The sequence below is a fragment of the Palaemon carinicauda genome, chromosome 11 (genome assembly GCF_036898095.1).
Source record: "Palaemon carinicauda isolate YSFRI2023 chromosome 11, ASM3689809v2, whole genome shotgun sequence".
Taxonomy (NCBI): domain Eukaryota; kingdom Metazoa; phylum Arthropoda; class Malacostraca; order Decapoda; family Palaemonidae; genus Palaemon; species Palaemon carinicauda.
Window position 1 is genome coordinate 123,820,501 of NC_090735.1, and position 288,358 is coordinate 124,108,858.

Here is a 288,358-nt window from a genome sequence, read left to right on the forward strand (position 1 = left end):
TCTCTACATGCTCTCCTAGCCTTCATAAAGGCGTAAAGGCCCTTCACTAAGGTAGCCATATGCATTTTGGCTAAGAACATGAGCATGTCTGGGGTATTTTGGTAGGTTGAATACAACTCTATGTAGTTTTGTAGAGAAAGGACGGCTGCAAGTCTCAACTTTGTCTCTTGTTCATTATACAAGAGCAACTCAGATAATAGTAGGGAGACATTCATTAAATTGTCGACTTGCGACATCTGCGTCTAATCTTCCTACTGGAAAGGTTAAATGGACTTCCTTCTAGTTCTTTTCCTGTCTGGGAAAAGCTGGTGACAGAGGCTTGCACTCCTCAAGTGCAGGACATGGCTTACCCGCCTCCACTGATTTGGCAACAGATGTAAATGCCTTCCCCATAAAGGGGAATGAGATTGAAGCAGGAGCAAGAAAGGAAGGGTGTCTGTTATTCAGTGAGAATACCTTCGACTCTGAATAACCCGCCTTTTTCAGGCTACCTGAGAGGATAACCTGTGCCTTATCATGGTCGAGAATCATGACCTCCTTTGATTCCGTTCCTTTTCTTGACTTTGGTTCATACCTCAGTCGAAACAAACAATTAGGAAAAGCATCAAAGCTTGGCCAAAATTGAATTTTGTCCAAAGGAACAGCACCCATTTTCTCTGAGATGTAGAGTTTGCCATTTAAAATCGTCATTAGCTCCACAAACCTCCAGGGATTGGTTTTGGAGCATGTTGGTAGGTCTTGATCCATGGGTCGTTTGAATGACCCTTGGGAAGCGACAAGAGAAGCTTTGCGAGGCTCTATCTTGCGTTTTACTTCCTGCTTTTCGTTTTGTTTATGAAAGCTCTCCATTTGATTATTCAGTTGGATACATAATTGTTCCATTCTATCTAATAGAGGGGTAGAAGACGAAGATGTCGACGTCGATGGCTCTAGATCTGGCATAGGTGGAGGAAATTCCGACATGACATTTTCCTCTTCTACCCTGGGGCACTTCTTGCCCTCATTCCCAAAGGTTATCTGGCCGTCAGGGGATATAGTTGGTGCCTGAGGCACTACTATTTCCTTACTTGCTTTCGGAAATAGTAGTTTACGTATCCTATCATTAGGTAAGTAGGGTCCCGGAGAGATTTTCTGGAAGCCTCTCACCCAGTTGCGTAATTTGTATTGAGCTGTATCCCTAGTCTCCGTAGACTTGGGATTTTCGAAACCTTCGAACATTAATGTCCGACACATATTGCAAACCTGCGGGTTCCAATAATGTAGGGATCCGGAAATGATATTGCAGGGGGCATGAAACCTGCAAGTATTATGACCGTAAAAATACTTACTCCTGGCCTTGCAGAAGACTGCAGCACAAGGTATCTGGTGTTCCTCCTGTAAAGAAAGGAAAACCGAATGAGTATACAAAGGATTATCTCCTTGATAATCAACATGCAAAGGTCATCTATGACAGAATAGCTTAGGATAGTAAGCTATAGAGGGATAGTAGGAGACACATACTTGTGTACCCCCATAAGCAAATGCTGTTACCTCCCCTCGGTATTAACTATATGGAGATTCCTCTATCAAGGAAATCCAAGTAGAAGGGCTCTTACCCGTAAGGGTAGAGAAGTATTAATTCACTGTCCCTTTTTATTGTTAATACTGTGGGGTAAGGATGACTGATTCTCAATCAGAATATTGAAGAAATATTATTCTTTCAATATAGGAGCGGTACCAGCAGAATGCTCGCACAAGGGTACCACGGTATGTTAGAAATTACTGCTGTATAATGGTACTGTAGTTTTCTATTTGCAGTGTCTATATTGCAAATTACTAGCTACTGTACAATCATGTATTGTAGTTCAGTCAGTATGCTGCCTTTGTAGCAGCATTTGACAGTACGGTCCAGCTGGCATGAAGACGGCTGGACTAGGGAAAATAAACGGATTTTGAGCGAAGCGAAAAATCTATTTTTGGGTGAGATGGCCATGGCGTCCTGATGGAAGGTTCCTTTAGTAGCTTCCCAAGGGTATATATGACTAGAGTGATATTCCCAGAGTATCAAACCAAAGGTTTCACAGAATTCTAACTTCTGGCGTGAGTACCCTTAAGATTACTCTCAAGGGTATCTTATATAATCAGGGGACGTATTCTTGACACGCCACATGGCAATCTGCACCCCGAATAGCCTTTACGCTTCGAGGGGGATACGTGGCAGAATTAAAAGGGTAGCCGCAATAGAGGTTACCCTGGTTCCCCTACTACAATCGTATCACAACCGCGCCAACTCCCTCTGGCGGTCATTCCTTGTAGCGTTGAACATGGTGCTACAGATACAGTAGTTCAGGGAGGGAAACCGTGAAGACCTTTTCATAGAAAAGAAGGGTGGGTCCATCAGGACGTCATGGCCATCTCGCCCAAAAATAGATTTTAGCTTCGCTCAAGATCCGTTTTTTGGGCTCAAGCCATGACATCCTGATGGAAGCATACCAGAGAATTAATGTATCTGTGGATTTTCATCAGTGCCTTAACCTTGGGACAATATTTCTACGGCCAAAAGGGCCAATTGAGACAAATGACGTTACCGTTATCCGTCATTATCACTAAGCATAACAATGTTAGTGCTTCCTGCCCCCTGCAGGGAAGAGTCATTTTTAGACGTTAGAAAAGGGGCCTCAAGGTAGCATATATTGTATGAACAAACATAAGTATACACTGAGAATACAAATGGTCTCAAGGCTTGTATATATTGCGGAACCAATATCTGTCTCCTCATCCGTTGTTTGTAAGCATACAATGATATGAGAAATACTTGCATGAGTAATTCAAGGAACTCCAGCATCTTGAACATGCAATTGTTGGGCAAATTAGGACGCAACTGCATTTTAATAGACATTTATTCCTAATAAATGACTACATGCTAAATGAATGTAGCATGATAAGGAAATTATACAAGAGACATACACAGAAATTAATGTTCCCTTTTTTGAAAGGGGAAAATTGATGAGTGCCACTCTCAGACTGAAGAAAAGCTCTTTTAACAAGACATTTCTTTATAATTCTTGAACATGAAAAAGTCTAACAACACTGTGTACTATGTACACACGGCACTAGTGGTATCCGTATAATTTCACACCTGATATTCTGAACAGATTTGGTGTTACCATGACAACACTTATTCAAAGGGAGGTCAAACGAAAAATGCTGACCCCTTCTCCTTTTAATTGATAGTCCCAATCAATTTACTGTTCATCGCAGAGCTAGACGACAGGGTCCAAAATAGCACCTGCCTCCACCACATAATGCTTCAATCCATAGACTTGCTTAGCATAGTGTCTGTAAGACACACCGGACAACCTCCGATCAGTAAATGAGCGAAGAGGCTGAAGTCCACACACTGGAAGGTTCAGTGATGAAGCAACTTTTCTCGGATCTTAATCTGTCAGGATCCGCTCCACGAAAGAGCCATGTCGTCCTGATGGACCCACCCTCTTTTGGTTAAAGGATCTTAATCCCTCCCTATGGTACTGTATCTGTAAAAATACTTACAAAGCTATGGATGAATGGTTTGGTGGCGCCGTGTAGTGGCGGATGGCCGAACTATTTTGCAGTACATTAGGAGAGTCGAGTGTTTTCCTCTCTAACGAATCTCCTATTTTTCTTGCCACTTTCCCTCTCATAGTGAAAGGCTATTTGGGGTGTAAATAGCTATGAGATGTGTCAAGATACGTCCTTACGCGATATCCCTTGGAGAAATTTAAGGGATACTCGCTCCAGGAGTTAGAATTCTGGATACCTTTGGTAAATTCTCTGGGATATATCACTGTAGTCACATATAACTTAGGAAGCTACTAATGAAGGAACTTCCATCAGGACGACATGGCTCTTTCACCCAAAAATAGATTTTTCACTACGCTCAAAATCCGTTAATCCGTGATATCGGTTCCCCTTCAAAATTTGCCACTTTCCCCCTCGAAGCGAAAACGTTATTCGGGGTGAAGATTGCTATGTGTCATATCAAGATATACGTCCCCTGATTTATGCGATATCCTTAGGTGAAATTTTAAGGATATTCGCACCAGGAGTTAGAATTCTGGAGACCTAAAGGTAAATTCTCTGGGAATATCACTGTAGTCAAATATACCCTGGGAAGCTACTTATAGGAACCTTCCATCAGGACGACATAGCCTGAGCTTAAAAAAGGCATGTATGGCGAACGACAGCGTCCAAAATGGCGCCTGTGGTTACCGGCTATGCTCCGATAAACACATCTAAATTATGCTAATTTAACTGTGAGAGGTATCCAGAATTCTAACTCCTGGTGCGAATATCCTTAAATTTTGTCTCAAGGATATCGCATAATACCAGAGGACGTATTCTTGACACGCCACATAGCAATCTGCACCCCTAATAGCGTTTACGCTTCGAGGAGGTGTGGCAGAGAAGAAGGGGAGCCGTATCAAGGTTACCTCCATTCTCGTACTACTATTGAGTATGACAACAGCGCCATCTCCACGATGGCGAACATTCCTTTTAGCATTGAGCATGGTGCTACAGATACAGTACAACGGGAGGGATACTGTGAAGATCTTTTCTTTTTTGAAGAGATGGGTGGGTCCATCAGAACGACATGGCCATTTCACCCAAAAATAGAGTTTTCGCTTCGCTCAAAATCCGTTTTTTGGGCTCAAGCCATGTCGTCCTGATGGAAGCATACCAGGGTATTAGCGTATCTGTGGATTTTCATCAGTGCCTTAACCTTGGAACAACATTTCTATGGTCATGGGGACCAATTGAGACAAATGACATCACCGTTATCCGTCATCATCACTAATCATAAACAATGTTAGTGCTTCCTGCCTCCTACTGGGAAGAGTCATTCTAGACAGTAGAAAAGGGGTCTCAAGGTTAACATATATTGTAAGAACAAACAAAAGTATACACTGAATATACAAACAGTCTCATAGTTTGTATATATTGCTGAATCAATATCAGTTTCTCTTATATCTATTATTTGTGAGCATACAACTATATGAGGAATACTTACTTTGGTAAGTCAAAGAACTCTGGCATTTATACATGCAATTGTTGGGCGAATGCGGACGCACTACACTCTAATAGACATTTATTCCCAATAAATGACTAAAAGAGATAACCAGTAAAACAAGTGTAGTATGACAATGGGATTATACATGTAACGAGTACAGAGACTATATTTCTTTCTTGAAAAGAAAGAAATGATGAGTGACACTCTCAGATTGAAGAAAATTTATAAAACAATTTCTCTTCATAATTCCTGTACTGGTTACTTCTATCGGCACTGTGTACTACGTACACTGGCACTAGTGCTATCTGTATAATTCCACACCTGGGATTTTGAACAGAGCTAGTGTCACCATGGTAACACTTAATCAAAGAAGGTCACACCCTAAGAGGGATGACCCCTTCTCCCTTTAATTGACAGTCCCAGTCAATTAGCTGTTCATGGTAGAATCAGACGGCAGGTTAAATAAATACTCTACCCGACGTCACCACATACTGCTTCAGATCATGGACTTGCTTAGCATAGTGTTTGTAGAACACTCTGGATGATTCTCACCCAGTATATGTGCGAGGACATTTGAAGTCCCAAACCATTGACTGTTTACAACAGTAATTAGGGGGCAGGTTTTAATACACTACCTGCCGCCACTACATAGTGTTTCAGTTCATGCACCTGTTTCGCATAGTGTTTGTAAAACACTCTGGAGGATTTCCATCCAGTGTATGAATGAAGACGCTCAAAGTCCATATACTGAAAGAAGTTCAGTGATGAAGCAATCTTTCTCGGATCATGACCTGCGGGAGTACTGTCAGGATCCGCTCTATGAATAAAGTAGGTGAGCTTCGCCCTTAGTTGTTTCAGGGATAAATTTGATCCAGAAGTTTCTCCTTTAAAGAGCTGTCCTGCCCTGAAGTCTGAAGTTCTACGAAGATAGACCTTTAGACACTCTACAGGACATAGACATCTTCCTTCAGAGAGCAGATTCTCCAGGGACCCCACCTCTTAGTGGGTAGCTCGTTTTTAGCGAGAGAGGATGGATCAGGAAAGAGATTCAGTTCTCCCACTTCTGTGAACTGAATGTGGCCCTCATCTCTGGATAGGGCCACTATTTCACTAACTTTAGCCCCAGAGGCTATAACGAACAGAAAAATAACCTTTTGGGTTAGATCCTTAAGAGAACAATCTTCATTGTTCACAGATGAGGTATAATGTAGGACCTTTTCCAAAGACCAGGAGATGTGCTTTGGTGGTACTGCAGGCCTAAGCCTTGCACATGCCTTCGGAATCTTATTAAAGATTTCATTCGCCAGATCCACTTGAAAGGCATATAGATGAGGTCTAGTCAAGGCTGATTTGCACGTATTTATCGTGTTGGCCGCCAGACCTTGACTATGAAGGTGGACAAAGGACAGACAGAAGTTCATTGAAATTTCTTTTGGTCCTTTTGCTTTCACAAACGGAACCCACTTTTTCCAGGAAGACTCATATTGTCTTCTAGTTGACTTAGCCTTGTATTCTTCTAAGAATTCTATATTGCCTTCTGAGATCCCAAATCTTTTTCTAACCGCTAGGGTAAGAAAATCATGAAATGAAGGGTTTGGGTTCTCTGTGATAAAACGAAGGCAGTTAATTTCTGAACCTTCTGAAATAGATCTAGGTTCAGAACTAGGACCAGCCTCATCTTCAGTTCCTTCATTAAGGAGGACAGATTGCTCTTGGGCTATCTGGGAGCCAAAAGAGCTTCTCCCCCTTAGAAGTATCTGAGCCTGTTGAGGACCTTCAGTAGGTGATTGGATGGGATGAACAGGCATACCTGAGTCCATCCCTTCCATACCAGAGACATGTCGTCTATCAACCCCACTAGAGGATCCTCGTATGAGGCTACATATCGAGGTAGTTTCTTGAAGACGCTCGTGATGAGGTCGATCTGCAGTTCCGGGACTTGTTCCCATCTGGGAGGGAATAGGTCTGCGTCCATGGACCATTCCAACTCTATCGGCTTGAATCGAAATAGAGAATCCACTGTCACATTATGGATCAATTGTATATGAACTGCTGACAGGTGCCATCCCTTTAAGAAAGGAATGGTTAACTTCACCTAGACTGTATGAAACGTTCTTTAGCATTATCGATTGTGACGTCTCATTCTCGCTTCGGTTTCCCAGATCAGTCGTAAGAAGTCTAATCTGTGTGGCGGGAGCTTCCCCACTCATGATAGGACCAGCAGAGTCTAGGGACTTTCGTGCTTTAATTTTTGTTTGAGAAGCGATTAAAGAGGGACCGATATCGGTCTTTTTTTTATCTCTTCAAGCGTTTGATGCGTGTTTTCTCCAGTCTCTTAACGCATCTTTCCGCTGTGCTTTTAGCACTAGGTCTGTCACTATTGCGAACTGGGGAGAGTTTAGCGCTACTCCCTGTTAGCGTCTTGGAAATCTGACTGATTACCTGAGTCTCTTGACAGACCTCGCGACCTCCTTTTATATTCCCAAGGGAAAGGAAAGTTGATGTCCAGGTACATTGTTGCCTGAACCATTTCTAGGCTTGGTTTTAACGTGACTAAGTCTGCCAATCCTATGAAGATATTTGGGACTGTGTCTAGTCCGACACGTGTCTTTCTTAGGATGTATGTTACTATCTGTAACTTGAATTCTAGATAGGAGGGAAGGGGGTGATTGACTGGAAGTTGCCACAGGACACCTTTCAGGTCTGACAAGACTACGAACACCCCTATTTGGAACAAGGTCCATATGTTCAGAAGGATTAACTTTCTGAACTTGCTGTTTTCTATGAACTTGTTGAGTGGCGACAAGTTCAGAATGACTCAGAGATTTCTTGAGTCCTTCTCGTGAACACAAAACAGCCTTCCCTGGAACTCGATGGACTATAGTTTTCTTATCACCTGTATGCTCTAGAGCTCTCAGGTATACTCCTCCAGGAGGGTTTTGGATTGTAGGAAAAGGTAAGGAAATGATGGTGGAGACATTTCTGTTTCCCATCAAAGTCCCATCTTGAATAGGCCTTGGACCCAAGGATCAAAGGTCCGACGATCCTGAAGGAACGTTCCTCCTAGCAGAAGCATCTTCATGCTTCGAATAGTCAGTAGGTTTAAACTTTTGACCACCTGCCTGTGGCACCGTGGTCACTGGAATAGTGGGATGTTGTTGAGTAGCCCGGATATTTCCAGCATTTCCCGTCTTCTTTTTAGGTTGGGGACCCACAACCATGGAAGATTTTCTCTTTGAAAGGATGCCCCACTTTTAGAGAGGACTTATGTTCTCCATGGTGGCGTTCATAATCACTTTCCTAACTACCTCGTGTGGGAAGAGGTCTTTACCCCAGATGTTGGAAGATATTAGCTTCCTTGTTTCGTGCTTCAATGTTGCAACAGCGAACACAAACTCTCTACATGCTCTCCTAGCCTTCATAAAGGCGTAAAGGCCCTTCACTAAGGTAGCCATATGCATTTTGGCTAAGAACATGAGCATGTCTGGGGTATTTTGGTAGGTTGAATACAACTCTATGTAGTTTTGTAGAGAAAGGACGGCTGCAAGTCTCAACTTTGTCTCTTGTTCATTATACAAGAGCAACTCAGATAATAGTAGGGAGACATTCATTAAATTGTCGACTTGCGACATCTGCGTCTAATCTTCCTACTGGAAAGGTTAAATGGACTTCCTTCTAGTTCTTTTCCTGTCTGGGAAAAGCTGGTGACAGAGGCTTGCACTCCTCAAGTGCAGGACATGGCTTACCCGCCTCCACTGATTTGGCAACAGATGTAAATGCCTTCCCCATAAAGGGGAATGAGATTGAAGCAGGAGCAAGAAAGGAAGGGTGTCTGTTATTCAGTGAGAATACCTTCGACTCTGAATAACCCGCCTTTTTCAGGCTACCTGAGAGGATAACCTGTGCCTTATCATGGTCGAGAATCATGACCTCCTTTGATTCCGTTCCTTTTCTTGACTTTGGTTCATACCTCAGTCGAAACAAACAATTAGGAAAAGCATCAAAGCTTGGCCAAAATTGAATTTTGTCCAAAGGAACAGCACCCATTTTCTCTGAGATGTAGAGTTTGCCATTTAAAATCGTCATTAGCTCCACAAACCTCCAGGGATTGGTTTTGGAGCATGTTGGTAGGTCTTGATCCATGGGTCGTTTGAATGACCCTTGGGAAGCGACAAGAGAAGCTTTGCGAGGCTCTATCTTGCGTTTTACTTCCTGCTTTTCGTTTTGTTTATGAAAGCTCTCCATTTGATTATTCAGTTGGATACATAATTGTTCCATTCTATCTAATAGAGGGGTAGAAGACGAAGATGTCGACGTCGATGGCTCTAGATCTGGCATAGGTGGAGGAAATTCCGACATGACATTTTCCTCTTCTACCCTGGGGCACTTCTTGCCCTCATTCCCAAAGGTTATCTGGCCGTCAGGGGATATAGTTGGTGCCTGAGGCACTACTATTTCCTTACTTGCTTTCGGAAATAGTAGTTTACGTATCCTATCATTAGGTAAGTAGGGTCCCGGAGAGATTTTCTGGAAGCCTCTCACCCAGTTGCGTAATTTGTATTGAGCTGTATCCCTAGTCTCCGTAGACTTGGGATTTTCGAAACCTTCGAACATTAATGTCCGACACATATTGCAAACCTGCGGGTTCCAATAATGTAGGGATCCGGAAATGATATTGCAGGGGGCATGAAACCTGCAAGTATTATGACCGTAAAAATACTTACTCCTGGCCTTGCAGAAGACTGCAGCACAAGGTATCTGGTGTTCCTCCTGTAAAGAAAGGAAAACCGAATGAGTATACAAAGGATTATCTCCTTGATAATCAACATGCAAAGGTCATCTATGACAGAATAGCTTAGGATAGTAAGCTATAGAGGGATAGTAGGAGACACATACTTGTGTACCCCCATAAGCAAATGCTGTTACCTCCCCTCGGTATTAACTATATGGAGATTCCTCTATCAAGGAAATCCAAGTAGAAGGGCTCTTACCCGTAAGGGTAGAGAAGTATTAATTCACTGTCCCTTTTTATTGTTAATACTGTGGGGTAAGGATGACTGATTCTCAATCAGAATATTGAAGAAATATTATTCTTTCAATATAGGAGCGGTACCAGCAGAATGCTCGCACAAGGGTACCACGGTATGTTAGAAATTACTGCTGTATAATGGTACTGTAGTTTTCTATTTGCAGTGTCTATATTGCAAATTACTAGCTACTGTACAATCATGTATTGTAGTTCAGTCAGTATGCTGCCTTTGTAGCAGCATTTGACAGTACGGTCCAGCTGGCATGAAGACGGCTGGACTAGGGAAAATAAACGGATTTTGAGCGAAGCGAAAAATCTATTTTTGGGTGAGATGGCCATGGCGTCCTGATGGAAGGTTCCTTTAGTAGCTTCCCAAGGGTATATATGACTAGAGTGATATTCCCAGAGTATCAAACCAAAGGTTTCACAGAATTCTAACTTCTGGCGTGAGTACCCTTAAGATTACTCTCAAGGGTATCTTATATAATCAGGGGACGTATTCTTGACACGCCACATGGCAATCTGCACCCCGAATAGCCTTTACGCTTCGAGGGGGATACGTGGCAGAATTAAAAGGGTAGCCGCAATAGAGGTTACCCTGGTTCCCCTACTACAATCGTATCACAACCGCGCCAACTCCCTCTGGCGGTCATTCCTTGTAGCGTTGAACATGGTGCTACAGATACAGTAGTTCAGGGAGGGAAACCGTGAAGACCTTTTCATAGAAAAGAAGGGTGGGTCCATTAGGACGTCATGGCCATCTCGCCCAAAAATAGATTTTAGCTTCGCTCAAGATCCGTTTTTTGGGCTCAAGCCATGACATCCTGATGGAAGCATACCAGAGAATTAATGTATCTGTGGATTTTCATCAGTGCCTTAACCTTGGGACAATATTTCTACGGCCAAAAGGGCCAATTGAGACAAATGACGTTACCGTTATCCGTCATTATCACTAAGCATAACAATGTTAGTGCTTCCTGCCCCCTGCAGGGAAGAGTCATTTTTAGACGTTAGAAAAGGGGCCTCAAGGTAGCATATATTGTATGAACAAACATAAGTATACACTGAGAATACAAATGGTCTCAAGGCTTGTATATATTGCGGAACCAATATCTGTCTCCTCATCCGTTGTTTGTAAGCATACAATGATATGAGAAATACTTGCATGAGTAATTCAAGGAACTCCAGCATCTTGAACATGCAATTGTTGGGCAAATTAGGACGCAACTGCATTTTAATAGACATTTATTCCTAATAAATGACTACATGCTAAATGAATGTAGCATGATAAGGAAATTATACAAGAGACATACACAGAAATTAATGTTCCCTTTTTTGAAAGGGGAAAATTGATGAGTGCCACTCTCAGACTGAAGAAAAGCTCTTTTAACAAGACATTTCTTTATAATTCTTGAACATGAAAAAGTCTAACAACACTGTGTACTATGTACACACGGCACTAGTGGTATCCGTATAATTTCACACCTGATATTCTGAACAGATTTGGTGTTACCATGACAACACTTATTCAAAGGGAGGTCAAACGAAAAATGCTGACCCCTTCTCCTTTTAATTGATAGTCCCAATCAATTTACTGTTCATCGCAGAGCTAGACGACAGGGTCCAAAATAGCACCTGCCTCCACCACATAATGCTTCAATCCATAGACTTGCTTAGCATAGTGTCTGTAAGACACACCGGACAACCTCCGATCAGTAAATGAGCGAAGAGGCTGAAGTCCACACACTGGAAGGTTCAGTGATGAAGCAACTTTTCTCGGATCTTAATCTGTCAGGATCCGCTCCACGAAAGAGCCATGTCGTCCTGATGGACCCACCCTCTTTTGGTTAAAGGATCTTAATCCCTCCCTATGGTACTGTATCTGTAAAAATACTTACAAAGCTATGGATGAATGGTTTGGTGGCGCCGTGTAGTGGCGGATGGCCGAACTATTTTGCAGTACATTAGGAGAGTCGAGTGTTTTCCTCTCTAACGAATCTCCTATTTTTCTTGCCACTTTCCCTCTCATAGTGAAAGGCTATTTGGGGTGTAAATAGCTATGAGATGTGTCAAGATACGTCCTTACGCGATATCCCTTGGAGAAATTTAAGGGATACTCGCTCCAGGAGTTAGAATTCTGGATACCTTTGGTAAATTCTCTGGGATATATCACTGTAGTCACATATAACTTAGGAAGCTACTAATGAAGGAACTTCCATCAGGACGACATGGCTCTTTCACCCAAAAATAGATTTTTCACTACGCTCAAAATCCGTTAATCCGTGATATCGGCTCCCCTTCAAAATTTGCCACTTTCCCCCTCGAAGCGAAAACGTTATTCGGGGTGAAGATTGCTATGTGTCATATCAAGATATACGTCCCCTGATTTATGCGATATCCTTAGATGAAATTTTAAGGATATTCGCACCAGGAGTTAGAATTCTGGAGACCTAAAGGTAAATTCTCTGGGAATATCACTGTAGTCAAATATACCCTGGGAAGCTACTTATAGGAACCTTCCATCAGGACGACATAGCCTGAGCTTAAAAAAGGCATGTATGGCGAACGACAGCGTCCAAAATGGCGCCTGTGGTTACCGGCTATGCTCCGATAAACACATCTAAATTATGCTAATTTAACTGTGAGAGGTATCCAGAATTCTAACTCCTGGTGCGAATATCCTTAAATTTTGTCTCAAGGATATCGCATAATACCAGAGGACGTATTCTTGACACGCCACATAGCAATCTGCACCCCTAATAGCGTTTACGCTTCGAGGAGGTGTGGCAGAAAAGAAGGGGAGCCGTATCAAGGTTACCTCCATTCTCGTACTACTATTGAGTATGACAACAGCGCCATCTCCACGATGGCGAACATTCCTTTTAGCATTGAGCATGGTGCTACAGATACAGTACAACGGGAGGGATACTGTGAAGATCTTTTCTTTTTTGAAGAGATGGGTGGGTCCATCAGAACGACATGGCCATTTCACCCAAAAATAGAGTTTTCGCTTCGCTCAAAATCCGTTTTTTGGGCTCAAGCCATGTCGTCCTGATGGAAGCATACCAGGGTATTAGCGTATCTGTGGATTTTCATCAGTGCCTTAACCTTGGAACAACATTTCTATGGTCATGGGGACCAATTGAGACAAATGACATCACCGTTATCCGTCATCATCACTAATCATAAACAATGTTAGTGCTTCCTGCCTCCTACTGGGAAGAGTCATTCTAGACAGTAGAAAAGGGGTCTCAAGGTTAACATATATTGTAAGAACAAACAAAAGTATACACTGAATATACAAACAGTCTCATAGTTTGTATATATTGCTGAATCAATATCAGTTTCTCTTATATCTATTATTTGTGAGCATACAACTATATGAGGAATACTTACTTTGGTAAGTCAAAGAACTCTGGCATTTATACATGCAATTGTTGGGCGAATGCGGACGCACTACACTCTAATAGACATTTATTCCCAATAAATGACTAAAAGAGATAACCAGTAAAACGAGTGTAGTATGACAATGGGATTATACATGTAACGAGTACAGAGACTATATTTCTTTCTTGAAAAGAAAGAAATGATGAGTGACACTCTCAGATTGAAGAAAATTTATAAAACAATTTCTCTTCATAATTCCTGTACTGGTTACTTCTATCGGCACTGTGTACTACGTACACTGGCACTAGTGCTATCTGTATAATTCCACACCTGGGATTTTGAACAGAGCTAGTGTCACCATGGTAACACTTAATCAAAGAAGGTCACACCCTAAGAGGGATGACCCCTTCTCCCTTTAATTGACAGTCCCAGTCAATTAGCTGTTCATGGTAGAATCAGACGGCAGGTTAAATAAATACTCTACCCGACGTCACCACATACTGCTTCAGATCATGGACTTGCTTAGCATAGTGTTTGTAGAACACTCTGGATGATTCTCACCCAGTATATGTGCGAGGACATTTGAAGTCCCAAACCATTGACTGTTTACAACAGTAATTAGGGGGCAGGTTTTAATACACTACCTGCCGCCACTACATAGTGTTTCAGTTCATGCACCTGTTTCGCATAGTGTTTGTAAAACACTCTGGAGGATTTCCATCCAGTGTATGAATGAAGACGCTCAAAGTCCATATACTGAAAGAAGTTCAGTGATGAAGCAATCTTTCTCGGATCATGACCTGCGGGAGTACTGTCAGGATCCGCTCTATGAATAAAGTAGGTGAGCTTCGCCCTTAGTTGTTTCAGGGATAAATTTGATCCAGAAGTTTCTCCTTTAAAGAGCTGTCCTGCCCTGAAGTCTGAAGTTCTACGAAGATAGACCTTTAGACACTCTACAGGACATAGACATCTTCCTTCAGAGAGCAGATTCTCCAGGGACCCCACCTCTTAGTGGGTAGCTCGTTTTTAGCGAGAGAGGATGGATCAGGAAAGAGATTCAGTTCTCCCACTTCTGTGAACTGAATGTGGCCCTCATCTCTGGATAGGGCCACTATTTCACTAACTTTAGCCCCAGAGGCTATAACGAACAGAAAAATAACCTTTTGGGTTAGATCCTTAAGAGAACAATCTTCATTGTTCACAGATGAGGTATAATGTAGGACCTTTTCCAAAGACCAGGAGATGTGCTTTGGTGGTACTGCAGGCCTAAGCCTTGCACATGCCTTCGGAATCTTATTAAAGATTTCATTCGCCAGATCCACTTGAAAGGCATATAGATGAGGTCTAGTCAAGGCTGATTTGCACGTATTTATCGTGTTGGCCGCCAGACCTTGACTATGAAGGTGGACAAAGGACAGACAGAAGTTCATTGAAATTTCTTTTGGTCCTTTTGCTTTCACAAACGCAACCCACTTTTTCCAGGAAGACTCATATTGTCTTCTAGTTGACTTAGCCTTGTATTCTTCTAAGAATTCTATATTGCCTTCTGAGATCCCAAATCTTTTTCTAACCGCTAGGGTAAGAAAATCATGAAATGAAGGGTTTGGGTTCTCTGTGATAAAACGAAGGCAGTTAATTTCTGAACCTTCTGAAATAGATCTAGGTTCAGAACTAGGACCAGCCTCATCTTCAGTTCCTTCATTAAGGAGGACAGATTGCTCTTGGGCTATCTGGGAGCCAAAAGAGCTTCTCCCCCTTAGAAGTATCTGAGCCTGTTGAGGACCTTCAGTAGGTGATTGGATGGGATGAACAGGCATACCTGAGTCCATCCCTTCCATACCAGAGACATGTCGTCTATCAACCCCACTAGAGGATCCTCGTATAAGGCTACATATCGAGGTAGTTTCTTGAAGACGCTCGTGATGAGGTCGATCTGCAGTTCCGGGACTTGTTCCCATCTGGGAGGGAATAGGTCTGCGTCCATGGACCATTCCAACTCTATCGGCTTGAATCGAAATAGAGAATCCACTGTCACATTATGGATCAATTGTATATGAACTGCTGACAGGTGCCATCCCTTTAAGAAAGGAATGGTTAACTTCACCTAGACTGTATGAAACGTTCTTTAGCATTATCGATTGTGACGTCTCATTCTCGCTTCGGTTTCCCAGATCAGTCGTAAGAAGTCTAATCTGTGTGGCGGGAGCTTCCCCACTCATGATAGGACCAGCAGAGTCTAGGGACTTTCGTGCTTTAATTTTTGTTTGAGAAGCGATTAAAGAGGGACCGATATCGGTCTTTTTTTTATCTCTTCAAGCGTTTGATGCGTGTTTTCTCCAGTCTCTTAACGCATCTTTCCGCTGTGCTTTTAGCACTAGGTCTGTCACTATTGCGAACTGGGGAGAGTTTAGCGCTACTCCCTGTTAGCGTCTTGGAAATCTGACTGATTACCTGAGTCTCTTGACAGACCTCGCGACCTCCTTTTATATTCCCAAGGGAAAGGAAAGTTGATGTCCAGGTACATTGTTGCCTGAACCATTTCTAGGCTTGGTTTTAACGTGACTAAGTCTGCCAATCCTATGAAGATATTTGGGACTGTGTCTAGTCCGACACGTGTCTTTCTTAGGATGTATGTTACTATCTGTAACTTGAATTCTAGATAGGAGGGAAGGGGGTGATTGACTGGAAGTTGCCACAGGACACCTTTCAGGTCTGACAAGACTACGAACACCCCTATTTGGAACAAGGTCCATATGTTCAGAAGGATTAACTTTCTGAACTTGCTGTTTTCTATGAACTTGTTGAGTGGCGACAAGTTCAGAATGACTCAGAGATTTCTTGAGTCCTTCTCGTGAACACAAAACAGCCTTCCCTGGAACTCGATGGACTATAGTTTTCTTATCACCTGTATGCTCTAGAGCTCTCAGGTATACTCCTCCAGGAGGGTTTTGGATTGTAGGAAAAGGTAAGGAAATGATGGTGGAGACATTTCTGTTTCCCATCAAAGTCCAATCTTGAATAGGCCTTGGACCCAAGGATCAAAGGTCCGACGATCCTGAAGGAACGTTCCTCCTAGCAGAAGCATCTTCATGCTTCGAATAGTCAGTAGGTTTAAACTTTTGACCATCTGCCTGTGGCACCGTGGTCACTGGAATAGTGGGATGTTGTTGAGTAGCCCGGATATTTCCAGCATTTCCCGTCTTCTTTTTAGGTTGGGGACCCACAACCATGGAAGATTTTCTCTTTGAAAGGATGCCCCACTTTTAGAGAGGACTTATGTTCTCCATGGTGGCGTTCATAATCACTTTCCTAACTACCTCGTGTGGGAAGAGGTCTTTACCCCAGATGTTGGAAGATATTAGCTTCCTTGTTTCGTGCTTCAATGTTGCAACAGCGAACACAAACTCTCTACATGCTCTCCTAGCCTTCATAAAGGCGTAAAGGCCCTTCACTAAGGTAGCCATATGCATTTTGGCTAAGAACATGAGCATGTCTGGGGTATTTTGGTAGGTTGAATACAACTCTATGTAGTTTTGTAGAGAAAGGACGGCTGCAAGTCTCAACTTTGTCTCTTGTTCATTATACAAGAGCAACTCAGATAATAGTAGGGAGACATTCATTAAATTGTCGACTTGCGACATCTGCGTCTAATCTTCCTACTGGAAAGGTTAAATGGACTTCCTTCTAGTTCTTTTCCTGTCTGGGAAAAGCTGGTGACAGAGGCTTGCACTCCTCAAGTGTAGGACATGGCTTACCCGCCTCCACTGATTTGGCAACAGATGTAAATGCCTTCCCCATAAAGGGGAATGAGATTGAAGCAGGAGCAAGAAAGGAAGGGTGTCTGTTATTCAGTGAGAATACCTTCGACTCTGAATAACCCGCCTTTTTCAGGCTACCTGAGAGGATAACCTGTGCCTTATCATGGTCGAGAATCATGACCTCCTTTGATTCCGTTCCTTTTCTTGACTTTGGTTCATACCTCAGTCGAAACAAACAATTAGGAAAAGCATCAAAGCTTGGCCAAAATTGAATTTTGTCCAAAGGAACAGCACCCATTTTCTCTGAGATGTAGAGTTTGCCATTTAAAATCGTCATTAGCTCCACAAACCTCCAGGGATTGGTTTTGGAGCATGTTGGTAGGTCTTGATCCATGGGTCGTTTGAATGACCCTTGGGAAGCGACAAGAGAAGCTTTGCGAGGCTCTATCTTGCGTTTTACTTCCTGCTTTTCGTTTTGTTTATGAAAGCTCTCCATTTGATTATTCAGTTGGATACATAATTGTTCCATTCTATCTAATAGAGGGGTAGAAGACGAAGATGTCGACGTCGATGGCTCTAGATCTGGCATAGGTGGAGGAAATTCCGACATGACATTTTCCTCTTCTACCCTGGGGCACTTCTTGCCCTCATTCCCAAAGGTTATCTGGCCGTCAGGGGATATAGTTGGTGCCTGAGGCACTACTATTTCCTTACTTGCTTTCGGAAATAGTAGTTTACGTATCCTATCATTAGGTAAGTAGGGTCCCGGAGAGATTTTCTGGAAGCCTCTCACCCAGTTGCGTAATTTGTATTGAGCTGTATCCCTAGTCTCCGTAGACTTGGGATTTTCGAAACCTTCGAACATTAATGTCCGACACATATTGCAAACCTGCGGGTTCCAATAATGTAGGGATCCGGAAATGATATTGCAGGGGGCATGAAACCTGCAAGTATTATGACCGTAAAAATACTTACTCCTGGCCTTGCAGAAGACTGCAGCACAAGGTATCTGGTGTTCCTCCTGTAAAGAAAGGAAAACCGAATGAGTATACAAAGGATTATCTCCTTGATAATCAACATGCAAAGGTCATCTATGACAGAATAGCTTAGGATAGTAAGCTATAGAGGGATAGTAGGAGACACATACTTGTGTACCCCCATAAGCAAATGCTGTTACCTCCCCTCGGTATTAACTATATGGAGATTCCTCTATCAAGGAAATCCAAGTAGAAGGGCTCTTACCCGTAAGGGTAGAGAAGTATTAATTCACTGTCCCTTTTTATTGTTAATACTGTGGGGTAAGGATGACTGATTCTCAATCAGAATATTGAAGAAATATTATTCTTTCAATATAGGAGCGGTACCAGCAGAATGCTCGCACAAGGGTACCACGGTATGTTAGAAATTACTGCTGTATAATGGTACTGTAGTTTTCTATTTGCAGTGTCTATATTGCAAATTACTAGCTACTGTACAATCATGTATTGTAGTTCAGTCAGTATGCTGCCTTTGTAGCAGCATTTGACAGTACGGTCCAGCTGGCATGAAGACGGCTGGACTAGGGAAAATAAACGGATTTTGAGCGAAGCGAAAAATCTATTTTTGGGTGAGATGGCCATGGCGTCCTGATGGAAGGTTCCTTTAGTAGCTTCCCAAGGGTATATATGACTAGAGTGATATTCCCAGAGTATCAAACCAAAGGTTTCACAGAATTCTAACTTCTGGCGTGAGTACCCTTAAGATTACTCTCAAGGGTATCTTATATAATCAGGGGACGTATTCTTGACACGCCACATGGCAATCTGCACCCCGAATAGCCTTTACGCTTCGAGGGGGATACGTGGCAGAATTAAAAGGGTAGCCGCAATAGAGGTTACCCTGGTTCCCCTACTACAATCGTATCACAACCGCGCCAACTCCCTCTGGCGGTCATTCCTTGTAGCGTTGAACATGGTGCTACAGATACAGTAGTTCAGGGAGGGAAACCGTGAAGACCTTTTCATAGAAAAGAAGGGTGGGTCCATCAGGACGTCATGGCCATCTCGCCCAAAAATAGATTTTAGCTTCGCTCAAGATCCGTTTTTTGGGCTCAGGCCATGACATCCTGATGGAAGCATACCAGAGAATTAATGTATCTGTGGATTTTCATCAGTGCCTTAACCTTGGGACAATATTTCTACGGCCAAAAGGGCCAATTGAGACAAATGACGTTACCGTTATCCGTCATTATCACTAAGCATAACAATGTTAGTGCTTCCTGCCCCCTGCAGGGAAGAGTCATTTTTAGACGTTAGAAAAGGGGCCTCAAGGTAGCATATATTGTATGAACAAACATAAGTATACACTGAGAATACAAATGGTCTCAAGGCTTGTATATATTGCGGAACCAATATCTGTCTCCTCATCCGTTGTTTGTAAGCATACAATGATATGAGAAATACTTGCATGAGTAATTCAAGGAACTCCAGCTTCTTGAACATGCAATTGTTGGGCAAATTAGGACGCAACTGCATTTTAATAGACATTTATTCCTAATAAATGACTACATGCCAAATGAATGTAGCATGATAAGGAAATTATACAAGAGACATACACAGAAATTAATGTTCCCTTTTTTGAAAGGGGAAAATTGATGAGTGCCACTCTCAGACTGAAGAAAAGCTCTTTTAACAAGACATTTCTTTATAATTCTTGAACATGAAAAAGTCTAACAACACTGTGTACTATGTACACACGGCACTAGTGGTATCCGTATAATTTCACACCTGATATTCTGAACAGATTTGGTGTTACCATGACAACACTTATTCAAAGGGAGGTCAAACGAAAAATGCTGACCCCTTCTCCTTTTAATTGATAGTCCCAATCAATTTACTGTTCATCGCAGAGCTAGACGACAGGGTCCAAAATAGCACCTGCCTCCACCACATAATGCTTCAATCCATAGACTTGCTTAGCATAGTGTCTGTAAGACACACCGGACAACCTCCGATCAGTAAATGAGCGAAGAGGCTGAAGTCCACACACTGAAAGGTTCAGTGATGAAGCAACTTTTCTCGGATCTTAATCTGTCAGGATCCGCTCCACGAATAAGCTAGGTGAGCTTCGCCCTCAGTTATAGGGATAGTTTGATCTAAAGTTTTTTCCTGTAAAGAGCTGTTTCTCCTGAAGTCTGAAGTTCTATGAAGATAGACCTTAGACACTCTAGCAGTCCTAGAGAGACATCTTCCTTCAGAGGGCAGATTCTCCAGGAACCCCACCTCTTAGTGGATAGGTCGTCCTTAGTGAGAAAGGTTGGATCAGGAAAGAGATGCAGTTCTCCCACTTAATCTGGCCCTCATCCCAGATAGGGCCACTATTTCACTAACTCTAGCCGCAGAGGCTATAGCGAACCGAAAAATAACCTTTTAGGTTAGATGCTTAAGGGAACAATCCTCATTGTTCACAGGTGAGGCATAATGTAGGACCTTGTCCAGAGACCATGAGATGGGCTTTAGTGGCGCTGCAGGCCTAAGCCTGCACATGTTTTCGGAATCTTATTATAGATTTCATTGGTCAGATCCATTTAAACGGCATATAGAAGAGGTCTAGTCGGGGTTGAATTGCACATGGATATTGGTCCATGGATCCAAAGATCCAATCAAGTGACCTCTCTCGCAAAGTCGGCCCTACCCTTGGTGCTTACTCAAGGGTTTATATGGGGACAAGGCTGAAGAACTAGGCTTCTCATAGTATCCAAGGATACACTGCCTCCTTTCTCAAAGGCCATCGTGCTGTTGGCCGCCAGACCTTGAATATAGGGATGGACAGAGAAGGACAGGCAGAAGATCATGAGACTGCTTTCGGTCCCTATTGCTTTACAAAGCAGCTTACTTTTCCCAAGAAGACTCGTATTGTCTTCTAGTTGACTAGACTTGTATTCTTCAAGGAATTCTATTTTGTCTTTTGAAATCCCAGTCTTTTTCCTAACCGTTAAGGGCAAGGAATTCATAAGATGAAGGGATCAGGTGTACTGTGATAAATCGAAGGCAGAAAACTTCTGAACCTCCTGGATAATCCTAGGTATATAACTCAGTTCCCTCATTACAGGGAACGGGGTGTTCTTGGGCTACCTGGGAGCCAACAGAGCCCCTCTTCCCTGGAAGGGTCTCAACATGTAGAGGGCCTTCCGGAGGAAATGTGATGGGCTAAACAGGAATTTCTAAGTCCATCACTTCTATTCTAGAGACATGATGTCTGTTACCTCCACTAGAGGATCCTCGTATGGGGCTATATATCGAGATAGTATCTTGATGAGGCTCGTGATGAAGAGAACGATCTGTAGCTCGGGGACTTGTTTCCGTCTTGGAGGGAATGGGTCTGCGTCCGTGTACCATTCCAACTCTATTGGGTTGAACCCGAGAAGAGCATCCGATATCACTTTGCGGATCATTTATAAATGAGCTGCTGATAGGCGCCATTCCCTTAAGGAAGGGATGGCTAACATTCCCTAATGAAATGAGATGTCCCTTATCCTCGACAGTTTCGACACCTCATTATCGCTTCGATGCCCCAGATCAGCCTGAAGAGGTCTGATCTATGTGGAGAGAGTTTCTCCAACCATTACAGGGCTAAAATGGACTACGGGCCCATGGCCTTTGGTCATTGTAGGGTAAGCGAATAGGGAATGACCATCATTGGTCCTATTAGATCTCTTGGAGTGTTTGATGCGTATCTTCTCCAGCCTCTTAACGCATCTTACAGCTGTGCACATAGCACTGAGTCTGTCATTATCGTGAACTGGATAGAGTTCAAAACTCCCCCCGGTTAGCGTCATGGAATCCTGACTGATTACAATAGTCTCTTGACAGACCTTACAATCTCCTTTTACATCCTCAAGGGAAAGGAGCGTTAGGGTGACCGCAGGTTTCAATGATTTTATAAAAACATTGAAGCCCCTGAGCTGGAGAGAATCGAGACTTCTTGAAGTTATCTTGCATCCCTGATGTTCCGGGGCCGGATCATCTCCATGGATGCTCATAGACAGTCGTTTCGGGTGCTGCCAACCCCAGAATGTCGTCCAGGGCCATTGTTGCCTGAACTCTTTCTAGGCTTGGTTTCGCTTGACTGTGTCTGCTAATTCCGTAAAGATCCTAGGACTGAAACTAGTCCGACGAGAATCTTGACTAGGATATATGTTATCTTCTGTAACTTGGATCCTAGGTAGGAGTGGAGGGGGTGACTGACTGGAAGTTGCCGATAGACATCTTTCAGGTCTGGCCAGACTGTCAACAACCCTTACTGAATAAGGTCCTTGTGTTCAGAAGGATTAACATTCTGAACTTGCTGTTTTATTGGAACTTGTTGAGTGGCACCAAGTCCAGAATGACTCAGAGTTTTCTTGAGTCCTTCACGTGAACACTAAACAGCACTACCTTGGAAATCGATGGACTCTACTTTCCTTACCGCTAGTATGCTCTAGAGCTCTAAGGTATACCCTTCCAGGGGATTTGGAATGCAGGAAGAATTGAGGAAAGGATGGTGGAGGTATGTCCATTTCCATTCTAGTCTCATCTTGGTTAGGCCTTGGACCCAAGGATCGAAGGTCCAGCGATCCAGGAGGAACTTCCTTCCTACCAGAAGCGTCTGTTTGCTTCGCATGATCAGAAGGTGTACATATCTGGCCGTCTGTGGAACAACGGTCATTGTAACTGTGGGCTGCTGTTTAACATCCCAAGGAGAACTAAGAAACCTTCCTGTCCTCCTTTTAGGTCATACCTGACCGTTTGTCTATAACAGCTTTTCAGTGTTTCACTGTAATAGAAGATTCCTTTCTATAGTATAAAGCTTAGAATAAGTACGCTGGAAAAGAATAGGAGAGACACATACGTGTGAATCCTTCCAGTCAACTGCTGCGGCCCTCCTAATTATTGATTCTAGGGCATCCCCTTTTAAAAGGAGTCCGATGGAAGATTCTAGCCCATAAGGATAGAGTAGCGTAAGCAGCGCCTACATACAGGGAATTAATAATGAGAATCAAAGAGGCTGATGAAGAGCCAGCGTAAGGAAAAAAAAGGGGGGGGAGTGTATCCCCCAAATCAGGTAGGTCTCAGCAAGAGATTGTGCTCAGAAGCACAGCGTACTGGAAAACCATTCTATTGTATGGTTATGTACCAAAGATTTCTGTCTGTGATATGGGGTATTGTATACACCTATACAACTGGTATATTACCGTCAAGGCTAGTACTTGGGGGTAAGTTAACTGGCACAGTACTTCAGTACCGATATGGCTAGCAGTTCTCCGGCATGTCAGTGACTTGTCGGCTGTCAGCGGGTCGCTGACAGAAGTCACACCATCCTAGCCAGTATTCAATGTGACTGGGTAGTGGTGAAAACTATACGCATAGTCAACAGCCCTCTGAACCATTGGCGACCCCTCGGGCTGTCGGCAGTCCGCCGGTTATCGGCGGGCTGCCGATTGAAGGTATACCAACTCAGCTATTGACTGGGTGGTGACCAAGGGCATACACTGCCGGCTCTCGGCAGCGGAGTCAGATGTGACAGTGAATCAATGACTGCCATCGTTGTTATCACTACAAGGTGTGGCCTGATTGTAATGTCTCTGCCTAGTGTTTGCCAGTCGGGGGTACGAGTCTTGCTCAGATTCATTAGTGCCGTTAGTATCTGCAACCTTACCATCCTTGTAAGGTAAGATTAGGGGGTTTGGGGAGCTTGAAGACCTAAAAACCTTTAAAAGAAACACTAAATTGCCAGTTATCGCAATGAACAAGTGAAATCTTCGTTCCAATTCCCGTAGAGTTTCCGAACTTTTGCGAGTTCGCAACTGAACCGCATTTTTGTGATAACTTCTGAAACCAAACCAACCGTAGTTCGACAGCTTGAGACTGCCATCGTGTATGCACGGGAGACACATACCTGTGTATCCCCTGCGGGCCAATGCTGTTACCTCCCCTCAGTATTAAGATAAGGAAATTCCTCCAACTGGGGGATTCCCGGTAAAAAGGGGGCTCGAACACCTAGGTGTAAGGAAGTGTACAAAGCACTGTCCCCCCTTATACTTAACACTGTGAGGTAAGGAGGACTGATTTCACAATCAGAGTATTGAGGGAATGTCATTCTTTCGATATTGGAGCGGTACCAGCAGAAGCTCGCACAAAGGTACCCAAGATATGTTGATAAGAAAAGATAAAAGACATATATTTGTGTATCCCAACCAATCTATTTTCTGTGACCTCCCTTACAATATTAAATCAGGGAGTTTCCTGATCAGGGAAACTCAGGGATAAGGGCTCTCCCCTTTAAGGGTTAGAGGTGTCACACCACCAGCCCTTTACGAAATCTAATATTGAAGGGTAAATGGAAACTGATTTCAAATCAGAATATTGACGAAATATTATTCTATCAATATAGAATTGGGTTCAGCAAATACCTGGGCAGGGATACCCAAGATATATTGGAAATAACTACTAGTATAATATATACGTTAGTTTTCCATCTGCCGTATATACTATACTGCAAATATACTGACTACCTGTATAGACATATACTGTAGTTCAGCCGGCAATTTGCCGGATTAGCTAGCTCTTGTCGGAGCATCTAGCATGCTAGTTAGAGAGAGAGAGAGAGAGAGAGAGAGAGAGAGAGAGAGAGAGAGAGAGAGAGAGAGAGAGAGAGAGAAAGAATGGAGTGAAGGCTATCTATTACTGTGTATGTATACAGTAATAAAGTATGTAAAAGTCTAATTTTACTGCCTTTCTCCAAAAAGAAGGTTCAAATGGAAGGGGAGAATGTAATAGCCACAGTACTATTGCTGGCTTACCACTGTAGGCCAGCCTCCGGCAGCACTAGTACAGTCGGCATGCTACCGACTGAGTCAATACCTATTTGTGCCGGTCTACTGCCGGCCAGAGCAACACGCCGACAACAGAAGTTGTGGCCAGCAGTTCAAGGGAGAACTGGAGAACCTTGGTGACAAAAGGGACCTCCCACCGGAAGCCGTCAGTCGCCGACAGCCGTCAGCTGAGGAGAGGGGGTCTGGCCGGCTCCGGCAACCCACCGGCAATGGTAAGGTTGCAGGACGCCGGCTCAGGAAAGACAATGGCTCTGCCATCGTAAAAGAACAGAGGGGGGGGGGAAGGGTCCTATATGAGGTATGGGAGGGGCCGGCAATGTTGCCGGACCTACACACCTTGAAGAAACTCTGTTTCAGTACCGGCATAACCCCAAGCGGCAGGAGAATCTTCTATTCTCCAGCTTAGGAGGTGCTAATACAGTTAAGGGGACGGCAGTCCATGCCGTTCCTCTCAACAAGGGAGAAACAGAGTCCCAATGCCGGCGCCATCCTAGGCCACAAGAGTATACTACTCTACAGCCTAGGGTCTGCGAGCATAGGACTAGTCTACTAGACCACAGGGAGAAGGTGGTGACATCATGCAACCACTTCAGGTGTAATCTAGGGATGGCTAGCCTCCTATGCTGGCAGTTCAGCCGGCAGGGGAATGCAATTACCCCGCCGACCGATTGCCGACAAAAGACTAAATAATCTGAGGTTCTGATTGAATCCCAAAACTTGCCGTCTGCTGTTAAGGGATGAGACAGAAAAACTCTAGGCTAGTCATGCCTGAATTCAAAATTCAAGGCCGATGCAGAGAGTTGTAGCCTAAGGGTACTCTCAGAGGGAAGAGAGATTACCCATAAATCTCTAATCGAGATTAGTAACGGCTAATATAATTCCAGGAGAAATCAATCTCCAAAGAATGATGACCGATACACAAGGGTAACCGGGGAAATGTCGAAAGTATATGTTGTCTAGGTTGGGATACCTAGACAAGGCGAGATCTCTGTTACCTAAAATCACCAAAACTCTGACATATATGATCGACACAGGAAAAGGGAAAATTATGCATATAAATATCTTTACAATATAGAATGCCTAAATAGCTTTCATAATGACAATTAATGCTATTAAAACCGGAAATGTCGTTCTGCTAACTAAATAACACATGCCCAATGAACGACTGCGCCAATGGCAACACTGGTGACCGGCGTAGATCCAAACACAATAAATACACTAATTTCATTGTGAGGCTGGAACTAAAATACATATTGTAAAGAATAAATACTCAACTTTCTGGATGGAGAAAGAAGCCGTAGAAATCATAAAGATTCCCTTGAAATCGATTGAAAATGTCAGATCAACAGGGAACACCACCATAGCGAGTCGCTACAATTAAAGGAATGACCGCCAGAGGGAGTTGGCGCGGTTGTAATACGATTGTAGTAGGGGAACCAGGGTAACCTCTATTGCGGCTACCCTTCTAATTCTGCCATGTATCCCCCTCGAAGCGTAAAGGCTATTCGGGGTGCAGATTGACATGTGGCGTGTCAAGAATACGTCCCCTGATTATATACGATACCCTTGAGAGTAATCTTAAGGGTACTCGCGCCAGAAGTTAGAATTCTGTGAAACCTTTGGTTTGATTCTCTGGGAATATCACTGTAGTCATATATACCCTTGGGAAGCTACTAAAAGAACCCTCCATCAGGACGTCATGGCTTGAGCCCAAAAAAGACATATATTTGTGTATCCCACTCAGCCTATTTGCCGTAGCCTTCCTTACAATATTAGATTATAGAGTTTCCTGATCAGGGAGACTCAAGGATAAAGGCTCTACCCTTTAAGGGTTAGGAGTGTATCACCCCTGCCTTGAAGCTATTTAATATTGTAGGGTAATCCAATTACTGATTTCTAATCAGGATATTGAAGAAATTATAATAATTCAATATAGGATTGGGTTCAGCAAATGCCTGTGTAGGGATATCCAAGATATATTGGAAATAACTACTAGTATAAAATATATAGTAGTTTTCTATCTGCAGTATATTCTGTACTGCAGATATACTGGCTACCTGTATAACATATACTGTAGTTCAGCCGGCATGTTGCCGGCATAGCTAGGTCTTGCCAGCATATCCAGTATGCTAGCTAGAGAGAGAGAGATAGCATGGAGTAAAGACTACTCCTTTATTGTGTATGTATACAGTAATTAAGGATGTAAAAGTCTAATTTTACTGCCCTTCTCCAGAAAGAAGGTTCTAATGGAAGGGGAGAATGTACCATTCAGGCTTCCATCCAGCTACAGTACTATTGCCGGCAAGGTGCCGCCAATACACTGCCGGCAGGCTAGCCTCCGCCTGGTTGGCGGTATTCTGGTAACAGAACCTGTGGGTAGCAGTCCAAGGGAGAACCGAAGAACCTTGGGGACAGAAGGGACTTCCCACTCACAGCCATCATGGCTGCCAGCAACCGCCAGTTACTGGCAGCAATCTTGGCTGCCGGTAGTCGTCAGCTATCGGCAGAGACCATAGTTGCCGACAGATGGTGTGGCTGCCAGCAGTATGCATTGCTGCCAGCCACCATCATGGTCGCCGGCAGTTGAAAGATATATGGTTACTGACATTCAACATGGTTGCTGACAGTTGTCATGGCTGCCTGTAGCTAGCATAGCTACCGGCAGCCGGACAGAGGTCTTAGAGAGGGAGTCTGGCCGGCTCCGGCAATCCACAGGCAACGATAAGGTTGCAAGATACCGGCCCAATGAAAGACAATGGCTCGGCCATCAAAAGTGGACAGAGGGGTAGGGAACAGGGTCCTGTATAGCGTGTGAAAGGAACTGGCTAAATTGTCAGTCCTATCACCTGTTAAAAGAAACTCTGTTTCAGTATCGGCAAAATCCTAGGTGACAGGAGAGTCTCAGTTCTCCAACCTAGAGATTGCTATACAGTTAAGGGGATTGGGGCATTGCCACCTCCTCTCAACAAGGGAGAAAACAGAGTTCCAGTGCCGTGCCATCCTAGGCAAAAGAAGAATACTACTCTTCAGCCTAGGGGACTGCGGCACAGGACTAGTCTTCTAGTCGCAAGGAGAAGATGATATCCTACCACTACTTCAAGTGCGGCTAGAGAGGGCTAGCCTACAATGCCGGCAGCCTAGCCGGCAGGGGAATGATGGTATCATACAACCCATTCACCCAGCCGACAGGTCGCCGACATAAGACTAAATACTCTGAGATTCTGACTGAATACCAAAACCTGCTGGTATACCACAACCAGCGGTTTAAGGGAAGAGACAGGAAAAACCCTAGGCTAGTCATGTCTGAATAAAATTCATGGCATGGCCACTAGGGTTGTAGCCTGAAGCTACACTCAGAGGGAAAAGAGATTACCCTTAAATCTCCATGGAGACGTGTAATGTTTCATATAATTCTAGGAGGTATCAGTCTTCACTTGAATTGAAAAAACAATACACGAGGGTAACTGGGGAAATGTCTGAACGTATAATAAAACGCCTAGGTTAGGTTACCTAGGCTAGTCAAGATCTCGGTTACCTAAATCACCGGAACTCTAACTATACGATCGACATGGAAAAGGAAAATTAACGGATTTTGAGCGAAGCGAAAAATCTATTTTTGGGTGAGATGGCCATGTTGTCCAGAGAGAAGGTTCCTTCAGTAGCTTCCTAATGGTATATATGACTACAGTAGATATTCCCAGAGAATTAAACTAAAGGTTTCACAGAATTCTAACTTGTGGCGCGAGTACCCATAAGGTTTCCCTTAAGGATATCGTATATCAAGAGGGGACGTATGCTTGACACGCCACATAGCTATCTGCACCCCACATAGTGTTTACACTTTGAGGGGGAAATGGTGGCAAGTTATGGGAGGAGCCGTTACAAAGTTCTCCTCCTCCGTTACTGTTTTGGTACTCGGCAACGTCAACATCCGGCCCCCATGTTGGATGACGCCGCCGGAGCGCGCCATTGTCATTCCTTTCGGCGTATATGCCAGCCTCCATGATGCAATAAGATTGGGAGGGATCTGACAAGGCCGAATAGAGAACAAGGGCGGGTCCATCAGGACGACATGGCCATCTCACCCAAAAATAGATTTCCGATTTTGGGCTCAAGCCATGTCGTCCTGATGGAAGTGTACCATAGAATTAATGTATCGTGGATATTTGCCTTTTATGTAGTGCCTTTCAACTTCTAAATAATATTCCTTTGGTCCGATGACCGCAGAGACCTGTGGCATATCCGACACATGCCACTTCAGATAAGCATATACCATGTTACTGCTTCCTGTCCCCCTAGCAGGGAAGTCCTAATTGGACAGAAGGAACATCTTGAAGTTGCTTGATAGAGGAACTCGCCTAGTCTCGGAGATACCTGCTGGTCCCAGGGCCAGATAGAGAAGGTAAGTATACTCGTATTGGAACAAGTTACCTTGAATTAGATGAGCATGCATCAAGAGAACAAGTTTATGACATACTTCATAAAATATCAAAACAATGGGTAATAAAGTCTGTAACAGTAATTTTATTTCATGAGAAAAAGAGGGAGAAATGAGACGCACAGGGTAACCTAATACTCTTTTTATTGAAAAAAAAGGATTAGCATGAAATAGGTAAAATTTTTTTACAATAATCAAATGCAATTAAAACATAAACTAAAGACATCAAAGAAGTGGGTGTGGAATCTGAAAGAGAAAAAACTTGCCATATCACACATAAGTTCCAGAGGAACTATAAAGTCTTTCAAGAAAGTCTTATATACACTTCATGTTAAAACATGTAGCACACGTGTTACAGTCTATGTTACTTCACCTTGTAGGAGAACAGTCTTTAGTGTCACAAGGTGGCACTTAAATTCACTATGTTTCTCACTGGGGTCAACACAGGCACCCGTGGAGTTAGAGTCCCGAATAACTCACTGTTCTACGCAGCATTAAGCAGCAGGTTTTAGCACACTACCTGCTGCCACCACATGGCGTCGCAACTCTTGCACCTGCTTAGCGTAGTGTTTGAAAAACACTTTCGATGATTTCCAGCCCGTGAAGGAACGAAGACTCTCGAAGTCCATTGTCTGGAAGAAATTCAAGGAAGAGGCGACTTTCCTGGGATCATGACCTGCGGGTGTACTGTCAGGATACGCTCTGCGAATAAAGTAGGTGATCTTCGCCCTTAGTTGTTTGAGTGACAAATCAGACCCTGATGTTTCTCCCTTAAAGAGCTGTCCTCCGCCAAAGTCTGAAGTTCTTCGAATATAGACCTTTAGACTCTCTACTGGGCATAGTGAGACATCTTCCTTCAGGGGGCAGATTCTCCAGGGGCCCCACCGTTTGGTGGGAAGCTCGTTCTTGGCAAAAAACGTTCGGTCAGGAAAGAGGGTAAGTTCGCCTGTGTCGGCAAACTGTATCTGGCCCTCTTCTCTTGATAAAGCCTCAATCTCACTGACTTGGGCTCCTAAGGCGAGAGCAAAAAGAAAACTCACTTTTTGAGTCAAATCTTTCAGAGGGCAAGACTCATTGTCCAGACTTGAGGTGAATTGGAGCACCTTGTCGAGAGACCAGGAGATAGGTTTCGGAGGAGGTGCGGGACGGAGTCTAGCACATGCCTTTGGCAGCTTATTAAAGATGTCGTCGGACAGGTCGATCTGGAAGGCATAGAGTAGTGGTCTTGCTAAGGCCGATTTGCATGTAGTAATCGTGTTGGCTACCAAGCCCTGTCCATGAAGGTGAATAAAGAAGGACAGACAAAAATCTATATAGATTTCCATAAGATTTTTAGCCTTGACAAAGGATACCCATTTCTTCCAGGAAGACTCGTATTGCCTTCTGGTAGATTTTGTTTTGTATTCCTCCAAGAAGTCCAAACTCTTCTTCGAGATCCCGAACCTCTTCTTAACGGCTAGGGAGAGAAAATCATGAGCTGTAGGTCTCTGGTTTTCCTTGATGAAGCAAAAACAGTCGACTTCTGGACTTGCTGGGATAGAACTGGGTCCGGTAGGGGAATTATCTTGGGTTGTAACTCCAGGATTAGGGGGAACCGGTTGCTCCGTGGCCAGTTGGGTGCCACTAGGGCTGCTGTGCCTAGAAAGGTTCTCAGCTTGGTAAGGACTTTCAGCAGAAGGTTGGGTGGAGGGAACAGGTAAATCTTGGACCATCTGTTCCAATCCAGGGACATGGCGTCCACTGCTTCCGCTCTGGGTTCCTTGTAAGGGGCCATGTAACGAGGAAGTTGTTTGTTGTCCCTCGTCGAGAAGAGGTCGATCTGCAGTTCTGGGACTTGGCGAGAGATGGAGGAGAACGAGTCTGCGTCTAGGGACCATTCTGACTCTATCGGGGTTGTCCTCGATAGAGCATCTACCGTCACGTTGCGGAATCCTTGAAGGTGAACTGCTGAGAGGTGCCATCTCTTCTTTTCCGCAAGGCGGAAGATGGGTAGAAGAACTTGGTTGAGTTGGGGCAATCTTGAGCTCTGACGGTTGAGACATCTGACCACAACGGCGCTGTCCAGGGTTAGATGGATGTGGGACGAGGGTCGAGGAGACAGTCTTTTCAGAGAGAGAAAGACCGCCATGGCCTCGAAGAAGTTGATGTGGAATGTCTTGAATAGGGAAGACCATGTTCCTTGAACTTGTCGTTGAGGGGAGTGACCCCCCATCCCTCTAGCGATGCATCCGTGTGGATAACGACTGACGGAGGTGGAGGTTGAAGGGGAACTGATTTCTTCAGGTTCTTTGCCTCCGAATATGGCTTTAGGAGTGAGCGAAGCCTGGTTGGCAGAGGTCTCTTGAGATCTCTTTGAGCGATGGATGCGTATCTTCTCCAGACTCCTGAAGCATCCTTTAGCTGTGCTCGTCGCACTGGGTCTGTCACTGAAGCGAACTGGAGGGAGCCAAGGACCTGCTCCTGTTGAAATCTTGAAATCCGTTTGGATCTGAGGAGTCTCTTGACAGATCCCGCTATTTTCTTCCTTTTCTTCGGGGGGATGGAAAGACGGTGTGACTGGAGGTTCCAATGGATTCCTAGTCATTGAAACTTCTGAGCTGGAGAAAGTCGAGACTTCTTGGTGTTGATTTTGAAACCCAGATGTTCCAGGAATTGGGTCACTTTTCTTGAAGCTCGCAAGCATTCCTCTGAGGATGCGGCTCATAGCAGCCAATCGTCCAGGTAAGCCATCACCTGGACGCCTTGAAGGCGTAGCTGTTGGACGATCGTGTCTGCGAGCTTTGTGAAGATCCTTGAAGCTATGTTGAGTCTGAAAGGCATGGCTCTGAAGGCGTATTGTCTTCTTTGAAGCCTGAATCCTAGGTAGGAGGAGGCCTGGCGATTCATTGGAATGTGCCAGTAGGCGTCCGCCAAGTCTATCGAGACTGTGAATGCCTTTTGGGGCAGTAGGGCTCTGATGTGCTGAAGAGTTAGCATCTTGAATTTGTTGTTCACGATGAACTTGTTGAGAGGGGACAAGTCCAGAATGACTCTGAGTTTGTCGGAGTCCTTCTTGGGAACACAGAACAGTCTTCCCTGGAACCTATTGGACTTCACCCTCTTGATCACCTTCTTGTTCAAGAGTTCTTGGACGGATTCTTCCAGGACGGGGGTGGAGTGTTGGAAGAATTGATGGAAGGTTGGAGGTGGTGAAACCCAGCCCCACCCTAGTCCGTTCTTGATGATGTTGTGAGCCCAAGGATCGAAGGTCTAACGATCCTAGAAGAGGCGGAGTCTTCCTCCCACCAGAAGTATTTCATTGCTTCTGGTTTCCCGAGGGTTTGCCACCTTGGCCGCCTGCTCCCCTTCCTCCTCTCCCTCTGGAAGGGCGACGAGAGGAGTCTCTGCCGGAGCCTCTACCTTTGGGATGAAAGGTAGTGGATTGCCTTTCATAGGCAGGGGTAAAAACTGGTGACTGGGCCACCACCAGCTGAGGGACCAACTGAAAGGTCTGTAGGGGCTGAGCCACCAACTGGGGAGTAGCGGGTGCCGGAAACTGACGCTTAGCCTGTCGCTGCTGAGGTCTAGGCTTATGAGACTTCTTCTTAGGCTGGGGGCCCTCATCCTGAGAAGATTTCCTCTTTCTTGACATGGCCCACTTGTTGAGAAGGTTCCGGTTCTCGGTGGCGGCTCTGTCAACTATCTCTTTCACGAGATCATCGGGGAAGAGGTGTTTCCCCCAAATGTTGGAGGAGATCAGTTTCCGGGGTTTGTGTTTGACGGTAGCATCCATGAACACGAATTCCCTGCAGGCTCGCCGAGCCCTGATGAAGCTGTAAGTCTTTCGTCAGGGTAGCGAGATGGGTCTTGGCTAAGACCATATACATATCTGGGGTCCTAGTGTCCCCGGTCATTGTTTCCAATTGCACTAGGAGGGAAAGGGAGGCGGCCAGTCTCTCTTTCGTATCCAGCTCCCGACGCAGAAGGTATTCGGAGAGCTTAGGGAGGCTCTCGTTAAACTGACGTCCTGCCACGTCAGCCTTCAACTTAACTACCGAGAAAGTTAACTGGATGTCTTTCCAGTTCTTGTCGTCGGGGGTTAGGGTGAAGGAGAGGGGCCTACATTCCTCCAATGTAGGGCAAGGTTTCCCTTCCTCCACCGCCTTCAACACTGCCAGCAAGGACTTTTCGGCAAATGGGAAGACCATGGTGGCAGGAGCAAGAAAAGAAGGATGTTTCTTGTTAAGGGCCAGCACCTTGGAGTTGGTGTAGCCCTTGCTCTTAAGGTTTCCGGCCAAAAGAGATTGAGCCTTAGCTTGGTCAAAGACTATGACCTCCTTAAGCTTAGTTTCCTCCTTGGAAACAGGCTCGTCCAGGAGGGCTACCAGGGCCTGGATACTGTCCTGGTCTCCAGAAGCGATGGAGTAGGGGTAGGCGTCGACGAAGTAGAGGGGACGGGTTCCGTTACAGCAACGGAAGTGGCAGAGGGGGTGCGGGCGACCTCGACCTCGGAGTCCGGAACCTCCACCTGCTCCTCCTCTTCTTGACCCTCGGCCATCAGGGTCCTTTTGGTGGTGTCTGATACCTCCGACATCTGTTCCACCTCATTAAGATGGGAGTCTTGCATTGCATCCGAAACGTCAGGTTCCACCGTCAGCTGGACGCAGGTGATCTCGGCCTTTGGGACGACAACATCCGCAGGTGCCTTTGGAAAGAGCAAAGCTCTCATCTTCTCACTCGGGAGATAGGGCCCCGTAGCGTTCTTCTGGAAACCACGCACCCATTTGCCTAGTTTCTTTCGGGCAACATCTCTAGCCTCCGCAGAGGGAGGGTCCTCGAACGCTTCGTGGAGCAGGTCCTTGCAGACAGTGCAGACCTGCGGGTCCCAATACCGAAGAATCCCTTTGGTAACATAACAGCTGGCGTGGGTTCGGCACGCCAGGTGGCCGTAGAAGTCCGTACGCCGAACGTTGCAGAAGGCGCTCTCACACCAGACATACTCCTCCTGTAAAAGAAAGGGGGAATGAGTCTGTGGAAGTCATAGACAATGACTTAAAGTAAAGACTTAAAGTAATCTTAGATTAGCTTTAAAGTTATTTTACCTTAATATAAGATTCCTTTTCATGTGTAAGCTAGTAAACTGGAAAAGAAGCAGAAAAGACACATACATGTGCATCCCGCCCAGCCAATTGCCGTGACCCCACACCAAGACTAATTCTAGGGGCTCTGAAAGAGCGTAAGAGATGGAAGAGATATCCACAATGGATAAAGCAAAGCTTAGGCTTCCTCTGGAGAATTAATCATGGTGAGAAGGGGGGGGGGGGGAATCTGAGTTCATTCAGTTTAGGATAAGAAAAGTAGGGGTGAAGTAACCCCTCCCTAATCAGGTGGGTCTCAGCAAGGGACTGCGCATGGATGCACAGAGTATGCTGGAAATAGTTTACTGCATAACTATACATCATAGTTTTTCGTCTAGGGTAAGCACTGTACCATAGACATACCGGTTATCATATATAGCTATACAATAGTCGCTGCCGGCACCAGGCCGGCAGGAGAGGGTGACGGTCCACTGAAATAATATGATTAGGTGGCGCCGGCAGCGTGGCGGCATGCCGGAAGCGCACCGGGCGCTGACGAATCTCCATCGAGGGTGGGAACCCCCTCCCTGTCATCAGTCTATGTGGCAGAGAGAATAGGAGCTTCAAGGTGATGGCAGATTGCCGGCATCCGGCTGACCCCGGCAGTCGGCAAGTGACCGGCGAAGGTATTCCAGCACTGGTGTCAATCAATGAGACAGAGTGGATACTTGGGTACCCTGACAGCTGTTGCCGGCAGGGTAGCGGCAGTGGACCGGCACTGATAGGTAGAGAGAAAGGGTAGGGGAAGAGAGAGGGAAGGGTAATTCATTACCCCAACCTCGTCTTTCTCCGGAAGGAGTGTTCAAATGAAAGAGAAGGGGGCAAACTTTCATCCAGCCGCAACAGAGCCAGCAGTCGGCAGGAATTGCGGGTGGCGGCCCAAGGGAGGACCGGACAACACTCTATAACTAGAGAGTAGATATTTCCAGAGAATTAAACTAAAGGTTTCACAGAATTCTAACTTCTGGCACGAGTACCCATAATGTTTCCCTTTAGGATATCATATACTAACAGGGGACGTATGCTTGACACGCCACATAGTTATCTGCACCCCACATAGCGTTTATGCTTCGAGGGGGTAGAGTGGCAATTATGGGAGGAGCCGTTCCAAAAACTCTCTAGCGATGTAAACAAACGGCTGCCATATTGGCAGAAGTCGCATCCGTCCGCGCCAAATCCGCCAGCCTCCAAGATACAATAAGAAAGGGAGGGGCTTGACAGGTCAGAATAGAGTTTTGGGCGGGTCCATCAGGACGTCATGGCTATCTCACCCAAAAATAGATTTTTCGCGTCTGTTTTTTGGGCTCAAGCCATGACGTGCTGATGGAAGTGTACCAGAGATTCTATGATGAACTAGCTTCCCGCCCCCCTGGCAGAGAAGTCCTGGTGGACAATAGGAACATCTCGAAGCGATCATTGAAGAGCTAATCACCCTGCGGAGAGTTCGTGCTGGACTCGGAGAAAAGACTAAGGTTAATATTCGGGTAGGAATATTATCAAGCATAGGTAAGTAAATAACATTTACTACTCTTCCTGGAGGAGAGATCAATCTGGCCTCGGAGGCAGGACAAAGGTTAATATTCGAGTAGGAATATTATCAAGGCATGAGTGAGTATATAACATAATTACATATATTATTCTTCTCATTATTTAGAGACAAAGGGGTAAATGAAACTATAACAATCGTATATTTCTTGATAAAGAATAGGAGCGGAGAGAGACGCACATGGAATAAAATAGACATTTTATTTCAAAGATTGCAGATCATTATGGTAGTAATTACAATAATGAATGTAGAGTTTATTGACAATAATAAAGAATAATGTACATAGAAAATAAAGACTTCAATCTTGAATCTGAAAAGAAATTTTACTTTTTAGAAACACAAGTTCCAGAGGAACGTCAGTCTTTTTCAAAGAAAACACATCATGCCCTAGGGCATGTGGCACTCATGTAAAGTCTATGACATTTCACCTTGGTAAGAACAGTCTATTAGAAAAACTAAGTGTCCATGAAATCACTATGTATCACAAAAGGGTCAACACAGGCACCCGTAGAGTTAAAGTCCCAAGTAACTCACTGTTCTATGCAGAGTTAAACAGCAGGTTTCATAACACTACCTGCGGCTACCACGAAATGCTTAACTTTGTGCACTTGTTTTGCGTACTGCTTGAAGAAAACGCGTGGTGATTTCCAGCCTGTGAAGCTCTTGAGGCTTTCAAAATCCATACTCTGGAAGAAGTTCAGAGAAGACGCGACTTTTCTAGGATCATGACCTGCGGGTGTACTGTCAGGATCCGCTCTGCGAATGAAGTAGGTGATTTTCGCTCTTAGTTGTTTCAGTGACAGGTCGCTACCCAATGTTTCTCCTTTGAAGAGTTGTCCTCCACCGAAGTCTGAAGTTCTTTAAAGATAGACCTTAAGACTCTCCACTGGGCATAGAGAGACATCTTCCTTCAAGGGGCAGATTCTCCAAGGGCCCCATCTCTTGGTGGGTAGTTCATTCTTAGCGAGAAACGTCGGATCAGGGAAGAGGGTAAGCTCTCCTGTATCTGCGAACAGGATATGACCCTCTTCTCTTGATAATGCCACTATTTCACTGACTCGGGCTCCCGAGAAGAGAGCAAAAAGGAAGATAACTTTTTGAGTCAAGTCTTTTAGAGGGCACGAATCGTTATCCAGGTTAGAGGCAAATTGGAGCACCTTGTCCAGGGACCAGGATATAGGTTTTGGTGGAGGTGCTGGGCGTAGTCTAGTGCATGCCTTTGGTAATTTATTGAAGATATCACTGGACAAATCAATCTGGAAGGCGTACAGGAGTGGTCTAGTCAAAGCCGATTTGCAGGTGGAAATCGTGTTGGCCGCTAAGCCTTGTCCATGAAGGTGAATGAAGAAGGACATACAAAAATCAATGATGATTTCCGCAGGATTTTTTGCGTTGACGAAGGAGACCCACTTTCTCCAGGAAGATTCGTATTACCGTCTTGTAGATTCAGTCTTGTATTCCTCGAGGAAGTCTAAGCTTTTCTTCGAGATTCTAAACCTTTTCTTTGTGGCTAAGGAGAGAAAATCATGAGATGAAGGTCCCTGACTTTCAGTGATGAAGCGAAGACAGTCGACTTCTGTACTTGTTGAGAGAGAACTGGGCCCAGTAGGGGGATCAGCGTGGGCTGCAGCTCCAGGACCAGAGGGTACCAATTGCTCCGGGGCCACTTGAGAGCCACTAGGGCCGCTGTCCCTTTGAAGGTTCTCAGTTTGGAGAGGACTTTCAGCAGAAGGTTGGGAGGAGGGAACAGGTATATCCTGGACCATCTGTTCCAATCCAGTGACATAGCATCCACTGCTTCTGCCTTGGGGTCCTCGTACGGGGCCACATATCGAGGAAGTTGATTGTTGTCGCTCATCGCGAAGAGATCGATCTGAAGTTCTGGGACTTGGTGAGAGATGAAGGAGAATGACCTTGCGTCTAGAGACCATTCCGACTCTATTGGACTTGTCCGTGATAGAGCGTCCGCCGTCACGTTTCGGAATCCTTGTAGGTGAACTGCAGACAGGTGCCATTTCTTCTTTTCTGCCAAACGAAAGATCGGAAGAAGTACCTGATTTATCTGGGGCGATCTCGAGCCCTGACGATTGAGACATCTGACTACCACCGAGTTGTCCAGAGTCAGACGAATGTGGATCGAGGGAGGCGGGGAGAGTTTCTTCAGGGTGAGAAGAACCGCCATGGCCTCCAAGATGTTGATGTGAAACGTCTTGAATAGGGGAGACCATGTTCCTTGAACCTGTCGTTGGTGGGAGTGACCTCCCAACCCTCCAGTGAAGCGTCCGTGTGGATGTTGATCGATGGAGGCGGGTGTTGAAGAGGAATGGATCTTTTTTGGGCCTTTGCTTCCGACCACGGCTTTAAGAGTAAGCGAAGTCTGTTTGGAGGCCGTTTCTTGAGGTCTTTTCGAGCGATGGATGCGAAATGTCTCCAGACTCCCGCGGCATCCTTTAGCTCTGAGCGAAGCACTGGGTTTGTCACAGAGGCGAACTGTAGAGAGCCGAGAACTTGTTCCTGTTGGCGTCTTGAGATCCGTTTGGATTTTAGAAGCCTTCTGACAGACCCTGCTATTTCCTTCCTTTTCTTCTGTGGGATGGAGAGGCGGTGTGACTGAAGATCCCAATGGATTCCCAACCATTGGAACTTCTGAGCTGGAGAGAGGCAAGATTTTTCGGTGTTTATCTTGAATCCCAGATGCTCTAGGAACTGGGTGACTTTGTTGCAGGCTCTTACACAATCTTTGGGCGATGTCGCCCAGACTAACCAGTCATCTAGGTAGGCCATCACTTGGACGCCCTGAAGACGGAGCTGTTGGACGATTGCATCTGCCAGCTTGGTGAAGATCCGTGGAGCCACGTTGAGCCCGAAGGGCATGGCCCTAAAGGTGTAACTTTTCCTTTGGAGTCGAAATCCTAGATAGGAGGAAGCGTAATGATTCATTGGAATGTGCCAGTAGGCATCTGCCAGGTCTATGGAGACCGTGTAGGCCCTTTGAAGCAGAAGGGTCCTTATTTGTTGCAGAGTCAGCATCTTGAATTTGTTGTTCGCGATGAACTTGTTGAGAGGGGATAAGTCTAGAATGATTCTGAGTTTGTCGGAGTCTTTCTTGGGAACGCAAAATAGTCTCCCTTGGAACCTGGTTGACTTTACCCTCCTGATCACCTTTTTGTTCAAGAGTTCTAGGACATATTCTTCCAGGAGGGGGGTTGACTGTTGGAAGAATTGCTGGAAGGCTGGGGGTGGTTGAGTCCAGCTCCAGCCTAGTCCCTTCTTGACGATGCTGTGAGCCCAGGGATCGAAGGTCCAACGATCCTGGAATTGGCGAAGTCTTCCTCAACCCGGAAGCACATCATTGCTTCTGGTGTCCCGAGGGTTTGCCACCTCGGCAGCTAGCTCCCCTTCCTCCTCTGCCTCTGGAGGGACGGCGAGAAGAATCTCTGCCGGAGCTTCTGCCTGAGCCCCTACCTCTGGGACGAAAGGTAGTTGAGTGTTGCTCATACGCAGGGGTGAAGACCGGCGACTGCGACACCACCGGTTAGGGGACCGACTGAAAGGTCTGTTGTGGCTGCGTAGCCACTTGGGGAGTAGCGGGACCCGGAAACTGTCGTCTCTGTTGATGTTGCTGGGGTTTCGGCTTCGAAGTCTTCCTCTTAGGCTGAGGGCCATCATCCTGAGAGGACTTCCTCTTTCGGGACATGCCCCACTTATGGAGAAGGTTCCTATTCTCCGTGGCAGCTTTGTCCACGATCTCTTTCACCAAGGAAGATGGAAAGAGATACTTGCCCCAGATATTGGAGGAAATCAGCCTCCGGGGTTCATGTTTCACTGTCGCGTTAGCAAACACGAATTCACGACAGGTTCTGCAAGCCCTAGTGTAGCTATATAGGTCCTTGGTTACAGTCGCCAAGTGCGACTTGGCTAGGACCATATAAAAGTCCGGGACTCTAGTATCCCCGGCCATAAGCTCAAGCTGTACCTGGTGGGACAGCGACGCGGCAAGTCTCTCCTTCATATCCTGTTCCCTACGAAGGAGGTGATCGTTCAGCCTTGGGAGGTCCTCATTAAATTGACGACCAGCTACGTCAGGCTCTAGTTTCCCCACAGTGAAGGTTGACTGGATGTCTTTCCAGTGCCTATCATCGAGGGGAAGAGTAATGGAGAAGGGTCTGCACTCCTCCAGTGCAGGGCAAGGTTTCCCTTCCTCCACTGCCTTTAAGACCGCTGTGAAGGCCTTTTCGATGAAGGGGAAGGTCGCAGCATTTGGTGCAACGAAGGTTGGATGCTTCTTACTAAGCGCCGGCATCTTGGGGTTGGTGAAACCCCTACTCTTCACCACCTGGGCTAACATAGCTTGGGCCTTCGCGAGATCGAACACGATGACTTCCTTCGGTTCGGTCTCCTCCTTTGAGGCTGGTTCGGACCTGAGTCGGACGTAACAGTCCGGATAAGCCTCGAAATTTGGGAAGAACTCCACTTCTTCCAGCAAGATAGAGCCAACCCTTTCACTAATGTAAATCTTGCCAGTTGTAATTGGCATATGCTCGGCGTATCTCCATGGGTTAGCTTCCGAGCAGGTGGGGAGGTCCTTAACCAAAATCCTTTTCGGTTGCTTGAAGCTGACGAGAGTCGTCCGGAACTGCTCCTGAGTTTCTCGTAGTTTCTTTTCCATGAGGGTTTCAAGCATCTTGAAGACCTCTTGAGTGGCCGATGGAAGAGGGTCCGGGGTGGAAGAAGTCGAAGGAACAGGTTCCTCGGACGGTGCAGGAGTTGCTGGGGGAGCAGGAGCGACCTCGGTCTCCGAATCAGGGTATTCCACCTGATCTTCCTCATAGTCGAGTTCCTCGCCCATGAGGTTCTTCTCCGTCTCTTCCGACACTTCCGACATACATTCCACGTTGACGGAATCAAGATGGCGCTCACGCATGGACTGAGCCATGACGACGTCAGGTTCCACCACGATCTGGACGGTGGGAATCTGATCACGGGGGACCACTGAGTCTTTTGATGCTTTTGGGAAAAGCAAGGCCCTCAAGTCTTCGTTGGGAAGATACGGTCCGATGGCGTTCTTCTGGAAGATACGCACCCATTTGCGTAGCTTCTCCCTAGCATTGTCCCTTGCCTCCGCAGACGGAGGATCGTCGAACGCCTCGACCAGAAGACTCTTGCAGACTGTACAATTCTGCGGGTCCCAATATTTCAAGTCACCTTTCTTGGCGGCGCAGGGGGCGTGGGTTCGGCACGCCTTGTGCCCGTAGAAGTCCGGGCGCTTCACCCCGCCGAAGTTGCTCTCACACTTCATATACTCCTCCTGTAAAAGAAAGTGATCATGAGTACATGGAAGGTATAAGAATGACTTACATTACTCTAAAATTAAGATATCTTAATCTAAATTTAAAATTAATTTAATTATAAAGCATTTTAATGCATCAGATTAATGAGCGGGAAAGGAAGTAGATAGACACATACTTGTGAATCCCGCCCAGTCGGTTACCGTAACCTTATCTGTAGACAATTTCTTTTGTGTCCGAAGGTCACAATGAGGGAAATTCATATGGATGAGACAAGCTAGGCTTCTAACAGAAATTGCCCGCAGAGTTTAGTAGGGTCTGAGACCACTCAGATCCCTGGGGGAGAAGGGGTATAGGATAAACCCCTTATTAAATGTAGGTTCCGGCAATCGACTGCACTAAGACACACAGAGTATGCTGGAATATTGTAATGTGCAAACAAATAGCATAGCCACAATCTTGGATGGTAAGATAATACCTATATGCAAGTGGCCAAGCCATCTGGCTGCAGTATATTGACTGTCGGCATATTGCCGGCAGTCATGGAAGGGGTGCATGTCCAACGGCACACCGGAGTCCGGTCCTGCAGGGTGGAAGGCATCAAGACAGACACACTGAGTATCTATAAGGATAATACCATAGTGGCGACCGCCGGCACAGTGGCGGGTCGTCGGCAAGGGGCGGCAGCTCCGGCAGCCGAAGGCTGACGGCATGGTGAGCCTTGGATCAATTCATATGATATATATGTATATTTTCGTATACTTAGATTACCGGCAATCAATGCCGGCATGTGGGTGGCCGACTCCGGAAGTCGGCCGGCTGTTACTATGTAAAACGAAGGGTGGGACGTCGGCAGTAAGCCGACGGAAGGCGGCAGCCTCCGGCACACGGAAGGCTGACGTCTTAGAGGGGGGAAGGAATCTTATGAAAGAATGTCACCTGAGGTAGTGGCGGTTATCGCCGGCAGGAGAGACGGCAAGGGATCGGCACCAGGATAGAAGGAGAGAAAGGTAAGGAGGGATGGAAGGGGTAAGATCCTATACCCCTCCGGCATCCCTCCGGAGAGAGTGCACTCATGATAGGAGTGGATACTCCTAACATCCGGCGGCAGGGAGCCGGCAGTTGGCCGGGTGCCTGTGGTAACCCAAGGGAGGGTTAGAGGGCACTCTAAGAGGGGGGAATCCCCCGCCGGTAGGACCGCCACCGGCAACCACCCCCATAGAACGCTATGAAGGGTATGTGTACCAGAGCGGCCAGCTCAGCAGGAGAACAAGTTAGCCCTACCACTCCACCCAAGGGAGGAGTTGTAGGACTAAGGACAGAGGGAGAAGAATAGGTCTTTCTAAAGAGGAGACTCTGCATGAGAACGGCCACCAAAGTAAGGGAGAACGCTCCCTAACCTAGGATAGGTAGCCCAGATTGAGAACGGTACTAATGTACCGTCTCAAACTATAATAAGGCAGAGTCAACCCCCAGAGCTTAACCTAGAGTAGGAGGACTAACTCCTAGGCTAGGAAAGCTTGAAAGACACATCGCTAGTTGCAGGGAGAAAGGAGTAACCCAACCAGGTGCAACTGAGGAAGGGCAGGGCCTTTCCTAATCTCTCAGGCACGACCCCAAGGGAGGGTCATTCCCTTAGGGGAGGCAGAGAAGCAATAAATACTCTGGTTGTAGACAAGATTCCCCTATATAGAAGGGAAAGCAAGACTACCCAGAGGGAATGCCCGCAGGCAGGGGGATTAGGGAGCATATAAAGGTTCCTACATTGGGTTAGGAGGGGATGATACACAATCAACACTGTCCCTTACATGGTCCCCGAAGGAAAAAACACTTACATCACAGTAAATAGTATGTTTTATAATGCCACAATCTTCATAACTTAACTTAGGAACACTGGTATATATCAAGCATGAAAACAAGCACTAGGCTGTCCAGCCTAGGGGCTAAGCTAGCGATCTAGTATGGGGTCGAACAGCGACCGAGTCTGATGAGCGCTAAAACACGATATAAAGATTTCCTAGCTATGAAGACTAAATAACTAATAATATTAATTAGTTGAAGGACCGGAGAGGGCTGTTCTGGCTAACTAAATAAAGCATGCAACATGAACAGCGGCGCCATAAAATGGCATGTCCGGTATCGGCACAGCTCTGCCACAAAACGCAATATTTTACGAGAAGTAGAAGTTACTTTACGGCTAGAGCTTATTTAAACAATACTGGGACCTGGTACTCAACTTTCCAGAAGAAGGCGAGGCTGAAGGTAGCGACATAACAGCGATGTAAGCTGATAAAGTAAGCACTTGGAAAAATCCGACTTAGCAAAGAAGCTACAGGCAAAAGGATGAGGACGGACGTGACGTCATTTAGCAATGGCGCTCGTTTGTTTACGTCTCGAGTACCAAAAGCAGCCACGGATGAGTGTAACTGTGGAACGGCTCTCCGGTTACTCAACCACCTTTTCATATCGAAGTGTTAACTCTATATGGGGTGCAGATAGCTATGTGGCATGTTAATACATGCATCCCCTGTTGATATACGATATCCTAGAGGGAAACCTTTAGGGTACTCGCACCAGAAGTTAGAATTCTGTGATAACCTTTAGTTTAATTCTCTGGGAATATCCACTGTAGTTAAATATACCCAAGGAAGCTACTGAAGGAACCTTCCATCAGGACGTCATGGCTTGAGCCCAAAAAATTAGTTATAAGGCCGGGAAGGCTGTTCTGGCTAACTAAATAAAGCATGCGAGGTGAACAGCAGCTTCATAAAATGGCGTCTCCGGGCAAGGCACAGCTCCGCCACAAAACACAAGATTTTAGCGTAAAAAGTCGTTACTCTACGGCCAGAGCTTATTTAAACAATACAAGAACCTGGTACTCAACTTTCCAGAAGAAGGCGAGGCAGAAGGCTGAGATATGGCGAAGGATGCACAAGATAAAAGATGATCACTGGGAACAAACAACGGATTTTGAGCGAAGGGAAAAATTAATTTTTGGGTGAGGTAGCCATGTCGTCATGATGGAAGTTCCTTCAAAGGTAGCTTCCTAGGTATATTTGACTACAGTGATATATCCCAGAGAATTTACCAAAGGTATCCAGAATTCTAATTCCTGGAGCGAATATCCCTTAAAATTTTAAAATGGATATCGCGTAATATCAGAGGACGTATTCTTGACATGTCTCATGGCTTTCTACACCCCCAATAGCGCTTTCACTTCGAGGGGAAAGAGAGGCAAGAATAAGGAGAGTCGTTAAAGAGGCGACACTCCTACTGTACTGTAAATAGTGCGCCAAATTGCCACCGCGAGGCGCCACCGAGCCATTCTTTGTAGCTTTGTAGGTGTTGCAGATACAGTACCATAGGGAGGGATTCATTATCCTTTTGTCAAAAAGAGGGTGGGTCCATCAGGACGACATGGCTACCTCACCCAAAAATAGATTTTTCGCTTCGCTCAAAATCCGTTTTTTGGGCTCAGGCCATGTCGTCGTGATGGAAATTTACCAGAGCATTAATGTATCTGTGGATTTTAATAGTGCCGTTCATCTCGAGATAAATCTTTAATTTTGGTCTTTTAGACCTAGAGACACTTGATGTTACCGTTATACATCAATCAGCTGTTCATAAAATATGTCAGTGCTTCCTGCCCCCTACAGGGAAGAGTGTGGGTAGACTCAAGGAAAAAACCCGAGGATTGTGAGTTCAAGGAAGCAATCTAGCAAACAGTTTATATATTAATGTCATCATATACGTTAAGCATAGTTTGTATTAGGATGGATTGATCTGTGCAGGTTACTGTATCTCCCAGGTCTGTCGATAAAGGGACGGACAGGTTTATATACGTGTAGGAAACCTTAAACAGTAAAATGAACAGTCTAGTACAATAAGATCTTACCTGTTTGCTTGGAACAATAGGAATCTTAGTTCTGATATTTTCTTAAATATCAAAGGAATCAAGGATGCTCTGACTTATACATACACTGGAATGTTTGGGGCGAAAGAGACGCAAAGATTCGTTCTATTGTTTATTACAATAAAATTTTGAAATCATAAATGTAATTAATTACATATTACACTGAACAATTCTGTATAGAAGCATAAACAGTAATAACAGAAAATAAAATCAGTTTCATATGAAAAGGAAACACCAGCCACTCTAAGGGAAATATAAGAATTTCACTAAGCATTCTGTTGCTACTAGGAACACTGTGCATATAAGTATGCCTGGCACTTGTGTCAGTCTGTTATGCTTACGGTCACCCGTGTGAGTAGAACAGTCCATAGTGTCATCACTAAACACAGTACTCAACATGATATGACTTGAAAGTTTATCATGTACACCCTTCATTATATGTCCCATATAGTGCACTGTTCTTCGCAGTAATCAAGCAGCAGGTTTTATTACACTGCCCGCCGCCACCACATGAAATTTAATTTCTTGTAATTGCTTCGCGTAGTGCTTGAAGAAAACTCTGGAAGACTTCCATCTAGTATAAGCACGAAGGCTTTCAAACGACATCGTCTGAAAGAAATTCAGAGATGAGGCAACTTTTCTCGGATCATGACCTGCGAGTGTACTGTACTGTCTGGATCCGCTCTGCGTATAAAGTAGGTGATTTTCGCCCTTATCTATTTCAAGGATAACGTTGAACCAGAAGTCTCTCCCCTGAAAAGCTGACCTCCCTTAAAGTCTGAAGTTCTACGAAGATAGACCTTTAGGCATTCCACTGGTCAGAGGGATGCTTCTTCCTTCAGAGGGCAGATTCTCCAGGGACCCCATCTCTTAGTGGACAGATCGTTCTTGGCGAGAAACGTCGGGTCCGGAAAGAGGTTTAGTTCTCCGTTGTCTGTGAACTGAATGTGGCCATCATCCCTCGAGAGGGCCACTATTTCGCTAACTCTGGCTCCCGAGGCTAAATCAAATAAGAATATCACCTTTTGAGTCAAGTCTTTCAGCGAGCAATCCTCATTGTTCAGGGTTGATGCTAAGTGAAGAACCTTATCCAAAGACCATGAAATGGGCTTAGGAGGAGCTGCGGGCTGAAGTTTAGCACAGGCTTTCGGAATCTTGTTGAAGATCTCAATGGAAAAGTCTACCTGGAAGGCATAAAGCATTGGTCTGGCTATGGCAGATTTACATGTAGTAATCGTATTGGCTGCTAAACCTTGTTCATGAAGATGGATGAAGAAGGACAAACAGAAATCTGTAGAAATCTCCTTAGGTTTCTTCGCCTTGACAAAGGCCACCCACTTCTTCCAGGAAGACTCATATTGTCTTCTTGTTGACTTTGACTTGTATTCTTCTAAGAAGTTAATACTGTCCCTAGAAATCCCGAACCGTTTCTTGACCGCTAAGGCGAGAAAATCATGAGATGAAGGTTCTGGGTTTTCACTGATGAAGCTGAGACAGTCGATTTCTGCACTTGCTGAGTCAGAATTGTGTCCGGCAATGGGATCAGCTTCAGGCGTAGTTCCGTTACTAGAGGGAACCAAACGCTGTTGGGCCACTTGTGGGCCACTATTGCTGCTGTCCCTCGAAAGGATCTCAGTTTGTCGAGGACTTTCAGCAGAAGGTTGGTTGGAGGGAATAGGTAGATCTTGGACCATATGTTCCAATCTATGGACATTGCATCCATTGCTTCCGCTAGAGGATCCTCGTACGGGGCTACGTACCAGGGTAGCTTCTTGTTGTCGCTCGTTGCGAAGAGGTCTATTTGCAGTCCTGGGACTTTGCGTAAGATGAAGGAGAATGATCTTGCGTCTAGGGACCATTCTGACTCTATCGGTTTGGTCCTGGATAGAGCATCCGCTGTCACATTGCAGAACCCTGGCAGGTGGACTGCTGACAAGTGCCATCTCTTCTTCTCCGCTAGGCGGAGGATGGCTAGTATCACTTGGTTTATATGAGGTGATCTTGAGCCCTGTCGGTTTAGGCATCTCATTATGACTTCGCTGTCTAGAACTAGGCGGATGTGGATTGACCAGCGGAGTTTCAGTTTCTTCAGGGAAAGAAAAACTGCCATGGCTTCCAGGAAATTGATGTGGAAGGTTTTGAAGAGGGGAGACCAGGTTCCTTGGACTTTTCGATGATGAGAGTGACCTCCCCACCCTTCTTTCGAGGCATCCGTGTGAACGGTGACTGACGGTGGAGGCGGTTGTAAGGGAACCTTGTTCCTTAGGTTCTTTGCCTCCGACCATGCCTTGAGTAGGGATCGCAGACGATTTGGTATCAGTCTTTGTAGATCTCTTCGAGCGTTTGATGCGTATTTTCTCCAAGCTCCTGATGCATCTTTTAATTGTGCTCTCAATACTGGATCTGTCACTGAGGCGAACTGGAGGGACCCCAACACTCTCTCCTGTGGGCTTCTCGATATCCTTGCGGACCGAAGAAGGCTTTTGACAGATCCTGCTATCTCTTTCCTTTTCTTTGATGGAATGGAAAGGCAGTGTGACTGCAAGTTCCAGTGGATGCCCAGCCACTGAAACTTCTGAGCTGGAGACAGTCCAGATTTTTCCAAGTTGATCTTGAATCCCAAGTGTTCTAGGAACTGGATCCCTTCCTTGGAGGCTTGCCTGCACTCTTCTTCGGATGCTGCCCACACCAGCGAGTCGTCCAGGTAGGCTACCACCTGGATTCCTTTTAGGCGTAGTTGATGAATGACTGCATTCGCAAGCTTGGTGAATACCCTTTTGGCTATGTTCAGACCGAAGGGCATGGCTCTGAAAACGTACTGTCTTTTTTGTAGTTTGAATCCCAGGTAGGGGGAAACTTGGCGGCTGATTGGAACATGCCAGTACGCATCCGTCATGTCTATGGAGACTGTGTATGCCCGTTTGTATAACAGGGTCCTGATGTGTTGAAGCGTCAGCATTTTGAACTTGTAGTTCACTATGAACTTGGTGAGTGGTGACAAGTCCAGAATTACTCTGAGCTTTTCTGAGTCCTTCTTCAGAACACAAAATAGCCTGCCTTGGAATCTGACAGACTTCGCCTTCCTTATAACTCTTTTGTTCAAGAGTTCCTGAGCATATTCTTCCAAAATGTGGGTTGAGTGTTGGAAGAATTGAGGGAAGGTCGGTAGAGTTGAGCTCCAACTCTACCCTATTCCTTTCTTGATTAGGCTGTGGGCCCAGGGATAGAAGGTCCAACGATCCTGGAAGAAAAAGAGTCTCCCTCCTACCGGTAGCATCTCACTTTGAGTGCTGGGTGGAGGATTTACCTCCTTGGCCACATCCACCCTTGTTGCCCCTACCTCTGAAGGGGCGTCTGGAGGATCCTCGAAAGGAACCTCGAGACTTTGGCCGAAAGGTCGTAGATTGCCTTTCAAACACTGGGGTTAACACTGGTGACTGAGTCGCCAGCATTTGGGGCACCAGTTGGAAAGTGGTGGGTGGTTGTGCCACCGTCTGGGACACCGTGGCCACGGGAAGCTGTTGCTGTTGCTTAGGCCGAGAGGGCACTTTAGGTCGTTTTGACTTATTCCTCAGCTGGGGATGCTCATCAGCTGAAGATTTTCTTTTAGAGGACAAGCCCCATTTAGAGAGAAGGTTTCTATTCTCAGTAGCAGCTTTGTCCACGACCTCTTTGACCACTTCACTTGGGAAGAGGTCTTTTCCCCAGATGTTGGAAGCCATCAGTTTCCTGGGTTCATGTCTCACTGCAGCCGAGGCGAACACGAACTCTCTGCAAGCCCTTCGGGCTTTAATAAAGTTGTACAGGTCTTTGGTGACAGTAGCCAAATGAGATTTGGCGAAGACCATGTACATGTCTGGGGTATCCGGGATGCTTGCCATTGTCTCCAGGCTAGTCTGCAGAGACAAGAAAGCAGCAAGACGTTCTTTTGTCTCCTGTTCTCTACGCAGGAGAAAGTCTGACAGCTTTGGGAGGTCTTCGCCGAACTGTCGTCTGGCAATATCTGCCTCCAGCTTCCCAACTGTGAAGGTCTTGTACACATCCTTCCAGTCCGCATCGTCTGATGGGAAGGCAAGGGAGAAGGGTCTACACTCTTCCAGTGTAGGGCATGGTTTCCCTTAAGCCCTTTGTCCATAAAGGGAAAGGCACGTTTGGGGTCAGCAATGAAGGACGGGTGCTTCTTGCTGAGAGCCGGCACCTTAGAGCTAGTAAAGGCCCTCTCCTTTAAGGTGGTGGTATATAAGGCCTGAGCCTTAGAGAGTTCAAGGACAATAGTTTCCTTGGGCTCTGTCTCCTCTTTGGATGCAGGTTACGTCTTCAGACGGATATAGCAATCCGGGTAGACCCTTTTGCTGGGCCAGAACTCAATTTCTTCCACTGGGACAGTGCCCAGTTTTTCTGATAGGAAGATCTTCCCCCCGACATTGGCATATGCTCTGCGTACCTCCAGGGGTTAACGCCAGAGAAGGCGGGGAGATCCTTAACGTTTAGCTTCTTCGGGGCCAAACGTGTTGCAACTAGCTGATGCATTTCCGTCCGAAGAGAGACCTCCTTCTCAGACGATTTCTTCTGAATGTCCTGCACCATGGACAACAACTAGTGCAACATACTTGTGATGGAATCTAGTTGGGGTGCAGCGGAAGAGGTCGAAGGCACCGGCTCAGTCACCGTGGCTGATGATACCTAAATCGTTTCAGCTTTCTCGACTTCTGTCTCAGGTGGAACGTCATCCGCCTGATCCAGTTCCTCCACTAGGAGATTGTTCTCAGTCTCCTCTGAGACAACTGACATGTTGCCCTGTAATTGGATGCTCTCCAAGGCATCTGAAACTTCAGATTCTACCGGAATCTAAACCAGGGGAATCTCAGGTTGAGCCTGGGGAATAACCGCATCCGAAGATGCCCTAGGAAAAAGACAAGCCCTCATCTTTTCATTAGGGAGGTATGGGCCAGAGGTGTTCTTCTGGAAGCCCCTAACCCATTTTCGCAGCATCTCCCTTGCTGCGTCCCTTGACTCAGTGGACTTTTGATCGTCAAAAGCCTCTCTTACCAGTTTTTCACAAACGGTACATACCTGTGGGTCCCGGTACTTGAGAGCCCCCTTGGTGATTGCTCAGCGAGCATGGGCCCTGCATATGTCATGGCCGTAGAAGTTCTTACTACGGACCCTGCAAAAGTTGTTCCCGCACTCAGGATGCTCCTCCTGTAAGGAAAGAAAAGCATATAAGTATTCGGTGAAGTTCTCAGATTTCAGCATACATATTATTAATAATATTAACTTGGATAGGGTAAGCTAGAGATAGGAAAGACACTTACATGTGTTTCCTGTCCAGCCAATTGCTATGACCTCCTCCAATATTGAAAGTAGAATTCTTAGGAATTTTTAGGGGAAGATGATATCCTTTGATATAAAGTGTCTTCTTGACACAATCTTCCTGGTTGAATATTGGGCATTAAGGACAATAATGGATAATAACCATTAATGGGTGAGAGAGTCGCTCTCTTATATGTGATGGTCTCACAATAGGCTGCCCATGAAGCACCTTGTAGGTTGGAAAAACTTTTGGGCTACAGCACTGACTGTTGGTAACAAGTTGCCAGTCCTGTCCGGCCTGCCGGCACATGCCGGCGTCTGCCGGGCAAGCCGGCACATGCCGACCTATTCTGGGCTATTGAAGGCAATTACTGTCTTCAGAATAATGGGTGGCAGGTCGACGGCAACGGCTCTGCCAGCTGGCAGCCGAAGATCCTTCCATCAAGTAGGACCCGGCGACAGCCGGCGGCAGATGACCAGGTATGGGTGGCCGGCTGCCGGCCGGCAACTCAGCAGCCGGCAGCCGGTCCCAGTATGTCTATTGTCTTTAGGTTGTCGATCAACGACGCCCACAGTAAGCGGCGGCAGGGCAACTGCCGGCCGGCAGACAATTGACATGGCCCAGTAACGAAAGAAAGAGAGAAAGAGAGGATGGAGGAAGACAAGGGCTCAGCCTTGCCGGCCTGCATCCAGAATGAAGGTTCAAGTGGAAGGGGAAATTAAATTTGGGCTTCCACCCAACCATATCCCAGTCATAAGGGCTATGGAAAGCAGTCCAAGGGAGGACTGAAGAACACTATAAAGAATATGAGGGTACCTGCCAGCAGCCGGTTCGGCCGGCGGCAGACAGGGAACCTCAGGCCAGTCCTACAATAACCCTTAGGGTCAATGTAGAACAACGGCCAGGAGGGTGTTGGCTCATTCAACACGAGGGAGATAGAGGGGAGGGGGTAGGTGTCCTACAGGTAAGGTAATGCCCGAAGGCACTACCTAACCTAAGGGATTCTGGTCTCATGGAGTAACCTCAGGTAGGAGAAATCATTTCCCCATGTTGGGTTAGTCAAGTGAGAGAGCGTCCGTAGGATACAATCTCACAAGAGAACAGAATCTCGTGCCAGAGACCTTAGGCAGTGAAGAAGTAATTTCTTTGGTCTAAGATCTACCAGCACAGGACCGTCTGCTAGGCCAAGGAAGGGGGAATTGTCATACAAAAACCCCCATGTATGGTCTAGGGAGATCTAGCCTCCTGTAAGAGTAGCTTAACCTGACATGGGAAATCATTTTGCCAAGACAGGAAGATGCCTAACACAGACTTATACTCTGATGTCCCATTCTAAACTCAAATCAGACTCAGTGGTTAGGAGCAAGGATGGCGTACGGTACGGAGTACGGTACGGTTCGGTTGATATTTAGCCTACAAGTATGGTACAGAATTACGGTACGGTAATTTTACCAAGGTACGGTACGGTACGGTTCAGGTACAAAAAAAATGGGCAAATTCCGTACCGTACCTTACCTTAGGCTTGAATATCTATCACTATGCAATTACTGTTAATGCATATTTGGACACCTGCAATTGACTGGACTAAAAAAAAAATCACTTTTAGAATACTAAGGTATTTCATATTTCAGTTTTTTAATATACTATGCATGTATTAATTCCATAATTAACATGTGACATCTGTGTCTAATTCTTGAAGTAATACCAACAAAAGTTTGAAGCATCAAAAATATAATCCTATATTGTGCTTCGGAAGAGTCTTCCCCCAGAAAAACCCTATGCTTAACTATGAGCTATTGAGTGTGTCTGCGAGTCAGGGTTGAGATACATTTTGGATGAACTAAGACTAGGCATGAAGGATGATATAATAGATGCCATTATGTTTCTAAGATGCAATACATAATCAATTTGAACTCTTATGTTTGGTTAAAAGAAGTTGCTATTGGAAGGTATTTTCCTATAGCCTAGGCTACAAGCTTTTTTGGGCTCAAGCCATGACGTCCTGATGGAAGGTTCCTTCGGTAGCTTCCTTGGGTATATTTAACTACAAGGATATTCCCAGAGAATTAAACCACAGGTTATCACAGAATTCTAACTTCTGGTGCGAGTATCCTAAAGGTTTCCCTCTAAGAATCGTATATCAACAGGGGACGTATGTATTAACACGCCACATAGCTATCTGCACCCCATATAGAGTTAACACTTCGATATGGAAAGGTGGAGAATAACTGGGGAGCCGTTCCACAGTTACACTCATCCGTGGCTGCTTTTGGTACTCGAAACGTAAACAAACGGGCGCCATTGCTAAATGACGTCACGTCCGTCCTCATCCTTCTGCTTGTAGCGCCTTGCTCTCGACGGATTTCCCCTTGTGCGATTTTCATCGACTTACATCGCTATTATGTCTTTACCTTCAGCCTCGCCTTCTTCTGGAAAGTTGAGTACCAGGTCCCAGTATTGTTTAAATAAGCTCAAGCCGTAAAGTAACTTCTACTTTTCGTAAAATATTGTGTTTTGTGGCAGAGCTGTGCCGCTACCGGACGCGCCATTTTATGGCGTCACTGTTCTTTTGCATGCCTTATTTAGCTAGCCAGAACAGTTTTATCCGGCCTCTTAACTAATTGATATTTTTGGGCTCAAGCCATGGCGTCCTGATGGAAGGTTCCTTTTTGGTAGCTTCCTTGGGTATATAAACTACTAGATATTCCCAGAGAATTTAACCACAGGTTATCACAGAATTCTAACTTCTGGAGCGAGTATCCTAAAGGTTTCCCTTTAAGACATCGTATATCAACAGGGGACGCATGTATTAACGTGCCACATAGCTATCTGCACTCCACACAGAGTTAACACTTCGATGTGTAGGAGTGGAGAATAGGTGGGGAGCCGTTCCACCGCTAATCTCGTCCGTGGCTACTTTTGGTACTCGAAACGTAAACAAACGGGCGCCATTGCTAAATGACGTCACGTCCGTCACCATCCTTCGCGTAGTACTTGCCTTACTAAGACGGATTTTCCCTGTGCTTACATTATCGACTTGCATCTTAGCCATGTCTCTACCCTCGGCCTCGCCTTCTTCTGGAAAGTTGAGTACAAGGTTCCAGTATTGTTTAAATAAGCTCTGATCGTAAAGTAACTTTTACTTTTCGAGATATTTTATGTTTTTTTGGCAGAGCTGTGCTGCTACCGGACCCGCCATTTTATGGCGTCGCTGTTGTCTTGCATGCCTTATTTAGCTAGCCTCAACAGCTTCTCCGGCCTTATTAACTAATCGATACTATTAGTTATTTAGTCTTCATAGCTAGGAACTTTATATATCGTGTTTTGACGCTCTTTTATCGGTCATCGCCTGACCCCATACCAGATCGCTATCCTAGCCCCTAGGCCAGAGTACCTATCATCAGTGTTCATGCATGATATATTACAGTGATCCTAGGTTTAGTTATGAAGATAGTGGCATTATTTTATGATACTCTTTACTGTGATGCAAGTGTTTTCACCTTCAGGGACCATATAGGGGATAGGTTTGATAGTGTGCCTTTCTAACCTAACCTAAATGTAGGACCCCTATATGCTCCCTTCACCCCCTGCCTTAGGGCATTCCCTCTGGGTAGCCTTGCTCCCCCTACCACGTAAGGGGATCAAGCTCAAATCAGAGTATCTATCGCTTCTCTGTCCTCCCTAAGGGAATGATCCCCCCTTAGGGTTGCGTCCGAGAATGAGGAACGGCCTGCCCTTCCTCTATTGCTGAGGCTAGGTTTCCGACCTTCCCTGCAATAGCGATACGTCTCCCAACCTTCCTGGTTCAGGGCGTAATATCCCTGCTCTAGGTTAGGCTTGGGGGGAGATAGTTCTGTGCCTTGCTTGAAACGGTACCCATGCACCGTTCTCAGCCAGGCTGCCTACCTTAGGCTAGGGAGCGTCCTCCCTTCCTTGGTGGCCATTTTGGTACAGAACCTCCCCTATGGAAGACCCTTCTTCTTCTCCCCTCCCCACCTATCTCTTGTATGGCCTAGCCTATACTTAGGTTAGCCTATACTCATCTGTCCCCTGTCCTATAACTTCTCCTTAGGGTGGAGTGATAGGGCTACCTTGAGTCCCTGTGTGCAGTCCGCTCTGGTACATATACCCTTATAGTATCCTATGGGGTTAGCCACTGGATGCGTTTTGTCCGCAGGGGTTCTCCCTCTCTTGGGTGTTCCCTAGCCCTCCCTTAGGCTACACTGGCTCCCGGCCACCTGCGGCTCCCTGCCACTGGGTGATAGGGCTAGCCCCGATCATGGGTACACCCATTCAGGTGGGATGCCTTGGGGTTCGTGTCCGTACTCCTACATCCCTCCTTCTGTCTCTTTCACTGTCCTGGTGCCGGTCCCTTGCCGCTTCTACTGTCGGCGATACCGACCTTCCCCCTTGGTGACACCTTCCTTGCCCCCCGTGGCCGACAGCCCTCCGTGTGCCGGAGGGCTGCCGCCTCCCGTCGGCGTACAGCCGATGGCCTACTCTCATACCTCCTACCATCGGTCGTCCGTCCATCGGACCGGCCCCCGGCGTGCCGGCATCCATTGCCGGCAGTCCGGTTCTGCTATAGCTCACCCTTGTCCCTGTCACCAAGCCGGCAACCTTCGGCTGCCTGAGCCGCCTCCCTCCGGCGTGCCGCCGTTGTACCGGCGGCCGCCATCCTGGCATTACTCTTGACTTCTCTATTTGTCTTCCCTAATGCCAGAAACTCTGCTGGAGCGGCCTCCGGCGTGCCGCCGGTTTGCCGGAGCATTCCGGAGGTGCCAAGAGACTTGCACCCCTTCTCCTAGCTATCAACACATGCTGATAGCCCTACCTTGCAACCAGATAGTTTGACTACATAAATAGATAGGTATTGTCTTACCGTTCTATTAGTAGCCGTGCTGTCTTCTTGCATATCACAATTTTCCAGCATGCTGTGTGTATCTTAGCACGGCTGGTTGCCGGAAACCGTTACCCTATGGGGTTTTCTACATCCCCAATTCAATGGTCTGAGTGGTCTCAGTCCCAGTTTTATATCCTTAGCAATTCTTTCTAGAATTCCCTTTGCCTCCCTGGCAATCTACGGAGAATTCTACCCTGTGTCCTCGGTCACAAACAAATTGCCTATGGATAAGGTTACGGTAACCAGCCGGGCGGGTTACACGGAGTATGTGTCTATCTACTTCATTTCCCGCTCCACTCTCAAACATCACAATGTTGATATCACTTAAGATTAAGTTAAAAATTAACCTTTTAATATTTAACTTTAGAATATAAGTCATTAATATGACTTCCCCATACTCATGTACTCTTTCTCTTACAGGAGGAGTACGTGAAATGCGACCACGGCTTCTGTGGAGTGAAGCGCCCGCACTTCTACGGGCACACGGCGTGTAGGACCCACGCCCCTTGCGCCAACAAGAAAGGCGATCTGAAGTTTTGGGACCCGCAGAACTGTACAGTCTGCAAGGACCGCCTGGTCGAGGCGTTCAATAATCCTCCCTCAGCGGAGGTTAGGGACGCTTCTCGAGAAAAGCTACGCAAGTGGGTGCGTGGCTTCCAAAAGAACGCCACCGTACCATACCTTGCCACCGAAGACTTGAAGGCCTTGCTTTTCCCGAAGGCATCCCCAGACTCTGTGGTCCCCAAGGATCAGATCCCCACCGTCCAGATAACGGTGGAACCTGATGTAGTCATGGTCCAGTCCATGCACGAGTGCCGTCTGGATACTGACAACGCGGAACGTATGTCGGAAGTGTCAGAGAACACGGAGAGGAACCTCATTGCCGAAGAACTGGACTATGAGGAAGACCAAGTGGAATACACTGAGTCGGAGCAGGAGGTCGCTCCACCTTCCACCCCCACACCGACTCCTACACTAACGGACGTATCACTCCCGTCTACCTCCGCTACCCCGGACCCCATCCCATCCAGCGCCCAGGAGATGTTCCGAATGCTCGAAGCTCTCATGGACAAGAAACTCCGTGAGACACACGAATACATCAGGACCATGGGAAGTTCAAAGCAGCCGAAAAGGATTTCGGTTAAGGACCTCTCGGCATGCTCGGACGCCAACCCCTGGAGGTATGCCGAGCACATGCCAATTACAACAGGCAGGATCTTCATCAGTGAGAAGATCGGCTCGATTGTCCTGGAAGAAGTGGAATTCTTCCCGAATTTTGAGGCTTATCCGGACTGTTACGTCCGACTTCGATCCGAACCTGCCTCTAAAGAAGAGACCGAAGGAGGTGATTGTGTTCGATCTCCTGAAGGCCCAGGCTATGCTGGCCAATACAGTAAAACGTAGGGGTTTTACCTGCTCAAAACTTCCGGTGCTTAGCAAGAAGCACCCTACCTACGTCGCACCAGACGATGCGACCCTCCCCTTCATGGAAAAGGCCTTCGCTGCGGTACACAAGGCAGTGGAAGAAGGAAAACCTTGCCCTGCACTGGAGGAGTGCAGACCCTTCTCCCTGATTACTCCCCCCGATGTTCGACACTGGAAAGATATCCAGCATACATTTGTGGTAGGGAAACTAGAACCTGACGTAGCTGGCCGTCAGTTTAACGAAGACCTCCCGAAACTTAATGACCATCTCCTTCGTCGGGAACAAGACACGAAGGAAAGGCTCGCCGCATCCATGTCCCTCCAGGTACAGCTCGACGTCATGGCCGGTGACACTAGAGTCCCTGACTACTACATGGTGCTCGCCAAAACACATTTGGCGACCGTAGTAAAAGACCTGTACAGCTTTGTGAAGACTCGTAGAGCCTGTCGTGAATTCTTGTTCTCCAGTGCCACAGTGAGACACGAACCCCGGAGGCTGATTTCCTCCAACATCTGGGGTAAGCACCTCTTTCCCTCCTCCCTTGTGAAAGAGATCACCGACAAGGCCGCCACGGAGAACAGGAACCTTCTCCACAAGTGGGGCATGTCGAAGAAAAGGAAATCCTCTCAGGACGACGGCCCTAAGCCTAAGAGGAAATCCTCCAAGCCGAAACCCCAGCAATGTCAACAGAGACGGCAGTTTCCAGGATCCGCTACTCCCCAAGTGGCTGCTCAGCCACAGCAGACCTTTCAGCTGGTCACCCAACCGGTCTTGTCACAGTCGCCGGTTTTCACCCCTGCTTTCGAGCAACAGTCAACTACCTTTCGTCCCAAAGGTAGAGGCTCAAACAGAGGTGCAGGCAGAGATGCATCTCGCCGTCCCTCCAGAGGCAGAGGAGGAAGAGGAGCTAGCGGCCGAGGCAGTAAACCCTCGGGACACCAGAAGCAATGAAGTGCTTCCGGTGGGAGGAAGACTCCGCCAATTCCAGGATCGTTGGACCTTCGATCCCTGGGCACACAGCATCATCAAGAAGGGTCTAGGCTGGAGTTGGACTCAACCACCCCCAACCTTCCAGCAATTCTTCCAACAATCAACCCCCCTTCTGGAAGAATATGTCCTAGATCTCTTGAACAAGAAGGTGATAAGGAGGGTAAAGTCAACCAGGTTCCAAGGGAGACTGTTTTGCGTCCCCAAGAAGGACTCCGACAAACTCAGAGTCATTCTAGACTTATCCCCCCTCAACAAGTTCATAGTGAACAACAAGTTCAAGATGCTGACTCTTCAACAGATAAGGACCCTTCTGCCTCAAGGTTCCTACACGGTCTCCATAGACCTGGCGGATGGCTACTGGCACGTTCCAATGAACCTCCACGCTTCCTCCTACCTAGGATTTCGACTCCAAAGGAAAAGCTACGCCTTCAGGGCCATGCCCTCCGGCCTCAACGTGGCCCCACGGATCTTCACAAAGCTGGCAGACACCATCGTTCAACAGCTTCGCCTCCGAGGCGTCCAGGTGATGGCCTACCTCGACGACTGGCTGGTCTGGGCTCCATCTCCCGAGGATTGTTTAAGATCCTGCAACAAAGTTACCCAGTTCCTAGAATACCTGGGATTCAAGATAAACGCGAAGAAATCTCGCCTCTCTCCAGCTCAGAAGTTCCAATGGTTAGGAATCCAGTGGAACCTTCAGTCACACCGCCTTTCCATCCCCCAGAAAAGGAAGGAAATAGCAGGGTCTGTCAAGCGACTGCTGAAATCCAAACAGATCTCAAGACGTCAGCAGGAACGAATTCTAGGCTCTCTACAGTTCGCCTCAGTGACAAACCCAGTGCTACGTGCACAGCTAAAGGATGCCGTGGGAGTCTGGAGACGTTCCGCATCCATCGCTCGAAGAGACTTCAAGAGACGGCTCCCAAACAGACTTCGGTTGCTCCTAAAGCCGTGGTCGGAAGATAAGGCCCTGAAAAGGTAGATACCTCTTCAACACCCACCTCCATCACTCAACATCCACACGGACGCTTCGCTGGAGGGTTGGGGAGGTCACTCCCACCAAAAACAGGCTCAAGGAACATGGTCTCCCCTATTCAAGACGTTTCACATCAACATCTTGGAGGCCATGGCGGTCCTTCTAACTCTGAAGAAACTCTCCTCGCCTCCCTCGATCCATATTCGTCTGACCCTGGACAACTCGGTGGTAGTTCAATGTCTCAATCGCCAAGGCTTAAGATCGCCCCAGATAAATCAGGTGCTTCTAACGATCTTCCGTCTGGCAGAGAAGAAGAAATGGCACCTGTCTGTAGTTCACCTACAAGGATTCCGCAATGTGACGGCGGACGCTCTAACTCGAACAAGCCCGATAGAGTCGGAATGGTCTCTAGACACAAGATCCTTCTCCTTCATCTCTCACCAAGTCCCAGAACTCCAGATCGATCTCTTCGCAACGAGCGACAACAATCAACTTCCTCGATATGTGGCCCCGTACGAGGACCCCAAGGCAGAAGCAGTGGACGCCATGTCACTGGATTGGAACAGATGGTCCAGGATCTACCTGTTCCCTCCCACCAACCTTCTGCTAAAAGACCTCTCCAAACTGAGAACCTTCAAAGGAACAGCGGCCCTAGTGGCTCCAAAGTGGCCCCAGAGATACTGGTACCCCCTAGTCCTGGAGCTACAACCCACGCTGATCCCTCTCCCGGGCCCAGTTCTCTCCCAGCAAGTACAGAAGTCGACTGTCTTCGCTTCATCATCGAAAGTCAGGGACCTTCATCTCATGATTTTCTCTCCCTAGCCGCGAAGAAAAGGTTTGGGATCTCGAAGAAAAGTCTAGACTTCCTCGAGGAATACAAGACAGAATCCACACGACGGCAATACGAATCACCCTGGAGAAAATGGGTCTCCTTTGTCAAGGCAAAAAATCCTACGGAAATCACCATCGATTTCTGCATGTCCTTCTTCATTCACCTTCATGGACAGGGCTTGGCAGCCAACACGATTTCTACTTGCAAATCGGCCTTGACTAGACCACTAATGTACGCCTTCCAGATTGATCTGTCCAGCGACATCTTCAATAAACTGCCGAAGGCATGCGCTCGTCTACGCCCAGCACCCCCACCAAAACCTATCTCCTGGTCCCTGGACAAGGTGCTCCATTTTGCCTCCAGTTTGGACAACGATTCATGCCCTCTCAAGGATCTGACTCAAAAGGTTATATTTCTTTTTGCTCTTGCTTCAGGAGCCCGAGTCAGCGAAATAGTGGCATTATCAAGGGACGAGGGTCACATTCTGTTTACAGACTCAGGAGACCTTACCCTCTTCCTGGATCCGACGTTTCTCGCTAAAAATGAACTACCCACCAAAAGATGGGGCCCTTGGAGAATCTGCCCCCTGAAAGAAGATGCCTCTATATGTCCAGTAGAGAGCCTCAAGGTCTATCTTCATAGAACTTCTGACTTTGGTGGAGGCCAACTCATCAAAGGAGAAACATCGGGCAGCGACCTGTCACTGAAACAACTAAGAGCGAAGATCACCTACTTCATTCGCAGAGCGGATCCTGACAGTACACCCGCAGGTCATGATCCTAGAAAAGTTGCATCGTCTCTGAATTTCTTTCAGAGTATGGATTTCGGAAGCCTCAAGAGTTTCACAGGCTGGAAATCCTCGCGTGTTTTCTTCAAGCATTACGCGAAACAAGTTCATGAAGTCAAACATTTCGTGGTAGCCGCAGGTAGTGTTATGAAACCTGCACCTAACTCTGCATAGAACAGTGAGTTACTTGGGACTCTAACTCCTCGGGTGTCTATGTTGACCCTCGCGTGATACGTAGTGAATTCAAAGACACTTAGTGTTTTTCATAGACTGTTCTTTACAAGGTGAAATGTCATAGTCGTCACATGAGTGCCGTATGCCTAGTGCATGATGTGTTTTTCTTTTAAAAGACTAATGTTCCTCTGGAACCCGTGCTTTCTAATAATTTGAAATTTTCTTTCAGATTCAAGAGCGAAGTCTTTCATTACTATGTACATTATAATTTATTGTAAATACCTTTACATCCTTTATTGCATTTTTTACCATATTCTGCAATTGTGAAATAAAATTTCTATTTTATTTACTTGTGCGTCTCAATCCGCTCCTACTTATACTATGAAATATATGGTTGTCATAGTTTTTATTATCCTTCCCCTTTTTCCTCTATAAAAAAGATGAAGATAATTGGTTCAATCCATATTATATACTCACCCATGCTATGTAATATTCCTAACTGAATACTTACTTGCGCTATACCTTCGAGACCAGACTGTTCTCCTTACAATATACAGTGCCTAACCACCACTTGTGTGTTTTTTGAGAATGTTCCTATACGAATAGCAACCATTCTGTCCTGTCCCCGAGTTCTTCACGTTCTCCCCGCAAGGTGGGTAGCCCTTCAAGAACCACTTTGATCCTCAGCATGGTCCGTTGGGACTTCTCTGCCAAGGGGGGCAGGGAGTTTCAGCCCCACGGTACCTCTATCAAGATTACCATGCTTACTCTATTCAAAGCCCTCGGCACTTACACTAAAAGGGGAAAATCTACCACGATACATTGATTCTCTGGTATTCTTCCATCAGGACGCCATGGCTTGAGCCCAAAAAACGGATTTTGAGCGAAGCGAAAAATCTATTTTTTGGGTGAGATAGCCATGGCGTCCTGATGGACCCTCCCTGCTACTTCGTCCAGCCTTTCAGGTTCCACCCTGTCCTGCTGTATCATGGTGATCGGCAAGCAACTGGCTTCAGGATGAAGACGGACGTGACGTCATTTAGCAATGGCGCCCGTTTGTTTACTTTTCGAGTACCAAAAGTAGCCACGGACGAGATTAGCTGTGGAACGGCTCCCCAGCTATTCTCCGCTCCTACACATCGAAGTGTTAACTCTGTGTGGGGTGCAGATAGCTATGTGGCGCGTTAATACATGCGTCCCCTGTTGATATACGATGTCTTAAAGGGAAACCTTTAGGATACTCGCTTCAGAAGTTAGAATTCTGTGATAACCTGTGGTTAAATTCTCTGGGAATATCTAGTAGTTTATATACCCAAGGAAGCTACCAAAAAGGAACCTTCCATCAGGACGCCATGGCTATCTCACCCAAAAATAGATTTTTCGCTTCGCTCAAAATCCGTTTGTTAGTTATTTAGTCTTCATAGCTAGGAACTACGTATATCGTGTTTTAACGCTCATCTACTCGGTCGTCGTTCGACCCCATACTAGACCGCTAGCTTAGCCCCTAGGCTAGATAGCCTAGCACTTGTGTTCATGCATGATATATTCCAGTGATCCTAGGTTAAGTTATGAAGATTGTGGCATTATTTATCATACTGTTAACTGTGATGTAAGTGTTTTCGCCTTCAGGGACCATATAAGGGATAGGTTTGATTGCGTTCCTTTCTAACCTAACCTAAATGTAGGAACCCCTATATGCTCCCTCATCCCCTGCCTGCGGGCATTCCCTCTGTGTGGCCACGCTTCCCCTTCTATGTAGGGGAATCTTGTCCACAATCAGAGTATCTATCGCTTCTCTGTCTACCCTAAGGGAACGATCCCCCCTTAGGGTTACGACCGAGAAAGAGGAACGGCTCTGCCCTTCCACAGTTGCATCCGGTTGGGTTACTCATCCCTTCCTGCAACTTGCGATGTGTCTTTCAGCCTACCTAGCCTGGGAATTAACACTCCTTATCTAGGTTAGGCTTTGGGGGGGGGGGGGCTAGTTCTGTACTTTTATAGTTTGAGACGGTACCCTTGCACCAATCTCATTCTGGTTACCTAACCTAGGCTAGGGAGCGTTCTCCCTATCCTTGGTGGCCGTTCTTGTACAGAGCCTCCTCTATGAAAGACCCCTCTTCTTCTCCCTCCCCACCTATCCCTTTGGTGTAGGCTTGCCTATACACATCTGTCCCTAGTCCTACAACTCCTCCCTTGGGTGGAGTGATAGGGCTATCTTGCTCTCCTGCTGAGCTGGCCGCTCTGGTACACATACACTTCATAGCGTTCTATGGGGGTAGCCACTGGCAGCGGTTTGTCCAGCAGGGGGTTCCCCCTCTTGAGTGTACTCTAACCCTCCCTTGGGTTACCCCAGGCACCCGGCCGACTGCCGGCCCCCTGCCATTGGATGCTAGGAGTATCTACTCCTGTCATGTGTGCACTCTCTCCGGAGGGATGCCGGAGGGGTATGTGGTCTTACCCCTCCAATCCCTCCTTACCTTTCTCTCCATCTATCCTGGTGCCGGTCCCTTGCCGCCTCTACTACCGGCGATACCGCCTTACACTCTGGTGACACTCTTTCATAAGATACCCTCCCTCCTCTAAGTCGTCAGCCTTCCGTGTGCCGGAGGCTGCCGCCTTCCGTCGGCATACAGCCGATGTCCCACCCCTCCCTTTACCTAGTTTCAGCTGGCCGACCTTCGGGGCCGGCCACCGGCGTGCCGGCATTGATTGCCGGTGGTCTGGGTATACTGACATATACATAATTATCTTATGAACTGATCCAAGCTCACCAAGCCGTCAGCCTTCGGCTGCCGGAGCTTCCGCCTCCCGCCGGCGATCCGCCGCTGTGCCGGCGGTCGCCAAGATGGTATTATGCTTAGATACTCAATGTGTCTGTCTTGATGCCTTCCACCCTGCTGAATCGGCCTCCAGCGTGCTGGCAGGCCGGAGACGCCAAGGGACATGCACCCCTTCTCATACCTGCCGACAACATGCCGACAGTCCTCACACTGCAGCCAGATGGCTTAGCCACTTCTATATATAGGTATTGTCTTACCATCTAAAATTGTGGCTGTGCTGTCTTCTTGCACATTACAATATTCCAGCATACTCTGTGTGTCTTAGCACGGCCAATTGCCGGAGCCTATATCTAATACGGGGTCTCCTATTACCCTTCTACCCCAGGGAACTGAGTGTTCTCAGTCCCTGATACACCTCGCAGGCAATTTCTGTTAGAGCCTTAGCTTCTACCCACCACGGTTTATCCACATGGATTTCCGTTTTGTGTCCTTCGGCCACAAAAGAAATTGTCTAATGATAAGGTTACGGTAACCGACTGAGCGGGATTCACAAATATGTGTCTATCTACTTCCTTTCCCGCTCTCTACCCTCAAACATTATAATACTTATGAATTATTTAATGTTGAATAAGATTTTGATTACTTAATCTTAATCTTAGAGTAATGTAAGTCATTCTTATGCCTTCCATGTACTCATGATCTCTTTCTTTTACAGGAGGAGTATATGAAGTGCGAAAGCAACTTCTGCGGAGTGAAACGCCCGGACTTCTACGGGCCCAAGGCGTGTCGGACACACGCCCCCTGCGCCGCCAAGAAAGGCGACCTCAAATTCTGGGACCCGCAGCACTGTACAGTCTGCAAGAGTCGTCTGGTCGAAGCATTCGACGATCCTCCTTCAGCGGAGGCAAGGGACAACGCTCGGGAGAAGCTACGCAAGTGGGTGCGTGGCTTCCAGAAGAATGCCACCGGACCGTATCTCGCTACCGAAGATTTGAGGGCCTTGCTGTTTCCGAAGGCATCAAAAGACTCAGTGGTCCCCAGTGATCAGATTCCCACCGTCCAGATAGTGGTGGAACCTGATATTGTCATGGCACAGTCCATGCATGAGTGCCGTCTAGATTCTGACAACGCAGAACGTATGTCGGAACCTCATGGGCGAGGAGCTTGACTATGAGGAAGATCAAGTGGAATACCCTGATTCGGAGCATGAGGTCGCTCCCACTCCTACCCCCGCACCGACTCCTACACCGACCGAGGAATCCGTTCCTTCGACTTCTGCCACCCCGGATCTTCTCCCATCAGGCACTCAGGAGGTCTTCAAGATGCTTGAAGCCCTCATGGATAAAGAACTTCGCGAGACCCACGAGATATTCAGGTCTAACTTAGGAAGTTTTAAACAACCGAAACGGATTTCGGTTAAGGACCTCCCTGCTTGCTCGGATACTAACCCATGGAGGTATGCCGAGCACATGCCGATCACCACTGGCAAGATCTTCATCAGTGAGAAGGTCGGCTCGATCGCGTTGGAAGAAGTGGAGTTCTTCCCGAATTTTGAGGCTTATCCGGACTGTTACGTCTGGCACAGGTCCGAACCCGCCTTTAAAAAAGAGACCGAACCGAAGGAGGTAATTGTGTTCGATCTCACGAAGGCCCAGGCTATGCTAGCCAATACGGTGAAGAGTAGGGGCTTCACCAATTCCAAGATGCCGGCGCTTAGCAAAAAGCACCCAACCTTTGTTGTGCCGAACAATGCGACCTTCCCCTTCATTGAAAAGGCCTTCACTGCAGTATTGAAAGCAGTGGAAGAAGGGAAACCTTGCCCTGTACTGGAGGAGTGCAGACCCTTCTCCCTTACTGTTCCCCCTGATGATAGACACTGGAAAGACGTCCAGTCAACATTCACAGTGGGGAAGTTAGAGCCTGACGTTGCCGGTCATCAGTTTAATGAGGACCTCCAAAAGCTAAATGATCACCTTCTTCGTAGGGAACAAAATACGAAGGAGAGGCTTGCCGCATCGCTACCCCTCCAGGTACAGCTTGAAGTCATGGCCGGAGACACAAGAATCCCGAACTTCTACATGGTCCTAGCCAAAACACATTTGGCAACGGTAATGAAGGAACTGTACAGCTTCACTAGGGCTCGCAGAGCCTGTCGTGAATTCGTGTTCGCGAACGCGACGGTGAAACACGAACCCCGGAGGCTGATTTCCTCCAATATCTGGGGTAAATACCTCTTTCCATCCTCCTTGGTGAAAGAGATTGCTGACAAGGCCGCCACGGAGAACAGAAACCTTCTCCATAAGTGGGGCATGTCGAAGAAAAGGAAATCCTCTCAGGACGATGGCCCTCAACCTAAGAGGAAACCTCAAAAGCCCAAACCCCAGCAACGTCAACAGAGACGGCAGTTTCCGGGTTCCGCTACTCCCCAAGTGGCAGCTCAGCCACAACAGACCTTTCAGCTGGTCACCCAACCGGTGGTATCACAGTCACCAGTCTTCACCCCTGCATTTGAGCAGCACACCACTACCTTTCGTCCCAGAGGTAGAGGCTCAAACAGAGGTTCCGGCAGAGATTCGTCTCGCCGTCCCTCCAGAGGCAGAGGAGGAAGGGGAGCTAGCGGCCGAGGTGTCAAACCCTCGGGAAACCAGAAGCAATGAAGTGCTTCCGGTGGGAGGAAGACTCCGCCAATTCCAAGATCGTTGGACCTTCGATCCCTGGGCACACAACATCGTCAAGAAGGGACTAGGCTGGAGCTGGACACAACAACTCCCAGCCTTCCAGCAATTCTTCCAACGGTCAACCCCCCTCCTGGAAGAGTACGTCCTAGAACTCTTGAACAAGAAGGTGATCAGGAGGGTAAAGTCAACCAGGTTCCAAGGGAGACTATTTTGCGTCCCCAAGAAGGACTCCGACAAACTAGACTTATCCCCCCTCAACAAGTTCATCGCGAACCACAATTTCAAAATGCTGACTATTCAACAAATAAGGACCCTCTTGCCTCAAGGGGCCTACACGGTCTCCATAGACCTGGCGGATGCCTACTGGCACGTTCCAATGAACCATCACACTTCCTCCTACCTAGGATTTCGACTCCAAAGGAAAAGTTACGCCTTCAGGGCCATGCCCTTTGGGGTCAACGTGGCCCCACGGATCTTCACCAAGCTGGCAGACGCCATCGTCCAACAGCTCCGCCTTCGCGGCGTCCAAGTGATGGCTTACCTAGATGACTAGCTGGTCTAGGCGACATCGCCCGAAGATTGTTTAAGATCCTGCAACAAAGTCACCCAGTTCCTAGAACATCTGGGATTCAAGATAAACGCCGAGAAATCTCGCCTCTCTCCAGCTCAGAAGTTCCAATGGTTGGGAATCCATTGGGATCTTCAGTCACACCGCCTTTCCATCCCGCAGAAGAAAAGGAAGGAAATAGCAGGGTCTGTCAGCAAACTGCTGAAATCCAAACGGATCTCAAGACGACAGCAGGAACAAGTTCTAGGCTCTCTACAGTTTGCCTCTGTGACAAACCCAGTGCTTCGCGCACAGCTAAAGGATGCCGCGGGAGTCTGGGGATGTTCTGCATCCATCGCTCGAAGAGACCTCAAGAGACGGCTCCCAAACAGACTTCGGTTACTCTTAAAGCCGTGGTCGGAAGCAAAGGCCCTGAAAAGGTCCATTCCTCTTCAACACCCGCCTCCATCGCTCAACATCCACACGGACGCTTCACTGGAGGGTTGGGGAGGTCACTCCCACCAACGACAGGTTCAAGGAACATGGTCTCCCCTATTCAAGACGTTTCACATCGACATCTTGGAGGCCATGGCGGTCCTTCTCACCCTGAAGAAACTCTCTCCGCCTCCCTCGATCCACATCCGTCTGACTCTGGACAACTCGGTGGTAGTCAGATGTCTCAATCGTCAGGGCTCGAGATCGCCCCAGATAAATCAGGTACTTCTTCCAATCTCCCGTCTGGCAGAAAAGAAGAAATGGCACCTGTCTGCAGTTCACCTACAAGGATTCCGCAACGCTCTATCACGGACAAACCCAATAGAGTCGGAATGGTCTCTAGACGCAAGATCATTCTCCTTCATCTCTCACCAAGTCCCGAAACTTCAGATCGATCTCTTCGCAACGAGCGACAACAATCAACTTCCTCGATATGTGGCCCCGTACGAGGACCCCAAGGCAGAAGCAGTGAATGCCATGTCACTGGATTGGAACAGATGGTCCAGGATATACCTGTTCCCTCCTCCGAACCTTCTGCTGAAAGTCCTCTCCAGATTGATCTGTCCAGCAAAATCTTCAATAAACTACCAAAGGCATGCGCTAGACTACGCCCAGCACCTCCGCCAAAACCTATCTCCTGGTCCCTGGACAAGGTGCTCCATTTTGCCTCTAACTTGGACAACGATTCGTGCCCTCTCAAGGACCTGACTCGAAAAGTTATCTTCCTTTTTGCTCTCGCCTCGGGAGCCCGAGTCAGCGAAATAGTGGCATTATCAAGAGACGAGGGTCATATCCTGTTCGCAGATACAGGAGAACTTACCCTCTTCCCTGATCCGACGTTTCTCGCAAAAAATGAATTACCCACCAAGAGATGGGGCCCCTGGAGAATCTGCCCCCTGAAGGAAGATGTCTCTCTATGTCCAATGGAGAGTATCAAGGTCTATCTTCGAAGAACTTCAGACTTCGGTGGAGGTCAACTCTTCAAAGGAGAAACATCGGGTAGCGACCTGTCACTGAAACAACTAAGAGCGGAAATCACCTACTTCATTCGCAGAGCGGATCCTGACAGTACACCCACAGGTCACGATCCTAGAAAAGTCGCGTCTTCTCTGAATTTCTTCCAGAGTATGGATTTCGAAAGCCTCAAGAGCTTCACATGATGGAAGTCGTCGCGCGTTTTCTTCAAGCACTACGCAAAGCAAGTGCATGAAGTTAAACATTTCGTGGTAGCCGCAGGTAGTGTTATGAAACCTGCCGTTTAACTCTGCATAGAACAGCGAGTTACTTGGGACTTTAATTCTACAGGTGCCTGTGTTGACCCTTGTGCGATACATAGTGATTTCATGGACACTTAGTGTTTCTAATAGACTGTTCTTATCAAGGTGAAATGTCATAGACTTCACATGAGTGCCACATGCCCTAGAGCATGATGTGTTTATTTATTTGTTAAAGACTGATGTTCCTCTGGAACTTGTGTTTCTAAAAAGTAAAATTTCTTTCAGATTAAAGATTGAAGTTTTCTATTTTCTATGTACATTATTTTTATTATTGTAAATTAACTTTACACCCTTTATTGCAATTATTATTACTATAACCTGCAATTTATGAAATAAAATGTCTATTTTATTACTTGTGCGTCTCTCTTCGCTCCTATTACCATTATGAAATACATGACTGTCATAGTTTCATTTACCCCTTTCCTTTGGAATGAGAAGAATAATATAAATTGTCTGTATTATATACTCACCCATGCTGTGTAATATTCCTACTTGAATACTTACCTTCGTCATGCCTTCGAGACCAGATTGATCTCTAATCCATGGAATATAGTGATTAATTATCACTTGTCTACTCTTGAGAATATTCCTACACGAATATTAGCCTTCTGTCTTGTGTTCGAGTCCTACACGAATTCTCCGCAGGGTGAGTAGCCCTTCGATGACCACTTCGGATTTTGGTATAATCCGCCGGGACTTCTCTGCCAGGGGGGCAGGAAGCTGGATCTCCATGGAACCTCTACCGAGTTCACATTACATACCTCTATTCGGAGCCCTTGGCACTCACTCTACAAAAGGGGAAATTTTCCACGATACATTGATTCTCTGGTACTCTTCCATCAGGACGTCATGGCTTGAGCCCAAAAAACGGATTTTGAGCGAAGCGAAAAATCTATTTTTGGGTGAGATAGCCATGACGTCCTGATGGACCCTCCCGTCTATTCTAGTCCAGCCTTTCAGCCCCCGCCCTGTCCTGCTGTATCATGGAGATTAGGAAGGAGCTGGCATCAGGATGAGGATGGACGTGACGTCATTTAGCAATGGCGCCCGTTTGTTTACGTTTCGAGTACCAAAAGCAGCCACGGATGAGTGTAACTGTGGAACGGCTCCCCAGTTATTCTCCACCTTTCCATATCGAAGTGTTAACTCTATATGGGGTGCAGATAGCTATGTGGCGTGTTAATACATACGTCCCCTGTTGATGTACGATATCTTAGAGGGAAACCTTTACGATACTCGCACCAGAAGTTAGAATTCTGTGGTAACCTGTGGTTTAATTCTCTGGGAATATCCTTGTAGTTAAATATACCCAAGGAAGCTACCGAAGGAACCTTCCATCAGGACGTCATGGCTATCTCACCCAAAAATAGATTTTTCGCTTCGCTCAAAATCCGTTTTTGGGCTCAAGCCATGTCGTCCTGATGGAAGGTTCCTTCAGTAGCTTCCTAGGGCATATTTAACTACAGTGGATATTCCCAGAGAATTAAACTAAAGGTTATCACAGAATTCTAACTTCTGGTGCGAGTACCCTAAAGGTTTCCCTCTAGGATATCGTATATCAACAGGGGACGCATGTATTAACACGCCACATAGCTATCTGCACCCCATATAGAGTTAACACTTCGATATGGGAATGGGCTGAGTAACTGAGGAGCCGTTACAAAGTTACTCTCATCCGTGGCTACTTTTGGTACAAACGGGCGCCATTGCTAAATGACTTCACGTCTGTCCCCATCGTTTCGCTTGTAGCTCCTACGTTAAGTCGGATTTTTCCCAAGTGCCTCTTTTATCTGCTTACATCGCCGTTATGTCGCAGCTTGCAGCTTCGCCTTCTTCTGGAAAGTTGAGTACCAGGTCCTAGTATTGTTTAAATAAGCTCTGGCCGTAAAGTAACTTCTCTTTTTCCTAAAAATTTTGTGTTTTGTGGCGGAACTGTGCCGATACCGGACGCGCCATGATGGCGTCGCTGTTCACATTGCATGCTTTATTTAGTTAGCCAGAACAGCCTTCTCCGGTCCTTTAACTAATTAATATTATTAGTTAATTAGTCTTCATAGCTAGGAAATCATTATATCGTGTTTTAGCGCTCGTTAGACTACGGTCGTTTATCGACCCCATACTAGATCGCTAGCCTAGCCCCTAGGCTTGACAGCCTAATGCTCACTTTCATGCATGATATATATCAGTGTTCCTAAGTTAAGTTATGAAGATTTTGGCATTATTAAACATACTAGTTACTGTGATGTAAGTGATTTCGCCTTCGGGGACCATACAAGGGACTGAGTTGGTTTGTGTACCAACCCCCTCCTAACCTAATGTAGGAACCCTTGTATGCTTCCTATTTCCCTTACCTACGGGTAATTCCCTCTGGGTAGCCTTGCTTTTCCCTTATTCTATAATAGGGAGAATCTTGTCTTCACCCAGAGTATTTATCGCTTCTCAGCCTACCCTAAGGGAATGAACCCCCCTTAGGGTCGCGCCTGAGACATTAGGAAGGGCTCTGCCCTTCCCCAGTTGCACTTGGTTGGGTTACTCCTTCCTCCCTGCAACTAGCGATGTGTCTTTCCAGGCTTTCCTAGCCTAGGAGTTGGTCCTCCTAAACGGATTTTGAGCGAAGCGAAAAATCTATTTTTGGGTGAGATAGCCATGACGTCCTTGTGGGATTTTGTACTTTGGTAGGAAGTTCTATTAACCATAATAATTACCTGGAACATAGATGAAGTATCGTTAGTAATTATTTCTCAGCTGATCCCATCTGACGTCGTCGAATATAGCTTGATGGGTAATAATACGTTGGTATTATAAAAATACGTTTAATGTATAAAAGACTACATAATGAACTTTACTCTGTGACAGCTGACTCCCAAGTGCATATGGAGCGTCTTACACAAATCTTATAAACCAAAACATTGCTAAACAAAAGAGCATCGCTCTGAAAAGACTTAAATCCTACTCCAGTACAAATCATAAAGACTCACATCTTATCTGAGGTAATCAACAAATGTTTGAATCCTAATACCAAAACAAATAATTACTCTTATGATCAAAGCATAACATGTCTTATTCATGCAATATGATGCAATGTTGCGCAATACCTGAAACACTTGAAATAATATAGTACATTGTTACAATAATACATAACAGTCTCCTCCCCCTTAACTTGACATTGTAAAAATATTCATAAATCTAATATCTCAGGGGGCTTTCCTCTGTTAATCCTATTAGGAAGCACTTTAACCTCATCTTGTACTGGTACATGAATTGGTTCTGAATCTACATCGGATGTTGGACCATCTTGGTTAATACCAACTTATTATTACCCATCAAGCTATATTCGACGACGTCAGATGGGATCAGCTGAGAAATAATTACTAACGATACTTCATCTATGTTCCAGGTAATTATTATGGTTAATAGAACTTCCTACCTATCCAATTTTAAATTTCACCCTTTTTGTGTATTTGATGAAATTCCTATTCTGCTGCTGGTAAAATCTTCATTGGGCGATTTTACTCTTGTTTCCCGATGTACAAAGACCTTCTCTTGTGCTGGCCGTCTTTGTGCATAGGCTCCAATGCTTCTCCCTGCTTGCTTCTCCCTGCTTGTCCGTCATCCCATCCTCGTCGCCACTGTGGGATTTTGTACTTTGGTAGGAAGTTCTATTAACCATAATAATTACCTGGAACATAGATGAAGTATCGTTAGTAATTATTTCTCAGCTGATCCCATCTGACGTCGTCGAATATAGCTTGATGGGTAATAATACGTTGGTATTATAAAAATACGTATAATGTATAAAAGACTACATAATGAACTTTACTCTGTGACAGCTGACTCCCAAGTGCATATGGAGCGTCTTACACAAATCTCATAAACCAAAACATTGCTAAACAAAAGAGCATCGCTCTGAAAAGACTTAAATCCTACTCCAGTACAAATCATAAAGAATCACATCTTATCTGAGGTAATCAACAAATGTTTGAATCCTAATACCAAAACAAATAATTACTCTTATGATCAAAGCATAACATGTCTTATTCATGCAATATGATGCAATGTTGCGCAATACCTGAAACACTTGAAATAATATAGTACATTGTTACAATAATACATAACAGTCTCCTCCCCCTTAACTTGACATTGTAAAAATATTCATAAATCTAATATCTCAGGGGGCTTTCCTCTGTTAATCCTATTAGGAAGCACTTTAACCTCATCTTGTACTGGTACATGAATTGGTTCTGAATCTACATCGGATGTTGGACCATCTTGGCTAATACCAACTTATTATTACCCATCAAGCTATATTCGACGACTTCAGATGGGATCAGCTGAGAAATAATTACTAACGATACTTCATCTATGTTCCAGGTAATTATTATGGTTAATAGAACTTCCTACCTACCCAATTTTAAATTTCACCCTTTTTGTGTATTTGATGAAATTCCTATTCTGCTGCTGGTAAAATCTTCATTGGGCGATTTTACTCTTGTTTCCCGATGTACAAAGATCTTCTCTTGTGCTGGCCGTCTTTGTGCATAGGCTCCAATGCTTCTCCCTGCTTGCTTCTCCCTGCTTGTCCGTCATCCCATCCTCGTCGCCACTGTGGGATTTTGTACTTTGGTAGGAAGTTCTATTAACCATAATAATTACCTGGAACATAGATGAAGTATCGTTAGTAATTATTTCTCAGCTGATCCCATCTGACGTCGTCGAATATAGCTTGATGGGTAATAATACGTTGGTATTATAAAAATACGTTTAATGTATAAAAGACTACATAATGAACTTTACTCTGTGACAGCTGACTCCCAAGTGCATATGGAGCGTCTTACACAAATCTCATAAACCAAAACATTGCTAAACAAAAGAGCATCGCTCTGAAAAGACTTAAATCCTACTCCAGTACAAATCATAAAGAATCACATCTTATCTGAGGTAATTAACAAATGTTTGAATCCTAATACCAAAACAAATCATTACTCTTATGATCAAAGCATAACATGTCTTATTCATGCAATATGATGCAATGTTGCGCAATACCTGAAACACTTGAAATAATATAGTACATTGTTACAATAATACATAACAGTCATGATGGAAGGTTCCTTTTTGGTAGCTTCCTCGGGTATATAACTACTAAATATTCCCAGAGAATTTAACCACAGGTTATCACAGAATTCTAACTTCTGGAGCGAGTATCCTAAAGGTTTCCCTTTAAGACATCGTATATCAACAGGGGACACATGTATTAACGCGCCACATAGCTATTTTCACCCTACATAGAGTTAACACTTCAATGTGTAGGGGCGGAGAATAGCTGGGGAGCCGTTCCACAGCTAATCTCGTTCGTGGCTACTTTTGGTACTCAAGACCTAAACAAACGGGCGCCATTGCTAAATGACGTCACGTCCGTCCGCATCCTGAAGCCAGTTGCTTGCCGATCACCATGATACAGCAGAGCAGGGTGGGACCTGAAAAACTGGACGAAGTAGCAGGGAGGGTCCATCAGGACGCCATGGCTATCTCACCCAAAAATAGATTTTTTGCTTCACTCAAAATCCGTTTTTTTGGGCTCAAGCCATGGAGTCCTGATGGAAGAATACCAGAGAATCAATGTATTGTGGTAGATTTTCCCCTTTTAGTGTAAGTGCTGAGGGCTTTGAACAGGTTAGCATAGTAATCTTAATAGAAGAACCGTAGGGAAGAGAACTTCCTGCCCCCTGGCAGTGAAGTTCCCACGGGCCATGCCAAAGATCAAAGTGGTCATCGAAGGGCTACTCACCTTGCCGGGAGAACATGAAGAACTTGGAGACCAGACTGAATGGTTGGCATTCATATAGGAACATTCTCCAGGGCAGACAAGTGGTGGTTAGGCACTGTATGTTAATAGAGAATCGTCTGGTCTCTAAGATATGAAGTAAGTAAGTATTCATGTAGGAATATTACATTGCACAGGTGAGTAGCCTATATAATAAGGGTTGAAACCTTAGTAATCTTCATCAAATATAAGAGGAAGGGGATAATAAAACTATGACAGACGTGTATTTCATAGTATAAGTAGGAGCGGATTGAGACGCACAAGGAATAAAATAGAAATTTTATTTCACAATTGCAGAATATATTAATGAAATGCAATAAATATGTAAAAGTAATTTACACAAATTATAATGTACATAGTAATGAAAGACGTGCTCTTGGATCTGAAAGAGAATTTCAAAATTATTAGTAGGCACTCGTTCCAGAGGAACGTCAGTCTTTAAAATTAAAACACATCATGCTCTAGGCATGCGGCACTCGTGTGACGACTATGACATTTCACCTGAGAGAAGAACAGTATATGAAAAAACACTAAGTGTCTTTGAAATCACTACGTATCACTCGAGGGTCAACATAGGCACCCGTAGAGTTAGAGTCCCAAGTAACTCACTGTTCTATGCAGAGTTAGGTGCAGGCTTCATAACACTACCTACGGCTACCACAAAATGTTTGACTTCATGCACTTGTTTCGCATAATGTTTGAAGAAAACACGCGAAGATTTCCAGCCTGTGAAACTCTTAAGGCTTTCGAAATCCATACTCTGGAAGAAATTCAGAGACGATGCAACTTTTCTAGGATCGTGACCGGCGGGTGTACTGTCAGGATCCGCTCTGCGAATGAAGTAGGTGATTTTCGCTCTTAGTTGTTTCAGTGACAGGTCGCTGCCCGATGTTTCTCCTTTGAAGAGTTGGCCTCCACCAAAGTCAGAAGTTCTGCGAAGATAGACCTTGAGGCTCTCTACTGGACATAGAGAGGCATCTTCTTTCAGGGGGCATATTCTCCAAGGGCCCCATCTTTTGGTGGGTAATTCGTTTTTGGCGAGAAACGTCGGATCAGGGAAGAGAGTAAGGTCTCCTGAGTCTGTAAACAGGATATGACCCTCATCCCTTGATAATGCCACTATTTCGCTGACTCGGGCTCCTGAGGCAAGAGCAAAAAGAAATATAACTTTTTGAGTCAGATCCTTGAGAGGGCACGAATCATTGTCCAAGTTGGAGGCAAAATGGAGCACCTTGTCCAGAGACCAGGAGATCGGTTTTGGTGGGGGTGCTGGGCATAGACGAGCGCATGCTTTCGGCAGTTTATTGAAGATGTCGTTGGACAGATCAATCTGGAAGGCATACATCAGTGGTCTAGTCAAGGCCGATTTGCAAGTAGAAATCGTGTTGGCTGCCAAGCCCTGTCCATGAAGGTGAATAAAGAAGGACATGCAAAAATCAATGGTGATTTCCGTAGGAGTTTTTGCCTTGACGAATGAGACCCATTTTCTCCAGGATGATTCGTATTGCCGTTTTGTGGATTCGGTCTTGTATTCCTCGAGGAAGTCTAGACTTTTCTTCGAGATCCCAAACTTTTTCTTCGCGGCTAGGGAGAGAGAATCATGAGATGAAGGTCCTTGATTTTCGATGATGAAGCGAAGACAGTCGACTTCTGTACTTGCTGGGAGAGAACTGGGCCCGGGAGAGGGATCAGCGTGGGCTGCAGCTCCAGGACCAGGGGGTACCAATTGCTCCGGGGCCACTTGGGAGCCACTAGGGCCACTGTCCCTTTGAAGGTTCTCAGCTTGGAGAGGACTTTCAGCAGAAGGTTGGTGGGAGGGAACAGGTAGATCTTGGACCATCTGTTCCAGTCCAGTGACATGGCGTCCACTGCTTCTGCCTTGGGGTCCTCGTACGGGGCCACATATCGAGGAAGTTGATTGTTGTCGCTCGTTGCGAAGAGATCGATCTGAAGTTCTGGGACTTGGTGAGAGATGAAGGAGAATGATCTTGCGTCTAGAGACCATTCCGACTCTATCGGGCTTGTCCGGGATAGAGCGTCCGCCGTCACGTTGCGGAATCCTTGTAGGTGAACTGCAGACAGGTGCCATTTCTTCTTCTCTGCCAGACGGAACATTGTCAGAAGCACCTGAATTATCTGGGGCGATCTTGAGCCTTGGCGATTGAGACATCGAACTACCACCGAGTTGTCTAGGGTTAGACGAATATGGATCGAGGGAGGCGGGGAGAGTTTCTTCAGCGTTAGAAGGACCGCCATGGCCTCCAAGATGTTGATGTGAAATGTCTTGAATAGGGGAGACCATGTTCCTTGAGCCTGTTTTTGGTGGGAGTGACCTCCCCAACCCTCCAGTGAAGCGTCCGTGTGGATGTTGAGTGATGGAGGTGGGTGTTGAAGAGGGATGGACCTTTTCAGGTCCATTGCTTCCGACCACGGCTTGAGGAGCAGCCAAAGTCTGTTTGGGAGCTGCTCTTGAGGTCTCTTCGAGCGATGGATGCAGAACGTCTCCAGACTCCCGCGGCATCCTTTAGCTGTGCACGTAGCACTGGGTTTGTCACTGAGGTGAACTGTAGAGAGCCTAGAATTCGTTCCTGCTGACGTCTTGAGATCCATTTGGATTTCAGCAGTCGCTTGACAGACCCTGCTATTTCCTTCCTTTTCTTCTGGGGGATGGAAAGGCGGTGTGACTGAAGGTTCCACTGGATTCCTAACCATTGAAACTTCTGAGCTAGAGAGAGGCGAGATTTCTTCGCGTTTATCTTGAATCCCAGGTGTTCTAGGAACTCGGTGACTTTGCTGCAGGATCTTAAACAATCCTCGGGCGATGGAGCCCAGACTAGCCAGTCGTCGAGGTAGGCCATCACCTGGACGTCTCGTAGGCGGAGCTGTTGTACCATGGCGTCCGCCAGCTTTGTGAAGATCCGAGGGGCCACGTTGAGGCCGAAGGGCATGGCCCTGAAGGCGTAGCTTTTCCTTTGGAGTCGAAATCCTAGGTAGGAGGAAGCGTGGTGGTTCATTGGAACGTGCCAGTAGGCATCCGCCGGGTCTATGGAGACCGTGTAAGAACCTCGAGGCAGAAGGGTCCTTATCTGTTTAAGAGTCAGCATCTTGAACTTGTTGTTCGCTATGAACTTGTTGATGGGGGATAAGTCTAGAATGACTCTGAGCTTGTCGGAGTCCTTCTTGGGGACGCAAAACAGTCTCCCTTGGAACCTGGTTGACTTTACCCTCCTTATCACCTTCTTGTTCAAGAGATCTAGGACATATTCTTCCAGAAGGGGGGTTGATTGTTGGAAGAATTGCTGGAAGGCTGGGGGTGGTTGAGTCCAACTCCAGCCTAGACCCTTCTTGACGATGCTGTGTGCCCAGGGATCGAAGGTCCAACGATCCTTGAATTGGCGGAGTCTTCCTCCCACCGGAAGCACTTCATTGCTTCTGGTGTCTTGAGGGTTTACTGCCTCGGCCGCTAGCTCCCCTTCCTCCTCTGCCTCTGGAGGGACGGCGAGATGCGTCTCTGCCTGCACCTTTGCTTGAGCCTCTACCTTTGGGACGAAAGGTAGTCGTCTGTTGCTCGAGGGCAGGGGTGAAAACCGGTGACTGGGACAAGTCCGGTTGGGTGACCAGCTGAAAGGTCTGCTGTGGCTGAGCAGCCACTTGGGGAGTAGCGGGTCCCGGAAACTGCCGTCTCTGTTGATGTTGCTGGGGTTTTGGCTTGGAGGATTTCCTCTTAGGTTGAGGGCCATCGTCCTGAGAGGATTTCCTCTTCTTCGACATGCCCCACTTGTGGAGAAGGTTCCTGTTCTCAGTGGCGGCCTTGTCGGTGATCTCTTTCACAAGATCAGAGGGAAAGAGGTGCTTACCCCAGATGTTGGAGGAAATCAGCCTCCGGGGTTCGTGTCACACTGTGGCACTTGAGAACACGAATTCACGACAGGCTCTCCGAGCCTTCATGAAGCTGTACAAGTCCTTAACTACAGTCGCTAGATGCGTTTTGGCGAGCACCATGTAGTGGTCGGGGACTCTAGTGTCACCGGCCATGACGTCAAGCTGTACCTGGAGGGACATTGATGCGGCGAGACTTTCCTTCGTGTCTTGTTCCCGACGAAGGAGATGGTCATTAAGTTTCGGGAGGTCTTCGTTAAACTGACGTCCAGCAACGTCAGGATCTAGTTTTCCCACCACGAAGGTATGCTGGATATCCTTCCAGTGTCGAACATCGGGGGGAGTCACCAGGGAGAAGGGTCTGCACTCCTCCAGTGCAGGGCAAGGTTTTCCTTCTTCCACTGCCTTGTGTACCGCGCCGAAGGCTTTTTCCATGAAGGGGAGGATCGCATCATCAGGTGCGACGTAGGTAGGGTGCTTCTTGCTCAGTGCCGGAAGCTTTGAGCAGGTAAAACCCCTACTTTTAAAAGCGTTGGCCAGCATAGCCTGGGCCTTCGGGAGATCGAACACTATCACCTCCTTAGGTTCGGTCTCTTCTTTAGAGGCAGGTTCGGATCGAAGCCGGACGTAACAGTCCGGATAAGCCTCAAAACTCGGGAAGAACTCCACTTCTTCTAGGGCAACCGAGCCGACCTTCTCACTGACGAAGATCCTGCCCATTGCGATAGGCATATGCTCAGCATACCTCCAGGGGTTGGCGTACGAGCATGCCGGGAGGTCCTTAACCGAAATCCTTTTCGGCTCCTTGGAACTTCCCATGGTCCTGATGTACTCGTGTGTCTCACGGAGTTTCTTGTCCATAAGGGCTTCAAGCATACGGAACATCTCCTGGGCGGTTGGGATGGGGTCCGGGGTGGCGGAGGTAGACGGGAGAGATACTTCCGTCGGTGTAGGAGTTGGGGCGGTGATGGAAGGCGGAGCAACCTCCTGCTCCGACTCGGCGTATTCCACTTGGTCCTCCTCATAGTCCAATTCTTCGGCCATGAGGTTCCTCTCCGTTGTCTCCGACACCTCCGACATACACTCCGCGTTGTCGGTATCCAGGCGACACTCGTGCATGGACTGGGCCATGACAACATCGGGTTCCACCGTGATCTGGACGGCGGGGATCTGATCCTTGGGGACCACAGAGTCTGGGGATGTCTTCAGTGGCAAGGTACAGTCCAGTGGCTTTCTTCTGGAAGCCACGCACCCATTTGCGTAGCTTCTCTCGAGAAGCGTCCCTAACCTCCGCTGAGGGAGGGTTATTGAACGCCTCGACCAGGCGTTCCTGGCAGACCGTACAGTTCTGCGGGTCCCAGAACTTCAGATCACCTCTCTTATTGGCACAAGGGGCGTGAGTCCTACTCGCCGTGTGCCCATAAAAGTGCGGGCGCTTCACTGCACAGAAGCCGTGGTCGCACTTCAAAATGACTTCTATTCTAAAGTTAAATATTAAATGATTAATCTTTAACATAATATTAAGTGTGATGATCAGAGAATGGGCGGAAAAGGAGATAGACACATACTCCGTGTAACCCGCCCGGCTGGTTACCGTAACCTTATCCATAGACAATTTGTTGTGACTGAGGGCACAGGACAGAATTCAACATAGAATGCCAGGAAGGCAGTGGGAATTCTATTGGGAATTGCCAAGGATATAAAACTGGGACTGAGGCCACTCAGACCCTAGAATTGGGAACGTAGAAGATCCCATAGGGTAACGGTTTCCGGCAACCAGCCGTGCTAAGATACACACAGCATGCTGGAAATCTGTGATATGCAAGAAGACAGCATGGTTACTAATAGAACGGTAAGATAATACCTATCTATTTATGTAATCAAACCATCTGGTTGCGATGTAGGGCTATCAGCATGAGATGATAGCTAGTAGAAGGGGTGCAAGTCGCTTTGACGCCTCCGGGAGGGTCCGGCAGACCGGCGGCACGCTGGAGGCCGTTCCAGCAGAGTTTCTGGCATTAGGGAAGACAAATATATAAGTCAGGGGTAATACCAGGATGGCGGCCGCCGGCATAGCGGCGGCACGCCGGCGGGGAGCGGCGGCTCCGGCAGCCGAAGGTTGCCGGCTTGGTGACAGGGACAAGGATGGGTATAGCAGAACCGGACTTCCGGCAGTGGATGCCGGCACTCCGGGGGCCGGACCGGTGGACGGACGACCGAAGCTATGAGGTAAGAGGGAAGGCCATCGGCTGGACGCCGACGGGAGGCGGCAGTCCCCCGTCACACGGAGGACTGACGGCCCAGAGGGCAAGGGATATGTCACCAAGGTAGGAGATGGGTATCACCGACAGGGGAGGCGGCAAGGGACCTGCACCAGGATAGTGAAAGAGACAGAAGGAGGGATGTAGGGGTACGGCCACGGACCCCAGAACATCCCACCTGAGTGGGTGTACCCATGATAGAGGCTAACCCTATCACCCAGAAGCAGGGGCCACAGAGGACCGGGAGCCAGGGTAGCCCAAAGGAGGGCTAGGGAACACCCAAGAGGGGGGGGGGGGGGGAGAACCCCTGTGGACAAAACGCATCAATTGGCTAACCCCATAGGACACTATGAAGGGTATATGTACCAGAGCGGACTGCACACAGGAGCTCAAGGTAGCCCTATCACTCCACCCTAAGGAGGAGTTGTAGGACAGGGGACAGATGGGTATAGACTAACCTAAGTATAGGCTAGGCCATACAAGAGATAGGTGGGGAGGGGAGAAGAGAAGGGTCTTCTATGGAGGAGGCTCTGTACCAAAGCGGCCACCAAGGAAGGGAGGACGCTCCCTAGCCTAAGGTAAGGCAGCCTGTCTGAGAACGGTGCATGGGTATCGTTTCAGCAAGGCACAGAACTAACTCCCCCCAAACCTAACCTAGAGCAGGGATGTTACACCCTGAACTAGGAAGGATGGAAGACGTATCGCTATTGCAGGAAAGGTCGGAGACCTAGCCCAAGCAATAGAGGAAGGACGTGCCGTTCCTCATTCTCGGACGCAACCCTAAGGGGGGATCATTCCCTTAGGGAGGACAGAGAAGCGATATAAACTCTGATATGAGCTTGATCCCCTTACATGGTAGGGGGAGCAAGGCTACACAGAGGGGATGCCCTAAGGCAGGGGATGAAGGAAGCATATAGGGGTCCTACTTGTAGGTTAGGTTAGAAAGGCACACTATCTAGCCTATCCCCTATATGGTCCCTGAAGGCAAAAATACTTGCATCACAGACAATAGTATTGTAAAATAATGCCACTATCTTCATAATTAAACCTAGGATCACTGAAATATATCATGCATGAACACTGATGTTAGGCGCTCTGGCCTAGGGGCTAGACTAGCGAACTGGTATGGAGTCAGATGATGACCGATAACAAGGCGTCAAAACACGATATATAAAGTTCCTAGCTATGAAGACTAAATAACTAATAGTATCGATTAGTTAATGAGGCCGGAAAACGCTGTTGAGGCTAGCTAAATGAGGCATGCAAAACAACAGCAACGCCATAAAATGGCGGGTCCGGTAGAGGCACAGCTCTGCCACAAAACATCAAATATCTCGAAAAGTAAAAGTTACTCTACGGTCAGAGCTTATTTAAACAATACTGGAACCTTGTACTCAACTTTCCAGAAGAAGGCGAGGCCGAGGGTAGAGACATGGCTAAGATGCAAGTCGATAAAGTACGCACAGGGAAAAATCCGACTAGTCAGGCAAGCTACTAAACGAAGGATGAGGACGGACGTGACGTCATTTAGCAATGGCGCCCGTTTGTTTACGTCTCGAGTACCAAAAGTAGCCACGAACGAGATTAGCTGTGGAACGGCTCCCCAGCTATTCTCCGCCCCTACACATCGAAGTGTTAACTCTATGTAGGGTGTAGATAGCTATGTGGCGCGTTAATACATGCGTCCCCTGTTGATATACGATGTCTTAAAGGGAAACCTTTAGGATACTCGCTCCAGAAGTTAGAATTCTGTGATAACCTGTGGTTAAATTCTCTGGGAATATTTAGTAGTTATATACCCAAGGAAGCTACCAAAAAGGAACCTTCCATCAGGATGCCATGGCTTGAGCCCAAAAATCTAGATTGAGCTCTGTGGGCAGACTCTGGCTTCTTATAGTTTAGGACGGTACATCAGTACTGTACCTGATCTGGGCTATTTATCCTAGGTTAGGCAGTGTTCTCCCTTGCCTTGGTGGCCTCTTTCGTACAGAGTCTACCCATTTAAGAAAGACCCCTACTTCTCCCTCCCCACTCTATCCCTTTGGTGTAGGCCTGCCTACACACCCCTGTCCTCAGTCCTACAACTCCTCCTGCTGAGCTGGCCGCTCTGGTACACATATCCTTCATAGCGTTCTATAAGGGTGGTTGCCGGCGGCGATCCTGCCGGCGGAGGATTCCCCCTCTTTGAGTACTCTCTATCCCTCCCTTGGGTTACCTCAGGCTCACGGCCGTCTGCCGGCCAACTGCCGTCGGATGTTAGGAGTACCTACTCCTATCATGAGTGCACTCTCTCTCCGGAGGGATGCCGGAGGGGTATAGGATTTTACCCCTCCCATCCCTCCTTACCTTTTTCTCTCTCTATCATAGTGCCGGTCCCTTGCCACCTCTACTGTCGGCAATAACCGCCACTACCTCAGGTGACCTCTATCCATAAGATACCTCCCCTCTAAGACGTCAGCCTGCCGCCTGCCAGAGGCTGCTACCTTCCGTCGACATTCTGCCGACGTCCCACCCCTTATATTTACCTAGCGAAAGGCAGCCGACTGCCAGAGTCTGCCGCCCACATGCCGGCATTGATTGCCGGCAATCTAGGTATCTGCCCTTTATATATATATATATATATATATATATATATATATATATATATATATATATATATATATATATATATATATATATATATATATATATATATATATATATATATATATATATATATATATATATATATATATATATATATATATATATCTTATGAATTGAACTAAGGTTCACCATGCCGTCAGCCTCCAGCTGCCGGAGCCCGCCGCCTCTGCCGGAGATTCGCCGCTGTGCCGGCGGTCGCCACTGTGGTATTGTCCATCTCGGTTGCTCAGTGTGTCTTCCTTGATGTTTTCCACCCTGCAGGACCGGCCTACGGCGTACCGTCGGTCTGCCGGCACCCCCTAATGAGGCGCTAAGGGACATGTCCGCCTTCCTTGGCTGATGCAGCCAGGTAGCCTGGCCACCTCCATATAGGTATTGTTATACCAATTAATATAGTGGCTATGCTGTTTGATTGCACATTACAACATTTCCAGCATATTCTGTGCATCTCAGAGCAGTCGATTGCCAGAACCTACATTTTACTAAGGGGCTTATCCTATTTTCCCCTCTCCTCCAAGGCTCTGAGTGATCTCAGATCCTTTTACACTCTGCGGACAATTCCTTTTTAGGAAGCCTAGCTTGGCTCAACCATACGGATTTTCCCTCATTTGAGACCCTCGGGTCCTAAGGAATTGTCTACGGATAAGGTTACAGTAACCGGCTGGGCGGGATTCACAAGTATGTGTCTATCTACTTCCCTTCCTGCTCATCAATCAGAACATTAATATGCTATTATAGATTAAGTTATTCTTAAGTCTAGAGTAATGTAAGTCATTCTTATGCCTTCCATGAACTCATGATCTCTTTCTTTTACAGGAGGAGTATATAAAGTGTGAAAGCAACTTCTGTGGAGTTAAGCACCCGGACTTCTACAGGCACAAGGCGTGCCGGACCCACGCCCCCTGCGCCGCCAAGAAAGGCGACCTTAAATTCTGGGACCCGCAGAACTGTTCAGTCTGCAAGAGTCTTCTTGACGAGGCGTTCAACGATCCTCCTACCACGGAGGTAAGGGACATCGCTAGAGAGAAGCTACGCAAATGGGTGCGAGGCTTCCAAAAGAACGTCTCTGGACCGTATCTTCCCAATGAAGATTTGAGGGCTTTGCTTTTTCCGAAAGTATCCAAGGACTCGGTGGTCCCTCGAGAACAAATTCCCACCGTCCAAATAGTGGTCAAACCCGACATCATCATGGCACAGTCCATGCGTGAGTGCCATCTTGATTCCGACAACGTGGAACGTATGTCGGAGGTGTCTGAAGAGACGGAGAAGAACCTCATGGGCGAAGAGCTCGACTATGAGGAAGATCAGGTGGAATACCCTGACTCGGAGAACGAGGTCGCTCCAGCTCCCCCTGCAACTCCAGTGCCGTCCGAGGAACCTGTTCCTTCGACTTCTGCCACCCCGGACCCTCTTCCATCGGCCACTCAAGAGGTCTTCAGAATGCTTGAAGCTCTCATGGACAAGAAGCTGAGAGAGACCCAGGAACAATTCCGACGACTCTTGTTGGCTTCAAACAACCGAAAAAGATTTCGGTTAAGAACCTCCCCACCTGCTCGTAAGCTAACCCTTGGAGATACGCCAAGCATATGCCAATCACTACTGGAAAAATCTTCATTAGTGAAAGGGTTGGCTCTATTCTTCTGGAAGAAGTAGAGTTCTTCCCGAACTTTGAGGCTTATCCGGACTGTTACGTCCAGCTCAGGTCCGAACCAGCCTCAAAAGAAGAGACCGAACCAAAGGAAGTGATAGTGTTCGATCTCGCAAAGGCCCAAGCTATGCTAGCTCAAGCAGTGAAGAGTCGGGATTTCACAAACTCCAAGATGCCAGCGCTGAGCAAGAAGCATCCAACCTTTGTTGCTCCAGCTACTGCGACCTTCCCCTTCATTGAAAAGGCCTTCCAAGCGGTCATGAAGGCTGTGGAGGAAGGGAAGCCTTGCCCTGCACTGGAGGAGTGCAGACCCTTCTCCCTCACTCTTCCCCCCGATGACAGGTACTGGAAAGACATCCAGCTTACTTTCACGGAAGGGGAAACTAGAACCTGATGTGGCTGGTCATCAGTTCAACGAGGACCTCCCACGACTGAATGATCATCTCCTTCGTAGGGAACAGGATACTAAGGAGAGACTCGCCGCTTCGCTGTCACATCAGGTACAGCTAGAACTCATGGCCGGGGACACCGGAGTCCCGGACTTTTACATGGTCCTTGCTAAGTCACACCCGTCGACTGTGACCAAGGATCTGTACAGTTTCGCTAGGGCTCGCAGAGCCTGTAGAGAATTCGTGTTCGCCAGTGCAACGATGAAACACGAACCTCGGAGACTGATTTCCTCCAATATCTGGGGCAAACATCTCTTCCCGTCTGCCTTGGTGGAAGAGATAGTGGACAAAGCTTCTACTGAGAACTGGAACCTTCTCCATAAGTGGGACTTGTCCTGAAAGAGGAAGTCCTCTCAGGACGATGGCCCTCAGCCTAAGAGAAAATCCTCAAGGCCTAGGCCCCAGCAACGTCAACCAAGACGTCAGTTTCCGAGTCCCGCTACTCCCCAAGTGGCTTCACAGCCACAGCAGACCTTTCAACTGGTCCCCCAGCCGGTGGTGTCGCAGTCGCCGGTCTTCACCCCTGCCTATGAGCAACATTCCACTACCTTTCGTCCCAGAGGTAGGGGCTCAGGCAGAGGCTCCGGCAGAGATTCTTCTCGCCGTCCCTCCAGAGGCAGAGGAGGAAGGGAAGCTAGCAGCCGAGGTGGCAAACCCTCGGGACACCAGAAGCAATGAAGTGCTTTCTGGTGGGAGGAAGACTCCGCCAATTCCAGGATCGTTGGACCTTCGATCCTTGGGCACACAACATCGTCAAGAAAGGACTGGGCTGGAGCTGGACTCAACCACCCCCATCGTTCCAGCAATTCTTCCAACTGTTAACACCCCTCCTGGAAGAATATGTCCTGGAACTCTTGAACAAGAAGGTGATCAAGAGGGTAAAGTCAACCAGGTTCCAAGGGAGACTCTTTTGTGTTCCCAAGAAAGACTCAGACAAACTCAGAGTCATTCTAGACTTGTCCCCTCTCAACAAGTTCATTGCGAACAACAAAATCAAGATGCTGACTCTGCAACAGATGAGGACCCTTCTGCCTCAAAGGGCCTACACGGTCTCCATAGACCTGGCGGATGCCTACTGGCACATTCCAATGAATCACTATGCTTCCTCCTACCTAGGATTTCGACTCCAAAGGAAAAGTTATGCCTTCAGGGCCATGCCCTTCAAGCTCAACGTGGCTCCACGAATTTTCACCAAGCTGGCAGACGCAATCGTCCCACAGCTACGACTTCATGGCGTCCAAGTGATGGCCTACCTAGACGACTGGGTAGTCTGGTCGACATCGCCCGAAGATTGTCTGAGAGCCTACAACAAAGTCACCCAGTTCCTAGAGCATCTGGGTTTCAAGATAAACGCAGAGAAATCTCGCCTCTCTCCAGCTCAGAAATTCCAATGGTTGGGAATCCATTGGGATCTTCAGTCACACCGCCTTTCCATTCCACAGAAGAAAAGGAAGGAAATAGCAGGGTCTGTCAGAAGGCTTTTAAAATCCAAACGGATCTCAAGACGCCAAAAGGAACAAGTCCTCGGCTCTCTACAGTTCGCCTCAGTGACAAACCCAGTGCTTCGCGCACAGCTAAAGGATGCCGCGGGAGTCTGGAGACGATTCGCATCCATCGCTCGAAGAGACCTCAAGAGACGGCTTCCGAACAGACTTCGCTTACTTTTAAAGTAAGGTCCATCCCTCTTCATCACCCGCCTCCATCGATCATCATCCACATGGACGCTTCACTGGAGGGTTGGGGAGGTCACTCCCACCAACAACAGGTTCAAGGAACATGGTCTCCCCTATTCAAGACGTTTCACATTAACATCTTGGAGGCCATGGCAGTTCTTCTCACACTGAAGAAACTCTCCCCGCCTCCCTCGATCCACATCCGTCTGACTCTGGACAACTCGGTTTTAGTCAGATGTCTCAATTGTCAGGGCTCGAGATCGCCCCACATAAATCAGGTGCTTCTCCCTATCTTTCGTTTGTTAGAAAGGAAGAAATGGCACCTGTCTGCAGTTCACCTACAAGGATTCCGCAACGTGACAGCGGACGCTCTATCACGGACAAGCACAATAGAGTCAGAATGGTCTCTAGACGCAAGATCATTCTCCTTCATCTCTCACCAAGTCCCGGAACTTCAGATCGATCTCTTCGCGACGAGTGACAACAATCAACTTCCTCGATATGTGGCCCCGTACGAGGACCCCAAGGCAGAAGCGGTGGACGCCATGTCCCTGGATTTGAACAGATGGTCCAAGATCTACCTGTTCCCTCCTCTCAACCTTCTGCTGGAAGTCCTATCCAAACTGAGAACCTTCAAAGGGACAGCGGCCCTAGAGGCTCTCAAGTGGCCCCGTAGCAATTGATATACCATGGTCCTGGAGCTGTAGCCCACGCTGATCCCCCTACCGGGCCCAGTCCTCTTTCAAAGAGTACAGAAGTCGACTGTCTTCGCTTCATCACTGAAAGTCAGGGACCTTCATCTCATGATTTTCTCTCCTTAGCCGCAAAGAAAAGGTTTGGGATCTCGAAGAAAAGTTTAGACTTCCTCGAGGAATACAAGACAGAGTCTACCAGATGGCAGTACGAATCTTCCTGGAAAAAGTGGGTTTCCTTCGTCAAGGCAAAAAATCCTACCGAGATCACTATTGATTTCTGCATGTCCTTCTTCATTCACCTTCATGGACAAGACTTGGCGGCCAACACGATTTCCACCTGTAAATCGGCCTTGACTAGACCACTCCTATACGCCTTCCAGATTGATCTGTCCAGTGATATCTTCAATAAACTGCCAAAGGCATGCGCTAGACAATGCCCAGCACATCCACCAAAACCTATCTCCTGGTCCCTGGACAAGGTGCTCCATTTTGCCTCTAGCCTGGACAACGATTCGTGCCCTCTGAAAGACCTGACTCAAAAAGTTATCTTCCTTTTTGCTCTCTTCTCGGGAGCCCGAGTCAGTGAAATAGTGGCATTATCAAGAGAAGAGGGTCATATCCTATTCGCCGAGACAGGAGATCTTACCCTCTTCCCCGATCCGACGTTTCTCGCCAAGAATGAACTACCCACCAAGAGATGGGGCCCTTGGAGAATCTGCCCCCTGAAGGAAGATGTCTCTCTGTACCCAGTGGAGAGTCGTAAGGTCTATCTTTAAAGAACTTCAGACTTCGGTGGAGGACAACTCTTCAAAGGAGAAACATCGGGTAGCGACCTGTCACTGAAACAACTAAGAGCGAAAATCACCTACTTCACATTCGCAGAGCGGATCCTGACAGTACACCCGCAGGTCACGATCCTAGGAAAGTCGCTTCTTCTTTGAATTTCTTCCAGAGTATGGATTCCAAAAGCCTCAAGAGCTTTACAGGCTGGAAATCATCGCGCGTATTCTTCAAGCACTACGCAAAACAGGTGCACGAATTGAAGCATTTCGTGGTAGCTGCAGGTAGTGTTATGAAACCTGCTGCTTAAATCTGCATAGAATAGTGAGTTACTTGGGATTCTAACATAACGGGTGCCTGTGTTGAGCCTATCGTGATACATAGTGATTTAATGGACACTTAGTATTTCTAATAGACGGTTCTTTACCAAGGTGAAATGTCATAGAAATTTTACACGCGTGCCACATGCTCTAGAGGATGGAGTTTTTTTTTAACTTTAAAAAGACTGGCGTTCCTCTGGGAACTTGTGTTTCTAAAAAGCAAACTTTCTTTTCAGACTCAAGACCACCATCTTTCATTTTTTATGTAGATTGTTCATTATTACTGTAAATAGATTCTATAATCACTATTGTAATTACTACTATAATGACCTGCAATCTTAAAATAAAATGTCTATTTTATTACCATGTGCGTCTCCTTTCGCTCCTATTCTTTATTAAGAAATATACGATTGTTATAGTTTCATTTACCTCTTTAATGTCTGATCAAAAAGAATAATATAAGTAATTATGTTATATACTCACTTATGCCTTGATAATATTCCTACTCAAATATTAACCTTTGTCCTGTCTCCGAGACCAGCATGATCTCTCCACCAGGTGAGTAGTAATTATGTTATATACTTACTTATGCTTTGATAATATTCCTACTCGAATATTAACCTTTGCCCTGTCTCCGAGTCCAACATGACCTCTCCACCGGGTGAGTAGTTCTTCAATGATCACTTCGAGATATTCCTATTGTCCACCAGGACTTCCCTGCCAGGGGGCCAGGAAACCAGTTCATCATAGAATCTCTGGTAAGGACATTTACTAAAAATACTGCTCGAAGACCTTGGCACTTGGATTAAAGGGGAAAAAATCCACGATACATTAATTCTCTGGTACACTTCCATGAGGACGACATGACTTGAGCACAAAAAACGGATTTTGAACGAAGCGAAAAATCTATTTTTGGGTGAGATAGCCATGTCGTCCTGATGGACCCTCCCGTCTATTCTAGTTCAGCCTTTCAGGCCCCTCCCTGACCTACTGTATCGCGGAGATTGGTAGGAGCTGAGCTCAGGATGAGGACGGACGGGACGTCATTTAGCAATGGCGCCCGTTTGTTTACGTCTCGAGTACCAAAAGTAGCCACGGATGAGAGTAACTTTGTAACGGCTCCTCAGTTACTCAGCCCATTCCCATATCGAAGTGTTAACTCTATATGGAGTGCAAATAGCTATGTGGCGTGTTAATACATGCGTCCCCTGTTGATATACGATATCCTAGAGGGAAACCTTTAGGGTACTCGCACCAGAAGTTAGAATTCTGTAATAACCTTTAGTTTAATTCTCTGGGAATATCCACTGTAGTTAAATATACCCTAGGAAGCTACTGAAGGAACCTCCCATCAGGATGACATGGCTATCTCACCCAAAAATAGATTTTTCGCTTCGCTCAAAATACATTTATTTTATCAATGTCGAGGAAAACGATTTAGTTTATTTCATCACATCTTAACTTTAGTTTATGCATGTTGAGAAAAAATATTTAGTTTATTTTCTTATATCGTAACTTTAGTTTATCAATGTCGAGAAAAATATTTATTTTATTTTATTACATCGTAACTTTTGAATGCTTAGAAAAAAAATTAGTTTATTTTATTACATTGTAACATCAGGCAATGCTTTTAAGTTCTATTAATGGTTAGATTACTGCATATTTTTTTTCATAATGAAATCCTTAAAAGAGGAAGTGATGGTTTCAGCAATATTATTATTATCCAAAGAGTCATAATACTGGGAAATATTTTGAATAATATTTCATACACTATATTTCATGTACTAAATAACGGATTTTGAGCGTAGCGAAAAATCTATTTTTGGGTGAGGTAGTCATGTCATCCTGATGGAAGTTCCTTCAAAGGTAGCTTCCTAGGTATATTTGACTACAGTGATATATCCCAGAGAATTTACCAAAGGTATCCAGAATTCTAATTCCTGGAGTGAATATCCCTTAAAATTTTACGAAGGGATATCGCGTAATATCAGAGGACGTATTCTTGACACGTCTCATGGCTATCTACACCCCCAATAGAGCGTTAACTACGAGGGGAAAGAGAGGCAAGAATAAGGTGAGTCGTTCCAGAGACATCGCTCTCGACGAGTCACTACTGCTCTGCAAATAGTGAGCCTGTCCGCCACCGCGAGGCGCCACCGTCATTCTTTCGCTTGTAGCTTCGATAGACCGGTGTTTTTCCCAGTTCTCTCACGCTATTTTGGAGTTTTTTTGGAGTTATGATGTCTTCCCCAGCCTCATCAGCTTTTGGAAAGTTAAGTAATATCTTTATCCTGTGTAAATGTAAGCTCTTGCCAGTTTTGCTTATCGATTGAGATCGTAATTAACGTAACAGGAGCTGTTGCCAGCCGGATGGTGTCAGTGACGCGGTCGTTCTTTTGTTCATTTAGCTAACCAGAACGACTCTTTCCCGGCATTTATACGCTGTGGTGAAATACTGGGGAATTTACAACCACATAAATTAACCTTTTTACCTGTAAACCCTCGTGCACCAACTTCGCGCGAGGCCAAGTTACATAACTGAGAAACACACTTACTTAGGATACATCTGCCGTTTACTTAACCTTTGATTCAAAACTATATTTCCTGCACCAATTCTTTTGGGGGGTGATGCCACACAGGTTCACAAAGACTTAATTAAAAAGTTTGACATATATCTAATATTTAAAGTACACAAACAAAAATCATCAGAGTTACGTTAAAGAGCGAACATTAACAATACCACAAATGAACAAAATTTACGTTACTTGATAAAAAATTAAACAAATATCAAACGGGGTTACAGAGTATTCTTATAAGAATATTGCTGCAATGATGCGATGGTTCACGAGGTGATGATGGTCGGATTCAGGAGAATATCTTCTAATTACTTGCCTTCGTGGAGATAACTGCTCAAAGAGGCCTAGCTTCACCTTTCCACCCTGGAAGAAAACTCAGGAGGAGTATATGGCATAGCACAGTTGTCAGATCTACAAAATTACAGGGTTACGTAACATAACATCCATTTAAAGATAAACATCAAGTGCTCTAATCGTAACCCAACATACACAAAAAAAGGGGTTTCGTCCAGAAGGCAAGTTTAAATTACTGGCATGTGCCCTTACAATAATCAAACAATATATATAATCTCCACTGGAAGAAGTTTGACAACAATGGGATGATACGTCATTTTATCTGATTTAGATGGATAAAATTTGCAAGAAAGTTAGCTTATTACTTTAAATATTATTATACTAATTCATACAAACTCATTGATATAGTTAATATAATAAAACTACCTCTGTGGAGTAAAATAATCACATTTTAAACATATATTCATAGAAACTGGGAAATACATTAGAAAACGAACACTCTTAACCCTGGATAGGTACGGTCCTCGGACACCCCTTTAAGGGTATACTCGGACGCGAACGACCCCGACGCCAAAAAAAATTCTTGAAAAATCAGTTTTTGCAGTAACCTCCTTTTTTCTTTTGCCAAAAAAAACTTCAATGAATGCTTAAAACAACTGTAAAGATAAATACTACTCATCTGCAGAAAAACTATTTATTATAAATATTTTAAAAAATTAAGTAGAAAAAAAAGACCTGACATAAAAATTCATAAAAAAAAAGTTTATACATATATACACAAATCCTTTTAGGAATTGATTCTTGAATGTTTAGGACACATCTTGATGTATTTTGGATGAAGTCAGACCCATGGAGGTGAAGATCTGAAATGAGAAAAAAAGGGTAACTTTTTTTGGCCAAAAAAAATTGTCCAAATTTCATGAATTTTTTTGGGTACCCAAATGAAATAGGAAGTGGCTAATTTTTTTAGGGAATAAACATATGTTATCCTAAAATAGAAATATGTAAAAAAATCTTAATTATTTTGTAAATTACATTTATATCAGGGGCCATATCTAAAGGTAATTTTTTGAGTACTTGGAAATTTCGTAAAAAAATACATATATTTAATATATAATATGATATTTATGCAGGTAAAAATATACCAAAATATCACAAATTCTATAGGGAACAAGAATATATATAGATAGGGCAGCTTACGCTTCGGATATGTCCACAAAATGGCCGCCAACCACACTGACTCAGACTCCCTAATCTGCCACTTGAAATGTAGGAAGGGTATGTCAATTTCAAGGTGTTATTTACTAATCTAATTATTATTGGATATGCATAAAAATTGTATGGTGGGTTGCTGGATAATTGTCGATTATTTTACGACTATAAAATTAAAATTCTGACCCAAAAAATTTTTTTTGAAGGGAAATAAAATCGAAAAAAAAAATGTAAAACAATATAATATTTTAGCTAAAAAAATTTGATGATATTCAATCAAAAAAAAAGTAAACAAAATTTTCCGACAAATAAACATCTAGAGGAATCATTACTCTGTGATAGTTCCTTAGTACGTAGTAATTTTGAAAGAATTGGGAAAAAACGAAAAAATGGCAATCACCGGAAAATCGAACACATACCTATATATACGCCATATCTGGCTCAAAAAAAGATAGGCATGGGTAGCCAGATCATCTAGAAACACTTTCCAACACTATAAAAATATAAGTTTTGCGACACTACTTGCCAATTCCTTACGGTAACATGACTAAGCAAAAAAATGCAAAACAAATAAAAAGGGGCACTCGTGGAAAAATGGCCATTCCAATATACGGCATTTCAGAAAAAAAAAATTTCAGCCACGTGCTAGGCAAACCATCAAGGCATATTTTCCGACAAATAAACATATAAATGAAATATTACTCTGTGATAGTTCCTTAGTACGTAGTAATTTTGAAAGAAATGGGAAAAAACGAAAAAATGGCAATCACAGGAAAATCGAACACATACTTATATATACGCCATATCTGGCTAAAAAAAAAATAGGCATGGGTAGCCAGATCATCTAGAAACACTTTCCAACACTATAAAAATATAAGTTTTGCGACACTACTTGCCAATTCCTTACGGTAACATGACTAAGCAAAAAAATGCAAAACAAATAAAAAGGGGCACTCGCGGAAAAATGCCCAACATTCTAATATACGGCATCTCAGATAAAAAAAAAAGACATGCACGTGTTAGCCCAACCATCAAGGCACACTTTCTAACACATAAACATGAAAAAAAAATCAATAATATACGGCAATTCCTTACTACGTAGTAAATTTTTACAAATATTGAAAAAAAAACAGAAATTGGCAACCGCAGTTAAATACCCAATATACCAATAACTACGTCGTATCTGACAAAAACAAAATCACGCATGGGTAGCCAGATCATCTAGACACACTTTCCAACATTAAAAAAGCAAAAGTTTTACGACACTATTTCGCAATATCTTACGGAAAAATGACTTGGCAAAAAAATTAAAAACAATTAAAAAGGGACACTTGCGGTAAAATGCCCGACATTCTAATATACGACATCTCAGATAAAAAAAAAGACATGCACGTGTTAGCCCAACCATCAAGGCACACTTTCTAACACATAAACATGAAAAAAAAATGAATAATATACGGCAATTCCTTACTACGTAGTAATTTTTACAAATATTGAAAAAAAAACAGAAATTGGTAACCGCAGTTAAATACCCAATATACCAATAACTACGTCGTATCTGACAAAAACAAAGTCATGCATGGGTAGCCAGATCATCTAGACACACTTTCCAACACTAAACAAGCAAAAGTTTTACGACACTATTTGGCAATATCTTACGGAAAAATGACTTGGCAAAAAAATGAAAAAAAAATGAAAAAGGGGCACTCGCGGTAAAATGGTCCTCGTGGTGATGAACGACATTTTAACTAAAAAAAAAAACATGCACATGGTAGCCAAACAATCCACCAAGACTTTCCACAACTGATAACCTATACAAGTTGCACCATTCTACGACAATTTCATAATACGTAATAACTTTGATAATTATGCAAACTACCTCAGAAGGGTAAACTCGGACGCGAACGACCCCGACGCGTCTCAGAAATCGGGGAAGGAGTACAGCTACAGCAATGCACATCTGGACACTACTAGAGCGTGTAGGGGAGACACCTCCTGCAGGTCGATCACCCACAAATTCAGTCACAGGGGTGAGTCACGTGAGAAAAACCTGTTTTTTTTTGACGCTCGGGGTCGCAAACGACCCACCGTACCTATCCAGGGTTAAAACTAAGAATACTTTTATTCAAGGGGAATAAATGTCAATTTTTTTACATTCTCCCCCAAGAAGAATCATAATTAGAAATAATGCAACTGTACCCAAAATTCTAAATCAAAACATACACTTAGAGTACATCCATAGAAATTAAATCCTTTCTCTCTTGATCACAGCGGATTGCTGCTGCACGCCGAGGTCTCGCATCATTCAGAGGCACACTATCTGGCTCCTGAGTTTCAACACTATCAAATTCCCTCTCAGGTATCTCCAGAAGTACGATCTTCGTGATTGATCTCATGTATAGTTTATTATTCACTTTCACTTCTACAGACCTAATCACACCATCAGACGACGGAAACAGCTGGGTTACCTTACCCAAGGAGAGGAGGGATCTATAGCCTTTACCCAGATGATCTTCTAAGTCTACCATCACTATGTCCCCAACTTTCACATTTGCAGAGAGTTTATTACGAGAGTTATTATGTCTCTCTCTCAAGGACACTAAATAGTCTCTTTTCTAAGAGTTCTCAAATTTCCTTAGCACTGATGATAGTCTCAAATATTGTGCTCTAAGATCACTTGAACTCGTGAAATCTGGGTCATCATTTGCTAAATTGTTAAGAGGTGAAATACAAACATTTCTCCCATAAAGTAACATGGAGGGAGTCAAAGCCTCACAATCTCTATCAGAGGAGAGATAAGTCAGTGGTCGAGAATTTATCACAGCTTGAAACTCGACAAGTAGAGTTCTCAGCTCTTCAAAGGATACACGTTTGTGGTACAAAGCCTTGGACAAACATCCTTTTAGAACACCAACAAGACGTTTATAAAAGCCTCCAGACCAGGGGGCTCGCGGTGTAATGAACTTCCAATTAACACCATTTCCTTCAAGGTATGACCTTACCTCTGATTCCTCCATAATTTCTTTCAGGAAATTATTAAATCCAACAAAATCCGACCATTGTCAGATATAATCAGACTCGGCAGAGAATGATATGCTACAAAACGTCGAAAAGCCAGTAGGAAATCTGAAGCAGTCATGGAATGAGTCAATTCAAAATGAAGTGCCCTGCTCGTAGTACAGGTAAATAGACACACAAAGACCTCCTCCAAACCAGTCTCATGATCAAAAATATTAATAGCACCAGTATAATCAACTCCTATTGATTGGAACGGTCTATCATATCTCACTCGTTCTATGGGTAATGGTGGGGGAGGAGGCAAACACAACCGTTTCTTAGTTAACTTCTGACACAAAACACACTTTGACAGAATCGATTTGATTACTTGACGTGCTTTAGGTACCCAAAGGGTTTTTCTCAACAATACCAGTACAGAATTCACACCACAATGGTGATTATGTCTATGCAAATGTTCAACAATCAATACTGTTAAATAACTTCTGGAAGGCAATAACATTGGACACTGAGTATCATAAGACATGGAAGCGTTTTTCATGCGACCCTGAGACCTTATTAGGTCTTCCTCATCAACAAATAAGTTTAACTGATTACACAAATTCTTAATGTCCATGGACACTCCATGTGAATTCTTATCACAGAGGTACATTCTGGTAGTAGAAAAATGTTGCTTCTGTTCAAGGAGGACAAGTGCCTTCATTTCGTTAAAGGCAAATTTAGAACCTTTACTGCACTTACTAAGAAAGAGCAAAATTGACCTCATGATACGTTTAAGTTTACTTAAATTACTGTAACGTGAGATGTCAATTAATGGGGGTGGAGGTTGTACAAACTTAGGTTCTGAGAGAATTTCATTAACATGCACAGTTTCTGTAGCTAAAGATTGGGGGTAATCACCAGTTAAAAGCCATTTTGGACCATTCCACCACAAGGAATTTTGTGATAAATCTTTACTATTACTACCTCTGGATAGAATATCAGCTGGATTATCCTTAGAGGGGGTATACCGTAGGGGAAACTTGAACTCATTAATTTCAGTGACTCTGTTTCGTACATAGGGAATTTTACTATTATTGTTCTTCACCCAACAAATAGAAACCATGGAGTCACTCCAGAGAGTGCAAGAACTCAATCTTAAATCCTCATTCTGCATTAATCTTCCAGCAAGTTGCTTACACTTCTCTTGGAATCAGTCACATAGGCAACAGCTCCATATGCCTTGTTAGAGGCATCACAAAATACATGTAAGTGGGAACATACAGGATGTACAACAAACCTAGGAAACCTTAAACTTTCTACATTTCTAAAACACTTACAAATTTCCTCAAACCTTGAACATAATGATTCTGGCAAAGGGTCATCCCACTTGTAGTTACTCCACAAACATTTCAGAAAATATTTACCTCTCACCTGTATTGGTGACAATAATCCTAGAGGATCAAACATCCGAGCTACTACTGATAAAACCTTTTGTTTGGTTAAAGGTCCTTTATGCTCACCATTTACTTTCTTTAGTGACATCTCATCTTGTGCTAGATACCACTCTAAACCCAAAACGTTTACTCTTTCTTTGCTAACGTCTACGGTTCTGTTAAAATCTGAATCATTACTGACCCATTCTTGTGGAGGCATATTAGCGTCTTCAAGAATCTCACTTATTACTGGATACTCATCCATCAAGACTGACACATCCTTGTAAGTTTTACTAAAATTATCTACATAGAAATTCTTCATCAGAGATGATGCAAGAGGATTATCATGTAAAGATAAATGATGCAAGTTACAGTTGACTTCAAATCTGAGGGACCAGTTATCCATAGAAATCTGCAATAATCACGACAATCAGGTGAAATGCCTATCCTTAAAAAGGCTTTACTGATATCTGAAATCACAGCTACTGGGTTTGTACGGAAACTCAACAGGGCATCGAAAAGTTTAGTAGTTAATGAGGGACCAGTTAATAAACAATCATTTAAGGAAAGTTCTCCTTTAGTCTTTGAAGAAGCATTAAAAACTATTCGAATGGGAGTAGTTTCGGAATCCTTCAATACAGCATGATGGGGTAAATAATGCCCGATAATAGGGGAACCTGCAGGAATTAATTCTATAAACCCAGACTGAACGTAATCTTTGATAATCTTATCATATTTAGCATACAAGGAGGGGTCAGATTCAAATCTATGTAACAAGGAATTTAATTGACCAATGGCTATTCTATAGTTAACAGGCGGTCTACTTTCGTCTTTAAATGGTAAGGACACTTCATATTTATTGTCAACCCTTTCAACTTTATCCTTAAAACACTTAACTGATTCTCTTTCTTCAGGACTAATTTCAGATTGACGAATACCAACACTTTCTAAATCCCATAATCTTCTAACTTCACAACAAGAATTAATAGGAATTTCCTCTTCTTCTATTCTGGAACAACATACATTTGATGTAGTAATCTCATTAGATTCTACGTCGTCATCAGAACAACTAAGAAGGGGTCCAAAAATTAGTGCACCACCAGAACTATTCAATATCTGTATTCTAGAGCAAATTTGACTGTTCTGAATGAATTTTTCATAATAATCAGCCCCAATGACTAATTCTATACCATTTACTTTATCTGAATTCAAATCATTATCTGCTAATTTTATGCCTTTACTCGTCAAGAACGCAGCTGACTTAAATAATCCTGGAGAATAAATTCTGGAATTAACTCTATCGAATGCAATGGCATTAATGACAGTACGAATTTTTCCTAGTCTCACCACAATTCTTACTATATCACAATCAACTTCCATGGCATCACTGCCAAATGGTTTTACCTTTAAGACTACCGTTGCTATGGACGATATATTAAGCTTATGGGCCAATTCCGTTGCAATAAACGTTCTTTTCTCACCAGAATCAAAGAGTGCTCTCTCAAAGGAACGATGTCCATTGCCTGACACAATTACGCTAGCAGTAGGAAGAGCAGTCGAAACAGAAATCTTATTATTCTGAGAATGATCAATTCCCAAAGAAGCAGTCATAACTACGGGGGAATCACCTTAACTAACAGCACCTTTGGGATCCTTATGAGAATTCCCATTAACATTTGATTGACTAACAGCACCTTTGGGATCCTTATTAGGACACATAAAGTTAACATCTGATTTACTAACATTAGTACTATTTACACTCAACTTTGATGAAGCAGGATTTACAGGGTTTTCTGTTTTCTTACAAATCATCGGGTAATGAGGACCATCACATATATTACATTTAGGCTTATTCCTACATTCAGAGAATAGATGACCTCCTTTGAGGCAAGCAAAACACAATCTTAAACATTTAACTCTATCCCTTCTACTATCAACGGATTTGAAAGTCTTACAATCGCGAGAAGCATGGTTCAATGAGCAAAACACGCAATTATTGTAAGGAGTACTACTACGAGGTTTACTGTTACTTGGTTGTGCTCTCTGCACGTTAGGCACATTTGAGGGAATTACTTTAGAATAGTTGCCCTGATCCCGTTTTCTTTTATTAGAATTCTCACCTTCGTTACAAAATTCCATCAATTCACAAACATATTTCAAACCTGAGGAAATTTGCTTTAAATCAAGAGACATACTATTATGTTTATCAGCTATAACCTTACGCGTTTCAGGTAATAATTTCTCGCATATTATACTAGAGAAAATGGGGTTCATGGCTTCTACATCTAAATTCAATGTTTTCATCTGTAAAATAATTTTTTCATAATCGAATTTAAAAGTGTTCAAATCCTCTATTGAATGACTGGGAGGGACTAAATGTGTTAATTTGGACATAAGTCTACGTTTCAATTTTTCCTTATTATCATACTTCTCCTTAATAGAGATTTAGCTAAAATTAGTGCATGGTGCAAATTATGGGGTATGAAGTTGAATCCTAACAAAACTCAAAGTATGATTGTACAGTAAGTAGGTCAAGGACGGTGGCTCCTCAACATTCGGATCTCAGTATTGATAATGTTTCTTTAAATATGTATGACTCTTTCAAAATTTTAGGTGTGATTCTCGACAGCAAATTTACTTTTGAGAAACATATAAGGTCTGTGTCTTCTTCAATTGCTTATTGAGAAAGTCTTTCAAGATTTTCGGTGATCAATCTATTCTGAAGAAGTGTTTTAACTCTTTCATTCTACCTTGTTTTGAGTATTGTTCTCCTGTCTGGTGTTCAGCTGCTGATTCTTATCTTAATTTGTTGGACAGAAACTTCCGGTCTATTAAATTTCTTATTCCTGATCTAGATATTAATCTCTGGCACCGTCGTTCAATTAGTTCATTATGCATGTTGCATAAGATTTTTCATAACTCTGACCATCCTTTACAGTCAGATCTCCCTGGACAATTCTATCCTGTTCGTAATACTAGGCAGGCAGTTAATTCTAATAGCCAGGCCTTCTCCATCACGAGGCTCAATACTACACAGTACTCTAGAAGTTTTATTCCAGCTGTGACCAAGTTGTGGAATGATCTTCCTAATCGGGTGGTTGAATCAGTAGAACTTCAAAAGTTCAAAGTTGGAGCAAATGCTTTTTTGTTGACCAGGTGGACGAGTCTTTTTATGTTTATTTATGACATATTTGTTTTTGATGTTGTTAATAGTTTATATATGACATGTCTGTTTTGACGTTGTTACTTATTTTAGAATGATTTATTGTTAATTTGTTCTCTTCATTTATTTATTCCCTTATTTCCTTTCCTCACTGGGCTATTTTTCCCTGTTGGAGCCCCTGGGCTTATAGCATCTTGCTTTTCCAACTAGGGTTGTAGCTTGGATAGTAATAATAATAATAATAATAATAATAACTTGGACAACGATTCGTGCCCTCTCAAGGACCTGACTCAAAAAGTTATATTACTTTTTGCTCTCGCCTCGGGAGCCCGAGTCAGCGAAATAGTGGCATTATCAAGAGACGAGGGTCATATCCTGTTCGCAGATACAGGAGAACTTACCCTCTTCCCTGATCCGACGTTTCTCGCAAAAAACGAATTACCCACCAAGAGATGGAGCCCCTGGAGAATCTGCCCCCTGAAGGAAGATGTCTCTCTATGTCCAGTAGAGAGTCTCAAGGTCTAACTTCGAAGAACTTCAGACTTTTGTGGAGGTCAACTCTTCAAAGGAGAAACATCGGGTAGCGATCTGTCACTGAAACAACTAAGAGCGAAAATCACCTACTTCATTCGCAGAGCGGATCCTGACAGTATACCCGCAGGTCACGATCCTAGAAAAGTCACGTCTTCTCTGAATTTCTTCCAGAGTATGGATTTTGAAAGCCTCAAGAGCTTCATGGGATGGAAATCTTCGCGCGTTTTCTTCAAGCACTACGCGAAGCAAGTGCATGAAGTCAAACATTTCGTGGTAGCCGCAGGTAGTGTTATGAAACCTGCCGTTTAACTCTGCATAGAACAGCGAGTTACTTGGGACTTTAACTCTACGGGTGCCTGTGTTGACCCTTGTGTGATACATAGTGATTTCATGGACACTTAGTGTTTCTAATAAACTGTTCTTATCAAGGTGAAATGTCATAGACTTCACATGAGTGCCACATGCCCTAGGGCATGATGTGTTTTTTCTTTGATAAAGACTGATGTTCCTCTGGAACTTGTGTTTTCTAATTTTGAAATTTCTTTCAGATTCAAGATTGAAGTCTTCTAATTTCTATGTACATTATTTATTATTGTAAACTAACTTTACATCCTTTATTGCATTTATTATTACTATAACCTGCAATTTATGAAATAAAATGTCTATTTTATTACTTGTGCGTCTCTCTTCGCTCCTATTACCACTATGAAATACATGATTGTTATAGTTTAATTTACCTCTTTCCTTTGAAATGAGAAGAATAATATAACTTGTCTGTATTATATACTCACTCATGCTGTGTAATATTCCTACTTGAATACTTACCTTCGTCATACCTTCGAGACCAGTGTTCTCTAACCCATGGAATATAGTGATTAACTATCACTCGTCTACTCTTGAGAATATTCCTACACGAATATTGACCATTCTGTCTTGTCTTCGAGTCCTTCACGAACTCTCCGCAGGGTGAGTAGCCCTTCGATGACCACTTTGAATTTTGGTATAATCCGTTAGGACTTCTCTGCTAGGGGGGGCAGGAAGTTGTATCCCCATGGAACCTCTACCAAGGTCACATTACATACCTCTATTCGAAACCCTTGGCACTTACTCTAATAAGGGGAAATTTTCCACGATACATTAATTCAATGGTACTCTTCCATCAGGACGTCATGGCTTGAGCCCAAAAAACGGATTTTGAGCGAAGCGAAAAATCTATTTTTGGGTGAGATAGCCATGACGTCCTGATGGACCCTCCCTTCTATTCTAGTCCAGCCTTTCAGGCCCTGCCCTGTCCTGCTGTATCATGGAGATTAGCAAGGAGCTGGCATCAGGATGAGGACGGACGTGATGTCATTTAGCAATGGCGCCCGTTTGTTTATGTTTCGAGTACCAAAAGTAGCCACGGATGAGTGTAACTGTGGAACGGCTCCCCAGTTATTCTCCACCTTTTCATATCGAAGTGTTAACTCTATATGGGGTGCAGATAGCTATGTGGCGTGTTAATACATGCGTCCCCTGTTGAAATACGATGTCTTAAAGGGGAACCTTTAGGATACTCGCACCAGAAGTTAGAATACTGTGATAACCTGTGGTTTAATTCTCTGGGAATATCCTTGTAGTTAAATATAACCAAGGAAGCTACCGAAGGAACCTTTCATCAGGACGTCATGGCTATCTCACCCAAAAATAGATTTTTCGCTTCGCTCAAAATCCGTTTATTATCCTTAATCCCCATTATTGAAACTGGAAGATTGTGTTAAGATACACTAATATCATAGGATATCATCTTCCCCTAAAGATTCTTAAGAATTCTGTTTTCAATATTGGAGGTGGCTGGACAGGAAACACATGTAGGTGTCTTTCCTACTTATAGCTTACCCTATCCAAGCTACTATAACATATTTTTTGGGCTCAAGCCATGTCGTCCTGATGGAAGGTTCCTTCAGTAGCTTCCTAGGGTATATTTAACTACAGTAGATATTCCCAGAGAATTAAACTGAAGGTTATCACAGAATTCTAACTTCTGGTGCGAGTACCCTAAAGGTTTCCCTCTAGGATATAGTATATCAACAGGGGACGCATGTATTAACACGCCACATAGCTATCTGCACCCCATATAGAGTTAACACTTCGATATGGAAAGGTGGCTGAGTAACTGAGGAGCCGTTCCAAAGTTACTCTCATCCGTGGCTACTTTTGGTACTCGAGACGTAAACAAACGTGCGCCATTGCTAAATGACGTCATGTCCGTCCTCATCCTTTCGCCTGTAGCTTCTACGCTAAGTCGGATTTTTCCCAAGTGACTCTTTTATCTGCTTACATCGCCGTAATGTTGCAGCCTTCAGCCTCGCCTTCTTTTGGAAAGTTGAGTACCAGGTCCTAGTATTGTTTAAATAAGCTCTGGCCGTAAAGTAACTTCTAATTTTCTTAAAATATCGTGTTTTGTGGCGGAGCTGTGCCGATACCGGACGTGCCATGACGGCGTCGCTGTTCACGTTGCTTGCCTTATTTAGTTAGCCAGAACAGCCTTCTCCGGTCCTTTAACTAATTAATATTATTAGTTATTTAGTCTTCATAGCTAGGAAATCATTATATCGTGTTTTAGCGCTCATTAGACTACGGTCGCTGTTCGACCCCATACTAGATCGCTAGCTTAGCCCCTAGGCTTGACAGCCTAGTGCTCTTATTCATGCATGATATATATTAGTGTTCCTAAGTTAAGTTATGAAGATTTTGGCATTATTAAACATACTAGTTACTGTGATGTAAGTGTTTTCGCCTTCGGGGACCATACAAGGGACTTAGTTGGTTGTGTACCAACCCCCTCCTAACCTAATGTAGGAACCCTTGTATGCTCCCTATTCCCCTTGCCTGCGGGTAAATTCCTCTGCGTAGACTTGCTTTCCCTTCTCTATAGGGAGATCTTGTCTACACCCAGAGTATTTATCGCTTCTCTGCCTACCCTAACGGGATGAACCCCCCTTAGGGTCGCTCCTGAGACATTATGAAGGGCTCTGCCCTTCCCCAGTTGCACTTGGTTGGGTTACCCTTCCTCCCTGCAACTAGCGATGTGTCTTTCAGACTTTCCTAGCCTAGGAGTTGGTCCTCCTACTCTAGGTTAAGCTCTGGGGGCAGACTCTGTCTTATTATAGTTTGGGACAGTACATTAGTACTGAACTTGATCTGGGCTACCTATCCTAGGTTAGGGAGCGTTCTCCCTTGCCTTGGTGGCCGCTCTCATACAGAGTCTACCCATTTAGAAAGACCCCTACTTCTCCCTCCCCATTCTATCCCTTTGGTGTAGGCCTGCCTACACACCCCTGTCCTCGGTCCTACAACTCCTCCTTTGGGTGGAGTGTTAGGGCTAACCTTGTTCTTCTGCTGAGCTGGCCGGTCTGGTACACATACCCTTCATAGCGTTCTATAAGGGTGGTTGCCTGCGGCGGTCCTGCCGGCGGGGGATTCCCCCTCTTTGAGTGCTCTCTATCCCTCCCTTGGGTTACCTCAGGCTCTCGGCCATCTGCCGGCCCACTGCCGCCGGATGTTAGGATTATCTACTCCTATCATGAGTGCACTCTCTCCGGGGGGATGCCGGAGGGGTATAGGATATTACCCCTCCCATCCCTCCTTACCTTTTTCTCTCTCTATCTTAGTGCCAGTCCCTTGCCGTCTCTACTGCCGGTGATAACCGCCACTACCTCAGGTGACCTTTATTCATAAGATACCTCCCCCCTCTAAGACGTCAGCCTACCGAGTGCCGGAGGCTGCCGCCTTCCGTCGACATACCGCCGACGTCCCACCCCTTATATTTACTTAGTGACAGCCGGCCGACTTTCGGAGTCTGCCGCCCACATGCCGGCATTGATTGCTGGCGATCTAGGTATCCATCCTTAAATATATATATATATCTTATGAATTGAACTAAGGTTCACCATGCCGTCAGCCTCCGGCTGCCGGAGCCCGTTGCCACTGTGGTATTGTCCATCTCGGTTGCTCAGTGTGTCTTTCTTGATGTTTTCCACCCTGCAGGACCGGCCTCCGGTGTGCCATCGATCTACCGACGCCCTCTCATGAGACGCTAAGGGACATGTACCCCTTTCCTGGCTGCCGGCAACATGTCGGGAGCCAATATGATACAGCCAGATAGCCTGGCCACCTCCATATAGGTATTGTTATACCAACTAAAATAGTGGCTATGCTGTTTGATTGCACATTACAACATTTCCAGCATATTCTGTGCATCTCAGTTCAGTCGATTGCCGGAACCTACATTTACTAAGGGGTTTATCCTATTTTCCCCTCTCCCCCAAGGCTCTGAGTGGTCTCAGATTCTTGTACACTCTGCGGACAATTCCTTTTAAAAAGCCTAGCTTGGCTCATCCATACGGATTTCCTTCATTTGAGACCCTCGGGTCCTAAGGAATTGTCTACGGATAAGGTTACGGTAACCGGCTGGGCGGGATTCACAAGTATGTGTCTATCTACTTCCTTTCCCGCTCATCAATCTTGAACAATAATATGCTATTATAGATTAAGTTATTCTTAATTCTAGAGTAATGTAAGTCATTCTTATGCCTTCCATGTACTCATGATCTCTTTCTTTTACAGGAGGAATATATGAAGTGCAAAAGCAACTTTTGTGGAGTGAAGCGCCCGGACTACTACGCCCCCTGCGCCGCCAAGAAAGGCGACCTTAAATTCTGGGACCCGCAGAACTGTTGTCTGCAAGAGTCTTCTTGACGAGGCGTTCAACGATCCTCCTACCACGGAGGTAAGGGACATCGCTAGAGAGAAGCTACGCAAATGGGTGCGTGGCTTCCAAAAGAACGTCACTGGACCGTATCTTCCCAATGAAGACTTGAGGGCTTTGCTTTTTCCAAAAGCATCCAAGGACACGGTGGTCCCTCGAGAACAAATTCCCACCGTCCAAATTGTGGTCGAACCCGACATCGTCATGGCACAGTCCATGCGTGAGTGCCATCTTGATTCCGACAACGTAAAACGTATGTCGGAGGTGTCTGAAGAGACAGAGAAGAACCTCATGGGTGAGGAGCTCGACTATGTGACAGCGCCGAGTAAGGCTGTGAACTCAAAGGCAGGTTGGAAACGACTGAGTTATATTATTGTAGAACATTATCCTTATATACAAAACCTCAAGGCAACAGGACATAACAAGTTCACAAGACAGACAATATTACAGAGGAAAAACCAGACATGAATTTTCATGTTCGTTTTAGTGCGAGGGAAGAGCGAAGATACAAGCATAATATATACAAAAGGAATTATGTACAATTGTGTGAAACACGGTTGGTACATGGCTCCCACCCCCCCTAAAAATGACATACTGTACATGTTAAATAGGGCGCCCTGATCTAGAGAGGCGAACTGTTGGCAGGTCATCTGGCAGAAGATAAGCAGGTTTTAGATGATCAATGGAGACCCAGTCTTCTTTGCCCCGAATGTTTAGGAGGAATGCTTTCGGACTGCGTCGGATCACAAGGAAAGGGCCCGTGTAAGGGGGCGTTAGTGGTGGCTTGCTGGTGTCGTTGCGCAGGAAGACGTGCGTTGCAGAGTGCAAGTCCGTTGGTATGTGATGCTTCGCTGGGGGCTTGTAAGTCTGGCGGCACGGAGTAAATTTTCCCTCGACGTGACGTATGCGCTGGAGATCGTCGGAGGAGGTTGTAGAAGGAAAAAATTCGGCAGGGACGACCAACGGGTCGCCATACACCATTTCAGCTGCCGAGACGTCGAGGGCGTCTTTAGGAGTGGTCCTTAGTCCAAGGAGGACCCAGGGAAGCTGAGTAAACCAGTTGCAATCCTTGCAGCGGGACATCAAAGCTGCTTTGAGGGTGCGATGAAAACGTTCAACCATTCCACTGGCAGCGTGGTTGTAGGCCGTTATCTGATGTAGGGTGATGCCCAGGAGATTCGCTAATGACGTCCACAATTGAGAGTTGAAGGTGGTTCCCCTGTCAGAAGTAATATGCTCAGGGATACCGAATCTTGAAATCCATCCAGAGAGTAAGGCAGATGTACATGAGGCGGACGTTGCAGTTTCCATGGGAATGGCTTCAGGCCAACGAGTGGAGCGGTCAATGATGGTAAACAGGTAACGATGTCCTTGTGATGTGGGTAGGGGGCCTACAACGTCGACGTGAATGTGTGCAAAACGACGCTGAGGTTGAGGAAAGGTGCCCACTCCTGAATCCGTGTGTCGATGTACTTTGGAAGTTTGGCAAGAAGTACAGGCGCGGACCCAATCCTTAGCATCCTTAGAAATGCCGTGCCAAATGAACTTTGCCTTCAGCAGCTGTGCAGTAGAACGGCACGAGGGATGTGAAAGGCCGTGGATGAAATCAAACACCTGTCGGCGCATGGGAGCAGGAATCCAAGGTCGCGGTCTACCAGTACTGACGTCACAGAGGAGGGTGGTGTTGGAGTCTTCGAGGGGAAAATCTTCCCAACGGAGGGACGTGCAGGATGTCCTACAAGCTTGATACTCTGGATCCTGTCGTTGGGCTTCAGCCAGGGCGTTGTAATCCAATCCCAGTTGAACAGCAGCCAACGTGTTTCTTGACTGGGCATCGGCAACGGGATTCATTTTCCCAGGGACGTATTGGAGGGTGCAATTGTATTCAGCCACGGCGGAGAGATGTCGGCGTTGACGGGCGGACCAGGCGTCAGACTGTCGAGTGAAGGCGTGCACCAGAGGCATGTGGTCTGTGCGAATGACGAAGGGCGTACCTTCTAAGAAATGGCGAAAGTGACGGACAGCCAAGTGCACCGCCAGCAATTCTCAATCGAAGGTAGAATAACCCGATTCTGCCTTGGACAGTTTTCTGCTGAAGAAGGCCAATGGGCGGGGCGAGCCTTTGACCACCTGCTCGAGTACTGCACAAATAGCGACGTCGCTGGCATCGGTGGAGAGAAGGAGAGGGGCGTGTGGGATAGGAAAAGTGAGAGCCGCAGCAGTTGATAGGGCCTTCTTTGCATTGCAGAAGGCTGCTTCTTGAAGGGGACCCCACTTCAGGTCCTTTGGCTTGCCCTTGAGGGAGGTGTAGAGGGGAGCAAGAGTGGCGGCAATGGCTGGCAGAAAACGGTGATAATAGTTGATCATGCCCAAGAATTCCTGCAGAGCTTTGACGGTCGAGGGCGCGGGGAAATTCTGAACGGCTGCTACCTTCTCAGGGAGGGGATGGACTCCTTCAGGAGTGATACGGTGCCCTAAGAACGACACTTCGTTGGCGCCAAAGGTACACTTGTCGTACCGGACTACAAGGCCGTTTTGTTGCAGGCGGTCGAGCATGATGCGCAGGTGACGGAGGTGTTCCTCTTTTGAGGAGGAGAACACAAGTATGTCGTCCACATAACATATACAGAAAGGGAGGTCCCCTAAGATGCCATCCATGGGACGTTGAAACGTTGCCCCAGCATTACGAAGGCCAAAACAGGAGTAATTGAAGGTGTATGTGCCAAACGGAGTGGTGATGGCGGTCTTGGGGATGTCTTCTGGGTTCATAGGCACCTGATAATACCCCTTCAGGAGGTCGAGCGTAGAGAAAACCTTCGCTTTGTGCAGGTAGGTTACATCGGCAATGTTTGGGAGGGGGTAGTGATCCGGTTCTGTTTGCATGTTCAGGCGCCTGTAATCCCCGCACGGACGGAGGGAGCCGTCTTTCTTCAGAAAGGATGTGTTTGGCGGCTGCCAATCGTTCCGGTGCCAGACGTCTGAATTTTGCAAAGATTGGGGGTCCCGTCGTCTTGATATGGTGATAAATACCGTGCTTGGCAGGAACCGTGGGCGTTTGGCGAAGTTCTGGACGGAAAACTTCCGGGTACGACGTGAGGAGGTGGGTGTAGGCATCCGTGGGTGCGCTGATGTGGAGAGCGAGGTTAGAGGGGGCGGGTTGAAGAGGTGTCGACAAGTACGAGTCTGCGTTGACCAATCGTCGGTGGGCGACATCGACCAGAATGTGGAAATGAGAGAGGAAATCCGCACCGAGGATTGGCATTGTGACGAGAAACTTCCAATTGAATTTACCGTTTCTGAATGATAATGTGAGGTTCTCGTAACCGTAGGTGGGTATCGCAGATCCGTTGGCAGCTACCAAGCGGACGTTGGCAGATGTAGACAGACTACGTTGTGCCTTGAAGAGTTTCCTTGGCAAAAGAGAACGACAAGCACCCGTTCCTGCATCCTGTAAAAAGAAAAGATTAGAAACATGGGAGGCCACCGCCACAAGCGATGGCCTACTTACACGTTTTTTTGCCACTGACAATCTTTGGCACATTTCTTCGTGGTTGCCCCGAATCTGAAGTGGTAGTAGCAAAACTGCGGCGGATGGGAGGTAGTAAGTGGCTGTAGAAGTCGTTCGTTGGGGCGTGAGCGATTGGTGGGTGGTGGGCGGCTTTGTCGCCGCTTCGGCACGTCACGGGGTAGGCGTGTATGTCCTACGGCATTCATGTCAGCTTCGGTTGACGTTGAATAGGCATCCTCGTCGTCAGGGGTGGAGGCGTTGATGGAGGTCTTGAAGTGGCTGTTCATAAGGGCGTCGGCTTTAGTCATCAAGTCCTTTATGGGTAAACTATCGACATCGGGTATGGCAGCGCGTACAGGTTCGGGTAAACGGCATATCCAAAGGGCACGAAGTAGGTTCACCTCACGAGGAGAGCCGTCTGCGGCAGGTTGAAGGCGAGCGATACTGGTCATTTCCCTGAGGGCAAGCGAAGCCCTTTGGTCCCCCAACGGTTGTTGCGAGAGCTGAAAAAGTTTTGCTATACGGGCGGCTGGCGAGTCACGCCCCTGATACGAAAGTGGACTTCAGCGCGTTGAAACCAAGCAAACGCTTCTCTGCTGGCGAACGGTGAAAGTTTCAATGGGGCGGCCGCGGCGCCAACTGCTGTAGTAGAGTCCGTCTCCGTCATAGTACCAACGATGGAGGGGCGAGGGAGGTGGGGGTGGAAGGCAGTGGGAACGAGTCGACTTCCGGGGTCACCAATGTGACGGAGCTGAGTAAGGCTGTGAACTCAAAGGCAGGTTGGAAACGACTGAGTTATATTATTGTAGAACATTATCCTTATATACAAAACCTCAAGGCAACAGGACATAACAAGTTCACAAGACAGACAATATTACAGAGGAAAAACCAGACATGAATTTTCATGTTCGTTTTAGTGCGAGGGAAGAGCGAAGATACAAGCATAATATATACAAAAGGAATTATGTACAATTGTGTGAAACACGGTTGGTACAACTATGAGGAAGATCAGGTGGAATACCCTGACTCGTAGAACGAAGTCGCTCCAGCTCCCCCAGCAACTCCAGCACCGTCCGAGGAACCTGTTCCTTCGACTTCTGCCACCCCGGACCCTCTTCCATCGGCCACTCAAAAGATCTTCAGAATGCTTGAAGCCCTCATGGACAAGAAGCTGCGCGAGACCCAGGAACAATTCCGGACGACTCTTGTCGACTTCAAACAACCGAAGAAGATTTCGGTTAAGGACCTCCCCACCTGCTCGGAAGCTAACCCTTGGAGATACACCGAGCATATGCCAATCACTACTGGCAAGATCTACATTAGTGAAAGGGTTGGCTCTATTCTGTTGGAAGAAGTGGAGTTCTTCCCGAACTTCGAGGCTTATCCGGACTGTTATGTCCGGCTCAGGTCCGAACCAGCCTCAAAAGAAGAGACCGAACCGAAGTGAGTAATAGTGTTCGATCTCGTGAAGGCCCAATTTATATGCTAGCTCAAGCAGTGAAGAGCCGGGGTTTCACAAACTCCAAGATGCCAGCGCTGAGCAAGAAGCATCCAACCTTCGTTGGTCCAGCTACTGCGACCTTCCCCTTCATTGAAAAGGCCTTCCAAGCGGTCATGAAGGCTGTGGAGGAAGGGAAGCCTTGCCCTGCACTGGAGGAGTGCAGACCCTTCTCCCTTATTCTTCCCCCCAATGATAGGTATTGGAAAGACGTCCAGTTGACCTTCACGGTAGGAAAGCTAGAACCTGATGTGGCCGGTCGTCAATTCAACGAGGACCTCCCATGGCTGAACGATCATCTCCTTCGTGGGGAAAAGGATATGAAAGAGAGACTCGCCACTTTGCTGTCCCATCAGGTACAGCTAGAACTCATGGCCGGGGACACCAGAGTCCTGGACTTTTACATGACCTTTGCTAAGTGGAACACGAACCTCGGAGACTGATTTCCTCCAATATCTGGGGCAAACATCTCTTCCCGTCTACCTTGGTGAAAGAGATAGTGGACAAAGCTGCTACGGAGAACTGGAACCTTCTCCATAAGTGGGGCATGTCCCGAAAGAGGAAGTCCTCTCAGGACGATGGCCCTCAGCCTAAGAGGAAATCCTCAAAACCCAGACCCCAGCAACGTCAACCAAGACGACAGTATCCGGGTCCCGCTACTCCCCAAGTGGCTACGCAGCCACAACAGACCTTTCAACTGGTCCCCCAGCTGGTGGTGTCGCAGTCACCGGTCTTCACCCCTGCCTATGAGCAACACTCGACTACCTTTCGTCCCAAAGGTAGGAGCTCAGCCAGAGGCTCCGGCAGATATTCTTCTCGGCGTCCCTCCAGAGGCAGAGGAGGAAGTGGAGCTAGCGTCCTAGGTGGCAAACCCTTGGGACACCAGAAGCAATGAAGTGCTTCCGGTGGGAGGAAGACTCCGCCAATTCCAGGATCGTTGGACCTTCGATCCTTGGGCACACAACATAGTCAAGAAAGGACTGGGCTGGAGTTGGATTCAACCAGCCCCATCCTTCCAGCAATTCTTCCAACAGTCAACCCCCCTCCTGGAAGAATATGTCCTGGAACTCTTGAACAAGAAGGTGATCAGGAGGGTAAAGTTAACCAGGTTCCAAGGGAGACTCTTTTGTGTTCCCAAGAAAGACTCAGACAAACTCAGAGTCATTCTAGACTTGTCCCCCCTCAACAAGTTCATTGCGAACAACAAATTCAAGATGCTGACTCTGCAACAAATAAGGACCCTCTTGCCTCACAGGGCCTACACGGTCTCCATAGACCTGGCAGATGCCTACTGGCACATTCCAATGAATCACTACGCTTCCTCCTACCTAGGATTTCGACTCCAAAGGAAAAGTTACGCCTTCAGGGCCATGCCCTTTGGGCTCAACGTGGCTCCACGGATCTTCACCAAGCTGGCAGACGCAATCGTCCAACAGCTACGTCTTCAGGGCGTCCAAGTGATGGCCTAACTAGACTACTGGCTAGTCTGGTCGACATCGCCCGAAGATTGTCTGAGAGCCTGCAACAAAGTCACCCAGTTCCTAGAGGACCTGGGCTTCAAGATAAACGCAGAAAAATCTCACCTCTCTCCGGCTCAGAAGTTCCAATGGTTGGGAATCCATTGGGACCTTCAGTCACACCGCCTTTCCATTCCACAGAAGAAAAGGAAGGAAATAGCAGGGTCTGTCAGAGGGCTTCTAAAATCCAAACGGATCTCAAGACGCCAACAGGAACAAGTTCTTGGCTCTCTACAGTTCGCCTCTGTGACAAACCCAGTGCTTCACGCACAGCTAAAGGATGCCGCGGGAGTCTGGAGACGATTTGCATCCATCGCTCGAAGAGACCTCAAGAGACGGCTTCCGAACAGATCTCGCTTACTTTTCAAGCCGTGGTCAGAAGCAAAGGCCCTGAAAAGGTCCATCCCTCTTCAACACCCGCCTCCATCGATCAACATCCACATGGACGCTTCACTGGAGGGTTGGGGAGGTCACTCCCACCAACAGCAGGTTCAAGGAATATGGTCTCCCCTATTCAAGACATTTCACATCAACATCTTAGAGGCCATGGCGGTTCTTCTCACCCTAAAGAAACTCTCCCCGCCTCCCTCGATCCACATCCGTCTGACTCTGGAAAACTCGGTGGTAGTCAGATGTCTCAACCGTCAGGGCTCGAGATCGCCCAAAATAAATCATGTGCTTCTCCCGATCTTTCGTTTGGCAGAAAGGAAGAAATGGCACCTGTCTGCAGTTCACCTACAATGATTCCGCAACGTGACGGCGGACGCTCTATCGAGGACAAGCCCCATAGAGTCGAAATGGTCTCTAGACGCAAGATAATTCTCCTTCATCTCTCACCAAGTCCCGGAACTTCAGATCGATCTCTTCGTGACAAGCGACAACAATCAACTTCCTCGATATGTGGCCCCCTACGAGGACCCCAAGGCAGAAGCAGTGGACGCCATGTCCCTGGATTGGAACAGATGGTCCAGGATATACCTGTTCCCTCCTCCCAACCTTCTGCTGAAAGTCCTATCCAAACTGAGAACCTTCAAAGGGACAGTGGCCCTAGTGGCTCCAAGTGGCTCCAAGTGGCCCCTGAGCAATTGGTATCCCCTGGTCCTGGAGCTGTAGCCCACGCTGACCCCCTACCGGGTACAGTTCTCTCTCAACAAGTACAGAAGTCGACTGTCTTCGCTTCATCACTGAAAGTCAGGGATCTTCATCTCAGGATTTTCTCTCCTTAGCCGCAAAGAAAAGGTTTGGGATCTCGAAGAAAAGCTTAGACTTCCTCGAGGAGTACAAGACTGAGTCTATCAGACGGCAGTACGAATCTTCCTGGAAAAAGTGGGTCTCCTTCGTCAAGGCAAAAAATCCTACGGAAATTACTATTGATTTTTTCATGTCCTTCTGGTCCTATCTCCTGGTCCCTGGACAAGGTGCTCCATTTTGCTTCTAGCCTGGACAACGATTCGTGCCCTCTGAAAGACCTGACTCAAAAAGTTATCTTCCTTTTTTTCTCTCGCCTCGGGAGCCAGAGTCAGTGAAATAGTGGCATTATCAAGAGAAGAGGGTCATATCCTGTTCGCCGAGACAGGAGATCTTACCCTCTTCCCCGATCCGACGTTTCTCGCTAAGAATGAACTACCCACCAAGAGATGGGGCCCTTGGAGAATCTGCCCCCTGAAGGAAGATGTCTCTCTATGCCCAGTGGAGAGTCTTAAGGTCTATCTTCGAAGAACTTCAGACTTCGGAGGAGGACAACTCTTCAAAGAAGAAACATCGGGCAGCGACCTGTCACTGAAACAACTAAGAGCGAAAATCACCTACTTCATTCGCAGAGCGGATCCTGACAGTACAACCGCAGGTCACAATCCTAGAAAAGTTGCTTCTTTTCTGAACTTCTTCCAGAGTATGTATTTCGAAAGCCTCAAGAGCTTTACAGGCTGGAAATCATCGCGCGTTTTCTTCAAGCACTACGCAAAACAAGTGCACGAAATTAAGCATTTCGTGGTAGCTGCAGGTAGTGTTATGAAACCTGCTGCTTAAATCTGCATGGAGCAGTGAGTTACATGGGACTCTAACTCTACGGGTGTCTGTGTTGACCCTATTATGATACATAGTGATTTAATGGACACTTAGTGTTTCTAATAGACTGTTCTTTACCAAGGTGAAATGTCATAGACTTTACACGAGTGCCACATGCCCTAGGGCATGGAGTGTTTTCTTTGAATTTTAAAAGACTGGCATTCCTCTGGGAACTTGTGTTTCTAAAAAGCAAACTTTTCTTTTCAGAATCAAGATTACTGTCTTTCATTTCTATGTACATTTTTCTTTATTATTGTAAATAAATTCTATAATCATTATTGTAATTACTTCCATAATGATCTGCAATCCTAAAAAATAAAATGTCTATTTTATTTCCATGTGCGTCTCCTTTCGCTCCTATTCCTTATAAGAAATATACGATTGTTATAGTTTCATTTACCTCTTTAATGATGATCAAAAAGAATAATATAAGTAATTATGTTATATACTCACTTATGCCTCTATAATATTCCTACTCAAATATTAACCTTTGTCCTGTCTCCGAGACCAGCATGATCTCTCCTCCAGGTGAGTAGTAATTATGTTATATACTTACTTATGCTTGATAATATTCCTACTCGAATTTTAACCTTGGTCTTGTCTCCGAGTCTAGCATGACTTCACCGGGTGAGTAGTTCTTCAATGATCGCTTCGAGATGTTCCTATTGTCCACCAGGACTTCCCTGCCAGGGGGGCAGGAAACCAGTTAATCATAGAATCTCTGGTAAGGACATGTTCTATAATACTGTTCGAAGCCCTTGGCACTTGGATTAAAGGGGAAAAAAATCCACGATACATTAATTCTCTGGTACACTTCCATCAGGACGACATGGCTTGAGCCCAAAAAACGGATTTTGAGCGAAGCGAAAAATCTATTTTTGGGTGAGATAGCCATGTCGTCCTGATGGACCCTCCCGTCTATTCTAGTTCAGCCTTTCAGGCCCCTCCCTGACCTACTGTATTGCGGAGATTGGTAGAAGCTGAGCTCAGGATGAGGACGGACGTGACGTCATTTAGCAATGGCGCCCGTTTGTTTACGTCTTGAGTACCAAAAGTAGCCACGGATGAGAGTAACTTTGGAACGGCTCCTCAGTTATCTCGCCACCTTTCCATATCGAAGTGTTAACTCTATATGGGGTGTAGATAGCTATGTGTCATGTTAATACATACGTCCCCTGTTGATATACGATATCCTAGAGGGAAACCTTTAGGGTACTCGCACCAGAAGTTAGAATTCTGTGATAACCTTTAGTTTGATTCTCTGGGAATATCAATTGTAGTTAAATATACCCTAGGGAGCTACTGAAGGAACCTTCCATCAGGACGACATGGCTATCTCACCCAAAAATAGATTTTTCGCTTCGCTCAAAATCCGTTATGTATGTTTAAATCTGAGAATTTCACCAAATACCAATAGACTTTTCCTCTTTTTACAGGAGGAGCATCCCAAGTGCGGGAATAGTTTTTGCTGGGTCCGCAGTAAGAACTTCTGCGGCCACGATATGTGCAGGGCCCATGCTCGCTGCGCTGTCACCAAGGGGGCTCTCAAGTATTGGGACCCGCAGGTATGTACCGATTGTACTAACCTAGTAACAGAGGCTTTTGATGACCAAAAGTCAACTGAGTCAAGTGACGCAGCAAGGGAGAAGCTGCGTAAATGGGTTAGGGGTTTTCAGAAGAATATATCCGGCCCATACCTTCCTAATGAAAGGATGAGGGCATGTCTTTTCCCTAGGGCATCTTCGGATGCGGTCATTCCCCAGGCTCAACCCTAGATTCCCCTTGTTCAGATTCCGGTAGAATCTGAAGTTCCGGATGCCTTGGAGAACATCCAACTTGAGGACAACATGTCAGTTGTCTCAGAGGAGGCTGAGAACAATCTCTTAGTGGAGGAGCTGGATCAGGCGGATGATGTTCCACCCGAACCACTACCGGAGAAAGCCGATACGATTGCGGTGTCATCGGCTATAGGGAATGAGCCAGTGCCTTCTACTTCCTCCACTGCGCCCCAACTGGATTCTATTACGAGTACTTTGCACTCGTTGCTGTCCATGGTGCAAGACATGCAACAGAAATCAACCAAGAAGGAGGCCTCTTTTCGGACCGAAATCCATCAACTGGTTGCGGCACGTTTAGCTCCGAAGAAGCTGAACGTTAAGGATCTCCCTGCCTTCCCTGACGTTAACCCTTGGAGGTATGCAGAGCACATGCCAATGTCGGGCGGGAAGATCTTCCTCTCAGATAAACTGGGTACTGTCCCAGTAGAGGAAATTGAATTCTGGCCCAGCAAAGGGGCCTACCCGGACTGCTACGTCCGTCTCAGGACGGAACCAGCGTCAAAAGAGGAGACAGAGCCCAAGGAAACGATTGTCCTTGAACTCTCTAAGGCTCAGGTCTTATTGACCACCACCTTAAAGGAGAGGGCCTTTACTAGCTCTAAGGTGCCGGCTCTCAGCAAATAGCACCCGTCCTTCATTGCTGATCCTCAACGTGCCTTCCCCTTTATGGATAAAGGGCTCAAGGCAGCCTTAAATGCAATCAAGGCAGGGAAACCATGCCCTACACTCGAAGAGTGTAGACCCTTCTCCCTAGCCTTTCCATCAGACGATGCAGACTGGAAGGATGTCCACAACACCTTCACAGTCGGGAAGCTGGAGGCAGATATTGCCGGACGACAGTTCGGCGAAGACCTCCCCAAGCTGTCGGACTTACTCCTACGTAGAGAGCAGGAGACAAAAGAACGCTTAGCTGCTTCTTTGTCTCTACAGACTGGCCTGGAGACATTGGCAAGCATCCCAGATAAACCGTACATGTACATGGTCTTCGCCAAAGCCCATCTGGCGACGGTGACTAAAGACCTGTACAACTTTATTAAAGCCAGAAGGGCTTGTAGAGAGTTTGTGCTCGCCTCGGCAGCGGTGAGGCACGAACCCAGGAAGCTGATAGCTTCCAACATCTGGGGAAAAGACCTCTTCCCAAGTGAAGTGGCCAAAGAGGTCGTGGACAAAGCCGCCACTGAAAACAGGAACCTCTTTTCCAAGTGGGGCTTGTTCACCAAGAGGAAATCTTCAGCTGACGAGAGTCCCCAGCCGAAGAATAAATCAAAGCGACCTAGAGTGCCCTCTCGGCCTAAGCAGCAACAGCAGCTTCCTGTGGCCACGGTGCCCCAGACGGTGGCACAACCACCCACCACCTTTCAACTGGTGCCCCAAACCCTGGCGACTCAGTCACCAGTGCTCACCCCAGTGTTTGAAAGGCAGTTTACGACCTTTCGGCCAAAGTCTCGAGGATCCTTTCGAGGCTCCATGTCACTGGACTGGAACAGATGGTCCAAGATTTACCTGTTCCCTCCACCCAATCTTCTGCTGAAAGTCCTCTCCAAGCTGAGAACCTTCAAGGGAACAGCAGCCCTAGTGGCTTCCAAGTGGCCCCGGAGTAACTGGTTTCCCCTAGTTCTGGAGCTACAGCCCAAGCTGATCCCTCTGCCGGGCCCAGTTCTCTCCCAACAGGTGCAGAAGTCGACTGTCTTCGATTCATCAAAGAAAGTCCAAGACCTTCATCTCATGATTTTCTCTCCCTAGCTGTTAAGAAAAGGTTTGGTATCTTGAAGAAAAGTTTAGACTTCCTAGAGGAACACAAAACAAAGTCTACCAGAAGGCAATACGAATCAACCTGGAAGAAGTGGGTGTCCTTTGTCAAGGCAAAATATCCTACGGAAATCTCCATAGATTTTTGCATGTCCTTTATTCACCTTCATGGACAAGGCTTAGCAGCCAATACGATTTCCACTTGTAAATCGGCCTTGACTAGACCACTACTGTATGCCTTCCAAATAGATTTGTCCAACGAAAACTTTAACAAACTTCCCAAGGCATGTGCTAGACTCCGTCCTGCACCTCCACCGAGACCCATCACCTGGTCCCTGGATAAGGTGCTTCATTTTGCCTCTAACTTGGACAATGAATCTTGCCCTCTGAAAGACTTGACTCAAAAAGTAATTTTACTTTTTGCTCTCGCATTGGGAGCTCGAGCCTCGAGTCAGTGAAATAGTGGCATTATTATGAGAGGAGGGCCAGATATAGTTTGCCGAAACAGGGGAACTTACCCTCTTCCCTGACCCTACGTTTCTCGCCAAAAATGAACTCCCCACCAAGAGATGGTGTGGCGGAATGTTGCAAAAACAACCCCCACACCCTTGAATCTTACTTACTGACAATTGTCTCCTCAACACATACTTTCCCCTTACTTTATCATAAACTGGACTCTTGAACGAAAAGGACACAAAAACCAACCATAACCTTAAAACTATATTTATTAAAATTAGAATACTTATCACAAACCGTCCACAACCAAAATAATCACTTAACACTAATTATAAACTTGAACACTGAAAAAACTTAATACCATTCAAATAAACCAACCAAAAAAACAACACCTAACAAAACTTAAAATTAAATTAACCACAACCTTAACTTCAAATCACCAAACATATATATTGCCTGTGTTCACTAACACTCCGCAAGATACGTAAAAAAACACTTCGTAGTCATTCACTAAGCCAACTGTCTTTAATGACACAACTACTACTATCACAGCTTTAATAGATTAAACTGTGTGACAATTTGCCACAACTGCCTCGCTGATTTTGTAAGCAGTAATCATCATCCTTATCATCATCATCATCATCATCATCATCAATCCAAAAAGCAGTCCAAGCAAAATCGTAATACAGGCCAGGTCGTCAACATTAAATCCAGTTTCTAACAAATTTAGTCACTCCAAAGGAGGAATCACGGCCTGCCAAAATAAAAAAAGAATAACACTTACGAACACTCCTAACTAACTGAACTATCGCACTATAATCAAAGATGAATAATAAATTATTCCTATCATTCACGATCACGACAAGCAAATATAAACAAAACTGTACTTACTTAGAAAACCAATAATCACTTCCAACGCTGGTACTAAATAATAGTCAAATCGTAAATCCAGCACTCACTACTGCCTCTTGCTGCAGTCAAATCAAAAAAGCATTCGCTCCGAAACATTCACCACTGTCATAACCTAACTAAAAAATGTAAACAAACAACCTCAAATATACCGACAGTCTTTCCGACTACAAACAATCATTCGCTAACTACCACTTGTTCTTCGGCGCACACCGTGGACACACAAACACACATGCACACACACAAACAGACACACACACACTCTCATGCGATTTAGCAAAACTAAAGCAAATGAAATTCTCTCTCTCTCTCTCTCTCTCTCTCTCTCTCTCTCTCTCTCTCTCTCTCTCTGGATTTGGCAAAAGAAAATAAAAAAAAAAATAAAAAAAAAATTAATCCTCCACAATGGGGACCCTGGAGAATCTGCCCTCTGACGGAAGATGTCTCTCTATGACCAGTGGAGAGTCTTAAGGTCTATCTTCGAAGAACTTCAGACTTTGGCGGAGGACAGCTTTTTAAAGGAGAAACATCTAGTAGCGACCTGTCACTTAAACAACTAAGGGCGAAAATTACCTACTTTATTCGCAGAGAAAATCCTGACAGAACACCCGCAGGTCATGATCCTAGGAAAGTCGCCTCTTCCCTGAATTTCTTCCAAGGAATGGATTTCGAAAGCCTTCAGTCATTTACAGGCTGGAAATCCTCAAGAGTGTTCTTCAAACACTATGCGAAGCAGGTGCACGAAATCAAGAGATTCATGGTAGCAGCAGGTAGTGTAATGAAACCTGCTGTTTAGTGCTGCGTAGAACAGTGAGTTATTTCGGGACTCTAGCTCAACAGGTGCCTGTGTTGACCCTAGTGCGATACATAGTGATTTCAGGTGACACTTAGTGTCACATTTGGACTGTTCTTCCCCAAGGTGAAGTGACATAGATTCTCACACGTGTGCCACATGTTCTTTGACAAGAAGTGTATAGTGATTTTAAAACAGACTTTTGTTCCTCCGGGAACTTATGTGTATAAAGGCAATAATTTTTTCCCTTTCAGATTCCACATTATCGTCTGTCAACTCATAATCTATGTCCATTATTCAATTATATTATTGTAAATAATTACCTTACTTTAATTTTGCAATTTATTGAATAAAGTAGATATTTTATTTACCATGTGCATCTTATTTCGCCTTTCCATATGAAAATAAATTGCTGTTACTGTTTTCTCTGCCCCCCATTCCTATTATTATAATATGTATAATAAATTTCCTGTCTGAGATATGCTCAACAATCAGTGAAATATTGTTCCTGCATAAATATTCAACCTTCTGATCTGTCCACGAGACCGACACGATCTTCGCATCCAGGTGAGTTTATCTTCATCAGGGCACTTCGAGATATTCCTCTTGTCCAAACAGGACCTCTCTGCCAGGAGGGCAGGAAGCCATGTCATTGTTATGCCATTGGTAGTGACATATAACGGAGATGTCACGGTCTCTATGGTCACCAGACCAAAAAATATTGTTTGAAGTAGAAGGCACTTGAAATGGGGAAAAACCACAATACACTAATTCTCTGGTACACTTCCATCAGGACGTCATGGCTTGAGCACAAAAAACGGATTTTGAGTGAAGCCAAAAATCTATTTTTGGGTGAGATGGCCATGACATCCTGATGGACCCGCCCTACTGTTTCCAGTTCAGCCTGCCAGGCCCCTCCCTTCCATATTGTATCGTGGAGGCTGGTAGATGCGCTGAGTTTGGAATGAAAAAGACGGACGTGACGTCATTCATGATGGCGGACAGCTATGGCTGCCGTTTGTTTACGACGCGAGGTACCGTTACAGTAACATAGGAGGATAACTTTGCAACGGCTCCTCAGTTATCTCGCCACCTTTTCCCTCTCAAAGCGTAAACGCTATGTGGGGTGCAGATACTCATGTGGCGTGTCAATCCGTATGTCCCCTGTTGATATACGATATCCTAAAGGGAAACCTTTAGGGTACTCGCACCAGAAGTTAGAATTCTGTGAAACCTTTGGTTTAATTCTCTGGGAATATCCACTGTAGACATATATACCCTTCGGAAGCTACTAAAGGAACCTTCCATCAGGACGTCATGGCCATCTCACCCAAAAATAGATTTAATTGCAGCTTCACTTGTGTCATCTTTAGGCCGCAATGTCTTAAACACTTCCCGAACTTCCCTACCTGCTGTATGAAGTAATAATGCCTTCTTTTGGGCATCCTTCATGTTCCCTAATGCTTCTAAATAAATCTTAAATTCCTCACACCACTGTTGCCATCTTGTTGAAACAGAATTGGGCTCAGCTGTGATGCTAAATCGTTCAGGATGTTCAATGTCAAAAGGTATTTTAATTCTTACCTTATTACCTACAATAGATTACTGTTCTGAAGTCACTTTGTATCCTACCTTTCTTGTATCCTACCCAACTTTACAATATACTTTTTGGGCTCAGGCCATGTCGTCCTGATGGAAGTTCCTTCTTAGTAGCTTCCTAGGTTATATTTAACTACAGTGATATATCCCAGAGAATTTTACTAAAGGTATGTAGAATTCTAACTCCTGGCACGAGTATCCCTTGTATTATCTTAAAGGGATATTGCATAAGATCAGAGGACGTATTCTTGACAAGCCACATAGCTATCTACACACCTAATAGCGTTTACGCTTCGAGACGGGAAAGTGGCAAGAATTGTAGGAGAGCCGTTTTTAAGGCAATACTCCTTCTCGTACTGTAATTGGGCGCCAGCACGCCGCTGCGTGCCGCCATCTATTTTTTCGTTCGTAGCGTTCCTGACCGGTGTTTATCCCGTGTTATCTCTAGCTATTTTGGATTGTTTTGCTACGATGATGTCTTCCCCAACCTTATGTGCCTCTGGAAAGTTAAGTAATATCTTTGAATTGTATAAATGTAAGTTCTTGCCAGTTTTTTCCTCGATATCAGTTCGTAATTAACGTAACAAGAGCTGTTGCCAGCCGGTTGGTGTCTTGGATGCGGTCGTTCTTTGCATGTACATTTAGTTAGCCAGAACGACTTTTCCCGGCATTGATCGCTTTAATAACTTTTAGCTATTTAGCAATTTAGCGAGGAATTCTTATATTATGCCATTGTTTTCGTGGATTTGGCATATTTATGACCGCTCCCCACCAGTGCTAGGCTTCCTAGCCTAGGCACCTACATACTTCATGCATGATATAACCTTCCTGGTAAAGTTTTATTGAAGAACAGGCAATATTTTATACAATTAAGATATTCCTGCTTAAAAATTTTCCTCTTCCAAGATAGTATATGAGAGAGTTTCGGAGACCGATTCTCACTGCGCCTAGGCTACCAGACTAGGGGCTTTAGTATACTTTCATACATGTCCCCAATTGCTCTTGAATCGTCTTTCAAGTGGAGACTGACACCACCTATACCTTTTAAGTCAGTACCAATCTTCTTGTGAGATTTAAGAGCAATTCCTCCTCCCTCTGACTAGCCTAGGCTAACCCTAGTTGGCTTTGCCTTGAATTGTACTTTGGCAAATCTTTACTGGGGTGTTCCCGCTTCTTTCTCTCAACCAGCGAGTTGGTTTTGAGTTTAGTACGGGACATCAGAGCAGCATATCTGCGATCAACAACCGTCCGTCTTGGTGAAATGATTTCCCAAGCCAGGTTAGGTTGCCAATGCAGGAGGCTACACCTCCCTAGGCCATACCCTGGAGGCGTCATATGATAATTCCTCCTCTCCAAGGCCTAGCAGACAGTCCTGTGCCGGCAAGTCCTAAGCCGAAGAATTGAATTCTTCCCTTCCTTAGGGTCTCCGACACTAGATTCTGTTCCTCAGTTGAGACAGCGACTTGTGTACCACCTTCTCACCCAATTAGACTAACCCAACCTAGGGAATTGAATTCCCTGGCCCCTAAGGTTGTCTTTACTATGGACCAGAATCTTTAAAGTTAGGTAGTGCCTTCTAGGTACTACCTCACCTGCAGGACCCTTGCCCCTCCCCTGCTGTCCTTTAGTGTTGGCCTAGCCTTCACACATCCTGGCCATCATTCTACAATCGACCCTATGGGTAGTTTGCGGGATTGGCTCGGGGTTCCCTGTCAGTCCTCCCTTGGACTGTCTTCCATGACCCTCCTACCAATATGGATGGGCTATGGTTGGATGGAAGCCCGAATATAATTCCCCCTTCCATATGAACCCTCACTCCGGATGAAGGTCTTCAAGGCTGAGCCTTTGCTTTCCCCCCCCCCCATCCATACTTTCTCTTTATCTTACCATCAACCCTGGGCCGACTGCCGGCAGCTTATGGCTTCTGGCAGCCAACTCGGATGACTGTCCGCCGTCAGATTGCTCTGCCGCCGCTTGCCATGGGTGCCATTGATCGGCAACCCAACAGCAACGGGCACACACTCTGGCCGGCTGCCGACAACTATGTTGACTGCCGGCAGCCGGTCATCCATGTCTGCAGACATTCTCTCCGCCGGCTGCCAGCGGGTCCACCATGATAAAGGGACCCCTCGGCGGCTGGAAGCGGAGCAACTGCCGGCGACCCACCGCCCTTTATCCATGAAGGCTGTATATACCTTCAATAGCCCAGGGCAATGCCGGCGTATACCGGCAGGCACTACAATACTGACTGCGGTGGTCGTAGTCACTGCGATATTGATTACTCCGCATGACACACCGCTGTATGGTCTGCGCTGTAGGCCATACAAAATTTTTTCCAAACTACAAGGTGCTTCATGGGCAGCCTATTGTGAGACCACTACTTCTAGACAGTGATTCTCTCTGCTTAATTTAATGGTTGATAACCATTATTAAAAAATCCCCAATATTGAACCTTAGAAGACAGTGTTAAAATTACACTTTATATCCAAGCATATTATCCTCCCATATAATTCGTCAAGAATTTAGTGTTCAATATTGAAGGAAGTCATAGCAATGGGCTGGACAGGAGGCACATGTGGGTGTCTTTCCCTTTTTCTAGCTTACACTATCCTAAGCTAAATAATGTGTATACCACTGTATGATGAAATTCTGAGATTTTCACCAAATACTTATATGCTTTTCTTTCTTTACAGGAGGAGCATACCGAGTGCGGGAACCATTTCTGCAAGGTCCGCAGTAAGAACTTCTGTGGCCACGACATGTACAGAACCCATGCGCGCTGCTCAATCACGAAGGGATCTCTGAAATCTTGGGACCCATAGGTATGTACCGTTTGTGAAAAACCGGTCAACGAGGCTTTTGATGATCAAAAGTCCACAGAGTCAAGGGAAGCAGCATGAGAGACGCTGCAAAAAAGGGTCAGAGGTTTTCAGAAGAACACCACTGGCCCATACCTTCCTAATGAGAAGATGAGGGCTTGTCTGTTCCCTAGGGCATCTTCGGATGCAGTTGTTCCCCTAACTCAACTGGAGATTCCCCTCGTCCAGATTCCGATAGAATCTGATGTGTCCAATGCCTTGAAGGACATCCAACTGGAAGACAACATGTCGGTTGTCTCCGAGGAGATGGAATGAAGTCTCCTAGTGGAAGAGCAGGAGCAGGAGACTGTCTTACCTCCTGAAGGCGACGCTGAGAAAGCCAAACTATTTCGGTTTCATGGGCTACGGTGGCTGAGCCTGTCCCGTCGACTTCTTCTTCTGCCCCCCAGATAGACTCGATCACTAATACACTGCATTCACTTTTGTCCATGTTCCAGGACATGCAAAAGCAGTCATCCGAAAAGGAGGCTTCTCTACGGACTGAAATGCACCAGCTCGTGTCTACACGTTTAGCCCCCAAGAAGCTAAACATCAAAGACCTTCCCGCCTTTTCTGACATCAATCCTTGGAGGTATGCTGAGCACATGCCTATGTCAGGGGGGAAGATCTTCCTCTCCGAGAAACTGGGGACTGTCCCAGTAGATGATGTGAAGTTCTGGCCCAGCAAAGGGGCCTACCCGGATTGTTATGTCCGCCTGAGGACGGAACCCCCTTCCAAAGAAGAAATGAGCCGAAAGAGGTCATCATTCTAGACCTCCCCAAGGCCCAGGCCTTGTTTACCAAAACCTTGAAGGAGAGGGCCTTCACTAGCTCCAAGGTGCCGGCTCTCAGCAAGAAGCACCCTTCCTTCATTGCTGCTTCTTTCCGTGCCTTCCCCTTCATGGAAAAAGTTCGCCTCAGTGACAGACCCAGTATTGAGAGCTCAATTAAAAGATACATCAGGAGTTTGGAGAAAATACGCATCAAACGCTCGAAGAGATCTGAAAAGACCAATACCAACTCGTCTGCGATCCCTCCTCAAGCCATGGTCGGAGGCCAAGTACCTGGAGAAGAAGGTACCCTTACAACTGCCGTTACCTTCAGTCACCGTTCACACGGATGCATCAAAGGAAGGGTGGGGAGGCCACTCTCACTATCGGAAAGTCCAAGGAACCTGGTCCTCCCTCTTCAAGACCTTCCACATCAACATTCTGGAAGCCATGGTAGTTTTTCTCTCACTGAAAAAACTGAAACTTCGCTGCTCAATCCATATCCGACTGGTACTAGACAGCGAGGTTGTAATGAGATGCCTGAATCGACAGGGCTCAAGATCGGAGAAGAAGAGATGGCACTTATCAGCAGTCCGCCTTCAAGGGTTCCGTAATGTGACGGCAGACGCTCTATCCAGGCTCAACCCGATAGAGTCAGAATGGTCCCTAGACGCAAGATCATTCTCCTTCATCTTTCTGCAGTCCCAGGACTGCAGATAGACCTCTTTGCAACGAGCGACAACAAGAAGCTACCCCGGTATGTAGCACCGTACGAGGATCCTCTAGCGGAAGCAACAGACGCGATGTCTCTAGACTGGAACAGATGGTCCAAGATCTACCTGTTCCCTCCAACCAACCTTCTGCTGAAAGTGCTCAACAAACTGAGATCCTTTCACGGAACAGCAGCAATAGTGGCCCACAAATGGCCCAACAGCATATGGTTCCCCCTGAGAACGGAACTACGGCTGAAGCTGATCCTGTTGCCGGATCCAGTTCTGACTCAGCAAGTGCAGAAGTCGACTGTCTCAGCTTCATCACCGAAAACCCAGAACCTTTATCTCATGATTTTCTCACCTTAGCAGTCAAGAAAAGGTTTGGGATTTCAAGGGACAGTATTAACTTTCTAGAAGAATACAAGTCAAAATCAACGAGAAGACAATATGAGTCTTCCTGGAAGAAATGGGTCGCCTTTGTCAAGGCAAAGAAACCAAAGGAGATTTCAACAGATTTCTGTTTATCCTTCTTCATCCATCTCCATGAACAAGGTTTAGCAGCCAACACGATTGCCACGTGCAAATCTGCCCTGACCAGACCCTTGCTGTACACCTTCCAGGTGGACTTCTCCAATGATATCTTCAACAAGATTCCAAAAGCTTGCGCTAAACTTCGGCCCGCAGCTCCTCCAAGGCCCATTTCATGGTCCTTGGATAAGGTTCTTCACTTGGCATCAACCTTGAACAACGAAGACTACTCTCTAAAAGACTTGACTCAAAAAGTGATATTCTTATTTGCACTAGCCTCAGGAGCCAGAGTTAGCGAAATAGTGGCTCTCTCGAGGGATGATGGCCACATTCAGTTCACAGACTGCGGAGAACTGAACCTTTTTCCGGACCCAGCGTTTCTGGCCGTGAACGAACTGCCCACTAAGAGGTGGGGTCCCTGGAGAATCTGCCCTCTGAAGGAAGAAGCATCCCTATGCCCAGTGGAATGCCTAAAGGTCTATCTTCGTAGAACTCCAGACTTTAAGGGAGGTCAGCTTTTCAGGGGAGAAACATCAGGTTCAACATTAACCTTAAAACAACTAAGGGCGAAGATCACCTATTTTATTCGCAGAGCGGATCCAGACAATACACCCGCAGGTCATGATCCGAGAAAAGTTGCTTCGTCTCTGAATTTCTTTCACAATATGTCTTTTGAAAGTCTTCGCGCTTACACTGGATGGAAGTCATCCAGGGTCTTCTTCAAGCATTATGCGAAACAATTACAGGAAATCAAACATTATGCGGTGGCAGCAGGTAGTGGACTAAAACCTGCTGCTTGATTTCTGCGAAGAACAGTGCACTTATTGGGACTTTTTAGTGAAGATTGTACATGATGGACTCTTACGTTGTACCATGTTGAGTGATGTGTCTAGTACATGGCACTATAGACTTTTCTAATTACATGGGTGACAAAAAGCATAAAAGACTGACACATGTGCATTGCATATTTATATGCAAGTGTTCCTTTTGTAACAACAGAATCCATAGTGAAATATTCCATATTTCCCATAGAGTGGCTTGTGTTTCCTTTTCAGATGAAACCTTATTAACTTTTCTGTTATTACTAATTATGCTTTCTCGCAGAAATTTTCAGTGAAAATTGTGATTGATTGTACATGTTACAACCCTTGATTTCTATATTCTATTTGTTAATAAACATAGTTAGGAATCTTTGCGTCTCATTTCGCCCCAAATATCCCAAAATACAAATAAAGGGTGTTAGAGCTACTTTTTATCCTCTTATTTTTGGAAAAATATTCAGAACAAAGGTTATTACTGATCCAAGCAAACAATCATCAGATTATATGCTATGCTATTGAGTTTAGTCCCTAGTAATGACTGATTGTACCAACCTGTTTACCTTACTGATTTAAAGTTTCCTACAAGAATGTAAACCTCTCTATCTTGTCTCCAATGAACAAACAGACTCGGGAGGTATCAGTAACCTACACAGATCAATTCCATTCAGAGTACAAACTATGCTTTATGTATATGAGGACACTAATTTACAACTTGTTTGCTAGAATTGTTCCTTGAACTCACAATCCTCGGGTTTTTCTCCTAGAGTCTTCCAAGACTCTTCCCTGTAAGGGGCAGGAAGCACTGACATAGTCCATGATCAGTTGAATGGTGTATGACGGTAACACCAGGTGTCTCTGGGTCTAGACGACCAAGGAAAATTTATCTCGAGATGATTGGCACTATTGAAAATCCACAGATACATTAATGCTCTGGTAAACTTCCATCAGGACGACATGGCCTGAGCCAAAAAAACGGATTTTGAGCGAAGCAAAAAATCTATTTTTGGGTGAGGTAGCCATGTCGTCCTGATGGACCCACCCTCTTTTGACAAAGGATAAATTAATCCCTCCCTAATATACTGTATCTGTAGCACCTAAGTAACGCTACTAAGAATGACTAGATGGCGAAACGCGGCGGCGTGCTGGCGCCCAATTACAGTACAAGTAGTATTGCCTTAATAACGGCTCTCATGCAATTGTTGCCACTTTCCCCTCTCGAAGTGAAAACGCTATTAGGGGTGTAGATAGCTATGTGGCGTGTCAAGAATACGTCCTCTGATCTTATGCGATATCCCTATAAGTCTGGTATAAGATAATACAAGGGATACTCGCGCCAGGAGTTAGAATTCTGGGTACCTTTAGTAAAATTCTCTGAGATATATCACTGTAGTTAAATATAACCTAGGAAGCTACTAAGAAGGAACTTCCATCAGGACGATATGGCTACCTCACCCAAAAATAGATTTTTCGCTTCGCTCAAAATCTGTTTTATAGTCTTGTTTGCTTTGATGAAATTCCTCCGTTCTGCTGCTTGGAAAATCTTCATTGGGCTTTTTCTCCTCTTGTCCATCGATCTACAAAAGCTCCTTCTTTTGTGCTGGCCATCAATCTACAAAAGCCCCAATGTTTCTTCTGCGTGTGTTCGTCCTTCTGATTGTCGCCAATTAATATGATGATAGGATGTCTACATAACAACCTAATGATTACCTGGAACATAGATGAAGAATTGTTAGTAATTATTCCTGAGGATCCCATCCTCCTTGCCAATTAATATGATGGTAGGATGTCTACATAACAACCTAATGATTACCTGGAACATAGATGAAGAGTTGTTAATAATTATTCCTGAGGATCCCATCTGAACTTGTAAATTTTTCTCGGTGGGATTTAATGATACGTTGATATTTTTAACCCTGGATAGGTACGCTCCTCGGACCCCCCTTTAAGGGTATACTCGGACGCGCTCGACCCCGACGCCAAAAAAAATTCTTGAAAAATCAGTTTTTGCAGTAACCTCCTTTTTTCTTTTGCCAAAAAAAACTTCAATGAATGCTTAAAACAACTGTAAAGATAAATACTACTCATCTGCAGAAAAACTATTTATTATAAATATTTTAAAAAATTAAGTAGAAAAAAAAAGACCTTACATAAAAATTCATAAAAAAAAGTTTATACATATATACACAAATCCTTTTAGGAATTGATTCTTGAATGTTTAGGACACATCTTGATGTATTTTGGATGAAGTCAGACCCATGGAGGTGAAGATCTGAAATGAGAAAAAAAGGGTAACTTTTTTTGGCCAAAAAAATTTGTCCAAATTTCATGAATTTTTTTGGGTACCCAAATGAAATAGGAAGTGGCTAATTTTTTTAGGGAATAAACATATGTTATCCTAAAATAGAAATATGAAAAAAAAATCTTCATTATTTTGTAAATTACATTTATATCAGGGGCCATATCTAAAGGTAATTTTTTGAGTACTTAGAAATTTCGTAAAAAAAATACATATATTTAATATATAATATGATATTTATGCAGGTAAAAATATACCAAAATATCACAAATTCTATAGGGAACAAGAATATATATAGATAGGGCAACTTACGCTTCGGATATGTCCACAAAATGGCCGCCAACCACACTGACTCAGACTCCCTAATCTGCCACTTGAAATGTAGGAAGGGTATGTCAATTTCAAGGTGTTATTTACTAATCTAATTATTCTTGGATATGCATAAGAATTGTATGGTGGGTTGCTGGATAATTGTCGATTATTTTACGACTATAAGATTAAAATTCTGACCCAAAAAAAAATTTTTGAAGGGAAATAAAATCGAAAAAAAAAATGTAAAACAATATAATATTTTAGCTAAAAAAATTTCATGATATTCAATCAAAAAAGAAGTAAACAAAATTTTCCGACAAATAAACATCTAGAGGAATCATTACTCTGTGATAGTTCCTTAGTACGTAGTAATTTTGAAAGAAATGGGAAAAAACGAAAAAGTGGCAATCGCAGGAAAATCGAACACATACCTATATATATGCCATATCTGGCTAAAAATAAAGATAGGCATGGGTAGCCAGATCATCTAGAAACACTTTCCAACACTATGAAAATACAAGTTTTGCGACACTACTTGCCAATTCCTTACGGTAACATGACTAATCAAAAAAATGCAAAACAAATAAAAAGGGGCACTCGCGGAAAAATGGCCAACATTCTAATATACGGCATTTCAGAAAAAAAAAAAAATTCAGCCACGTGCTAGGCAAACCATCAAGGCACATTTTCCGACAAATAAACATCTAAATGAATCATTACTCTGTGATAGTTCCTTAGTACGTAGTAATTTTGAAAGAAATGGGAAAAAGCGAAAAAATGGCAATCACCGGAAAATCGAACACATACCTATATATACGCCATATCTGGCTAAAAAAAAGATAGGCATGGGTAGCCAGATCATCTAGAAACACTTTTCAACACTATAAAAATATAAGTTTTGCGACACTACTTGCCAATTCCTTACGGTAACATGACTAAGCAAAAAAATGCAAAACAAATAAAAAGGGGCACTCGCGGAAAAATGGCTAACATTCTAATATACGGCATTTCAGAAAAAAAAAAATTCAGCCACGTGCTAGGCAAACCATCAAGGCACATTTTCCGACAAATAAACATCTAAATGAATCATTACTCTGTGATAGTTCCTTAGTACGTAGTAATTTTGAAAGAAATGGGAAAAAACAAAAAAAATGGCAATCACAGGAAAATCGAACACATACCTATATATACGCCATATCTGGCTAAAAAAAAAGATAGGCATGGGTAGCCAGATCATCTAGAAACACTTTCCAACACTATAAAATTATAAGTTTTGCGACACTACTTGCCAATTCCTTACGGTAACATGACTAAGCAAAAAAATGTAAAACAAATAAAAAGGGGCACTCGCAGAAAAATGGCCAATATTTTATTATACGCATTTCAGAAAAAAAAATTTCAGCCACGTGCTAGGCAAACCATCAAGGCACATTTTCCGACAAATAAACACCTAAATGAATCATTACTCTGTGATAGTTCCTTAGTACATAGTAATTTTGAAAGAAATGGGAAAAAACGAAAAAATGGCAATCACAGGAAAATCGAACACATACCTATATATACGCTATATCTGGCTAAAAAAAAATAGGCATGGGTAGCCAGATCATCTAGAAACACTTTCCAACACTATAAAAATATAAGTTTTGCGACACTACTTGCCAATTCCTTACGGTAACATGACTAAGCAAAAAAATGCAAAACAAATAAAAAGGGGCACTCGCGGAAAAATGGCCATTCTAATATACGGCATTTCAGAAAAAAAAATTTCAGCCACGTGCTAGGCAAACCATCAAGGCACATTTTCCGACAAAATAAACATCTAAATGAATCATTACTCTGTGATAGTTCCTTAGTACGTAGTAATTTTGAAAGAAATGGGAAAAAAACGAAAAAATGGCAATCGCAGGAAAATCGAACACATACCTATATATACGCCATATCTGGCTAAAAAAAAAGATAGGCATGGGTAGCCAGATCATCTAGAAACACTTTCCAGCACTATAAAATTATAAGTTTTGCGACACTACTTGCCAATTCCTTACGGTAACATGACTAAGCAAAAAAATGCAAAACAAATAAAAAGGGGCACTCGCGGAAAAATGGCCATTCTAATATACGGCATTTCAGAAAAAAAAAAAAATTTCAGCCACGTGCTAGGCAAACCATCAAGGCACATTTTCCGACAAATAAACATATAAATGAATCATTACTCTGTGATAGTTCCTTAGTACGTAGTAATTTTGAAAGAAATGGGAAAAAACGAAAAAATGGCAATCACAGGAAAATCGAACACATACCTATATATACGCCATATATGGCTAAAAAAAAAGATAGGCATGGGTAGCCAGATCATCTAGAAACACTTTCCAACACTATAAAAATATAAGTTTTGCGACACTTCTTGCCAATTCCTTACGGTAACATAACTAAGTAAAAAAATGCAAAACAAATAAAAAGGGGCACTCGCGGAAAAATGGCCAACATTTTATTATACGCATTTCAGAAAAAAAAATTTCAGCCACGTGCTAGGCAAACCATCAAGGCACATTTTCCGACAAATAAACATCTAAATGAATCAATACTCTGTGATAGTTCCTTAGTACGTAGTAATTTTGAAAGAAATGGGAAAAAACGAAAAAATGGCAATCACAGGATAATCGAACACATACCTATATAGGCCTATACGCTATATCTGGCTAAAAAAAGATAGGCATGGGTAGCCATATCATCTAGAAACACTTTCCAACACTATAAAAATATAAGTTTTGCGACACTACTTGCCAATTCCTTACGGTAACATGACTAAGCAAAAAAATGCAAAACAAATAAAAAGGGGCACTCGCGGAAAAGTTCCCAACATTCTAATATACGACATCTCAGATAAAAAAAAAGACATGCACGTGTTAGCCCAACCATCAAGGCACACTTTCTAACACATAAAAATGAAAAAAAAATCAATAATATACGGCAATTCCTTACTACGTAGTAAATTTTTACAAATATTGAAAAAAAACAGAAATTGGCAACCGCAGTTAAATACCCAATATACCAATAACTACGTCGTATCTGACAAAAACAAAGTCACGCATGGGTAGCCAGATCATCTAGACACACTTTCCAACACTAAAAAAGCAAAAGTTTTACGACACTATTTGGCAATATCTTACGGAAAAATGACTTGGCAAAAAAATGAAAAAAATGAAAAAGGGGCACTCGCAGTAAAATGCCCAACATTTTAATATACGGCATCTCAGATAAAAAAAAAGACATGCACGTGTTAGCCCAACCATCAAGGCACACTTTCTAACACATAAACATGAAAAAAAATCAATAATATACGGCAATTCCTTACTACGTAGTAAATTTTTACAAATATTGAAAAAAAAAACAGAAATTGGCAACCGCAGTTAAATACCCAATATACCAATAACTACGTCGTATCTGACAAAAACAAAGTCACGCATGGGTAGCCAGATCATCTAGACACACTTTCCAACACTAAAAAAGCAAAAGTTTTACGACACTATTTGGCAATATCTTATGGAAAAGTGACTTGGCAAAAAAATGAAAAAAAATGAAAAAGGGGCACTCGCGGTAAAATGGTCCTCGTGGTGATGAACGACATTTTAACTAAAAAAAAAATCATGCACATGGTAGCCAAACAATCCACCAAGACTTTCCACAACTGATAACCTATACAAGTTGCACTATTCTACGACAATTTCATAATACGTAATAACTTTGATAATTATGCAAATTACCTTAGAAGGGTAAACTCGGTCGCGCTCGACCCCGACGCGTCTCAGAAATCGGGGAAAGAGTACAGCTACAGCAATGCACATCTGGACACTACTAGAGCGTGTAGGCGAGACACCTACTGCAGGTCGATCACCCACAAATTCAGTCACGGGGGTGAGTCACGTGATAAAAACCTCTTTTTTTTTGACGCTCGGGGTCGCGGACGACCCACCGTACCGTTCCAGGGTTAAAATACACTTTAATAAATCTTGTGACTACATTGCTCTATGACAGCCAACTCCTAAGTGTGTGTGTGTGTGGAGAGTCATACACAATCTGACAAAACCAAAACTTTGCAAAAAAACAAAAGAGCATTGCTCTCAAAAGACTTGAATCCTACTCCAGTACATGACTATAAAGAATCACATCCTATCTTTGAGGTAATTAATGAATGTTTGAATCCTAATATCAAAATGAATTATTTCAATTATACACAAAGCATAGCATGTTTTATTCATGCAATATGATGCAATGTTGCGCAATACTTGTAACACTTGAAATAATACAGTACATTATTACAATAATACATAACAACAGACATCGCTGGACAACAGTTTTGCGAGAATCTCCCTAAACTTTCTCACTTTCTCTTGCGCAAGGAACAAGAGACGAAGGAGAGACTTGCGGCATCTTTATCCCTACAAAACTGCATAGAGATGTGTGCAGGCCAACGAAGTACCCCAGACATGCTCATGGTCCTGTCCAAAATGCATATGGTCACCCTAGTAAAGGACCTGTATGCTTTCATGAAGGCTAGGAGAACCTGTAGAGTTCGTGTTCGCTGCTGCAAAAGTGAAACATGAACCCAGGAAGCTGATATCTTCTAACATCTGGGGTAAAGACCTCTTCCCGAATGAAGTAGTCAAAGAGGTAGTCGAGAAAGCCATCACGGAGAATAGGAACCTTCTCCAGAAGTGGGGCAACTCTTCAAAGAGGAAGTCTTCCCCGGATGCGGGTCCCCAACCTAAAAGGAAGACGAAGAAGTCTAGACTTCTCCCTCGGCCTGCTCAACAACATCCCACAGTTACTATGACCGCGGTGCCCCAAGTGGTGGCCCAAACACAGACCACCTTCCAAATGGTGCCTCAACAACTGGTTGCCCAGTCACCAGCATTCAACCCCGAGTTTGAGAGGCAGACCACTACCTTTTGGGTGAAAGGTAAAGGATTCAGACGGGGCTCCTCTAGACATCACTCAAGAGGTAGGGGAGGACGCAGTCGAGGAGGTAAACCCTTCGGTCAATCGAAGCAAGAAGATGCTTCCGATAGGAGGGAGGCTCCAACAATTTCAGGATCGTTGGACCTTCGTTCCTTGGGCCCATGGCCTGATCAAGATTGGACTAGGATGGAAACGGAACAAGTCTCCACCATCATTTCCTCAATTCTTCCAACACTCCACCCACGCATTAGAAGAATATACCCTAGAGCTCTTAAGCATATAGGTGATAAGGAAAGCAAAGTCCACCAAATTCCAGGGAAGGCTGTTTTGTGTTCCCAAGAAGGACTCAGACAAACTCAGAGTCATTTTGGACTTGTCGCCATTCAACAAGTTCATAAAAAAAATCAAGACCAGGATGTTAATCCTTCAACACATAAGGACCAAGTTACAAAATGGGGCGTTCACAGTCTCAATAGGTCTGACAGATGCCTATTGGCACCTTCTAGTCAGTCGCCCCCTCTCCACCTACCTAGGATTCAAGTTACAGAAGATAAAGTATGTTATCAGAACCATACCCTTCAGACTATACATAGCCCCAAGTATCTTCATGAAACTTGCAGACGCAGTCGTGCAACAACTACGCCTAGAAGGTCTTCAGGTAGCTGCGTACCTGGATGACTGGCTGGTGTGGGCAGCATACATAACGGCTTGTCTGCAAGCATCCAAAGAAGTGATCCAGTTCCTGGAACATCCGAGATGCAAGATCAACTTCAAGAAGTCTCGATTCTCTCCAGCTCAAGGGTTTCAATGGTCGAAAATCCATTGGAACCTGAGGTCACACCGTCCCTCCATTCCCTAAGTGAAGAGGAGGGAGATCGCAGGGCCTGTCAAGAGACTACTGAAAAGACGCCAACAGGAAAGAGTACTGGGCTCTCTCCAGTTTGCGACAGTAACAGACCTAGTGCTAAGAGCACAACTGAAAGATGCGTCAGGAGTCTGGAGAAGATACGCATCAAACGCTCGAAGACATCTAAAATGACCGATACCGGCCTTACTATGATCACTTCTCAAACCGTGGTCAAAGGCCAAGAGCCTAATGAGGACCATGCCCTTGCAACCACCTCTGCCGTCAATGACCATCCACATGGATGCCTCGACGGAAGAATGGGGAGTTTACTCCCATCAAAGGAAAGTCCAAGGGACTTGGTCATCTCTGTTTAAGGCCTTTCTAATCAACAATTTGGAAGCCATGGCAGTCCTCTTGAAGTTGGGAAAACTCTCCCCTCGCAGATCAGACCACTTCTAAACCGACAAGGCTCGAGATCATCCCATATCAACCATGCGATATTAGCCAGATGGTACCTATCACCAGTTCACTTACAAAGGTTCCGTAATGTGACAACGGACGCTCTATCCAGGCTCAAGCCGATAGAGTCAGAATGGTCCCCTGACGCAGACTCATTCTCCTCCATCTTGGAACAAGTTCCGGAACTGCAGATCGACCTCTTCACGACAAGCGACATCAAGAAACTACCTCGATGTGTAGCCTCATACGAGGACCCTCTAGTGGAGACAACAGACGCCATGTCCCTAGGCTGGAACGAATGGACCCGGATTTTCCTGTTCCTTCCATCCAATCTCCTGTTGAAGGTCCTCAACAAGCTGAGATCCTTCAGGGGAACGGCAGCTCTAGTGGCCCCCAAGTGGCCCAAGAGCAACTGGTTCCCTCTAGTGATGGAACTGAGACTGAGGCCGGCCCTTTTACCAAACCCAGCACTTTCTCAACGGGTTCAGAAGTCGACTGTCTTCGCTTCATCACAGAGAACCCAAAACCTTCATCTCATGATTTTCTCGCCTTAGTGGTTAAGAAAAGATTTAGGATCTCAAAAGGCAGTATAGACATCTTAGAAGAATACAAGTCTAAGTCAACTAGAAGACTATATGAATCCTCTTGGAAAAAGTGGGTTGCTTTCGTTAAAGCAAAAGGACTGAAAGAAATTTATATAGACTTCTGTCTGTCCTTTTTTATCCACCTTCATGAACAAGGTCTGGCAGCCAACACGATAACTACGGGCAAGTCAGCCCAACCTAGAACTCTTCTATATGCCTTTCAAGTGGACCTGACGAACGAAATCTTTAACAAGATCCCGAAGGCATGCGCTAGACTTGGGCCTGCAGCTCCTCCGAAGCCTATTTCATGGTCCTTAGACAAGGTCCTACATTATACTTCATCTGTGAACAATGAAGATTGTTCTCTCAAGAATCTAACTCGGAAGGTTAGTTTCCTGTTCGCTATAGCCTCAGGGGCTAGAGTTAGTGAAATAGTAGCCCTATCAAGAAATGAGGGCCACATTCAGTTCACAGAAGTGGGAGAACTGGATCTCTTTCCTGATCCATCCTTTCTCGCCAAGAACGAACTACCCACTAAGAGATGGGGTCCCTGGAGAATATGCCCTCTGAAGGAAGATGTCTCTCTGTGTCCAGTAGAGTGTGTAAAGGTCTATCTTCGAAGAACTTCAGACTTCAGGGGAGGACAGCTCTTCAAAGGAGAAACTTCAGGATCAAACTTATCCTTAAAACAACTGAGGGCAAAGCTCACCTACTTCATTCGCAGAGCGGATCCTGACAGTACACCCGCAGGTCATGATCCGAGAAAAATTGCTTCATCACTGAACTTTTTTCTGTATATGGACTTTGAGCGTCTTCGCTCATATACCGGATGGAAGTCCATGAACTGAAGCATTATGTGGTGGCGGTAGGTAGTGTATTAAAACCTGTTGTCTAGTGCTGCGATGAACAGTTAATTGATTGGAACTATCAATTAGGATGAAAAGGTGTTGACACTTCTAGTGTGATACCTTTTAAGTGAGTGTCACCATGGTGACACTAAGACTGTTCAAAATCTCAGGTGTGGAATTATACAGATAACACTTGTGCCGTGTGTACATAGTACACAGTGTTGATAGTATACAGCATTTACAGAAAATTACATTAGAAAATTTTATCAAAAATTTTCAAATTTAAAGTGGCACGTATACGTTGTACGTATAATTCCCTTAACACGTTACACTCGTTATTTTATTTGGTCATTTATTCTAAATAAATGTCCATTAGAATGTAATTGCGTCTTATTTCGCCCTGCAATTAGCACAATGAATATGCCAGAGTTCTCTTACTTATTTAACTAAGTAAACCTCATATAAATTGCATGCTTACAAACAATGGATATAGTTGATACTTAGTCGTTCCGACAACATACACAAACTGTGAGACTTTTGTATATCTAGTTGATACTTATGTTTGTTCATACAATATATGCAAACCTTGAGACCTCTTTCCTACTGTCTAGTATAACTCTTCCCTGCAGGGAGCAGGAAGCACTAACATTGTCCATGATTAGTGGTAATGACGGATAACGGTAACGTCATTTGTCTCAATGGTCCAGATTACCATAGAAAAATTGTCCTAAGGTTAAAGCACCTATTAAAATCCACAGATACAGTACTTTCTAGTAATTCTCTGGTATACTTCCATCAGGACGACATGGCTTGAGCCCAAAAAACGGATTTTGAGTGAAGCGAAAAATCTATTTTTGGGTGAGATAGCCATGTCGTCCTGGTGGACCCCTCCTTTCCTATAGAAAAGGCCTTGGCAGGATCCCTCCCGAAATTACTATATCTGTAGCACCATACTCAGTGCTACAAGGAATAAGCACCATCTTGGATACAGCGCCATCTACATACTAGTAGTAGTACGGGAGGAAGGGTTACCTTGATAATGGCTCCCCTTTTATTTTTGCCACCCTTCCCCCTCGAAATGAAAACGCTATTCGGGGTGAAGATTGCTATATGTCGTATCAAGATATACTTCCCCTGATATTATGCGATATCCTTAAGAGAAATTTTAAGGATATTCGTGCCAGGAGTTAGAATTCTGGAGACCTAAATGTTAATTCTCTGGGAATATTACTGTAGCCAAATATCCCTTAGAAAGCTACCTATAGGAACCTTCCATCAGGACGACATATCTATCTCACCCAAAAATAGATTTTGAGCGTATCCGTTGGTCCACATGCTACATTCGTTAGCGATTTCTCATGCTGGGTTCTTGCAGTTCTTTCGAGTTCGCCTTTGCAAAGGGTGAGCTCAAGATGTCGGTGAGCTGACATTATTGTTCTGCCGTTTCCTAGCCTCTGGGATTTTTAGATTGAGTAGTATCATTACTTAGTTACCTATTTTAGTTACTTATAATGGGCATTTTACCCCATGTCATTTCCTCTCTCTGTGGTTGGTCTTTCCGGCAGAGACATCGACCTTAAAATTGTGTTTTATGATGCTGTGTCTTTGCAATTGTTAATGAGGGCTAGTTCCCTCTGGATTCTGGCCCTCCAGAGCCATCAGCATACTTCTCCATGCGGAGTGAGTTGTTAGACTGACGGCAGTGCCGTTATTTACGAACTTGTCGTCTCCAACGGCATAACTTACTTTTATACCTATAATAGTGATGCGTCGCTATTTATGGCCTGTGACGCTTTTACCATCACTGCCTTCCCATACGGCATTATGTTTCTGCGGGAACTATTACCGCTTGTGTCCACTGCCATATTTTTACCAACATTACCGTTACTGGCGATGGGACTAGTATTAGTATATGGGAATATTTATTGTGCTTGCGCCTTAGGGCAATTTTATGTTGACGACAATGCCGTTTCTAGAGTGGGCCGGTACTCCAGCAACATTTGTACCTTTAAGGCACATGTCCTTCTTCCCTTTTGAGACTGCTTTATCTACTATAAGGTGGGTTCTCTACTATCTGTAGATGATTACAACTACAGATTAACATAAAGGCCTTATTTCTGCTACTTTTGAGGATTCTTTATGTAAGCCGGCCATGGATGTCTCTTTTACGAAAGGTCTTCCGTGTCTCGGCATAGAGATAACCACTACATATGGTTACATGTTTTCTATCAATTTATCCATTTCCCTTTGAGGGTGTGGATTGGATTTTTGATTGATAACTCTACAGGTTAGATCCTGTTGTTAGGTTCTCTCTCGTAAGATTATCAATTTGAATTTTAGTCTTTTGTTGCTACTGACGTTTGCTCAGTTATCGATGTGTCAATATTTTATTCTATTTGGATGTTGCCTTCTGATTAGCTATTTCTCTGCGAAGATATAGGAGCTATGGTTCTTTTTATGAGCATACCCCCTCCCCCAAACAATTATGTTACACGTAGCAATTTTCTTTTAAAGGCTAATTATTCCAATCTAACACCCTTATTAGGGATTTGGATATTTTGTTCTTTATCTCCTACTTTATTACCAATTGAAATATCACACAATTTGGGGATTACTATTCGCTGAATTGTTATCATAGAATGTTACTTATTCATTCTTTTCAGCCTTTGGTGACTGTTAGAGACACACGTACTCATAACTCTTCTTTTTCTCTTTACAGGCGTTGTCTACAAAGGAGATGCACTGTAGAGTGTACATTTGTGCCAGGACCATGAGACACCCTTGCGGTCATGATACTTGTCGGACCCATGCCAAGTGTTGGAAGATGAAGGGTCCAGTCTCTTACTGGGATCCACAGGATTGCACTGTATGTAAGGACATGCATCATTCGGGTTGGATATTGAAGGATATCTCCGAGGATGACCGGATGTTCTTCCAGAGATCCCTTTGTACCTGGGTCAGGGCATTCAAGAAGAACGGGGATTCAAAGGCTCCTTACCTTCCTTCTACAGAGTGGAAGGATATCCTCTTCCCTAAGGCCGCACCTGACTCGGTTTTGGGATATTTTCAGCCTAAACCCATCCTAACCGTCCAGCTACATGTGGATGAGGCATTAGGTAGTATGAACCTGAATATAGAAAACGTGTCCCCGGTTTCCTCTCTCTCTCTCTGGGTAAAGAATCGGCTTTGCTATCTACAGTGGAGTCAAATGACGAACCTCTCCCTCCGGTGGACAGTTCTTACCTGTCTGATTTGGATGATGATAGTGTGGCGTCTGTTAGGGACTCAGTAGTTTCCGCTGTTTCAACTTTTACTACGACAGTGGCCTCTCTGTCTGCGATGACGACTACATCTTCCGTGACGGGAGCGGTTCCGACTACTTTTCCTTCTCCATCCCCTGTAGAGTCTGTGGAACCCAAACCCCCTCAATTCCCAAGTACATTGGGGATTCATCCCTATTCACTAACATGAAAGCTTTCATGGAAGGGATCCAACAATACCAACGTATGATGTTCAAAGCCTTGCGTGAGGAGATACAGGCTTTGAAAGCGCAGAAGGAACCGGGTAAGGTTAAAGTCTTACCTTCTCAGCTACCTTACTGTACGCAGCAGAATCCATGGAGGTATGGGGGTCACAAGGTACTTTCTGAGGGTATCCTCCACATTGGCGAAGGGCTAGGCTCCAGGCCGGTGGCCAATCTGGAATTTTTCAAGATATTGAGGCCTATCCCTTTTGCTACGTGAGGTTAGCTGAAGGAATGATCCTTCTGGAACATACCAGGGCTCAGCACCTGGCAGTGAAGGAAATGAAGACAGCAGGGTGTATTAATACACAGCTGGGTGCTTTTGGTAAAAGGTTAGCCACCTTTGTGGCTCCAGACATGATGGTCTTCCCTTTTGCTTCGAAGGATTTCGTAGCTGTGGAAAAGTCCATTCGGGATGGTAGATCTCTCCCGGTGTTGGAAGAGTGTAGACCTGTGTCACTCGTTCTTCCACATGATGCTGACCATTGGATGGATGTCCAGTTAACTTTTTCCAAAGGTAAACTGGATAAGGATGTAGCCAGTCGCCAATTTAATGAGAAACTGCCCATGATTCCTGAACACCTCCTTAAAGCTGAACTGGAGACTAGGGTGAGACTATCAGCTTCGATGTCTCTCCAGTGCTTCATGGAAATGATGATTGGGAATTTTACAGATGCCCAGTCATTTCCCTGTTAGCAAAAACTCATCTAGCTACATTTATGAAGGATCTCTATGCTTTCTTTCAAGCTCGTAGAGTCTGTAGAGAACATGTTCTCGCTTCAGCCACTATACGCCATGAGCCGAAACGTCTCATCGACTCTCGAATATGGGGAAAGGACCTTTTTCCCCAGAAACTTGTGAAGGAGGTTTTAGATAAAGCTGCAGCCGAGAATAAGAGCCTGTTTCCAGAAGTGGGGGATTTCTCTGAAGAGGAAATTTACTCCTGGGGTAGGACCACAGCGTAAGAGGTCTTGAAAACTAACTTTTCTTAGGAGGTTGTTTGCTCCATCCCCAGCCAACATCCCTCAGACTGTTTTGGCCATTCCTCATCCCGTGATTTCACAGTCCCCAGTTTTCAATCTGTTGTATGAGAAGGGGTCGTCGTCCTTTCGATCCCTAAAGAGAGAAAGAGGCGGCAGAGGCCGCTCTGACAGAGGAGGCAGGTCCAGGGGTCGCGGACGTCGAGGCGGCAGAGGAGGAAGGGGTGCACGTCATCAGCTCAAACAATGAGGATATTCTGATAGGGGGACGGCTGACCTTGTTCAGTCCTTGGTCACAAAGCGTTGTAAGTACACCGATCCCTTCGTCGTCCAGAAAATCGACAAACTACTTATCTATTTAAATTCTCTCTTCGCCACACTGTGGTGTCCAATGTATATATATTCTGCTCTACCAGAGCTACATTTTGATATATGTATCGTTTCATGACAGGTTTTTGTTAATCCATAATTCATATATTTGTAAGTGTAAGAAAACACATATATTTTGGCGGGCACTTAAATCTGACTTGGCACCAATGTAATCCTACGTTTCCGTCCGCACCTTGTTATGTATTTCCGTGCGCATTCAAATAAAGTATCAGTTGATCTTGGTGACGCTTGTCTCACTGTCCTTACAACTGGTGACCCCGGAGTTGAAAGTAGCATCAGCGGTTTTGGCTTTGCCATTAACGGACTTATTACGGCCGTGCTACCTTCTACATACTCCGTTACCTTAGGCAAGAACCTGCCTTTGGTTCTCCCACACTTCGGTGAATGTAAGGCAGTAGGATGAGCTTAACCGACATATCAACCTCTCACCTCTTCGCCGACTCGTCGTCTGGCCACGATGTAGGGAGCAACACGCCCATCGCACCCAACGGCCTTGCCTCCACGCCCAAAGTCAAACTGCCGCCCTTTTCTCAACACAACACCGCTTCCTGGTTCCTGAGAGCGGACGTACTCTTCCGCGTCGCTAGACTCAGCGACTCCTGCGCCAAGGCTGACATCGCTCTCACCTCCATACCTGAAGAAGTATTCGACAAGATTTCCCCATGGCTCGACGCCCAGGCCGGCCAAGTTTCATACGACGACCTGAGAACGAAACTCATCGGTATCTACTCCCTCTCCGTCTCAGCAAGGGCACAGAAAGTACTGGACCTCGCCGGCAAGCCCATGGGTGACACCTCTCCTGTCGAGGCGTGGGACGAGCTAACCGGCCTGCTCATGCTCCCCGAAACAGACAGCAACGGCAGACGACGTGAGATTAGCTTATCTCGCGAGATCTTTCTTCGACGCCTACCACAGGACGTACGGGCCCAACTGACAGACGCCAACACGCTCCCGATGAACGAACTCCTGTCGAAGGCTCAGAAGCTCCACGAGGCCTCCAAAGCATCTCGCCTCGGAGCATCATCGTCAACACCGCCTCCGTTCTCCTCCTTCAGCAGCTGCTCTTCCATAGACTCCTCGGCAATGGCCCTCGAGGACGACGAGATCAACATTCTATCAAGAAAGAAACCACCGCAACCGACACGACCAAACCCTAGGCCTAACCCAGCATGGTGCTTCTACCACCAACAGTTCGGCAGTGACGCAAAGAAATGTAGAGCACCATGCAGTTTCCCTAGAAGACGACGCCAGAAGCATCCACCTGCCACCATCGCGGCCGCAGTTAACCATAACAAGATTGGTTTCTGTATCCTCGATACCATTTCCAACCGTAGACTCATGGTGGACACCGGCGCAATGCAGTCAATGTTCCCTCCTTCGAAGTCCGACCTAGACCGTGGTCCCGACAAAAACGCTCCTCACTCATCGCCGCCAACGGATCTCCCATACGGTGCTGCTATGGAATCAAGACCCTCAAGATATCTATCATGGGCCGTTCGTATTCTTGGCCCTTCGCTATCGCCGACGTCAATCGCCCCCTCCTCGGTGCGGATTTCCTCGCCCACCATGGACTCCTCGTCGATGTCGCTAACAGACGTCTCATCGACACGGGGACCTGCCAGTCTCGCGCCCTAGAACATGGCCCTGCAACAATGTCCGTATCCGCCGTAACAACACACCCCTACGCCGACCTCCTACGAGAGTTTCCCGAGGTTTTCAAGCCCGAGCTCCGACACTCGCCAGGTTCCCCGTCCAAGCATGGCATCTACCACCACATCACAACGACAGGACCTCCCACTCACGCCAAATTCCGCCACCTCCCACCTCAGAAACTGAAGGATGCCAAACGCGCCTTCGAGGACATGGAACGCATGGGTATCTGTAAGAAAGCATCGAGCCCCTGGGCATCACCCCTGCACATGGTTAAAAAGCCAGACGGGTCCTGGAGACCTTGCGGCGACTACAGGCGCCTCAACCTCATCACAACGCCCGATCACTACCCACTGCCCAACATGCAGGACCTAACGAACGCGTTGCACGGCGCTAGGTTTTTTACCAAGATGGACCTTCTCAAGTCTTACTTCCAGGTCCCCGTATTCCCGGAAGATATCCCAAAAACTGCCATTGTAACGCCGTTCGGATCCTACACCTTCCCATACTCAACCTTCGGTCTACGCAACGCCGGGGCAACCTTCCAACGACTAATGGATAGCATTCTGGGTGACCTACCTTTCTGCGTCTGCTACGTCGACGACATCCTGATATTCTCGAAAAACAAAGAGGAACACCGGGGACACGTCCGCACCGTCCTAAAGCGCCTACAGGAGAACGGCCTAGTCGTACGCTTCGACAAATGTACGTTCGGTGCGGAGGGAGTGGATTTCCTTGGTCACCGTGTATCCTCGCGCGGGGTAAAACCCATGACAACCAAAGTCGACGCCATCAGGAAGTTCCCAATACCTACGACCATTCGCCAACTTCAGGAGTTCTTGGGAATGGTCAATTACTACAGGCGCTTCATCCCCAACATCGCACAAACCCTGTCACCCCTCGACGACGTCCTGAAAGGAAAAGCAAAAAAAAACTCGAGTGGGGCTTGCCCCAGCAACAGGCATTCGCTCGGACGAAGGATGCCCTTGCGAATGCCACCACCCTGGCTCATTTCGACGACAACGCGCCCCTGCGACTAACGACCGACGCCAGCAACGTCGCCTGCGGGGCCGTGCTTGAGCAACTCGTCGATGGTTCACCTCGACCGCTGGCATTCTTCAGCAAGAAATTGAAACCCGCCGAAACAAGATACAGCACCTTCGATAGGGAACTCCTCACCGTCCACCTCACCGTCCGCCACTTCAGGCACATCTTGGAGGGTACCCCCTTCACGATTGCAACGGATCATCAACCCCTCGTCCACGCCTTCACGAAATCAATGGACGCATGGTCATCCCGACAACAACGTCATCTCGCATCAATCGCCGAATTCGGGTGCACCATACGTTACGTCCCAGGAAAGAAAAACCCAGTCGCAGACGCCCTTTCAAGGATTGAAATTGACGCGATCCACCTGGGAATCGACTACGCCAATCTCGCAACCGAACAACGCACCGACCGAGAAGCACAGGTTCACCTGACGGAGCCATCCGCGCTCAAGATAAGTGCGGTTCCCCTCGGACCAGCAGGAGTAACTATTCTTTGCGACACCAGCACGGGCCGCCCTCGTCCCTGGGTACCAGCCTCCTGCAGAAGGAAAATATTCGATATCATCCATGGACTTTCGCACCCCTCAGGACGCACCACCGCTCTCCTTCTGTCTGAAAAGTTTGTCTGGTCAGGGATAAAAAAGGACGCCCGAGAATGGGCGAGGTCATGCATCAACTGCCAGTCAAGCAAGGTCAGCCGTCACACCGAATCGGGGGTGGGCGATTTTCCCCAGCCAAAAAGACGTTTCGGACATATACACATCGACGTCGTGGGACCATTGCCCCCTTCTGGATCCGCTCGCTACCTACTTACGATCATCGATCGCTCCACGAGGTGGTTGGAGGCATCGCCGATGACCGAAGCTACGACTCAAGCATGTGCCAAAGCCCTCCTGTCAAGCTGGGTGAGCAGGTTTGGCCTTCCTGACGACATCACGACTGACAGAGGCCCCGCTTTCCTCTCAGAAATATGGCTGGCTTTGGCGAACCTGATGGGGACGACGCTCCACAGCACCACGGCGTACAACCCCGCGGCAAACGGCATGGTCGAACGAACGCACCGCGCCCTCAAGGCGTCCCTGATGGCGAGCTGCACCAACGGGGACTGGAAATCACGACTTCCTTGGGTACTCCTCGGCCTTCGCACCGCCCCTCACGCAGACGGCGAACCTTCGGCCTCCGAAAAAGTTTACGGGGAAGCGCTCGCAGTTCCTGGCGAATTCTTTCCCTCAACAACCGACGACACGCAGCTGGATCACCTAAGGGATATCGCCAGGAAGTTCAGGCCGTGTCTCAAAACTTACCAGGACAGAACCAAGCACTTCAAGCCAAAAAGCCTGGATGACTGCAAGTACGTTTTCGTCCGTGTCGACGCTCATCGACAGCCGCTAACTAACCAGACCTTATCGAGGCCCCTACCGAGTAATCAAGAAAACGACGAAAGCCTTCCTTCTCGACGTCCATGGCCAAGAGGACTGGGTCTCTATAGACCGCGTGAAACCAGCGTTTCTCGAAGGAAGCGACACCGCCTCCGCTGGACCTGGCAGACCCAGAGTTCCGCCACAAAACAAGCCGCCCAACGAAGGAAAAATCATCAAACGACGTCAAGAGGAAGAAATCCTTACACCGACCGCCAGCGCGCCCCTCCGTTCAAAAACAAGAGGAACCCTCCGACGCCCGAAGAGATACGAAGATTGATCATCAGCCCTCTACACCGCCCGATGTCTTGGGGGGGGAGTACTTGTAAGGACACCGATCCCTTCGTCGTCCAGAAAATCGACAAACTACTTATCTATTTAAATTCTCTCTTCGCCACACTGTGGTGTCCTATGTATATATATTCCGCTCTACCAGAGCTACATTTTGATATATGTATCGTTTCATGACAGGTTTTTGTTAATCCATAATTCATATATTTGTAAGTGTAAGAAAACACATATATTTGGGCGGGCACTTAAATCTGACTTGGCGCCAATGTAATCCTACGTTTCCGTCCGCACCTTGTTATGTATTTCCGTGCGCATTCAAATAAAGTATCAGTTGATCTTGGTGACGCTTGTCTCACTGTCCTTACAGCGTCATTTCTAATGGCTTGGGTTGGAAGTGGAAGAAACGGCCTCCAAAACTCAGGAGATTTTTCCAGAAGTCAACATCTCATCTGGAACAATATGTATAAGACCTTCTGAAGAAAAGAATTATCCGTTGCACGAGATCTATGAGATTTCAAAGTCGTCTATTTTGCGTGCTAAAGAAAGATTCGATTATACCTCAGACTATTCTCGACTTGTCCTATCTAAACCTGTTCGATCAGTGCGACAAGTTCCGGATGCTGACTATTTCACAGATATGGACCTTGCAACCCCGGGAGGCTTACACTGTCTCTATAGATCTTACTGATGCTTATTGGCATCTTCCGATAGGTTATTGACGCAGTCGTTCAACAACTTCGGGAAGAAGGACTTCAAGTAGCAGCGTACATGGACGACTGGCTAGTGTGGGCTCCATCGGCACTGGAGTGCTCGGAAGCAACCTCTCAAGTTGTAAGGTTCCTTCAGTCTTCAGGATTTCAGAACAACTTCAAGATGTCAAGACTGGCCCCAGTTCAAGTTTTCCAGTGGCTGGGGATTCATTGGAACCTACAGTCTCATTCCCTTTCTATACCTTCCTCCAAAAGGAAAGAAATAGCGAAGTCAGTCCGGTCTCTGATTAAGTAGGGAACGACCACCAGGTGACACCAGGAGAGGGTTCTAGGATCTTTGCAATTCGCCTCAGTAACGAACCCTGTCCTCAAAGTACGGCTCAAAGATGCAAGCAGAGTTTAGAAACGGAAATCCTCCAAAGCTCTTCGCGACCATCAGAAAAGAACCCCGGTGTTACTCCAAAGACAACTTCGGCTGTGGTCCACTGCCAAAAGTCTGTCACAGACAATACCGTTCCTCTTTCCTCCTCCGTTAGTGATTCTTCATACGGACGCCTCATTGCACGGTTGGGGGGTCATACCCCGCTAAAGAAAGTGCAAGGTGGTTGTTCCCAGAAATTTTAACAATTCTACTTAAATATTCTGGAGGCTATGGCACTCTTCTTGTCCCTCAAAAAGTTACACTTGAAGAAGAACATTCACATTCGTTTAGTCCTAGACAGCAAAATAATATTCCATTGCATCAACAGGCAACGGTCGAGGTCTCCTCAAATAAATCACGTAATGTTAGCTATCTTTACATTGGCTCAGAGGAAAGGTTGGCATCTGTCAGCATCCCACCTTCACGGAGAAAGAAATGTGATGGTGGACTCCCTATCTCGGACACAACCTCTAGAGACGGAATGGTCTCTAGACGGAAAATCATTCTCTTTCATGCAGGGTCAAGTCCCTGGTCTTCAAGTGGATCTGTTTGCAACGAGTCTCAACAAGAGACTTCCCGGCTACGTAGCACCGAACATGGATCTAGCAGCAGTGAGCATGGATGCCATGACCCTGGATTGGAATTGTTGGGCGAGGATTTACCTGTGTTACCCATTCAATCTTCTCATGAAGGTTCTGGAAAAGCTTCGATCGTTCAACTGGACAGCAGCCCTGGTTGCTCCCCTGTGGCCAAAGTCAACTAGTTCCCCATGGTGACAGAAATGAACACCAAGGGATTGCATCATATTTGCATCTGGTTGGAAGTTACATGAAGGTTCTAGACTTATACTTACTTTTTATTCTTTAATGTTATGAGAGGAGGTGGGCAGAGTTAGCTGAGAGGGTTGCCTCGTCAGGTGACAATAGAACCATACTTCTAAACTGCCAAGTGCCAGGATACCTGGCACTCACTGCTCCATACAAATTTTTCTTGGGGCTAGTTAAGTCTATCAAGGTAGTAACTACAGCTAAAAAGTTCGGGCAAAAACTGTAGATAGCAGAGCCGATTCTTTACCCAGAGAGAAAGAGAGGAAACCGTGGACACGTTTTCTATATTCAGGTTCATAGCACCTAATGCCTCATCCACATGTAGCTGGACGGTTAGGATGGGTTTAGGCTGAAAATATCCCAAAACCGAGTCAGGTGCTGCCTTAGGGAAGAGGATACCCTTCCACTCTGTAGATGGAAGGTAAGGAGCCTTTGGATCCCCGTTCTTCTTGAATGCCCTGACCCAGGTACAAAGGGATCTCTGGAAGAACATCCGGTCATCCTCGGAGATATCCTTCAATATCCAACCCGAATGATGCATGTCCTTACATACAGTGCAATCCTGTGGATCCCAGTAAGAGACTGGACCCTTCATCTTCCAATACTTAGAATGGGTCCGACAAGTATCATGACCGCAAGGGTGTCTCACGGTCCTGGCATATATGTACACTCTACAGTGCATCTCCTTTGTAGACAACGCCTGTAAAGAGAAAAAGAAGAGTTATGAGTACGTGTGTCTCTAACAGTCACCAAAGGCTGAAAAGAATGAATTAGTTACATTCTATGATAACAATTCAGCGAATAGTAATCCCCAAATTGTGTGATATTTCAATTGGTGATAAAGTAGGAGATAAAGAACAAAATATCCAAATCCCTACTAAGGGTGTTAGATTGGAATAATTAGCCTTTAAAAGAAAATTGCTACGTGTAACATAATTGTTAGGGGGGGGGGTATGCTCATAAAAAGAACCATAGCTCCTATATCTTCGCAGAGAAATAGCTAATCAGAAGGCAACAACCAAATAGAATACAACATTGACGCATCGATAACTGAGCAAACGTCAGTAGCAACAAAAGACTAAAATTCAAATTGATAATCTTACGAGAGAGAACCTACCAACAGGATCTAACCTGTAGAGTTATCAGTCAAAAATCCAATCCACACCCTCAAAGGGAAATGGATAAATTGATAAAAAACATGTAACCATATGTAGTGGTTATCTCTATGCCGAGACACGGAAGACCTTTCGTAAAAGAGACATCCATGGCCGGCTTACATAAAGAATCCTCAAAAGTAGCAGAAATAAGGCCTTTATTTTAATCTGTAGTTTTAATCATCTACAGATAGTAGAGAACCCACCTTATAGTAGATAAAGCGGTCTCAAAAGGAAAGAAGGACATGTGCCTTAAAGGTACAAATGTTGCTGGAGTACCGGCCCACTCTAGAAACGGCATTGTAGTCAACATAAAATTGCCCTAAGGCGCAAGCACAATAAATATTCCCATATACTAATACTAGTCCCACCGCCAGTAATGGTAATGTCGGTAAAAATATGGCAGTGGACACAAGCGGTAATAGTTTCCGCAGAAACATAATGCCGTATGGGAAGGCAGTGATGGTAAAAGCGTCACAGGCCATAAATAGCGACGCATCACTATTATAGGTATAAAAGTAAGTTATGCCGTTGGAGACGACAAGTTCGAAAATACCGGCACTGCTGTCAGTCTAACAACTCACTCCGCATGGAGAAGTATGCTGATGACTCTGGAGGGCCAGAATCCAGAGGGAACTAGCCCTCACTAACAATTGCAAAGACACAGCATCATAAAACACAATTTTAAGGTCGATGTCACTGCCGGAAAGACCAACCACAGAGAGAGGTAATGACAGGGGGTAAAATGCCCATTATAAGTAACTAAATTAAGTAACTAAGTAATGATACTACTCGATCTAAAAATCCCAGAGGCTAGGAAACGGCAGAACAATAATGTCAGCGCACCGACATCTTGAGCTCACCCTTTGCAAAGGCGAACTCGAAAGAACTGCAAGAACCCAGCATGAGAAATCGCTAACGAATGTAGCATGGTGGACCAACGGATACGCCATCGAAGGTTCACTCAAAATCTATTTTTGGGTGAGACAGATATGTCGTCCTGATGGAAGGTTCCTATAGGTAGCTTTCTAAGGGATATTTGGCTACAGTAATATTCCCAGAGAATTAACCTTTAGGTCTCCAGAATTCTAACTCTTGGCACGAATATCCTTAAAATTTCTCTTAAGGATATCGCATAATATCAGGGGATGTATATCTTGATACGACACATAGCAATCTTCACCCCGAATAGCGTTTTCTTTTCGAGGGGGAAGGGTGGCAAAAATAGAAGGGGAGACGTTATCAAGGTTACCCTTCCTCCCGTACTACTACTAGTATGTAGATGGCGCTTATTCCTTGTAGCACTGAGTATGGTGCTACAGATATAGTAATTTCGGGAGGGATCCTGCCAAGGACTTTTCTATAGGAAAGAAGGGGTCCACCAGGACGACATGGCTATCTCACCCAAAAATAGATTTTTCGCTTCACTCAAAATCCGTTTTTTGGGCTCAAGCCATGTCGTCCTGATGGAAGTATACCAGATAATTACTAGAAAGTACTGTATCTGTGGATTTTAATTGGTGCTTTAACCTTCGGACAATTTTTCTATGGTAATCTGGACCATTGAGACAAATGACGTTACCGTTATCCGTCATTACCACTAATCATGGACAATGTTAGTGCTTCCTGCTCCCTGCAGGGAAGAGTCATACTAGACAGTAGGAAAGAGGTCTCAAGGTTTGCATATATTGTATGAACAAACATAAGTATCAACTAGATATACAAAAGTCTCACAGTTTGTGTATGTTGTCGGAACGACTAAGTATCAACTATATCCATTGTTTGTAAGCATGCAATCATATGAGGTTTACTTAGTTAAATAAGTAAGAGAACTCTGGCATATTCATTGTGCTAATTGCAGGGCGAAATAAGACGCAATTACATTCTAATAGACATTTATTTAGAATAAATGACCAAATAAAATAACAAGTGTAACGTGTTAAGGGAATTATACATACAACGTATACAGAAAATATTTGTCTCCCTGAAAGGGAAGAAATGATGAGTGCCACTCTAAATTTGAAAATTTTTGATAAAATTTTCTACTATAATTTTCTGTAAATGCTGTATACTATCAACACTGTGTACTATGTACACACGGCACAAGTGTTATCTGTATAATTCCACACCTGAGATTTTGAACAGTCTTAGTGTCACCATGGTGACACTCACTTAAAAGGTATCACACTGGAAGTGTCAACACCTTTTCATCCTAATTGATAGTTCCAATCAATTAACTGTTCATCGCAGCACTAGACAACAGGTTTTAATACACTACCTACCGCCACCACATAATGCTTCAGTTCATGGACTTCCATCCGGTATATGAGCGAAGACGCTCAAAGTCCATATACTGAAAAAAGTTCAGTGATGAAGCAATTTTTCTCAGATCATGACCTGCGGGTGTACTGTCAGGATCCGCTCTGCGAATGAAGTAGGTGAGCTTTGCCCTCAGTTGTTTTAAGGATAAGTTTGATCCTGAAGTTTCTCCTTTGAAGAGCTGTCCTCCCCTGAAGTCTGAAGTTCTTCGAAGATAGACCTTTACACACTCTACTGGACACAGAGAGACATCTTCCTTCAGAGGGCATATTCTCCAGGGACCCCATCTCTTAGTGGGTAGCTCGTTCTTGGCGAGAAAGGATGGATCAGGAAAGAGATCCAGTTCTCCCACTTCTGTGAACTGAATGTGGCCCTCATTTCTTGATAGGGCTACTATTTTACTAACTCTAGCCCCTGAGGCTATAGCGAACAGGACACTAACCTTTCGAGTTAGATTCTTGAGAGAACAATCTTCATTGTTTGCAGATGAAGCATAATGTAGGACCATGTCCAAGGACCATGAAATGGGCTTCGGAGGAGCTGCAGGCCCAAGTCTAGCGCATGCCTTCGGGATCTTGTTAAAGATTTCGTTCGTCAGGTCCACTTGAAAGGCATATAGAAGAGGTCTAGTCAGGGCTGCCTTGCCCGTAGTTATCGTGTTGGCTGCCAGATCTTGTTCATGAAGGTGGATAAAAAAGGACAGACAGAAGTCTATATAAATTTCTTTCAGTCCTTTTGCTTTAACAAAAGCAACCCATTTTTCCAAGACGTCTCATATTGTCTTCTAGTTGACTTAGACTTGTATTCTTCTAAGATGTCTATACTGCCTTTTGAGATCCTAAATCTTTTCTTAACCACTAAGGCGAGAAAATCATGAGATGAAGGTTTTGGGTTCTCTGTGATGAAGCGAAGACAGTCGACTTCTGAATCCGTTGAGAAAGTGCTGGGTTCAGTAAAAGGGCCGGCCTCAGTCTCAGTTCCATCACTAGAGGGAACCAATTGCTCTTGGGCCACTTGCTGGCCACTAGAGCTGCTGTTCCCTGGAAGGATCTCAGCTTGTTGAGGACCTTCAACAGGAGATTGGATGGAAGGAATAGGAAAATCCGGGTCCATTCGTTCCAGCCTAGGGACATGGCGTCTGTTGTCTCCACTAGAGGGTCCTCGTATGGGGCTACATATCAAGGTAGTTTCTTGATGTCGCTCGTCGTGAAGAGGTCGATCTGCAGTTCCGGAACTTGTTCCAAGATGGACGAGAATGAGTCTGCGTCAGGGGACCATTCTGACTCTATCGGCTTGAGCCTGGATAGAGCGTCCGCTGTCACATTGCGGAACCTTTGTAAGTGAACTGCTGATAGGTGCCATCTGGCTAATATCGCAAGGTTGATATGGGACGATCTCGAGCCTTGTCAGTTTAGACATTACACTATCACTTCGCTGTCTAAGATCAGCCTGATGTGGTCTGATCTGGGAGGGGAGAGTTTTCCCAACGTCAAGAGGACTGCCATAGCTTCCAAAATGTTGATTAGAAAGGCCTTGAACAGAGATGACCAAGTCCCTTGGACTTTCCTTTGATGGGAGTAAACTCCCCATTCTTCCGTCGAGGCATCCATGTGGATGGTCATTGACGGCAGAGGTGGTTGCAAGGGCATGGTCCTCATTAGTCTCTTGGCCTTCGACCACGGTTTGAGAAGTGATCATAGTAAGGCCGGTTTTGGTCATTTTAGATCTCTTCGAGCGTTTGATGCATATCTTCTCCAGACTCCTGACGCATCTTTCAGTTGTGCTCTTAGCACTAGGTCTGTTACTGTTGCAAACTGGAGATAGCCCAGTACTCTTTCCAGACTCCTGACGCATCTTTCAGTTGTGCTCTTAGCACTAGGTCTGTTACTGTCGCAAACTGGAGAGAGCCCAGTACTCTTTCCTGTTGGCGTCTTTTCAGTAGTCTCTTGACAGACCCTGCGATCTCCCTCCTCTTCACTTAGGGAATGGAGGGACGGTGTGACCTCAGGTTCCAATGGATTTTCAACCATTGAAACCCTTGAGCTGGAGAGAATCGAGACTTCTTGAAGTTGATCTTGCATCTCGGATGTTCCAGGAACTGGATCACTTCTTTGGATGCTTGCAGACAAGCCGTTACGGATGCTGCCCACACCAGCCAGTCATCAGGTACGCTGCTACCTGAAGACCTTCTAGGCGTAGTTGTTGCATGACTGCGTCTGCAAGTTTCATAAAGATACTTGGGGCTATGTATAGTCTGAAGGGTATGGTTCTGAGAACATACTTTATCTTCTGTAACTTGAATCCTAGGTAGGTGGAGAGGGGGCGACTGACTAGAAGGTGCCAATAGGCATCTGTCAGACCTATCGAGACTGTGAACGCCCCATTTTGTAACTTGGTCCTTATGTGTTGAAGGATTAACATCCTGGTCTTGATTTTTTTTATGAACTTGTTGAATGGCGACAAGTCCAAAATGACTCTGAGTTTGTTTGAGTCCTTCTTGGGAACACAAAACAGCCTTCCCTGGAATTTGGTGGACTTTGCTTTCCTTATCACCTATATGCTCAAGAGCTCTAGGGTATATTCTTCTAATGCGTGGGTGGAGTGTTGGAAGAATTGAGGAAATGATGGTGGAGACTTGTTCCGTTTCCATCCTAGTCCAATCTTGATCAGGCCATGGGCCCAAGGAACGAAGGTCCAACGATCCTGAAATTGTTGGAGCCTCCCTCCTATCGGAAGCATCTTCTTGCTTCGATTGACCGGAGGGTTTACCTCCTCGACTGCGTCCTCCCCTACCTCTTGAGTGATGTCTAGACGAGCCCCGTCTGAATCCTTTACCTTTCAACCAAAAGGTAGTGGTCTGCCTCTCAAACTCGGGGTTGAATGCTGGTGACTGGGCAACCAGTTGTTGAGGCACCATTTGGAAGGTGGTCTGTGTTTGGGCCACCACTTGGGGCACCGCGGTCATAGTAACTGTGGGATGTTGTTGAGCAGGCCGAGGGAGAAGTCTAGACTTCTTCGTCTTCCTTTTAGGTTGGGGACCCGCATCCGGGGAAGACTTCCTCTTTGAAGAGTTGCCCCACTTCTGGAGAAGGTTCCTATTCTCCGTGATGGCTTTCTCGACTACCTCTTTGACTACTTCATTCGGGAAGAGGTCTTTACCCCAGATGTTAGAAGATATCAGCTTCCTGGGTTCATGTTTCACTGTTGCAGCAGCGAACACGAACTCTCTACAGGCTCTCCTAGCCTTCATGAAAGCATACAGGTCCTTTACTAGGGTGACCATATGCATTTTGGACAGGACCATGAGCATGTCTGGGGTATTTCATTGGCCTGCACACATCTCTATGCAGTTTTGTAGGGATAAAGATGCCGCAAGTCTCTCCTTCGTCTCTTGTTCCTTGCGCAAGAGAAAGTGAGAAAGTTTAGGGAGATTCTCGCTAAACTGTTGTCCAGCGATGTCTGTTGTTATGTATTATTGTAATAATGTACTGTAATATTTCAAGTGTTACAGGTATTGTGCAACATTGCATCATGTTGCATGAATAAAACATTTTATGCTTTGTGTATAAGTGAAATAATTTATTTTGATATTAGGATTCAAACATTTATTAATTACCTCAAAGATAGGATGTGACTCTTTATAGTCTTGTACTGGAGTAGGATTCAAGTCTTTTGAGAGCAATGCTCTTTTGTTGTTTAGCAATGTTTTGGTTTTGTCAGATTGTGTATGACGCTCCACACACACACACACTTAGGAGTTGGCTGTCATAGAGCAATGTAGTCACAAGATTTATTAAAGTGTATTTTAAGAATACCAACGTATCATTAAATCCCACCGAGAAAAATTTACAAGTTCAGATGGGATCCTCAGGAATAATAATTAACAATTCTTCATCTATGTTCCAAGTAATCATTAGGTTGTTATGTAGACATCCTATCATCATATTAATTGGCGACAAGGATGGGATCCTCAGAAGTAATTACTAACAATTCTTCATCTATGTTCCAGGTAATCATTAGGTTGTTATGTAGACATCCTATCATCATATTAATTGGCAACAAGCAGGAGGACGAACACACGCAGAAGAAACATTAGGGCTTTTGTAGATTGATGGCCAGCACAAAAGAAGGAGCTTTTGTAGATCGATGGACAAGAGGAGAAAAAGCCCAATGAAGATTTTCCAAGCAGTAGAACGGAGGAATGTCATCAAAGCAAACAAGACTATAAAATGGATTTTGAGCGAAGCGAAAAATCTATTTTTGGGTGAGGTAGCATTATTGTCCTGATGGAAGTTCCTTCTTAGTAGCTTCCTAGGTTATATTAAACTACAGTGATATATCCCAGAGAATTTTACTAAAGGTACCCAGAATTCTAGCTCCTGGCGCGAGTATCCCTTGTATTATCTTATAGGGATATCACATAAGATCAGAGGACGTATTCTTGACACGCCACATAGCTATCTACACCCCTAATAGCGTTTTCACTTCGAGAGGGGAAAGTGGCAACAATTGCATGAGAGCCGTTATTAAGGCAATACTACTCATACTGTAATTGGGCGCCAGCACGCCACCGCGTGTCGCCATCTAGTCATTCTTTGTAGCGTTACTTAGGTGCTACAGATACAGTATATTAGGGAGGGATTCATTTATCCTTTGTCAAAAGAGGGTGGGTCCATCAGGACGACATGGCTACCTCACCCAAAAATAGATTTTTTGCTTCGCTCAAAATCCGTTTTTTTTGGCTCAGGCCATGTCGTCCTGATGGAAGTTTACCAGAGCATTAATGTACAGTATCTGTGGATTTTCAATAGTGCCAATCATCTCGAGATAAATTTTCCTTGGTCGTCTAGACCCAGAGACACCTGGTGTTACCGTCATACACCATTCAACTGATCATGGACTATGTCAGTGCTTCCTGCCCCTTACAGGGAAGAGTCTTGGAAGACTCTAGGAGAAAAACCCGAGGATTGTGAGTTCAAGGAACAAGTCTAACAAACAAGTTGTATATTAGTGTCCTCATATACATAAAGCATAGTTTGTACTCTGAATGGAATTGATCTGTGTAGGTTATTGATACCTCCTGAGTCTGTTTGTTCATTGGAGACAAGATAGAGAGGTTTACATTCATGTAGGAAACTTTAAATCAGTAAGGTAAACAGGTTGGTACAATCAGTCATTACTAGGGACTGAACTCAATAGCATAGCATATAATCTGATGATTGTTTGCTTGGAACAGTAATACCCTTTGTTCTGAATATTTTTCCAAAAATAAGAGGATAAAAAGTAGCTCTAACACCCTTTATTTGTATTTTGGGATATTTGGGGCGAAATGAGACGCAAAGATTCCTAACTATGTTTACTAACAAATAGAATATAGAAATCAAGGGTTGTAACATATACAATCAATCACAATTTTCACTGAAAATTTCTGTGAGAAAGCATAATTAGTAATAACAGAAAAATTAATAAGGTTTCATCTGAAAAGGAAACACTAGCCACTCTATGGGAAATATGGAATATTTCACTATAGATTCTGTTGTTACAAAAGGAACACTTACATATAAATATGCATGGCACATGTGTCAGTATTTTATGCTTTTTGTCACCTGTGTAATTAGAAAAGTCTATAGTGCCATGTACTAGACACATCACTCAACATGATACACCGTAAGAGTCCATCATGTACACCCTTCACTAAAAAGTCCCAATAAGTGCACTGTTCTTCGCAGAAATCAAGCGGCAGGTTTTAGTACACTACCTGCTGCCACCACATAATGTTTGATTTCCTGTAATTGTTTCGCATAATCCTTGAAGAAGACCCTGGATGACTTCCATCCAGTGTAAGCGCGAAGACTTTCAAAAGACATATTTTGAAAGAAATTCAGAGACGAAGCAACTTTTCTCGGATCATGACCTGCGGGTGTATTGTCTGGATCCGCTCTGCGAATAAAATAGGTGATCTTTGCCCTTAGTTGTTTTAAGGTTAATGTTGAACCTGATGTTTCTCCCCTGAAAAGCTGACCTCCCTTAAAGTCTGAAGTTCTACGAAGATAGACCTTTAGGCATTCCACTGGGCATAGGGATGCTTCTTCCTTCAGAGGGCAGATTCTCCAGGGACCCCACCTCTTAGTGGGCAGTTCGTTCACGGCCAGAAACGCTGGGTCCGGAAAAAGGTTCAGTTCTCCGCAGTCTGTGAACTGAATGTGGCCATCATCCCTCGAGAGAGCCACTATTTTGCTAACTCTGGCTCCTGAGGCTAGTGCAAATAAGAATATCACTTTTTGAGTCAAGTCTTTTAGAGAGCAGTCTTCGTTGTTCAAGGTTGATGCCAAGTGAAGAACCTTATCCAAGGACCATGAAATGAGCCTCGGAGGAGCTGCGGGCCGAAGTTTAGCGCAGGCTTTTGGAATCTTGTTGAAGATATCATCGGAGAAGTCCACCTAGAAGGCGTACAGCAAGGGTCTGGTAAGGGCAGATTTGCACGTGGCAATCGTGTTGGCTGCTAAACCTTGTTCATGGAGATGGGTGAAGAAGGATAAACAGAAATCTGTTGAAGTCTCCTTTGGTTTCTTTGCCTTGACAAAGGCGACCCATTTCTTCCAGGAAGACTCATATTGTCTTCTCGTTGATTTTGACTTGTATTCTTCTAGAAAGTTAATACTGTCCCTTGAAATCCCAAACCTTTTCTTGACTGCTAAGGTGAGAAAATCATGAGATAAAGGTTCTGGGTTTTCTGTGATGAAGCTGAGACAGTCGACCTCTGCACTTGCTGAGTCAGAACTGGATCCGGCAACGGGATCAACTTCAGGCGTAGTTCCGTTATCAGGGGGAACCATATGCTGTTGGGCCATTTGTGGGCCACTATTGCTGCTGTTCCGTGAAAGGATCTCAGTTTGTTGAGCACTTTCAGCAGAAGGTTGCTTGGAGGGAACAGGTAGATCTTGGACCATCTGTTTCAGTCAAGAGACATCGCGTCCGTTGCTTCCGCTAGAGGATCCTCGTACGGTGCTACATACCGGGGTAGCTTCTTGTGGTCGCTCGTTGCAAAGAGGTCTATCTGCAGTCCTGGGACTGCAAAAAAATGAAGGAGAATGATCTTGCGTCTAGGGACCATTCTGACTCTATCGGGTTGAGCCTGGATAGAGCGTCTGCCGTCACATTACGGAACCCTTGAAGGTGGACTGCTGATAAGTGCCATCTCTTCTTCTCCGATCTTGAGCCCTGTCGATTCAGGCATCTCATTACAATCTCGCTGTCTAGTACCAGTCGGATATGGATTGAGCAGCGAAGTTTCAGTTTTTTCAGTGAGAGAAAAACTGCCATGGCTTCCAGAATGTTGATGTGGAAGGTTTTGAAGAGGGAGGACCAGGTTCCTTGGACTTTCCGATAGTGAGAGTGGCCTCCCCACCCTTCCTTTGAGCGGTGACTGAAGGTGGAGGCGGTTGTAAGGGTACCTTCTTCTTCAGGTACTTGGCCTCCGACCATGGCTTGAGGAGGGATCACAGACGAGTTGGTATTGGTCTTTTCAGATCTCTTCGAGCGTTTGATGCGTATTTTCTCCAAACTCCTGATGCACCTTTTAATTGAGCTCTCAATACTGGGTCTGTCACTGAGGCGAACTTTTTCCATAAAGGGGAAGGCACGGGAAGAAGCAGCAATGAAGGAAGGGTGCTTCTTGCTCAGAGCCGGCACCTTGGAGCTAGTGAAGGCCCTCTCCTTCAAGGTTTTGGTAAACAAGGCCTGGGCCTTGAGGAGGTCTAGAATGAAGACCTCTTTCGGCTCATTTCTTCTTTGGAAGGGGGTTCCGTCCTCAGGCGGACATAACAATCCGGGTAGGCCCCTTTGCTGGGCCAGAACTCCACATCATCTACTGGGACAGTCCCCAATTTCTCGGAGAGGAAGATCTTCTCCCCTGACATAGGCATGTGCTCAGCATACCTCCAAGGATTGATGTCAGAAAAGGCGGGAAGGTCTTTGATGTTTAGCTTCTTGGGGGCTAAACGTGTAGACACGAGCTGGTGCATTTCAGTCCGTAGAGAAGCCTCCTTTTCGGACGACTGCTTTTGCATGTCCTGGAACATGGACAAAAGCTAATGCAGTGTATTAGTGATCGAGTCTAGCTGGGGGGCAGAAGAAGAAGTCGACGTGACAGGCTCAGCCACCGTAGCCCATGAAACTGAAATAGTTGGCTTTATCATCGTCGCCTTCAGGAGGTAAGACAGTCTCCTGCTCCTGCTCTTCCACTAGGAGACTTCGTTCCATCTCCTCGGAGACAACCGACATGTTGTCTTCCAGTTGGATGTCCTTCAAGGCATCGGACACATCAGATTCTATCGGAATCTGGACGAGGGGAATCTCCGGTTGAGTTAGGGGAACAACTGCATCCGAAGATGCCCTAGGGAACAGACAAGCCCTCATCTTCTCATTAAGAAGGTATGGGCCAGTGGTGTTCTTCTGAAAACCTCTGACCCATTTTTGCAGCGTCTCATGCTGCATCCCTTGACTCTGTGGACTTTTGATCATCAAAAGCCTCGTTGACCAATTTTTCACAAACGGTACATACCTGTGGGTCCCAATATTTCAGAGATCCCTTCATGTCGTGGCCGCAGAAGTTCTTACTGCGGACCTTGCAGAAATGGTTCCCGCACTCGGGATGCTCCTCCTGTAAAGAAAGAAAAGCATATAAGTATTCAGTGAAAATCTCAGAATTTCATCATACAGTGGTATACACATTATTTAGCTTAGGATAGTGTAAGCTAGAAAAAGGGAAAGACACCCAGATGTGCCTCCTGTCCAGCCCATTGCTATGACTTCCTTCAATATTGAACACTAAATTCTTGACGAATTATATGGGAGGATAATATCCTTGGATATAAAGTGTAATTTTAACACTAAGGTTCAATATTGGGGATTTTTTAATAATGGTTATCAACCATTAAATTAAGCAGAGAGAATCACTCTCTAGAAGTGGTGGTCCCACAATAAGCTGCCCATGAAGCACCTTGTAGGTTGGAAAAAATTTTGTATGGCCTACAGCGCAGACCATACAGCGGTATGTGTCATGCAGAGTAATCAATATCGCAGTGACTACGACCACCGCAGTCAGTATTGTAGTGCCTGCCGGTATACGCCAGCATTGCCCTGGGCTATTGAAGGTATATACAGCCTTCATGGATAAAGGGCGGTGGGTCGCCGGCAGTTGCTCCGCTTCCAGCCGCCGAGGGGTCCCTTTATCATGGTGGACCCGCCGGCAGCCGGCGGAGAGAATGTCTGCAGACATGGATGACCGGCTGCCGGCGGAGAGAATGTCTGCAGACATGGATGACCGGCTGCCGGCAGTCAACATAGTTGCCGGCAGCCGGCCAGAGTGTATGCCTGTTGCCGTTGGGTTGCCGATCAACGGCACCCATGGCAAGCGGCGGCAGAGCAATTTAACGGCGGACAGTCGTCCGAGTTGGCTGCCGGATGAAGTAAGCTGCCGGCAGCCAGCCCAGGGTTGATGGTAAGATAAAGAGAAAGTATGGATGGGGGGGGGGGGAAAGCAAAGGCTCAGCCTTGCAGACCTTCATCCGGAGTGAGGGGTCATATGGAAGGGGGAATTATATTCGGGCTTCCATTCAACCATAGCCCATCCATATTGGTAAAAGGGTCATGGAAGGCAGTCCAAGGGAGGACTGAAGAACACTCTAAAGATAGGGGACGATCCCAGCCGGCAGCCGGCTCGGCCAGCGATAGACAGGGAACCCCCAGCCAATCCCACAAACTACCCATAGGGTCGATTGTAGAATGATGGCCAGGATGTGTGAAGGCTAGGCCAACACTAAAGGACAGCAGGGGAGAGGCAAGGGTCCTGCAGGTGAGGTAGTACCTAGAAGGCACTACCTAACCTTAAAGATTCTGATCCATAGTAAAGACAACCTTAGGGGCCAGGGAATTCAATTCCCTAGGTTGGGTTAGTCTGATTGGTTGAGAAGGCGGCACACAAGTCGCTGTCTCAACTGAGGAACAGAATCCAGTGTCGGAGACCCTAAGAAAGGGAAGAATTCAATTCTTCGGCTTAGGACCTGCCGGCACAGGACTGTCTGCTAGGCCTTGGAGAGGAGGAATTATCATATAACGCCTCCAGGGTATGGCCTAGGAAGGTCTAGCCTCCAGCATTGGCAACCTAACCTGGCTTGGGAAATCATTTCACCAAGACGGACTGTTGTTGATCACAGACATGCTACTCTGACGTCCCGTACTAAACTCAAAACCGACTCAGTGGTTGAGAGAAAGAAGCGGGAACACCCCAGTAAAGATTTGCCAAAGTACAATTCAAGGCAAAGCCAACTAGGGTTAGCCTAGGCTAGTCAGAGAGAGGAGGAATTGCTCTTAAATCTCACAAGGAGATTGGTATTGACTTAAAAGGTATAGGAGGTGTCAGTCTCCACTTAAAGGACGGTTCAAGGGCAATTGGGGATATGTATGAAAGTATACTAAAGCCCCTAGGCTGATAGCCTAGGCGCAGTGAGAATCGGTCACCGAAACTCTCTCATATACTATCTTGGAAGAGGAAAATATTAAGCAGTAATATCTTAATTGTATAAAATATTGCCTGTGCTTCAATAAAACTTTACCAGGAAGGTTATATCATGCATGAAGTATGTAGGTGCCTAGACTAGGAAGCCTAGCACTGGTGGGGCGTGGTCATAAATTTGCCAAATCCACGAAAACAATGGCATAATATAAGAATTCCTAGCTAAATTGCTAAATAGCTAAAAGTTATTAAAGCGATCAATGCACATGCAAAGAACGACTGCGTCCAAGACACCATCCGGCTGGCAACAGCTCGTTACGTTAATTACGAACTGATATCGAGGAAAAAACTGGCAAAAACTTACATTTATACAATTGAAAGATAGTACTTAACTTTCCAGGGGCAGATGAGGTTGGGGAAGACATCATCGTAGCAAAACAATCCAAAATAGTTGGAGATAACACGGGATAAACACCGGTCAGGAACGCTACGAACGAAAAAATAGATGGCGCCACGCAGCGGCGTGCTGGCGCCCAATTACAGTATGAGTTGGAGTATTGCCTTAAAAATAGCTCTCCTACAATTCTTGCCATTTTCCCCTCTCGAAGCGTAAACGCTATTAGGAGTGTAGATAGCTATGTGGCTTGTCAAGAATACGTCCTCTGATCTTATGCGATATTCCTATAAGATAATACAAGGGATACTCGCGCCAGGAGATAGAATTCTAGATACCTTTAGTAAAATTCTCTGGGATATATCACTGTAGTTAAATATAACCTAGGAAGCTGCTAAGAAGGAACTTCCATCAGGACGACATGGCCTGAGCCCAAAAAGTATATTGTAAAGTTGGGTAGGATACAAGAAAGGTAGGATACAAAGTGACTTCAGAACAGTAACCTATTGTAGGTAATAAGGTAAGAATTAAAATGCCTTTTGACATTGAACATCCTGAACTATTTAGCATCACAGCTGAGCCCAATTCTGTTGCAACAAGATGGCAACAGTGGTGTGAGGAATTTAAGATTTATTTAGAAGCATTAGGGAACATGAAGAATGCCCAAAAGAAGGCATTATTACTTCATACAGCAGGTAGGGAAGTTCGGGAAGTGTTTAAGACATTGCGGCCTAAAGATGACACAAGTGAAGCTGCAATTAACGGATTTTGAGCGAAGCGAAAAATCTATTTTTGGGTGAGATGGCCATGACGTCCTGATGGAAGGTTCCTTTAGTAGCTTCTTAAGGGTATATATGTCTACAGTGGATATTCCCAGAGAATTAAACCAAAGGTTTCACAGAATTCTAACTTCTGGTGCGAGTACCCTAAAGGTTTCCCTTTAGAATATCGTATATCAACAGGGGACGTATGGATTGACATCCCACATGGGTATCTGCACCCCACATAGCGTTTACGCTTTGAGAGGGAAAAGGTGGCAAGATAACTGAGGAGCCGTTGCAAAGTTATCCTCCTACGTTACTGTAACGGTACCTCGCGACGTAAACAAACGGCAGCCATAGCTGTCTGCCATCATGAATGACGTCACGTCAGTCTTTATCATTCCAAACTCAGCGCATCTACCAGCCTCCACGATACAATATGGAAGGGAGGGGCCTGCCAGGCTGAACTGGAAACAGTAGGGCGGGTCCATCAGGACGTCATGGCCATCTCACCCAAAAATAGATTTTTGGCTTCACTCAAAATCCGATTTTTGGGCTCAAGCCATGACGTCCTGATGGAAGTGTACCAGAGAATTAGTGTATTGTGGTTTTTCCCCATTTCAAGGGCCTTCTACTTCAAACAATATTCCTTTGGTCTGGTGACCATAGAGACCGTGACATCTCCGTTATATGTCACTACCAATGGCATAACAATGACATGGCTTCCTGCCCCCCTGGCAGGGAGGTCCTGTTTGGACAAGAGGAATATCTCGCAGTGCCCTAATGAAGATAAACTCACCTGGATGCGAAGATCGTGTCGGTCTCGAGGACAGATCAGAAGGTTAAATATTTATGCAGGAACAATATTTCACTGATTGGTGAGCATATCTCAGACAGGAAATTTATTATACATATTATAATAATAGGAATAGGGGCAGAGAAAACAGTAACAGCAATTTATTTTCATATGGCAAGGCGAAATAAGATGCACATGGTAAATAAAATACCTATTTTATTCAATAAATTACAAAATTAAATTAAGGTAATTATTTACAATAATATAATTGAATAATGGACATAGATTATGAGTTGACAGACGATAATGTGGAATCTGAAAGGGAAAAAATTATTGCCTTTATACACATAAGTTCCCGGAGGAACAAAAGTCTGTTTTAAAATCACTATACACTTCATGTCAAAGAACATGTGGCACACGTGTGAGAATCTATGTCACTTCACCTTGGGGAAGAACAGTCCAAATGTGACACTAAGTGTCACCTGAAATCACTATGTATCGCACTAGGGACAACACAGGCACCTGTTGAGCTAGAGTTCCGAAATAACTCACTGTTCTACGCAGCACTAAACAGCAGGTTTCATTACACTACCTGCTGCTACCACGAATCTCTTGATTTCGTGCACCTGCTTCGCATAGTGTTTGAAGAACACTCTTGAGGATTTCCAGCCTGTGAATGACCGGAGGCTTTCGAAATCCATTCCTTGGAAGAAATTCAGGGAAGAAGCAACTTTCCTAGGATCATGACCTGCGGGTGTACTGTCAGGATCCGCTCTGAGAATAAAGTAGGTGATTTTCGCCATTAGTTGTTTAAGTGACAGGTCGCTACCCGATGTTTCTCCTTTGTAAAGCTGTCCTCCGCCAAAGTCTGAAGTTCTTCGAGTATAGACTTTAAAACTCTCCACTGGTCATAGAGAGACATCTTCCGTCAGAGGGCAGATTCTCCAGGGTCCCCATCTCTTGGTGGGGAGTTCATTTTTGGCGAGAAACGTAGGGTCAGGGAAGAGGGTAAGTTCCCCTGTTTTGGCGAACTGTATCTGGCCCTCCTCTCTTAATAATGCCACTATTTCCCTGACTCGAGCTCCCAATGCGAGAGCAAAAAGGAAAATTACTTTTTGAGTCAAGTCTTTCAGAGGGCAAGATTCATTGTCCAAGTTAGAGGCAAAATGAAGCACCTTATCCAGGGACCAGGTGATGGGTCTCGGTGGAGGTGCAAGACGGAGTCTAGCACATGCCTTCGGGAGTTTGTTAAAGATTTCGTTGGACAAATCTATTTGGAAGGCGTACAGTAGTGGTCTAGTCAAGGCCAATTTACAAGTGGAAATCGTATTGGCTGCCAAGCCTTGTCCATGAAGGTGAATAAAGGACATGCAAAAATCTTTGGAGATTGCAATAGGATTTTTTGCCTTGTCAAAGGACACGCACTTCTTCCAGGATGATTCGTATTGCCTTCTGGTAGACTTTGTTTTGTATTCCTCTAGGAAGTCTAAACTTTTCTTCGAGATACCGAACCTTTTCTTAACAGCTAGGGAGAGAAAATAATGAGATAAAGGTCTTGGACTTTCTTTGATGAATTGAAGACAGTCGACTTCTGCACCTGTTGGGAGAGAACTGGACCCGGCAGAGGGATCAGCTTAGGCTGTAGCTCCAGAACTAGGGGAAACCAGTTACTTCGGGGCCACTTGGGAGCCACTAGGGCTGCTGTTCCCTTGAAGGTTGTCAGCTTGGAGAGGACTTTCAGCAGAAGGTAGGGTGGAGGGAACAGGTAAATCTTGGACCATCTGTTCCAGTCCAGGGACATGGCGTCCACTGCTTCCGCCTTGGGGTCCTCGTAAGGGGCCACATAACGAGAAAGTTGTTTGTTGTCGCTCGTCGCGAAGAGATCGATCTGTAGTTCCGGGACTTGACGAGAGATGAAGGAGAATGATCTTGCGTCTAAGGACCATTCCGACTCTATGGGGCTTATCCTCGATAGAGCGTCCGCCGTCACATTGTGGAATCCTTGTAGGTGAACTGCAGACAAGTGCCACTTCTACTTGTCCGCTAGACGAAAAATGGGGAGAAGCACTTGGTTTAGGTAGGGCGATCTCGAGCCCTGATGGTTGAGACATCTGACTACTACGGAGCCGTCCAGAGTTAGACGAATGTGGATCGAAGGATGTGGAGATAGTTTCTTCAGAGTGAGAAGAATCGCCATGGCCTCCAAGATGTTGATGTGAAACGTCTTGAACAGAGGAGACCATGTTCCTTGAACTTGTCGTTGGTGGGAGTAACCCCCCCATCTCTCCAGGGATGTGTCCGTGTGGATGTTGATCGACGGAGACGGTGGTTGAAGAGGGATGGATCTTTTCAAGGTCCTTGTTTCTGACCACGGCTTGAGAAGTGAGCAAAGCCTGTTTGGTAGGGGTCTTTTGAGATTTCTTGATTGACGGATGCGTTTCGTCTCCAGATTCCTGAGGCATCCTTTAGCTGTACTCGTAGCACTGGGTTTGTCACTGAGGCGAACTGTAGGGAGTACTCGTTCCTGCTGTCGTCTTGAGATTCGATTGGATTTGAGAAGTCTTTTGACAGACCCGGCTATTTCCTTCCTTTTCTTCAGAGGGATGGAAAGGCGGTGTGACTGAAGATTCCAATAGATTCCTAACTATTGAAACTTCTGAGCTGGGGACAGGTGAGACTTCTTGGTGTTTATCTTGAAACCCAGATGTTCCAGGAATTGGTTCACCTTTCTGCAGGCTCGCGAACATTATTCTAACGATGTCGACCAGACCAGCCAATCGTCGAGGTAAGCCATCACTTGGACGCCTTGGAGGCGTAGTTGGTGGACAATTGTGTCTGCCAGCTTCATGAAGATTCTTGGAGCCACGTTGAGCCCGAAGGGCATGGCCCTGAAGGCGTAGCTTCTTCGATAGAGCCGGAATCCTATGTAGGAGGAAGCGTGGTGGTTCATTGGGATGTGCCAATAGGCATCCGCCAGGTCTATTGAGACCGTGTAGGCCTTGTGAGGCAGTAGGGCTCTTATATGTTGAAGAGTCAGCATCTTGAATTTTTTGTTCACAATGAACTTGTTGAGAGGGGACAAGTCGAGAATGACTCTGAGCTTGTCTGAGTCCTTCTTGGGAACACAAAACAGTCTTCCCTGGAACCTGGTGGACTTGACCCTCTTGATCACCTTCTTGTTCAAGAGTTCCAGGACATATTCTTCCAAGAGGGGGGTTGATGGCTGGAAGAATTGGTGGAAGGTTGGGAGTGGTTGTGTCCAGCTCCAACCTAGTCCCTTCTTGATGATGCTGTGTGCCCAAGGATCGAAGGTCCAGTGATCCTGAAAGTGGCGGAGTCTTCCTCCCACCGGAAGCATCTCATTGCTTCTGGTTTCCCGAGGGTTTGCCACCTCGGCCGCTAGCTCCCCTTCCTCCTCTGCCTCTGGAAGGACGACGAGAGGAGTCTCTGCCGGAGCCTCTACCTCTGGGACGAAAGATAGTTGACTGGCGTTTGTAGTCAGGGGTGAAGACCGGTGATTGGGACACCACCGGTTGGGGAACCAACTGAAAGGTCTGTTGTAGCTGTGCCACTATCTGGGGAGTAGCGGGAGCCGGAAACTGTCGTTTGGGTTGACGCTGCTGGGGTCTAGGCTTAGAAGATTTCCTCTTAGGCTGTGGGCCTTCATCCTGAGAGGACTTCCTTTTACGTGACATGCCCCACTCAGTGGCGGCCTTGTCCACGATCTCCTTCACCAAAGCAGTTGGGAAGAGATGCTTGCCCCAGATGTTGGAGGAGATTAGTTTCCGGGGTTCGTGTTTCACAGCCGCATTGGCGAACACAAACTCTCTACAGGCTCTCCGGGCCTTGATGAAGCTATATAAGTCCTTCATCACGGTACCAAGATGAGTCTTCGTGAGAACCATGTAGAAATCCGGGACCCTGATGTCCCCGGCCATTACTTCAAGTTGGACTTGAAGGGATAGGGAGGCAGCTAGCCTCTGCTTGGTGGCCTGTTTCCGATGGATTAGGTGGTCGTTCAGCTTAGGGAGATCTTCGTTGAACTGACGGCCCGCGACGTCAGGTTCCAGTTTTCCAACCGTAAATGTAAGCTGGATGTCCTTCCAGCTTTTATCGTTGGGGGGAAGGGCGAGGGAGAGAGGCCTACACTCCTCCAGTGTAGGGCAGGGTTTTCCCTCCTCCACCGCCTTCATGACAGCATTGAAGGCCTTTTCCATGAAAGGAAAGGTCATGGTAGGGGGAGCAAGAAAGGATGGATGCTTCTTGCTTAGTGCAGGTATCTACGAATTGGTGAAGCCTTGGGTCTTGAGGCAATCTGCCAGCATAGCCTGTGCCTTTGAGTGCTCGAACACGATCACTTCTTTGGGTTCGGTCTCCTCCTTGGAGGCCGGCTCGGACCTGAGTCAGACGTAACAGTCCGGATATGCCTCAAAGCTGGGGAAGAACTCTACTTCTTCGATGGCGACGGCACCTAACTTGTCGTTTATGAAGATCCTGCCAGTTGTAACTGGCATATGGTCAGCGTACCTCCAAGGGTTTGACACCGAGCAGGGAGGAAGTTACTTGACCGAGATCTTTTTCGGTTGCTCCCAGCCCATGAAGTGACATTTGAGGTCCTCTTGGCCCTTACGGAACCTCTCGTCCATGAGCGCCACCAGAACCTGGATGGTATCCTCGGTGGTCGGCAGCGCAGGAAGCGAAGCAGTAGAAGTGGAGGGCACTGGCTCCTCAACCACAGTAGGAGTCACAGGAGGTGCCTGGGCAAGCTCGCCCTCCGAATCAGGGAACTTCACCTGATCCTCTTCTTCCTCCCCATCCTCACCCATGAGGGTTCTCTCGGTGTTGTCGGACACGTCCGACATCTTTTCAACTTCGTCTATGTGACACATTCGGAGAGCAGCCGAAACGTCAGGTTCAACCACCAGTTGAACGCAGGGGATCTCATCCCTAGGGATTACGGAGTCACTCGTAGCTTTGGGAAAGAGAAGGGCCCTCATCTTCTCATTGGGGAGATAAGGCCCTGTGGCGTTTTTCTGGAAACCGCGCACCCACTTGCGCAGTTTCTCTCGAGCATTGTCCCTGGCCTTCGCGGACGGAGGGTTGTCAAACGCCTCATCAAGAAGGCTTTTGCAGATAGCACAAGTCTGCGGGTCCCAATACTTGAGATTCCCTTTCTTCGTAGCACAGGCGGCGTGGGTCCGGCACGCCCGATGCCCAAAGAAAGAAACAATGAGTACATAGAAGTCATTGTAATATGACTTATAGTAATCTTAAATTAAGTAATAACTTAGAAATTATAAGATTCATTTATCTAAGCTCAGGATAGGTGAGCTAGAAAAGAAGTAGGAAGACACATACTTGTGCATCCTGCCCAGCCAATTGCCGTGACTATGCCCCATAATTAATTCCATAGGACCTATAGGGTTCTAAGGGAGGGGAGAGAATCCTGTAGGATGAGCCAAGCTTAGGTTTCCTCTAAGGAATTAATTATAGAGAGGTGTAGACCTGAAATCATTCAGTTCATAAAGGGAAAGAAGGAGGGAAAATAGGATAAACCCCCCTTTTAGAGGGATTGGCCCCGGCAAGAGACAGCACTAGGAAGCACAGAATACAGTATGCTGGAAATGTTTTACTGTACAACCGAGTACAATAATCGTCGTTCTAAGGTATGAAATACCAGAGAAGGACTGGCTAGTCCACCCGGCTGCACGATAGTGACTGCCGGCACGGGGCCAGCAGCCAGGGAGGGGTGATTGTCCACTGTAAGCCGAGGTTAGGAGCGCCGGCAGACTGACGGCACGCCGGAGGCCCGTCCGGCAAGGTGAACCCGTCAAAGGCCACAAACTAAGTAGCAGGGAGACAGGAATACACTTGAAAATGGCGGATTGCCGGCAGGACTCCGGCAGCTGGAAGGCAGACGACCTTGGTAGACCTAAGCTGACAACATTCGATGAGGCAGGAAGGTTACCAGAGATGTCGGTGGCTAGCGCCGGCAAGCGGAGGCGGCAGTGGACCGGCACCAGATAGAGAGAGGAAAAGGTAAGGAGGGAAGGTAAGGAAGGGTAATACCCAATACCCAAACTAACTTTCCTCCAGAAGGGGTGTTCTCATGATAGGAGGGGATACGCCAATCATCCGGCGGCAGGGAGCCGGCAGCCGGCTATAATGCCTGTGGTAATCCAAGGGAGGATCAGCGAACACTCAAAGAGGGAGGTCTTCCGCCGGCAGGCCGACCGCCGGCACTACCCCATAGTTCGACTAGGTAGGGAAGTGTAGCAGAGCGGACCACCTAGCAGAAGAGCATAGCCAATCCCACAACTCGCCGCAAGCGAGGAGTTGTAGGGAAGCGGACAGGAGTGTGATGGCAAGCCAACACAAAGGGACAGAGTGGGGAGGGTGTGAGGGTCCTGGGAGGGAGCAGAAGGGGTGGTGACACACCCTATGCTCCCAAGAGAGAGGGGGATCTGTTCGGGTGCTAGCCTACCTAGGGAGAAGAGAACGCTCTTCAACCTAGGGAAGGTTAGCTCAGATCAGGTACTGCACTAGTGTACTGTCCTGAACTATAATAAAACAGAATCCACCCAAGCCTAACCTAGGCCAGGAGAACCATTCTCCTAAGCTAGGGAGGGCAAGAGTAGGACAAGTCGCTAGGCTGCCGGGAGGAAGGGACGTGTCCCAACCAAGTGCAGTCTAGGGGGAAAGGCAGAGCCCTTCCACCTTCAACCTCAGTCGATACCATAAGGAGAAAACGTTCTCCTAAGGTGGACTGGGATGAACGACAGTTACTATGGGGTTCTGTCCCAACTCAAGCCATGAACAATGGCGAGGAGAAGGAAAGAACGACCCCAGCCTAACCTGCCTGAATGCAATTCGAGGTAAGAGGGCTAGGATATAGCAAGGCTACCCAGAGGGAGGAGGTTACCTTGTAAGGTAACAGGGGAAATAAGGAAGCATACAAGGGCCCCAATGTTAGGTTAGGGGAGTGTCAATGGGTAGACCACGCACGATTCCTTGAATGGTCCCTAGAAGGCGAAAACACATGTGCAACACTGAATCTTGTATGTATAAATGCCTATATCTTCATTTCATAATTATTAAAACCCTAGGAACACTTATTATATCATGCAGTAAGTAAACATGAACACTAGGCATCGAGCCTACGGTAGGCTAGTAGGCTAGCATGGGGATCGGCTAACTAAGTTCGCAGAGAATACTATCGGCATAATATAACTAATTCCTAGCAGTGAAGACTAAATAACTAATAATAATAAATTAGTTATGAGACAGGGAGCTGTTCTGGCTAACAGAATAAAGCATGCGGTGCGAACAGTGGCGTCGTAACATGACGCCTCCGGTCAGGGCACGGCTCTGCCACAAAACACAAGATTTAAGGAAAAATAGTCGTTACTTTACGGCCAGAGCTTATTTATACAATACAAGAACATGGTACTCAACTTTCCAGAAGAAGGCGAGGCCGAAGGTTGCGACATGGCGAAAAATATGGATCACTGGGAAAAAACCAAACAACGTAGATCGCTACAAAGGTTGGAATCAAGAAGACGGACGTGACGTCATTCATGATGGCGGACAGCTATGGCTGCCGTTTGTTTACGTCGCGAGGTACCGTAATAGTAACGTAGGAGGATAACTTTGCAACGGCTCCTCAGTTATCTCGCCACCTTTTCCCCCTCAAAGCATAAACGCTACGTGGGGTGCAGATAGCCATGTGGCATGTCAATGCATACGTCCCCTGTTGATATATGATATCCTAAAGGAAAACCTTTAGGGTACTCGCGCCAGAAGTTAGAATTCTGTGAAACCTTTGGTTCGATTCTCTGGGAATATCCACTGTAATCATATATACCCTTAGGAAGCTGATAAAGGAACCTTCCATCGGGACGTCATGGCTTGAGCCCAAAAAACGGATTTTGAGCGAAGCAAAAAATCTATTTTTGGGTGAGATGGCCATGACGTCCTAATGGAAGGTTCCTTTAGTAGCTTCCGAAGGGTATATATGACTACAGTGATATTCCCAGAAAATCAAACCAAAGGTTTCACAGAATTCTAACTTCTGGCGCGAGTACCTTTAAGATTACACTCAAGGGTATCGTATATCATCAGGGGACGTATTCTTGACACGCCACATGGCAATCTGCACCCCCAATAGCCTTTACCCCTCTAGGCTCTAGGGGGAAAACGTGGCAGAATAGAAGGGTAACCGCAACAAAGATTACCCTGGTTCCCCTACTACAATCGTATCAAAACCGTGCCAACTCCCTCTGGCGGTCATTCCTTGTAGCGTTGAGCAAGGTGCTACAGATACAGTAGATCAGGGGGGGGGGGGAAACCGAGAAGATCTTTTCATAGAAAAGAAGGGTGGGTCCATTAGGACGTCATGGCCATCTCACCCAAAAATAGATTTTTCGCTTCACTCAAAATCCATTTTTTGGGCTCAAGCCATGACGTCCTAATGGAAGCATACCAGAGAATTAATGTATCTGTGGTTTTATGTTAGTGCCTTAACCTTGGGGCAATATTTCCACGGCCAAAGGGGCCAATTGAGACAAAGGACGTTACCGTTATCCGTCATCATCACTAAGCAAAACAATGTTAGTGCTTCCTGCCCCATGCAGGGAAGAGTCATTTTTAGACGAAGGAAAAGGGCCTCAAGGTAGCATATATTGTATGAACAAACATCAGTATACACTGAGAATACAAACAGTCTCAAGGATTGTATATATTGCGGAACCAATATTAGTGTCCCCATCCATTGATTGTAAGCATACAATGATATGAGAAATACTTACATGAGTAAGTTAAGGAACTCTGGTATTTAAAAATATGCAATTGTTGGGCGAATTAGGACGCAACTGCATTTTAATAGACATTTATTCCTAATAAATGACTACATGCTAAATGAATGTAGCATGATAAGGAAATTATACGAGAGACATACGCAGAAATTAATGTTCCCCTTTTTGAAAGGGGGAAATGATGAGTGCCATTCTCAAACTGAAGAAAAGCTCTTTTAAAAAGACTTTTCTTTATAATTTCTGTACATGAAGTAGTCTAACGACACTGTGTACTATGTACACACGGCACTAGTGGTATCCGTATAATTTCACACCTGAGATTCTGAACAGATTTAGTGTTACCTTGGCAACACTTATTCAAAGGGAGGTCACACGAAAATTGCTGACCCCTTCTCCTTTTAATTGATAGTCCCAATCAATTTACTGTTCCTCGCAGAGCTAGACGACAGGGTCCAAATAGCACCTGCCGCCTCCACATAATGCTTCAATCCATAGATTTGCTTAGTATAGTGTCTGTAAGACGCATTGGACAACCTCCGATCAGTAGGTGAACGAAGAGGCTGAAGTCCACACACTGAAAGGTTCAGTGATGAAGCAACTTTCCTCGGATCTTTTATCTACAAGAGTACTGTCAGGATCCGGTCCGCGAAAAGGGTAGGTGAGCTTCGCCCTCAGTTGTAGGGATAGTTTGATCCAAAGTTTTCTCCAGTAAAGAGCTGTTCCTCCTGAAGTCTGAAGTTCTATGAAGATAGACCTTAGACACTCTAGCAGACCTAGAGAGACATCTTCCTTCAGAGGGCAGATTCTCCAGGAGCCCCACTTCTTAGTAGGTAGGACGCCTTTAATGAGAAAGGTTAGATCAGAAAGAGATGCAGATCTCCCACTTAATGTGGCCCTCAGGATAGGGCCACTATTTCACTAACTCTAGTCCCAGAGGCTATAGCAAACCGAAAAAATAACCTTTTAGGTTTGATGATTGAGGGAACAATCCTCAATGTTCACAGGTGAGGCATAATGTTGGACCTTGTCCAAAGACCACTAGACAGGCTTTAGTGGCGTTGCAGGCCTAAGCCTGCACATGTTATCGGAAATTTATTAAAGATTCCAATCGTTAGATCCATTCAAAGGGCATATAGAAGAGGTCTAGTCGGGGCTGACTTGCACAGAGATAATGATCCATGGATCCAAAGATCCCATTAAGTGACCTCTCTCGCAAAGTCGGCCATACCCTTGGTGCTTACTCAAGGCCGAAGAACTAGCATTCTCATAGTATTCAAGGATACACAGCCTCCTTCCTCAAAGGCCAACGTGCTGTCGGCCGCCAGACCCTGAATGTAGGGGTGAACAGAAAAGGACAGGCAGAAGATCATGAGATTGTTTTCGGGCCCTTTTGCTTTACAAAACAATTTACTTCCCAAGAAGACTCGTATTGTCTTCTCGTTGACTAGACTTGTATTCTTCTAGGAATTCTATTTTGCCTTTAAGATCCCAGTCTTTTTCCTAACCGTTAAGGGCAAGGAATTCGTAAAATGAAGGGATCAGGTGTACTGTGATAAATCGAAGGCAGAAAACTTCTGAACCTCCTGGGTAGTCCTAGGTGCATAACTAGGACTAGCCTCAGCCTCAGTTCCTTCATTACAGGGAACGGGATGTTCTTGGGCTTTCTGGGAGCCAATAGAGCCCCTCTTCCTTGGAAGGGTCTCAGCATGTAGAGGGCCTTCTGGAGGAAATTTTGATGGGCTGAATAGGAATTCTAAGTCCATCACTTTTAATGTAGAGACATGATGTCTGTTACCTCCATTAGAGGGTCCTCGTATGGGGCTAAATAACGAGATAGTATCTTGATAACGCTCATGATGAAGAGAACGAACTGCAGCTCGGGGACTTGTCCCTTTCTGGGAGGGAATGGGTCTGCGTCCGTGTAACATTCCAACTCTATTGGGTGGAACCCGAGAAGAGCATCCGCTGTCACCTTGCGGATCATATATAAACGAGCTGCTGATAGGCGCCATTCCCTTAAGGAAGGGATGGCTAGCATTCCCTAATGAAATGAGACGTCCCTTATCCTCGACAGTTTCGATGCCTCATTATCGCTTCGATGCCCCAGATCAACCTGAGGAGGTCCGATCTGTGTGGAGAGAGTTTATCCACCCATTACAGGGCTAAAATGGCCTACGGGTCCGTGGCCCTTGGTCATTGTAGGGTAAGCGGAGAGGGAATGACCATCATTGGTCCTATTAGATCTCTTCGAGCGTTTGATGCGTATCTTCTCCAGCCTCTTAGCGCATCTTATAGTTGTGCACGTAGCACTGGGTCTGTCATCATCGTGAACTGGAGAGAGTTCGAAACTCCTCCCTGTTAGCGTTATGGAATCCTGACTGATTACCATAGTCTCTTGACAGACCTTGCGATCTCCTTTTACATCCCCAGGGGAAAAAGGGGGCGTTAGGGTGACTACAGGTTTCAATTATTTTTTAAAACATTGAAGCCCCTGAGTTGGAGAGAATCGAGATTCTATTATTTGCATCCTCAATGTTCCAGGGCCGGATCATCTCCATGGATGCTCATAGGTAGTAGGTTGGCCAGGGCACCAGCCACCCGTTGAGATACTACCGCTAGAGAGTTATGGGGTCTTTTGACTGGCCAGACAGTACTACATTGGATCCTCCTCTCTGGTTACGGTTCATTTTCCCTTTGCCTACATACACACTGAATAGTCTGGCATATTCTTTACATATTCTCCTCTATCCTCATACACCTGACAACACAGATTACCAAACAATTCTTCATCACCCAAGGGGTTACTGCACTGTAATTGTTCAGTGCCACTTTCCTCTTGGTAAGGGTAGAAGAGACTCTTTAGCTATGGTAAGCAGCTCTTCTAGGAGAAGGACACTCCAAAATCAAACCACTGTTCTCTAGTCTTGGGTAGTGCCATAGCCTCTGTACCATGGCCTTTCACTGTCTTGGGTTAGAGTTCTCTTGCTTGAGGGTACACTCGAACACACTCTCCTATCTTATTTCTCTTTCTCTTGTTTTGTTAAAGTTTTTATAGTTTATATAGGAGATATTTATTGTTGTTACTCTTCTTAGAATATTTTTTTTTCCTTTTTTCCTTTCCGCACTGAGCTATTTTCCCTGTTGGAGCCCTTGGGCTTATAGCATACTGCTTTTCCAACTAGGGTTGTAGCTTAGTAAGTAATAATAATAATAATAGACAGTCATTTCGGGTGCTGCCTACCCCAGCCTGTCGTCCAGAGCCATCGTTGCCTGAACTCTTTCTAGGCTTGGTTTCGCTTGACTGTGTCTGCTAATTCCGTAAGGATCCTAGGACTGAAACTAGTCCGACGAGAATCTCGTCCAGGATATATGTTATCTTCTGTAACTTGGATCCTAGGTAGGAGGGGAGGGGGTGACTGACTGGAAGTTGCTGATAGACATCTTCCAGGGTTGGCTAGATTGTCAACGCCCCTTACTGAATAGGGTCCTTATGTTCAGAAGGATTATCATTCTGAACTTGCTGTTCTATTGGAACTTGTTGCGTGGCGCCAAGTTCAGAATGACTCAAAGATTTCTTGAGTCTTTCATGTGAACACTAAACTGCCTTCATTGGAAATCGATGGACTCTACTTTCCTCACCGCTAGTATGCTCTAGAGCTTTAAGGTATACTCTTCTAGGGGGAATTTGAATATAAGAAGAGTTGAGGAAAGGATGGTGGAGGTATGTCCATTTCCATTCTAGTCTCATCTTGGTCAGGCCTTGGACTCCAGTGATCGAAGTTCCGGCGATCCAGGGGGAACTTCCCTCCTACCAGAAGCGTCTGTTTGCTTCGCTTGATCCGAAGGTGTATAAATCAGACTGTCTGTGGAACAACGGTCATTGTAACTGTGGGATGCTGTTTAACATCCAAGGGAGAACTAAGAAACCCTTCCGTTCTCCTTTCAGGCCATACCTGACTGTTTGCCTATATCAGCTTTTCAGTGTTTCACTATAATAGAAGATTCCTTTCTATTGTATAAAGCTTAGGGTAAGTACGCTGGAAAAGAGGAGAGACACAGACGTGTAAATCCTTCCAGCCAACTGCTGCGGTTTTCCTAATTATTGATTCTAGGGCATCCCCTTTCAAGAAGAGACCGATGGAAGATTCTAGTCCATAAGGCTAGAGTAGCGCCCTACATCCGGGGAATTAATAATGAGAATCAAGAGGCTGATGAAGCATCAGCGTAAGGAAAAAAAGGGGGGGGGAGTGGATCCCCCAAATCAGGTAGGTCTCAGCAAGGGGTTGTGCATAGAAGCACAACGTACTGGAAAACCATTCTATTGTATGGTTATGTACCAAGGATTTCTCTCTGCGATATGGTCCTAAACTGCAGGTGTACAGGGTATTGTATACCCCTATACAACTGGCATGTTACCGTCAAGGTTAGTGCTTGGGGGTAAGTTAACTGGCTCAGTACTTCAGTACCAATATGGCTAGCAGGTCTTCGACATATCAGGGACTTGTCGGCTGTCAGCGGGTCGCTGACAGACGTCACACCATCCTAGCCAGTATTCAATGTGACCGGGTAGTGATGAAAACTATACGTATAGTCAGCGTATCTCTGAACCAGAGGAGACTCCTCGCGCTGTCGGCAGACCGCCGGTAATCGGCGGGCTGTCAATTGAAGGTATACCAACTCAGCTATTGACTGGGTGGTGACCAAGGGCACACACTGCCGGCTCTTGGCGGCGGAGTCAGATGTGACAGTGAAACAATGACTGCTGTTGTTGATTTCACTAGAAGGTGTGGCTTGAATGTGGAGTCTCTGCCCGGTGTTTGTCAGTTGGGGGTTCGAGTCCCGCTCAGACTCACCAATGCCGTTAGTGTCTGCCACCTCAACTTGAGAGGCAGGGTTGGGAGGTGCTGTTTAGACCTTAAAAAACCTTTAAAAGGAGCACTAAATCGGCATTTTTAGTAGTGATAAAGTGAATTTCTCGGTCCAATTCCCGTAGAGTTTTCGTATTTTACGAGTTCGCAGTTGAACCGTATTTAAGAGATAACTTTCGATAACTTTTCGAACCAACCACAGTTCGACAGCTCTAGACTGCCGTCTTGTAGATTGGGGATTTTGGAAATAATATTGCTGGGGGAATCTGCATATATTATATCCGTGAAAATACTCATCTTTATAACTGCAGAAGACTGCAATGCATCATCTGGTGTCCCTCCTATAAGGAAGGGAGAACAGAAAGGAGTATTCAATTGATTATCGCATCGATAAGTAATTTGCAAAATTGTCTTTTGACAAAATAGCTTAGGACAGAAAGCTAAAAGAGATAGTGGGAGACACATAGCCGTGTATCCCCTGTGAGCCAATGCTGTTACTTCTCCTCAGTCTTAAGGAAATTCCTCCAATCGGGGAATTCCCTGAAGAAAAGGGGGCTCGAACACCTAGGTGTAAGGAAGTGTACATGCACTGTCCCCTTCTATGCTTAACACTGTGAGGTAAGGAGGATTGATACACAATCAGAGTATTGAAGGAATGTCATTCTTTCGAAATAGGAGCGGTAACAGTAGAAGCTCGCATCCAAGATATGTTGATTAGAGATTAAAAGACATATATTTGTGTATCCCAACCCATCTATTCGCTGCAACCTCCCTTACAATATTAAATCAGGAAGTTTCCTGAACAGGGAAACTCAGGGATAAGGGCTCTCCCCTTTAGGGGTTAGAGGCGTCATACCACCGGCCCTTTACAAAATTTAATATTGCAGGGTAAATAGAAACTGATTTCAAATCAGAATATTGATGAAATATTAATCCATCAATATAGAATTGGGTTCAGCAAATATCTGGACAGGGATACCCAAGATATATTGGAAATAACTACTGTACTAGTATAATATATACGATAGTTATTCATCTGCTGTATATACTATACTGCAATTATACTGATTACCTGTATAGACATATACTGTAGTTCAGCTGGCATATTGCCGGATTAGCTACCTATTGTTGGAGTATCTAGCAAGCTAAAAGAGAGAGAGAGAGAGAGAGAGAGAGAGAGAGAGAGAGAGAGAGAGAGAGAGAGAGAGAGAGAGAGAGAGAGAGAGAAAGTGAGAAAGCATGGAGTGAAGGCTATCTATTACTGTATATGTATATAGTAATAAAAGATGTAAAAGTTTAATTTTTGGGCTCAAGCCATGACGTCCTGATAGAAGGTTCATTCAGTAGCTTCCTTGGGTATATTTAATTACAGGGATATTCCCAGAGAATTAAACTAAAGGTTATCACAGAGTTCTAACTTCTGGTGCGAGTACCCTAAAGGTTTCCCTCTAGGATATCGTATTTCAACAGGGGACGTATGTATTAACACGCCACATAGCTATCTGCACCCCATATAGAGTTAACACTTCGATATGGAAAGGTGGAGAATAACTGGGGAGCCGTTCCACAGTTACACTCGTCCGTGGCTGCTTTTGGTACTCGAAACGTAAACAAACGGGCGCCATTGCTAAATGACGTCACGTCCGTCCTCATCCTTCAGCCTGTAGCCCCTTGCTTTGGTCGGATTTCCCTTTGTGCGATTTTCATCGACTTACATCGCTGTCATGTCGTTACCTTCAGCCTCGCCTTGTTCTGGAAAGTTGAGTACCAGGTCCCAGTATTATTTAAATAAGCTCTAGCCGTAAAGTAACTCCTACTTTTCGTAAAATATTGTGTTTTGTGGCGGAGCTGTGGCGATCCCGGACGAGCCATTTTATGGCGTCGCTGTTCTATTGCATGCCTTATTTAGCTAGCCAGAACAGCCTTATCCGGTCTCTTAACTAATTTATATTATTAGTTATTTAGTCTTCATAGCTAGGAATCACGTATATCGTGTTTTAACGCTCATCTACTCGGTCATCGTTCAACCCCATACTAGATAGCTAGCTTACCCCTAGGCTAGATAGCCTAATGCTTGTGTTCATGCATGATATTTACCAGTGATCCTAGGTTAAGTTATGAAGATTGTGGCATTATTGAACATACTGCTAACTGTGATGTAAGTGTTTTCGCCGTCGGGGACCATATAGGGGACAGGGTTGATTGCGTATCTTTCCACCCTAACCTAAATGTAGGAACCCCTATATGCTCCCTATCCCCTACCTGCGGGCATTCCCTCTGTGTGGCCATGCTTCCCCTTCTATATAGGGGAATCTTGTCTACAATCAGAGTATTTATCGCTTCTCTGTCTATCCTTATGGAATGATCCCCCTTTAGGGTTGCGACCGAGAAATAAGGAACGGCTCTGCCTTTCCTCAGTTGCATCTGGTTGGGTTACTCCTTCCTCCCTGCAACTTGCGATGTGTCTTTCAGCCTACCTAGCCTAGGAGTTAACCCTCCTTCTCTAGGTTAGGCTTTGGGGGCTAGTTCTGGACTTTTATAGTTTGAGACGGTACTCCTGTACCAATCTCATTCTGGTTACCTAACCTAGGTTAGGGAGCGTTCTCCCTCTCCTTGGTGGCCGTTCTTGTACAGAGCCTCCACTATGAAAGACCCCTCTTCTTCTCCCTCCCCACCTATCCCTTTGGTGTAAGCTTGCCTATACACATCTGTCCTTAGTCCTACAACTCCTCCCTTGGGTGGAGTGGTAGGGCTAACTTGTTCTCCTGCTGAGCTGCCCGCTCTGGTACACATACCCTTCATAGCGTTCTATGGGGGTAGTCGCCGGCAGCGGTCCGGCCGGCGGGGGTTACCCCTCTTGAGTGCCCTCTAACCCTCCCTTGGGTTACCCCAGGCACCCGGCCGACTGCCGGCCCCCTGCCATTGGATGCTAGGAGTATCTACTCCTATCATGAGTGCACTCTCTCCGGAGGGATGCCGGAGGGGTATGTGGTCTTACCCCTCCCATCCCTCCTTACCTTTCTCTCCATCTATCCTGGTGCCGGTCCCTTGCCGCCTCTACTGCCGGCGGTACCGCCTTACCTCTGGTGACATTCTTTCATAAGATGCCCTCCCCCCTCTAAGACGTCAGCCTTCCGTGTGCCGGAGGCTGCCGCCTTCCGTCGACATACAGCCGACGTCCCACCCCTCCTTTTACCTAGTAACAGCTGGCCGACCTTAGGAGCCGGCCACCGGCATGCCGGCATTGATTGCCGGCGGTCTAGGTATGCAACCATATACATATCCATCTTACGAATTGATCCAAGCTCACCAGGCCATCAGCCTTCGGCTGCCGGAGCCCCCTCCTGCCGGCGACCCGCCGCTGTGCCGGCGGTCGCCACGATGGTATTATATTTAGATACTCAATGTGTCTGTCTTGATGCCTTCCACCCTGCTGGACCGGCCTCCGGCGTGCTTTCCACCCTGCTGGACCGGCCTCCGGCGTGCCGTCCCCCGGAGACGTTAAGGGACATGCACCCCTTCTCATACCTGCCGACGACATGCCGACAGTCAACATACTACAGCCAGATGGCTTAGCCACTTCTATATATAGGTGTTGTCTTACCATCTAGATCTGTGGCTTTGCTGTTTGATTGCACATTACAATATTCCAGCATAATCTGTGCGTCTTAGTGCAGCCGATTGCCGGAACCTATATCTAATAAGGGGTTTCTCCTATTCCCCTTCTACTCCAGGGATCTGAGTGATCTCAGTCCCTGCTATACCTCGCGGGCAATTTCTGTTAGAGGCTTAGCTTCTACCCACCACGGCCACAAAAGAAATTGCCTACTGATAAGGTTACGGTAACCGACTGGGCGGGATTCACAAGTATGTGTCTATCTACTTCCTTTCCCGCTCTCTACTCTCAGGCATTATAATACCTTATGAATCGTTTTAATGCTTAAAAACTTAGATTAAGTTATCTTAATTTTAGAGTAATGTAAGTCATTCTTATGCCTTCCATGTACTCATGATCTCTTTCTTTTACAGGAGGAGTATATGAAGTGCGAAAGCAACTTTTGCGGAGTGAAGCGCCCGAACTTCTACGGGCACAAGGCGTGCCGGACCCACGCCCCCTGCGCCGCCAAGAAAGGCGACCTGAAATACTGAGACCCGCAGCACTGTACAGTCTGCAAGAGTCGTCTGGTCGAAGCGTTCGACGATCCTCCTTCACCGGAGGCAAGGGACACCGCTCGAGAGAAGCTACGCAAGTGGGTGTGTGGCTTCCAGAAGAACGCCACCGGACCGTATCTCGCCACTGAAGATTTGAGGGCCTTGCTGTTTCCAAAGGCATCTAAAGACTCCGTGGTCCCCAGTGATCAGATCCCCCCCATCCAGATCGTGGTGGAACTTGATATCGTCATGGCCCAGTCCATGCATGAGTGCCACTTAGATTCCGATAACGTGGAACGTATGTCGGAAGTGTCGGAAGGGACGGAGAGGAACCTCATGGGCGAGGAGCTCGACTATGAGGAAGATCAGGTGGAATACCCTGATTCGGAGCATGAGGTCGCTCCCACTCCTACTCCCACATTGACTCCTGCAACGGCCGAGGAACCTGTTCCTTCGACTTCTGCCACCCCGGACCCTCTTCCATGAGGCACTCACGAGGTCTTCAAGATGCTTGAAGCCCTCATGGAAAGAAAACTTCGTGAGACCCAGGAGCAATTCAGGTCTACCCTAATGAGTTTTAGCCCTGGATAGGTACGCTCCTCGGACACCCCTTTAAGGGTATACTGGGTCGCGAACGACCCCGACTCCGAAAAAAATTTAGGAAAAATTTAGTTATGCATCAATCTGTATTGTTTGACTTGCTAAAAATACTTCAAAGAATGCTAAAAACTACTGAAAATATAAATTATACCCATCTACAAATAACTATTTATTGGAAATATATTAAAAATTTAAGTATACAAAAGAAAAGACGACGTAAATATTCACAAAAAATAGAAATATACATATACACATAAATCCCTTTAGGGACACCTTCTTAGATGGCAAAGCAACAGCCTGTAATTGCTGGAAATGAGTTGGACCCATAGAAGTCAAGATCTGAAATGAGAAAAAAAGGGTAACTTTTTTTGGCCAAAAAAAATTTGTCCAAATTTCATGAATTTTTTTGGGTACCCAAATGAAATAGGAAGAGGCTAATTTTTTTTATAGAATAAACTCATATTATCCTAGAACAGAAATACATAATAAAATGTGCACTAAGATGTAATTTACTGTTATATCAGGGGCGAAATCTAAAGGTCATTTTTTGACGGCCTAGTTTCACAATGTAAATTTCTTATGAAAATCATTGTATCTCCTATAAAATATGATATTTATGCATTAAAATATACCACAATATCACGAATCCTATACAGAACAAGAATATATAGAGATATGCCAACTTACCTTTCGGGTATGTCAACAAAATGGCCGCAGACCGCAACAACTCTCACAGCCCAATCTACCACTTGAAATAAAGAATGGGGTTGCAAACTCCATATTATCATCAACATCTCTTTTTAACTCCATTAGAAGTGTGTTGATGACATCCATGCCGAGGGAATACTGCCTGCTGGCCATTATTGAAGATAAATTCAAAATAAATAGAAAAAAATCAAATTTGCAAAAAATAAAAGAAATTCAGAAATTAGCATTTGACGGAAAATGGACCTCATGGCAATATATGGCATCTAAGCCAAAACCAATGTCATGCAAGTGGTAGACACACCATCCATCCACACTTTCCAACTATGAAGAACCAAACAAGTATCAACACTGTTCGACAATTTATAATTATGTAATAACTTTGCTGTTTGATCACTTACCCCTATAAGGGTATGTCAGGGTCGAGGTCGACCACTGGGGGGGGTAAAAAAATGGGGAAGGAGGGAAGTTAGACGAAAATCAGTCCTAAAGCAGACAATGGCATGTAGACTAGTCACCCCTTGCAGGTCGATCACTTCCATATTCGAGACAGCTGATGATTTATGGGGAAAAAAACAGGTTTTGAAAATGCTGTAGGGGTCGCATACGACCCATCATACCTTTCCAGGGTTAAACAACCGAAACGGATTTCGGTTAAGGACCTCCCCTCTTGCTCGGATACTAACCCATGGAGGTATGCCGAGCATATGCCGATTACAACTGGTAAGATCTTCATCAGTGAGAAGGTCGGCTCGATCTTGTTGGAAGAAGTGGAATTCTTCCCGAATTTCGAAGCTTATCCGGACTGTTACGTCCGGCTCAGGTCCGAACCAGCCTCAAAGGAAGAGACCGAACTGAAGAAAGTAATCGTGTTCGATCTCGCGAAGGCCCAGGCTATGCTAGCCAGTGCGGTGAAGAGTAAGGGTTTCACCAACTCCAAGATGCCGGCGCTCAGCAAGAAGCACCCAACCTTCGTTGCGCCGAATGATGCGACCTTCCCCTTTATAGAAAAGGCCTTCACTGCGGTCTTGAAAGCAGTGGAAGAAGGGAAACCTTGCCCTGTACTGGAGGAGTGCAGACCTTTCTCCCTTACCGTCCCCCCTGATGATAGACACTGGAAAGACGTCCAGTCAACCTTCACGGTGGGGAGGCTAGAGCCTGACGTAGCCGGTCGTCAGTTCAATGAGGACCTCCCAAGGCTAAATGATCACCTCCTTCGTAGGGAACAGGATACGAAGGAGAGGCTTGCCGCATCGCTGTCCCTCCAGGTACAGCTCGAACTTATGGCCGGAGACACTAGAGTCCCGGACTTCTACATGGTCCTAGCCAAAACACATTTGGCAACGGTGACTAAAGACCTGTACAGCTTCACTAGGGCTCGCAGAGCCTGTCGTGAATTCGTGTTTGCTAGCGCGACGGTAAAACACGAACCCCGGAGGCTGATTTCCTCCAATATCTGGGGTAAATATCTCTTTCCCTCCTCCCTGGTGAAAGAGATTGCCGACAAGGCCGCCACGGAGAACAGGAACCTTCTCCATAAGTGGGGCATGTCAAAAAAAAGGAAATCCTCTCAGGACGATGGCCCTCAACCTAAGAGGAAGTCCCAGAAACCGAAACCCCAGCAACGTCAACAGAGACGGCATTTTCCGGGTTCCGCTACTCCCCAAGTGGCAGCACAGCCACAGCAAACCTTTCAGTTGGTCACCCAGCCAGTGGTGTCGCAGTCACCGGTCTTTACCCCTGCATTCGAGCAACATGCTACTACCTTTCGTCCCAGAGGTAGGGGCTCAAGCAGAGGTTCCAGCAGAGATTCGTCTCGCCGCCCCTCCAGAGGCAGAGGAGGAAGGGGAGCTAGCGGCCGAGGTGGCAAACCCTCGGGACACCAGAAGCAATGAAGTGCTTCCGGTGGGAGGAAGACTCCGCCAATTCCAGGATCATTGGACCTTCGATCCCTGGGCACACAGCATCGTCAAGAAGGGACTAGGCTGGAGCTGGACGCAACCACCCCCAGCCTTCCAGCAATTCTTCCAACAGTCAACCCCCCTCCTAGAAGAATACGTCCTAGAACTCTTGAACAAAAAGATGATCAGGAGGGTAAAGTCAACCAGGTTCCAAGGGAGACTATTTTGCGTCCCCAAGAAGGACTCCGACAAACTCAGAGTCATTCTAGACTTATCCCCCCTCAACAAGTTCATTGCGAACAACAAGTTCAAGATGCTGACTCTGCAACAAATAAGGACCCTTCTGCCTCAAGGGGCCTACACGGTCTCCATAGACCTGGCGGATGCCTACTGGCACGTTCCAATGAATCATCACGCTTCCTCCTACCTAGGATTTCGACTCCAAAGGAAAAGTTACGCCTTCAGGGCCATGCCCTTCGGGCTCAACGTGGCTCCACGGATCTTCACCAAGCTGGCAGACTCCATCGTCCAACAGCTCTGCCTTCGCGGCGTCCAAGTGATGGCTTACCTAGACGACTGGCTGGTCTGGGCGACATCGCCCGAAGATTGTGTAAGATCCTGCAACAAAGTCACCCAGTTCCTGGAACATCTGGGATTCAAGATAAACACCGAGAAATCTCGCCTCTCTCCCGCTCAGAAGTTCCAATGGTTGGGAATCCATTGGGATCTTCAGTCACACCGCCTTTCCATTCCACAGAAGAAAAGGAAGGAAATAGCAGGGTCTGTCAGAAGACTGCTGAAATCCAAACGGATCTCAAGACAACAGCAGGAACAAGTTCTAGGCTCTCTACAGTTCGCCTCTGTGACAAACCCAGTGCTTCGCGCACAGCTAAAGGATGCCGCGGGAGTCTGGAGACGTTCCGCATCCATCGCTCAAAGAGACCTCAAGAGACGGCTCCCAAACAGACTTCGCTTACTATTAAAGCCGTGGTCGGAAGCAAAGGCCCCTAAAAGGTCCATTCCTCTTCAACACCCGCCTCCATCGCTCAACATCCACACGGACGCTTCACTGGAGGGTTGGTGAGGTCACTTCCACCAACGACAGGTTCAAGGAACATGGTCTCCCCTATTCAAGACGTTTCACATCAACATCTTGGAGGCCATGGCGGTTCTTCTCACCCTGAAGAAACTCTCCCCGCCTCCCTTGATCCACATCCGTCTGACTCTGGACAACTCGGTGGTAGTCAGATGTCTCAATCGTCAGGGCTCGAGATCGCCCCACATAAATCAGGTACTTCTTCCAATCTTTCGTCTGGTAGAAAAGAAGAAATGGCACCTGTCTGCAGTTCACCTACAAGGATTCCGCAACGTGACGGCGGACGCTCTATCACGGACGAGCCCAATAGAGTCGGAATGGTCTCTAGACGCAAGATCATTCTCCTTCATCTCTCGCCAAGTCCCAGAACTTCAGATCAATCTCTTCGCAACGAGCGACAACAATCAACTTCCTCGATATGTGGGCCCGTACGAGGACCCCAAGGCAGAAGCAGTGGATGCCATGTCACTGGATTGGAACAGATGGTCCAGGATATACCTGTTCCCTCCCCCCAACCTTCTGCTGAAAGTCCTCTCCAAACTGAGAACCTTCAAAGGGACAGTGGCCCTAGTGGCTCCCAAGTGGCCCCGGAGCAATTGGTACCCCCTGGTCCTGGAGCTGCAGCCCACGCTGATCCCCCTCCCGGGCCCAGTTCTCTCTCATCAAGTACAGAAGTCGACTGTCTTCGCTTCATCACTGAAAGTCAGGGACCTTCATCTCATGATTTTCTCTCCCTGGCCGCAAAGAAAAGGTTTGGGATCTCGAAGAAAAGTCTAGACTTCCTCGAGGAATACAAGACCGAATCCACACGACGGCAATACGAATCTTCCTGGAGAAAGTGGGTCTCGTTCGTCAAAGCAAAAAACCCTACGGAAATCACCATTGATTTTTGCATGTCCTTCTTCATTCACCTTCATGGACAAGGCTTAGCAGCCAACACGATTTCCACCTGCAAATCGGCTTTGATTAGACCACTACTGTACGCTTTCCAGATTGATCTGTCCAGCGATATCTGCAATAAACTGCCAAAGGCATGCGCTAGACTACGCCCAGCACCTCCGCCAAAACCTATCTCCTGGTCCCTGGACAAGGTGCTCCATTTTGCCTCTAACTTGGACAACGATTCGTGCCCTCTCAAGGACCTGACTCAAAAAGTTATCTTCCTTTTTGCTCTCGCATTAGTGGCATTATCAAGAGACGAGGGTCATATCCTGTTCGCAGATACAGGAGAACTTACCCTCTTCCCTGATCCGACGTTTCTCGCAAAAAATGAATTACCCACCAAGAGATGGGGCCCCTGGAGAATCTGCCCCCTGAAGGAAGATGTCTCTCTATGCCCAGTGGAGAGTCTTAAGGTCTATCTTCGAAGAACTTCAGACTTCGGTGGAGGTCAACTTTCAAAGGAGAAACATCGGGTAGCGACCTGTCACTAAAACAACTAAGTGCGAAAATCACCTACTTCATTCGCAGAGCGGATCCTGACAGTACACCTGCAGGTCATGATCCTAGAAAAGTCGCGTCTTCTCTGAATTTCTTCCAGAGTATGGATTTCGAAAGCCTCAAGAGCTTCACAGGGTGGAAATCGCCGCGCGTTTTCTTCAAGCACTACGTGAAGCAAGTGCATGAGGTTAAACATTTCGTGGTAGCCGCAGGTAGTGTTATGAAACCTGCCGTTTAACTCTGCATAGAACAGCGAGTTACTTGGGACTTTAACTCTACGGGTGCCTGTGTTGACCCTTGTGTGATACATAGTGATTTCATGGACACTTAGTGTTTCTAATAGACTGTTCTTATCAAGGTGAAATGTCATAGACTTTACATGAGTGCCACATGCCCTAGGGCATGATGTGTTTTTCTTTGAAAAAGACTGACGTTCTTCCGGAACTTGTGTTTCTAAAAGTGAAATTTCTTTCAGATTCAAGATTGAAGTCTTTTATTTTCTATTCTTATTATTGTAAATTAACTTTACACCTTTTATTGCAATTATTATCACTATAACCTGCAATCTATGAAATAAAATGTCTATTTTATTACATGTGCGTCTCTCTCCGCTACTATTACCATTATGAAATACATGATTGTCATAGTTTCATTTACCCCTTTCCTTTGGAATGAGAAGAATAATATAAATTATCTGTATTATATACTCACTCATGCTGTGTAATATTCCTACTTGAATACTTACCTTCGTCCTGCCTTCGAAACCAGATTGATCTCTCATCCATGGAGTATAGTGATTGTTTATCACTTGTCTATACTTGAGAATATTCCTACCCGAATATTAACCTTCTGTCTTGTCTCCGAGTCCTACACGAACTCTCCGCAGGGTGAGTAGCCCTTCAATGACCACTTCGGATTTTGGTATAATACGCCGGGACTTCTCTGCCAGGGGGGCAGGAAGATGGATCCCCACGGAACCTCTACCGAGGACACATTACATACCTCTATTCGGAGCCCTTGGCATTTACTTTAAAAAAGGGGAAATTTTCCACGATACATTAATTCTCTGGTACACTTCCATCAGGACGTCATGGCTTGAGCCCAAAACACGGATTTTGAGCGAAGCGAAAAATCTATTTTTGGGTGAGATAGCCATGACGTCCTGATGGACCCTCCTGTCTGTTCTAGTCCAGCCTTTCAGGCCCCGCCCTGGCCTGCTGTATCATGGAGATTAGCAAGGAGCTGGCCTCAGGATGAGGACGGACGTGATGTCATTTAGCAATGGCGCCCATTTGTTTACGTTTCGAGTACCAAAAGCAGCCACGGATTAGTGTAACTGTGGAACGGCTCCCCAGTTATTTTCCACCTTTCCATATCGAAGTGTTAACTCTATATGGGGTGCAGATAGCTATGTGGCGTGTTAATACATACTTCCCCTGTTGATATACGATATCCTAGAGGGAAACCTTTAGGGTACTCGCACCAGAAGTTAGAATTCTGTGATAACCTGTGGTTTAATTCTCTGGGAATATCCCTGTTGTTAAATATACCCAAGGAAGCTACCGAAGGAACCTTCCATCAGGACGTCATGGCTATCTCACCCAAAAATAGATTTTTCGCTTCGCTCAAAATCCGTTTTGTAGCTTCCTTAGGGTATATTTGACTACAGTAGATATTCCTAGAGAATTAAACTAAAGGTTTCACAAAATTCTAACTTCTAGCACGAGTACCCATAAGGTTTCCCTTTAGGATATCGTATAACAGGGGAGATATGCTTGACACGCCACATAGCTATCTGCACCCCACATAGCGTTTACGCTTCGAGGGGGAAGTGTGGCAAGTTATGAGAGGAGCCGTTACTAAGTTCTTCTCCTTCGTTACTGTTACGGTACTCGGTGAAGTCATAACCACCGCCATGTTTGGCCGCCATCTTGGTTGACGTCACCGTTGTGCGCCTTCCTCATTCCTTCTTACGTGTTTTATGGCGGAGCTGTTGCCTCAACCGGAGGCGTCATGTCGCTGCCCTGTTGTTCGCATCGCATGCTTTATTTAGTTAGCCAGAACAATCTTCCTGGTTTTATAACTAATGTCAGTATTAGTTATTCAGTCTTCATTGCTGGGAATTATTTATATTATGCCGTTAGTATTCTTTTTGGGCTCAAGCCATGTCGTCCTGATGGAAGGTTGCTTCATTAGCTTCCTTTGGATATATATGACTACCATAATATTCCCAGAGAATTAAACTAAAGGTTTTCACAGAATTCTAACTTCTGGCGCGAGTACCCTAAAGGTTTCCCATTAGAATATCGTATATCAACAGGGGACGCATGCATTAACACGTCACATGGCTATCTGCACCCCACCTAGCGTTTACGCTTCGAGGGGGAAAGGTGGCGAGGTAGCTGAGGTGCCCTTCCAAAGTTACCCTACCTTCGTTACTGTTATGGTACTCGCAACGTAAACAAACCGACGCCATACTTGTGTGACGTCACGTCCGTCCCCATTCCTTTTCTAGGTAGCTCACCATCAGCTTGTTTGTTCCCAATGATCTCCCTAAATCTTGTGCATCCTTCGCCATGTCTCAACATTCAGCATCGCCTTCTTCTGGAAAGTTGAGTACCAGGTTCTTGTATTGTTTAAATAAGATCTGGCCGTAGAGTAATGATTTTTTGCGCTAAAATCTTGTGTTTTGTGGCGGAGCTGTGCCTTGCCCGGAGGCGCCATTTTACGGCGCAGCTGTTTGCCTTGCATGCGTTATTTAGCTGCCAGAACAGCCTTCCCGGCCTTATAACTAATTAAATATCATTAGTTATTTAGTCTTCATTATTAGGAATAGGTTATATTATGCCGATGGTAGTCTTCGGCGCTCTTAGTTAGCCGACCCCATACTAGTCTTTCAGCCTAGCATAGGCCGCAGCCTAGTGTTCATGTTTACTTCTGCATGATATAATAGTGTTCCTAGTGTTATGTTAATGAAGATATAGGCATTTTCAAACATATACAAGATTCATTGTTGCACATAATTTTCGCCTACAAGGGACCGTGCCTGGTCCATCCATGTCACACCTAACCCAACGTTGGGACCCTTGTATGCTTCCTTATCTCCCCTGTTACCTTAGGGTAACCTCCCTCTGGGTAGCCTTGCTTTTCTTAGCCCCTTACCCAAAAAATTTCGGGTAGGTTAGGCTAGGTAGTTCTTCCCTCTTCCCTTCCATAGTTTATGGGGGGATTTCGGACAGAATCCCAGAGTACCTATCGTTCATCCCAGTCCACCCTTAGGGAACGCCTTTCCCTTTGGGTATCGACTGAGACTGAAGGTGGAAGGGCCTAGCCCTTCCCCCTAGACTGCTCTTGGTTGGGACACGTCCCTTCCTCCTGTGGCCTAGCGATACGTATCCTCAGCCCTCCCTAATCTAGGAAGAGATCTCCTGGTTCAGGTTAGGCCTTGGGGGATTCTGTTTTTTTATAGTTCAGGACAGTACACCAATTTTGTTCCTACTCTGAGCTAACCTACCCTAGGGTTGGAGAGCGCTTCTCTCCTGCCTGGGTAGTATAGAAAACAGATTCCCCCATTCCTTGGGAGCTTTAGGGTAACAATACCTTCTGCCCCCTCACTCCCCTACCCCCACCTATCCCTTTGTGTCGGCTTGCCTTCATACCCCTGTCCGCTGTCCTACAATTCCCCCTCAGGGAGAATTGTAGGTTAAGCTGTGCTCTCCTACTTGGTTGGCCGCTCTGCTACACTTCCCCCTCATAGTCGAACTATGGGGTAGTGTTAGCGGCCGTCCTCCCGGCAGGAGATCACCCCCCCCCCCCTGTTTAGAGTGTCCTCTGATCCTCCCTTGGATTACCATAGGCACCCAGCTGTCTGCCGGCTCCCTGCCGCCGGATGATAGGTATATTCCCCCCCCCCTATCATGAGCACACTTCTTCCGGAGGGAAGCCGGTTGGGTATTGGACATTACCCTTCCTCCTTCCCTCCTTATCTTTCTCTCTTCTATCATGGTGCCGGTTCACTGCCGCTTCCGCCTGCCGGCAATAGCCGCCGGCACGCCAGGTGAATTTCCTACTTCATAGGACATTCCTATCTGAGGATTTCCTAAGGCAACAACCTGCGGGCTGCCGGGGGCCGCCGCCCCTTGCCGCCGCTAGCCGCCAGCACCCCAGGTGACCTTCCTACTTCATAGGATGTTCCTATCTGAGGACTACCTATGGAGACAGCCAGCCGTCTGCCGGAGGCCGCCGCCCCTTGCCGTCGCTGTCGCCGGCTTCTCAGACAACCTTCCATCTTATGTACCCAGCTAAGTTCACCAACGCCGACAGCCTGCTGGCTGCCGGAGGCCACAGCCCTACCGGCGACCTGCCGCCGTGCCGGCGGTCGCCCCTATAAGTGTTTCCTACCTCTCTGCTCCTCAGTGTGTAGCCTTGATGGATTCACCCCGCCGGACCAGGCCTCCGGCTTGCCGCCAGCTTGCCGGCAACGCTCCGCGGCTTCCAGGGACAAGCACCCCTTCCCCCCCGTTGTTGGCCCCGTGCCGGCAGTTGACCTATACATCCATATAGCCAGACTGATCTTCTTTGCTGTTTCATACCCTGAAGACAGTGTCTGAGCTGTATGGTTGTACAATACAATGTTTCCAGCATACTCTGTGCTTCTCAGTGCAGTCTCTTACCGGGACCTTCCCAAATATTGAAGGGTTTATCTTATTTTCCCCTCTTTTATCTAGGTTCTGAACGATTTCAGACCTTCTCTATAAGGAAGCCTAGTCTGGCTTCCCCATAGGGATACCATTCCCTCTTCTAGAACCTCAGGTCCTAAGGAATTGCCGGCAGAAAAGGTCGCGGTAACTGGCTGGACGGGATTCACAAGTATGTGTCTTCCTACTTCTTTTCTAGCTCACCTATCCGGAGCTCGCATAACACACAGAGCTACAGATTAATGAATCTTAAGTTTAAGAGTAATGTAAGACATGTACTCATGTTCTCTTTCTTTACAGGAGGAGTACCTGAAGTGTGAGCCCCTTCTGCTCGGTTCGCCGCCCGGACTTCTACGGGCATAGGCCGTGTCGGACCCACGCCCCCTGTACTGCAAAGAAGGGCAACTTAAAGTATTGGGATTCAGTGTCCTGCTCAATCTGCAAAGGCCTCCTTGATGAGGGGTTCGACAACCCCCCGTCCGCAGAGGCCAGGGACAATGCTCGAGAGAAACTGCGCAAGTGGGTGCGTGGTTTCCAGAAGAACGCCGCAGGGCCATATCTCCCCAGCGAGAAGATGAGGGCAATGCTTTTCCCGAAAGCATTAGCAGAGTCTGTGATCCCCCAGGATCAGATCGCCTTAGTTCAACTGCCCGTCGAACCAGACATCGAGACTACGCTTAGCAAGTGTCGTCTAGACGAGGTGGAGAAGATGTCGGACGTGTCCGACAACACCGAGAGGACCCTCATGGGCGAGGATCTGGAGGAAGAAGAGGATCAGGTGGAATACCCTGATTCAGAGGGTGAGGTCACCCCTCCACCTCCGACAGCTCCTGTAGTGGTCGAGGAGCCAGTCCCCTCTACCTCCGCCGCATCACAGCCCCTGCTGCCCGCCACCAAAGATGCCATCCATGTATTTGTGGCATTAATGGACGAGAAGCTTAATAAGCATTCTGCAGAAATTACAAGTCGTTAGATGGGATGGAAGCAACCGAAGAAGATCTCGGTTAAGGACCTTCCTTCCTGCTTGGAGTCTAACCCCTGGAGGTACGCCGAGCATATGCCAATTACAACTGGCAAAATCTTTATCAACGACAAGTTAGGGTCTATCCTTTTGGAAGAAGTGGAATTCTTCCCTAACTTCGAGGCTTACCCGGACTGTTACGTCCGACCTAGGTCTGAACCTGCCTCCAAGGAGGAGACTGAGCCCAAAGAGGTGATCATTTTCGATCACTCAAAAGCCCAAGCCATGCTGGCAGAATGCCTGAAGAGTCGCGGTTTCACCAACTCAAAAATGCCGGCTCTGAGCAAGAAGCACCCGTCCTTTCTTGCTCCCTCTTCTGCAACCTTTCCCTTCGTGGAAAAGGTCTTCCATGCGGTCATGAAGGCGGTGGAGGAAGAAAAGCCCTGCCCTACCCTGGAAGAGTGTAGGCCTCTCTCCCTCACCCTTCCCCCCGACGACAGGTTCTGGAAAGACATCCAGTTTACCTTCACGGTTGGGAAGCTGGAACCTGACGTGGCTGGACGTCAGTTCAATGAGGACCTCCCAAAGCTGAATAACCACCAAGGAGAGACTAGCTGCCTCCCTGTCTCACCAAATTCAGCTCGAGGTCATGGCTGGGTACACTAGAGTCCCAGATCTCTATATGGTTCTTGCCAAGACCCACCTAGTGACTGTGATGAAGGACCTGTATAGCTTCATCAGGGCCAGAAGAACCTGCAGAGTTCGTGTTTGCCAACATGGCAGTAAAACATGAACCCCGGAAACTAATCTCCTCCAACATCTGGGGTAAGCATCTCTTTCCATCTGCTTTAGTGAAAGAGATCATTGACAAAGCCGCCTCTGAGAATCGGAACCTTCTTAACAAGTGGGGCATGTCAGGCAAGAGGAAATCCTCTCAGGAAGAAGGCCCTCAGCCTAAGAGGAAATCCTCCAAACCAAGACCCCAGCAGCATCAACAAAAACGCCAGTCTCCGGCTCCCGCTACTCCCTAAGTGGTCGCTCAGCCACAACAGATCTTTCAGTTGGTCCCCCAACTGGTGGTGTCACAATCAAAGGTCTTCACCCCTGCCTACGAACAACAGTCCTCTACCTTTCGTCCCAGAGGTAGAGGCTCAGGCAGTGACTCCTCACGCCGTCCCTCCAGGGGCAGAGGAGGAAGGGGAGCTAGCGGCCGAGGTGGCAAGCCCTCGGGAAACCAGAATTAATGAAGTGCTTCCGGTGGGAAGAGGACTCCGCCACTTTCAGGATCGCTGGACCTTCGATCCTTGGGCACACAGCATCATCAAGAAGGGACTGGGTTGGAGCTGGACACAACCACTTCCAACCTTCCACCAATTCTTCCAGCCATAAACCCCTCTTCTTGGAAGAATATATCCTAGAACTCTTGAACAAGAAGGTGATCAAGAGGGTAAAGTCCACCAGGTTCCAGGGAAGACTGTTTTGTGTTCCCAAGAAGGACTCAGAAAAACTCAGAGTCATTCTCGACTTGTCACCCCTCAACAAGTTCCTTACGAACAACAAATTCAAGATGCTGACTCTTCAACAAATAAGAGCCCTACTGCCTCACAAGGCCTACACAGTCTCAATAGACCTGGCGGATGCCTACTGGCACATCCCAATGAACCACCACGTTTCCTCCTACCTAGGATTCCGGCTCTATCAAAGAAACTACGCCTTCAGAGCCATGCCCTTTGGACTCAACGTGGCTCCGAGAATATTCACCAAGCTAGCAGACACAATTGTCCACCAGCTATGCCTTCAGGGCATCCTCGACGACTGGCTGGTCTGGTCGACTTCGCCAGAAAAATGTTTGAAAGCTTGCAGCAAAGTGACCCAGTCCCTGGAACATCTGGGTTAGGAATCCATTGGGATCTTCAGTCACACCGCCTTTCCATTCCACTGAAGAGAAGGAAAGAAATAGCAGGGTCTGTCAGAAGACTTCTCAAATCCAAACGGATCTCAAGACGACAGCAGGAGCAAGTTCTCGGCTCACTACAGTTCGCCTCAGTGACAAACCCAGTGCTACGAGCACAGCTAAAGGATGCATCAGGAGTCTGGAGACGAAACGCATCCGTCGCTCGAAGAGATCTCAAAAGACCCCTACCGAACAGGCTTCACTCCCTTCTAAGCCCGTGGTAAGAAGCATGGACCTTGAAAAGATCCATCCCCCTCCAACCTCCACCTCCATCGCTCAACATCCACACAGACGCTTTCTGGAGGGTTGGGGGGGCCACTCCCATCAACCTCAAGTTCAAGGAACATGGTCTCCCATATTCAAGACGTTTCACATCAACATCTTGGAGGCCATGGCGGTTCTTCTCACCTTCAAGAAATTATGCCCGCGTCCCTCGATACACATCCGCCTAACTCTTGACAGCTCGGTAGTAGTCAGATGTCTCAATCGTCAGGGCTCGAGATCGCCCCACTTAAATCAGGTGCTTTTACCCATCTTCCGCCTAGTGGACAGGCAGAAGTGGCATCTGTCTGCAGTTCACCTACAAGGATTCCGCAACGTGACGGCGGATGCTCTATCGAGGACAAGCCCCATTAGAGTCGGAATGGTCCCTAGTCGCAAGATCATTCTTCTTCATCTCTCGTCGAGTCCCGGAACTACAGATCGACCTCTTCGCGACGAGCGACAACAAGCAACTTCCTCGATAAGTGGCCCCTTACGAGGACCCCAAAGCGGAAGCAGTGGACGCCATGTCCCTTGACTGGAACAGATGGTCTAAGATTTACCTGTTCCCTCCACCCTACCTTCTGCTGAAAGTCCTCTCCAAACTGAGAACCTTCAAAGGGACAGCAGCCCTAGTGGCTCCCAAGTGGCCCTGGAGCAATTGGTTCCCACTAGTCCTGGAGCTACAGCCCAAACTGATCCCCCTGCCGGGCCCAGTTCTCTCCAAACAGGTGCAGAAGTCGACTGTCTTCGCTTCATCAAAGAAAGTCAAGGATCTTCATCTCATGATTTTCTCTCCCTAGCCGTGAAGAAAAGGTTTGGGATCTCGAAGAAAAGTTTGGACTTGCTAGAGTAATACAAAACAAAGTCTACCAGAAGGCAATACGAATCATCCTGGAAGAAGTGGGTATCCTTCGTCAAAGCAAAAAATCCTACGGAAATCTCCATAGATTTTTGCATGTCCTTCTTTATTCACCTTCATGGACAAGGCTTGGCAGCCAATACGATTTCCACTTGCAAATCGGCTTTGACCAGACCACTTCTATACGCCTTCCAAATAGATTTATCCAGCGAAATCTTCAATAAACTCCCGAAGGCGTGTGCTAGACTCTGTCCAGCACCTCCACCGAAACCCATCACCTGGTCCCTGGATAAGGTGCTTCATTTTGCCTCTAGCCTGGACAATGATTCTTGCCCTCTGAAAGACTTGACTCAAAAAGTAATCTTCATTTTTGCTCTCGCCTCGGGAGCCAGAGTCAGTGAAATAGTGGCATTATCAAGAGAAGAGGGCCAGATACAGTTCGCCGATACGGGGGAACTTACCCTCTTCCCTGACCCCACGTTTCTCGCTAAAAATGAACTTCCCACTAAAAGATGGGGCCCTTGGAGAATCTGCCCCTTGAAGGAAGATGTCTCTCTATGCCCAGTGGAGAGTCTTAAGGTCTATCTTCGAAGAACTTCTGACTTTGGTGGAGGACAGCTTTTTAAAGGAGAAACGTCGGGTAGTGACCTGTCACTAAAACAACTTAGAGCGAAAATCTCCTACTTTATTCGCAGAGCGGATCCTGACAGTACACCCGCAGGTCACGATCCCAGGAAAGTCGCCTCTTCCCTAAATTTCTTTCAAGGAATGGACTTTGAAAGCCTCCAATCCTTCACAGGCTGGAAGTCCCTTAGAGTTTTCTTCAAACACTATTCGAAGCAGGTGCAAGAAGTCAAGAGATTCGTGGTGGCAGCAGGTAGCTTGATGAAACCTGCTGTTCAGTGCTGCGTAGGACAGTGAGTTTTTCGGGACTTTAAATCAAACGGGTGCCTGTGTTGACCCTAGTATGATACATAGTGATTTCAAGGGACACTTAGTGTCAGTAATGGACTGTTCTTCACCAAGGTGAAATGACATAGATTCTTACATGTGTGCCATATGTTCTTGGACATGAAGTGTATTATGATTTAAAAGACTGGCGTTCCTCAGGAACTAGTGATTACAGGAAAAAAATTTTCCATTTCAGATTCTGCATCACCGTCTTATTAAAATATCTATGTCTATTATCATATTTTATTATTGTACATAATTTTCCATATTTCCATGCAAGTTTCAAAGAAAATATTTATTTTATTTACCATATGCGTCTAATTTCGCTCCTATTTTTTTACATGAAAATATATTGCTGTTCTTGTTTTATTGAACCTACTCTAGAGTTTATTATGATTAGTATACCTACTATCTTATATACACTCACCTAATGGTATAAAATTTGTTCCTACACAAATATTTAAACTTCTGATCTGTCTTGAGACCGGCACGATTTCTTATCCAGGTGAGTCTTTCCTCGTCAGATTACTTCGAGATATTCCTCTTGTCCTATTAGGACCTTCCTCGCCAGGGGGGCGGGATGCCAGGTCAGTGTAATGCCTCTGGTAGTGAAATTTAACGGAGATGTCACGGTCTCTTTGGTCACCAGACCACGGGAATGTTAATCGGAGTACACGACACTTGAAATGGGAACAAATCCACGATACAATAATTCTCTAGTACACTTCCATCAGGACGTCATGGCTTGAGCCCAAAAAACGGATTTTGAGCGAAGCGAAAAATCTATTTTTGGGTGAGATGGCCATGTCGTCCTGATGGACCCGCCCAACTGTTCCAGTTCAGCCTGCCAGGCCCCTCCCTGCTGTATTGTATCGCGGAGGCTGGTAGTGAGCTAGAACAGAATGAGGACGGACGTGACGTCACACAAGTATGGCGTCGGTTTGTTTACGTTGCGAGTACCGTAACAGTAACGAAGGTAGGGTAACTTTGGAACGGCACCTCAGTTACCTCGCCACATTTCCCCCTTGAAGCGTAAACGCTAGGTAGGGTGCAGATAGCAATGTGACGTGTTAATGTGTGTGTCCCCTGTTGATATACGATATTCTAAAGGGGAACCTTTAGGGTACTCGCGCCAGAAGTTAGAATTCTGTGAAAACCTTTAGTTTAATTCTCTGGGAATATTATAGTAGTGATATATATCCAAAGGAAGCTACTGAAGGAACCTTCTATCAGGAAGACATGGCGATCTCACCCAAAAATAGATTTTTCGCTTCGCTCAAAATCCGTTTTTTCGGCGAGTATAGGTAGCCGAATCTGTAGGCTCGATTGCTAGCCTAGCCCCTAGGCTCGATAGGTTAGTCGCTATAGTTTACATTCATGCATGATATAATAAGTGTTCCTGGTGTTGAATTATGAAATGAAGATGTTAGACATTTATACATATAAGATTCAGTGATTGCACATGTTTTTTCTCCTTCTAGGAAGTATACAAGGGGTTTCGATGGTCTTGGTAGTCGACTCCCTTGCCCCTAACCTAACGCTTAGGGCTTTTGTATATTTTCTCACATCCCCAGTTACCTTATCCAAGGTAATCTCCTCCCTCTGAGGTAGCCTAGGCTACATCCTAGCCCTCCTTCCTTGAATCGTTTTCAAGTGAGGTTAGGCTATGATTTTTCTTTCCCCACTCATAGCCATAGTACATGAGCTTTGAGTTTGGGACAGAACCTCAGAGTACCAGTCGTTTGCCCCCCAGCTACCCCATTAGGCGAATGAACTCTCCTTTTGGTCCCTGATGGTCGGCAAAGGTGGGGGGCTTTGCCCTTCCCCCTAGACCACACCTGGTAGGGTTACGACCCTTCCTTCCTGTGGCCCAGCGACTTGTCCTACACCTACCTTCCCTGGACTGGGGGACATGTTCCCCTAGCCTAGGTTAGGCAGGCCATGGGATTCTGTTTTTTTATAGATTAGGGCGGTACATTAGTGCTGTTCCTTCACTGTACTAACCTACCCTAGGCTGGAGAACGAATTCTTCCTACACCTGGGATAGTGACGGTAGTGAAACAGAACCCCCTTTCTGGAGTGTCGGTGAGGGCTCACGCCTTCCCCTACACTCCTCCTCAGGACCCTATCCCCTCCCCCCTCTGTCCTTTAGTGATGGCCTAGACATCACACCTCTGTCCACCGTCCTACAACTCGACCGTGTGCCGGCTGGTTGTGTGGTCGGCCCGGTCCTTTTGTTGGTTAGTCCGAACTGCTAGGCTTCCCGCATATAGTTGAACTATGGGATACCAAACGACAGGTCGGTCTGCCGGCGGAAGACCTCACTATCTTAGAGTGTTCTTCAGTCCTCCCTTGGGCCGCCACCCGCAACTCTAGCCGACTGCCGGCTCTGTTGCGGCTGGATGAAAGGTTGCCATTCTCTCCCTTCCATTTGAACACTCCTTCCAGAAGAAAACGAGGTTTGGGTAGTGAGCTACTGCACTTCCCTCCTTCTTCTTCTATACTTCCTCTCTATCTCATCAGTGCCGGTCCACTGCCACACTACTCTGCCGGCAACAGCCGTCAGCTTAGTCCCTATATCCTCTCTGTCTCATTGATTGACGTCAGGGTTTGAGTACCTAAGTCGGTTGCTTGCCGACTGATGGGGGCCGCTGACTTGCCGGCGATCTGCCATCATCTTGAGGTTTCGCCCTCTCTCTGCCACATAGACTGATGGCTGGGAGGGGTTCCCCTTCAACAGAGATTTGCTGGCGCCCGGCGCGCTTCCGGCACGACGTCATGCTGCCAGCGCCACCTAATTATTTCACTTCAGTGGACTGTCACCTCTACCCTGCCGGCTCAGTGCCGGCAGTGTCTATTGAATAGCTATATATGATAGCCAGTACATCTATGGTATAGTACATACCCTAGTCAGAAAACTATGGTGTATAGTTATGTAGTAAATTCTTCTAGCATACTCTGTGCATCCATGCACAGTCCCTTGCTGGAACCTACCTGAATCGGGGAGAATCATTCCCCCCCCCCCCTTTCTCTCTAAGCTGAATAAACTCAGCTCCCCCTCTCACCATTACTAACACCACGGAGAAAGTCTAAGCTGTGCTTTATCCCTTGTGGATATTCCTTCCCCCTCTTAGGGCGCTCTTATGGAGCCCCTAGAATTAGTTTTGGTGTGAGGTCACGGCAATTGGCTGGGTGAGATGCACAAGTATGTGTCTTTTCTGCTTTATTTCCAGCTTACCTATCCTAGGCTTACACTTGGAAAGGAATCTTATATTGTAAGTAAAATTACTTTAAGATTAATCTAAGATTACTTTAAGTCAATGATATAAACTTCTGTAGACTCATGTACCCCTTTATTCTTTACAGGAGGAGTACATCCGGTATGAGAGCGCCTTCTGCAGCGTTCGGCGCCCGGACTTTTATGGCCACCTGGCGTGCCGAACCCACACCAGCTGTTCCATTGCCCTAGGGATTCTTCGGTATCGGGACCCGCAGGTTTGCACTGTCTGCAAAGACCTGCTCCATGAGGCGTTCGAGGCCAATGACATCGCTCGGGAAAAACTACGCAAATGGGTGCATGGTTTCCAGAAGAACGCCACGGGGCCCTATCTCCCTAGTGAGAAGATGAGAGCTCTGTTCTTTCCCAAGGCATCTGCGGATGCTGTTATCCCCAAACCAGAGATCCCTTGCGTCACACTGACGGTCGAACCGGACATATCGGACGCACTTCAAGACTTCCATCTTGACGAGGTGGAACGGATGTCGGAGGTGTCGGACACCACTGAAAGGACTCTGATGGCCGAGGGTCGAGAAGAGGAGGAGCATACGGAGGCTCCTGACTTCGAGGGTGATGGCGCCCGTGCCCCCTCTGTTACTTCCGTTGCTATTTCGAAACCCGTCCCCTCTACCTCATCCACTCCTACGCCTGTGAGAGTGGACACCCAGGATAACATCCAAGCCTTGATGGCACTCCTGGATGAAAGGCTTCGCCAGAGGGACGAAGACTTTAAGAGGGAGATCCTACGTCTGTCAAAACAGACCCTGAGGAAGATCACCGTTAATGATCTTCCCCCTTGCTCAGTGACCAACCCATGGAGGCATGCAGAACACATGCCGATCATGAATGGACGTATCTTTGTCAATGACAATTTAGGCGCCATTCCCCTTGAAGAGATGGAGTTTTCACCTAGCTTTGAAGCTTATCCGGATTGTTATATCCGTCTCAAATCTGAGCCAGTTTCCAAGGAGGAAACCGAGCCTAAGGAGGTCATCGTCTTCGACCATGCAAAGGCTCAATCTCTTCTGGCCGGCTGCCTGAAGAGTAAGGGCTACACCAACTCCAAGGTGCTGGCTCTAAGCAAGAAACACCCATCTTTTCTTGCTGCTGCCACCATTGTCTTCCCCTTCGCTGAGAAATCCCTGTTGGCAGTGTTGAAGGCGGTGGAGGAAGGGAAACCCTGCCCTACATTGGAGGAATGTAGGCCCCTCTCCCTCGCCCTCCCTCTCGACGACAAGAACTGGAAAGACATCCAGTTAACTTTCTCTGTGGGAAAGTATGAGGCTGACATCGCTGGACGGCAGTTCAACGAGAACCTCCCCAAGCTCTCGGAATACCTTCTGCGTCGGGAGCTGGACACAAAAGAGAGGCTGGCTGCCTCCCTCTCTCTTCAAGTCTAAATGGAGACGATGGCTGGGGACACACGGACCCCAGGCTTCTACATGGTCTTGGCCAAGACCCATCTCGTCACCCTGACGAAGGACTTTTATAGCTTCATCAGGGCCTGGAAAGCCTGTAGAAAATTCGTGTTCGCGGATGCCACCGTTAAACACGAACCCCGGAAACTGATTTCCTCCAACATTTGGGGGAAAGATTTCTTCCCCAACGACCTCGTGAAAGAGATCATCGACAGATCCGCCATGAAGAACTGGAACCTTCTCCAGAAGTGGGGCATGTCGAAGAAGAGGAAATCTTCTCAGGATGAGGGCCCCCAACCTAAGAAGAAAACGAACAAGCCCAGACCCCAGCAGCGGCAGGCTAAGCACCAGTTTCCGACATCCACTGCTCCCCAGTTGGTGGCTCAGCCCCAACAGACCTTTCAGCTGGTCCCCCAGCCGGTGGTGGCTCAGTCACCAGTCTTCACGCCAGCCTACGAAAGACAGTCAACTACCTTCCATCCCAAAGGTAGAGGCACCAGCAAAGACTCCTCTCGACGTCCATACAGAGGGAGAGGAGGGCGGGGAGCAGGCGGCCAAGGTGGTAAACCCTCGGGAAACCAGAAGCAATGAGATGCTTCCGGTGGGAGGAAGACTCCACCTCTTCCAGGATCATTGGACCTTCAATCCTTGGGCTCAGACCATCTTCAAGAATAGTGTAGGGTGGAGCTGGGTAACACCACCTCCAGCCTTCCACCAATTCTTCCAGCACTCCACCCCCGTCCTGGAAGAATACGTCCAAGAACTCTTGAACAAGAAGGTGATCAAGAGGGTAAAGTCCACCAGGTTCCAAGGAAGACTATTCTGTATTCCCAAGAAGGACTCCGACAAACTCAGTCATTCTGGACTTGTCCCCTCTCAACAAGTTCATAGTGAACGACAAGTTCAAAATGCTGACTCTTCAACACATAAGAGCCCTACTACCTCAAAAGGCATACGCAGTCTCAATAGACATGGTGGACGCCTACTGGCACATTCCATTGAATCGCCAGGCCTCCTCCTACCTAGGATTAAGGTTTCAAAGAAGACAGTACGCCTTCAGAGCCATGCCCTTTGAACTCAACATAGCCCCAAGGATTTTCACGAAGCTCACAGAAACGATCGTCCAACAAGGGGTCCAGTCCAGGTGATGACTTACCTAGACGATTGGCTGGTGTAGGCGGCATCCTCAGATGAATGCTTGCAAGCTTCCAGAAAGGTGACCCAATTCCTGGAACATCTGGGTTTCAAGATCAACACCAAAAAGTCTCGACTTTCTCCAGCTCAGAAGTTCCAATGGCTAGGAATCCATTGAAACCTTCAGTCACACCGTCTTTCCATCCCTCTGAAGAAAAGGAAGGAAATAGCTGGATCTGTTAAGAGACTCCTGAAATCCAAACGGATCTCAAGACAACAACAAGAACGGGTGCTCGGCTCCCTTCAGTTCGCTTCAGTGACAGACCCAGTGCTACAAGCACAGCTAAAGGATGCATCGGGAGTCTGGAGACGATACGCATCAATCGCTCGAAGAGATCTCAAGAGACCTCTGCCAACCAGGCTTCGTTCATTCTTAAAGCCATGGTCGGAGGCAAAGAACCTGAAAAGATCAGTACCTCTTCAACTACCACCTCCATCGGTCGTTATCCACACGGATACATCGCTAGAAGGATGGGGGGTGGTCACTCCCATCAACGACAAGTTCAAGGAACATGGTCTCCCCTGTTCAAGACGTTTCACATCAACATCTTGGAGGCCATGGCGGTCCTTCTTACTCTAAAGAGGCTGTCTCCACGTCCCTCAGTCCACATCCGTCTGACTCTGGACAGCGACGTTGAGGTCAGATGTCTCAACCGTTAGGGTTCAAGATCGCCCCAACTCAACCAAGTGTTGCTACCCATTTTCCACTTGGCGGACAAGAAAAGATGCCACCTCTCAGCAGTTCACCTACAAGGATTCCGCAACGTGACGGCGGATGCTCTATGAAGGACAACCCCAATAGAGTCAGAATGGTCCCTAGACGCAGACTCATTCTCCTTCATCTCCCAAGAAGTCCTGGAACTGCAGATTGACCTCTTCGCAACGAGTGACAACAAACAACTTCCTCGTTACGTGGCCCCATACGAGGACCCCCTAGCGGAAGCGGTGGAGGCCATTTCCCAAGATTGGAACAGATGGACCAAGATTTACCTGTTCCCTCCACACAACCTTCTGCTTAAAGTCCTCATCAAGCTGAGAACGTTCCAAGAAACAACAGCCCTAGTGGCACCCAAGTGGCCCCGGAGCAACTGGTTCCCATTAACCCGAGACCTTCATCTCATGATTTTCTCTCCCTAGCCGTCAAGAAGAGGTTTGGGATCTCGAAGAAATGCTTGGACTTCTCAGAGGAATACAAAACAAAATCTACCAGAAGGCAATACGAGTCATCCTGGAAGAAGTGGGTGTTCTTTGTCAAGGCTAAAAATCCTACAGAAATCTCTATAGACTTTTGTCTGTCCTTCTTCATTCACCTTCATGGACAAGGCCTGGCAGCCAACACGATTTCCACCTGCAAATCGGCCTTGACAAGACCATTACTATATGCCTTCCAGATAGACCTGTCCGATGACATCTTTAACAAGCTGCCAAAGGCATATGCTAGACTCAGACCTGCACCCCCACCCAGACTCATCTTCTGGTCTTTTGACAAGGTGCTCCACTTTGTCTTAAGTTTGGACAATGAGTCTTGCCCTCTGAAAGGTTTGACTCAAAAAGTGATTTTCCTATCACATGAAGAGGGCCAGATACAGTTTGCTGAAACAGGCGAGCTTACCCTCTCTCCTGCCCCAACGTTTCTTGCCAAGAACGAGCTACCCACTAAAAGGTGAGGCCCCTGGAGAATCTGCCCTCTGAAGGAAGATGTCGCTCTATGTCCAGTGGAGAGTCTAAAGGTCTATCTTCGAAGAACTTCAGACTTTGGCGGAGGACAGCTCTTCAAAGGGGAAATTTCGGGGTCCAACTTGTCACTCAAACAACTAAGGGCGAAGATCACCTACTTTATTCGCAGAGCGGATCCTGACAGTACACCCGCAAGTCACGATCCCAGGAAAGTCGCCTCTTCCCTGAACTTCTTCCAGTCGATGGACTTCGAAAGTCTTTGCTCTCTCACAGGGTGGAAGTCCTCAAGAGTGTTTTTCAAACACTACGCAAAGCAGGTGTACGAACTCAAAAGGTGTGTGGTAGCTGCAGGTAGTGCGCTTAAACCTGCTGCTTAGTGCTGCGTAGAACAGTGAGTTATTCGGGACTCTAACTCCAAGGGTGCCTGTGTTGACCCTAGTGCGAAACATAGAGATTTTAGTGCCACCTTGTGACACTACGGACTGTTCTTATACAAAGGTGAAGTCACATAGACAAAAACACATGTGCCACATGTTTTTAACATGAAGTGTACATAAGCCTTTCTAGAAAGATTTTATAGTTCCTCTGTAACTAGTGTGTGTAATGGCAAGTTTTCCTTTTCCGATTCTACACCCATTTCTATTGATGTCTTAAGTCTATGTTACTGATTGCATTCCATTAAATTTTATTGCTTATTGTGTGCTAATTCTTATTTAACTAAATAAAATAGAATTTGTTTACCTGTGCGTCTTATTTTGCCCTCACATTAGAATTAAAAAACACTGTTAGAAAGTTTTACTTATCTCATTATTTGAATAATGGTATGAACAATGTTATAATATTGTTCCTTATTGATACAAACTCATCTAGACTAAGGTAATTTGTTCCAACACATTATACTTACCTTCTTCTATCTGACCCTGGGACCGGCAGGTATCTCCAATGCTAGGTGAGTTCCTCTATCAAGTAACTTCAAGATTTTCCTTACGTCCAATAGGACTCTTTCCTGCCGGGGGTGCAGGAAGCGGGATCATAGTACATGTTTCTCTGAAGTGACATGTAAGGGAAATGTCACAGGTCTCTATGGTCATAAGACCAAAGGAATATTGTCTAGAAGTCGAAGGCACTACAAAAGGGAAAGGCCATGATACATTAATTCTCTGGTACATTTCCATCAGGACGACATGGCTTGAGCCCAAAAAACGGACGCGAAAAATCTATTTTTAGGTGAGATAGCCATGTCGTCCTGATGAACCCGCCCTTGTTCTCTATTCAGGCCTTGACAGGCCCCTCCCAATCTTATTGTATCATGGAGGCTGGCTTAAACGCCAGAAGGAATGAGGAAGGCGCGCAACGGTGACGTCAACCAAGATGGAGGCCAAACATGGCGGCGGTTATGACGTCACAGAGTACCGTAACAGTAACGAAGGAGGAGAACTTAGTAACGGCTCCTCCCATAACTTGCCTCACTTCCCCCTTGAAGCGTAAACGCTATGTGGGGTGCAGATAGCTATGTGGCGTGTCAAGCATACGTCCCCTGTTATTATACGATATCCTAAAGGGAAACCTTATGGGTACTCGTGTCAGAAGTTAGAATTCTGTGAAACCTTTAGTTTAATATTCTAGGAATATCTACTGTAGTCATATATACCCTAAGGAAGCTACTGAAGGAACCTTCCATCAGGACGACATGGCTATCTCACCCAAAAATAGATTTTTCGCTTCGCTCAAAATCCGTTTTTTTCCTTCTAGAAAGTATACAAGGGGTTTTGATGATCTTGGTAGTCGAATCCCTTTCCCCTAACCTACGGCTTAGGGCTTTTGTATACTTTTACACCTACCCAGTTACCTTTTCACTAAGGTAATCTCTCCTCCCTCTGAGGTAGCCTAGGCCTCATCCTAGCTCTCCTTACCTTGAATTGTATTCAAGTGAGGTTAGGCTAGGATTTTCTTTACCTGCCCAGAGCCATAGTTCATGAGCTTTGAGTTGGGGTCAGAACCTCAAAGTATCAGTCGTTTGCCCCCAGCTACCCCATTAGGTGAATGAACTCTCCTTTTGGTCTCCACTGGATGGCAAAAGAGGGGGGGGGTGGCTCTGCCCTCCCCCCTAGGCCACACCTGGTAGGGTTACGACCCTTCCTCCCTGTGGCCTAGCGACTTGTCCTACACCTGCTTTCTCCGGGCTAGGGGATATGCTTCCCCTAGCCTAGGTTAGGCAGGCCCTGGGATTTTGTTTCTTTATAGTTTGGAACGGCACGGCCATGCCGTTCTTTTACTGTACTAACCTACCCTAGACTGGAGAATGAATTCTTCCTATACCTGGGATAGTGCCGGTACTGAAACAGAACCCCCCCCCCCCCTGGAGTGTTGGGAAGGCTCACACCAACCCCCACACTCCTTCTCAGGACCCTATTCCCCTCCCCCTCTGTCCTTTGGTGATGGCCTACCCATCGCACCTCTATCCACCGTTCTACAACTTGACCGAGTGCTGGCGGGTTGTGGGGTCGGCCCTGTCCTTTCGCCTGTTAGTCCTAACTGCTAAGCTTCCCTCATATAGTTGAACTATGGGATAGCGTAACGACAGCTTGGTCTGCCGGCGGAATACCTCCCTGCTATCTTAGAGTGTTCTTCGGTCCTCCCTTGGACCGCCATCCGCAACCCTAGCTGACTTCCGGCTTAGTTGCGACTGGATGAAAGCCTGATCATACTCTTCCTTCCATTTGAACCCTCCTTCTCGAGGAAGGGGAGGTTAGGGTAGTGAGCTGCCGCCCTTCCCTCCTCCTTCCTCTATGCTTTCTCTCTCTCTTAATCAAGTGCCGGTCCACTGTCGCACAGCTCTGATGGCAACAGCCGACAGCTTAGCCTAGGTCTCCTCTCTGTCCCATAGATTGAAGTCAGGGTTGGAATACCTACAGCTGGTTGCCTGCCGACTGCCGGAGGCCACCGACATGTCGGCGATCTGCCATCAATTCCCGAGGTTGTCTCCCTTTCCCCGCCACATAGACTGATGGCTGGAAGGAGTTACCCTCAATCGGAGACTCGCTGGTGCCCGGTGTGCCTCCGACGCGTCGGCGGGCTGCCGGCTCCACCTAATTCATATTACGAAAGTGGACTGTCACCTTACTCTACCCTGCCGGCAATGCGCCGGCAGTGTCTATTGTATGGCTGTATATGATAACCAGTACATCTATGGTATAGTATATACCTTAGACAGAAAACTATGGTATATAGTTATGCAGTAAATACTTTCTAGCATACTTTGTGCATCCATGCGCAGTCCCTTGCCGGAACCTACTCGAATTGGGGATAATTATTCCCCCTTTTCACTATGCTGAATGAACTCAGCTCTCTCCCTTTCACCACTGCTAATACCCCGGAGGAAGTACTAGCTGTACTACTTTATCCCTACTGGATAACTTCCCCCTTAGGGCTTACTCGAATGAAAGCCCTAGAGTTAGTAGTGATGTAAGGTCGTGGCAATTGGCTGGGCGGGATTCACAAGTATGTGTCTTTCCTGCTTCATTTCCAGCTTACCTATCCTAAGCTTACACTTGGAAAGGAATCTTATACTGTTATTGAGATTACTTTAAGACTAATCTAAGATTACTTTAAATCAATGTTATAGACTTCCAAATACTCATGTACCCCTTTCATCTTTACAGGAGAAGTACATCCGGTGTGAGATTGCCTTTTGCAGCGTTCGGTGCCGGGACTTCTACGGCCACCTGGCGTGCCGATCTCACGCCAGCTGCTCCGTCACCCAAGGATCTCTGCGATATTGGGACCCGCAGGTTTGCACAGTTTGCAAGGACCTACTCAACAAGGCGTTCGAGGCTCCCCCGTCAGCGGAGGCCAGGGACATTACCCGCGAGAAACTACGCAAGTGGGTGCGTGGTTTCCAGAAGAACGCCACGGGGCCCTATCTCCCTAGTGAGAAGATGAGAGCTTTGCTCTTCCCTAAGGCATCTGCGGATGCCGTCATCCCCAAACCGGAGATCCCCTGTGTCCAACTGCTGGTTGATCCAGACGTTTCGGACGCACTCCAGGACGTCCACCTTGATGATGATGAGCGGATGTCAGAGGTGTCGGATACCACCGAGAGGACCCTGATGGCCGAGGGTCGAGAAGAGGAACCTACAGAGGCTCCTGACTCCGAAGAAGAAGGCGCCCCTGCACCCTCTATCACTTCTGTAGTCATCTCGGAACCAGTCCCCTCTACATCATCCACTCCTATGCCCACAAGAGCGGACACACCCGTGGATAATTTCCAAGCCTCGATTGCGTTCCTTGACGAGAGGCTCCGCCAGAAGGATGAGGATTTCATAAAGGAAATCCTTCATTTAACGAAGCAACCCCAGAGGAAGATCACCGTGAAGGACCTTCCAGCCTGCTCTGTGACGAACCCATGGAGGCATACCGAGCACATGCCTATGACTAGTGGCAGGATCTTCGTGAACGACAAGCTAGGCACCGTCCCCCTTGAAGAGGTGGAATTCTGGCCTAGCTTCGAATCATATCCGGACTGCTACATTCGCCTCAAGGCCGAACCCGTTTCCAAGGAGGAAACCGAGCCTAAAGAGGTCATTGTGTTTGACCACGCAAAGGCTCAATCTCTGCTAGCCGGTTGCCTGAAGGACAAGGGCTACACCAACTTCAAGGTGCCGGCCCTGAGCAAGAAACACCTGTCTTTTCTTGCTCCTACCACCATGGTCTTCCCCTTCGCAAAAAAGTCCCTCCTAGCAGTGTTGAAGGCGGAGGAGGAAGGGAAACCCTGCTCTACATTGGAGGAATGTAGGCCCCTCCCCCTCGCCCTACCTCCCGACCACAAGAACTGGAAAGACATCTAGTTAACTTTCTCTGTGGGAAAGTTGGAGGCCGACATTGCTGGACGTCAGCTCAACGAGAACCTCCCTAAGCTCTCCGAATATCTTCTGCGTCAGGAGCAGGACAAGAAAGAGAGGCTGGCCGCCTCCCTTTCCCTCCAGGTGCAAATGGAGATGATGGCTGGGGAACAACAGACCCCAGGCTTCTACATGGTGTTGGCCAAGACCCACCTTGCTACCCTTACAAAGGACTTTTATAGCTTCATCAGGGCACGGAGAGCCTGCAGAGAGTTTGTGTTTGCGAATGCCACCGTCAAACACAAACCAAGGAAGCTGATTTCCTCCAACATTTGGGGGAAAGATCTCTTTCCCAATGACCTCGTGAAAGAGATCATTGACAGGGCTGCCATGGAGAACCGGAACCTTCTCCATGAAGTGGGGCATGTCAGGAAAAAGGAAATCTTCTCAGGATGAGGGCCCCCAACCAAAGGAGAAACCCAACAAGCCTAGACCTCAGCAGCATCAGGCTAAACGCCAGCTTCCGGCAACCCCTGCTCCCGAGTTGGTGGCTCAGCCCCAACAAACCTTCCAACTGGTACCCCAGCCAGTGGTGATTCAGTCACTAGCCTTCACGCCCGCCTACGAAAGGCAGTCGACTACCTTTCGTCCCAGAGGTAGAGGCACCGGCAGAAACTTCTCTCGACGTCCCTCCAGAGGGAGAGGAGGAAAGGGAGCAAGCTGCCGAGGTGGTAAAACCTCGGGAAACCAGAAGCAATGAGATGCTTCCACTGGGAGGAAGACTCCGCCTTTTCCAGGATCGTTGGACCTTCGATCCCTGGGCTCACAGCATTATCAAGAACGGACTAGGGTGGAGCTGGGTAACACCACCACCAGCTTTCCAATAATTCTTCCAACACTCCACCCCCATTCTGGAAGAATACGTCCAAGAACTCTTGAACAAGAAGGTGATAAATATGGTAAAGTCCACCAGGTTCCAAGGAAGACTATTCTGTGTTCCCAAGAAGGACTCCGACAAGCTCAGAGTCATTCTGGACTTGTCCCCTCTCAACAATTTCATAGTGAACGACAAGTTCAAAATGCTGACTCTTCAACACATAAGAGCCCTACTGCCTCAAAAGGCATACACAGTCTCAATAGACATGGTGGACGCCTACTGGCACATTCCAATGAATCGCCAGACCTCCTCCTACCTAGTATTCAGACTTCAAATAAGACAGTACGCCTTCAAAGCCATGCCCTTCGGGGTAAACATAGCCCCAAGGATATTCACGAAGCTCGCAGAGACGATCGTTCAACAGCTACGCTTACAAGGCGTCCGGGTGATGGCTTACCTGGACGATTGGCTGGTGTGGGCAGCATCCGAAGAAGAATGCCTGCAAGCTTCCACAAAGGTGATCCAATTCTTGGAACATTTGGGCTTCAAGATCAACACCAAAAAGTCTCGACTTTCTCCAGCTCAGAAGTTCCAATGGCTAGGAATGCATTGAGACCTTCAGTCACACCGTCTTTCCATTCCACTAAAGAAGAGAAAGGAAATAGCAGGATCTGTCAAGAGACTCCTCAAATCCAAACGGATTTCAAGATGACAACAGGAACGGGTGCTCAGCTCCCTTCAGTTTGCTTCAGTGACAGATCCCGTGCTACGAGCACAGCTAAAAGATGCATCGGGAGTCTGGAGAAGATACGCATCAAACACTCGAAGAGATCTCAAGAGACCTCAAGAGACCCCGCTTCGATCACTCCTCAAGCAGTGGTCGGAGGCAAAAAACCTGAAAAGGTCGGTACCTCTTCAACTACCGCCTCCCTCGGTCGTTATCCATACGGACGCATCGCTAGAAGGATGGGGGGGGGTCACTCCCATCAGCGCCAAGTTCAAGGAACATGGTCTCCCCTATTCAAGACGTTTCACATCAACATCTTGCAGGCCATGGCAGTTCTTCTCACCCTGAAGAGGCTGTCTCCACGTCCCTCAATCCACATTCGACTGACCCTGGACAGCGACGTCGTGGTCAGATGCCTCAACCGTGAGGGCTCAAGATCGCCCCAACTCAACCAAATGTTGCTGCCCATCTTCCGCCTTGCGGAGAAGAAAAGCTGGCACCTCTCAGCAGTTCATCTACAAGGAATCCGCAACGTGACAGCGCATGCTTTATCCAGGACAGCCCCGATAGAGTCAGAATGGTCCCTAGACACAGACTCATTCTCCTTCATCTCCCAAGGTGTCCCGGAACTGCAGATTGACCTCTTCGCAACGAGTAACAACAAACAACTTCCTCGCTACATGGCCCCATACGAGGACCCCCTAGCGGAAGCGGTGGACGCCATGTCCCTGGATTGGAACAGATGGACCAAGATTTACCTGTTACCTCCACCCAACCTTCTGCTAAAAGTCCTCACCAAGCTGAGATCCTTCTAAGGAATAGCGGCCCTAGTTCCCCCCAAGTTGCCCCGGAGCAACTGATTCCGATTGATCCTGGAGTTACAACCCAAGCTAATTCCCCTGCCGGACCCAGTTCTAACCCAACAAGTTCAGAAGTTGACTGTCTTCGCTTCATCAAAGAAAACCCGAGACCTTCATCTCATGATTTTCTCTCCCTAGCCGTCAAGAAGAGGTTTGGGAACTCGAAGAAAAGCTTAGGCTTCTTAGAGGAATATAAAACAAAATTTACCGGGAGGCAATAGGAGTCATCTTGGAAGAAATGGATGTCCTTTGTCAAGGCTAAAAATCCTACAGAAATATGAATGGATTTTTGTTTGTCCTTCTTCATTCACCTTCATGGACAAGGCTTGGCAGCCAACACGATTTCCACCTGCAAATCGGCCCTGACAAGACCCTTACTATATGCCTTCCAAATAGACCTGTCTAGTGACATCTTTAACAAGTTGCCGAAGGTATGTGCTAGACTCAGACCCGCACCCCCGCCGAGACCCATCTCCTGGTCTCTTGACAAGGTGCTCCATTTTGCCTCAAGTTTGGACAATGAAACTTGCCCTCTGAAAAATTTGACTCAAAAAGTGATTTTCTTATTTGCTCTCGCCTCGGGAGCTAGAGTCATTGAAATTGTGGTATTATCAAGAGAAGAAGACCAGATCCAGTTCGCAGAAATAGGCGAGCTCACCCTCTTTCCTGACCCAACGTTTCTCGCCAAGAATGAGCTAACCACCAAAGGGTGGGGTCCCTGGAGAATCTGCCCTCTGAAGGAGGATATCTCTCTGTGCCCAGCGGAGAGCCTAAAGGTCTATCTTCAAAGAACTTCGGACTTCGGTGGAGGACAGCTCTTTAAAGGGGAAACATCAGGTTCTGATTTGTCACTCAAACAACTAAGGGCGAAGATCACCTACTTTATTTGCAGAGTGGATCCTGACAGTACACCCGCAGGTCACGATCCCAGGAAAGTCGCCTCTTCCCTGAATTTCTTCCAGTCAATGGACTCCAAAAGTCTTCGCTCATTCACAGGCTGGAAGCCTTCAAGAGTGTTTTTCAGGTGCACGAACTCAAAAGGTATGTGGTAGCTGCAGGTAGTGTGTTAAAACCTGCTGCTTAGTGCTGCGATGAACAGTGAGTTATTTGGGACTCTAAGGGTGTTTGTGTTGACCCTAGTGCGCAAGACAGTGAAAATAGTGCCACCAAGTATACTAAGGGGAAGTCACATAGACTAAAACATGTGTGCCACATGTTCCTAACATGAAGTGTATATAAGACATTCTAGAAAGACTTTATAATTCCTATGGAATTAACATGTGTGATGGCAAGTTTTCCTTTTCAGATACCACATCTATTTCTATTAATGTCCCAAGTCTATGTAACTGATTTGCATTCCATTACAATTTACATTTATTACTTTTATGTATGCTAATTCTTATTTATGCCCAAATACAAGAATTTGCTTTACTCGTGCGTCTTTTTTCGCCCTAATATTTAAAAAAAAATACTGTTTGAGAGTTTTAATTCCCTCTATATTATGTAAATATATCTGAACAATGTAATACTATTGTTCCTTTAATTACACAAGCTCATCTAGACTAAGGTAATTTGTTCCAACACGTTGTACTTACCTTATCTTCTATCTGGCTCTGGGACCTGCAGGTACTTCTGATGCTGGGTGAGTTTCTTTATCAAGTAACTTTGAGACTTTCCATAAGTCCAATAGGACTCATCCCTGCCGGGGGGTCAGGAAGTGGTAACATAGCACATGTTTATCTGAGGTGACGTACTCCGGTGATGTCACAAGGTCTCTGTGGTCATTAGACCAAAGGAATATTGTCTAGAAGTCGAAGGCACTACAAAAAGGGAAAAATCCATGATACGTTAATTCTCTGGTACACTTCCATCTGGACGACATGGCATAAGCCCAAAAAACGGATTTTGAGCGAAGCGAAAAATCTTTATTTGGGTGAGATAGTCATGTCGTCCTGATGAGCCTGCCCTTTTCTCTATTTTAGGCCTTGGCAGGCCCCTCCCTATCTTACTGTATCATGGGGCTGGCCTCGACGCCAGAAGGAATGAGAAGGCGCGCGGTTATGACGTCAACCAAGATGGCGGCCAACATGGCGTCGTTTATGACGTCATCTGAGTACCGTAACAGTAACGGAGGAGGAGAACTTTGTATCGGCTCCTCCCATAACTTGCCACTAACTTCCCCCTCGAAGCATAAACGCTATGTGGGGTGCAGATAGCTATGTGGCGTGTCAAGCATACGTTCCCTGTTATTATACGATATCCTAAAGGGAAACCTTATGGGTACTCGTGCCAGAAGTTAGAATTCTGTAAAACCTTTAGTTTAATTCTTTGGGAAAATATACTGTAGTCATATATACCCTTAGGAAGCTACTGAAGGAACCTTCCATCAGGACGATATGGCTATGTTACCCAAAAAACGGATTTTGAGCGAAGCGAAAAATCTATTTTTGGGTGAGATCGCCATGTCGTCCTGATGGAAGTTCCTAAGGTAGCTTCAAAAGGATATATTATATACTACAGTGATATTCCCAGAAAATTACCCTTCGGGTCCCAAAATTCTAACTCCTGGAGCGAATATCCTTAAATTTTCTCAAGGATATCGCGTATATCAGAGGACGCATTCTTGACACGTCACATAGCAATCTCTACCCCAAACAGCGTTAACGCCTCGAGGGGGGACGTGGCAAAAGAATAGAAGGGGGCCGTAACAAGGTTACCCCCGTTCCCGTACTACTATTGACAACCACCCCAGCGCCATTCCCAGGATGGCGGACATTCCTTGTAGCATTGAGCGTGTAGCTACAGATACAGTATGTCAGGGAGGGAACTGTGAAGATCTTTTCTTTTAAGAAAGAAGGGTGGGTCCATCAGGACGACATGGCGATCTCACCCAAAAATAGATTTTTCGCTTCGCTCAAAATCCGTTTTTTGGGCTCAAGCCATGTCGTCCTGATGGAAGTATACCAGAGCATTAATGTACCTGTGGATTTTCATCAGTGCCTTAACCTTGGGACAACCTTTCTATGATCATTTGGATCAATCGAGACATATGACGTTACCGTTATCCGTCATTATCACTAATCATCTCCGATGTTAGTGCTTCCTGCCCCCTACAGGGAAGAGTCATTCTAGACGGGTGAAAGGGGGGTCTCAAGGTAAGCATATATTGTATGGACAAACATAAGAATACACCAGATGAACAAACCGTCTCGTAGTTTGTGAAAATTACCAAATACTTAACAGTGTTTCTTAATTCCATTGTTTGTGAGCATACAAATATATAAAAGTACATACTCTGGACTATAAACATGCAATTGTCGGGCGAGTTAGGACGCAATTACATTCTAATAGACGTTTACTAGTAAGTAAAACGAATGTAGCATGATAACGGAACTATACATGTAACCTGTACAGAGATTATCTTTCTTTCTTGGAAAGCAAGAAATGATGAGTGCCACTCTCAGATTGAAGAGAATTAAAGACAAATTCTCTTCAAAATACCTGTTCTGGTTACTTTTATCGGCACTGTGTACTACGTACACTGGCACTACTGCCATCTATATAATTCCACACCTGGGATTTTGAACAGAGCTAGTGTCACCATGGTAACACTTGATCAAAGGAGGTCACACCCTAAGAGGGATGACCTCTTCTCCCTTTAATTGACAGTCCCAGTCAATTAGCTGTTCATCGTAGAATTAGACGGCGGGTTAAGTATTCTACCCGACGTCACCACTTACTGCTTCAGATCATGGACTTTGTAGAACACGGTGGATGATTCTCACCCAGTATATGTGTGAGTACATTTGAAGACCAAACCATTGACTGTCTATAACAGTAATTAGGGGGCAGGTTTTAATACGCTACCTGCCGCCACTACATAGTGTTTCAGTTCATGTACCTGTTTCGCATAGTGTTTGTAAAACACTCTGGATGATTTCCATCCAGTGTATGAACGAAGATGCTCGAAGTCCATATACTGAAAGAAGTTTAGTGATGAAGCAATCTTTCTCGGATCATGACCTGCAGGTGTACTGTCAGGATCTGCTCTACTAATAAAGTAGGTGAGCTTCGCCCTCAGTTGTTTTAGGGATAAATTTGATCCAGAGGTTTCTCCTTTAAAGAGCTGTCCTCCCCTGAAGTCTGAAGTTCTACGAAGATAGACCTTTAGACACTCTACCGGACATAGAGAGACATCTTCCTTCAGAGGGCAGATTCTCCAGGGACCCCACCTTTTGGTGAGTAGCTCATTCTTAGTGAGAAAGGATGGATTAGGGAAGAGATTCAGTTCTCCTGTTTCTGAGAACTGAATGTAGCCCTCATCCCTAGAGAGGGCCACTATTTCACTAACTCTAGCCCCTGAGGCTATAGCGAACAGAAAAATAACCTTTTGGGTTAGATCCTTAAGCGAACAATCTTCATTGTTCAAGGATGTGGCATAATGTAGGACCTTGTCCAAAGACCAAGAGATGGGCTTTGGAGGTGCAGCAGGCCTAAGCCTCGCACATGCCCTTCAGGATCTTATTAAAGATCTCGTTCGCCAAGTCTACTTGAAAGGCATATAGAAGAGGTCTAGTCAAGGCTGACTTGCACGTAGTTATCGTGTTGGCCGCCAAACCCTGGTTATGAAGATGGATAAAGAAGGACATGCAGAAGTTCATTGAAATCTCTCTCGGTCCTTTTGCTTTTACGAAAGCAACCCACTTTTTCCATGATGACTCATATTGTCTTCTAGTTGACTTAGACTTGTATTCCTCTAAGAATTCTATATTGCCTTTTGAGATCCCAAATCTTTTCCTAACCGCTAGGGCAAGAAAATCATGCAATGAAGGGTTTGGGTTCTCTATAATAAATTAAAGGCAACTAATCTCTGAACCTTCTGGAGTTGTCCCACCTGGAAGGATCTCAGCATGTTGAGGACTCTCCGCAGGTAATCGGACGGGATGAACTGGAAATCCTAAGTCTATCCCTTCCATTTCAGAGACAAGATGTTTATTATTTAAATTAGAGGATCCTCATATGGGGCTACATATCAAGGTAGTTCCTTGACAGCGCTCGTAATGAAGAGGTCGGATTGCAGTTCGGGGACTTGTTCCCATCTGGGAGAGAATAGGTCTGCTTCCATGGACCATTCTAACTCTATCGGCCTGAGCCTGAGTAGAGCATCCACTATCACATTGTGGATTGGTTGTATGTGAACTGCTGACAGGTGCCATCCCTTTAGGTAAGGGATGGCTAACTACACTTAAACTGTATGAGACGTTTCCTAGCATCGTCGATTGCAGCGTCTCGTTATCGCTTCGGAGTCCCAGATCAGCTGTAGACAATCTGATCTGCTTGGAGAGAGTTTCCCTACTCATGACTGGACCAACATGGTCTTGGAATTTTCGGGCTTTGACCTTTGTTAGGGAAGCGATTAAGGAAGGACTGATATCGGTCTTTTTAGGCCTCTTCGAGCGTTTGATGCTTGTTTTTTCCAGGTTCCCAGCGCATCTTGCCGCCGTGCTCTTAGCACAGGGCCTACCTTTATTGCGAACTGGAGAGAGAACAGGGTTCCTCCCAGTTCTCGTTTTGGGAATCTGAAATTTATCTTTCATCCACGATGTTCCGGGGACCGGATCATTTCTTCGGATGTTCACAGACCAGCCACCTTGGGTGCTGCCCACCCCAGCCTCTTGTTCAGGAACAATGTTGCCTGAACCTTTCTTAGGCTTAAATATTGCATGACTGTGTCTGCCAATTTCATGAAGGCAGCTAGGACTCTGTCTAGTCTGACGAGTATCTTCCCTAGGAAGTGCGTTACTTTGTGTAACCTGAATCTTAGATAGGAGGGGAAAGGGTGATTGACTGGAAACTGCCGATAGACGACTTTCAGGTCTGGTAAGACTATAGGCACCCTTTTCTGCAGCGTGGTCCTTATGTTCAGGAGGATAAACCTCCTGGACTCGTTGTTTCATTTGGACTTGTTGAGTGGCGATAAGTCCTGAATGACTCTGAATTTTCTTGAGTCCTTCTCGTAAACACACAACGGCCTTCCCTGGAATTCGGTGGACTAAAGTTTCCTTACCACCTGTATGCTCTAAAGCTCTCAGGTAAACTCCTCCAGGAGGGTTTTGGATAATCGGAGGAGTAGAGGAAATGGTGGTAGAGATATCTCCACCTCTCAACTTAGTTCCATCTTGATTAGGCCATGGACCCAAGGATCGAAGGTCCAGCGATCCTAAATGAATCTCCCTCCTACTAGAAGCATTCCTATGCTTCGACTGATCAGTAGGAATCTTTTTTCGACCATCTGTCTGTGATGTCTCGGTCACTACAACTGTGGATCGTTGTTGAACCGCTCGAAATGGGTTTCCAGACCTCTCCATCTTCCTTGTAGGTTTGGGACCCATAACCTTAGAAGATTCTCTTTTTGAAAGGATGCCCCACTTTTGGAGAAGTCCTACATTCTCCGTAGAGGCGTTCTTAATCGCTTCCTTGACTACCTCGTCAGGAAAGAGGTCTTTACCGCAGATGTTGGAAGATATTAGCTTTCTTGTATCGTGTTTCGCTGTTGCGTTAGCTAACACAAACTCCCTACATGATCTTCTAGCCTTTATAAAGGCATAAAGGTCTTTTACCAAAGTAGCCATATGAATTTTGGCTAAAACCTTAAACATGTCGGGGGTATCTTGATGAGCCAAACAGAACTCTATGTAGTTCTGTAGAGATATTAGGCTGCAAGTCTCTCCTTTGTTTCTTGTTCACCCTTTAAGAGAAACTCCGATTGTTGATTTTCTTTGGTAGAAATATAAAACTCCAGAAACTGCGTGCTGTGCTTTATTCTTAATCCTTCAGAATCTCTATATACACTGACTAACTTATTTACAGTTTTATAGTTATCGTAAACAACAGATAAATATCATATGAGTAATGTTACAATGGATTGGATATTTACAGTAAAGTAGTTAAGTTGTTTTCAGATAACAGTATGTACATAAACAACTAAACAAGTAGTTAACATAAACATCCCCCTTTTTTTTGGGTTTTGACAAAAATAAGAAAGTAAACAAATTGATATAACATAAAATAAGGAACAAGTAGGATACATTGTAAACAATCAAATATAAAACAATAAATCATTCTCCCTTCATCTTTTCCTGCAGACGAGCTGATCTTCTTGGCAATTTAGGCATGTCGCAAATAGGATGATAGCTTGTTTGTTCATCATTAACGTTGGTTTCCCTCAATTTACTAGTTTCTTCCATTTCTGGCATTGCCGATGAATCCTGTGTAGTTGGACGGATATGAATTCTATTTCTTCTATAAATTCCTCCTTCCTTTCCCTCAATTACATAGGATCGGTTTCCTTGTGCATGGCTAATGAGCCCCTTTTCCCAACCCTTCTTGTCTGGATTTTGATAATATACAGGTTGCCCCTCGTTTAATGGTGTCATATCTCTTGCAGTTTTATCATAATATTTCTTTATGGATTCTCTCTGGGTTTCCCTTTTTTGAGAAACGGGATTGTCATTGTTCATAATTTCAGGAATTATCGACCGTAATTTACGTCCGAACATCATCTGAGCTGGACATAAGTTAGAGTCTTGACGTGGTGTATTTCTCAGCTCTAGTAACGCCAAATATTGATCTTTTCCATCTGCATGCGTCTTCTTCATCATATTTTTTACAATTTTAACTGCCGCTTCAGCCTTCCCATTTCCTTGAGGGTGTCCAGGAGATGACATCCTGTGCTCTATACCCCACTCTTTAACAAAAACTTTAAACTGAAACGAGCTGAATTGTGGTCCTCTATCGGACACTAATTGGGTAGGAATACCGTATCTAGCAAACATCTTCTTGATTATCGCTATCACATGATTTGAAGTTGTTGACGTTAGAAACTCTACTTCAGTGAATGAGGAATAATAATCAACAATGACTAAATAATTTCTTCCAACAATCTCAAACAAATCTAATCCGATTTTATTCCAGGGTCTGCCTCCGTCATTAACATCCATCAACGATTCCTTCTGGTTTCGAGGTTTATACTGCTGGCAAATGTCACATGAATTGGCCATTTGCTTTATTTCTTTCGACATCCCTGGCCAAAATATTGCATCTCTTGCTCGTCGCATCATGCTATCGTAACCAAGATGAGCTATATGAAGCTTCGTTTTAATTGAATCTCGTAGTTTACGAGGAATCAGTATAAGAGTTCCCTTTAGAATGATGCCGTCTTGGTAACTCATGGAATCTCTAAAATCGAAGTAAGGTTTTAATACTTCAGGAATTATGTCTTTGCGATCAGGCCATCCTTCCTTGATTACAGACAATAATTCTTGCAGATCTTCGTCGTTTGTGGTGGCGTCTCTTACTTCCTTTAAAATTGAATCGGGGTAATTTTTCAGTGAATCTATCATCCTTACCAATGTGTCTCTATTTTCCTCTTTTGGGCAGGCCCTGCTAAGGGTATCGGCTAACAATAGGCTTTTTCCGCTTTTGTACAGATATTCGACGTCGTACCGGTTCAACCTCATCATTAAAACTTGTAAACGCATTGGAGCTTGACTTAATGGCTTTTCGAGGATACAAGAAAGAGGCTTATGGTCATTATGAACAATAACACGTCGCCCAAAAGTATACTGGTCAAATCGCTCTAACCCAAAAACCACAGCAAGAGCTTCCTTTTCAATCTGAGCCCAGTTACGTTCGCTTCTAGCTAAGGTCCTTGATGCGTATTCTATCGGACGTCCTTCCTGCATAATGACTGCACCAATACCATCCTTGCTGCTGTCAACCTGTAATACAAGCTCCTTACTTTGATCAAAATAAGCTAGAACTGGTGTACAGGTGACCTTTTCTTTGATCACTGAGAAAGCGCGTGCACTCATCATTCCATTCAAACTTTGAGTTCTTTCTTGTCAGCTCTCGGATAGGTTCTAAATCATCAGCCAGATTTGGTAAAAACCTTGATAGATATTGTACCATTCCACAAAACCTCCGAATTCCTGAAATATCGGTAGGGGCAGGCATTTCTTTAATGGCCTTTACCTTATTTTCATCAACCGTCACACCAGCTGATGTTAAACGATGTCCCATGAATGCGATTTCCTTTTTTCTATAAACCGATTTCTCTTCATTTAGTTTGATCTTTTTTTCTTGACAACGCTTCTGTAGTGACTGAAGATTTTGTTCGTGATCACGCATTGCGTCGTGTTCCTCATTTCCAAAACCAACGACCACAATATCATCAGCTACACAGTATACACCCCGAAGCCCCTCCAATGCCTCATTTAATTTTCGCTGAAATATTTCACTGCTCACCTTCAACCCGAAAGGTAAACGAGCCCATCGATATCAACCAAAGGGGGTAATCATTGTTGTCAACTTGCTGGATTCTTCATCTAGCCGTATATGCCAAAAAGCCTCTTGAACATCCAGTTTGCTAAATATCTTGGCATGTTTTAGACTTGGCAGTATATCCTCCAAAACTGGTAATGTGTATTATTCCCTTTTAAGAGCTTTGTTGAGTGGCTGAGGATCTATACATATTCTTAACTTTCCATTTGTTTTTTGAACGACTGCCATTTGACTAACCCAGTCAGTTGGTTCAGTCTCCGGAATCAAAACTCCTCTTTTCACAAGAGAGTGTAACTCTTTTTGAACCTTTGATTTTAATGCAATCGGTAAACGTCGGCACGGTAATATTCTTGCTGGTAATGCAGAATCTACATTAAGTTTAACCTCTCCAAGGTCACCAAGGTTGCTCATCTCATGGTCAATGTCAATTTTGATACAAATGCTTTACCATTGACAAACACGAATCCCATCTCTTGACATGTCTTTGACCCAAGTAAACAAATTAGGTCATTTGAAACCACAATGAAGGTTACACTTCTAATTTCATCATTTTTGGGGTTCTTCACATTCAATGTCGTCTCGCCAATGGGCGAAAGCTTGGATTTATTCCACATGGCGAGTTTCACAGACGTTGGTCGCACTTGATCCTTTTTGACATACCTTTGACATATTGCATTCACGTCAGCACCCGTATCCAAATGAAATCTAACCTCGGTATCGTTTACAATTAGTAATGCAGTTAATCTATTAGAATTTTTCATTGCAACCGGTGCCATCCACATGTAATGATCGTAGCCTTCATCTGCTTCTTCGTTCTTCTCTTTAACAATTTTAACTGTTTTCTTACACACAGCCTTGAAATGGTTTCTTCCTTTACATGCTTCACAGACTTTTCCCCATGCTGGGCATTTTGATTTTTCAAATTCATGCTTATACCCACAAAATCGACACTTCACGGCATACCTGTCCATATTTTTTGAGTCCGAAAAATCCTTATTAAAGGAACTATCAGTAGCTTTGGTTCTCCAATTGTTCACCTTATTAACATTCTCAGAGCCAACTTCGCACATCTCTTTAGCACAATTAACGGTTGCTTCATAAGCCAAACATATTTCGACAGCTTTTTCTAAATTTAAGTTTCTTTCTCGAAGTAGCAGCTCCTGTAGTTTCCCTGTCACTGAAAACACAATTTTATCCCTTATCATTCGCTCTTTTTCTTGAAAATTACATTTATCGGCCTGAACCTTGAGTTCTATCAAAAATGAATTCCCTGGCTGTTTGTATGAAATTTTCCAAAACCTGAAGGACTGTAACACTTCACTGGTACGAGGACAACAATACTCTTCTAATCTCCTAATTACATCATCAGGATTATCTTTCTGCTCTTCTGTTTCAAAATTAAACTGGTCAAATATTTCTACCATTTGTGGTCCTGCGCAATGGAGTACAATTGCAACCTTTGTTTTCTTGGGTTTAGAACTAGCTCCGCTTGCTGTCATGTAGATGTCCACTTGTCTCCTCCATTTTTTGAAAGTATCAGTAAGATTATCATCCAAAGGGTCTAATGGTGGAGGCAAACGAAACACAGATTCAGCCATTTTCTTCAGGAAAACACGATTTGTATCAATAGGCTTCTCTTTTTTTTTCTTTTGGATTCTTTAAATAACCACTGCCACCATGTTGATTTTCTTTGGTAGAAATATAAAACTCCAGAAACTGCGTGCTGTGCTTTATTCCTAATCCTTCAGAATCTCTATATACACTGACTAACTTATTTACAGTTTTATAGTTATCGTAAACAACAGATAAATATCATATGAGTAATGTTACAATGGATTGGATATTTACAGTAAAGTAGTTAAGTTGTTTTCAGGTAACAGTATGTACACAAACAACTAAGCAAGTAGTTAACATAAACATTCAGATAACAGTATGAACACAAACAACTAAACAAGTAGTTAACATAAACACCGATAATTTTGGAAGATTTTCCTTAAATTGTCGACTGGCGATATCCGCCTCAAGTCTTCCTACTGAAAAGGTGAAATGGGCCTCCTTCCAGTTCTTCTCCTATCTGGGAAATGCTATTGACAGAGGCTCGCACTCTTTGAGTGTAGGACACAGTTTACCTGTCTCTATTGCCTCAGTGACATATTTGAAAGCCTTCTCCGTAAAGGGGAATGAAATTGAAGCAGGAGCAAGGAAGGAAGAGTGCTTGTTACCCGGTGTGGATACTTTCGACACCGAGTAACCCGCCTTTTCTATGCAGCTTGATAGGATAGCCTGTGCTTTATCATTGTCGAGAATCATAACCTCCTTTGATTCCGTTCCTTTTTCTGATGTTGGTTCATCCTTCAGTCTAATGAAACAGTTCGGGAAAGCGTTAAAGCTTGGCCAGAACTGGATTTTGTCCAAAGGAACAGCACCCATCTTCTCCGAGATGTAGAGTTTGCCGTTTAAAATCGGCATTAGCTCTGCAAACCTCCAGGGATTGGTTGTGGAGCATATCAGAAGGTCTTGATCTACGAGTCTTTTGTACGACCCTTTAGGAGCGACAAGTGGAGCTTTGCCGAGCTCTACCTTGCATTTCGCTTCCTGCTTTGTGCTCTGTTTGCACAAATTTTCTACTAGATTCTTGACTTAGGCCCATAGCTGGTTCATTCCATCTAAAAGAGGGATAGAAGGCGGAGATATCGATGTCGTTGGCTCATGAGCCTGTTGGGACGGAGGCAATTCCAACCTGACATTCTCCCCTTCTTCCCGTGGGCGCTTTTTGCCCTCCTTCCCGAAGGTTATCTGGCCATCGGGAAACGTACCTCGTGTCTGGGGTACCACTATTTCCTTACTCGCTGTTGGAAATAGTAACCTACGCATCTTGTCATTAGGCAGGTAAGGTCCCGGAGAGATTTTCTGAAAGCCTCTCACCCAGTTGCGTAGTTTGAAACGAGCTGCATCCCTAGTTTCCACCGACTTGGGATTCTTGAAACCTTTGGACATACTTTGCAGGCCTCCGGGTTCCAATTCTGCAGGTGACCGGAAATAAGATTGCAGGGGGCATGAAACCTGCATGCATTATGTCCGTAAAAACACTTACTCTTAGTTTTGCAGAAGACTGCAACGCATGACATCTGGCATTCCTCCTGTAAAGAAAGGAAAACAAAATGAGTATACGATTGATTAACTCACTGATAATCAATAAATCAAAAGTCATATCATGACAGAATAGCTTAGGATAGCAAGCTATAAAGGGATAGTAGGAAACACATACTTGTGTATCCCTTGCAAGCAAATGCTGGTACCTCCCCTCAGTATTAAGTGATAGGAATTTCCTTTCGAGGGAATTCCAACTGAAAAAAGGGGTATTCTAACCCCTAGGGATAGGGAGGTGTATACTTCAATGTCCCTTTCATACTAAATACTGTGGGGTATGGAAGACCGATTTCTCAGTCAGCTTAACGAAGAAACACTATTCCTTCAACATAAGAGCGGCTGCAGTATAAGCTCACATGAGGATACCCAAGATATGCAAGAAATAGTTACTGTATAATCATATCGTAGTTTTCTATTTGCAGTATGCACTATATTGCAATATACTGGCTAATGTATAATTATATAGTATGGAAAGGAAAGACATATATTTGTATATATCCCACCCAACTTATTTGCTGTGACCCCCCTTACAAAATTAAAACATAGAGTTTCCTAATCATGGAGACTCAAGGATAAGGGCTCTGCCCTTTAAGGGTTAGGAGTGTAATCTCCAGTCCTTAAAAATTTTAAAATTGCAGGGTAACCTGAAGACTGATTACTAATCAGAATATTGAAGAATTAAATTCTTTCAATATGAGATTGGGTTCCACAAATATTTGGGTAGGAAATTCAAATATATTAGAAAAGCACTACCAGCATAAAATATACAGAAGCTTTCTATTTGCTGTATATCCTATACTGCAGAAATACTAACTACCTGTATAAACATATACTGTAGTACAGCCAGCATGTCGTCGGCATAGCTAGCTAAGCCTGCTAGCTAAAAGAAAGAGAGATAGCATGGAGAACAGGCTACCTAATACTGTATATATATACAGTAAAAAGGGATGTAAAAACGGATTTTGAGCGAAGCGAAAAATCTATTTTTTGGGTGAGATGGCCATGTCGTCCTGATGGAAGTTCCTAAAGGGTAGCTTCCTTGGGTATATATAACTACGGCGATATTCCTAGAGAATTTACCTTAAGGTACTCAGAATTCTAACTCCTGGAGCGAATATCCCTAATAAAAGAACCAGGGATATCGCGAAATATCAGAGGACGTATTCTTGACAGGCCACATAGCAATCTGCACCCCGAACAGAGTTAATACTTCGAAGGGGTCAATTGGCAAGAAAACGAAAAACGAGAAAGAAAGGAGAGCCGCTCGCAAGGTATCTCTCCTCTCCCGTTTCGTAAGCGTGCATTGCGCCGCTCACGGCGCCATCTGTATTCCTTGTAGCGATACACGAGGTGCTACAGATACTGTATGTAGGGAGAGGACCTACAGCCCTTTTTAGAAGAAAAGGGAAGGGCGGGTCCATCAGGACAACATGGCCATCTCACCCAAAAATAGATTTTTCGCTTCGCTCAAAATCTGTTTTTTGGGCTCAAGCCATGTCGTCCTGATGGAAGTATACCAGAGCATTACTGTATCTGTGGATTCTCAAAACGTGCCGTACTCCCTGAAGGTATTTCCCGGCCAACTAGACCTAGAGACCTAAGATGTTACCGTCATACATCTTTTCATCTAACCATAGACCATGTTAGTGCTTCCTGCCCCCTACAGGGAAGAGTCATACTAGACTCTGGAAAAGTTTCGAAGAGTACATATACCTATGTATGAATAACAGACAAGCCAATATAGTGGTCTCACCCTATATCATGTAAAGCATAGTTTGTAAAGAACCACTGAGTCAATATGAAATATCGAACAGTTCCCCGTTCATTACTGGATTGGACAAAGGTTTATATCTGGGTAGGAGGAAAACTTGCATATCCGCCACCGTCCCCTTAGGGCATGGAGTCCTCCCGCTAGGGGAAAGCATAAACCAATGCAAAATATACATAGTAAACGTAATGCTAAATCATTTCAAGTAAAAATGACACAGGCGAAGGAGACGCAAGGTTCACAAGAACTAGTTTATTGACACACAATAAAATAAAACAGGTTAAACAACAATTATACATATATAAGAGGAGGATAACCAATAAATAAGCATAAGCATGATAGTAAACAGAAAACTTGTTTATCTGAAAGAAAAACATTAGCGCCACTTTTAACATACCGAGGTATCAAAATCATAAAAGTCTGTATTACTAATCAGTTACATTAGCGTTGGAAACGCTTGGCACACATGTCTGCACTTATGCTAGGTTCACCTTTGAATATGGAACAGTCAATGTGGGCACCCCAGTGCCCTAACACTTAGTTTGTAGAACAGTTCGTAACTACACACTCACCCCGGAATTAATCGTCCCAATTAAATCCACTGTTCCTCGCAGAGTTAAACAGCAGGGTTAACAACACTACCCACTGCTACCACAGACCTCTTCAGTTGCTCCACTTGCTTCGCATAGTGACGAAAGAAAACTCTGGAAGACTTCCAGCCAGTGTATGAGCGAAGATGTTCGAAATCCATACTATTGAAGAAATTTAAGGATGAGGCAACTTTCCTCGGATTGTGACCTGCGAGTGTACTGTCCGGATCCGCTCTGCGAATAAAATAGGTGATTTTTGCACTTAGTTGTTTCAGAGATAAATTTGAGCCTGATGTTTCTCCCCTGAACAGTTGACCTCCCCTAAAGTCTGAAGTTCTACGAAGATAGACCTTTAAGCATTCCACTGGACATAGAGATGCATCTTCTTTCAGAGGGCAGATTCTCCAGGGACCCCACCTGTTGGTGGGTAGCTTGTTCTTGGCGAGAAACGTAGGATCCGGAAACAGGTTCAGTTCTCCCCCATCCAAGAACTGAACACGACCTTCCTCTCTCGAGAGGGCTACAATTTCACTAACCCTGGCCCCCGACGCGAATGCAAACAGGAAAATAACTTTTTGGGTCAAATCCTTTAAAGCACACTCCTCATTGTTCAACAGCGAAGCAAAATGAAGAACTTTATCTAAAGACCATGAAATGGGCTTTGGAGGTGCTGATGGTCTGAGCCTAGCACAGGCTTTCGGAATTTTATTAAAAATATCGTTAGAGAGGTCGACCTGGCAGGCATATGAAATGGGTCTTGTCAAAGCCGATTTACACGTTGATATTGTGTTGGCTGCTAACCCTTGACCATGGAGGTGGATGAAGAAAGATAAGCAGAAGTCCGTCGAGATCTTTTGCGGATTCTTCGCCTTGACAAAGGCCACCCATTTTCTCCATGATGACTCATATTGCCTTCTATTGGATTTGCACTTATTTTCCTCTAGGAAGTCTACACTGTCTTTCGAAATCCCGAAACGTTTTCTCACCGCTAGGGAGAGAAAATCATGAGCTGCAGGTTCCGGGTTTTCTGTGATGAAGCGCAGACAGTCGACTTCTGAACTCGTTGGGTCAGAACTGGATCTGGTAACGGTAAACACTTCAGCCGTAGTTCCAATGCCAGAGGGAACCACACGCTGTTCGGCCACTTGAGAGCCACTATTGCCGCTACTCACTTGAAAGATCTCAGTTTGTTGAGGACCCTCAATAGAAGGTTGTGAGGAGGGAACAGGTAAATCCTGGACCATATGTTCCAGTCGAGGGACATCGCGTCCACTGCTTCCGCCAAGGGAACCTCGTACGGGGACACGTAAAGGGGTAACTTCTTGTTGTCTTTCGTCGCAAAGAGGTCTATCTGCAGTTTTGGCACTTGACTCAAGATGAAGGAGAATCATCCTGCGTCTAGGGACCATTCCGACTCTATCGGTATGAACCTGGATAGAGCGCCCGCTATCACATTGCGGACTCCTTGAAGGTGAACTGCCGACAGGTACCACTTCTTCTTTTCCGCCAGTCGAAAGATGGCCAACATCACCTGGTTGAGTGGTGGTGACCTCGATCCTTGTCGATTCAAGCATCTCACAATCACCTCGCTGTTCAGTACCAACCTTATGTGGATCGAGCGACGAGGGGAGACTTTTTCCAAGGTAAGGAGTACTGCCATAGCTTCCAGAAAGTTTAAGTGAAATGTCTTGAATAGATTGGACCAAGTTCCTTGGGCCTTCTTCCGATGAGAATGACCTCCCCACCCCTCCTTCGAGGCGTCTGTGTGAATAGTCAATGAGGGGGGAGGTGGCTGAAGAAGCACCGACTTCTTTAGTTGCCTGACTTGGGACCAAGGCCTGAGAAGTGTATGTAGACAAAGCGGTACTGGTCTTATCAGATCTCTTCGCGCGTTTGATGCATAACTTCTCCAAACTCCGGTTGCATCCTTTAGCTGTGCTCTTAGCACCGGGTCTGTTACTGAGGCAAACTGGAGAGAACCCAGCACTCTCTCCTCTTCGCGTCTTGATATCCTTTCGGAATCCAGAAGTCTCTTGACAGAACCAGCTATCTCCTTCCTCTTCTTCGCCGGGATGGAGAGTTGGTGTGACACTAGGTCCCAGTGGATTCCCAACCACTGGAACTTTTGAGATGCAGAAAGTCAAGACTTTTTTCTGTTGATCTTGAAGCCTAGATGCTCTAGGAACTGGATCACCTGTAGGGAAGCTTGCAAACATTCTGTCTTGGATGCTGCCCACACCAGCCAGTCGTCCAGGTAGGCTACCACCTGGATTCCCTTTAGGTGTAATTGTTTGAGAGCTACGCTCGCAAGCTTCGTGAAGATCCTTGGGGCTATGTTTAGCCCGAATGGCATGGCTCTGAAGGCGTAGAGTCTTCGATGTAGCTTGAACCCTAGGTAGGGGGAGAGTTGACGATTGATTGGAACGTGCCAATAGGTGTCTGACAAATCTATGGAGACGGTAAATGCCCTCTTGGGCAGTAAGGTCCTTATGTGTTGCAGTGTTAGCATCTTGAACTTGCAGTTCACTATGAACTTGTTGAGTGGCGACAAGTCCAGAATGACTCTGAGTTTTCCCGAGTCCTTCTTGGGAACACAAAACAGTCTCCCTTGGAATTTGATGGACTTTACCCTTCGGATTACTCTTTTCTCCAACAGTTCTTGAATGTACTACTCCAGAACGGGGGTGGTGTGCTGGAAAAATCGAGGGCACGGGGGTGGAGTGCTGTACCAGCTCCAACCCAGTCCATTCTTGAGTAGGAGCAGCCGATCTCGAAAATTCTGAAGTCTCCCTCCTACCGGTATCATCTCACTTTGGCTGCTGTTGACCTGAGGTCTTGCCTCCTTGACCACGACCACCCCTGAATCCCCTCCCCCTTGAGGGGCGTCTAGACGAACCTCTGGCTGCTCCTCTAGGCTTCGCTCGAAAGGTAGTTGACTGCCCTTCGAACGCTGGCTTAAATGACGGAGACTGCGTCGACACAGCTTGGGGTACCCACTGGTACGTGGTCGGGATTTGTGCCACCATCTGGGGCACTGTAGGCATAGGAAGTTGTTGCTGCTGCTGCTGTGTGAATGGCTTGGCTGGCCGAGAGGGTAGCCTAGTCTTCTTAGTCTTCCTCTTTGGTTGGGGACCCTCATCCAGGGAAGACTTTCTCTTGAGAGATAGGCCCCACTTCTGGAGAAGGTTTCTATTCTCCGTGGGGGCCTTATCTACAACCTCCTTGACCGCTTCACTAGGGAAGAGGTCTTTGCCCCAAATGCTGGAGGAGATTAGCTTCCTTGGCTCGTGCCTCACCACAGCCAAGGCGAACACGAACTCCCTACAAGCCCTCCTAGCTTTGACGAAGCTATAAAGGTCCTTCGTCACTGTGGCTAGGTGTGTCTTAGCCACTACCATAAACATTTCATGGACCTTGGGGTCACTTGCCATTGTCTCCAGAGTCGTTTGATGAGACATTGAGGCAGCAAGTCTTTGTTTTGTCTCAAGCTCCCTGCGCAAAAGAAAGTCAGACAGCTTGGGGAGGTTCTCACCAAACTGACGTCCGGCAATATCATCCTCCAACTTCCCGACTGAGAAGGTAAGATGGACGTCCTTCCAGTCCTTGTGGTCCATGGGTAGGGCCAAAGACAGAGGTTTACACTCCTCCAAGGAGGGGCATGGCTTACCTGCCTCAATTGCTTTCAGCACAGCCGTAAACCCTTTCTGCATAAAGGGGAAGGCTCTAGAAGGGGAGGACACAAAGGAAGGGTGCTTCTTACTCAAAGCAGGTACCTTTTAGTTTGTGAAGCCGCTCTCTTTCATCGAACTTGACAGTAAAGCTTGAGCCTTAGCGTGGTCCAAAACTATGACCTCCTTCGGCTCCGTTTCTTCCTTTGAGGCTGGTTCCTTCCTTAGACGGACATAACAGTCCGGATATGACTCCTTGCTGGGCCAGAATTCCACCTCCTCAAAGGGGACTGAGCCCAACTTCTCTGAAATGACGATTTTTCCCGTCGTCATAGGCATGTGCTCGGCATACCTCCAAGGGTTGGCATCTGAGCACAAGGGAAGGTCTTTCACGCTGAGCTTCTTCTGGGGCCCATGTGATGCTGCAAGTCTCCGCATCTCCAGCTTCATTGCAGCAGCCTTCTCATTATTTTCCCTCTGCATCTGTTGGATCATTCCAACGATGGAGGAAAGGGTCTTTCCTAGCTCATCTGGGAGAGAGGACGATGTTGAGGGAATAGGTTCAAGGGCCTGAACCGGAGTAGCCGACACCTCGTCGAACTCTTCCTCTTCATTGTCTGGAGCCTGCTCTTCTTCCTGGTCTTCTGCCAGAAGGTCTTCTTCCAAACGCTCGGACACCTCCGACATCCTATCGTCCAATTGGATGTCCTGCAGGGCGTCCGCGACTTCAGCATCCACCGGGATCTGAACCAACGGTATTTCCGCTTGAGGCTGGGGAATCGCTGCCTCAGCTGACGCATTGGGGAAAAGGTAAGCCCTCATCTTCTCACTTGGAAGATAGGGCCCAGAAGCGTTCTTCTGAAAGCCCCTTACCCAGGTACGAAGCTTCTCCCTTGCTGCGTCCCTTGACTCCGCCGTCTTAGGGGAATCAAAAGCCTTGGTAATCAGGTTTGTGCACACGGTACATACCTGCGGGTCCCAATACCGGAGATCACCTTTGGAGACTGCGCATGCTGCGTGCCTCCTACGCAAGTCATGTCCGCTGAATTTCTTGCTGCGGACGTTTCAGAAAACGCTTCCACACTTCAGATGGTTCTCCTGTAAAGAGAAGAAAATTCCATGAGTATCAAGTGAACTACGTATCACCGGATATACATAGCTTAGCGTAACTAAACTAGAAAGGAAAGACACACACTTGTATTTCCCGCACAGTCAATTGCCGCAACCTTCCAGATAATAAAATCGTATGGTTAATCTATTCTAGAACGACCAATAAATAATTTCCAGAGGAAACAGGTGTAGCTCACACCCAAATAAGTGATTTTAAAATCCTGGATAGTAAATAAGAAAGAACTCACTTTCTTTATCTGTAGGGTTACACCAAAGGGCTGTGCAAGACAACACAAAAGTGTTAGAAAAACTTAGTGTAGTAACAAATACTATACTATAGTTTTCTCCCTACAGTATACACTATACTGGAAAATACTGGCTACAGTATAGAAGGTAATGTGCCGGCCGGCACACACCTTAACTAGTTCCAAAGTATACTACTTATAGACTATAAGGTGGAAGAACACTGGTTCAAATGCGTGTGCCGGCCGGCAGTCACACAAGATAGCACCCGGCTGCCGGCCGGCAGTCACACAAGATAGCACCCGGCTGCCGGCCGCTACGTTTGGCGGCCAGCAGAACAATGGTGTGATATATAGCTAAACAACAACAGCACCCAGCTGCCGGCCACTAATTGTAGCGGCCAGCAGAACAATGGTGTGATATATAGCCGGCCGGCAAAGGTATACAACCAATGCCGGCCGGCAGCAAAAGAACCAGAGAACTCCGACTGCCCGGCTGCCGGCCACTTAGGCCGGCAGCCGGGCTAGGGTACAAACACTAGAAGAAAAACAGAATGGATGCCTGGATAAGAGACGGTACTGCCTCATAGCCTGGCAACCCGAAAGAGTGCACATAAGGAAGGGGAGAATATAACTTCAGGCTTCCTGACCAATGCCATCTGGCTCTACAGACAAACATGGATGAGAGACCAAGGGAGGTCCGGGCAGCACTCAAGCAGAAGACCTTTGCCGGCCGGCACGCACTGCTGGCCGGCAAGGGACTGAGTCAACCCCACATCCTAACCTATGCTAGGTACAGATGTAGAATGACGGACAGGGATGCAATGGCTAGGCCATCACTAAGGAAAGAGGGGGAAAGGGGGAAGAGGGTCCTGCCAACCTTGCTCTAATAATGAATCACCCCGCAGCCAAGAAAACTCATCTTAGCCTAGGGGAGATCCGAGGAGGGAGGCCAGCAATACTTACCAACTCCCTCGGAACCAAAGCAAGGAAGGCGTTGTTATTCACAGTAAAGAGGATCTCATCCTCCACACCAAGAACAACAACACTGGACTAGTCTGTTAGATCACAAAAAGAAGGAATCATCTCGTACAGAAACCTTCGAAAGTGAACTAAGGAGGCTAAGCCTCCTATGTCTGCTGTCAGCCTAGCAAGGGAATCTCAACCACAAGCTAGACAGAAACAGACTCAGACTAAGAACTCTGATGTCCTGCCCCCTTCCTGAAGCCAGACTTACTGGAAACAGGAAAGAACAGAAACACCCTAATATAGTTGTATCTAAAGTCAATTAAGATAAACTATTAGGGTTAAGCCCAAGGCTTAAGCAGAGGGAAAGGGATTGCACACATTCTCCGAAGAGAAAAGAGCAACCGGGGAGTGTGAGAAAGTATACTATGGCCCCATAGACCACTAGCCTAGGCGCGAACAGAATCGATTACCTAAATCACCGAAACTCACTCGTATACTATCTTGGAAGAAAATCAACATAATCTTAAATGTATAAAACTGCCTAAAGCTTCAATAGAATTTTAAAACACTCGGAAATCTGAATATCATGCAGGAAAGTACTAGGGCCAAACATCTAGGCTACAAGGTCTAGCGTAGGCCCGAATCGGCAAATCCTTCGCCAAAACGGAAATACTTAAAGCATCATATAAAGAAAACCTATGTAACGCTGAATAGCTAAAATTATTAAAGCGAAACAGCCGGGAACATCGCTCTGGCTAACTAAATAACTCATACATAGCGAGCGACAGCGTCCAGGACGCCTCCGGTAGGCAACAGCTCTTGTAACAACGATATCACTATCAAATCATTTTAAAATTCCCAAGAGCTTACATTTATACATAAAAAGAAATATTACTCAACTTATCAGAAGCAGAAGAAGTTGGAGAAAGCATTATAAAGTTGAAATAATCCAAGAATTGCGAGATAACAGAGGAAAAAGCACCGAGTTGTTGAGCTACGCAAAAAGGAATGTAGATGGCGCTGTGAGCGGCGTAATGCACGCTTACGAAACGGGAGAGGAGAGATACCTTGCGAGCAGCTCTCCTTTCCTTCTCGTTTTTCGTTTTCTTGCCAATTGACCCCTTCGAAGTGTTAACTCTGTTTGGGGTGCAGATTGCTATGTGGCGTGTCAAGAATACGTCCTCTGATATTTCGCGATATCCCTGGTTCTTTTATTAGGGATATTCGCTCCAGGAGTTAGAATTCTGGGTACCTTAAGGTAAATTCTCTGGGAATATCGCCGTAGTTATATATACCCAAGGAAGCTACCCTTTAGGAACTTCCATCAGGACGACATGGCTTGAGCCCAAAAAATCTACTATTACTACCTTCTCCAAGAAGAAGGTCCAAATGGAAGGGGAGAATTTAAAATTCAAGCTTCCATCCAGCTACAGTACTGTCGCCGGCAAGGATCTCTCTAAATCTTGCCGGCCGGCACCGCTGGCCAGTACTGCCGGCCGGCAGTACTAGTACAGTCGGCGTGCTGCCGGTTGAGCAGGCACCATTCTGTGCCGGCCTGGTCGGCAGCACCCCGGCAGTAGCCACTGTTGCTAGCAGTTCAAGAAAGAACTGACGAACCTTTAAAAACAGAAGGGACTTCCCACTTACAGCCACCATGGCCAGCAGCCGCCGGCCAGCAGCTGCCCTAGTTGCCTGCCAGCAGTCACCATGACTGCCGGCCGGCAGTAGCCATGATTGCCGGCCGGCAGTAGCCATGATTGCCGGCCGGCAGTAGTCTTTACTGCCGGCCGGCAACCAAAATGGCAGGCAGCTCACAGCTGTCATTACTGCCGGCCGACAGATGTTAAGACTGCCGGCCGGCAGCTATCAACTGTAAGAGGGGGAGTCTGGTCGATCCCGGCAACCCACCGGCAACAGTAAGGTTGCCGGGATCGCCAACATAAAGGGATAGAAGGGAAGGGAAAGAGGGTCCTGTGAAAGGTACAGCAGGAGCCGGCCTTAGCCTGTCCTGTCCCACCTAACAACTCCGTTCCTGTATTAGAACTATCCCAGGCGGCTAAAGAATTCTATTCCTTAGCCTAGGGATAGATAATACAAATAAGAGGTTGGTAGCACCCTCGCCACCACCTCGAAAGGAAAGGAAACGGGGTTGGAGTGCCAGTGTCCCCTAAGCATAAGAAGAATCTATTCCTCAGCCTAGGGTCCACTAACACAGGACTAGTCTGCTAGGTCACAGGAAGAAGGGTCATATCGTACAGACCCTTCAGGAGTGGCCTAGGGAGGTCTAGCCTCCTATGTCGGTAGCCTAACGTAGCAAAAGAATTCTATTCAACTTGCCAGGTAGCTACCGACCACAGACTAAAAACTCTGAGATTCTGGCCAAAACCCCAAAAACCTGCATCTGTGGTTACGGAGGAAGGGCAGAAAAAAACCGTAGGAAAGTCATGCCTTAATTAAAAATTCGAGGCCGACCCGCTAAGGTTGTAGCCTGAGGCTACACTCAGAGGGAAGAGGGATTACCCTTAAACTCCCTTTTTGAGAGGGGTAAAGTTCATCCAATTAAAAGAGATCTCTATCTCTGCATAATTGAAATCACCGTACACATGGGTAACCGGGGAGTGTCTAACGTATAATAACACACCTAGGTTAGGAACCTAGGCGAGACGAGATCTCGGTTACCTCACTCACTGAGACTCTAACTATATGATCGACATGGAAAGGAAAAATATGCACAATGTAAATATCTTTACAAGAATATATTGCCTAAATAGATAACATAATAAAATAATTAATTAATGATATATGAAGCTATTTAAAAACCGGGAGGTCGTTCTGCTAACTAAATAACATGCCCAATGAACGACAGCGCTCATAGCGCCTCCGGTACAGGCTAGCTCTAAACACAATAAATTACTCAAATTTTACTGTGAAAAGGAAGCTAAAAAACTATTTATTGTAAAGACCCAATACTCAACTTTCCGAAGGCGAAAGAAGTCGGAGAATGCATAATAAATCCTTGAAAATCGATCGAAAAGTTAGATCAACAGGGAACACCACTAAGCGAAATCGCTACAAAATTAGGAATGTCCGCCATCCTGGGAATGGCGCTGGGGTGGTTGTCAATAGTAGTACGGGAACGGGGGTAACCTTGTTACGGCCCCCTTCTATTCTTTTGCCACGTCCCCCCTCGAAGCGCTAACGCCGTTTGGGGTAGAGATTGCTATGTGACGTGTCAAGAATGCGTCCTCTGATATACGCGATATTCTTGAGAAAATTTAAGGATATTCGCTCCAGGAGTTAGAATTCTGGGACCCGAAGGGTAATTCTCTGAGAATATCACTGTAGTATATAATATATCCTTTTGAAGCTACCTTGGGAACTTCCATCAGGACGACATGGCTTGAGCCCAATAATAGATTTTTCGCTGTGCTCAAAATCTGTTTTCTAGAGTTAGAAAATGTTATCATAGATCAAGTTATTGCACATTGCACATCACAAGAGCTAAGAAAGAAATTATTGCATGATAAAGATTTAACATTAGAAAAGGTATTGATAACAGGCAGAGCTTTAGAAACATCAAATAGGCAAAGTAACATAATAGGTAGTTCTACAAGAAATAGAATGGAAAATTCTAAAATAATACAGTAGATTTTAAGTGGAAAAACAATGAGAATCAGAGAAGGAATATGTCAAAGCCTAGTCATAGAAAAGTGCCTAACACTAATGTTCATAAATATCAGAATCAGGCTTATACACAGAAACAACAGGAAAAACCCAAGTGTTATAGGTGTGGTAAACTGATCATCTTGCATACAAAGCAAAGAAATGCCCTGCTACTGTACAAACATGCCAGTATTGCAGAAAGATAGGTCATTTTGCAAATGCTTGTATATTCCCTAAACAGTACGCAAAGAAAATAAATGCTACAGTTGATACCATTAGTCAAGAGAATAATGCGGAAAATGTTCATGATAATCAGGTTAGGTCAGAAACTGATTTTGCGTTTCACATTAATTCCGTCAGCAAAGGCGCAAAGAAACATATCAATGTAGAAGTAATCATAAATGGTAAATCAATTTTGATGCAAATTGACACAGCAGCCGATGTATCAATTATGTCTGAGAAAACAGCTAAAAACATTCCTAATTTGTTATTAGAAGGTACAAATAGAGTTTTGAAAGGTTATAATGGTTTTGATATTCAGGTAATAGGTGCTTCGAACGTAGAAGTACAGCACAAAGAACAGAAATTAGAGAGAATACCATTAACAGTAGTAAAAGGTAATGGAAAAACTTTGCTAGGTTTAGATTGGCTACAGTATTTGAAGTTAGATTAGCCTAGTATTTTGAAGGTTACAGGTAGACAAGATGAACACAAAAATGAAATATCTGTGGATAATATCATACCAGAGTTTCAAGACGTATTTGAAGATAAAGTAGGTACAGTAAAGAATGCAAAAGCAATTTTAGTTTTGAAACCTGACAGTTTTCCTAGATTTTGTGCTCCAAGACCAGTACCATATGCATTGAAAAGTGCAGTTGAAACAGAAATCAGGAGATTAGAAAATGAAGGTTCCTGGGAAAAGGTTACATATTCAGATTGGGCTATGACATTAGTTCCTATTGTGAAGGAAAGTGGACAGGTTAGGTTATGTGGAAATTACAAAGCAACGTTGAATCCAAAACTGCAAGTAGCTCAACATCCCTTACCAAATCCGAAAGACATGTTTGCAACTATGTCAGGATGCAGTGTTTTTTCTAAATTAGATTTAAGACAAGCATTTCAACAGCTTCCCATGGATGGAACTTCACAAGAATTATGTACAGTAAATACATCCTTAGGTTTGTTTAGACCAAAGAGATTACCTTATGGAGTAAGGCAACAAACTATGGATAAGATTTTTTCTGGAATGCATATTCATTTTTATAGATGATATTTTATTTGCTGGTAAAGACAAAAGAGAATATAGAGAAAGATTGCGAACAGTTCTGAAGAGGTTGAAGGAACATAATATTAGAGTAAATAAGAGCAAATGTATTTTAGAAGTTGATTCAGTGTAATACTTAGGTTTTGTAATAAATGGCAAGGGTATTCACAGAACTAAAGAGAAGATTAAAGCTGTACAATCAACAAAGGTGCCAGAAAATGTTAAGGAATTACAATCATTTCTAGATTTAGTAACATTTTATGGGAATTTCATTCAAAATTTGTTTACAATTGCACATCCATTGTATAATCTGTTGAATAAGGGTGTAGAATGGAAGTGGACAAAAGAGTGTCAGGAATCTTTTGAAAGAATCAAACAGGAAATAACATCACCTACATTCCTAGTACATTATCAAATGGATTTAGGCCTACCAGTTAAATTAGTATGTGATGCATCAAACATAGGTTTAGGTGCAGTATTATCTCATGTAATGCCAGATGGAACAGAAAAACCAATTGTATTCACTTCTAGAGTATTGAACAAGGCAGAAAATAATTACTCTCAAATAGAAAAAGAAGGTCTAGCATCAGCTTATGGAGTTAAAAAATTCCATATGTATCTTTATGGTAGGAAAAAGTTCACACTTGTTACAGATCATAAAACGGATTTTGAGCGAAGCGAAAAATCTATTTTTGGGTGAGATAGCCATGTCGTCCTGATGGAAGGTTCCTTCAGGAGCTTCCTTAGGGTATATTTGACTATAGTAGATATTCCCAGAGAATTAAACTAAAGGTTTCACAGAATTCTAACTTCTGGCGCGAGTACCCATAACGTTTCCCTTTAGGATATCGTATAATAACAGGTGACGTATGCTTGACACGCCACATAGCTATCTGCACCCCACATAGCGTTTACGCTTTGAGGGGGAAGTGTGGCAAGTTATGGGAGGAGCCGATACTAAGTTCTCCACCTCCGTTACTGTACCTCCGTTACTGTTACGGTACTCGGATGACATCATAACCGCCGCCATGTTTTGCCGCCATCTTGGTTGACGTCACCGTTGCGCGCCCTCCTCATTCCTTCCGGCGTCTAGGCCAGCCTCCATGATACATTAAGATTGGGAGGGGCCTGTCAAGGCCTGAAAGAGAACAAGGGCAGGTCCATCAGGATGACATGGCTATCTCACCCAAAAATAGATTTTTCGCTTCGCTCAAAATCCGTTTTTTGGGCTCAAGCCATGTCGTCCTGATGGAAGTGTACCAGAGAATTAATGTATCGTGGATATTTTCCCTTTTGTAATGCCTTCCGACTTCTAGACAATATTCCTTTGGTCTGATGACCACAGAGACCTGTGACATTTCCCTTACATGTCACTTCAGAGAAACATGTACTATGATCCCGCTTCCTGCACCCCTGGCAGGGAAGAGTCCTATTGGACGTAAGGAAAATCTTGAAGTTACTTGATAGAGGAACTCACCTAGCATCAGAGATACCTGCCGGTCCCAGGGCCAGATAGAAGAAGCTAAGTACAACGTGTTGGAACAAATTACCTTAGTCTAGATGAGTCTTTATCAATGAAAAAACAATAGTATAATTATTGTTCAGAGTATCAATCATATCATGAGGGATGTAAAACTCACAAACAGTATTTCATTTCCAAGGTGAGTGCGAAATAAGAGGCACAAGTAGAGCAAATTCTAATCTTATTTTCAGTCAAAATAAAATTTAGCATACAGCAGTTAAAAATATATTGTAATGGAATGCAATAAGTAACATAGGCTCAAGACATTAGTAGAATAATGGGTGTGGAATCTGAAAAGGAAAACTTACCATTACACACATTAGTTTGGTAGAAACTATAAAGTCTTTCTAGAATGTCTTATATACACTTCCTGTTAAGAACATGTGGCACACGTGTTTTAGTCTATGTGACTTCACCTTTGTATAAGAACAGTCCGTAGTGTCCCGAGGAGGCACTGATTTCACTATGTTGTACACTAGGGTCAACACAGACACCCTTAGAGTTAGAGTCCCGAATAACTCACTGTTCTACGCAGCACTAAGCAGCAGGTTTTAGCACACTACCTGCAGCTACCACAAATCTCTTCAGTTCATGCACCTGCTTTGCGTAGTGTTTGAAAAACACTCTTGAAGACTTCCAGTCTGTGAAAGAGCGAAGACTTTCGAAGTCCATTGACTGGAAAAAGTTCAGAGAGGAGGCGACTTTTCTAGGATCGTGACCTGTGGGTGTACTATCAGGATCCGCTCTGCGAATAAAGTAGGTGATCTTCGCCCTTAGTTGTTTGAGTGACAAGTCGGACCCCGAAGTTTCCCTTTTGAAGAGCTGTCCTCCGCCAAAGTCTGAAGTTCATCGAAGATAGACCTTTAGACTCTCCACTGGACACAGAGAGACATCTTCCTTCAGAGGGCAGATTCTCCAGGGGCCCCACCTTTTAGTGGGTAGCTCATTCTTAGCGAGAAAGGTTGGGTCAGGTAAGAGGGTAAGCTCGCCTGTTTCATCAAGCTGGATCTGGCCCTCTTCTCTTGATAATGCCACTATTTCAATGACCCGAGGCAAGAGCAAATAGGAAAATCACCTTTTTTGTCAAATCTTTCAGAGGGCAAATTGCACTGTCCAAACTTAAGGCAAAGTGGAGCACCTTGTCTAGAGACCAAGAAATGGGTCTCGGTGGGGGTGCGGGTCTGAGCCTAGCACATGCCTTTGGCAGCTTGCTAAAGATGTCATTGGACAGGTCTATCTGGAAGGCATAGGGTAATGGTCTCGTCAAGGCCGATTTGCAGGTGGAAATCGTGTTGGCTGCCAAACCTTGTCATGAAGGTGAATGAAGAAGGACAAACAAAAATCCATTGAAATTTCCGTAGGATTTTTAGCCTTGCCAAAGGACACCCACTTCTTTTTTATTCCTCTAAGAAGTCAAAGTTTTTTATCGAGATCCCAAACCTCTATTTGACAGCTAGCGAGAGAAAATCATGAGATGAAGGTCTTGGATTTTCCTTGATGAAGCGAAGACAGTCGATTTCTGAACTTGCTGGGATAGAACTGGGTCCGGCAGGGGAATTAGCTTGGGTTGTAATTCCAGGATCAATGGGAACCAGTTGCTCCGGGGCCACTTGGGTGCCACTAGGGCCGCTGTTCCTCGGAAGGATCTCAGCTTGGTGAGGACTTTCAGCAGAAGATTGGGTGGAGGGAACAGGTAAATCTTGGTCCATCTGTTCCAATTTTGGGACATGGCGTCCACCGCTTCCACTCGGGGGTCCTCGTATGGGGCCACATAGCGAGGAAGTTGTTTGTTGTCGCTCGTTGAGAATGAGTCTGCATCTAGGGACCATTATGACTCTATTGGAGATGTCCTGGATAGAGCATCCGCCGTGATGTTGGAGAATCCTTGTAGGAGAACTGCTGAGAGGGGCCATCTTTTCTTGTCCGCCAAGCGGAAGATGGGTAGCAACACCTAGTTGAATTGGGGCGATCTTGAGCCCTGACGGTTGTGACATCTGACCTCGACGTCGCTGTCCAGAGTCAGATGGATGTGGACTGAGGGACGTGGAGACAACCTCTTCAGGTGAGAAGAACCGCCATGGCCTCCAAGATGTTGATGTAAAATGTCTAGAATGGAGGAGACCATGTTCCTTGAACTTGTAGTTGGTGGCAGTGACACCCCCATCCTTCTAACGATGCATCCGTGTGAATAACGACCGATGAAGGTGGTGGTTGACGGGGGTACTGATCTTTTCAGGTTCTTTGCCTGAAAAGCACTCTTTAGGAGTGATCAAAGCCTGGTTGGCAGAGGTCTCTTGAGATCTCTTCGAGCAATTGATGCGTATCTTCTCCAGACTCCCGATGCATCCTTTAGCTGTGCTCTTAGCACTGGGTCTGTCACTGAAGCAAACTGAAGGGAGCCAAGCACTCGTTCCTGTTGTCGTCTTGAAATCCGTTTGGATTTTAGGAGTCTCTTGACAGATCCCGCTATTTCCTTTCGTTTCTTCAGAGGAATGAAAAGACAGTGTGTCTGAGGGTCCCAATGGATTCCCAGTCATTGGAACTTCTGAGCTGGAGAAAGTCGAGACTTTTTGGTGTTAATCTTGAAGCCCAAATGTTCCAAGAATTGGATCACCTTTGTGGAAGCTTGCAGGCATTCTTCTATGAATGCTGCCCACACCAGCCAATCGTCCAGGTAAGCCATCACCTGGACGCCTTGTAAGCGTAGCTATTGAACGATCGTCTCTGCGAGCTTCATGAAAATCCTTGGGTCTATGTTTACCCCAAAGGGCATGGCTCTGAAGGCGTACTGTCTTCTTTGAAGCCTGAATCCTAGGTAGGAGGAGATCTGGCGATTCATTGGAATGTGCCAGTAGGAGTCCGCCATGTCTATCGAGACTGTGTAAGCCTTTTGAGGCAGCAGGGCTCTTATGTGTTGAAGAGTCAGCATTTTGAACTTGTCGTTCACTATGAACTTGTTGAGAGGGGACAAGTCCAGAATGATTCTGAGTTTGTCGGAGTCCTTCTTGGGAACACAGAATAGTCTTCCTTGGAACCTGGTGGACTTTACCCTCTTGATCACCTTCTTGTTCAAGAGTTCTTGAACGTATTCTTCCAGGACGGGGGTGGAGTGTTGGAAGAATTGGTGGAAGACTGGGGGTGGTGTCACCCAGCTCCACCCGAGTCCGTTCTTGATGATACTGTGAGCCCAAGGATCGAAGGTCCAACGATCCTGAAAGAGGTATAGTCTTCCTCCCACCGGAGGCATCTCATTGCTTCTGGTTTCCCGAGGGTTTACCACCTCGGCCGCCTGCTCCCCGCCCTCCTCTTCCTCTGGAGGGACGTCGAGAGCAGTCTCTGCCGGTGCCTCTACCTTTGGGACGAAAGGTAGTCGACTGCCTTCCGTAAGCTGGCGTTAAGACTGGTGACTGATCCACCACCGGCTGGGGTACCAACTGAAAGGTTTGTTGGGGCTGAGCCACCAACTAGGGAGCGGCGGGTGCCGGAAACTGGCGCTTAGCCTGACGCTGCTGGAGTCTGGACTTGTTGGCCTTCTTCTTAGGTTGGGGGCCCTCATCCTGAGAAGATTTCCTCTTCTTTGACATGCCCCACTTATGGAGAAGGTTCCGGTTCTCCGTGGCGGCTCTGTCAACGATCTCTTTCACGAGGTTGTTAGGGAAGAGATCTTTTCCCCAGATGGAGGAAATCAGTTTCCGGGGTTCGTGTTTTACGGTGGCATTCGCAAACACGAACTCTCTACATGCTCTCCGGGTCCTGATGAAGCTTTAGAAATCGTTCGTCAGTGTGGCAAGATAGGTCTTAGACAAGACCATGTAGAAGCCTGGGGTCCTTGTGTCCCCGGCCATCGTCTCCATCTGGACTTGGAGGGAGAGGGAGGCAGCCAGCCTCTCTTTCGTGTCCAGCTCCCGACGCAGAAGGTATTCCGAGAGCTTAGGGAGGTTCTCGTTGAACTGCCCTCCAGCGATGTCAGCCTCATACTTTCCCACAGAGAAAGTTAACTGGATGTCTTTCCAGTTCTTGTCGTTGGGAGGGAGGGCGAGGGAAAGGGGCCTACATTCCTCCAATGTAGGGCAGGGTTTCCCTTCCTCCACCATCTTCAACACTGTCAGCAGGGATTTCTCTGCAAAGGGAAAGACCATGGTGGCAGGAGCAAGAAAAGACGGGTGTTTCTTGCTGAGGGCCGGCACCTTGGAGTTGGTGTAGCCCTTACTCTTCAGGCAGTCGGCCAGAAGAGATTGAGCCTTTGCATGGTCAAAAACAATGACCTCCTTAGGCTCGGTTTCCTCCTTGGAAACTGGCTCGGATTTGAGACAGATGTAACAGTCCGGATAAGCTTTGAAGCTAGGCGAAAACTCCACCTCTTCAAGGGGGATGGCGCCTAGCTTATCATTGACGAAAATACGTCAGCTCGTGATCGGCATGTGTTCTGTATGCTGCCATGGGTTCGTCACTGAGCATGGGGGAAGATCCTTCACAGTGATCTTCCTCGGGGTCGGTTTGGACAGGCATAAGATTTCCCTCTTGAAATCCTCGTCCCTCTGGCAAATCCTCTCATCCAGGATCGCCACCAAAGCTTCGAGGTTATCCACGGGGGTGTCCACTCTTGCCGGTGTAGGAGTGGAAGAGGTAGAGGGGCCGGGTTCCGAAACAGCAACGGAATTGATAGAGGGGGCAGGGGCGCCTTCAACCTCAGAGTCTGGAGCCTCCTAGGCTCCTCCTCTTCTGGACCCTCGGCCATCAGAGCCCTTTCGGTGGTGTCCGACACTTCCGACATCTGTTCCACCTCGTCAAGATGGAAGTCTTGAAATGCGTCCGATATGTCCGGTTCAACCGTCAGTTGGACGCAGGGGATATCCGGTTTAGGGATGACAGCATCCGCAGATGCTTTAGGGAAGAGCAAAGCTCTCATCTTCTCACTAGGGAGATAGGGCCCCGTGGCGTTCTTCTGTAAACCACGCACCCATGTGCAATGTCCCTGGCCTCCGCAGACGGGGGGGGGGGGGGGGGGGGGGGGGGGGGCTCGAACACCTCGTTGAGCAGGTCCTTACAGATGGTGCAGACCTGCGGATCCCAATAGGGGAGAGTTCCCTGGGAAACGGAACAGCTGGCGTGGGTTCGGCACACCAGGTGGCCATAGAAGTCCGGGCGCCGAACACTGCAGAAGGCGCTCTCACACCGGATGTACTCCTCCTGTAAAGAAGAAATGGGTACATGAGTCTACAGAAGTCTATATCATTGACTTGAAGTAATCTTAAATTAGTCTTAAAGTAATTTTAATTACAATATAAGATTCCTTTCCAAGTGTAAGCTTAGGATAGGTAAGCTGGAAATGAAGCAGGAAAGACGCACATGTGCATCCCGCCCAGCCAATTGCCACGACCTCACACCATAACTAATTCTAAGGAGGGGGAAGGGATATCCAAAATGGATAATCGTACCCCTTGTGCTTCCTCCATAGTACTAGTAATGACAAGAGGGAGAGAGCTGAACTCATTCAGCTTAAGAGAAAAGGAGAGTAGATATCCCCAATTCAGGTAGGTCCCAGCAAGGGACTGCGCATGGATGCACAGAGTATGCTAAAAATGTTTATTGCATAACTATACACCATAGTTTTCTGACTAGTGTATGTACTATACCATAGATGTACTGGCTATCGTATATAGCTATACAATAGACACTCCCGGCACATTGCCGGCAGAGGAGAAGTGACAGTCCACTGATGTAATATGATTAGGTGCCGCCGGCAGCACGCCGGCATGACGGAAGCGCCGGGCGCCGGCGAATCTCCAAATGAGGGGGAACCCCTCCCAGCCATCAGACTATGTGGCGGAGAAAGGGCAAATCTCAGGATGATGGCAGATCCCCGGCACGTCGGCGGCCCCAGGCAGTCGGCAGGCAACTGTCTTAGGTACTCCGACCCTGACTTCAATCTATGAGGCAGAGAGGATACCAGGTCTAAACTGACGACTATAGCTGGCAGAGTAGTGTGACAGTGGACCGGCACTGATTGAGATAGAGAGAAAGTATGGAGGAAGGGGGAGGGGAAGGGCGGTAGCTCACTACCCTAACCTCGTCTTCCTCCGGAAGGAGTGTTCAAATGAAAGGGAGAGAATGGCAAGCTTCCGTCCAACCACAACAGAGCCGGTTGTCGGCTAGAGCTGTGGGTGGCGGCCCAAGGGAGGACCAAAGAACACTCTAAGATAGAGAGGTCTATCGCCGGCAGACCGACCTGTCGTATGCTATCCCTTAGTTCAACTAAGCCTAGAAGTTCGGACTAACCAACGAAAGGACCGGGCCGACCTTACAACCCACCGGCACTCGGTCAAGTTGTAGGACGGTGGGCAGGGGTGTAATTGCTAGCCCATCACCAAAGGACAGAGGGGGGAGGGGAGAGGGTTCTGAGAAGGGGTGTAGGGGAAGGCGTGAGCCCTCACCGGCACTCCAGGGGGGGTTCTGTTCCAGTACCGGCACTAACCTAGGTGTAGGAAGAATTCGTTCTCCAGCCTAGGGTAGGTTAGTATAGAGAAGGAGCTGCACAGATGTACTGTCCTAAACTATAAAGAAACAGAATCCCATGGCCTGCCTAACCTAGGCCAGGGGAACATATCCCATAGTCCGGGGAAGGCAGGTGTCGGAGAGGTCGCTATGCCACAGGGAGGAAGGGTCGTAACCCTACCAGGTGTGGTCTAGGGGGAAGGGCAGAGGCACCCCCCCCACCTTTGCCGACCAACGGAACCAAAAGGAGAGTTCATTCGCCTAATGGGGTAGCTGGGGCAAACGACTGGTACTCTGAGGTTCTGTCCCAAACTCAAAGCTCATGAACTATGGCTATGGGTGGGGAAAGAAAATCCTAGCCTAACCTCACTTGAATAGGATTCAAGGTAAGGAGGGCTAGGGTGTAGCCTAAGCTACCTCAGAGGGAGGAGAGATTACCTTTCTATGAAGGTAACCAGGGAGGTGAGAAGGTATACAAAAGCCCACGTTAGGTTAGGGGCGAGGGAGTCGACTACCAAGATCATCGAAACCCCTTGTATACTTCCTAGAAGGAGGAAAAACATGTGCAATCACTGAATGTTATATGTATAAATGCCTAACATCTTCATTTCATATTTTAACACTAGGAACACTTATTACATCATGCATGAAAGTAAACTAAAACGCCTAGGCTATCGAGCCTAGGGGCTAGGCTAGCGAGCTAGCGAGAGGATTCAGCTACCTACACTCGCCGAAAACGAATACTAACGGCATAATATAACTAATTCCTAGCAATGAAGACTAAATAACTAATACTGACATTAGTTATAAAACCGGGAAGGTTGTTCTGGCTAACTAAATAAAGCATGCGATGCGAACAACAGTGTTAGCGTCATGACGCCTCCGGTTAAGGCAACAGCTCTGCCACAAAACCCTGTATTTTAAGATAAATTGATGTTACTTTACGGCTAGAGCTGATTTATACAATACAAGAGTATGGTACTCAACTTTCTAGAAGAAGGTGAGGCTGAAGATTGCGACATGACGAAACTAATAGCGAATAACTGGGAAAAAGACACCTGGTCAAAGACGCTACAAGTGAAGGAATGAAGAGGGCGCGTAACGGTGACGTCAACCAAGATGGCGGCCAAACATGGCGGCGGTTATGATGCCACCGAGTACCGTAACAGTAACGGAGGAGGAGAACTTAGTAACGGTTCCTCCCATAACTTGCCACACTTCCCCCTCAAAGCGTAAACGCTATGTGGGGTGCAGATAGCTATGTGTCGTGTCAAGCATACGTCCCTTGTTATTATACGATATCCTAAACGGAAACCTTATGGGTACTCGCGCCAGAAGTTAGAATTCTGTGAAACCTTTAGTTTAATTCTCTGGGAATATCTACTGTAGTCAAATATACCCTAAGGAAGCTACTGAAGGAACCTTCCATCAGGACGACATGGCCTGAGCCCAAAAACCTTTATTAGCAATATTGGGTCCAAAAGCAAGTTTACCTACGTTGGTAGCTGCAAGACTACAACGTTGGGCAATTACGTTAGCCGCGTACCACTATGATATAGAATACGGTCCAACATGGGTAACGCTGATGCTTTATCCAGATTACCAGTAGACAAAGCTCCAGAAGAGTATGATGACAGTGTTCTGTTAATTTCTGTTAATGATGTACCCATAACTGCAAAAGATGTAGCACACAGTACCAAGAGAGACCCAGTACTTAGTAAGGTTTTAGAAAGTTTATTGACAGGTGGGGACTTATGTGGAAAAGAGGAAAATTGTAAACCTTATAAGGATATATGGTATGAACTGAGTGTAACACAAGGAATAATAGTGATGAGAGGTTCAAGGGTAGTTATTCCTAATTCACTGAGAAATAAGGTTTTGTCTGAAATACATGCTGATCATCAAGGTCAATTGCGAGAACTTATGTATGGTGGCCAGGTGTAGATAAAGATGTGGAATCTTATATAAAGAATTGTATGAATTGTGTTATGCAACAGAACAATCCTCAATTTGCTAGAATGCACCTGTGGGAGTTACCCAGGTATCCATGGCAAAGAGTGCATATAGATTTTGCGGGTCCTTTTTTAAATAACTTGTTTTTGACAGTAGTAGATGCTTACAGTAAGTGGCCAGAAATTATCCCAATGAAGACAACAACGTCTTACGCCACAATAAAAGAGTTAATGCAAATTTTTTCTAGGCATGGTATTCCAGAAAGAATTGTTACAGATAATGTTCCACAATTTACCTCACAAGAGTTTAAAGAATTTAGTAATGTCAATGGTATAAAGCATACATTTTCAGCAACGTATCATCTATCTACCAATGGAGAGGCTGAAAGGTTCGTTCAAACGTTTAAACACAACATGAAGTGTAGAAAAGCAAATTCAGGTAACATATTTTTGCATGTATCAAAGTTTTTATTGTCTTATAGAACAGCGCCGCACAGCACAACAGGCGTGACACAGTCAAATTTGTTGATGGGGAGGAGGATAAGGTGTAAGTTAGATTTGTTGTATCCAAGTTTGCAAAGTCGATTTAGAAGATAAAAGGTATAAACAAGTAGTAAAGATTCCTAATGTAAGACATTTTTTACCTTTATCTAATGTCATGGTAAGATCGTACAACACTCCAGAGAAGTGGGTACCAAGAGAGATTGTAAGAGAGATAGGAAATTTACATTATGATGTTCGTGTTGGTGATAATGTTGTAAAACGTCATGTTGATCAATTACAGCCATTAACACGAAATACAGTAGAGCATGTGAATGTTAGAGATGAGAAACTTAAAGAAGTAGTTAGATCAAATGAGTCATATATTATCCAAGATGCTCCAACATCAAATGTAGATTCAGAACCAATTCATGTACCAGTACAAGATGAGGTTAAAGTGCTTCCTAATAGGATTAATAGAGGAAAGCCCTCAGAGAGATTAGATTTATAAAGATTTTTACAATGTCAAGTTAAGGGGGAGGAGGCTGTTATGTATTATTGTCATAATGTACTGTATTATTTCAAGTGTTACGTGTATTGCGCAACATTGCATCATATTGAATGAATAAAACATGTTATGCTTTGTGTATAAGTGAAATGATTTATTTTGATATTAGGATTCAAACATTTATTAATTACCTCAAATATAGGATGTGATTCTTTGTAGTTTTGTACTGGAGTAGGATTTAAGTCTTTTAAGAGCAATGTTCTTTTTTGCGCTCAAGCCATGACGTCCTGATGGAAGGTTCCTTCAGTAACTTCCTGAGGGTATACATGACTACAGTGTAATATTCCCAGAGAATTAAACTAAAGGTTTCACAGAATTCTAACTTCTGGCGCGAGTACCCTAAAGGTTTCCCTTTAGGATATTGTATATCAACAGGGGACGTATTCTTGATCTTGACACGCCACATGGCTATCTGCACCTCACATAGCGTTTACGCTTCGAGGGGGAAATGTGGCAAGATAACTGACAAGCCGTTGCAAAGTTATCCTCCTACGTTACTGTTACAGTACCTCGCGACGTAAACAAACGGCAGCCATAGCTGTCCGCCATCTTGACTCCAATTCCAATTCTAGAAGCGTTTCTGCATAGTTTGGTTTTTCCTAGTTTTTCTTTTTCAACGCCATGTCGCAATCTTCGGCCTCGCCTTCTTCTGGGAAGTTGAGTACCATATTCTTGTATCGTATAAATAAGCTCTAGCCGTAGAGTAACGATTTTTTATTCTTAAAATCTTGTGTTTTGTGGCGGAGCCGTGCCTTGACCGGAGGTGTCATGTTGCGACGCTGCTGTTTGCCTCGCATGCTTTATTTAGTTAGCCAGAACAGCGTTCCCTTATCACTCCCTCTCAGGACCCTTTCCCCCTCCCCAACTCTGTCCCTTTGTGTTGGGTTGCCATCACACCCCTGTCCGCCGTCCTACTACTCCTCCGCTTGCTGGCGAGTTGTGGGATTGGCTGTGTTCTTTTGCTAGATGGTCCGTTCTGCTACACTTCCCTAACATAGTTGAACTATGGGATAGTGTCGGCGGTCGGCCTGCCGGCGGAAGACCTCCCTCTTTGAGTGTTCTCTAGCCCTCCCTTGGGCTACCACAGGCAACATAGCCGTCTGCCGGCTCTCTGCCGCTAGATGATAGGCATATCCCCCCTTTCATGTGAACACTCCTTCCGGAGGAAGGTTAGTTTGGGTACTGGGTATTACCCTTCCTTTCCTTCCCTCCTTACCTTTCTCTCTTTCTATCTCGGTGCCGGTCCACTGCCGCCTCCGCTTGCCGGCGCTAGCCGCCGGCATCTTGGGTAACCTTCCTGCTTCATTGGATGATGTCAAGTGATGGTGTACCATTGCCGGCTGCCTGCCGGCTGCCGGGGGCCAACGTCCTGCCGACGATCCGGCCTCCACTTGCCGGCGCTAGCCGCCGGCATCTTGGGTAACCTTCCTGCTTCATTGCATGATGTCAGCGATGGTCTACCATTGCCAGCTGCCTGCCGGCTGCCGGGGTCCGCCGTCCTGCCGACAATCCTCCGTCCTGCTGGCGATCCGCCGTCCTGCCGGATATCCGCCATTCCCAAGTGTCTTCCTGTCTCTCTGCCACTTAGTATGTGGCCATTGATGGGTTCACTTCGCTATACAGGCCTCCGGCCTGCCGTCACTCTGCCGGTGCTTCTAGCCTCGGCTTACAGTGGACAATCACCCCTCTCGGCGGCTGGCCCCATGCCGGCAGTCACTATTATGCAGCTGTGTAGACTAGCCAGTTCTCCTCTGGTATTTCATACCATAGAACAATGACTATTTTATACGGTTGTACAGTAAAACATTTCCAGCATATTCTGTGCTTCCTTGTGCAGTCTCTAGCTGGGACTGAACCTGCAAAAAGGGGTTTATTCTAATTTTCCCCCTTTTTCTCTATATAAACTGAATGATTTCAGCTTTGCACCTCTCTATGATTAATTCCCCAGAGGAAGCCTAAGCTTGGCTAATCTGAACGGATGCTCTTTCCCCCCTTTTAGAACCCTACAAGTTCTAAGGAATTAATTATAGTGTAAGATCGTGGCAATTGGCTGGGCAGGGTTCACAAATATGTGTCTTCCTACTTCTTTTCTAGCTCACCTATCCTGAGCTCATAACCAAAATGAATCTTATATCTTATAAGTTCCTAATTAAATTTTAATCTAAGATTACTGTAAGTCATGATATAATGACTCTCAAGTACTCATTGTCTCTTTCTTTTTCAGGAGGAGTACGTGAAGTGTGAGAGCTCCTTCTGCGGAGTTTGTCGCCCTGACTTTTATGGGCATCTGGCGTGCCGGACCCACGCCGCCTGTGCCACCAAGAAAGGGAATCTCAAGTATTGGGATCCGCAGACTTGTTCAGTCTGCAAAAGCCTCCTTGATGAGGCGTTCGACAACCCTCCATCCGCGGAGGCCCGGGACAATGCACGAGAGAAACTGCGCAAGTGGGTGCGCGGTTTCCAGAGGAACGCCACAGGGCCTTATCTCCCCAACGAGAAGATGAGGGCCCTTCTCTTCCCTAAGGCATCGGCTGATGCCGTGATCCCTAAGGACGAGATCCCCTGTGTTCAACTTACGGTTGAACCGGACATTACGGCCGCTCTCCAAGGCTGTCACATCGACGAGGTGGAAGGGATGTCGGACGTGTCCGAAAATACCGAAAGGACCCTTATGACTGAGGGTCAGGAGGAAGAAGAGGATCAGGTGGAGTTCCCTGATTCGGAGGGTAAGGTCGCCCAAGCACCCTCTGCGGCTTCTGCTGTGGTCGAGGAGCCAGTTCCCTCTACATCTGCTGCTTTGCTTCCTCTGCTGCCGACCACCCAGGATACCATCCAGGTCCTGGTAGCACTCTTGGACGAGAGGTTCCGCAAAGGTCAAGAGGACCTCAAGAGGCATTTCATGGGCTGGAAGCAACCGAAGAAACTCTCGGTCAAACAGCTTCCCCCTTGCTTGGTGTCAAATCCCTGGAGGTATACTGAGCACATGCCAATAACGACGGGGTGCATTTTCATTAATGATAAAATGAGTGCCATTCCCCTTGAAGAGGAAGAGTTCTACCCTAGCTTTGAGGCATATCCGGACTGTTACGTCAAGCTTAAGTCCGAACCAGCCTCCAAGGAGGAGACCAAACCTAAGGAAGTGGTCGTATTCGAGCACTCCAAGGCCCAGGCTATGCTGGCTGATTGCCTCAGGAGTCGAGGCTTCACTAGCTCCAAGATGCCAGCGTTGTGCAAGAAGCATCCATCCTTTCTTGCTCCTCCTACCATGGTCTTTCCCTTCATGGAAAAGGCTCTAAACGTGGTCTTGAAGGCGGTAGAGGAAGGAAAGCCCTGCCCTACACTGGAAGAGTGTAGGTCTCTCTCCCTCGCCTTACCCCCCGACGATAAAAGCTAGAAGGATATCCAGCTTACTTTCATGGTTGGGTAACTGGAACCTGACGTCGCTGGACGTCAGTTTAATGAAGATCTCCCTAAGCTTAACGACCATCTGCTACATAGGGAACAAGACACCAAGGAGAGGCTAGCTGCCTCCCTATCCCATTAAGTTCAACTTGAGGCAATGGCCGGGGACATTCGGGTCCCGGACTTCTACATGGTTCTTGCTAAGACCCACCTTGCGATCGTGATGAAGGATTTATTCAGCTTCATGAAGGCCCGGAGAGCCTAAAGGGAGTACATGTTCTCCAACGTAGCCGTGAAGCATGAACCCCGGAAACTGATCTCCTCCAACTTCTTGGGCAAACATCTCTTCCCAACAGCTTTAGTGAAGGAGATCGTGGACAAGGCTGCCACTGAGAACCGGAACCTTCTCAACAAGTGGGGCATGTCCCGGAAGAGGAAGTCATCTCAGGATGAAGGTCCGCAACCTAAGAGGAAACCCTCCAAGCCTAGACCCCAACAGCGTCACGCCAGATGTCAGTTTCCGGCTCCCGCTACTCCCCAGATAGTGACCCAGCCCCAGCAGACCTTTCAGCTGGTCCCTCAACCGGTGGTGTCCCAATCACCAGTTTTCACTCCTGCCTACGAAAGACAGTCCACTACCTTTCGTCTCAGAGGTAGAGGCTCCGGCAGAGACTCCTCTTGTCGTCCTTCCAGAGGCAGAGGAGGAAGGGGAGCAAGCGGCCAAGATGGTAAACCCTCGAGAAACCAGAAGCAATGAAGTGCTTCCGGTGGGAGGAAGACTCCGCCACTTTCAGGATCATTGGACCTTCGATCCTTGGGCACACAGCATCATCAAGAAGGGACTAGGGTGGAGTTGGATACAACCACCTCCAATCTTCCACCAATTCTTCCAGCCCTCAACTCCCATCCTAGAAGAATATGTCCTAGAACTCTTGAACAAGAAGGTGATCAAGAGGGTAAAGTCCACCAGGTTCCAGGGAAGACTGTTTTGTGTTCCCAAGAAGGACTCAGACAAGCTCAGAGTCATTCTCGACTTGTCCCCTCTCAACAAGTTCATTGTGAACAACAAATTCAAGATGCTGACTCTTCAACATATAAGGGCCCTACTGCCTCAAAAGGCTTACACGGTCTCAATAGACCTGGCGGATGCCTATTGACATATTCCAATGAATCACCAAGCTTCCTCCTACCTAGGATTCAGGCTCCAAAGAAGAAACTACGCCTTCAGGGCCATGCCCTTCGGGCTCAACGTGGGTCCAGGAATCTTCACGAAACTAGCAGACACGATCGTACACCAGATACGCCTTCAAGGCGTCCAGGTGATGGCTTACCTAGACGATTGGCTGGTTTGGGCGCCATCATCAGAAGAATGTTTGCGTGCCTGCAGAAAGGTGACCCAATTCCTGGAACATCTGGGTTTCAAAATCAACACCAAGAAGTCTCGCCTGTCTCCAGCTCAGAAGTTTCAATGGTTAGGAATCCATTGGAATCTTCAGTCACACCGCCTTTCCATCCCTCTGAAGAAAAGGAAGGAAATAGCCATGTCTGTCAAAAGACTTCTCAAATCCAAATGGATTTCAAGACGACAGCAGGAGCGGGTACTCGGCTCCCTACAGTTCGCCTCAGTGACAGACCCAGTGCTACGAGCACAGCTAAAGGATGCTTGAGGAGTCTGGAGACGAAACACATCCATCGCTCGAAGAGATCTCAAAAGACCCCTACCAAACAGGCTTCGCTCACTCCTCAAGCCTTGGTCGGAAACAAGGACCTTGAAAAGATCTGTCCCTCTTCAACCACCACCTCCATCAATCAACATCCACACGGATGCCACGCTAGAGGGATTGGGGGGGGGAGGGTGGATCGTCACTCCCACCAATGACAAGTTCAAGGAACATGGTCTCCCCTGTTCAAGACGTTTCACATCAACATCTTGGAGGCCATGGCGGTTCTTCTCACTCTGAAGAAACTATCTCCTCGTCCTTCGATCTACATTCGTCTAACTCTGGACAGCTCCGTGGTAGTCAGATGTCTCAACCGTCAGGGCTCAAGAACGCCCCACCTCAACCAAGTGCTCTTGCCCATTTTCTGCCTGGCGAACAAGAAAAAATGGCACTTGTCTGCAGTTCACCAGCAAGGATTGTGCAATGTGACGGCGGACGCTCTATCGAGGACAAGCCCCATAGAGTCGGAATGGTCCCTAGACGCAAGATCATTCTCCTTCATCTCCCGTCAAGTCCCGGAACTGCAGATCGACCTCTTCGCGACGAGCGACAACAATCAACTTCCTCGATATGTGGCCCCAGACGAGGACCCCAAAGCGGAAGTAGTGGACGCCATGTCTCTGGACTGGAACAGATGGTCCAAGATTTATCTGTTCCCTCCACCCAATCTTCTGCTGAAAGTCCTCTCCAAACTGAGAACCTTCAAGGGAACAGCAGCCCTAATGGCTCCCAAGTGGCCCCAGACCAACTGGTTTCCCCTAGTCCTGGAGCTACAACCCAAGCTGATCTTCTGCCGGGCGCAGTTCTCTCCCAGCAGGGGCAGAAGTCGACTGTCTTCGATTCATCAAAGAAAGTCCAAGACCTTCATCTCAAGATTTTCTCTCCCTAGCCATGGAGAAAAGGTTCGGAATCTCGAAGAAGTGTTTAGACTTCCTAGAGGAATACAAAACAAAGTCTACCAGAAGGCAATATGAATCATCCTGGAAGAAGTTGGTGTCCTTTGTCAAGGCAAAACCCTACGGAAATCTCCATAGATTTTTGTATGTCCTTCTTTATTCACCTTCATGGACAAGGCTTGGCAGCCAACACGATTTCCACTTGTAAATCGGCCTTGACAAGACCACTACTGTACGCCTTCCAAATAGATTTGTCCAACGAAATCTTTAACAAACTTCCGAAGGCATGTGCTAGACTCCGTCCTGCACCTCCACCGAGACCCATTACCTGGTCCCTGGATAAGGTGCTCCATTTTGCCTCTTGCTTGAACAACGAATCTTGCCCTCTGAAAGACTTGATTCAAAAAGTAATTTTCCTTTTTGCTCTCGCCTCGGGAGCCCGAGTCAGTGAAATAGTGGCATTATCAAGAGAAGAGGGCCAGATACAGTTCGCCGACACAGGGGAACTTACCCTCTTCCCTGACCCTACATTTCTCGCCAAAAATTAACTCCCCACCAAGAGATGGGGACCTTGGAGAATCTGCCCTCTGAAGGAAGATGTCTCTCTATGCCCAGTGGAGAGTCTTAAGGTCTATCTTCGAAGAACTTCAGACTTTGGCGGAGGACAACTTTTTAAAGGAGAAACATCGGGTAGTGACCTGTCACTTAAACAACTAAGGGCGAAAATCACCTACTTTATTCGCAGAGTGGATCCTGACAGTACACCCGCAGGTCATGATCCTAGGAAAGTCGCCTCTTCCCTAAATTTTTTCCAAGGTATGGATTTCGAAAGCCTCCGATCCTTCACAGGCTGGAAATCCTCAAGAGTGTTCTTTAAACACTATGCGAAGCAGGTGCACGAAATTAAAAGATTCGTGGTAGCACCAGATAGTGTATTGAAACCAGCTGCTTAGTGCTGCATAGAACAGTGAGTTATTTCGAGACTCTAGCTCAACGGGTGCCTGTGTTGACCCTAGTGCGATACATAGTGATTTCAGGTGACACTTAGTGTCACAAAAGACTGTTCTTCCTCAAGGTGAAGTGACATAGATTCTAACACGTGTGCCACATGTTCTTGGACATGAAGTGTATTGTGACTCCTAAAGACTTTCGTTCCCCAGGAACTTATGTGTATAAAGGCAAATTCTTTCCTTTCAGATTCCACATCACCGTCTTTTAGTTCATGATCTATGTCTGTTATTCAACAATCTTATTGTAAATTATTTACCTTACTTTACTTTATTGCAATTTCTTGAATAAAATAGATATTCTATTTACCATATGCGTCTTATTTTGCCTTTCCATATGAAAATAAATTTCTGTTACTGTGTTTCAATGTCCCTAATTATTCTTTATTATATTATATATAATAATCATCCTGTCTGAAATATGCTCACCAAGCAAGTGAAATATTGTTCCTACACAAATATTTAACCTTCCGATCTGTCTACGAGACCAGCACGATCCTCGCATCCAGGTGAGTCTATCTTCATCAGGGTACTTCGAGATGTTTCTCTTGTCCAAACAGGACCTCCCTGCCAGGGGGGCAGGAAGCCATGTCATTGTTTATGCCACTGGTAGTGACATATAACGGAGATGTCACGGTCTCTAAGGTCACCAGACCAAAGGAATATTGTTTGAAGTAGAAGGAACTTTGAAATGGGGAAAAACCACGATACACTAATTCTCTGGTACACTTCCATCAGGACGTCATGGCTTGAGCCCAAAAAACGGATTTTGAGCAAAGTGAAAAATCTATTTTCGGGTGAGATGGCCATGACGTCCTGATGGACCCGCCCTACTGGTTCTAATTCGGCCTGTCAGGCCCCTCCCTTTCATATTGTATCGTGGAGGCTGGCAGAAATGCTGAATATGGAATGAAGAGGACGGACATGACGTCAGTCAAGATGGGGGACAGCTATGGCTGCCGTTTGTTTACATTGCGAGGTACCGTAACAGTAACGTAGGAGGATAACTTTGCAACGGCTCGTCAGTTATCTTGCCACCTTTCCCCCTCGAAGCGTAAATGCTATGTGGGGTACAGATAGCCATGTGGCGTGTCAAGCATACGTCCCCTGTTGATATACGATATCCTAAAGGGAAACCTTTAGGGTACTCGCGCCAGAAGTTAGAATTCTGTGAAACCTTTGGTTTAATTCTCTGGGAATCTCCACTGTAGTCATATATACCCTCAGGAAACTACTGAAGGAACCTTCCATCAGGACATCATGGCCATCTCACCCAAAAATTGATTTTTCGCTTCGCTCAAAATCCGTTTTGGTGTTTAGCAATGTTTTGGTTTTGTCAGATTGTGTATGACGCTCCACACACACACACACTTAGGAGTTGGCTGTCATAGAGCAATGTAGTCACAAGATTTATCAAAGTGTATTTTAAGAATACCAACGTATCACTAAATCCCGAGAAAAATTGACAACTTCAGATGGGATCCTCAGGAATAATTACTAACAATTTTTCATCAATGTTCCAGGTAATCATTAGGTTGTTATGTTGACATCCTATCATCATATTATCTGTGTCCAGCTTCCCTACTGAGAAGGTTAGGTTGACTTCCTTCCATTCCTTCTCTTGCATGGGCAAGGCTAATGACAGAGACTAGCACTCCCCTAGTGCAGGGCATGGTTTGCCTGCCTCCACTGCCTTGGCAACAGATTTAAATGCCTTCAGCGTAAAGGGGAAGGCTATTGAAGCAGGAGCAAGAAAGGTAGGGTGTTTCTTGCTCAAGGCGGACACTTTTGAAACCGATTAGCCCGCCTTTCTCAGGCTACTTGACAAGAGAGCCTGTGCCTTATCATGGTCGAAAACCATGACCTCCTTCCGTTCCATTTCCTCTTTTGGCATTGGTTCATGATTCAGTCGAATGAACAATCAGGGTAAGCGTTAAAGCTTGGCCAAAACTGGATGTCGTCTAAGGGGACGGCTCCCATCTTCTCCGAGATGTAGAGTTTGCCGTTCATAATCGGCATAAACTTCGCATACCTCCAGGGATTGGTTTTGGAGCAGGTTGGGAGGTCTTGAACTCTGGGTCGCTTGTATGACCCTCGTGAGGCAATAAGTGGAGCTCTCTCGAATCTCACTTCCCTTGCTTCACCTTGCTTGCAAATGTTCTCTATTAAAGCCATAAGATGGGCCAGTGCCTGGTTCATGTTGTCCAATGGAGGGGTAGAAGCTGAAGATGTCGGGGGTAATGGCTCCGGTGCCGGCACAGACAGAAGGAACTCCGACTCGATATCATCATCTTCTTCCGGAGGTAGAGTAGACTCCTCCTCAGGATCATCCTTTAATAGATCCTTTTCAGTGTCCATAGACACTTCCGACATCCTTTCCACTTGGTGGATGTCCATACTTTGCAACGCCTCACTGACATCCGTCTCGATGGCAATCTGAATGCAGGGAGGTCCGGGTTGTGCTTGGGGCACAACAATTTCACTACCCGCTTTCGGGAACAGCAAGCTACGCATCCTATCGTTAGGTAGGTATGGTCCCGGAGAGTTCTTCTGGAACCCTCTTACCCAGATGCGCAGCTTTTCACGTGCCGCATCCCTCGACTCCGCTGACTTGGGGTCGTCGAAACCTTCGGTCACCAAGGTCCAGCAGATATTGCAGACTTGGGGGTCTCAATATTGCAGGAATTCGGTAATGATGGTGCAGTGGGCATGAGACCTGCACGATTTGTGACTGTAGAAGTTCCTACTCCTATGGTTGCAGAAGATCGCATTGCATTTCATCTGGGGTTCCTCCTGTAAAGAAAGGAAAAATAGAAGAGTATGCGATTGTTTATCTCACATGATAAACATATATGCCAATATTAACATATTAACCATTATAGCTTAGGATAGTAAGCTAGAAAGAAATTGGGAAAGACACATACTTGTGTATCCCTTTCAGCCAATTGCTCTGACCTCCCCCAATATTAAGGATATAGAGTTTCCTTTATCAGGGAAACTCAAAAGAGAAGGGTTCTAACCTCTTGGGGTAGAAAAAGTGTACACTGCCACTGACCCTTCTTAATTATTTAATATTGTGAGGTAAGTATTAACTGATTTCTAATCAGAGTATTGAAGGAATTCTATTCTTTCCATATAGGATTGGTCTCAGCAAAAGACTGAACAAGGATACACAAGGTATGTTGGAAAATAACTACTGTATAATAAATACTATAGCTTTCTGTCTGTAGTGTATACTATACTGCAAATATACTGGCTACTGTATAATCATATAATGTAGATCAGCCGGCATGTTGCCGGTATGGCCAGCACCTGGCGGCACAGTCCGGCCGGCATATCACCGGCTGGACTAGAAATTAGGAAAGACACATACTTGTGCATCCCTCCCAGCCAATTGCTGTGACACGCCCCCCCCCCCCCCCCCCATATTAAGACTATAGAGTTTCCTGATCAGGGAAAACTCAAAAGAGAAGGGTTCTAACCTCTAGGGATAGAAAAGTGTACCCTCTAAACTATTTAATATTGTAGGGTAAGTTATTAACTGATTTCTAATCAGAGTATTGAAGGAATTCTATTCTTTCAATATAGGATTGGTCTCAGCAAAAGACTGTGCAAGGATACACAAGATATGTTGGAAAATAACTACTGTATAATATATACAATAGTTTCTATCTGCAGTATATTCACTATACTGCAAATATACTGGCTACTGTATAATCATGTATTGTAGTTCAGCCGACATGTTGCCGGCACCTGGTGGCACAGTCCGGCCGGCATGTCGCTGCCTGGGTAGTACCTGGCGGTACTGGTCCAGTCGGCATGCTGCCGACCGAGTAAGTACCTGACAACACCGGCCCAGCCGACATGGTGCCGGCTGGGTTAGTACCTGGTGGCACTAGCTGACAGAGAGAGAAAAAGCATGGAGTGAAGGGCTGCCTTATTAGAATTTATGTTTACAATAAATAAGGGTGTAAATATATAACCTTACTGCCTTCCTCCATAATTAGGGTTCAAATAGAAGGGGAGAATGCATCATTCAGGCTTCCATCTAGCCACAAGATCCGTTGCCTGCATTACCGGTTTCAGGAATGTGGATGGTAGTCAAAGGGAGGTCTGAAGAACCTTCAACAGCAGAAGGGTCTCCCAACGGCAGCTGTCATAGCCGGCACAACCTTCCCGGAGCCTTGTGTCCATAAGGGAAAGACTAAGTGACTAAACAGCTGCTTATGTAGGAGCCCGGCCGGCACCGCAACCTACCCGGCAAGCGGTGAGATTGCAGGACAACGGTCACAGGATTGCGATGGCTAAGTCATCGCTAAGGGACAGAGAGGGGAAGGGAAAAGGGTCCTGTATCAAGTGTAGAAGAAGGCGGCAGGATTGCCGCCACTCCCACACAAGAGTGAAACAATGTTTCAGTATCGGCGCCATCCTACGCGGCAGAAGAATATCTATTCTTCAGCCGAGGGGCTGCCGAATCTATCAAGTGTAGAAGAAGGTGGCAGGATTGCCGCCACTTCCAAACAAGAGAAAAACAATGTTTCAGTATCGGCAACATCCTAGGCGGCAGAAGAATATCTATTCTTCAGCTTAGGGTCTGCCGACACAGGACTAGTCTTCTAGACCGCAGGGAAGAAGGTGGCGGCATCATGCTACCACTTCAGGTGCGGCCTAGGGAGGCTTAGCCTCTTATGCCGGCAGCTGTAAGCCGGCAGGGGAGTGACTACTCGCCCTGCTGCTCTGCCGCCGGCAGAAAGACTGAATACTCTGAGGTTCTGTCGAAAACCAAAGCCTGGATCTCGCCAGCAAAGGTAGGAGACAGAAAACCCTAGCCTAGTCAAGCCGGAGTGAACTATTCTATGGCAAGACCAGATAGGGTTGTCGCCTACGGCGGCACTTAGAGGGAAGGAGGAATTACCCTTAAATCTTCACAGGAGACAAGTATCGAGTTACAGTATATAATTCTAAGAGATGTACTCTCTCCTGTTGAATTGATAAAACGATACACGAAGGTAAGCAGGGAAAATGTCTGAAACCATACTACAGCGCATAGGCTACGAGCCTAGCGCGAGATGAGATCTCGGTTACCTAAATCGCCGATCGACAAAAGGAAGAGGAAATTATGCATAAAATATATAACTTTACTAGTATAATTGTGCCTAAATAGCTTTCATAATTTATTAATACTATTACAACCGGGAAAGTCGTTCTGCTAACTAAATAACACATGTATAACGAATGACAGTGGCCATGGCGCCTCCGGTGACAGGCCTAGCTCCTTAACACAATAAATTACTCTAATTTCACTGTGAAGCAGGAGCTAAAAATTATACACTGTAAAGAATAAATACTCAACTTTCCAGAGGCAAAAGAAGCTTGAGATTGCATAATAAATCCTCACAAAAGCGATCAAAACGTTAGATCAACCAGGAACACCACCGTGCGAAATCGTTACAAAAATAGGAATAAGCGCCATCTAGATACTAGTAGTAGTACAGGAGGAAGGGTAACCTTGATAACAGCTCCCCTTCTATTTTTGCCACTCTTCCCCCTCGAAACAAAAACGCTATTCGGGGTGAAGATTGCTGTGTCATATAAAGATATACGTCCCCTGATATTATGCAATATCCTTTAGAGAAATTTTAAGGACATTCGCGCCAGGAGTTAGAATTCTGGAGACCTAAAGGTTAGTTTTCTGGGAATATCACTGTAGCCAAATATCCCTTAGAAAGCTACCTATAGGAACCTTCCATCAGGACGACATGGCTTGAGCCCAAAAATATATATAACTTTTTGGGCTCAAGCCATGTCGTCCTGATGGAAGGTTCCTTTAGGTAGCTTTGTAACGGATATTTGGCTACACTCCTAGAGAATTGACCATATGACCATAGGTCTCCAGAATTCTAACTCCTAGCGCAAGTATTCTTAAAAATTTTCTTAAGGATATCGCATAATATCAAGGGACGTATTTCTTGATACGAGACATAGCAATCTTAACCCCGAATAGCATTTTCGCTTCGAGGGGGAAAGTGGCAAATTTTGAAGGGGAGCCGATATCAAGGTTAACCTTTCTCCCTTACTATTTTGAGTATCCAGATGGTGCTGTACGTCGCCGCCATGTTTATTCCTATAAGTGTAGTGCTACAGCTCGGTAATTTTCCCTTTTGCTCTTTCGTTTACGCTCCATTTTTTTTATTTTTCATGCAATCTCCAGCCTCTTCTGCCTCTGGAAAGTTGAGTATTTAATCTTTACATTGTATAAATTTTAGCACCTGCCTCACAGTGAAATTAGGTTAAATTAAGTGAGAGAGCTTTTGCTTTAACCGGAGGCGTCATGGGCGCTGTCGTTCATTACGCATGAGTTATTTAGCTATCCTGAACGACTTTCCCGGTGTTAATAGCATGAATAATTCAAAGCTATTCAGTCTTCATTGCTAGGAGGTTTTTTATATTATGCCGATTGTATTCTTGATAGTTTCGGCGATTTAGGTAACCGAACCTTGCTTTTGCTAGGCTTCCTAGCCTATGCATTTTAGCTTACTTTCATGCATGATATAATAGACATTCCTAGTGTATTAAAAATTAAATGAAGCTATTTAGGCAATTTATACATGTAAGATACATTGATTGCATATATATATTCCTTTTCCTCTGTGATCGTATACGAGAGAGTTTCGGTGATTAAGGTAGTCGAATCTCATTCGCCGCTAGGCTACTAGCCTAGTGGCTTTAGTATACTTTCATACATGTTCCCCGGTTACCCTCGTGTATCGTTTTATCAATTCAGGTGGAGATAGATATCTCCTAGAATTATTATATAAATCGATACTCGGCTCCAGTGGAGATTTAAGGGTAATCTCTCCTTCCCTCTGAGTGTAGCCTTAGGCTACAACCCTAGTTAGTCTTGCCTTCGAGTAGACACTCAGGTTTAACGAGGCAAGTGTTTTCTGTCTCTTATCTTGGCTGCAGATAGCAGGCTTTGGGTTTCGGTCAGAACCTCAGAGTATATGGTCTTTTGCCGCCAGCCGGCCGGCAGGGCGAATAGTCATTCCCCTGCCGGATTAGGCTGCCGGCATAGGAGGCTAGACCTCCCAAGGCCGTACTTGAAGTGGTTGTATGATGCCGCCACCTTCTCCCTGCGGTCTAGAAGACTAGTCCTGTGCTCACAGACCCGAGGCTGAAGAATAGACATTCTTCTGCCACCTAGGAAGGCGCCGGTACTGGAACTCTGTTTCTCCCTTGTTGGGAGGAGGCGGCAAGTTTGCCCCCGTCCCCTTAACTGTATTGGCAGACCCTAGGTTGGAGAATAGATATTCTCCTGCTGCCTAGGATGGCGCCGATACTGAAACAGAGTTTCTTAAGGGTGTGGTAGGACCTGCAACCCTGCCGGCTCCTCCCACACCTCATACAGGAGCCTTTTCTCTCCCCCCTCTGTCCTTTAGTGATGGCCTAGCCATCGCAACCCTTTGGTCGTCGTCCTACAATCTCCCGCTTGCCGGCGGGTTGTGGGGCCGGCCGGGGCTCCTACATGCAGCGGCTTAGTCGCTCAGCTTTCCCTTATGGACGCAAGGCCTGGGAGAAGCTGTGCCGGCTGGGCCGGCTGCCGGCGGGATACCCTATACTGTAGAATGTTCTTCCTTCCTCTCTTGGACTGCCAACTACATACCAGAGACTGGCAATGGTTTGTGTTTGGGTGGAAGCCAGAATGATACATTCTCCCCTTCCATTTGAACCCTCTTTCTGGAGGAAGGCAGTAAGACCGAGTACTTACACCCTTATTTATTTCTAATACACACTTAATAAGGTTCCCTTCACTCCTTGCTTTCTCTCTCTCTATCGGCTAGTGCCGCCGGGTACTAACCTAGCCGGCAGTTGCCGGCCGGGTTGATGCTGCCGGCCACTACCCCAGCCGGCAAGACGTTGGCTGGACCAGTGTGCCTACACTACCCCAGCCGGCAGACGCCGGCAGGACTAACCCAGCCGGCAGGACTAACCCAGCCGGCAGGTGCTGGCCGGGTTGATGCTGCCAGCCACTATCCTAGCCGGCAAGCCGCCGGAAGGTCTAACCTAGCCGGCATTTGCTGGCAGTTGCCGGCCGGGTTGATGCTGCCGGCCACTACCCCAACCAGCAAGGCGTCGGCAGGACTAACCTAGCCGGCAGGTGCCGGCCGGGTTGAGGCTGCCAGCCACTACCCCGCCGACTGGACTGTGCCGCCAGGTGCTAGCCTTGCCGGTAACATGCCTGCTAAAACTACAGTATATGATTATACAGTAGCCAGTATATTTGCAGTATACCTGTAGATCATACTGCAGACAGAAAACTATAGTATAAAATAGACAGTAGTTATTTTCCAACATACCCTGTGTATCCATGCACAGTCTATTGTTGAGACCAATTATATATGGAAAGAAAAGATTTCTTTCCACATACTGATAGATGATCAGTTACAATTTACCCTCATTATTAAAACATTTGGAAAGTCAGTGTTAAGTTACACTTATCTATCCTTACAGGTTGGAATTCTTCCAATGGGTTTCCTGAATAGGTAAACTCTAGATTTTAATTTTGGGGGAGGTCGCAGCAATTGGCTGAACAGGAAACACAAGCATGTGTCTTTCCTTATTTTTTCTAGCTTGTCTATCCTAAACTATATGCAATAATATGCAAAAATATTAATAATAATATTTATATAGTTTATAAGGTGAGATGAACTACCTCATTCTCATTTATTTTTCCTCTCTTTACAGGAGGACCATCCCAAGTACCTGAGAGTCTTTTGCAATGTGAGGAGCAAGGACTTCTGTGGCCATGTAAAGTGCAGGGCTCATTCTCTCTGCTCCATCTCCAAGGGACCTCTGAAGTACTAGGACCCTCAGGACTGCAATGTGTGCAAGGCCTTGGTTACCGAGGCTTTTGACGACCACAAGACAGCGGAGTCAAGGGATGCAGCATGGAGTAAGCTGTGCAAATGGGTTCATGGCTTTCAAAAGAATGCCACGGGCCTTACCTTACGAATGAACGGATGTGTGCCTTTCTGTTCCCTATGGTGTCTGTGGATGCTGTTATACTCCAGCCTCAACCTGAGATCCCTTGCGTTCAGATTTCCATAGATATGGACGTCTCTGACGCGATGAAGGACATCCACCTTGATGAGAGGATGTCGGAGGTGTCTGAGGACACCGAGAAAGACCTTCTAGCGGAAGGTCTGGAAGAGGAGTCTACCCTGGCTCCCGAGACTGAAGAGGATGACATCGAATCGGAGTCCGTTTCGTCAGTTCCGGCCCCAGAACCAGTACCTTCTACGTCTTCTGCTCCTCCATCGGATGACATGGGTAAAGCTTTGGCTAGTCTCATGTCGATGATGCAGAGTCTTCGTAAGCAGAACGAAGAAAGGGACGCTGAATTGAGGTGAAGGATGGACCATCTCGCCACGTACCCTGGGTCTCAGAAAAGACTCAATGTGAAAGATCTTCCTTCTTGCTTGGAGGTAAACCCTTGGAGGCATGCAGAGTACATGCCAGTTACCAATGGGAAGATTTTCTTTTCAGAAAAGCTGGGGGCTGTCCTCATAGAGGATGTTGACTTTTGGCCCAGCTTTAAGTCTTACCCAGACTGCTTCGTCTGCTTGAAGGCGGAACCTGTGTCCAAGGAGGAGACAGAACCAAAAGAGGTCATAGTTCTTGACCATGGTAAAGCTCAAGCTCTGTTGGCAAGTAGTCTGAAAGACAAGGGCTTCACTAATTCAAAAGTGCCAGCCCTTAGCAAGAAACACCCTTCTTTTCTTGCTCCCGCTAAACTAGCCTTTCCCTTTACGGAAAAATAGTTTAAGGCAGTCGTGAAGGCAGTGGACGCAGGGAAACCTTGCCCAACACTCGAGGAGTGTAGACCCTTACCCCTAGCTCTGCCTACGGACGACAAGGACTGGAAGAAAATACACCTTACCTTCTCAGTTGGGAAGTTGGAGGCGGATATTACTGGATGCCAGTTCAGCGAAAACCTCCCTAAGATGTCCGACTTTCTCTTGCATAGAGAGCAAGAGACAAAGGAGTGACTTGCCACATCCCTGTCCCTCCAGATTACTTTGGAGGCAATTGCAAGCGACAACAGATCCCCAGATATGTACATGGTCGTGGCCAAATGACATTTGGCAACACTGGTCAAAGACCTGTATGGCTTCGTTAGGGCCAGACGCGAATTTAGGGAGTTCGTGTTTGCTTCGGCTACAGTGAAACACCGACCTAGGAAGGTGATAGCTTTCAATATCTGGGGAAAACACCTCTTCCCGAGTGAAGTGGTTAAAGAAGTAGTGGACAAAGCCACCACGGAGAACAGGAATCTTCTCCAGAAGTGGGGCATGTCGGCGAAGAAGAAGTCTTCCCCAGATGAGGGTCCCTAACCAAAGAGGAAGACAAAGAGACCTAGGTTGTCCTCTCGCCCTGTCAGAAAACAGCAACAACAACTTCCCGTAGTTTCCATGACCACGGTGCCCAAGATGGTGGCACAACCCCAGCCTACCAACCAGATGGTGCCTCAGCAGCTGGTTGCCCAGTCACCAGCTTTTACTCCTGCATATGAGAGGCAGACCACTACCTTTCGCCCTAAAGTGGAGGGTCGAAAAGGGGCTCCTCTAAATACTCTCCAAGAGGAAGAGGGGGTAAGGGAGGACGCAGTCAAGGAGAAACGTCCTCCATACAGTCGAAGCAATGAGATGCTTCCGGTAGGAGGAATACTCCAAAAATTTCAGGATCGCTGGACCTTCGATCCCTGGGCCCACAGACTAATCAAGAACGGACTAGGTTGGAGCTGGAGGACAGCTTTACTATCATTTCCTCAATTCTTCCAACACTTCACCCCCGTCCTGGAAGAATACACCCGAGAATTTTAGAGCAAACGGGTGATAAGGAGGGCAAAGTCCATCAAATTCCAAGGAAGGCTGTTTTGCATTCCCAAGAAGGACTCAGACAAACTCAGAGTCATTCTGGACTTGTCGCCACTCAACAAGTTCATAGAAAATAACAAGTTCAGGATGTTAACCCTTCAACACATAAGGACCCTGCTGTCAAAAAGGGCGTACACAGTCTCGATAGACATGGCAGATGCCTATTGGCATATTCCAATCAACTGCCCACTCTCCTCCTACCTAGGATTCAGGCTACAGAAGAAAAAATATGTCTTCAGAGCCATGCCCTTCGGACTAAATATAGCCCCAAGGATTTTTACAAAGCTTGCAGATGCAGTCGTTCAACAACTACGCCTAGAAGGTGTCCAGGTGGTAGCCTACCTGGACGACTGGCTGGTGTGGGCAGCATCCAGGACAGAGTGCATGCAAGCATCTAAGAAAGTGATCCAGTTCCTGGAACATCAGGGATTCAAGATCAACGTCAAGAAGTCTCTATTATCTCCAGCTCAGGAGTTTCAATGGTTAGTAATACATTGGAACTTAAAGTCACACCATCTCTCCATTCCCCGGGGAAGAGGAGAGAGATAGCGGGATCTGTCAAAAGACTACTGAAATCCGACATGATATCAAGACGCCAACAGGAGAGAGTACTGGGTTCTCTTAAGTTTGCATCAGTGACAGACCCGGTGCTAATAGCACAACTAAAAGATGCATCTGGAGTCTGGAGAAGTTACGCATCAAACGCTAGAAGAGATCTAAGAAGACCGATACCGACTCGACTACGATCACTTCTCAAGCCATGGTCGAAGGCCAAGAACCTGGAGGTCAGTGTCCTTGCAACCACCTCTACCTTCAGTCATCATCCATACGGACACATCAAAGGAAGGATGGGAAGGTCACTCTCACCAACGGAAAGTCCAAGGAACTTGGTCCTCTCTATTCAAGACCTTCCATATCAACATTCTGGAAGCCATGGCAGTTTTTCTCACACTGAAGAAACTGTCCCCTCGCCATTCAGTCCACATAAGACTGATCCTGGACAGTGAGGTGACAGTGAGATGTTTTAATGTTCGAGATCACCCCATCAACCAAGTGATGTTGGCCATCTTCCACCTTGCGGAAAAGAAGAGATGGCATTCATCAGCAGTTCACCTTCAAGGGTTCCGCAATGTGACAGCTGACGCTCTATCCAGGCTCACGCTGATAGAGTCAGAATGGTCCCTAGATGCAGGATCATTCTCCTTCATCTTACATCAAGTCCCAGAACTGCAGATCGACCTCATCGCGACGAGCGACAACAAGAAACTACCTCGTTATGTGGCCCCATACGAGGACCCTCTAGCGGAAGCGGTGGATGCCATGTCCCTTGACTGGAACAGATGGACCTGGATTTACCTGTTCCCTCCAACCAACCTCTTAATGAAGGTCCTCAACAAACTGAGATCCTTTCAGGCAACAGCAGCTTTAGTGGCTCCCAAGTGGCCAAAGAGTAATTGGTTCCCTCTAGTATTGGAACTGAAGCTGAGGCTGGTCCCTCTGCTGGACCCAGTAGTGACTCAACAAGTACAGAAGTCGACTGTCTTCGCTTCATCACAGAAAACCCAAATCCTTCATCCCCTGATTTTCTCTCCTTAGCAGTAAAGAAAAGGTTTGGGATCTCGAAAGACAGTATAGACTTCTTAGAAGAATATAATCCAAGTCTACTAGAAGACAATATGAGTCACCTTGTGATCTCAAGAGACAGTATAGACCTCTTAGAAGAATATAATCCAAGTCTATTAGAAGGCAATATGAGTCATCTTGGAAGAAGTGGGTTGCTTTCGTCAAGGCAAAAGGACCAAAAGAAATCTCAACAGATTTCTGTTTAGCCTTCTTTATCCACCTTCATAAACAAGATTTAGCAGCCAATGCAATAACATGTAAATTAGCCTTCACTAGACCTCTGCTATACGCCTTCCAAGTAGACTTGTCAAACGAAATCTTCAACAAAATCCCTAAGGTTTGCGCTAGACTTGGGCCTGTAGCACCTCCAAAGCCCATTTCATGGTCCTTGGATAAGGTCCTACACTATGCTTCAACACTGAACAATGAGGATTGCTCTCTGAAAGACTTAACCCAGAAGGTTATATTCTTGTTTGCTCTAGCCTCGGGGGCTAGAGTTAGTGAAATAGTGGCCCTTTCCAGAGATGAGGGCTATATTCAGTTCACAGAAGTGGGAGAACTGAATCTCTTTCCTGACCCAACATTTCTCGCCAAGAACGAGCTACCTACCAAAAGGTGGGGTCCCTGGAGAATCTACCCTCTGAAGGAAGATATCTTGCTGTGTCCAGTGGAATGTCTAAAGGTCTATCTTCATAGAACTTCAAACTTCAGGGGAGGACAGCTCTTTAAAGGAGAAACCTCGTGGTCAAATCTATCCCTAAAACAACTAAGGGCGAAGATCACCTATTTTATTCGCAGAGCGGATCCTGACAGTACACCCGCAGGTCATGATCCGAGAAAAATTGCCTCGTCATTGAATTTTTTCCAATACATGGACTTTGAGCGTCCTCGCTCATATACTGGATGGAAGTCATCCAGAGTGTTTTATAAACACTACGCGAAGCAAGTGCAAGAGTTGAAACGTTTTGTGGTGGCGGCAGGTAGTGTCCTAAAACCTGTCGTCTAGCGCTGCGAGGAACAGTGAACTGATTGGGACTGTCAAAGTATGGGTGAAGGTGTTGCCACTTCACAGTGCAATACTTTAAGATAAGTATCACCAAGGTGACACTATGGACTACTCTAATTATTAAGGTGAAGAAACATAGACACAACACTTGTGCCGTTTGTTCTTGCATATTAGAAAATTTAATAAGTTTTCAGTTTTGGTGGCCCTAATAATTTTTTCCCTTTCAGGTGAAATAAACATTTTCTGGTCTTGATTGCAAAGTATGTTTCTTATTGCATTTATCAACATTATGTTAACACTTATGTAGGTTGATTTTGCTGGTTATTTATTACCAATAAATACTTGATGGGTATTTGCGTCTTATTTTGCCTCAAATTGATTTCAATAAAAATATGCTAGAGTATTATTTTCCTTTAATAATCTGCATATGATATATGAACAAGTTATATAGTTAATACCTTGGTTCTCGCATACAGCGAGACCTGTATGCTCTTGATGCCATGTTTGCTCAAATGGTATATGTAAACCTTTGTTCTTACACGAGTACAAACTTTACCTGGCTACGCATACAGCGAGACCTGTATGCTCTTGATGCTATGTTTGCTCATAAAGTATATGCAAACCTTTGTTCTGATATGAGTACAAACTTTACCTAGCTACGCATACAGCGAGACCTGTATGCTCTTGATGCTATGTTTGTTCATATGGTATATGCAAACCTCGAGACTCTTTCCTAAGTCTAGTATGACTCTTCCCTGCAGGGGGCAGGAAGCACTAACATGGTTTATGATTAGCAGCAATGACGTATAACGGTAACATCATATGTCTCTATGGTCTGGATGACCAAGGAAAATTGTCCTGAGGTTAAGGTACATTTGGAAAATCCACAGATACGGTACTTTCTATATAATTCTCTGGTAACCATCCATCAGGACGATATGGCCTGAGCCCAAAAAATGGATTTTGAGCGAAGCGAAAAATTTATTTTTGGGTGAGATAGCCATGTCGTCCTGATGGACCCGCCCTCCTTTTCTATAGAAAAAGCCTTGGCCGGATCCCTCCCAAAACTACTATATCTGTAGCACCTTGCTCAATGCTAAAAGGAATAAACATGGCAGCAACATACAGCGCCATCTGGATACTCAAAGTAGTAAGGGAGAAAGGGTAACCTTGATATCGGCTCCCCTTCAAAATTTGCCACTTTCCCGCTCGAAGCGAAAACGCTATTCGGGGTGAAGATTGCTATGTGTCGTATCAAGATATACGTCCCCTGATTTATGCGATATCCTTAGGAGAAATTTTAAGGATTTTCGCGCCAGGAGTTAGAATTCTGGAGACCTAAAGATAAATTCTCTGGGAATATCACTGTAGTCAAATATACCCTAGGAAGCTACTTATAGGAACCTTCCATCAGGACAACATGGCAAACTCACCCAAAAATAGATTTTTGGGCTCAAACCATGTCGTTTTGATGGAAGGTTCCTAATAGTAGCCTCCCAAGGGATATATGTACTCCAGTGATATTCCCAGAGAATTTACCTTTAGGTGTCCAGAATTCTAACTCCTGGCGCGAATATCCTTAAAATTTCTCTCAAGGATATCGCATAATATTAGGGGACGTATTCTTGACATGCCACATAACAATCTTCACCCCGAATAGCGTTTACGCTTCGAGGGGTAAAGTGGCAAGATTAGAAAGGGAGCCGTATCAAGGTTACCTTACCTCCCATACTACTATTGAGTATCAAGATGGCGCCATATCCAAGATGGCGGACATTCCTAATTTTGTAGCGAATTCGCACGGTGGTGTTCCCTGTTGATCTAACTTTTTCGATCGATTTTGCGAGGATTATTATGTAATCTCCAGCTTCTTTTGCCTCTGGAAAGTTGAGTATTGATTCTTTACAATGTATATATTTTAGCTCCTGTTTCACAGTCAATTAGAGTAATTTATTGTGCTTAGGATCTAGGCCTGTTACCAGAGGCACCATAGGCGCTGTCGTTCGTTAGGCATGTGTTATTTAGTTAGTAGAACGACATTCCCGGTTTAGATAGCATTAATTAATCAATTATGAAATCTATTTAGGCAATTTATACATGTAAAGATATTTATAATATGCATAATTTTCCTTTTTTCTATGTCAATCGTATAAGTTAGAGTTTCGGTGATTTAGGTAACCGAGATCTCGTCTTGCCTAGGTAACCTAACCTAGGCATTACAGTATACTTTCAGTCATTTCCCCGTTTACCCTCGTGTATCGTTTTATCAATTAAGCGGAGATAGATATCTCCTAGAATTATTAAATAATTCGATACTCGTCTCTAGTGGAGATTTAAGGGTAATCCCTCCTTCCCTATGAGTGTAGCCTTAGGCTACAACCCTAGTGGGTCGTGCCTTGAGTTTTCATTCAGGCATGATTAGCCTAGGGTTTTCTGTCCCTTCCCTTAGCCACAGATAGCAGGTTTTGGGATTCGGTCAGAACCTCAGGGTATTTAGTCTTGTGCCGGTAGCCGGCTGGCAGGGTGAATAGTTATTCCTCTGCCGGCTAGGCTGCCAGCATAAGAGGCTAGCCCTCCCTAGTGGTTGAATGATGCCGCCACCTTCTTCCTGTGGTCTAGAAGACTAGTCCTGTGCTTGCCTAGGATGGCGCCAGTACTGGAACTCTGTTTCTCCTTTGTTGAGAGGAGGCGGCATTGCTGCCGTCCCCTTAACTGTATTGGCAGACCTTAGGTTGGAGAATAGAGGTTTTCCTGCTGCCTAGGATGGCGCCAATACTGAAACAGAGTTTCTTAAGGGTGTGTAGGACTGGCAACCTTGCCAACTCCTTCCACACCTCATACAGGACTATTTTCCCTCCCCCTCTGTCCTTTATTGATGGCCTAGCCATCGTATCTCTTTGGGCCATTGTCCTGCAATCTCACCGATTACCGGTAGGTTGTGGGGCCGGCCGGACTCCTATTCAACAGCTGTTGTCTGTCTGCATGCAGCTATGCCAGCCATGTTGTTGGCTGGCGGCCATGATAGCTGCAGGCGGCCATGCCGGCTGCTGGCGGCTAGGACAACTGCCGGCAGCCATGACGGCTGCTGGCGGCTATGCTGGCTGCCGGCGGCCATGTTTACTACAACTGCCGGCGGCTATGACGGCTGCCGGCCGCTATGCAGGCTGCTGGCAGCCATGACCTCATGATGGCTGTTGGTGGGAAGTCTCTTCAGTCACCAAGGTTCTTCAGTCCCCCTTGGACTGCCGGCCACAAGTGCTATTGCCGGGGTACTAGCCTGGCCGGCGGTATGCTAGCCGGACCGGTACAGACAGGTGCTGACTCAGCCGGCGGTATGCCGACTGTACCAGTGCTGCCGGGTGCTAGCCTGCCAGCTATGTGCTGGCCGGACCTTACCGGTGATGGTACTGGTGGCTGGATGGAAGCCTGAATGATACATTCTCCCCTTCCAATTGACACTTCTTTCTGGAGAAAGGCAGGAAATTAGATATTTAAGGCAGTCCTTCACTCCATGCTGTCTCTCTCTCTTTTAGCTAGTATGTTGGCCGGGTTGTGCCGGCAAGGACTAGCTATGCCGGCTATATGCCGGCTGAATTACAGTATATGTTTATACAGTAGTCAGTATATTTGCAGTATAGGATATACTGCAGACAGAAATCTATTGTATATATTAAACTAGTAGTTATCTTCCAATATATCTTGGGTATCCATGCCCAGGTGTTTGCTGAGAACAATCCTATAATGAAAGAATAGAATCTCTTCAATATTCTGATTAGAAATCAGTTTACGTTTTACCTTGCAATATTAAATAAATTAAAGGGCTGGTGGTAGTACACTTTCTATTCTTAAAGGTTAAAACCCTTATCCTTGAGTTTCCCTGATCAGGAAACTCTATGATTTTAGTATTGGAAGGGAAGGCCACAGCAAATGGGCTGGGCAGGATACACAAATATATGTCTTTTATATTTCCTAGTCCAGTCGGCACCATGCCGGCTGGACCGTGCCGTCAGATGCTAGCCATAATGGCAGCACGCTGGCTGAACTACAACATATAATTATAGAGTAGTCGGTATTTTGCAATATAGTATATGTTATGTATTATTGTAAGAATGTACTATATTATTTCAAGTGTTGCAGGTATTGCGCAACATTGCATCATATTGCATGAATAAAACATGTTATGCTTTGTACATAAGAGTAATGATTTGTTTTGGTATTTGGATTCAAACATTTGTTGATTACCTCAAAGATAGGATGTGATTCTTTATGGTTTTGTACTGGAGTAGGATTTGAGTCTTTTCAGAGCGATGCTCTTTTGTTTAGCAATGTTTTGGTTTTGTCAGATTATGTATGACGCTCCACACACACTTGGGAGTCAGCTGTCACAGAGCAATGTAATCATAAGATATTAAACGTGTATTTTAAGAATACCAACGTCTTATTTAATCCCATACAGACAAATTGACAAGAGATAGGATCAGCTGAGAAATAATTACTAACAATTGTTCATCTATGTTCCAGGTAATTATTATGGTTAATAGAACTTCCTACCAAAGTACAACATTACAAATTGGCGACAAGAGATGGGATCAGCTGAGAAATAATTACTAACAATTGTTCATCTATGTTCCAGGTAATTATTATGGTTAATAGAACTTCCTACCAAAGTACAACATCACAAATTGACGACGCTCAGGACGACAGAAACAAGCAGGGAGAAATATTGGACCTTATGTACAAGGACGGCCAGCACAAGAGAAAGTCCTTATGCACATTAGGGGACAAGAGTAAAATCGCCCAATGAAGATTGTACAAGCAGCAGAACAGGAATTTCATCAAACAAACAAGCAAGGGTGAAATTTAAAGTTAGGTAGGCTACAAAACAGGTAGGAAGTAAACTTGTGACTGCAGAACAGTAGCTTAACCTACCATAGGTATTAAGGTAAGCAATCAAAATGCCTTTTAACATAGAACACCCACAAGGTTTCAGCATCACTGCTGAGCCCAATTCTGTTGCAACACGATGGCAACAGTGGTGTGAGGAATTTAAGATTTATTTAGAAGCATTAGGGAACACGAAGGATGCCCAAAAGAAGGCATTATTACTTCATACAGCAGGTAGGGAAGTTCGGGAAGTGTTTAAGACTTTGCAGCCTACAGATGACACAAGTGAAGCTGCAATTAAGGCTCTTACCACATATTTTGCTCCTCAGGTCAATAAATTTTTTGAAAGATACCAGTTTTCAGCGCAGGCTTATCAGAAAGAAAATGAAAGTTTAGATGCATTTGTGACTAGACTAAAGAATTTAGCCGTTTCATGTGAATTTCTAGAGTTAGAAAATGTTATCATAGATCAAGTAATTGCACGTTGCACATCACAAGAGCAAAGAAAGAAATTATTGCAAGATAAAGATTTAACATTAGAAAAGGTATTGATAACAGGCAGAGCTTTAGAAACATCAAATAGGCAAAGTAACATAATAGGTAGTTCTACAAGCAATAGAATGGAAAATTCTAAAATTAATACAGTATGTTCTAAGTGGAAAACCAATGAGAATCAGAGAAGGAATATGTCAAAGCCTAGTCATAGAAAAGTGCCTAACACTAATGTTCATAAATATCAGAATCAGGCTTATACAAAGAAACAACAGGAAAAACCAAAGTGTTATAGGTGTGGTAAACTGATCATCTTGCATACGAAGCAAAGAAATGCCCTGCTACTGGACAGACTTGCCAGAATTGCAGAAAGATGGGTCATTTTGCAACTGCTTGTAGATTCCCTAAACAGTACGCAAAGAAAATAAATGCTACAGTTGAAACTATTGGTCAAGAGAATAATGCGGAAAATGTTCATGATAATCAGGTTAGTTCAGAAACTGATTTTGCGTTTCGCATAAATTCAGTCAACAAAGGTGCAAAGAAACATATCAAGGTAGAAGTAATCATAAATGGTAAACCAATTTTGATGCAAGTTGACACAGCAGCCGATGTATCAATTATGTCTGAGAAAATGGCTAAAAGCATTCCTAATTTGTTATTAGAAGGTACAAATAGAGTTTTGAAAGGTTATAATGGTTTTGATACTCAGGTGATAGGTGCTTCGAACGTAGAAGTACAGTACAAAGAACAGAAATTAGAGAGAATGCCATTAACAATAGTAAAAGGTAATGGACACACTTTGCTAGGTTTAGGTTGGCTACAGTATTTGAAGTTAGATTGGCCTAGTATTTTGAAGGTTACAGGTAGACAAGATGAAAACAAAAATGAAATATCTATGGATAATATCATATCAGAGTTTCAAGACGTATTTGAAGATAAAGTAGGTACAGTAAAGAACGCAAAGGCAATTTTAGTTTTGAAACTTGACAGTTCTCCTAGATTTTTTGCTCCCAGACCAGTACCGTATGCATTGAAAAGTGCAGTTGAAACAGAAATTAGGAGATTAGAAAATGAAGTTTCCTGGGAAAAGGTTACATATTCAGATTGGGCTACACCATTAGTTCCTATTGTGAAGGAAAGTGGACAGGTTAGGTTATGTGGAGATTATAAAGTAACGTTGTGGCGGGATGTTGCAAAACAACCCCCACACCCTTGAATCACTCTAAACATACCAATGTCTCCTCAATACAAACTTTCCCCTTACGTTATCAGCAGCGAAACTCTTGGACAAAAGGACAAAAAACAAACCAAAACATAACTTTAAAACTATATTTCTTAATACTAAAAACAATCACTTAATACTAAAAAACGGATTTTGAGCGAAGCGAAAAATCTATTTTTGGGTGAGATAGCCATGCCGTCCTGATGGAAGGTTCCTTTTTGGTAGCTTCCTTGGGTATATCACTACTAAATATTCCCAGAGAATTTAACCACAGGTTATCACAGAATTCTAACTTCTGGAGCGAGTATCCTAAAGGTTTCCCTTTTAAGACATCGTATATCAATAGGGGATGCATGTATTAACGCGCCACATAGCTATCTACACCCCAAACAGAGTTAACACTTCGGTGTGTAGGGGCGGAGAATAGCTGGGAGCCGTTCCACAGCTAATCTCGTTCGTGGCTACTTTTGGTACTCGAGACGTAAACAAACGGGCGCCATTGCTAAATGACGTCACGTCCGTCGTCATCCTGAAGCCAGTTGCTTGCCGATCGCCATGATACAGCAGAGCAGGGTGGGACCTGAAAAACTGGACGAAGTAGCAGGGAGGGTCCATCAGGACGCCATGGCTATCTCACCCAAAAATAGATTTTTCGCTTCGCTCAAAATCCGTTTTTTGGGCTCAAGCCATTGCGTCCTGATGGAAGAATACCAGAGAATCAATGTATCGTGGTAGATTTTCCCCTATTGAGTAAGTGCCAAGGGCTTTGAACAGGGTAGCATAGTAATCTTAATAAAAGAACCGTAGGGAAGAGACCTTCCAGCCCCCCTGGCAGTGAAGTTCCCACGGGCCATGCCGAGATCAAAGCGGGTATCGAAGGACTATTCACCCTGCTAGAAGAACCTGAAGAACTTGGAGACAAGACTGAATGGTTGGCATTCATATAGGAACATTCTCAAGAGCAGACGAGTGGTGGTTAGGCACTGTATGTAGAGGAGAATTGTCTCGTCTCTAAGGTATGAAGAGTAAGTATTCGTATTGGAATATTACATTGCATAGGTGAATATATAATAAGGGTTGAGACCTTAGTATCTTCATTAACCGTAAGAGGAAGGGGATAATAAAACTATGACAGACATGTATTTCATAGGATAAGTAGGAGCGGATTGAGACGCACAAGTAATAAAATAAGAATTTTATTTCACAATTGCAGAAAATTTAAATGAATTGCAATAATATGTAAAGTTAATTTACAACAAATTATAATGTACATAGTAATAAAGACTTGCTCTTGAATCTGAAAGGGAATTTCAAATTTATTAGTAGGCACTCGTTCTCGAGGAACATCAGTCTTTAAATAAAACACATCATGCTCTAGGCATGCGGCACTCGTGTGACGACTATGACATTTCACCTGGGATAAGAACAGTTATAAGAAAGCACTAAGTGTTTTCGACATCACTACGTATCACTCGAGGGTCAACATAGGCACCCGAAGAGTTAGTCCCAAGTAACTCGCTGTTCTATGCAGAGTTAGGTGCAGGTTTCATAACACTACCTGCGGCTACCACAAAATGTTTGACTTCGTGCACTTGTTTCGCATAATGTTTGAAGAAAACACGCGAGGACTTCCAGCCTGTGAAACTCTTAAGGCTTTCGAAGTCCATACTCTGAAAGAAATTCAGAGACGATGCAACTTTTCTAGGATCGTGACCGGCGGGTGTACTGTCAGGATCCGCTCTGCGAATGAAGTAGGTGATTTTCGCTCTTAGTTGTTTCAGTGACAGGTCGCTGCCCGATGTTTCTCCTTTGAAGAGTTGGCCTCCACCAAAGTCCGAAGTTCTGCGAAGACAGACCTTGAATCTCTCTACTGGGCATAGAGAGGCATCTTCCTTCAGGGGGCATATTCTCCAAGGGCCCCATCTTTTGGTGGGTAATTCGTTTTTGGCGAGAAACGTCGCATCCGGGAAGAGGGTAAGGTCTCCTGAGTCAGTAAACAGGATATGACCCTCTTCTCTTGATAATGCCACTATTTCGCTGACTCAGGCTTCTGAAGCAAGAGCAAAGAGAAATATAACTTTCTGAGTCAGATCTTTGAGAGGGCATGAATCATTATCCAAGTTGGAGGCGAAATGGAGCACCTTGTCCAATGACCAGGAGATCGGTTTCGGTGGGGGTGCTGGGCGTAGACGAGCGCATGCTTTCGGCAGTTTATTGAAGATGTCGCTGGACATATCAATTTGGAAGGCATACAACAGAGGTCTAGTCAAGGCCGATTTGCAAGTAGAAATCGTATTGGCTGCCAAGCCCTGTCCATGAAGGTGAATAAAGAAGGACATGCAAAAATCGATGGTGATTTCCGTAGGATTTTTTGCCTTGACGAATGAGACCCATTTTCTCCAAGATGATTCGTATTGCCGTCTTGTGGATTCGGTCTTGTATTCCTCGAGGAAGTCTAGACTTTTCTTCGAGATCCCAAACCTCTTCTTCGCGGCTAGGGAGAGAAAATCATGAGATGAAGGTCCCTGATTTTCGATGATGAAGCGAAGACAGTCGACTTCTGTACTTGCTGGGAGAGAACTGGGCCCGGGAGAGGGATCAGCGTGGGCTGCAGCTCCAGGACCAGGGGGTACCAATTGCTCCGGGGCCATTTGGGAGCCACTAGGGCCGCTGTCCCTTTGAAGGTTCTCAGCTTGGAGAGGACTTTCAGCAGAAGGTTGGTGGGAGGAAACAGGTAGATCTTGGACCATCTGTTCCAGTCCAGGGACATGGCGTCCACTGCCTCTGCCTTGGGGTCCTTGTACGGGGCCACATATCCAGGAAGTTGATTGTTGTCACTCGTTGCGAAGAGATCGATCTGAAGTTCCGGGACTTGGTGAGAGATGAAGGAGAACGATCTTGCGTCTAGAGACCATTCCGACTCTATCGGGCTTGTCCGAGATAGAGCGTCCGCCGTCACGTTGCGGAATCCTTGTAGGTGAACTGCAGATAGGTGCCACTTCTTCCTCTCTGCCAGACGGAAGATTGTTAGAAGCACCTGATTTATCCGGGGCGATCTTGAGCCTTGGCGATTGAGACATCGAACTACCACCGAGTTGTCTAGGGTTAGACGAATATGGATCGAGGGAGGCGGGGAGAGTTTCTTCAGTGTTAGAAGGACCGCCATGGCCTCCAAGATGTTGATGTGAAACGTCTTGAATAGTGTAGACCATGTGCCTTGAGCCTGTTTTTGGTGGGAGTGACCTCCCCAACCCTCCAGAGAAGCGTCCGTGTGGGTGTTGAGTGATGGAGGTGGGTGTTGAAGAGGGATGGACCTTTTCAGGGCCGTCGCTTCCGACCACGGCTTGAGGAGAAGTCGAAGTCTGTTTGGGAGCCGTCTCTTGAGGTCTCTTTGAGTGATGGATGCAGAACGTCTCCAGACTCCCGCGGCATCCTTTAGCTGTGCACGAAGCACCGGGTTTGTCACTGAGGCGAACTGTAGAGAGCCTAGAACTCGTTCCTGCTGGCGTCTTGAGATCTGCTTGGATTTCAGTAGTCGCTTGACAGACCCTGCTATTTCCTTCCTTTTCTTCTGGGGGATGGAAAGGCGGTGTGACTGAAGGTTCCACTGGATTCCTAACCATTGGAACTTCTGAGCTGGAGAGAGGCGAGATTTCTTCGCGTTTATCTTGAATCCCTGGTGTTCTAGGTACTGGGTGACTTTGCTGCAGGATTTTAAACAATCCTCGGGCGATGGAGCCCAGACTAGCCAATCGTCGAGGTAGGCCATCACCTGGACGTCTCGGAGGCGGAGCTGTTGTACTATGGCGTCCGCCAACTTTGTGAAGATCCGAGGGGCCACGTTGAGGCCGAAGGGCATGGCCCTGAAGGCGTAGCTTTTCCTTTGGAGTCGAAATCCTAGGTAGGAGGAAGCGTGATGGTTCATCGGAATGTTCCAGTAGGCATCTGCCAGGTCTGTGGAGACCGTGTAAAATCCTCGAGGCAGAAGGGTCCTTATCTGTTGAAGAGTCAGCATCTTGAACTTGTTGTTCGCTATGAACTTGTTGAGGGGGGATAAGTCCAGAATGACTCTGAGTTTGTCGGAGTCTTTCTTGGGGACGCAAAACAGTCTCCCTTGGAACCTGGTGGACTTTACCCTCCTTATCACCTTCTTGTTCAAGAGGTCTAGAACATATTCTTCCAGAAGGGGGGTTGAATGTTGGAAGAATTGCTGGAAGGTTGGGGGTGGTTGAGTCCAACTCCAGCCTAGACCTTTCTTGACGATGCTGTGTGCCTAGGGATCGAAGGTCCAACGATCCTGGAATTGGCGGAGTCTTCCTCCCACCGGAAGCACTTCATTGCTTCTGGTGTCCCGAGGGCTTACCGCCTCGGCCGCTAGCTCCCCTTCCTCCTCTGCCTCTGGAGGGACGGCGAGATGCGTCTCTGCTTGCACCTCTGTTTGAGCCTCTACCTTTGGGACGAAAGGTAGTTGTCTGCTGTTCAAAGGCAGGGGTGAAAACCGGTGACTGGGACAAAACCGGTTGGGTGACCAGCTGAAAGGTCTGTTGTGGCTGAGCAGCCACTTGGGGAGTAGCGGGTCCCGGAAACTGCCGTCGCTGTTGACGTTGCTGGGGTTTTTGCTTGGAGGATTTCCTCTTAGGTTGAGGGCCATCGTCCTGAGAGGATTTCCTCTTTTTTGACATGCCCCACTTGTTGAGAAGGTTCCTATTCTCAGTGGTAGCCTTGTCAGTGATCTCTTTCACAAGATCGGAGGGGAAGAGGTGTTTACCCCAGATGTTGGAGGAAATCAGCCTCCGGGGTTCGTGTCTCACAGTGGCACTTGAAAACACGAATTCTCGACAGGCTCTCCGAGCCTTCATGAAGTGGTACAAGTCCTTCACCAGAGTCGCCATGTGCGATTTGGCGAGTACCATGTAGTGGTCGGGGGCTCTGGTGTCACCAGCCATGACATCAAGTTGTACCTGGAGGGACATGGACGCTGCGAGCCTTTCCTTCGTGTCTTGTTCCCGACGAAGGAGATGGTCATTGAGTTTCGGGAGGTCCTCGTTAAACTGACGTCCGGCTACGTCAGGATCTAACTTTCCCACCACAAAGGTATGCTGGATATCCTTCCAGTGTCGAACGTCGGGGGGAGTTACCATGGAGAAGGGTCTGCACTCCTCCAGTGCAGGGCAGGGTTTCCCTTTTCCACAGCCTTGTGGCACGCAGCGAAGGCCTTTTCCGTAAAGGGAAGGACTGCGTCGTCGGGAGCGACGTAAGTAGGGTGCTTCTTGCTCAGAGCCGGAAGCTTAGAGCAGGTAAAACCCCTACTTTTGAACGCGTTGGCTAGCATAGCCTGGGCCTTCGAGAGATCGAACACTATCACCTCCTTGGGTTCGGTCTCTTCTTTAGAGGCAGGTTCAGAACGAAGCCGGACGTAACAGTCCGGGTAAGCCTCAAAGCTCGGGAAGAACTCCACTTCTTCCAGGGGGACCGTGCCGATCTTATCGCTGACAAAGATCCTGCCGGTCGCGATAACCATATGCTCGGCATACCTCCAGGGGTTGGCATGTGAGCATGCAGGGAGGTCATTAACCGAGATCTTCTTCGGTTCTTTGGACCCTCCCATGGACCTGATGAACTCGTGTGTCACTTGAAGCTTTTGTTCCATAAGGGCTTCTATCATACGGAACATCTCCTGGGCGGATGGGATAGGATCCGGGGTAGCGGAGGTAGACGGGAGAGACACTTCCGTCGGTGTAGGAGTAGGGGCGGGGATGGAAGGCGGAGCGACCTCCTGCTCCGACTCGGTGTACTCCACCTGGTCCTCTTCTTCTTCCGCGCCTTGGGCCATGAGGGTCCTCTCCGTGTCCTCCGAAATGTCCGACATACGTTCATCGTTTTCGGAATCCAGGCGACACTCGTGCATGGACTGGGCCATGACTACGTCGGGTTCCACCATGATCTGGACGGTGGGGATCTGATCTTTGGGGACCACAGAATCTGGGGAGACCTTTGGGAACAATAAGGCCCTCATATCTTCAGTGGCAAGGTACGGTCCAGTGGCGTTCTTCTGGAAGCCACGCACCCACTTGCGTAGCTTATCCCGAGAAGCGTCCCTAATCTCCACTGAGGAAGGGTTATGAAATGCATCGACCAGGCGATCCTGGCAGACCGTACAGTTCTGCGGGTCCCAGAACTTCAGATCCCCTTTCTTGTTGGCACAAGGGGCGTGGGTCCTACACGCCGTATGTCCATAGAAGTGCGGGCGCTTCACTGCACAGAAGCCGTGGTCACACTTTATCTGCTCCTCCTGTAAAAGAAAGAGAATATGAGTATGGGGGAGTCATAAGAATGACTCTTAAACTAAAGTTAAATATTAATTATTAATTTTAACTTGACGATATATGTGATGCACAGAGGATGGGCTGAGAGAGGGAGATAGATACATACTCCGTGTATCTCGCCCGGCAGGTTACCGTGACCTTCATCTATAGACAATCCGGTGTAACCAAAGGCACAGGATAGAATTCAACATGGAATGCCCGTAGGGCAGTGGGAATTCCATTGGAAATTGTCGAGGATATAAGGCTAGGACTGAGGCCACTCAGACTCTAGAATTGGGAACCAGAAGATCCCATAGAGTAACGGTATCCGGCAACCAGCCGTGCTAAGATACACACAGCATGCTGAAAATCTGTGATATGCAAGAAGACAGCATGGTTACTAATAGAACGGTAAGAAAATGCCAATCCATTTACGTAATCAAGTCATCTGGTTGCAGTGTAAGGCTATCAACATCAGATGATAGCTAGTAGAAGGGGGTGCAAGTCGTCTTGACGCCTCCGGAAGGTTCCGGCAGACCGCCGCACGCCGGAGGCCGCTCCAGCAGAGTTTCTGGCATTAAGGAAGACAATATAGAAGTCAAGAGTAATACCAGGGTGGCGGCCGCCGGCACAGCGGCGGCACTCCGGCAAGGAGCGGCGGCTCCGGCAGCCGGAGGTAGCCGGCTTGGTGACAGGGACAAGGATGGTTATAGCAGAACCGGAGTGCCGGCAGTGGATGCCGGCACTCCGGGGGCCGGCCGGTGTACGGACGACTGAGGTTATGAGGAAAGAGGGAAGGCCATCGGTTAGGTGCCGACGGCAGGCGGCAATCCCCCGGCACACGGGGGACTGGCGGCGCAGAGGGCAAGGGGTAAGTCACCAAGGTAGGAGGTGGGTATCACCGACAGTAGAGGCGGCAAGGGACCGGCACCCGGATAGTGAAAGAGACAGAAGGGGGGATGTAGGGGTCCGGCCACGGGCCCCAAGACATCCCCCCTGAGTGGGTGTACCCATGATAGAGGCTAGCCCTATCACCCAGAGGCAGGGGCCGCTGAGGGCCGGGAGCTAAGGGAGCCCAAGGGAGGGCAGGGAACACCCAAGAGGGGGGAGAACCCCTGTAAACAGAACGCATCCAGTGGCTAACCCCATAAGACACTATGAAGGGTATATGTACCAGAGCGGACTGCACACAGGAGCTCAAGGAAGCCCTATCACTCCACCCTAAGGAGTTGTAGGACAGGGGACAGATGGGTATAGACTAACCTAAGTATAGGCTAGGCCATACAAGAGATAGGTGGGGAGGGGAGAAGAGAAGGGTCTTCTGTGGATTAGGTTCTGTACCAGAGCGGCCACCAAGGAAGGGAGGACACTCCCTAGCATAAGGTAAGGCAGCCTGTCTGAAAACGGTTCATGGGTATCGTTTCTGCAAGGTACAGAACAAACCCCTCCAAAACCTAACCTAGAGCAGGGATGTTACATCCTGAACTAGGAAGGATGGAAGACGTATCGCCATTGCAGGAAAGGTCGGAGACCTAGCCCCAGCAATAGAGGAAGGACTAGCCGTTCCTCATTCTCGGACGCAACCCTAAGGGGGGATCATTCCCTTAGGGAGGACAGAGAAGCGATATAATACTCTGATATGAGCTTGATCCCCTTACGTGGTAGGGGGAGCAAGGCTACACAGAGGGAATGCCCTAAGGCAGGGGATGAAGGAAGCATATAGGGGTCCTACATGTAGGTTAGGTTAGAAAGACACACTATCTAACCTGTCCCTTATATGGTCCCTTAAGGCGAAAAACACTTGCATCACAGTCAATAGTATTGTAAAATAATGCCACTATCTTCATAAATAAGCCTAGGATCACTGATAAATATCATGCATGAACACTGATATAGGCGCTCTGGCCTAGGGGCTATAGTAGCCAACTGGTATGGGGTCAGTCGATGACCGATAAAAAAGCGTCAAAACACGATATAAAAGTTCCTAACTATGAAGACTAAATAACTAATAGTATCGATTAGTTAATGAGGCCGGAAAAAACGCTGTTGAGGCTATCTAAATAAGGCATGCAAAACAACAGCGACGCCATAAAATGGCCGGTCCGGTCGAGGCACAGCTCTGCCACAAAACATCAAATATCTCGAAAAGTAAAATTTACTTTAAGGTCAGAGCTTATTTAAACAATACTGGAACCTTGTACTCAACTTTCCAGAAGAAGGCGAGGCCGAAGGTAGCGACATGACGAAGATGCAGGTTGATGAAAAAGCGTAAGGGAAAATCCGTCTTAGCAAGGCAAGCTACTAGAAGAAGGATGGAGACGGACGTGACGTCATTTAGCAATGGCGCCCGTTTGTTTACGTCTCGAGTACCAAAAGTAGCCACGAACGAGATTAGCTGTGGAACGGCTCCCAGCTATTCTCCGCCCCTACACACCGAAGTGTTAACTCTGTTTGGGGTGTAGATAGCTATGTGGCGCGTTAATAGGCTACATGCGTCCCCTGTTGATATACGATGTCTTAAAAGGGAAACCTTTAGGATACTCGCTCCAGAAGTTAGAATTCTGTGATAACCTGTGGTTAAATTCTCTGGGAATATTTAGTAGTGATATACCCAAGGAAGCTACCAAAAAGGAACCTTCCATCAGGACGCCATGGCTTGAGCCCAAAAATCACCAACCATATTCCATAACCAAAAAAATAATCACAACTCAGTAATACAATCTTAACTTAACAAAAAATAAACATTATTAAAAAAAAATTCCGCAATCAAATAAACCCTAACAAAACTTAAACGCTAAAATAAACCACAAAGATAAACAGAAATATTTTATATTTCTGAGTGGACACCTTCGTCCACACAAGGGGCAACAGTCTTTTATAGGCAACTACCACAGCTTTGTGGTCAACAATCCACTGCGTGGCAAATTGTCACCACTGCCTCCCTAATTGGGGTCCGGGATGTCATCATCGTCATCCTCATCATCATCATCATCATCCGAAAATTCCTTATTACAGCCAAGTCGTTACCAATTATATCCAAATCTAAAATAGCAGTCAGTTCCAAGTCCCTTATATCAAGCCAGATCATCAATTAATATTCAAAATATCTCTCTCAAAGGAGGAATCATGGCCTGCCAAAATAAAAAAGAAAAACACTTATAAACACTCCTAACTAACTGAACTATCGCACTATAATCAAAGATAAATAATAAATTGTTCCTATCATTCACAATCACTACATGCAAAGATAAACAAAACTGTACTTACTTAGAAAATGAAAAAAAAAAACACTTCCACGCTGGTCGAAAAATATATATAATCCAGCGTTCACACAACTGCCTTAAGCTGCAGTCAAATAAAAAAAGCATTCGCTCCGAAACATTCACCACTGTCGTAACCTAACTAAAAAAAACAAACAATCTCATTTGTACCAACAGTCTTTCTCACCACCAACGATCGATACACTAACTACTTTTGCTCGCTGACACAATCTCCCTCTCTCTCTCTCTCTCTTCTCTCTCTCTCTCTCTCTCTCTCTCTCTCTCTCTCTCTCTCTCACAGGATTTGGCAAAAAACCAAAAAATAAAAATAAAGCAAAAATAAATCCTCCACATTCCTCCCCCCTTACTTTGCCAAATCCGTCTCACACAAAACACAATATTTTTTTCAATACCCAGTCGCAGTCAGGAACGGGACCTCTACTCCGAGTAACTGGGCCTCCATACACTCTCTCATTCACTTCTTCCTTATCACAATCATTCGCTACATTAACACTATTCTTATCTAAATCCCTATCATCTAATATATCATGTACAATCCCATCTACCTCGTTCTCGTTTGGCCCTATAAATACACTCATTTCTGTAAACAGTTCATCCATTTCATCAAAAACATTCTCAACTTTAGCAAAAGATTCATTCATGCTACTTATCATTCTCCTGTCTCTCATTCTTGCGTTATTCATTTTTTCTTTTACATCATCTAACGAAAAGCCACACACACTATAAGTATCATTCATACTCAGCCACGTTTCATCTGTATTAATACATTTATCCTCCACACTCACTTGTACATTTACACCCTTGTCATACTTATTCGTATTCTTAACTATACCTATAAATTTCCCTTGCACTTTCTCCTCACTTAAAACTTTCAAACGCCTCTTTTTTCCTATTTTCAACTAACACTAATTGTTTATTTTCCAGCCCTAACTTCTCATGCATACTAGATTCATACTTGCTCATTTCCAACCAATTATTCATCCCATTCTCACAAACATTAATCCTATTCCTTCCACACACACAGGAGGACTCACCCAGCTGAACCCTCTTACACTCTAGTTTCCCGAACATCCTGGCTGATTTACTCCCTTCTTCCTACATACCCTAGCTACATGCCCATCTACACCACATTCAGTACACTTACCCCGCGGCTCCTTGCACATTCTAGCATAATGACCATCCTTACCACAATTACCACAAATTACATTCATATGATTACTATGACATCCACTCGCTATGTGCCCAGTCATACCACACCGATAACATTTTACCCCTTTCTCTTTCTTGCACTCGCTAATTCTATGCCCTACCTCACCACATCCAAACCAAGCACCTAGAGCCCATCTACATTCATTCTTCTTATGACCTTCCTTTCCACACCTATAACACTTTTCATTACGGACACGACTATCTGACATACCTCGATGCGCACTAACACTCCTATCCCTCCAAACCTGATTCCCTTGCTTAAACCCTTCATTTGTCCTTACAGGTATTCCCACATTACTCGCCCTAACACTCCTATCTACTACACTATCAGCTACCCTCATCGGTCCTCTCATAACAGCATCTCTAAAACTAACAAATTCTAGCACACTTTCCTCCATTCCAGTTCTTACACACACAGATTTACTTTCTTTCATACATCTATCCAACTCGTAATCCTCAACTATCTCTAAAATATCATCCCATGTCAATCTTTCTTTCGTCCACCTCATTTTCTTCTTCCGTTTCAAATTAACAAACTCGGCAACATTCTCGGGTACAGTAGCCAAAAACTTCTTCATTAACTCCTTATTCTCATTTATAGCTTCATCCCCATACTTCTTCCTAGCTAAATTTTCCAACCTACATACATACATCGATATCGCT

The 288,358-nt window shown here is 45.9% G+C and overlaps 1 protein-coding gene across 1 annotated transcript; it reads right to left on the reverse strand.

The window, feature by feature from the left end:
- Window positions 1-222,673: 222,673 nt before the first annotated feature.
- On the reverse strand, window positions 222,674-223,864 carry LOC137649465 (uncharacterized). Its single transcript, XM_068382448.1, has one exon. The coding sequence runs from the start codon at window positions 223,862-223,864 to the stop codon at window positions 222,674-222,676; it is 1,191 nt and encodes a 396-aa protein (XP_068238549.1).
- Between the last annotated feature and the right edge of the window lie 64,494 nt (window positions 223,865-288,358).

What these genes read in the sequence shown, in the direction of transcription:
- LOC137649465 (XM_068382448.1), bottom strand. Translation starts at nt 223,864, where the DNA reads ATGGCTGAATCTGTGTTTCGTTTGCCTCCACCATTAGACCCTTTGGAT.